This window comes from Brachyistius frenatus, unplaced genomic scaffold (assembly GCF_029030835.1).
Source record: "Brachyistius frenatus isolate BFR_SWC_R1_liver_20210118 unplaced genomic scaffold, ASM2903083v1 Contig_102, whole genome shotgun sequence".
Classification (NCBI taxonomy): Eukaryota; Metazoa; Chordata; class Actinopteri; family Embiotocidae; genus Brachyistius; species Brachyistius frenatus.
Genome location: NW_027210701.1, coordinates 89,659 through 310,802, shown reverse-complemented (window position 1 = coordinate 310,802; position 221,144 = coordinate 89,659). Strand labels below are relative to the sequence as shown.

The window sequence follows — 221,144 nt, the reverse complement described above, 5'->3', positions numbered from 1 at the left end:
TGACCACAGCAGTGTATCCTCATGTGTTACTTTAGTTGATATTTCTCTTATTTACTAAAATATTTATTCTGTTTGATCCATTTGAATTCTGCAGCACTTTGGTGAACTACTTGCTTGGTATAAAGATGCTTTATATTCAAATTGACTTGACAACTTGGCGTGTGCAGCTGGATAACAAGATACCAACGGTTACAAACTACATCCTACAACTAGCTGTAATCCAGTATTTCTGGGGCTATAAAACATGTTCCAACATACCATGTGTCTGTCGAGTTCGAGCTCCAGCTGGAATATAAAAACAGCAAACATCATGGTCTCAGATACTGTAAATTGAAGCACATTTTTAGTGACAAGTGAATGTTTTGACTTCAAAACCAATGAGTTTGTACTTTTTGTTTTGTTTTGTTTTTTGTTAACCATGAAGTTTATCTTAGCTAAAATCATTAGAATCATCAAATTTAAAAAAAAAAATCTAGATTTTAACAGCAACATCAACAAAAATCACATTGGGGCGGCACGGTGGTGCAGTGGTTAGCACTGTCACCTCACAGCAAAAAAGGTTCCGGGTTCGAATCCGGTCCTGGGCCTTTCTGTGCGGAGTTTGCATGTTCTCCCTGTGCTTGCGTGGGTTCTCTGCAGGTTCTCCGGCTTCCTCCCATCATCCAAAAACATGCACCTCAGGTCAGGTTACCTGGCGCCGCGCTAGTGGCAGCCTGCTGCAGCAGCTCCCCCCTGAGAGCCCCCCTGCTGTAGTGAAGAAATTTCCCCTCGGGGTGTATAAAATCAAAACCAAAAAATCTTGAAAGCCACTTCTCGTCTGGAAGGAAGGACATGTCTCATGTCTGTACTGTTTGTAAACCCTATAAATTTGATTGTCTCCATTACATTATAACGTTTTATTTCGATGGAGATGCAACTGCTCAAAAATAAGATTGCATGATCTCCTTATGGATGAATAAAATAATAAAACACTTGCAGTATTTCTTCAGCAACCAGATGGCAGCAACCAACCTACGAACACTGCAGCAGAAAGCGGAAGCGGAACTTCGTCACTTCTTTTTTTTTATTTTGCATTTGTTTTGGTGGGTAATAAAATGTCAAGTTACTAAAAACAAATGGTAAACATCCGTCTGAATATTTCAGATTAAAGTTTACCCTGATGAAAATTGATTTATTTATATGTAATGCAATTTATAAAACAGAAAAAAATAAATTTCGAAACAAGATTAGAATGTAATAAAAGGTAATTCTATTGTGTTTTGTTTTATTTATGTTGCATGTGTGGAAGTTATAAGACAATGTTGGACTTTTATTTTGAAGGCTAATCTCAACTCTTCCGGTTACTGTTTAGCTAGCCGTGTCTGGTTTTACTGACGGCGATAAGGCGCTGCCGAACCTGGCAGTAAGATATATTTTGTCTAAACCTATGCAGCTGAAAATCCCCCGCCATGGCTCCGTAAATGGGTGGAGGAGGACACGGACTAGTGCTCAGTAGGTGACCGGAGTGAGTCTGCTTTTCTCCGCCGCGCCTCGAGACACAAACGGCCGTGAGGACTCCGGAGAAGCTACAATGAGCTCGGAGCAACAGAGCGACAGCGAGGACGCCGACGAGTCGCAGGACAGGCCCAACAGCGGCAGGGTCTCCGACAAAGAGGAGGACCCCGAAATCGACGACTCGGACGAGGACGATGAAGTTGTCCGGAGGGTTTCTCCTTCGCCGCCAGGGAGCGGCGAGAACCGGCCGGAGCGTAGAGCGGGCTCTCCCGCGTCGGAGGAGCGAGAGCCCTGCAGCGAAACTGCCGCCGCGCCGCAGGATGGGAGCGGCGGGGTCTCCGGCATCAACAGGGGGAACAGCCTGTTTTCCTGGTTGCAGAGCAGGACTATAAGACGAGGGGTGTTTGTGGACCCCGCTAGGGACAACTTCAGGACAATGACCAGTTTGTACTGCTCTATGAACCCGGCTGTGGAGTCAGTCAACCTGAGCACCCAGACCCACGGAGCGGTGTTCAACCTGGAGTACTCCCCGGACGGGTAAGACAAGAGCACCTGGACGTGTGCATTTCAGACCTCGGAGTTCATGTTCACCGTGCAGCTGTGCACTCAATGGGTTTGTGAAGGTTTGGCCTGGAAAGTGCTTGAATTGAAATGATCATCCTCATGTGCTCACCATCCAAAGATCCCTTCTCATGCATGCACTGCTTCATATTTCTACTTCAAACAGCCATAGTGAAAAACATCCATATGATGCATTGACTTATAAATATGTAGTCTAACTAAAATGTATGAATTTCTGTGAACTGAACCTCGAAAGTCCTGCAAAGACGTCCAGTAGTCCCCACTAGCACAGCCGAGGTTCAAGCCCTTTGTTGACCAGACAGCAGGTGCAGGGAGTAAATCCTGCAGACAAACCAGGTCAAGCCGTGCCGTCTGGGTCAGGTTCGTTTTGTGGGGCTTAACACGGCCATCCTTCCCGCGAGTGTTGTTGTGGAAAACTTGCAGTAGATCTTAAGGTCCTGAACTTTCTCAGCATCAAACTTATGTCACTTTTGCACCGAAGTGATGGATTTAGTGGAGTATAATTATAAGTAACATTCCTGTGCAGCTGAGGAACCTCTTTTATTTACTTCTGCATCTCTTGTCTTGAAGCACGCAGTACCTTAAATGAATGAATGGTGTCAGAGATGAACTCCTTCCTTCTCGTGTGTCTCTGATTCGTGTTTGCTCTCCGCTCAGGTCGGTGCTGACTGTTGCCTGCGAGCAGACCGAGGTCCTGCTCTTCGATCCCATCTCATCCAGACACATCAAAACCCTGACGGAGGCCCACGAGGACTGTGTCAACAACATAAGGTGCGTTTCTCTCTTCTGGAATCACACCAGGAGGTTTTACAAAGCCAAAGGAGAAAGTGAACGTCTTTATCTGTCAGATTAGAGGCAGAAAGAAACTAAGATCTGACGTTTCTGCCCCCCTGCAGGTTCCTGGACAATCGTTTGTTTGCCACCTGCTCCGACGACACCACCATCGCGCTGTGGGACCTCCGTAAGCTCAATTCGAAGGTGTGCTCGCTGCACGGCCACGCCAGCTGGGTGAAGAACATCGAGTACGACACCAACACTCGCCTCCTCGTCACGTCCGGCTTCGACGGCAACGTCATCACGTGGGACACCAACAGGTTGGTCACGGTTTAGATTGTGCACACCGAGCTTTATAAAGTAAATATGATTCATATTTTAGTGTTAATCTGTCTGCTGCATGTCTAGGCTGACAGTGTGATCAAAATAAATTAACTGTATTCCTTGTTAGGATTGTAGAACGGTCAATTTATCCCTTTTTTTCCCCAATTAATTCACGTCATTTTTTTATTATTAAATGCCAACAAATGATTAATTAAGCTCCAAGTTAATTTCCTGTTCATCGAGTTATTTTCTAACAATGGAAGTTATACATTTTTGTCTTTTTATGTTTAAATCCCATCACTTACCACTTGAACAACAGCCTGATTCTGTGGTTAAGCTGTGCCAGTAGCAGCTGCACATAAAACTCTAAACAGTTTACCTCTGACTTTTCAACAAGCCACTCTCCTTCATCCTTCCATCAAATAAAAACAGGAACTTTACAACTTTTAAGGTGTGAAAACGGGGTGCTTGCAAGCCTAAAAACCTTTTTTTTTTTTTCTGAGGAACTACTCTGAAGCCTCTCGTTTTCACCATAATTACATCAAACGATACAATACAACATCAGGAACCGGCCCGTTAACGCTCGCAACCTTCATCTTCCTCCTCTGCAGGTTCACGGAGGACGGCTGCCCGCACAAAAAGTTCTTCCACACTCGCTACCTGATGAGGATGCGTCTGACGCCCGACTGTTCCAAGATGCTCATCTCCACTTCCTCAGGGTACCTGCTCATCCTGCACGACCTGGACCTCACCCAGTCCCTCGAGGTGGGCAGCTACCGCATGCTGCGAGCGCGACGGACACCCCTCAGCTCAGGTCAGACCTCCACAGTCGCTCTTCCAAACTGAAAAAAAAAAAAACATGTGCATGGTTGGTGGATCAGGACTTCACAAAAATATTTTTAATAAATATTTTAGCTGGTTAAAATGTTTTTTGTTTTTTTTATCCATTTGATGTCATTTGAAGTGTGATATTTTGGGATTATGATGGGTATTAGTCATTATTATTTTTCACTTAAATGGTTGATCAATCGATTATCGACTTTTAATGCTGTTTTCTGTAGATGGAGGTACGTCAGCGTCCAGGTCGGCTGGTACTCCTCGCCAGGGGAACGACTCCAGCAAGCTCCACCCTCACAGAGAAGGTGAGACACAGTCGTGGTAGGAAACTGAATAACCACCAGAAGTCCCAGACTGTAAAGTAATCCCACATCTTTCCTCCGTCCAGGCCTTTCTCCCAGGAACAGCCTGGAGGTTTTGACTCCGGAGATCCCTGGAGAGAGGGACCGGGGGAACTGCATCACCTCCCTGCAGCTTCACCCGAAGGGCTGGGCCACGCTGATCCGCTGCTCCAGCAACATGGACGACCAGGAGGTGAGAAACACGTCCGGACGGGAGCATCTCCGTTGATCTGAATTCAAAACGTGGCTCGTGACCTCTGTCGGAGGGCCGTGATGGTCTAATGGTCGTTTGTTGTCACTGATTCACACTTTAAACTACATCTGTCCGCCTCCCCCTCTGCAGTGGACGTGTGTGTACGAGTTCCAGGAGGGAGCGCCCACCCGCCCGCTGGTCTCCCCCCGCTGCTCCCTCCGCCTCACCCACTACATCGAGGAGGCCAACGTGGGGCGGGGCTACATCAAGGAGCTGTGCTTCAGCCCGGACGGCCGGCTCATCTGCTCGCCTTACGGCTACGGTGTCCGCCTGCTGGCTTTCGACGAGCGCTGCGGCGAGTTGTCCGACTGCCTGCCCGTCCAGACCAGCTGCCTCAGGGAGATCCGCTCCATCTACTCGCACAGCGACGTGGTGCTCACCACCAAGTTCTCCCCGACGCACTGCCAGCTCGCCTCGGGCTGCCTGAGCGGACGCGTGGCGCTTTACCAGCCCAAGTTTTAGCATCCAGCGCTGTCAGAGAACGACGCAGACCCGGGTAAAGAAGTACTTGTGAGGGTTCCTGCACAGAACATCTGCAAGAGGCATTTAACTGTCGATTAGTTTGGTTGATACAACTACATATTTTCTACGACTCTTGTCATCTTGTTTATGCAGAGATTTGTTTAACTAATCATCATTTAGTGCATCAAAACCGTCAAAGAAGAGAGCTTTTGTTTTAAACATGGCGGAAACATCAACACTCCTGTAGGCTTTTGTTAACTTTAAAATACTCAGTTGTATATTTTGAGCCTTTTCTCAGATCATCTGTACGCAGAGCAAAGTTTAAAACGGATAATTTAAGTACTTCTAGACCCCGATCTGCAGCTGTGAGGCAGGCGGACTGTGTTTGGGCAGTGACATGGAAATAATAAGAGGGAGAAGACTTCCGCTGTGGCTCGTTGGATGGAAACTTTGAAGTCTCTGACATCAAGAAAAAGATGCAAAAAAAAAAAAAACAGAACAAAAAAAATGTTAAAGACAAGAATAACGAGAGGCTTCGGAGTCCGAACCTTGAAGCTCTTGATCGTCGTATCGAGAGCGGGAACGTGACATCAGTCAGAAACAAACTGCTCTTTTTCATACAAAAGATTCATTTTGGTCTCTATAGCTGTAGGAACCTTTTTTTGGGGTTTTGTTTTGGAGACTCGGCACATCCAGATGTTGCTGTCTCAGGACACGAACACTAAGGATGCAGACACGTTAAAGAGACTTGTCGACTCGACGCCCTCCGCTGCGCATCCCGCCGCTCTCTGCTGCTCTGCTCATGCCTTTTTCCCACAGGTGCTGCTTCTCTGCTCATACAATCTTGAACTTTGACCCCTCCGACTTTCAATGACCTCATTGTCAGCGCCTTTCCTCTTTGCCTACGCTTTTTTGTTTTCTATCTCCACGCTGTTTTCCACCGTCGTCGTTTTTAGCGGTTTTATTGGTGTGTTAACGTCGGCACGACTTGTAGCACGGTGTTTGATTTGATTTCACGTTTTCTTTTTGTTGTCTTTGAGGTACACGTTACATCAGAATAGCTTCTCATTTCTCTCCCCATTTCATGTGTTTTCATATTAACGCCTGTGAATGAAAAGTTCATGCTGTGTGAAGGAGCCCAGATGCTGTCAGCATCTCAGTCTCTGACATTTTCCAGAACCATTTTTATCCCAAAATGATAAGGATGGTAGTATTATGTATTTGTGACACTTAATTTCTGACTTTCTTTCCCTGCCTGTCACTCAGTGATTTCCTAAAAGAAACAAACAGGAGTAAATATATGTCGGGGACTGCTTCCAGCGGCGTAATAACACTCATTAATCTACATTTTGGTGCATTACTGAGTGTTTTCAGCTGCAGGAAGTAACAGCTGCACTTCTCTGAGGCACAGAGGAATGAGATTCATCAGTTAATACTCTCATCAATTTATTGATAGTTTTTGGCTGCAGTAGCTGCAGCAGCATCGTTTCTTTAACAGTTACAGGAAGAAATTGTTGCCAAGAAACATTTGAAAGCGTTTTCTTGCCCCTGTGTTTTTACCACACGCGGTTTCTCACTTTTACGGTGTCGTCAATGATCTTTTTTTTTTCCTTCTCTGATCGATCGCTTTCACTGTTCTCGTCCGCTCTCGTGTTTTCCGACCAGTGTAGTATAGCTGCTGTAAGCACACACCTTAATGTAAGCTGGCTCCAGTCTGAGCACAGAGTAGAAAATAACTTGCTGTTAGGTAAACAAAAAGATGAACCGTATACTACTATGCATACCGGCCTTTATGAAGATTCTCCTTTCTTATTTATGTGAGGCTCTGTGCTGAGCTGTCAGATGCCAAAATATGTGGACTCGACTGTCGTAAACTGAGAACTAAAAGTTAAAAAAAAAAAAGAAAAAAAAAAGATATATATACATTTTCATGCCAGAAATTGTAAAGGAAACACGCCAATGAACACAGTCTCATGTAAACACGTTCTCTTAAAGTGTTTACATGAGACTGTGTTCATGTTTCTGAGGCTGCCACAGGGGGCGCTGTTGCATTGAAGTTTCTTGAAAACAGATGAAACAGGTAAGGCCTATCTGACAGTATTTTTATTTTAATTTACAGGTTTTCACATGTTTGAATTGAGCATGTACAGTTTTTAAAATCAAAATTGTGAGTGTAACAGCGATGCAACAGCGCCCTCTACCGTGATGGAATAGCGACTGGCTGTAAATTTAACGATGGCAACCGTTTAGCTTAGCATAAAGACGAGAAGGAGGGGGAAGAGCTTTCCTGGCTCTGTTCTGCTGCCACATAATCCACAAACAAACCAAATTGAATCTTATTTCTTTAAATATTTATACAAACGAAGTGTAAAAACTTGAATTTACTGTTTTATGAGCCGGACTATTTCCTGGTTAGGAGCAGTAACTTTCCCGGCATTTGTACTGGTTGCCTGGCAACAAGTATCCTGTTTGTCTCTGAGCTTCCGGTGGGTTTTGCTAACGTCGGGCAGAGCCAGGCTAGCTGTTTCCATTTCATGCTAAGCTAATGGTAGCTTCATATTAAGTGGTATCAATTGTGTAAACTCACTGCCAGAAAAAAGAATTGGGTTTAATGTGTAAAAGATGAATTTGTCGTTTGGTTTCACAGTTCCCAGCTCACAACACGGTCCCGTAAGTAACAAGAAAGGATGCTTTTTTTTTTTTTTTTTTTAACACTTTGTACCTCAGTTAAATGCTCAAAATGTGTTTTTTTTCTGTGTGTTGCAGACGTGGTCCGTTTCACCTTCAGCTCAGGACTTTATTTCTTCTTCTCGAATTATTTCATTTCTAAAGTTACAGGCATTAAAAGTACAGATTTCCACTGCACTGAGCTGAATGTTTAAGGGACGCCGTATTTTCACTGCTGCTTTTATTTCACTTGTACTCACGAGCTCTCCGGAGAGAAGTGTCTTATCTGTCATTTTCACTTCTGATTCAGCAAAACCGGGTTCATTCCTTAGACTTTATTTTTTTTTTTTGGTCCTGGTCTGGATGTTTTTTCAATCGAATGTTCCCTGTTAGTTCTGTTGTCACATGTGCACCATCACAGCTGGAGGAAGGGGAGACAAGACATGAAAAACATGTTGCTCAAATGTGGCGAGTAATCCCGGCAGGGATACAAAAAAATGGTACTTACTATCACAGAAATAAAAGGTTAGCTTCTTTTGCACCGCTGACTCTTCTGTGTTTTGGGTCCACTATTTTCATCTGTCAGTGTTCTACAGTTTCACACATGTAGTGCTGAGAGTTGACCACTACATGGCAGTCAAACCCATTTGCAAAGAAGATGCGGGTGAATTGGGATTATTCCTATTCTGAAGTGCTGTAAAATCCAAACTAATTACTACAAACTGTGTCTTTTCTACGAAGACTGATGGTCTCTGTCTCTCCTGCTGATGCTATTGTGCTCAATGTGTCCTACATCACTGACTTGGAGCTGCCAGTCACACTGATGAAAGAACATTTTGAAAACTGAGCAAATTGACTGTTTTTGACAATAATTTCTGCAAAATAAAATTACACAGATTAAAGAGTAAAGTTTTCATTATTCTTACAGTTTATTTTAGATTTAGCATGTTAATTTTTTCTAAAATATATCACATTTCAATGAAATATTATTTCATATAACATAAACATTTATTTCTGGCCTTTCATAGGAAAGAATTTGGGCATTTCTGCTATAAACCGCTGGTTCCCAGGGATCAGGACCCTTCAAGAGGACATGAGGAGAATTATTTTGGTTGAAAAGTGAATTATACATTTTAAAGAATGTATATAATGAGAAGAATCACATTCAGGTTGATTTGTGTCAGGTTATAGCTCTTTATAGCATCACTCTACCTTCTTACAACCCCTTATTGCAGGTTGCATTTCTCTAAAAGCTTTCATCATCCCCGGAGGATGAATCCAACATGAATTTCATGATCTCTAAGAACATCATAACTTTGACTAGCGTGGTTCTGGTTAAACTCCAATCTGTTTTTTTCTCCTTTAAATTCAGATTACAACACTTGATAACAAATATTTATTTGAGAGTTCATGGTCCTGTTGGACTTTGTCGAACAAAAGACAAAAAAACAGACAGTTGTAGAAACAAAATGTGACATATCAGGCCAGCTGACACTGAAATCCTCAGTTAATGTACAAAAAGGAAAAAAAAACGAGTAAATTCACCATTTGAAGAAGTTGTTTGTGTAACTTTTTTGAACATTTGCATCAAACCTTTGTGTCCTATTTGTTTTTAAAACACGTTTTCTGTAAGTATCTGTCTTCTTTGTAAAAGTTGTTGTGCCTGTCACTGTTAATCTGCTTTAAAGGGCTAGTACACCCAAATACGATAGTGTATCCCACATATATTTGATTTCTGCTTTTGTTTTGTCTCCCAGAGAGCAGTTTTCATCAGGTTGGACTTCTTCAACCTATAATCCAGATCATCTTCTGGAGGCCTCTCCAGCCCCTCGTCCCGCTCCTCCTCATCCCCTCCAGGCTCCAGAGGACCGAGCCCTCCTGGTCTGGAGCCGCTGACTCTCCCTGCGCTGGTTGATGGCCTTGGTGCTGGCCCGGAGCTTCCGCAGCCTCAGAGCACGGAGACGCAGCTGAAGGTCCTGCGGGATCTTCCCCCCTTTGGCCCGGATCTCCTTCAGCCGCTGGATGGGCGTTTTGATGAGGGCGAAGTCGCAGATGGTGGCGTGCGGCTCCATGCCGACGTGGCACCGACGCACGGAGGGGAAGTAACCCTCGGCCCAGACCACCACCTTGTACTCGCCTGGGTTCAAGAGACGCCAGTAGTCCCCGTCAGCAGCTGCAGGAGATAAAAGTGAGGAACAGACAAAAGCAAAGGTTGATTTAATTTAAGTATAAAGTTTGTGTGAATGTTTACAGGTTAAAGTACCAGAAAAAGTTCTTGTTAATGACATTTAAATAACTTTTTAATGCGCTTTTGCTTTCCCTAACAACCTCCGACATTTCCCAGAATGCCAGGTGGTAGCCAGGTGCAGTGATTCCCAGCCTTTTTTTCTTAAAAAAACAAAAATAAAGTAAAATCTATAATACCCCTCCCTGCAGTTCCCCCTGGTGGGCGGAGAACAGCGTCTACATGTGGTAAAAGTTGCTCATGAACCAAAACTAAGAACTCTATTGCATAGACATGAGCCTCAAATTAAACAAAAAAAATGTAAATCAAATATTTAAAGCAATGCTTACACATTTGATGATTCTGGTGTCATCTTCAATTTATGCCAATTTAATGTGGAGTTAGAAAAGTGACTGACCTGATCGGATGTCGTGCTCGTGGTCCTCCACTTTGATCACAGCGTCTGCGACTCCTTGTTTGGTGAGTTTGTCTCTGATCACACCTTTAATCCCTCTGTGAACCTGAGTGAGGAGGGAAGAGCTTCACTGAGCTGATGATGATGATGATGATGATGATGATGATGGTAACAACTTGTGTGTCGTGTTGTTTGCACAGACTGACCTGCTCCATGTAAACCAGCAGAGACTCCTTGTTGTTCTCCCACTCAACGGGAAGCTCGCTGACGTGAGGGAACTTATCACAGGAGAGCTCCACCGTCACCTCGAAGCAGTTGGTGTGCAGGTAACTGAAGTCATTCATGCCTGTAGGAAACACGTGCACAGAGTGAACGTATAAAGACAAGGAATTTTGTTTCATTTAGATATTTTATTTATGCAAAAATTGCCTGCTGCTGGAGTCCCGTGCACAGGAGGAAAAATACAATTTCAAGTCTGCATCCCCCATTTTCAGTAAAAACTAAACAAAGCAGGAGACAAACATACTATTAATAGATGAAATATTTAATCTAATTTTCTATTTTTATGCTTTGGATTTTATTTTTTGTACTTTTGTCTTTGATTTTAATGTAAAGCTCTTTTATTTTGAAAGTCATCATCTTTGCAAAATGCCCACTGCTGTAAAAGTAAAACAGGTTAATTCCCCTGAAAATATGAGCATTTATGAGACAAAATGACAGATTATTCAACAAAATCCTCAAACTGAACATCGTAAAACTGCATATTAAATAAAGATTATGGAGAAATTATTTAATTTAAGTCCATAATGAGTTTTTTTTGTCATTAGTCACATTTTCTAATCTTGCAAACTGAAGGAGAATTGAATCATTAAATTGGGATTTAAGAGACTTTAGTTTAAATTAAGACCTTTGTGTTTTTCTAAAACGTGTTTGTGCATTGGGGCTTTTTTTTAATTTTTTTTAATTTATATCAACTATAAACAGACAGCATCCTCTCTTTGACTCTGAGATGGCTCTACTCACTGCCGGGGACGGTGTGCCACGCTCCGCCGTTGATGATGTTGTTGTGTTGCTGGAAGTCCTCGTAGTGGCAGTGGCGGCGGTCGGGGTTGGCCATCACCACGTTAGTGGAGGCGTAGACGGTGGCCAGCCAGCGGAAGAAGGCGTTGTCCACCGAGGGGGTGTTTTCCTTCGGGGCCCAGTCACGGGTGCAGTCGAAGGGGTACGTGATGACCAGCTCTCCGCCGTGCAGGTTGGCGCTGAGCACGAAGGGGATGTCCTGCATCCAGCTGATGACGGCACGCGTCTCTGGGGCAACCTGGGCGCAGGTGGAAAGAAGAATCAAGTAAAAAAATACCAATATATTAATGCAAAAGTGCTTAATTACAAATAAGACCTGCATTCACTTAGAAGTATTATAAGAAAAATGAAATACTTCAAGTGTCAAAATTACAAGTAGAAGCTACACTCTGCAGAAAAAAAATGGTCTTTCTAACAGCTCTTATCTTATTAACACAGATTCATTTTACAACTGTGATGACTTGATGAGGACTAGTTTTAAATGCTTTACATACAGTTTAGTCAATTTGCTTCCATTATAATGGTCACAGGGTAAATCTGAGTGGTTGTCAGATCATTTAATATTGTAAGAAACAACCTGTATGTATTTTCCTCTTTTGCTATTTGCACAATATTTTAGCGCATATGTTTTTTTTAATGCTAAACCTGTTTTTGTAAAGAAACTGTAGCTGTAAAATTGATGCAGTGGAGTGGGAGGTGCAATATTCCCCTTTAAAAGTTGAAAAGTCAAAGTATAAATGGACATAAACTTGAAATGATGAAGTGAAGTACTTAAAAATTATACTAGAATACAGTTTTTTGAGTGGAAAGATTAAGATTCTCCTACTAATTGCTTCAGAAGCAAAGCTAAAATTTTAGATGTGTCTAAAAACCTGTTGATTTACTGATCTTTTTATATCATTAAGTTGAGTATTGGTGTGTTTTTGTCTTAAACAAGGTAACTGTTCCCAGACATCACGTGACAATACTCAATCTTTCAAGAAAACCACAGTTTCATGGCTCCAAAGTTATTTCCTGATCCGAGGCTTGCACGCCACTAAACATAATTTCCCTCCTCTGAAAGTTTCCCACAATGCACCGGCTAAAACGGCTTTTCAGTGCGACCCAAATTTATGCACTAATGAATTAAAAACAGCAGAGTTTGGTCTTTTGATAAAGGCATTCTATGTTAATCGCTAATATTTTCCGCTAATATTAATCTCGTCAGACAGTGAAGTCTGTTTTCATTTTCCTGGTTTCAAACAGGAAATTTGACTGTTGAGTATTCGTCATGCCCAATAAAACCAGTAGATGGTGCCAAAGTCTGAGATTTTCCTCACCATGGCGTCTTCTTTGGTGTAGTACTCCGGGATGGGGATGTAGTGGTTGGACACTTTGGATGCGTCTCCCGCCGTCTCCTGGGCGTCCCACATGATGTTGTTGAGGTCCGGGAAGTTGTGGTTCAGGTCGATTCCCTCGAAGGTGTACCGTCCTTCGGCCCAGCCGGCCAGCTCTGACCCCTGCAGGAGACATTGATTAGAAAGAAGGCGTCTAGAAGAAATCAACCAATGAAATCATCGCCCACCTTCTCGTAAGCCACTTCATATCCGTCAGGGTTCATGGAGGGCAGGAAGTGGATCCGGGTCTCGGTGACCAGCTGGACGATCCGCTGGTTTCCCCTCTTGTATTCTCGGCACATGTACTGCATGAGGTTCAGGACCAGCTCTCGACCCAGAACCTCGTTGCCATGCATCCCGGCCACGTAGCGAAACTCTGGTTCACCTGCCGAGAGGACAGTTTAGAGACTCAGTGTCTGGGTCAACGTAGAGTCCAGGAACACATTAGATTTCTGAGATAAATCTTTCTGTGTTTCGGTCACACAAATTTTCCCGACTTCACGGCAGACATTCCCGAATATAACCAGAGACCAGAGATCTGAACTTGATCTAAATTCAAAAACACTTCCTCTTGGACTTGGCACCAGCTTACCCACGAAACAAATGAATATCAGCTGTTCCCATTGTCCTCTCTCAGGAGTGGAGCAGCTTTGAAAGGCCATTTGTCTCAGAAGAAAGCCGGATGTGCTGTTATTTATTTGAACTTTTTGGCAGAGTGGCCACTTTCAAGCATGCAGGCCTGCATCTAAAGACGATATCACACAGAAATCAAACTGTTATGATTTGTTTATACAAGAGAGGCCTACTGCTTCAGAAAGCGGGCTATATAAACATGGCAGGATGTCTAAATGGGCCGCCGAGCTGCAGGGAAACATGAGGAACACGATGAACTCTGCTCCAGAATTTGAGGTTCACGGGAGAAAAGCTGAATCCCTCTCACCCAGTTCGTGCTTGCCGGGGTTATCCGAGATCTCCATGACGTAAAGTTTGAGGCCATTGTAACTCTTCCCGATGGTGTAGATGCGGGTGATATCCGGACACTCCTTGGTCACAGACTTCATCAGCTTCAGGGTTAAAAAAAGAAAAGTCAGAATGAGCAAATCTGCAAGCTGTTAAGAGTCTGAGTAAAAAGTTACGCTCTGACCTTTCTCATCTCCTTGTAGTTGTGGTGTCTGAAGTCCAGAGCGTCCTTTGATCCCAGTTCCCGCTCTGAGGAGTAGCTGTCATCTGGATCTATCAAGAAACAGCACGAGTGTTTCAGAAACTTGGTTTCCTTTTGTTGACTCACAGACACCAAATTTTTGTATGTGTTTTAAACTAATTAGTCACCATGGACATCCTGTTTTGAAAATAAACCATTCAAATGAATCACCAGACCATTAACAGGCATCTGAGTGACCACTTGTGATGATTGGATCTCACTTTGTTCAATAAACAAGTAAATATGGACATAAACGTGAGGGGAGAGGAGTCAAGTTTGTAATTCCCAAACTGAACCGTCAGACGCGACCCAATCATGTCGATTCAGGCTCAGATTATTGAGTTATTCCAGCGGGTCTGAGAGGATCAGGGTCTGCACTGTGGTGCAATCAATGAACTGTGCGAGGGGGTGGGGATCTTCCACAGCTAAAACTGTTTTTAAGACTGTTTTAGACTAGTTTTAGACTGGTTTCAGACTGGTTTTAAACTGGTTTTAGAACTGCACTTCCTGTGCAGTTCATCTGTACTCTCCACAATCACACAGGACAGCTTTTGTATCGGATATTATTTGTATTGATTATTCAGAGGACGTCAGCTGAGTAGGTGTTCCTTCAGTGTGGTCCATGACACATTCACATTTCTGCTTACCGTCGACACGACAGCCAAGTATCTCGGCCCTGAGGCAGACGGTCCCGTTGGAGTACCAGGTCTGAGGGTTGATGCGGATGAAACGGGCGACAGTGGGGACAGGAAGGACCCCAAGGACAGGAGTCTCTGGATTCTGGTTCCCTTCAAATATCTGTACAATCACATAGGGTTGATCATTTCAGGAGCCCAATAAAACATTTACATATATAGAACTCGAAAGAGAGAGAACATAAGTCTCTGGCAAAGCTGCACAATCTGACAGATATGTTGTATTAACACAAATTTTCTGAATGAAATTCATGATTCCCAGATTGTGACTTTGTAATTAATGATGGCTCACTTCCTTTACGTAACCCGTGATTGTGAACCAGCATGCACAATAGTAGGAATCATTAAAGCAACTGTGTATTTCCTGCATGTTAAAATATCTGCATAGGAAACAGAGTAAACATTACGCATGTTAAATATCTCAATGCACCTCTGGACCTACAGAAAGTAGAACCTCATAGACTGATTAATCTGCATCTGGATTTACACCAAAATGCACATGTGCAGTAGCTCCTAATTTATTTTCATTTCACCTCCTTTTCCCTGGAAAGACATCAGATTTTCCAACAAATGAACCAACACACTGGCATGTGATGGCGGATAGAAAAAAAAGTCTTAAAGTTGAGTTGAAAGTTTGGACAAAACCTTACATTTCTTTAACTGCATGTTGCAGCATTCATCGAGGTGTATTTCAGCTTGTATGTTTCATTTTGCCGTGGTGGAAGTGCCATTTATTCTGTGTGAGTGTTAACGTTGTGTTTTTGCACTCAACATGTCGCTTTTGGCACAAAGTCCTCCACACGCAGGGCGGTTGTTCTTACCGCTTCTTTTGTCCCGTTCATGCAGGTCTTCCAGGTCACAGAGTCGTTACTCAGCTGAACTTTGTAGGTTTCGACCCAGTCCCAGCTATAACAGGCCCACACGGGCGAGAAATCAGGTTTTAATTAGCTTTTTGATCAATACAGCGGGGAACCAAGGACTAAATTTAGACTGCAAATGCTGCACAGCCTTCTTTAACTGTCCTGCAGGCTGTAAACACCCTTTTATTTTTTATTTTTTTCACTAGTTTTTTTTTTAAATTGTTTTTATCCCTGATACTACCTTACCTCCAGATGGAGTTTCTGCCCTGCAGGATGACTCCAGTAAACCGGGTCAGATGGATGGCGTCCACCTCCAGCCACTGGTGCTTGTCCTTAAAGTCAGCACACCAAGCTCCATCGTACAGGTCCCCATCCTCAATGCCAGACTGAAAAAACAAAAAAACATGTTACACAGGAGTTTTTGTCTCTTTGACAACTGCAGAATTTATACTTCTGGTCTGGCCTCCATGCATTGCATAAGAGCTCGGCATTGACCTGATTGTAAGATAATTACTTTCTGACTGCAAATTCTAGACTGCAGAACAGGAGGAGTGGAGAGCAGTTCTGGTTTGGCATTTGTTAGATCATGTTATTTCATTTCCAAGAGACTTTCTCCATAGAAAAACCACATAGAAATATTACTTAACCACTCTTTTAGTCTTTGAAGGATTTTATGATGGTGGTCATTTTACGTGTAAAGATTAAACGAGTTTGGGGACTTTACAGGAAATTAGATTCCGAAATATGCAGGAAATTATGGGCAGGAAATAATTCATAACAATTTTCTGCAAATGTATGCATTTTTGCATTAAAATTATAATTTAGGAGCCAGTCAAACTTTAGAGAGATTAAGACCTCAGTTTGGCCTTTTCATCCCAGTTTGTATCAGTTCACTGTTTATTGTGGTAAATGACTCCTCTGATCCACTACTAGACCGACCTGGATGTTCAGCCTCCCTCTGTGAGGACCCAGACCCGACCGCTGGTAGGAAGACGCTTGAATCTGGCTGTCATCGACCCGCAGGGACTCGAGGCCGAGGGGAGGGCAGTCTGTGAGTAAAAGAGACATTTTCTGTTGGTTTTGTTTCTGCATCTGTGCGACCGGCACCTGAAGGGTTAAACTCTCTGTCTCTGGTTTCTCTGAGTAAGCAAACATACGTCTGATGTGAAATGATTTGCCAGTGGTTGTTATGTGGAATGTCCCTAATCATTCTGGGTCAGCTCTGGGGAATATTTGGAGGCCTTCACCTCCTCCTCTTCCTCCTCCTCTTCCTCCTCTGCTTGTTGTGAGGAAGCTGCAGATAAGTGAATCCGTGGAGGGTTTGAGTGTAACTTGAGACATGTTGGAGGGCCAACAGAGAAGAAGTCAAACGTTCAGTGGAGCAGAGAGACGAGGCCTCCAGCTGCAGAATGTTTTATGGCTTCGGGAACAACCAATAACATTCCCATGAATCACAAACACAACTCATACTGGCAGCTCGAAACAGCTCTGCTTGTTCTCTTTTAGGCGAAGAGATTTTCTCACTAGAACATCCTCAAACTGACAGAAAACGTAATACTCTGGTTCACTTTTGCACTTCGATCTTCCACATTTATTTCTGCAAAATTAATCTCAAGTTCCAGCTTTAAAAAGTGAATATTTGCTGTTTTTCTTCCAGTAAATATGAACATACAACCTAATTGGAAATGTTGGTGGATATTTTTGCTATTTTTTTTGCAAAAATGATTGTTAGTTGTAACTTTGAATACTTTGTCCACATGGATCAAAGAATGTACAATAGAAATAAAACATATTTAAGAAAACGTTATTAATTGATGCACCATTTTATTACTCCTGCTGAAGCTGAAACAAATACAGATTATCTGAGAATTAACTAAAAAATAAAAGATTTTGATGGCTAATTATGGCAAAAATGTAAAACATTCACTATTTCCTGCTTTTAATATGGATATTTGCTGGTTTTCTTTATTTTCTACTGAATAGTTTGTGGTTTTCTGACATTTTACAAGTCAAGACGATACAAATTCATGTTTGTAAATAAGTTTTGATTGTGATTTACAATCAGTCCAACTTAAATGTGACAAGACTTACAGTAACAAATTATAAAAACTAACATTTTATTACAAATCTTTTGTCTTTATGAACCCTTTACTTTGGGAACAACAATGAGCTGTAGATCGATTTATATTTTACTGAGCAGTAAATCAAAGGCTCAGTGTGTCCCTGAAAGCATCATTAATTCATTAACTGTGTCTTTAACATTAATCATGAGTTTAAATTAAGCTCAGTGGCGGTCCCAGACTCTAAGGGGCCCGAAGCTGAAGAAGGCACCATTAAAGGGGTTTTAAGAGCAGCGAGACTCTTTGTAGAGCCTTTAGAGACAATTTAAAAAAGGTCTGATGGTGTCAGACTGGACTAAGTGTAAATTCAAGTGTTAAAAAGTTTTTTTGTCCTACCCATCTGTGGTTTCTCATCTCCTTTTTCTTCTTTGTTCTTTATTTCCTGGCTGATATCTGTGGCGTCCGGCTGTTTGTTTCTAGCAGTGCTGGTGAATAACTTTGTCTCTGTCGCCCCGTCTCTGCTCTGCTCCTCAGCAGCCGTGGCCTCGGCCCCCTTCACATTCACGGCAGCAGTCGTGTAGTTGAATGATAAATAACTCTGAGCCGTTGCATTGCTTGTCAGCGCTCTGGCTCCGCGTGAAAAACCTCCCAGAAAAATCACTGCAGCCAACGTGCACAATGACTTTTCCATCTCGCTCTTTGCCTGCTGCTGCAGAGTGGAGGGGGGAGAAAAAAAATCCCCGGTTAGTTTATGTGGATATGACAGAGCCAGACCTCCATCCACATCCCTCCTCCTCAGTCCCACCTCCCCTCCTTCATCCTCCCTCCCTCCTCTTCAAAAATTCCATGGAATTTGCAGCTCAATTCCTACAAAAAGATGTGATTTAAAAAGGACTTGTGACCCAAATATTTAACTGCCTGCATACCAACTGCTTACGGACATATGCACAGAAATAAGCACACCTTGTATCTGCACTCAGTTATTAATGCACTGTACTTGATAAAAGACGTAGTCAAATAAAAAAAAGACAACTTTTTGGGAACATTATAAACTAACATTGAGGGTTAGGGTTAATCTGGTTTGAATTGATGGTAAATACTCTGACTGGCAGGGACATCATGTCACTGACGTGTCAGCAGAGTCATAATGTCCCAGTTTATAGATGGCTTCATCTGATATCAGCCCACTCAGGATATCCTTTCAAACGAGATGCGTTTTAGTAAGTTTTATATGATTTTAATGCATTTTAACAAGTTTATCTTCCTACAGACTTCATGGTCTGATGTGGCACTGCATCCTGAAAGTGATCAAAACAACAACAAAACAACAAAAACATGCATGACACGTGTCTTTTTGTCTGTCCTGGGTTGTTTAAGGTGCTGATCAGTGGCAGTGTATTTAACTGCATTTTCTTCTTCCTTTCTAAAACTTTTCAGCCCATTTGATTCTGCTCACCTTGCACAATTTCAATACAATTGCATTGAGAATTTTTTTTAGATTTTGTTTTTCCAGCCTGTTGTATTTTTTTCCCCAAATTCTGACCTCCAGATTTCCCAATAAAATGACTCATACAATGCAGCTGAAACAATGATAAACATTTAAATAACAGACATCCAGTTTGTCCTCAAATATTTGTGATGCATTTGCATTTTCCGGAGCTGGAGAGACAAGCAAAGATTTATTACAACATGCACAAACACACCATGTTTGACAGAGATTACAAACCTCATTTTCTGAAACTCACATGTTTGGGCTGTACTGAAGTTGTTCTGTCATGAAGGTCACTCCGTTTTGAATCATTTCGCTGTCAACATCTGGTAAACGTAGCAACGGTGCGATGCAGGACGGCATTAAGACAAACAAGGAGTGACTCTGTAAACCGTATACGATTTGTTCCCTGACACAAACAGTCCATACAGCGAGGCCGCTTTCTGTTTGTGTTTCCAGGTTTGGCTCAGCGTCGTCCTGTCCGTTTCTTTCAGAGGTTTTTAACGACCTCATCTTCAGCACAGAGTCTCTTCTACAAATCAGTTCATCCGCTGCCATAAAGTTTAGTGGCACTGCTTCAGCTGCTGCTCCAAACTGGTGTAATGTCACTTATTCTGTCCGTAGAAAAACTATTCAGTTTGAGTGCAGTCTGACAGGATGAGGCAGTGAAACAGAAGACATGAATCCAGCACAGCACATGACCACATCTGTATAAATATGTCATAAGGCAGCTCACCTAGTTTTATGCACATATGTAGCTTGTTTATGTCAGAAGTTATAGCTGTCATACAGGACAGGTCTTTGGCAAACAGATGAAATCCTGTTAAGAGGAGGGTTTTTGGGAGGAAAATATATATTGCATTTTTAAAAACAGAAATCTTTTGAGCTGCAGTGAGAAGAAAATGAAGAATTTCTGCTTCACATCTGAAGTTTAAGAGTATTTGGAGACTAACTACTGACTTTCTAGAATCAAACATAAGCTTCCTCCTTGCTTGCAGATTAAAGCCGAGAGCACGACGATTTGTCGCCCACACAATCAGGAAATGGCCTTTCTTTCTATAAGTCACCTTTCATCTGAATTTCGGAGTCAAATGTAATCACTCAAAAGAGACGGTTATGTACAAGAAACTGTGGGATTTATTTTGTTTACTCTGGTAATTTAATTTTATGACCATTGTTTGGATAGACAGGATGATCTTCAGCCAAGCTTGAGGGACTGAAAGCAGTCTGCTGACAGCAGATGGATGATGGTGTGAAGGATGAATGCACATGCAGTACAATCAATCAGAAAACGGTCTTAAACCTTCTGTAAACTGGCAATAAACACATGAAATTTGATTTTCTCATGATTTTAGATGTTTCCAGCCTTTCCTGCTGATAATCTACTGACATTTACTATTTTCCATCCATTTAAAATAAAAAATTACAGAAAATTATGAAAAGAAAATGTTTATCTAAACATGTTTGCCTAAAGTGTAAAATTATGCAACTTTTCCAGATACTCTCCACATTTGTATTTGACCATTGGTTTCCTCCCCTTTCTTTTTTGCTTGTGACCCTTTAAAACCAGTCAGTGACTTCAGCGTGGATGTGGGCTGTGAGCAGGTTCATTATGCTTCTCGGATAGTTTGCTTTGAAGGAGGTGAAAGTATCCGTTAATGTAAACAAAAAATAAAAAGTAGAGAAAGATTGAAGAATATAAAAACAAGATTTGGTGGCAGAAACATACATTACATTTTGTTTCTTTTACATCTTAGATTTATTTCCAGGAATATATTAATTCCTAACCTAAAAAAACATATGCAAAGATCTACTTTTTGTTAAACTATTTTTATTTGTGTTTTTAAGTTGCGTCATATTTCTAAAACATTGCGTATTATTCTTGAATATTTGAATACCAGATGTTGTGATTTTTGTGGCAGTAGTAGCCCACGAGTTTACTTTTATTTTGAAATCGAGAAAGCCTGAACCTGATTGGTGCATTTTGCCATGACGTGTCCACAGGAAAGGGGCCACGCAAGCGAATGGAATCATAACATTGCATTGAAAGTCCCTTTACTCATCCTCATGTCGATCATTTTTAGCCGTTTCATTTCATTCTTTCGATGAAGAATGTTTCTAACTATGTCGGAGAAGCGGAAGTTACAGGAAAAGTAAAACATTTCGCGCGCAGTATTTTAAAAACATGCGGCTCGTCGCTGTGGAAGCTAATAACCAGCAGCTACTAGCGTTAGCTGGCAAATGGCTGCTCGGCTGTGACAGATGTCACTGTGCGAAGTAAGTGAACCATTGACACTTTATACACACTAGCTACTTAAAAAGTATTGGATTCATTCCTAATGCACTTCCGCGGCGTTAAATGAGACCTTTTAAAGCCGGACTTTGCGGCTAAATACCGGCCTGGTGGCACCTGCTCCTCAGCAGCCTCTAATGTGTTTCTGTGTCTCTTTCAGATGACAAGACGACGAGCTAAACAGTAGTGAAGCAGCTGGGAGTCTGTGAGCAGCACAGAGAAACGGTTGGCTAACAGCATGTGACAAGCACACAAGCTCAGAAAAAAAGAAAAGAAAAGAAAGCTGGCTTCAACCGAGATGCCTCGTCTGGAGGAGCTGGCCAACGTTGCCCTCAGGGTGCCGAGCATCCTGGTGCTGGACCTGCTGTACAAATGTGACATCGAAGGTCTGACGGAGCACCTCAAGGCCAAAAATGAAGACATGCTCTTCAAATACAAATATGTCATCTGGAACATGTACTATTTAGGTAAGTGTGCATCTTCTAATAAGGTTAGGGTTAGGTTAGGTAGTTACTTGATTGATCCCCAAGGGGGAATTTTTTTTTCGCTGCAGCAGCATACAGGAAAGCAATAAAATAATAATAAAATAATAAAAAGCAATAGAATAACAGTAAAACAAAAAAAAAATATATAAAATGCACAGTATATACAGTATATATATATATATATATTTTTTTTTTATATATATATATAAACGACCAAGAAACACAGTCAACAGTGTTATTGTTATGTGATGGATTTTGCCAGAGGTGAGTTATTGTACAGTCTTATTGCAGTGGGCAGCATTGATCTCCTGTATCTGTCCTTGTGACAGCGGAGCTGGAGGAATCTTTTGGAGAGAGTGCTCTGCTGTCCCTGCAGCAGGTGGTGGAGAGGGTGGTCAGGATTATCCAATATGGATAATAGTTTGTTCAGCGTCCTCCTCTCCGCCACCTTTTCCAAGCGTCCAGTTTGTAGCCGATGATGGAGCCGGCCTTCTTAACCAGTTTGTTAAGTCTGTTGGTGTCACCGGCTCTAATGCTGCTCCCCCAGCAGACCACAGCGAAGTACAATGCACTGGCCACAACAGACTGGTAGAACATCTCCAACATCTTGCTGCACACATTGAAGGATCGAAGTTTCCTCAAGAAAAAGAGTCGACTCATCCCCTTCTTGTAGACAGCGTTGATGTTGGTCTTCCAGGTCAGTCTGTTGTCGATGGAGACACCGAGGTACTTGTACTCCTCAACCATGTCCACCTCCTCTCCCAGAACTCTCAGCGGTTGTGGAGCCGTCGTCTTCCTCCTGAAGTCGACCACCATCTCTCTGGTCTTGGCCACGTTCTGAAGGAGGTGATTTCTGCCCACCCACTCCACAAAGTCCTCCACTACTGCCCTGTACTCATCCTCCCGTCCATCCCTTATACATCCGACCACTGCAGAGTCCTCAGAGAACTTCTGCAGATGGCAGGACTCTGAGTTGTACTGGAAGTCAGTGGTGTATAAGGTGAACAGGAAGGGGGACAGAACAGTTCCCTGAGGAGCTCCAATACCACTGACCACCGTATCAGACAGCACACTGCCCAGATGGACAAACTGTGGTCTGCCTGTCAGGTAGTCAGTGATCCAGGAGATGGTGGACGCGTCCACCCCCACCACCCGCAGCTTCTCACTCAGTAGCAGTGGTTGGATGGTGTTGAATGCACTGGAGAAATCAAAGAAAGTGATTCTCACAGAGTCCCCGGTTCCGTCCAGGTGTGACTGAGCTCGTTGCAGCAGGTAGATGATGGCATCGTCCACTCCCACATGAGGCTGGTACGCAAATTGCAGAGGGTCCAGCGAAGATTTCACCAGCGGCCTGAGGTGGGTCCAGCCTCTCCAGCACCTTCATCACATGAGATGTGAGGGCAACCGGTCGGTAGTCGTTGAGGCCAGATGGAGTCGTCTTCTTAGGGACTGGAACCAGGCATGATGTCTTCCACAGCACCGGGACTTCCTCCTGCTTCAGGCTCAGGTTGAAGAGGTGTTGTAGGACCTCAGCCAGCTGGACGGCGCAGGTCTTCAGGACCCTGGGGCTGATGCCGTCAGGCCCTGCAGCCTTGCACTGGTCAAAAAATAAAAAGAAGTAATTTGTATAGTGCGGATTAAATTTAAGAAGAGATTGATAAATCAAAACAGGCTTTAATACTAAAAATTATTTTGTAAATCGATGACCGAGATAGGCTTTGATGTGAGATTAATTGAACAGAACACGAAATGCATTTTGATTTATAGTATCTTTAATGTCATGAGCTAAAGATAAAGTTGTTCAGTATAGTTAAAAGTATTAGTAATATTGAAAAGAACACTTTTTCTGTTTTGTTTCTGTGTAACGCATGTTTTCCTTTTTCTCTGTGATTTAAAAACAAATAATTGATGAATTATTTTCGTTTTTTTTAAGTGTTTTCTGCGTCTGCCTTGTCATTTGTGAAGATTTGCAGCTTTTCTCTCATTAATGCAATTGTTAACTGAAATGTTTTGATTTCTGGACTGTTGCTCCAAAAAATAACTATTTTTATTTACAAAATCATTAATGAAAATCAGCAGTATATTTTTACTGATAATGAAGCCCCAGGCATGACCTTTGCCTAAGTTTGAACTCGTCTGGCAGCTTAGTCATCCTGATGAGTAAAGTGAGCGTTGGCAAAATTACAAACAGACATTTAAAATAGCAAAATACAGCAAATTTAAAGACAAGATTTGGACGTTATTATTTTTACAAACCTAACGTGATCTCTCCTCCGTCTTCCAGGTCATATGGTCAATGTGGTGGTTCTGGTTCTGCCACTGAGATACATTGTGATGCTCTACCTCCATGTCCTCGCTGCCCTCCTCCTCTACATGGGGCATCAGATTTCCAAGTGAGAGCCATGACTGCTACTATTACTGCTATTATTACTACTACTACCATTACTACTACTACTATTACTACTACTACAAAATCACGACTGTTTGCTGTCCTGGCTCCTAAATGGTGGAATGAGCTCCCCAATGACATCAGGACAGCAGAAACTCTGTACATCTTCCGCCGCAAACTAAAAACACACCTCTTCAGACTTTACCTTGAAGAGAACTTTAGTAGCGCTTAAAATGGCACTTACTGATAGAACTTTGTAGTTTGGCTTTCTTGAAGAAATTGTATTTTCTTGATTCCTGTTGTTCTGGGTTTTGTACCCTCATGGTTGAAATGCACTTATTGTAAGTCGCTTTGGATAAAAGCGTCAGATAAATGAAATGAAATGTAATGTACTACTACTACTACTACTACCACCACCACCACCACCACCACCACCACCATTACTACTACTTCTACTACTGTTACTACTACTACTACCACTACTACTACTACTACTACCACCACCATTACCACCACCACCACCACCATTACTACTACTTCAACTGCTACTACTATTACTGCTACTACTACTACTACTACTATTTACTACTATTGCTACTATTGCTATTACTACTACTACTATTACTGTTACTATTACCATTACTACTACTGTTACTATTACTGCTACTACTACTATTGCTACTACTACTACTGCGGCTACTACTACTATTACTACTACTACTACTACTACTATTACTGCTACTACTACTACTATTACTACTACTACTACTACTATTACTAATAGTATTACTACTATTACTATTACTACTATTAAGTCTTTTTTGTTGTTGTTTATTTTGCAGGGATTATGTTCATGAGGAGCTGCAGTACGGTTATGAAGGGGCAGTGTACCTTGATTCTTTGGCCTTCAACAGATTTGTCTCTGCGATGACAAGTGAGTACTGCATGTAAATACAAAGCATGGGTTCATATTCTTAAAAATAGCTCTGTGAAGGTTGAATTTTATAATTCTTCACAATAAATATGGTTATTTATGGGTAAATAAAACCCTTTAATACACAGTTTTTCACTAAAAATAATGTCATAAAATAACAGAAAAAGACAATAATCACATTTATTTGTATTACAGTTAATCGTCAACTAAACTTTCATGATCGTGCCGGCTCTAGTTTTCTTCTCTCTTTGTATCTCACTGTGTTTTATTTTAAGTGACCTGAAGCTCTCCTAAAGTCCTGATTTTATTTCCCGCCCAGGTCAGATTATTCTCAGCACGCTGTGTGCCTTCCTGATGAAGACCAGAAAGGTGTGGCTGTTCTCCGCTCACATGCTCCCCCTGCTGGCCCGGCTCTGCGCTGCCCCTCCCGCCACGCTGCTCACGGTCAACACGTTCTCCATGGGCCTGGCCGGAACCGGCATTGCCGTGTTCCTCCTCTCAAATCTCTTCGTGCCGTACCGCCTCGCGAGAGCCGCCTACTCGGGGCTGCTGCACCTGGAGGTACTCTTATTCTGAAATCCTAATTTCATAACAAAACGTTTCCAGAGTGTATCCTGTTTGTCTGAAGGTCTTGTCGATGCTTGATTTAGCTTTGTGTTTTTTCTTACAGTTTTAGATATTAACAAAACAAGTATGCATGTAACCCTGGATTACAGCTAAATGTTGAAAGATATAAATCCAGAGAAGAGTTTTTAGACTCCTCATTGCTTCCTGTCTCCCAGGTGATCGAGTTGTACAGACTTCTGGCTGTGGGCATCTCTCTCTGGAACCAGTTTGCCGTCCCGGTGCTCTTCAGTGTCTTCTGGTTCGTCCTGTTCGTCGTCCAGCTCTTCTCGGACACGATGTCCGCCGGCACCTCGGCAGCCCATCAGGGAATCCTGTTCTTCCTGCTCACAAGGTGTTGTGTCATTATGTTTTTTATACACACTATTCCTGTGTGTATTCTGTTTGTAATTTGGCGTGCTGCGTTCACTGACCCCCGCAGTGTGTCCGAATGCTGTGCCACGCCGTACTCCCTCCTGGGTCTCACCTTCGTCGTGTCCTATCTGGCGCTCGGACTGCTCAACCTATGCAAGTTCTACCTGGGCGGTTATGCAGCAGTTCAGAACGAGAACGTCATGCACAGGTGAGATCTTATCAGGCCAGTTTGTATGTTTAAAACGGATTTATTTCTGAAGCACTTTTTAAGTTACTACAACCTCTTCTCCTCTGAGGGCACCGGCTCAGCTCGACTCTGCTCTGCTTTTTTTGTGGTTTCCCATTGTCTGTAAATAGTATCTTGTCAGGACATTTGCATATTTAAACATCTGTTTGTCTTTACCTGGCGAATTGAAGCGCAGTAGTTACTCTCTCTTAGCTCTGTTTTTGGTCTCCACCTTCTCGTGAAAGTTCACCAGCTCATCTCTAACTGTGTCCGTCTGCTGTTTGGTGCTGAGCAGGTCGCATACGGCTGTTTTTAGAGCTCAGTGAAACCGAGCGGAGCTGCAGATCGAAGTGATATCTCTTACTTGATAAATTGACATGTTATCATTTAATACGCTGCGATTACAAAAACTTAAATTTATGCACGTGTGCTTGTTGATTTCGTTGTTTTCTTTTTGGCTCTGTGTGTTGAATTACTTAGAAATGTTCTTCTTTTTATATATATATATATATAAATATGTATGTATGTATGTATGTATGTGTATATATATATATATATATATATATATATATATATGTATGCAAATGACAGACTGAATACAGACAAACCTGTAACTCCGTTTCACCTGAACTCTTCATCGCACTTCTTCTCAGAGGTGTGACTGAGGGCGTCACCCTCCTCCTCCTCGCCCTGCAGACGGGCCTGTTGGACATGCAGGCACTGCAGCGCACCTTCCTCCTCAGCATCATCCTCTTCATCGTCATCACTTCAACCCTGCAGTCCATGATCGAGATAACGGATCCGGTCATCTTAGCTCTCGGTGCATCACGCAACAGGTGACAGTGAAGTTAATGTTTTTTTTATTATAAAAGCTTGTCTTTCCCTGTCGTTTAGTTTTCCATTTGTTTTCTGTTTCTTCTTTTCTTCCAGGAGTTTGTGGAAACATTTCCGCGGCCTCAGCATGTGTCTCCTTCTGCTGGTGTTCCCCGTGTTCATGGCGTATAAGATTTCCCAGTTCTTCCACATGGACTTCTGGCTGCTCATCCTGGTGTCCAGCTGCATGCTCACCTCTCTTCAGGTAAAGACGACACTCCACACGTCTGTATTTTGAAATATTAAGGTGGATGGCTCATTGCAGGACACTTGTTTAAAGATTTGAAGTTGCTAAAATTCAGTTGCTAATATTTTGTGATCTTTTTTTTAAAACATTTTAAACAACAGATTGACCAGAAACTGAAATACATGTTTATGTACATGCCTTTAAATCACTGGCATTTCTGTTTGTCACTTAATTTGACTTCAGTTTAATTTCAGTTGCAAAAAACACCTAAAAATACTTGTTTTATTGGGATTTAATTCTGTAAAAGATTTTTTGTTTAATGTCTTTTCATTGAAAGTCTTCATGTGAACCTGCAGCTTACTGGTTGGCCATCATGCTCCTTTTTGAGGTTAACTCCAGTTGGAAATGTGTACAGTCATGATAAGGCAAAATAATCTTTAAAGAAGCTATATCTACAGGCTGAACTAAAACAGACGCTGTGCAGAATACTGAAAATTCACACCTTTGCTGCCCCCCAGTGGTCATGCAGAAAAATACACTGTAACGCAAGTGGTGCACCCTACATCTTTCGTACCATTTTTTTTTAACCAATATTATCTCATTTCTATAATTAAAATGAGAAAAATGTTTTATTACAAAAAAAACATGATGTATTATTTTGTATTGGGGTCTCTGTAACCCTCCTATTACTAATACTGGAGTCCATATTCACATAAATGACATTGGTCAACAATGTTTACACCACAAAAATTCAATCAAATTGCATCAAAACTATAGTTAAACAATTTAAATCGATTGATAAAGTGCAGGCTGGAAAATCAAAGGAATCCAGTTTTACTAATTTATATTTTGGCTTTATAAACCTTTTAAAATAAATATTATAGAAGTATTCCGCTACATAAACTCCTTCTTAGCTGCCTTGTTTGATGACGATGTGTATTTCCAGACATTAATATGTTTGTTTTAAAAACTATGATATTTCTTTATTATTCATAATAATAATAATAATAATACAAATATATAAACGTGAGATCAGTATCATTTAAACCGAAAAAGCACTTTAATTTAAGATTGCAGTTTGTTCTGCTTGGAGGGGGGGGACAGAAATGCAACGTGACAGCGACATCTCAAGCCTCCATAGAAACCAATTCCTGAGATTTAATAACTGACCTACTGTTTAACTTGGAAAAGAAAAGAAAAACAAACTCACTTTGAAATAGACAGAAGAATAGACAGAAGAAACAAAGGAAAGACGCACCTCTAAGGAAACCGTGCTGATTATTTTGTCCCAGGTTACGGGTACGATGCTGATCTACTCCCTCTTCATGGTGGAGCTGTTCCGCAGCGACCCGATCGAGAGCCTGGATGAGGTGATCTACTGGGTGAACGCCGTCAGCCGGGTGCTGGAGTTCGTGGTGGCGCTCTGCGTGGTGGCGTACGGCACCTGGGAGTCGCTGTTTGGCGAGTGGAGCTGGATGGGCGCCTCCGTCATCATCATCCACTCGTACTTCAACGTGTGGCTCCGGGCCCAGTCGGGCTGGAGGAGCTTCCTGCTCAGACAGGAAGCGGCGAAGAAGATCAACTCCCTCCCCAGAGCCACGGCTCAGCAGCTGCAGCGACACAACGACGTCTGCTCCATCTGCTTCCAGGTCAGTCGGGCTGTCACGGCCAGATCACTGAAACGCCATGCTGACCCCGATCCGGCTGTGAAATCCAAAACAAAGAGCTTTATATTGTTGTAGGAGAAGGAATAGAGACGTGGAGTTTAAAATGTTGTGATGCTGCCAAAAGCTGCAAACATCAGTCGACCGACAGAAAAGTAATCCCCAATCCCTGATTCCAGAATCTCAGATGTGAATATTTTCTGGTTCATTTAATCCTTCGTGATAATAAACTGAATATCTTTTGGTTGTGCACAAAATGAGACATTTACGGCTGCGCTTGGTCGTCATTTTCCACCATTTCCTGACCTTTTTAATGTCAAAGAGCTCATCTATTAATCAGGAAAAGAATCGACAGATTAATCCATAATGTAAATAAGCGTTAGTTGTAGCGCTGCTCAGCTCCGTGTGCAGACTGCAAACGTGACATATTTCATGCTCAACACTGCATGCACCTTTAAAGCTGTTTTTCCAGTTTGGTTCCGCCAATGCTGGTCAGAAACATATTTTTTTTCCTTAAAATCAGATAATAACTGACAACAGTATAAGTGTACTGTGCAGATATTTGTATGCTATGACTGTATTTAATGTATACTGTTGGTATACATATGAATAAGAAGCACAAATGCAGTAAATGTGACAAAATAAAGTATGAAATGAAAGAAAAAGACAGAAATAGACAAGGAAACGAGATATTGCAATAATAATAGTAGTAACATGCTCATGTCGTGTAGTATAAGTAGTATAAGTAATATGATGCAGTGTTAAATAAAACAGTATTATAAGTATTTTAAATGGCTTGTTCCAGGGTGTAACAACATGCTAGTCCACAGATGTTGTCGTCTCTTCCCAGGAAATGAGCTCGGCCGTGATCACCTACTGCGGACACTTCTTCCACGGCAACTGCCTCCGCAAGTGGCTGTACGTTCAGGAAACCTGCCCCATGTGTCACCAAACGGTCCGACCGACGGCGGTGGGTCACAGCCAGGCTGCAGGCGACGGCCCGGCGGCTCCGCCTCGGACGGACACCGGCCCCGATCCGGCTGCGCAAGAGGGAGCTCAGAACCTGGAGAACGGCGGCGTTCAGGGGACGCAGGGTGGCAATGTAGCTCCTGAGCTGCAGGAGGAGGAAGAGGGGGATTTGGAGGACGAGGAAGAGGACGAGGCGGAGAAAGAGGGGGATTTAGAGGAGGGGAGGGTCGGGGAGGGAGGAAGTAAAGACCAGAGTGAAGCCGTTAAAGGGCTTCGCTTCAGCTCCAGTGGAGACTTTGTAGGATTTGTCAGCCCCGTGTCTCCGGCGGGCCTTTCCAGCTCCCATGTGCCGGACCGAGGTGAGCAGAGCGGCAAGGACTCACCTCCGCCTTCGTCTCCATCGGACTCTGAATCAGCAGGACTTGAAGACGGTGTTACTCTCCATCCCTGCTGTGACGGGACACATAAATCATGGAACAACTTTGAGGGAAACAAAACAGACAAAAATCCGTACGCTGTCTCAGCGGAAACATCTGTCCAATCACGTCATCTGAACTCTGCCTCTGCACCGATCATCCTCGGAGTCTCACAGGTAATGGAACATGTTCGGACCCGGACCGGCTCAGAGAGGCCGAACCGGACCCGCAGATCCTCCGGCTGTCCTCCTCCTCCTCCTCCTCCTCCGAGGACGCCGCCTTCTCTTGCACAAGCACAGACGGCAGCGACTGACCGTCGAGCATCAGTGCCTTGAAGGGAGTAAAAAGGTGATTTCTCCTCACCAGGGAGTCCAAACACATTTGCCTTCTATATGTGAACCTATAGAAAAAAAGCAACAACAAATCTTTTCCCAGACAGTGTCATGAATGTGAGTCTGGACTGGAACACGAGACTAAAACATGCAACTGTAAAGACATTGTAAAATAAAAAGCCAGATTATAATTAATAAAAAAGATCATGTGTCACTAAAAAAAAGCAATGATCTTGCATCAATATTGAACTCTAGCAGGTTACAAATAATAATGTTTACTTTAAATTATTTTAATTTTTTTTTTGTGTCCTTGTAGGTTTCATGTTAAACAAAAGAAGAAAATCTTCTTTGTTATTCATGAATCCGACTTTTTGTACTCCGGATATTAAATTACTACGCTGAACTTGTACTTTTTCTTTTTTTTTCTTCTACTGTAGTCTCTGTTAATAAATTCATGCACAGCGAGGTCGGCATTGTGTGTCACATCTGGTTGAAACACTAAATTACATTTGTAGCCTTCAGTGAAGACAGTCCTTTTATTGAACTGAAGATTTGTTGTATCAATGATTGGTCCTCGCATGACACACAGTTAGTGATTTACAGAGGATTTCCTTTTTCTTTTCTTTTTTTATGTCTTTGCTGATGTTTATTTTTGTCTTCTGTTAGAAAAATGTCAAATTCAGTGTCTCATATTTCACCAAACATGACCTGCAATCCTGCAGCGAACCTTTTCATGAAATTTAGTCTCCCTATCAGCCTTTTGCTGGGATCTTGCATGACTCCTGGTTCGCTGTGCAGTTTTTTAAACCTAAACTTACTTGAGAACATGCAGCCACAAAATGCACGTGAAAGTTGCAAATATAACACTAAATTAAAAAACACAAAAAACAAGTGTTTAATTACACTTACAGTGTGAAATATTGCACAAATACAGGGCTTGAAGTGTAAAAGACACCTGAGTCATTGTGCTTCTGCATTACATTTTCCCAGAGACAGAGATTTATTTACATTAATGATTGATGTTTCTGATTGTAAAAGGCAAAGACTGGAGAAAAGGATCCAAAACTACTACTTATTGTTTTGTGAAGGCCAACCGATTTAGTTTCATAGCGAACGAGATGAATAAGATGCAGAAATTATTTCCTTTGAAAAGCTGGAATCAGCTGATGATCAAATTGTTTCTTATTAGTTGCCTTCAAGGTGATTCATTTGCTCTAAATAACACTAATATTTACTCCATTTTATTTTTGTGTGCAACCAGAGGACCAGGGAGCAAGTCAGGAGAAGAATTTTTGATTCTATTCTTCATTTTATGGGAAGGCAATGAAGAAAAGCTAATATAGGCGAAATTTAATTTATGTATATATATATATTTTTTTAAATATGAAAGTTTTCTTGCTGGTACATGTTAACATATCTTCTGTGAAAAGGGCCTATCAGCACCACGATCCCCTAGAAGTTCACGGTCAACGGTGCTTTTACTGTTTTGTAACCCGGCCTCATTAAAAGCACAACAAAATATGAAGACAAGTTCGAGCGAACTTGCGGCTAAATCTTTAATAACGCCATGGTGAAATTTAAAAAAGGGAAAAGCGTCCACATTTTTATTTCGTCTCTCGGTGATTAAAGGCTGACATGTCGTGGCTAGTCGTGTTGTTTTCTGTTGTTTTTCTCCCCCCCCCCCTCCCTCTCTCTCTCTCTCTCTGCAGGCTTGTAACCAATCTGCCATCACATCCGCCCCGTCACTCAGCAGACAACTGCGCCGCCTTCACACCATAAAGCCTCAAATACATGTAGACAGCCGCTAGTTGGCTAACGGCGTCGACCGAAACCAAAAGAACGGGAGCTCCTGTCGACTTGGCGCACTCACTCGCCCTCAACCGGGAAACGGAAAATCGAATAAAAGGGACGTGGACGCTGCGGGGAAGGAGAGAGTCTGTCGCGGGGCGGTGTAACGTCTGTCGTTTGGGACCAACTTAACGCGCATACGTAGTTTTAGCTCGCTAGCCAGCTAACTACACTAGCCCGAGAAGAAAAGGCCGTCGAGTTGACCCAGCGTCAATTATTTAACGGAGAGAGGATCATCCTGGCATATCACGGTTGCCCCCCATTGCTTGGATCGGAAAACCTTCGAATTAAAGAGCAGAACAACGAGAGAGGATGGCCCTGAAAAGGATCCACAAGGTAAGATAAACGTCGTGAACGCCAGCTAGCGGCGTTAGCGCGACCGCGCTAGCCTCCCACAATGCAGCTAGCGCACTTCTAAGATGCCAAAAGCTGCGAAACAAGGCGGTGAAACACGTCGCAGGGGGTCGACACGTCCGGTGTTTGATCATCAGACTGACGTGAAGTGACAATAGTTCATCTGTTGGCACCGGTTAGCGCCAACGGCTTCGCGGTTGGTCGGTCTGAACACCGTTCGGCTAGCGTGCTAACGCTCGCAGCTACATGTTCGGTGTGTTCGTCGAGGTTGGCTCGACGGCGTCGAGAGGCCGCACGGATTGCCCAACTCTTCATACCTTCACACGGAGAAACGTATGTTTTCTCGGCGGCCTCGCTTTAATTCCTTTTACCGGACTTTCACGTCGACGTCGCGCGTGTTAGCGGCTAGCTGGTCGTTTAAACCTCCATAATGGCTTCGATACTCGAAGTGTTCCCAGAAGCCATGACTCATATCACTCTCTGGATCTGTGTCAGTGGTCGGAGCTGGCTTTATGATGCATGTCTTTGGTATGTAAACGTATTTGTTCTCGGTCTTTGTGCAGTGTGGGGTGTGTTGTAGTTGTTCCATCAAGGATGCTGATGTACTTTATAATAAAGTTACACCGTGTGTGTGTGAGAGAGAGAAGTGTTGACACCGTGTTTTCTCTGCTGTTGACTAGAATCTTCTTCCAGGGAAATCCATCAACTTGTGCAATATTGCGTGTTGCGTGAAGGCCAGGGTGGGGCTGTGGCCTCCAACTCACTCTAAAATAAGCTGGACACCTAAAAATACCAAGACGCCATAGTATACAGTTTATGTTCGGGGTCTCATCTTGCTGTTGAACGTGGAGATGATAACAAGGTCCCCCACCCACCCCCACCCACCCCCATCTCTCTGCCCCTGAGCTGTCCAACTTGGAGGAGAGTTAACAACACAGCAAGCAGGGTGTTGTGAAATAATGTTGTGGTATCTCCCTCCCCGGTCTCTGTGTGCTGGCATTTATACTGAGGATGTTCAGTGCTGCTCAGTCCTGCACGTCGATTTCAGATCTGTGGCTCCTCATTGTTTTGTTTCAGACGATTACTGGAGTCTAATTGGTCATTGTTTGTAAACCTCTTTTCATTACAGGAGCTTAATGACCTGGCTCGTGACCCTCCGGCACAGTGCTCGGCTGGCCCAGTGGGTGATGACAGTAAGTGTCCCAGACCCGGACGTAGGGCTGAGTGTTGTCCAAAAATGTTCCATACAATCCTTTAAAAAAAATTAAAAAAATATTTCGCAATAACAATGTCAGGGTTTTCCCTAGGTTTCTGGAGGGGTTGGGTGTCCTGCTAGCCATAGGTAGTCATTTGACAAAAAACTATGTATTTTTCACATTATTTTAGACTATAATCATAGATAGATAGATGGATACTTACTTTAATAGTCCCTCAAAGGGACATTTTTACATTACAGTATTTGTTCCAAAAAAAAAAATGCACTGTTTACCTTTTTAAAAATAAACCCCAACATTGGTAGAACAAAAATGATTGTGAACCTATAGTGGCTAAAGTAATAACCCTGAATTTAAAGATGATGTGAATATTACACATTACAGCACAAATCTCAGGTTTGCATTCACTTTAGAGGGGGAGAGTGTAAACCCAGGTTACCTTCTGCTTTCGGGGCACATTTTGCCGAGATGCTACAATTTCCCAGATGCTCCTGAAACGCCTCGCATGCTATCAGTAGACGCTGGCTGCTCAGAGGCCTCCTGTTAATGTAGCGCTCAGTAGCAACTCAGACAGGTGTGGGGACAAAAATTGTTTTGAAATAAGGTATTGTAATCTAAAATTTAAGTCACTCGAGTTAAAACTTGAGTTTTTATTTTTGTGGTTCACTGACTGATGGGATTTAGCATTGATATCAACATTTGTGATCGTCTGATTTGCTATTATTATACATTTAGATAACTCATGAATGAACAATAAAAACATCAAGTCTTTACATTTGAGAGGCAAAAAAACATTTAAATGATTAGTTGTTCATTTAAAATATTAGCAAATTCGGTTTTCAAAAATAATGTAATCATTTGAAGGATGAGAAAACAAACGATTCCATGCAAAACTAAAACGGAACAAGGTTAAATTTTTTTGGTTCAGTGAGCATATTTAAACAATCAAAAAGAGAAATGGTGTTTCTGGGAAGCAGCAAAGACAATTTAAAAGTTAATTTCCTGTCAGATCACATACCTGCTGTGACTTTTGTAACACTCACTTTCTGTTCTCCGCAGTGTTTCACTGGCAAGCCACAATCATGGGACCTGTAAGTAGATGTTTTATGACATAATTATTGCTCTCTTTCCACTTGAAAAGCAATATGGTGTTGAGTTGTGCTTCTGTGTTCCTGGTTCCTTGTTGGGTTTTTTTTATGTATTCCTGAGATAAAGATCAATATTTGACTTGATAATGTGACACTATAAAGAAACATGTAAATCATTGTTGCTTTCAGAGTGACAGCCCATATCAGGGAGGCGTTTTCTTCTTGACAATTCATTTTCCAACAGACTACCCCTTCAAACCACCCAAGGTAAACCAGTGTGAAGTCCTGCTGTGAATAAAATGTATAGTTAATAGATTAAGGTTAAAAACTGACATCAAAGATACAATTTAAATAACCAACTCTTCATTTATAGATGGTGTTTTTGCTCAATCTTCTAAATGACACTGAACCCAGCAGTTTGGCACCCAGAGCATTTTTTTTATTTTTTTTTTTATCTGATTGGCAACCTGCGTGTGGTAATACCTGTCATTCCAGGAATTGACACTCAGCCGTCAAACGTCACTGCTTCATGTCAAGGAATTTATAATTGCATAACAGCGATATGTCGTGTGACACAATCTGCCTCATCTAACTTCTCCTCTGTTTGTCTTGTTGTTGTTTTTTTTCCTCTTCAGGTTGCATTTACAACAAGAATTTACCACCCAAATATTAACAGTAACGGCAGTATCTGTCTGGATATTCTCAGATCACAGTGGTCTCCTGCACTTACTATTTCTAAAGGTACGGATATTCATGAAAGGACATCAGCCGATATGATGGACGGAAATATTTTGCATATATTTTCCTTAATGTTTACCCTGCTTTTGTGTTTTTTTTAAACTTTGCTAACACCACCTGTGCCATTACGTGTGCTCTATTGTGAGTTTAAGGATATGCATTGTTTTGGGTTTGTCTTTAATGTTTGTAGACATCTTGATCAGATAATCTAGAACACGTCAAACACTCACTGTACTCCTCAAGGTTTACGTAACTTGGGTCAAAATGTGGGAAACGGAAGTAACAAACTTTTTTTTATAATCTGTTTTTAAAAACATTTCAAGTTGAAAGTGATTTTTAAAATTCATATATTCTGTTTCTTGTAGTTCTTCTCTCCATTTGCTCACTCCTATGTGACCCAAACCCCGATGACCCACTAGTGCCAGAGATCGCACGAATCTACAAAACAGATAGTCAGAAGTAAGTATATATTTAACAAGTATATTCTCTTTAACATGTGAAATAATCAATTCTGCCTCCCAAAACTGAAGAACAGTGACCTTTTTTTATATATAAAAAAAAAAAAAAAAATTCACCTGGAGTCGATTATGTAACGTAGTCTCACTCCGTCAGGTACAATAAACTAGCTCAGGAGTGGACAGCGAAGTATGCCATGCTTTAGGGTAAGGCCAAGAGCCAGCGCTGCATCTTGGCTGGTGCTATGAAGTTGGATGTGTTGACTGCAGTTTACTAATCTGTCTTGTGGGTTACGACAAATGTCCCTGATGCAGGCCAGAGACAAATCAAGATCCAGTTGTAGAAATCAATCAGGTTTTCAGGTCCATGAAACGACACTAAAATGGCAGAAAACAAAACAAAAGGTGGATTGTTATTTTCATGCCCAAAAACAGTTTTGTCAAACATTTATCATTGTACAAATCATATCTTGCATTGTTCTTGACTATTTTCCATCACCGATAGTGCAAGTTTATTTCAATTCTTTTGGTAAAATTGGAAAATCAACCTGCTGAGAGTTGAGCTGGGTGATCAGTTGCTGCTAGCGATGGGTTGCCTTTTATTTCTCACCGTTGTTGTTGCGTGGTTGAAGCAATTGTCAGCAGGGACTGTTGTGGAAAACAAAAATGTTCTTGGTGGCTAATTCAAGGACACGCCAAGTTTGCTGCCCAAAAAAAAAAAGAAGAGCAGCATTCATGAGCCATGATGTCTGGAAACTGAAGCCTGGCAGATGAACAATGAGGAAGATGTGAGCCGGGCTTTCTCGCATCAAACGGTTGCCGCGTGAGCGGATTATGAAGCTTCAGGTGTCGGTGTTCTTCAACACACCGAGGACGGTGTGATGGCGGCTGCTTCACCATGCAACAATATGCGACTTCAGGCAAAAAAGGACAGCAAATCATTTACCGTCACCTATTTTTTATCGGGAATGTGTGAAACAAGTCTTTTACAAAGTGAAAACACCAGTCACTTGCTGCTCAGGAGATCAACGTAAACATGAGGTGTGAAACATGGCCGGGATCACAGTTTGTATTTTGGTGTTGATATTGAGAAAAGGATGCAGCAGGATGAGAAATTGTAATGAATGGAGCAGGAAATAAATGACTTCCTGGAAAATGAAACGGAGCCAATGCAAAGTGAGACACCCTTCAATTAAAAATACTCTTTTAAAGCATTTGACCATTACTTCAATATAAACAGACACTTTAATGTTCACATTTCATGTTCAAGTCCTTCTAATTTACCTTCACAGTTGAGTAAATATTTGTTTGATATGATTTGTACAATTGTGTTTTCTGAACCTTTCAAAACTAATAATCTATTTTCCAACTTTTAAAATAGTCATGCTGTCATTTTATTAATTGGGTGACTGAAAAGCTCAAAGTATTTAGTTTACTGTTGTATACAGCCGAGGAAACCAAGCGATACTCGTATTATGAGAAATTTTTGGTCATTTTTGCCTAAATGGGGTGAAACGACAAATTCTTTATGAACTTTGATATAGTTAGCATTTGTGCTCTTTTCTTATTATAAATCAGGATCACCAAGACGGTATTTGGTATTAAAAGGCATTAAAACCCAGTGTTTCTGTTTGCCTTGAACGGGGTTCATATAATCTGGCTTTGAGCAGAATAATTGCTAATTCTGACTGTAATAGCAGACAAACCAACGATTTGATCCTCAGGCCAACAAATTCCGAAGCCAGTGTTTTCTTTGCATGTGAACTACTAACTCCAGCATGAAGAGGTTTGTGATCTTATCTGCTGTTGGCGTGTGAAGACGCTGCCTGACTTGTGAAAGAAATAATGCGGTGTTTTCAAAATTAGGAAGTTCTTATGCAAAGTGTTGTTGTGCATCTACTGAGACATGCTGTTCGGATGCAACCCAGATTATATTTCCGGTGCATGTGCTTTCAGAAATCCAGCACAAGTTAAAGTATGATATTTAAAAACAAAACCAAAAAAAAATGCGTTTAATCAGTGAAGTAACATTTGTTTTGTTTTTTATTTTCAGATACACCAAAATGGCAAAAGAATGGACACAAAAGTACGCAATGTGATGGCATCGTTCGGAAAGCTGGTGGAAAAATGTTGTTGCTGGTTCCAACGTAAAATTCCGGGATTCTGTTTTTTCTTTTTCACTTTATTTTTATTTTTTTGGGTTAATCAGAGCATTTTACCTCTCCCTCCCTCCCCACCCTCCTCCTTTTTCCACCTGCGCGCTCATAAGAAGATAGTGTTTTTCTCTCTCTCTCTAGGACACGTGCCAGTTTCTGTAAAGTGAACACTCTGCTTTGAGCATGCACCAGTAAGAGTTTCTCAACCCCAAATTGGTGATGTTAGTCATTTTGCTCTGCACACACTTGAGTTGAATCTGATGCAGCCGGTCTCCTGGCGCTCAGCAGCAGATCGGCCCCACGATGATCCAGCCGGTTGACCGACTGGATCCTCTGGGGTTGATGCTTACTTCACCATTGGCTGGCTTCCTAAGAGCATTTATAGCAAAGCCTGTGTTTTGCCATACCCATAATTTCTCTATTTACAATACTCAAATTGGCCTAATTCTTCTGTGTTTTATTTGAAATGAAAAATACAAATTCTCTGAAAGATTCGGGAAACTGGTGAGTGGCTTCTGTCTCCTGGACTGGTGTGATGTCGGTATGTTTTTCTGATCAATAGTATAGGAATCTATTACCTGAGGAAAGAAGTGTATCTTATTCCACTATCAAAGTGTGTGTACAGAGAAGCACAGCAGTATATATCAATGTTAAGGAAACAAAATATAAGAAGTTCAATGTTGTATTTTATGCATGTTAATAAAGTTAGGCTATTATATCTGATATGTTTCTGCAAATTAAGTGGATTGTAAGGCTGAACAGTTGGAAAAATTTGGTTCCCCTCAAAGGCTTTCTATTTCTTTCTCTTTTTGTTATTTAGAAGCCAGTAGATGAGCAGTTAGTTTTTATGCCCACTCGAACACTGTCTTCTTGTAGCCCTAAAATAATGATGCAAAGCTAATGGTTGATAATCAACCTGTGGCTCTGTTTTGTTTTAGTTTTCCCTTCAATAAAGTTACTTAAACCATAATAGTCTTGTTTTTCTTGTAAAATGAACTTGTGACCATCTGCTGACTATAAAAGTTGTGTTGGATGTTATAGACTAATTCTAAAGTGTTTTAAAGCCGTTTATTCCCCCATTTATTATGGGTCTGTAAATCAAGAGAACGTGTCAGCATCTTGTTTGAATATTTAAGGTGTTTGTGTGCATGCGTTGAATCAAAGTTTGAAAGTAAATTTTCAGCCACGACATCAAATTTGAAGTTTTTCTATCAAAATGAATTTATAAATTATTTTAAAGAACAAGAAAATGGGCCAAACATGCCTTTGGATATTATAATTTTATAATTGTTGTGTATTTGGATGTTAAATTTAAAGATAAATATTTTTCTTCTGAGGTAAATATAGTATTTTTATTATGGTCAGACCATGTTGATTACTATGAATATTAAGCTAACAGACTGAACTTTTGTTCAACATTTTTAAGTATCTGCCAATTTTGTATTTAAGATTTAGCATTTCTTCCTGGAGTTTACATGTTAGATTCTACACAATTTCTTTGGACAAATAAGTTCAAATTGACAATTATTATTATTATTATTTTTATCATATTTACTACTGTTTACATTTTAAATACAAAAACTATTAAATAACACTTTTTTTTTTTTTTAAATTGAAGTTTTGACAGGTGTTTCTTTCAACCACAAATCCTTATAAAACATTAAACGGTCGAACCTTTTCGCGCCAAAACCTCCGCCCTGCTGTCAGCTGATTGCCGCGGGGGAGTCACGTGACAAAGACGGAAAAACAGTTTGGTAAACAGAAAACCCCCACAAGATGGTACTTTTTTGAAGAAGGTGTCGTGGACTTTTTACACTTATAACAACCCGTCAACTATGATACCGCCTGTAGACAGTTTTGTTTGTGTTTTGTTGTGTTTGTTTTACGGAGTTTCTTCGGAGGAGCTGCTGAGTCTGAACGGCAAATGGAGGCTGTTGAACTCCAACGGGTCCGTGTCGTTGCCTGCGCAGGTGCCCGGCTGTGTTCACTCCGCTCTGCAGCAGCAGGGAGTCATCCTGGTAGGAATTACTAGTAATTTTATTATTTTGCAGAAATTATTATCAAAAATCGTATGTTTTAGTGTTGTCAGATCATGTTATCTAAAAAAAAAAATAAAAAAAAATTACCTAGTACAATACAAGATTCACTTGGTACCAACGATACGATTTTGAAGCTCAAAGGTTAAGGTCACTCTGACTCCCATTTTGACCCATTCTCATGAACATGATGTCTCTGGAACATCTGAGGTGAATTTCTTCATGTGCCACAATCATTCACTTGGACCCCAAAGATGAGCTGAGTCGAGTTTGGTGGCCGAAGGTCAAAGTTCACAGTCCCTGTGACCTCACGTCCCTCTCAGGCGTCCGTCCCCTTTTTGTGAACACAATATCTCAAGAACACCTTGGGGGAATTTCCTCAAACTTGACAGACAAATCACAGAGTGCCAATAATAATAATAATGGGATAAGATTTTGGTGGTCAGAGGTCAAAGGTCACTGTCACCTCACTTCTTTCTCATTCCTGTTTACACGATTGTAAAGCCTCAAGATTTTTGGGAGGAGACATTTTTACAACATGACAACGATCCCAAACACACTACAACATATTTTTATTGTTGTGTCATGTTTAAATATTATGCTCCACCCAAACACGCTGACAAGTCACCGCCACTAACAAAAACCAGAGCCTCTAACACTCTTTGGACAACTTTTTAAAAGTACATTTAAGAACTAATTTAATTTGCATATTTTTTTAAAGTGTGTATTTTAATTTGGCTGTTTTAGGTCCAACAAATTCTTGGCAGTGAGTAGAAAGACGTGAAACACATTTAAATAGAAATAAACACAAATAAATGATTTAGCTTTTGAGACAATTTGGGGGGTTAATGTGGACAAATAGACCTCGTTTCTTCTTCCTTTTTCTTTTAATCACCTTTTAGAGCCTTCAAACTGAGAGAGGAATGAAATTACATTTAAAAATGTCCTCTCTTGTCTTTTTAGGACCCGTATTTCAGGTTCAACGATGCGTCCTATCGCTGGATTGCTCTCGACAACTGGACGTACACGACCACATTTACTGTGTCGGCCGAGCTGAGGTCAGTAGAATAACACAGATTGTTTTTTAGTTTTTTTAAGTCTTTCTAAGTGTCCTGACTGGTGTGTTTTCTCTGCACTAACAGGGTCACACAGCAGGTGCGTCTCATCTTTGACGGCGTGGACACGGTTGCATCGGTTTCGCTCAACGGGGTCGTTGTCGGAGAGACGGACAACATGTTTCGTAGATATGTATGTTGAGTGTAAAACGATCAGTTCACGACGCGTCACCACTGTGACTCCTCCTCTCTGAGATGTCTTCTGTTTGCGACGGTGCAGGACTTCTCGGTGAGACACCTGCTGAAGGACGGAGACAACGTGCTGAATGTGGCTCTGCTGTCTCCGCTTCTTTACGCTACCGAGAGACGGAGAGCTCATTCGTCCTACAGAGTCCCTCCTGAATGTCCTCCGGACGTCCAGAAGGGGGAATGTCACGTGAATTTCATCAGAAAGGTAAATACTGTGTGTCCCACCATGTTTCACCTCCGTTCCACAAAATAAAATCAGAGACATTCTCTCTCTGTTTTCCTTTTTAAAATAGATTTGAGATATTTTCTATATATTTTCTGCAGCTCAACCAGGATAAATCTGAAATTGTAGCCGCAGGTTCTGATACTCAGAGAAACTGTTGAATGTATTTTTAGATTTTGCAATATGCCACGCTATACATAAACTGGCTGTGCAATATTTGGTTTTTAAATTTAAGCTATGAAATATAGTCTCGCTTGTGCAATACGTCTTTAGTGTTGGAACGTACCGTCTATTCTTATTTGAAGTGCAGTCTTTTGTGGTTGACTTAAAATGTGTTCATTGTTTTTAGATTACTATATTTGGTTCGGCCTGTTTTTCTGTGTTAATTTCTGCTGTTCATATTTGAATAAATGACCTTCACGTCCTCCGTTCTGCTGCAGGAGCAGAGCTCCTTCAGCTGGGACTGGGGTCCTTCCTTCCCCACGCTGGGACTCTGGAAAGGAGTTGGACTGGAGGCGTTTGATGCTCTGCGGCTCATCCAGGTTTCCTCTGTTCCTCTCTACAGTACGCCTCATCTCTACCTCCAACCTTCCACTGCAGGCAAAAAAAAAACCACAGTGCAGATACTGAGGCGAGGCTTTCAGGCGTAAGGAGACTTTCTAAAGGACTCGTCTGGTCTGATAGAAAGCGTTGCATTATTTATCTGTTGCATAAGAGCGATTGTGTAAGACGCAACCAGCCGACAAATAAAAGGCAGTTTGTGTTTCTGCTGAGAGTTGCCTTGAATCCTGCTTCTTCAGAAAGCAGAGCAGAGGATTTTCATGCCATCATGACAGTTGTCCAGGAAGTTCTGGGAAAGTTCAAGTCAGCGTGAAACTCTCAATACTTCCTGAAGCAGTTGAAAGCAAAACATTGTGGAAATATCCTTGTAAACAAATAAACTCATGCAGACGTTTCCTCCCAGTGACAGAACAAATCTGTCCTGTTTCAGGTGTAATTGCATCTTTAGATTGTTTTATTTAATCAGTTACAGTGTTTGTTTCCTTTTGTGCCATTTTACTAATAATCTGCTTCATATAATCTGTTTGTTTTTTCTGTGCAGATCTCAGCAGCTCCCAGTGGACGGTGCGGGTGGAGCTTCTCGTCGACGCAGTTCAGACAACAGACGGCCGAGTGACGCTCTCCGTACAGGAGCTGGACTCGGAGCAAACCTTCCCGACTCGGTTCCAACCAGGAAAAAACAAGAACAGCTTCACGTTACTCATCAGCACGGTGCCGGAAACCGGTTGTTTAAAAAAAAAATGCAGTTTGTTAAAAAAGAAATTCACAGTGCTAAAAGTTTTTTCTTCCTCCAGAGCAGCCGGGTGAAGCTGTGGTGGCCGAGCGGACACGGCGACCAACCGTCTTACCACCTCACTGTCAGAGGATTTCAGGATGGAGTTTTAGTCCTCAGCACAGAGTCTAAGGTCAGAGGCCACTGCCAGCCAATGTTTTGGTGTAAAACCTCATTAATATGTGTCTTAAATCACCATGTGGGGCTGCAACAGGGAGTTCAAATAGAGAAAATCCACCGACATTATTATTTTTTTTCTTTTTGGTAAATCTTGAGGTTGTTCATGTTCAGGAAATACAAAGTTAGAAAAAACTGAACGTGACGGAAATTTTAAGACACAAAGTCGAAGGCAAATTTGCATGTTGATGTTTCTGTCCAAGATAATGTCATAAATTTGATAGAAATGCTTTTGAAATTACCCCAAATCTATAAAGAGCCAATTAAAAGTCCTGATTCAGCCTTTATTATGTGTTCAAATCTGATAAAATAAAGATAAAAAAAGATTTCTGTGTGCCAAAGTTCAAATTCTCAAGACATATTTGCCTTTTTTCACCGATTTTCTCAGTCAGTTTATGTTTTAATGCCCCTTTCACCAAGTTAAAATGAGCTGTTACTGTTTAGGGTGGTCACAGTTGAAACTAAAATCGCAGCAGTCAGAGCATTTGGGATTAAAATACAGTTGTTTCTGTGAATTTAATTGGAAGTGCTGACGGTTACCTCTGCTGCAGGTGTACTTTCGCTCGGTGGAACTCGTCCAGGAGCCGCTTCCTGGATCTCCCGGCTTGAGCTTTTACTTTCGCATCAATGGGAAACCGATTTTCCTGAAAGGGTCCAACTGGATCCCGGCGCACTCCTTCCAGGACCGAGTCACCCCCGCTGTGTGAGTTTGGTTTGTAAAAGCTGCTCGATTCTTTTACATCCAGCTTTGAACTTCTGAACCTACATGTACCTGCTCTCTGTTTGTCCCGCAGCTTGAGGAACTTGTTGCAGTCAGCAGTGGACGCGAACATGAACGCCCTCAGGGTCTGGGGAGGAGGAGTGTACGAACAGGACCTATTCTATGACATCTGTGATGAGATGGGGATCATGGTAATTGATACTCTACTGATCTACACGTGTAAACATTAAGATAAAAGTGTCACAATTCAGCCACGTTTCTTTATGTTGTTGCTTACAGATGCAGCAAAGAGGTAAAAATTTTACAACAAAGTATGGTTTACGTTTTCTATTACCTTGTCAATGTCAAGTGGCTTCATCCTTTTAGGTTTTAATTTTTTTTTAAATGTGTTATAAAAGAGGAGAACATCGTCTGCATGAAGAGACATAAAAATAAAAGTCCAGAAAACAACCTCCTCTTTGCATCAGGAACTATTTGGGTTCACGGGTCTAAAAACTGGATTCAGATCTTTATATTTGAAGTCATTCGTTGACGCTGCTAAAACCAACCTGGTAAAATGTGTAATACACACGTTCATCCACTAGAGGGACTTTAATTAAGAAGCACAATAGAAACAGTGTTTGACCAAAAAGCTGTAAAAACTAAAAAACAGAGTTCATTAGACGACACAATAAAAGCAGAAAGACCAGGTAAAAGACAATGAAATCATAAAAGCAATCATATTTTCATGATGTTCTCATCGTGTAATTTGGATTTTGGATGTGTTTGTCTGCACCTTCAGTAAATTTTCAGCCAGATCTTATACAGAAACCTGGTAGTTTTGTTCAGATCTGATACAAATAAATAAACAGTGTAAATAAAAAATATTAAGAAGGTGTCATAACATACATAAAATTTACTGAAGAATAGCAGCACAGATGACTGTATTTCTATATGAACCTGTGTGTTCAGGTGTGGCAGGACTTCATGTTTGCCTGCGCCATGTACCCCACCGAGGACGACTTCATCCAGACCGTCAGAGAGGAGGTCGTCCAGCAGGTGAGTGAACACAGGTGAGATTACACGTTTACAGAGCGGCTGTGTCAATTTTTTTTGGTGTCCTGATTTTTGTCTCGTTTTCACCCGTCAGGTTCAGCGCCTGAAGTCCCACCCGTCTGTAATAATTTGGAGCGGGAACAATGAGAACGAGGCTGCTCTGGCAACAGACTGGTTCGACATCCCATCTTCCCAGAGGCCAACGTACGTGAAGGACTATGTGACGCTGTACGTGAACAACATACGGAAGATCGTGCAAGAGGTGAGAAGAAGAAACACGGGGATTTGTGTTTGAAAACTTGGAGACGCACCCATGTGACGAGGCTGAATCCGTCCCCCCAGGAGGACCACAGTCGTCCGTTCCTCGTCTCCAGCCCGACCAACGGGGCCGAGTCGGAGCAGGAGGGGTGGGTGGCAGCGAACCCTTACGACCCTCACTACGGAGACACTCATTTCTACAGCTACACCCTGGACTGCTGGGACTGGAGGACGTTCCCTCGGACGCGCTTCGCCTCCGAGTACGGCTTCCAGTCCTGGCCGTCCTTCTCCACTCTGCAGCCGGTAACCGTACATCAACATCTTATTTTTACTGTTCATTTTATCTGAAGATTTAAGTAGTTACTTTTTAATTTCAGACACTAATGTTGTGTCCTTTAAGCCACATTAAACCTCAATGCATGTTTTTCCTGCTTTTACGACGCTGCAGGTTTCCGTTCCAGAAGACTGGAGCTACGACAGTAACTTCACGTTCCACCGTCAACATCACGCAGACGGAAACCAGCAGATGTTGCTGCAGGCCGGTCTCCACTTCAACCTGCCGAACTCAACGGATCCACTCAAGAGATTTACTGATACGCTCTACATCACGCAGGTAAACATCACAAACATCACGCGGGTAGACATCACAAACATCACGCGGGTAAACATCACAAACATCACGCGGGTAAACATCACAAACATCACTCGGGTAAACATCACAAACATCACTCGGGTAAACATCACAAACATCACTCGGGTAAACATCACAAACATCACGCGGGTAAACATCACAATCGTCAGCGAACTGCAGCTTCATATTTACAGTAAAGATACGAGAGACGTCAGCAGACGTTAACATTTCCAAACTCTTCCTTTAACCTGTGTGAGATTTAAAGAAATAATATGACAGCTCTGCTCTGGATCACATCTCATGCTGCGTGTAAATATTGCTGGTTATGTGAAACATGCAGGTGATGCAGGCCCAGTGTGTGAAGGCTCAGACTGAGTTTTATCGGCGGAGTCGGAGTGAAATTATCGAGGGCAAAGGTCAGACGATGGGCGCCCTCTACTGGCAGCTCAATGATATCTGGCAGGCGCCTTCCTGGTCATCGATTGGTGAGTAAACGGACACATTGTAGTGGAAACCTATAAATCATTTCTTGTGCACTGACTGGGATTAGACGTGAGTGTTGCAGAATAATCCCGTATCACTTCCTGGTTGTCTCTCAGAGTTCGGTGGGAAGTGGAAGATGCTGCATTATTTTGCACAGAGCTTCTTCGCCGCCGTCCTTCCCGTCGGCTTCGAGGACGACGACACGCTGCTCATCTACGCTGTCTCCGACCTGAGTCGTGACCTGAAGCTTAGAGCTGTGGTACGTTTTCTAAAGTGTTAGCTGTACATAAAAAAAAACCTGAATAAATATGATAATAATATGAATAAAACAGCCGTATAATGAATATATTTTCATTTCCTCTGCATGTGATTCCTTTTAAGCTTTTATGATTGGGGTTTTTGTGCAAAAAATCATGAAAATAAAAGAAAAATTTGTTTTCTGAAAGTACAATACTCTATTTATTTCAATTTAAGATGCTAATATGGGTAATGGTAAGGGTATTTCTGGTAATGGAAACAAAATATTTTATGAACTTCGTTCTTCATACGTCATTTTATACACAACTTGGAGTAAACTAATGTGTGCAATCAAATTTAGCTGAACACTATATAGCAAATCAAAATAAAGATGCAGCACTGATTAGTTTGAGTCTCTGAATCAGCATTTTTTTGTGTGATTGTTGCGATCAAATCTTTTTGATTTTGCAGCAACTTTCAGCAAAATTACTATGTAATTTGTGGAGTTGTATGAAAGTTTTTTGCAGCAAAAATATCGAGTCAAGTTTTTAACATCTACCTGATAAAGAGTAATTTGTGAGAGGAGAGGGAGCAGAGCGTTGCTGGTTGGAAATGACCAGGTTTTTTCTTTATACTTTCAGCAGAGCTTCTGTTGGCCATAGTTTTCACAAAAAAAATTTGCAGTCTCTCAAACAATTTCAAGAAATTGTTTGAGAGACTATTTAATGTGAAATTTTTTCATAAATTTTGAAAAACACTTTCCATTAATTTTCTTTAAAAAAAAAACTTTTACTTTTTAACGTCTCTTTAGTGGTTTGCAGATCATCTGAACTCAAAATTTTAAACTCATGCTAACATATTTAACTGCTACTGTTCTGATGCACCTGTTCTTTTGTCACTCAGCTGACTGTGTACTCCTGGACTGATCTGGATCCGGTCTGCACGCTGAGGTCGGACCTGCAGCCAGTGACTGGAGGCAGCGCAGTGGCCATTTACAAGCAGCCTGTCGCCGCCCTGCTGGCAGGATGTGGACACTGCACCCGTCTCACCTGCGTACTCACCTTCCGCCTGGAGGAAGAAGGCGGCAGCCAGCAGGGTCCCACCAACCACCACTTCCTGTGCTCACCCAGAGAAGCTCGGGGGCTGCAGACCCCCAACATCACTGTCAGTAGATCGTATTTGTTTCACAGAAAGATCAGGGAGTTTATGAAGTGTTTAGAAGACTAAAACAGAGAAACTCTTCATGTGACTGCAGCAAAACATTCAGTCAAACCTTATTTAAGATCCTCAGAAACCCACTGATGCGGTGATTAGTTTTGGGACCACGACCCGTTAATTGCGTATTTCCCTGCAGGCGAAGGTGCAGGAGGATCCGACTGGCTTCTCCGTCACCCTCCACTCGGCCTCCGTGGCTCCCTTCGTGTGGCTCGACGTGGGAGACATCGCCGGTTGTTTCAGCTCCAATGGCTTCCTGATGGTTTCCGAAAACAGGACAGTGAGCTTCAACGCGTGGCGTCCCACCAGCGTCGCCGAGCTGTCGGCGTCCCTCACCGTCACATCTTTGAGGGACGTGTACTGACCCAAGACCAGCCAGTTGAGTTCAGAGGTAACAGAAGGGCTGAACCGGCTCAGGTTTTGATAAATGTCCTTCAAAAAGTGTCTCAGCCTTGACGCTTGTAGGATATTTGAATGTCTGAAGGATTCTCGTACTTTCCGACAACTTTCTGAATGTTTGAACTTGTTCTTCTGAGAAGAAATCATCACGAGACACTGAAACACAGGTTTGTAGGTCCTGACAACAGATTGGATTCAAATCAAAAGAATAAATAAATATTTACTGTACATGAAACAATCATTCACAGAAAAACATAAAGATCAATACAGCTTTAATCAAGGCTTACAAGATGAACTGGACATTATTAGTCTGCCTTGTTTGGTCCGGACCTTTCCTTTTTTCAAACACTCCTAAGACTTGACATCATTTTGTTTCACATGCAGTAGAACAGTTTGTACAGGTTTGTTTTTGACATTAAAGTTTCATATTTGGTTAATGTTGTATCTCAAATTGTTGTCCCCAATTGTTTTCCCCGAGTCCGTTGATAGAAGCAGTCTTTAGGCATTTACCGGTCTTAGTTGATTTTTATTAAGCGTAGTTTACAAGATATCCTGCATAGCATACAAGACATCTTGGAGAGCCCAACATCAACCTGAGGTCTCTTTGTTGGAGTCTGACTTCCCCCTTTCCGGCACATACACTTATACTATAGGAAGAGGTGTTACCTACAGTGAGGCGGGAACATTTGCATAGTATGTTTGTCTCAGTACTTTTCCACTGTCCTCCGTTTGAACCACATCCCCCTTTTGATCTGATAGTGAGTTGCACCCTACTGTGACCCCGATGTGATAAGTTCCTGCATAAGCAATGTGTTCTACAATGCTTACAGTCAGTATGTATTTTGTGCTTCTGTGCTAGGATATGTTTACAACAATACAACACACATATATATATATATATATATCATATCATATTACTTACATATAGGTCGTACCATCACTACCAATCTTAAGGTGTAGACAAAAGGCTGTGTATGTAAATGAGAGTGATACTGCTTGGCCAAACCAAAAGGTCACAGTAGGAGGTCTGCAACCTGTGGGGTCACATACAGTTGTTCTTTGAGGCATTATCAGATGGCTGTCTGGAGGACTCCAGGGGGCGAAGGAAGACAACCCCCACCTCCACCAACCAACAAAGAATACATCAATATACATGACTTTTAGGTGGAAGACAACCCAAATTATATTGTATTAGCGTACAACATATGAGCCCTCATATGCACTAAGCAGATCTATATTCCACATTAATCATTGTCTTATGTTTTTTTTTTAATTTTTTTTAAATCAGTTTAATGTGTTCAATGAGCTTGGCCCTTTATCCTGCATTGACTACCAGCGGCCACCAGAGGGCGACCGAAACCTTTAAAAACAACAACTCGTGTTTGTTTATTTTTTAACTTCCAGCTGCTTCATAATTGATCAAACACGCAGCTGTAAACTGAGCAACACGGATGCTCTCTGCAAAATAATACCTAAAGTGTGTGTGTGTGTGCGCGCGCGCATGTGTACGCGCGCGTGCCTGTGCGTGCGTGCGTGTGTGTGTGTGTGTGTGTGTGTGTGAGAAACTTATTGAGAAAGTCAATCACAAAAGAAAGTTTTGAAACAGTGAGAACACGAGGTCGGTCACCTCCATGTTTTTTTTTTTTTCTCCTCTGTGATCTTTGAACCCGACCGACCTCAGACGTTCCTGATAGACCAACCAGAGCCGAACCTCGAAACAGTTAAAATCAGACCGCAGAAAACCCTCCAAGACTAAAACCCGACTTGTGCTCCGACAGTGCCATGGATGGGACTCTGCGCTGCGTAAAGACGCCGCGGACGTCGTGATTTTGGTAGCAGAGTAAAATGCTTTCATCAGGGCAGAAGTAGCGGATTTTTTTTTTTTTTTTTTTTTCAAAGGAAAATATCTAACTATTTACAGTAGAAATGTTTGACCCGAGATGTTTTATCACGTGTGTTTTGGTTTTTATTACAACGGCACAGAGCGTAAACGTTGTCGCGCGGGATGGACAGGCGTTTCTGGAGAATATTTTACACTATTATGGAGAAAATCAATCCATCACAACAGAGAATCTGGAGGATTTACTGCTGCTAATCTCAGCCAGGAGGTCTGAGTTAATCACGGAGCAAAATCCACTGGAGAACCAGGACGTACGTAAATGTTTAGGATGTAATGCGTGTTTTTAAGATCATTATTAGTCATTTGGATATTTTTACAAGGATTATTCTAGAAAAAAAAAATCACCTCAGTCTCATTTTTAATTCATAATAAACGTATTTAATTTTTATATTTGCTGTTTTGACATTTTATAGTAGCAATAAATGCTTTAAACGACTGTTTTATTACCTGTATATTGTTGATCAAATTTATGGTCATGGTTTTTCCATTTTAAAATGTTATATAGAAGATTTCTGTCCTGAAATAGGTCATGTAATACATGTATTCCCCACTTAAATTCATTATAGTTGTCTTTTGAATCTTTTTTGTTGTTGTTGCTGTTTCATCACCTACCACCAAAAATAATAATAAAACTTTATTTATAAACATGTGTTGTATAAAAAGAAGCAATACAAAGTCTTTCAGAAAATAAATAAAAGCAATAAAAAGATGTCTAATAAAGTCTTTCTGCCCCTCAGTGTCCCTCCGCAGGAGAGATCTTGTCCCACTTCGGGTTCAGTAATGTCAGTCAGCTGACTGTGGGACATCTGGGGAAAATCTGCCCTGCTGTGTTGACCCAGGTGCTGCTGCCCTCCTGCCCTTTCACCACCGCCAAGGCTCTTCTGCCTCTCGACTACATGGGTGAGTTGCTTCATCGTCCCCATAACGCCGGCTTATTTGTCAAGACCCCCGCAACTCAAATAATTCGCAGTTCAAGGGGGTTTGTTGCCTTGAATCAGGTCTGGCGGTGCTTTCGTCCACACCGACACACTGGTCTCTGAACAATCTTGTGGATGGAGGATGCTCTTTAAAGCTGACAGGGTTTTCTACCCGATGAAATGAGTAGGTTGTAACTGTAAGTGTCTCATGTTACCCTGATTCGACTTCCAGTGTTTCCTGTGTGTGTCCACGTTGTCCTGGGCTGACTCTCCAATCCACTGACCGACACACAGCCGTCCTCGGTGCTGTTGACACACTTACAGCCAACTGTGACTGTTGTTCACGACTCATGCTGGTTCCTATGCCGGCCCGAACACAATTTCTCTTGTGCAAATAAATAGTATTTAAAAAAAAGGGACATATCATTAGGAGTGAATAACAGTTTAATGACAGTTTGAGTAATTCATTTTTGCGATTAAATGCAGATGATGAGAGGCCGCTACAAAGAGCAATGTATGTAGAACAGTGCACTTCAGACGGGAAACCAACAATTTTACAATTCCCAAATAAGCGAAAGCTGGAAGGAAAACTTCATTTAAACTGAAGAAAACCTCCAGCGACAGGAAGGAAAGACTAACTTTTAACAGGAATAAATCCTCCTACAGCGGGAACCAAAAACTCTTTTTTTAACAGGAAGAAAACCAACATTGGCTGGAGGTTAAGGTGACTTTTTTGCACTGAATTAAGCCTTTCAGGTAGCTCTTATCGTTGCCTTGTGTGCTGCCCCCAGCTTCTCATTTTTTCGGTTTTGTGTGTGCAAAGTCTTGGTAAAGGATGCAGGATTTTTTTAGACCGCCTGAGAGGAAGTACCATCTTCAAGATGTAACTCAGGGTAAACAAAACCCACAGAGACTCTCCAACACAGTGACCAGTGAATGACCTCAATGACCTCAAATCTTCTGCAGTAATTCAACTTCAAGACAGCTGTTAGATTTATTGCTTTCAACACAATCTTTTAATGCAGCTTGACTGTATTTGATTAAAACGGAAATTTAAACTTACAGAAAATTCAAGTTTGATGACGTGAAAAAGGATGCAGATACTCATCAGCAATAAGCTTAAAGCATTTTATTTACTTTTATTTAATTGGGAGGCCTCTTGAGATACATTAGCTCTTTAATGAGCAAAATTACATTAAAACATGACATTAGAAAAATAAAACATGTCTTTTTAAAGCAGTTATATTCCTCATGGGATAATATTTGAATGTGATTTTGAATGCCTCACATGACAGCAGCATTTCCAGAGTTTATCTTGTTAATTTGCACGACAGATTTCAAGAAAATTTAGAGAAAGACTTGTAAATGTTCCTCCATCATTTTGTCCCTCACAGTGTGGGGTTACGGCTTCCTGGCCGTCACTGTGATCAACCTGGCGTCTCTGCTCGGCCTCCTGCTCATCCCCTTCACCAAGAAGCCTTACTTCCCCAAAGTGCTGACCTACTTCATTGCCCTGGCCATCGGGACGCTCTTCTCCAACGCTGTGCTCCAGCTCATACCGGAGGTTTGTAAGATATGGCGTTGACATGATCACAGATAAACAGAGATCTGGAGCAGGAAGTAACACTCTGCTGTTCATCCACAGGCTCTGGGTTTTGATCCGAAAGCGGACAACTATGTGATGAAAGCAGTCGGAATATTTGGAGGGTTTTACCTCCTCTTCTTCGTGGAAAAGATCCTGAAAATGGCTCTGGGGGTGGAGCATGAGGTAAGATAACAAGTCAGTTTATGATGTGAGTTTCTTGCAGAGTTATGTCAATTATTAGTCGGTGGATATTTGCTGTTGAATAGCTTGAGTTTATAGGCTTATTTGGCCCCTAATGACACATTTATTATCATAGACATGGCACTTTACTTTCAGTAAAATGAAAATGTGATAGAATAAACGGATTATATTGAGAGGAAATAACGTGAAAGTGGCAATAAATCTAAATTTAAATCAAAAACAGGGATGTAAAATGTAATGTTTTGTCAGTTCACAGTGTGAAATATTGATGAAGTATTGGATATATTTTATATTTTGTACAGAGGTTCATAGTCTCCAGAGGATTAACCCTAAAAACCAGGTTAAGGTGGAGAACTAAAGATGTTCCCATCAGCCTCTGCTGCCTTGAGCTAATTAGCAAACGCTAGCAAAACTAAGATGTTAAAACATTATACTTTACCATCAGCATGTTAGCATGCTTATGTTAGTATTCAGCTGCAGACTCTTATACTGTTTACTTTCATTAGTGCACTCACATGTTGTACTCTGACTTGTTAGTACACTTACTTGTGTAGCAAACCCTACACCTTTGTTGTCTCGAATCGCACACTTTGAATGCATCACCTGCAATTACCCATACAGTGGTTTGTATGGAAAGTATTCAGATCCCTTTAAATTTTTCACTCTTTGTTTCATTGCAGCCATTTGCTAAAAATCAAAAAAATTCATTTTATTTCTCATTAATGTACACTCAGCACCCCATCTTGACAGATAAAAACAGAAATGTAGAAATTTGTGCAAATTTATTAAAAAAGAAAAACTGAAATATCACATGGTCATAAGTATTCAGACCCTTTGCTCAGTATTGAGTAGAAGCACCCTTTTGAGCTAGTACAGCCATGAGTCTTCTTGGGAATGATGCAACAAGCTTTTCACACCTGGATTTGGGGATCCTCTGCCATTCTTCCTTGCAGATCCTCTCCAGTTCCGTCAGGTTGGATGGTGAACGTTGGTGGACAGCCATTTTCAGGTCTCTCCAGAGATGCTCAATTGGGTTTAGGTCAGGGCTCTGGCTGGGCCGGTCAAGAATGGTCACAGAGTTGTTCCGAAGCCACTCCTTTGTTATTTTAGCTGTGTGCTTAGGGTCATTGTCTTGTTTCACTGTTGGGATTGTATTGGGCAGGTGATGAGCAGTGCCTGGTTTTCTCCACACATACCGCTTAGAATTAACGCCAAAAAGTTCAATCTTGGTCTCATCAGACCAGAGAATCTTATTTCTCATAGTCTGGGAGTCCTTCATGTGTTTTTGTGGCAAACTCTATGCGGGCTTTCATACGTCTTGCACTGAGGAGAGGCTTCCGTCGGGCCACTCTGCCATAAAGCCCCGACTGGTGGAGGGCTGCAGTGATAGTTGACTTTGTGGAACTTTCTCCCATCTCCCTACTGCATCTCTGGAGCTCAGCCACAGTGATCTTTGGGTTCTTCTTTACCTCTCTCACCAAGGCTCTTCTCCCACGATTGCTCAGTTTGGCTGGACGGCCAGGTCTAGGAAGAGTTCTGGTCGTCCCAAACTTCTTCCATTTAAGGATTATGGAGGCCACTGTGCTCTTAGGAACCTTGAGTGCTGCAGAAATTATTTTGTAACCTTGGCCAGATCTGTGCCTTGCCACAATTCTGTCTCTGAGCTCCTTGGACAGTTCCTTCGACCTCATGATTCTCATTTGCTCTGACATGCACTGTGAGCTGTAAGGTCTTATATAGACAGGTGTGTGCCTTTCCTAATCAAGTCCAATCATTTTAATTAAACACAGCTGGACTCCAATGAAGGAGTAGAACCATCTCAAGGAGGATCAGAAGAAATGGACAGCATGTAAGTTAAATATGAGTGTCACAGCAAAGGGTCTGAATACTTATGACCATGTGATATTTCAGTTTTTCTTTTTTAATAAATTTGCACAAATTTCTACATTTCTGTTTTTTTCTGTCAACATGGGGTGCTGAGTGTACATTAATGAGAAATAAAATGAACTTTTTTGATTTTAGCAAATGGCTGCTATGAAACAAAGAGTGAAAAATGTGAAGGGGTCTGAATACTTTCTGTACCCACTGTATCTGCCTGCTTTAATTATTTTACCCAGAAATAACCGTGTTTTCGTGTCCTCTGTAATATTATGGTGGTACTTAGTAAAAAAAAAAAAAACAACACTTTATTGAGGTGTTCTGCAGCTTCTGCTGCATTGCAACAATGACAAACAATGAGGGTTAAAAGTGTAAATTTTTGGATGGTTTTGAATTCATCATCCTGGTACTTGAACGTTGAGGTGTGTTTTCAGTGTTAGTATTTAATTTGGTGCCAGCATTAGTCTTGTTACACGTACTCTTGTTCCACATTAATCCAGGAGCACACACAGTGTTTCTGTTGGTTGCTGCCCAGTGACACCAGTCTGAACTGGAGGGTTTAGTGTGTGAAGGTGTCATTCAGTCAGACTTTACTACAGTTTTGGAATGAATACATGCACAGGTGGACATTTTTTTTTATGCTGTAATGAGACTTGAAAGGGTATTTAGGATGATTTTTTTTTGTGTGTGTGAAAAAATACTGTTAAAGTACTTTTAAGGGTTGGTCAAATTAATCATTTTTGCTTATTTAACTATTCTCATATCTGTCCTGGCAGCACGGCCACAGCCACTTCACTCCTGCAGAGGCGCCTCCAGAAAACCTCCACAACGGAGACCTGCTGGAGAAAAAGGACTCCATAGTCCTGACCAGCATCACCACCATCGTCACCGAAAAGAGCAGCGCGATCCCGGAGGCTGCGCACGCCAACGCGACTCCTCCTCAGGTAAAACTGAGCAGGAAGCTTTTGATTTACTGCCTGCTTGCACGGATTGGCTCCGTGTGCACATATGTCACACTAACCCAGCGAGGTTTCAGCCCGCTGTTTAATCTAATGAGCAGATAAGTGTAAACAGTGAGTCCTCCCTGAAATCTTATCTGCACCGACTGTACCTGATAGAGATTTGCTGTCCTGCACTTTCCACGATCACAGTTAATCACGGTTTATAAATTATTATTAGAGTGTGTGTGACGAAAAAAAGAAAAAAGCCGAAGATATTTCAAAATATTGACAAAAAAAAAAGAAGAAAGTTTTGTTTTTATAATTTGGTTTGGACACACTTAATTTTTTCTACAAGTTTGAACATTTAGTTTTTCCTCTGGAGTCATTTATTGCACCGTTATCAGGGACACTGATTAGACCTGCTGTTAATATTTAACCTCTGGTGGGTCATATGGAGGAATCTGGTCCTGAAAGGATCAAAAACGCCAAACAAACACACACAGACAGACGACGACGGAGCGATCGAGCCGTCGGCCTCGGACCTTCGGATCCTTCCCCCCCCCTTCATGATAAACGCTGACTAACAAAAGGAGTCTTTATTCTCGGCGAGTCAAAGGGGCGTTTTGTCCCCGCAGAATATCTTCACTCAAAACCCTGTTTGTGTCCGCCTGCGCTCACGTTTCCTTTTAACAACACTCGCACGCAAATGCAGTGCTTCTACTCAGAGAAAATATGTCCCATTAGTATCTGTTACATTTTGAGGACCCCAGATGGACGCACGCTTCGCTGATTAAAGCTTTTAGCGGCGTCTTGCTGGCAGCAGCAAGGACTGTTTGTCTGTTGGTCCAACTGATGTTAAATGTCCTGCGGACTTCTGTGATCTTCCGTCTGGCGCCACCTCGAGTTTGGGGAAGTGACATGTCCGTCACTGTGGATTTAATCAGCTTCGGTGATCCTTCAGCTAAATCTGGCCCCATAATCCAGGCAAAAATTCTCTCTAATATTGTTTATGACTACCAGCAAAACTAATCAGACTCGGTGCAGCTGGGCCGATAAAGACCCAGAATTGAAAAATATCAAAATCTATAATCATCCTCTTCACCTTGTGTTTATTGATTATTAGTAATGTTTGCATGCTAATAGTGTCAGTGTAATTATATTAACGCTTCCCTTGAAGATTTGAAGTCCAGCCTCAGAGCTCGAAGCATCACTGTCCACTCTTAGTCATGTTTAAAAGTGAAATCTATCACGGCCTCTGCACCTATGTCCAAATTAACCACACAGGGTATATGATATTAATTTAAAATCTAAACCTTTTATTCTTATTTTTGTAATATTGACAAAGAAAATGTAGCAACAAGCAAAGATCGGATGCTAAAAGAAAATGCAAAATTTTGTCTTTGATTTTGTTGATAATTTGAACTTGAATGACACATGTTATCTTTTTTGGGTGCACGTCGTTGTTTGCATATCTTCTGGTGAAATCAAACACCAGCAGCAGCAGCGTGTCTTCAACCCGTCCTGTCTCCATTCTGTCTCCGACCCAGGACGCCCAGGTGTCCGGCATGATGTGCCACTGGCTGCGCGGCCAACGCATCAGCAACATCAAGACGGTGGCGTGGATGATCACGCTGAGCGACGCGCTGCACAATTTCATCGATGGTCTGGCCATCGGCGCTTCGTTCACCGTGTCGGTATTGACGGGCTTCAGCACGTCCACCGCCATCGTGTGCGAGGAGTTTCCCCACGAGCTGGGTGAGTGACAGCTGGAGAAAAATCCTTTAACCTCATCAATCCCCCACACGAGTCAACACAAAGTGATGCCGTGCTGACAAACGCTGTTCCAAACATCCGAATCACATTTGAAAATTTTGTGGAGATTCCAAAGTGGCAAAAACAAATGTGTAAACATCAATGAAGTTGATACAAAATATGAATATTTTCATTCAAACTGAGGCCCATTAAGACTCAATCAGATTTTTTTAGCATCTACTAACATGCTGCACAGCTGCATCTGTGACTTCAACTTAAAACGTTTCACAGTAACTTTAGAGACAAAACAGAAATGGCAAGGAGAGAAGAGAGAGGATGTAAAATGTTACATAAAAAAAAAAAAAAAAAAAACCTCAGCTGTGTTTGGCTAAAAAAAAAAACTCAAATATTTCAGTTACACTTAAAAGTTGTTTTTTTTTGGGTAGGCAAAGATTTCATTATGTTGGTCAAATCAAGATCATTTCAAAAATCTGTTAATCGCACATTGAAAACCGCTTTACATCACAAAATGCACTTTACAGCCAAGACGGAAAACAAATAAATGTTTTGCCTTCGCCATGTTTTAACACTTGTGTTTTGTTCGTCTGCAGGTGACTTTGTTATCCTGCTGAATTCAGGCATGAGCATCCCACAAGCCATTTTCTTCAACCTGATGTCAGCCGTGTCGTGTTACATCGGCCTCGTGTTCGGCATCCTGCTCGGGAGCAACTTTGCCCCCAACGCAATCTTCGCCATCGCAGGAGGAATGTTTCTGTATATTGCACTGGCAGACATGGTGAGTCGAATTTCATTATCTGGAAATGTCTTCTTGTCAACAGATAGCATGAGAAAAAAAACAAAAACAGGAGCAACTTTTTTGGTCTATATTTAAACTCCACAGACCCAAGTCTTAATTTAGTGTGCATTTATAATTACTCCCGGTTATTTGTGATCAGTGGAACCACAAGCATTTTCCTTGAACACGAAGTCATTTTTGAAAGAAATTATGTCCTTATATGGCTTTATGAATACAGTATAAAACTATTTTTTTACTACTAACGGCCTTAAAATGGCTGTGCAAAAACAAAACTGCAGGTGGCTGTTTTCAGTGTAAAACCTCTGATAACTGCATACCATACACAGAAGTGGAACATTTAGCAGCTCCACAGACCTGTAAGAGTTGATTGAAGTTATGCTTGGATGTTGTGCTGCCCTCAAGTGGTAAGAATTAGCAAGTGCACGTTTAAAATCAGATCAAAAATGATGTAATTTCTCACCACCACAGGTGGTAATATCCTAGAAAAATATACCCATTTTGTGGGGAGAAAGTTGTTTTTCAAAACAACCTGCAACCATCAGTTATTGTTTGACTGAAGGAGTGTATGAAAAGGAAAAAACAATAACCGGCTTTGGGTTTCGGTCTTTTCATGGAATATTTTTTACAATGATTAAAATATTGTTTCTGTTAAGGCTTGAAATTTTGACCCATTTTTGACTCAGTTTCAGTCTGATGCTGAGAAGGGTTTATAGCTTTGGGAAAAACAAGGAACAACAGCCCTTTAACTTCTTGTTTTTATATTATTACTTCCTAGTATTTTGGTTGTTTTGACACATTTAATACAGTGCGTTGTTTCACTCCTCATATCAGTTCCCAGAGATGGACAATATCGCACGGGAACAGAAGCAAACTTCCACCAAGATCATCTTCTTCCTCATCCAGAACGCGGGGCTGCTCACCGGGTTCGCCATCATATTGCTGATCACCATGTTTGCCGGGGAGATCAACCTGGGCTAGAAGAGGCTGAGACTCCAACTGGAGAGAGGAAATAGTAGTGAGCTGCTTCTGTTTCTGCTCACAGCTGCTGCAGCTGGGCAGGAAAGTGAATGTAAAGTCAATGTTTTGTTCAAACAAAACCAAAATGATGCTTTTCTACCTTTGGACTCTCAATTTAGTGAATGTTCACTTCATAAAAAAGGGAAAATCTGTACAATCACTGTGTATGAAATCTAGTCCGATTTATTTTAAGGAGACAATAAATTATTTTTTCAGTCTTCATATATTGAGATATTTTACATTTCTTGTACCTCACTGAGGCCGATTCAATTCAAATTCAATTTTATTTACTTAGCTAAATGAAGCGAATCAACTTTTAGTTCTGAATCAGGAGCAATAATGTGTGCCAAAGTCCGCGAGCTGTTATTATTGCATGTGTAAATACAGATGAAATTAAAATGTGCTAGTTTCAATTTATTCTTCCTATTTACGGATTATCTTTGGCACAAACATCTCTTTTACGAGGAACTAATTTCTATTATTTATACTTTGGGCAACTTTCAACAGTAAAATAAAGAAGATTCAGGTTAATTCAAGCAATTTTTATGTAAATCTAAATCTGCAATGCACCTAAAGAAAGCAGATAGATATAGCAAAGTAAAATATACGTTTATAGTTTAGTAAAAAGCAGCAGAAAATAGAAACATGGAAGTAAAGTACCTCAAATTCAACCACTGGAAATTTGTGATATAGTGCTTATCACTATTTAAAACTTTACTCTACATAATAATTGGCAACACTGTTTGTGATTGGTGAGAAAATGGCAGCCAATCACCATTAAACAGGAAGTGATACATGCTGCATTCAGGGCCATTCGTACAACCTGTAATTAGAGGGTTTTCCCCGGTATACAAACGGATATATTTGTAATATCCGCCAGTTATGATATCTTGAACTTGGTGAGAACAAACGTCTTTCAAAGTTGGAGGTAGAATGGCAGCGGCAGGAGATGACTAACCCTCCATATTATTAACACCAATATGGGAGTACCTACACTTTTGAATCCGAAGGTCCATGAATGCATCATTTTCAAGCTGGGAAAGTATTTAAGAGACAAACAAAATGAGCGGATTTTGACTTCAGGGAACTTTTTTTTAAAAGACTTCGCTCTCAAGCATTGACATAAAACAAGTAAGTCGTGCTCATTTACGCGTTTATTTATCCCGCCAGAGAATCTCTGAGCCGGCTGAAGTCCAAACCTCGGCTGTTTCATAAGGCTAGCAATGAAGCTAGCTGCTGTTAGCTAATCTGGATTGTTTGTCCGCATTTTTTTTGTTAAAGGACACGCAAAGTTTATCACCTGGAAATATGTTAAATGTTTAATGATTGTGTGCTCAGGTAGGTCAGGAGGTTTTTAATACTAACTTTGCCTTTTTTCCGTGAAACCCGTTTAAACGGACTCTCACGTGCGTTGAGCAACGTTTGCGGGTCATTGTGATCACAGGAGAAACTGGTTTATCATCAATCCAACAAGAGGCCGAAGTTCTGTCTTCTATTTGTATAAATCCGCAGCAGAAGCCAGCACCTGATCGATGACTGTGATGGTGTCGTCTCACTGCAGATATTTTGGTATCAGATGATCAATGACAAGAAATCCAATACGTGTTTCGAATCTGTCACCGTAGTTTAAGATCGATACACTTGATTGTCTTACGTCTTGTGATAACCGTGTTAGGACTGGCTGGTATGTCGATATTTTATTTTATCGTGATATTACACTAGATATTGTTTTTTTTTTATTTTGGATAAGCTACTGAGAAAAGAGAATAATTTATTAATCACACAGCAGGGAAATGCAGTACACACGATAACAGTAGATTAGAATAAAACTTCTTTTTTGAAAATTTAAGACGGATTCAAAACTAGAACACTTATTTTGCTGCAATTGTTTGTCTTGAAATTAATCATATAAATTTTTTTTAGAAATTGGAGAAATATCCTGAAATATTGAGATTATATCTTTTGGGGCATGTTGCCTTCAGAGATCAACAAGATAGTTGATTTTTTACATTGTTTATCAGGTTGTGTAAAGAAAAGTTGATAAAGATGTTATCACATGTTTAGGCCACACTAAAACCTAAAAGTAGTAAATTGATCATAGCTCAAATAGAGAATATTCTTGTAAATGGTTCATATTGTGATCGTGAGTTGCTAATCAATAATGACACTGATTATCTAAAAGTGGCTGCTCTTTAGTAATACATGGACAAGCTGCAGCTCACTAACAGATCATTATGTGTTGCAGAGCTGAGTCATGGCCAACATTCAGATCCGGAAGTACCAGGATGATGACGCCGAGGTCGTGAAGGAGCTTTTCACCCTGGGGATGAGCGAGCACGTGCCTTCGTCCTTCATGCACATGCTGAAGCAGCCGCCCACGCAGATGGTGCTCATGTGCATGTTCTGCGCCCTCATGGCCAGCTCCAAGTCCTTCCTGCTGCCCATCCTGGCCGTCACCCTCCTCCTGGCCGGAGCCCGGCAGGTGGTCGTGTACATGTTCAACAGGTACATCGACTACTCCCTCAGGAAGGACCTCAGCAACATCGGCGACACCTACCTGCAGCAGAAGGACTCGTGCTTCTGGGTGGCTGAGAGCGACGGCCGGGTGGTCGGCACGGTGTCTTGTCTCCCCGCTGAGAGAGTGCCCGGGTGCTTGGAGCTGAAACGCATGTCGGTGCGGCGCAGTTACCGCGGGATGGGCATTGCCAAGGCTCTGTGTCGGACGGTCGCTGACTTTACCCGCGAGAGGGGTTACGCTGCCGTCGTCCTGTACACCTCTGTGGTGCAGACCGATGCTCAGAAGCTGTACGAGCACATGGGCTACGAGAAGATGAGAGAGTTTCTCGTCCCCGAGGTCGTCGCCAAAGTCATGAACTTCACGCTGTTTGAGTACAGACTGGATTTACAGCGAGACCGGAAAACGGACTGAAACTGGCGCAAACGCTGTTTAACATTTCAGGGTGAAAGTAACATCTATTTATCTAGTTTCTTCGCTTGTGTTTTCCCAGCATGGAGTTCAGCAGGGAAACACTCGGAACAGGTCGGGCGACAGCGCCCACATCGGGAGCTGTTTACCCAACAGGAGGTTCAGGCATGTTTGTCTCCATTATAAACACACACAGGACAGGTTGATCGTTCAATATTGTTCTGTTTTTATTGTTTCCTCAACAAACCTTTTTTTTTCTAAGTTAGCTGATTACACACAATATTAGTTTAGAAAAAGTCAGATTTGTTTGTTGATTGAGCGTCTTGAAATTCACCTGGTTATCTAATTTTGTAAAGGATTAAAATTTTACATGCTACTAAATAAATTTAAACATTGTAACTCATAAGCAGCAAGAATCTTTGTAGTATTCATTCTCATCTTTGCAGAATGCACTGATTTTAGTCGAGGCCACTTCATTGACCTTATTATTGCCGGGATCAGACTACACGAGATATTTGTGTTTCATGACGTCTCTGTCAGATTAAATCAAAGTGCCATAAATTCTCGCCATGTTTTTGTCAGGAGACTAAAAACACTACAAGTACGACCTGGACCAATCGTTGCTCATAGTTACAGAGTCGTTCTAATTTGGCTCAGACTCTGGAAAGATGACTAAATCCAGTCAAAATCAGGCCGTATTCGTGTAGACTGAGCCCGGCATTAAAGGGGAACTCCAGTCTGTTAGTTCAGGCTTTACTACCACAGACATCCCTAGAGTCATGTTATTCTACATCAGAATAATCCCAGTGAGTTAAGTCTGGTTTAATGTGGGGAAAAAGAAAGCAGTAGGATCAGATTAGTACTCCGCATTGGTGCTTCCCAGGTACTGACTGTAAATACAGTGAAGTTTTCCAGCATGAGAACTTCACATTTGGACATACTTGATTTGCACCTGAACACTCTACTTTCCCGTTTTGTCTAAAAATACTCTTGCATCTGGTTGTGTCACTATTTTTCCAGCCGCACAGAGAGAACAGGTTCTTTCTTCATGAGGGCCAGAGAAAAGGTTGTGACTCCAGAGCGGCGGGCCAAAGCAGATGTTTTGGGGCCAAACATAGATGTTGCTCTGGGGGTTTGTTTTGCATTGTTTGATGCTGCACTGTAAAAGCCTGTGACACAAACTGATGTTCACTTGTGCCTTTGTCAGGTTGTTTTCTTTGAATTTGCCCCGAGGTTACATTTGTCTTGCTGCTCGGTGGAAAGGTGAAACTCACTCAGGCTTGTAATTAAAATGACTAAATGCAAAGAAAATATTATGAAAGTGTGAAACAGTCAATAGACACCAACACAAACTTACAGGAAACAAATGTGGTCCAGTTAAATGTCATTTTTATTGAAAGGTTTTTGTTTTTAGATTTTTTTTTTTCCATGTTTATTTGTTTACTTCTCTACATTTCCTTGCTGATTTATCCTCCTTACTTCCTGGATTGAGTTTTTCCTGTAGAATTTTTTGACATAATTTACTGCTTCATATGGCTATTTAAGAATATAAGGAATTAACCTTTATGTATTCAATTTGACTCTTTAAAGAAAAATATAAAATTCATGTTTTAACAAAAAAATTATTTTACAGGACATGTTTTGTATGTTTAAACCTCGTCAGCTGTTTACAAAAAAAAACAATATACTGGTGAATTTATGTAAACACCGAGGATTTCACCGGCCTGCTCGGTTAGTGTCAGGCAGCAGCTCGGCCACCTCAGGGCGGATGTGTCCGGCCAGACCTCCGTGGATGGAAGTAGCCTGTCGGGGGCGAAGCGGAGCCGTTAGCCGGATTTTTGACACAACCAGGTAAACCTCAGCGCTCATTTGTCCTCTGTACGGCGGGCTTTTTTTTAATTCCAAACACATAAACACACCTGTCTTGTAGTATTTACGTGTGTTTTTTGTTCAAATTAAGCCGACGGTAAGATTTTTAATTGAGAAGGCTAATCGAGGCTAACAGGTACTGATGCTAGCAGCTGGTCAGGGAGTGTCTCTCGACAGTTGACAGCACCAAATATCAGCGTTAAAAACGAGATTTTTAAACCTGTTAAAGCATTAAGTATTACAGTGTTTTCACATTAAAACGATTAATTATGATGTGAGGACTATTATAAATGTTTAATGAGCTTTGGTCGGGGATTATAGGGGCCGCGTGGACCCCCCGGATATTTAAACCTAATGGGATGACTGAGTTTTATTCGCTGTTTAATTAATTTACAAACCAGATTGTGTTTCTTCATTTCTCATCCAATTTGGTTAATCTGTCATGCCAGGCTGCAGCCACACCCATGCTGTGATTTGTTATGATTCCCACCAGAAATATTACAAAGAAAAGGTGCGTTATTTTTGATTCATTTTGATAATTAGCGTCGTTGCTTGTTATATTTATTAAATTACTATAATATTCCTCATTATTATGGTCACTGAGACAGGTGGATGTCAGTGTTCAATAGGTTTTAACACACTAGATGGCACCAAAATACAGATTTAGGATTTCCATGACACCTTTAAAACTATAGATATTTTAATTTTAACCTTGTAAAGACGTTTTCGTTCTGCTTTATGTTGATTTTAATGTTAAGGTTCAGGCTCTGCCCACATTTTCTACAGATGACCTACTTTTCTTGCATTGCATAGTGAAGAGACCCGGCCTGAAAACCATTAATATGCAAGCAGCGCAGCAGAAGCCCACGTTTAACCAATCTGTTGTTGATGAAAGAGAAGAAATGTGCAAAAAATGTCCTTAAATCCCAGAGTAATGTTTTCATTTAACTTGTTTTGTCTGAGTTTAATCTGGATCAAATGACCTTCATCACTGAAGTATCCTCATGAAGAAAATAAATTGACCTTTAAACTGTTAGTCAGGCAACTGGAAAGGAAGTGAGTGCAGTTTTAAAGCATATATCAAGTAAAAAAACAAATGTTTTCTGACGTAACGGTGATGCAAAGTGTTTTGTTTTTGATTTACTTAGAGATTAAGTCACCAGTTAGGAAGCTTACATTCAGCATTTATCTATAGTTTGACATGAAATGAACAAATTAGGACTCACTTACTTAAATAGAAGACACAATCAGATTAAACAAGATTATTTGCTGTTTAAATTAATAGTTACCTGCAGCCTTTTTCCATAGTAATGATACCTTGATGACTCCTGACACAGCAGTTTCCCCCTCAGTCCACCATACCGTACCTATGCAGGCAAAATTGCCATCGCACTTCTGCTACATGGTCCCAATTAACGGCAGCTTTCAGGACGTAGTCGTGCTTGTCCTTGTCCTTACCTCGTCCAGTGACGTCGATCTGTTCCTCCTGGACCCGGCAGACAGTCTGAGTGCAGCGGTCGTAACGTTCCTCCTTAAAATCCCCAAGTGTCACCTCTGTTCCTGCAGCCTTCCTGCTCGCTGGCCTGAACCGGCTCACAGCAGCAGACGGACTTCTCTGCCGTGTTCTTCATCTTCTGTGAGGAGGAAGAGCTTTGATTTAGGCTTCCTGCTGCTGATCTTATTTCCTTTGTGAGAGATAAGGGCTCCCTTCTCTTCCCTTTCTTACCACAGAGCCCCAGCACCCCCCTCCCCCTTTTTTTGGTGTTTTTTTTTTGCCTTCGTCATTTGCATAAAAGGCTGCAAAGAGACTGCAGAGGTTTGTTTGGTGTCCCCAAACCTCCCCAACTCTGCATAACTCTCCCACGCATTAAAATCTCACTTTATATATTAGTTTTAACAGAAAATATTAGGATTTTTAGTCGACCTCTAAAGCTACAAATTCACCATACTGTATTTTTAGGCTAATATTAAGCCTACAGATGTGCGACTGCTTGTCCCGGCCCACTGCTTGCTTGCTAAAGTGAGGCATTATTTGACACTGGGAACCCCTCCCTCCCCTCTGAAAGCTGGGTTTCCTTTGTTTTGCTCTTCCAACATCTCTTATGAGCCTCCGAGCTGAAAGCTTTAACGCAGAAACCCCTGCAGCAAAAAGATGACCACACAGAAATACAGAGGACTGAGAGCTAAAAGGCTCCAGCCATGCAGTTAGCTGATAAAAGAGGAGTTAATCCTCGCTGTGTGATGGGCCACAAGCATCAGGCCCGGCCCGAATGGAATCGGCTGGCTTTTGCTTACAGTGTGCTGCATTACAGAGCATCACCTGGGCCTTTTGTGTTCAGCCACAATGAAACGGCGTCAGATTGAGTTGAACTGGTTCACCTCCCTCTGGATGAAAAATGCTTACCGCCTGTGTTTCTAGATTTAAACAAATTAGTTTTTTCCCTGCCGGCGCTCTCACGACCAGGAGGAACGCTTTTTTACAGAAATTTGACAGTAATCTGACAAAGACTGCAGTGCAGAGAGAGAGCAGAGTTTACGTGTAAATCCAGCTTCTTTTAAAGGATTTCTTCGCTGTTTTTGTCGACGGACTCATCAATCCTATCATGGCCTGAAAGTGCTTGAAATCTAAAACTAAAAAACAACCTCTGCATCATCCCCGATTCGGATGACATGCCTGGGAATGATAGCTGTCTATTCTGAGAGACTCCTGAGAGGCTACGTATGCAGGCTTTAGGACCCAGCACTTGTGTCTGGGCCTAAACCACCCTCCCTCCTCCAGGAGCCAGGGCAGACACTAGCACAGAGTGCTGCCGCTCAGCTGATGCGCTCACAGCAGACCGAGCCTGGCTGTTTTATCCCCCCCCCCTTTCTTTGCTCTGCTGTTTTGCCTCTGGTCCATTCATCAGCGGGCCGGATCGGCGCCGTCAGAAACTTCCCGATAGAGCCGGGAGCCTCCCGCAGCCTTTCGAGCAAAGGGGAAGCTCGGGGGAGTTTTGAGAGCTCAGGCTGGTGTTGATCAGCGGAGGGATGGTTTGATTCTGTGAGGAGACAGAGAGGAAGAGGGAGACGCTCCGGCAGCATCACCGAACCCCCTCTCCTCGACCCCCTTCTGTCTGGCTCGCGATCTCCCCAATAACACGCTGCTTCAGTCAAGACGGGAGGTTTTTGGGGGAGCGACCAGGGAACATGTCACACACCAGGAGGAACACGTACACCCGGGTGAGTGTGTACGAAGTGTGTGTACATCCCAGACTGTGGTGTTTCAAGTTAGTCCTGATCAGTGCGCCATTGTTTCTATTACGTCTGTTTGATTTGTTTCACTCTCTCATCTCGTCCTGGTCCATTTTCAATAGAAGGGTTTCTAATCCATTTCAGCGCCGCATTCCTCTGTCTCAATTGTCGCCTCTTTGTTCGCCTCAGATGCCCCTCCGGGCTCAACGTGGCTGATGTGATGTTAGAGTTCAGACCTCCACTATGACTCGACTGTAAACTCTGAGATGTTTGATGAATGTCAGGTGATCGTCTTTTTGTTATCAGCAAGACGCCGTAGACTCACAAACCCTCAGACCCCAGAAGACTTCCTGTTAGTCATCCGTCTCCGAGTCAGGCAGTTTTTCTGTCACCGGGAGCGATGACATCAGTGCTTGATCTTACAGTTCGGCTTTTTTCGGCTACTCTTTGTTCAGATCGTCATCGTGAATAGTCCTCAGATTGCATAGTTTATAATTAACCCACTTAAAACATCAATATGAGAGATTTTCTGTTGATTACTTTTCTGGAAAACAAAGCAAAACATTAATGAGGCTGTAGGACTGTTTTTAAAATTTATATTACAGTAATGTAGTCATTGTGAGCTTTGCGTGTGTTGTAAGAGTAGAGTGTCACTAAATAATTCAATGCGCTCTACTCGGGTCCTCCAGCACATGGCAAACAGGTCGGGGCAATGACTGAACAACACACCGTTACAGACTGTCAGCTGGAGATTACCTGGCAACCCATTCAAAACACTTCCGTTTTTTATTATGCTACTTTAAATAAGGCAGGAAGTGCAAAACCCCCCAATCAATTGCAGATTGTTGACAGGTGCTTTTGAAGCATGTAATTGCCCCAAAGCTACATAAATTCCTGCTTCTGTTACGATTCTGAAGAGATTTAATGGCTTTAAATAGAATAAAAGCTCCCACTGTGATGTTATTTATACAGCACCATTCAGACACACGTCAACTCAAAGTGCTTTACGGAGGCATGGAAATGTATAAAAAATTTAAACTACATTTATATTTAAAAACAAGGCGGTTCAAAGTGTAAGAAAGAATAAGATATTAAGAGGAAATTAAAAATGGCCTTTAAAAGACAAAAAATGTGACGTAGAAACTTTGGAAGCAGCATTAATTGCTCATGTTGATTCTCTTTTTGATAGTAAAATTGATATTTATATTTGAGACATAAGAATGACTGATAAGTGATCAGAAAACAAAATAATTCCAGTGACACTAAACTGAAAATATACACGTCACCATTTCCACCCTCCCTATAATTTGCCTGCTTTTTCCTGTATATACAGTCTCTGTTTTGACCAGTAAGGTCAGTTCAGTGTCTTAAAATCATTCAAAATGCCTCTTGGAGTACATCAAAATAGACGTAGTGTCCAAATATGAAAGTGAAGCCAGTGCAGAAGTGCCTTGAAGTGCAATACCACTGAGGGCCACTAGGGGCCGGCTCCAAAAACCGTCTGTCTCCAATCAACTCCCATTCAACTTCTCTCCTGAAATACAAAGTCAGTAAATGTTTTCCACGAGTCATGATGGTGTCGTTAGCTAAATTCCCTCCTGATCAGAGTCCTGGTGCTCCTTCTGAGAATAATTCCAGCGTTGATTAGATTTTCAGCCTCAAACAGAGCTGTGTTCAGGGGGCTCGCCCGGTGTCATTAACATGCCTGTGGTGTAGTCAGGTTTCTGGGATTTTTCAGAAGCCATAGCTTCATAATCCTTCAAATTCTTAGTGTGATTTTACAACAGAGAGCATTGAAACAAAACGCTCTTTATTTAACTGCATTCCAACGTACACTTTTTCTCTTGTTTAAATCCCTAATGTTGGATAATAAGGACAGCTGACTGTTTAAGACCTGCAGCTATGCGGTTTAACAAATATTACTTTTATGTCTGCATAAATACTATAATTCAAGGACTTTACATGATGGAAACCTTACATTCACACAACGGCACGACAGCATATTAATCCATCATATTATGAGAAATGGACATTTTATACCATGTAGTATGCAAAGACATGTTGGAATATAAAATAATGTTGCTTATTAATGAAACAACTGGCCAGAACAAAACTTCATACTTGCAGCACAGGCACCCCAAAATGGAGTAGATAATCCAATTATATTTGTGCGCATAAATCTGCATAATTAATTAGGTATTTTCTTGATGACAAACTACTGGCAATGTGAGCGTCGTTTTTCTTGGAGATTATGTCCGGACTGAATCGCTGCCCTTGTGACTGTTTGTCTGGGAAGACAGTAGAGATGTGCTAAAATGTCCTTTTTATTTGATATTGGCTATATATTGGTGTGTGTATATGTTGGCCAGGGAAAAACAAGAAGTTGTTATGTTTGAGGGTTCAGAGTTCACCAGAGAGTGCTGACAAGTTTATTTTACCACTGAAAAATAATTATAAATTTAAGTAAAACAAAGAATTTGAGGAGTCTTCATCATACATGTTTGCTTTTTTTTTTTTAAATGTATTTATATCCCAAAATAATTGGATATGATTTAAAAAAAAAAAAAAAAAAAAATTGCAACTACTATTATCAATAACGGCCTCAAACATCCAATGAATTCAAGGAATTTGTCATTAGTCAAAGTTTTTCCTTGATATTAGAGAGTTTTATGCATTGCTCGATCAGTTTTATTATCCTTCCTCACCCCTGTGACACACCCAAACTTAATATCGCCGATGGAAACACTTCATCCTTGAGCTTTAATGCATTAATGCAATAGTCAGTCAGCAAGTTTAGCAGTCATCATTAAAAGTAGTTCCAGCTCGAAGGACAAAAAGCTGCAGCGAAAGGAACAGATGAGGATCGAGTGTCGTCTCTCAAACAGCCTTCATGCTGCTGATCGCCTGTTTTACTTTGTGTTTCTATGTCATCTAACCGATGTCACATTTAATTCATATCTAGTGTGTGTGTGTGTGTGTGTGTGTGTGTGTGTGTGTGTGTGTGTGTGTGTGTGTGTGTGTGTGCGCGCATGTTCCCTCAGAGTAATAATATCTGCTGCTCTCTGTGCTGTTCTGCTGAGTCACCATCACTTCTAGGACATCGCACTGTAAATTGGGTTATACAGGATTATTTTATCATAAAATACTGCAGCTCAAGTAAGTTTGTTAGCTTCTCCAAACATCAGAGGTGCGTTATGAAATCTCAGGTGATTGTTGCCATGGAGGTTGTTTTTTATTAACAAAAATGTGACTCCTTGAAGAGAAAGAAAGAGCAGAGCTGTTGAAGCTTTGGCATTTAGAGAGTTTGTGTGGTCCCGTACGCCTCAGTGGGTCGAAATGAAACGTCCTTTGAATTGTCTTTCTGTCTTTGTCCTGATGTGGTCCTCCGAAAAGCACCTTCTGTTGCAAATGTCCACTAAATACCTACGTGATGTCACCTGACCTCCCTAGCCTGTTATTTTCATGTAATGAGATGTTTTTGTAGGTTTTTTTATTCTGGTGCATGATGTCACAAAATGCACCTTTAACGTTACTTAAGCAATTTTCTGTTATACTTTAGTCCATTTTAGTTTGAATTTGAGTTTAAAGACAAAGTGGAGACCTGCTTTTACCTTTTATATCACTGTTTATATGAAAATAGTGTGTAAATAGTGTACAAACATCTTGGGAATGAAACCTGCCCACAAACGGAGTGCAGCAGGTTGCTTTTACAGCAAAGTAGCAAAGACATTAAGACATTAATATCACCACTCTGTTGAATACTTTTGGAGAACACTGAATAAAAGGCATGACAAAGATATGTTTAAAAACGATGTAGAAACAGCCTCATCAGTAGATTACGTCCTGCACAAAACATGTCAGGGTCGAAATGCTTTAAAGATGCGTGATGATTGAAATTGAAACTGTAAATGAAGTGTGTCTTAAAAAGCTGGAGCATGTGGTTTAGATATTAACAGCAGAATACAACTAAAAGTTCTCTTGTAGGGGAAATGTCCTAATCTTAATCTCCATTAAGCGTTCTTTGTAGGCCATTTTAAACTCAGCCATCTAAGAGATTAAAAACTTATTTTTATTGTTAATTGTTCAGGTTATACTAAATACTAGTAGTACTGGAGGAGGAAGTGTCCTCTGTTGTTTTTCTCTAACCAACAGTCCAAAACCTACAAATAAATTCAGTTTCCATTTTTATAAACATGAAAACAAGATCCTCAGACTGGAGCACCCAGACGTATCGATTAACTCAAAGTTTTATCTCCACTACATACAATTTTATTTTCCATTATAGTATATTTGTTAAATGAGCTGAAACTAAACATGTTTCTAGTAAATGTAAGACATCCCCATCTATGTTAAATTCAACCACTGTGATTTGAACCTGAGCGTGTGTGTTGACGCTCCTCCTCTCTCTCTCTCTCTCTCTCTCTCTCTCTCTCTCTCTGTGTGTGTGTGTGTGTTGTTGTTTTCTTTCCTCGTCCCACTCAGACCACCAGCAGCGGCAGCAGCAGGATGAGCTCCGACGGGGGCGGGCGGCCCGTCAAGGTGGGCTCGCTGGTGGAGGTGATCGGGAAGGGGCAGCGTGGCACGGTGGCCTACATCGGCAACACGCTCTTCGCCTCCGGGAAATGGGTGGGCGTCATCCTGGACGAGGCCAAGGGCAAGAACGACGGCACGGTGCAGGGCAAGCGCTACTTCACCTGCGAGGAGAATCGTGGGATTTTCGTGAGACAGTCACAGGCGAGTAGAGGAATTGTTCGATGTCCGGTCTCCACACCACCTCCGTCTCGCTGCCGTCTCACCTTCTCGTGTTAGAGTTTTTGTTTTATTTGACGCAGCGTGTTCGTGTGGGGGTTGATGTTTTTCCTCTGCTGTCTGCGCGGTGCCTCGTTCTCTATCGCTTCAGGCTGCTTGGTTATTTTTTTCATCAGAAACAGCTCTATTTGTCCCTGCAGTGTGTCCCCGCCTGTTACCGGGGCCACAGATCACCTGCAGGAGACCATAGAAGACACAACAGCAACAAAACATGTAAACACCGTGAAATATTTGGGTCATTTTGAAATCTGCATTTTGGTTTTTGTTTTACTTTTTTGACCTTTAACACTCAGTTTTGCCCCAAAGCTGCTGACAAATTCACACATCGGTGAGTTTTAGTTGAATGAATCATGTAAAAACAGTAAACACAGAGTGTACTGTAGATACAGTAGGCTTCATGCAAGAACCACTTACATAAGCAGATAATGATATAAACAAAATACAAATGAAAGGGAGACTCATCAGTTTACTGGAGAATTTACTTTTATAAAAAGGTTTTATTGATTTAATGTTATAATGTGAGACTTGCTGAACAGGTTCACACATCGCTGATTAAACCCGTCTCTGCCAGATTTGCAGAGATTTGCTGACGGGTAAATGCATACTAAGCATGACCGATAGGCAGAGTTAACTTCCTGAGTGAAACCAGTAATTTATCCACAATTTATCCATCATTTTACTGCTGCAACGGAAGCGATGACGCAGGCTCCAGCAGAGCTTGAGTGTTTTTGTAGTTCCTCTGACTGGCAGAAGGGGGAGACAAAAGTTCTGCACCAATTAATAATAATATCATTTTTTTTGTTGTGTTTTTGGAAGAGATGAGTGACTGTCTCTGTCCCTCTCTGTCTGTCTCTCCGTCTCAGATCCAGCTGGTAGACGATGGAGCCGACACAACGTCTCCAGAGACGCCTGAACCCAGCACTGGGAGGGTCCCCAAACGAGGTGAACACACACACACACACACACACACACACACACACACACACACACACACACACACACACACACACACACACACACACACACACACACACACACACACACACACACACACACACGTCCTCAGTATTCAGCAGGTGCTTTAACTTGTTGATTTTGACCTTTCAGAGCCCTAGAGATGTTTAAACATGCAGTGATATGTGACAACCAGCAGAAATCGACATAAAATGTGCACACATTTCAGGCATAAAAATCAGTGTGCGTTTTATTTTATTTAGTATCAGCAAGTCGCACATTTTGTGCTCTTAAATTCAAGATATAAATTCAGCTGTGCGGCACATAATCTTGATTATTTCAGCATCTATGGAGCCTCTACGGTTTGTTTCCTTGCTTTGCCCATAATTTTACAGCGAAATATGACTGGAAATATGTCCTTGAGCAAGGCAGCGTCACCTGCTAACCCACTCTACAGTATGGCACAGTGGCTACAATTTAAATAAGCTTCAGTACACATGTCACTACGGGGACATTGTTTGGTTTCCACAGCCGTCTGTCCCGCGTTGACCATCTGGTGAAAGGACAATAAACCGTACTGACTTCATCCTGTTAGCAGCAGGATCTGCTGATGGACTTTTCACCTCGTATATGACGCTGACTGTAGTTGGAGAACGTGCGTCTTTATTTGTTTGTCTTTTTATGTCTTCAGAGATCCTGGAGACGCCCAAGTCCACTAAACTGGTGAGTTAATACCTTGCTGCAGGTGTGGCAGCACACACCTGGATAGATGTTCACACCTGCACATACGGATAGACACACTGAAGTCAATGTTCACTTCAACCGGCAAAATGTGCCGTTTTCACAGGTTGTGTTAATGCAGAAAAGTGACTGCGGCGTGGTTACTGAAAATATCTACTGTTATCTGACATTTTTGTCTGTGAAACTAATGAAACACTGAAAATGAAAGTGAAACCATTTTTTTTTTATTTACAGGATAAAAATGTAAAATAATACACACACATAACTGTCAAAAGCTTATGTTGCTTTTTCCTGCTTTTTTAATGTATTTTTGCATTTAATCCCAAAATATTTAAAAAAAAGTTGTGAATATAAAGTTTTTACATCTGTAAATGTTTCCACTTCAGTAATCTAAATATTATTTATTTTAAAGAGCATTAAGTCATCCCTGAAAATGGTGAGTTTACCAAGTTGTGCTAAATCATATCAGAGCTTCTTAAATCAAGTGCGTCACGTTTTCTCTAATGTCCAACAGAGGGCGCTGTTTACTCATAAATACTATTACATGAAACACTGTATTACAGCTGTATGGTGCAAAGGGTCTGTATATTTTATTTGAACTTAGATTAAAGTTGCAGAAAAATTACAGAAAATGCAATAATTTATATTTAATGCTCTAATTTATCTGATGATCACCAGCAGGGATTAGGAGTGAAAGAGAGTCATAATGTCCTGAAAATAGATGAGACAGCAGAAGAATTATGCAAGTCACAGTTTATTTTGTGTTTATTTTATTTTATGTTTATTTGTGTGAATTATCCACACCCAATCAGCCCCTTTTGGATTTTTAAGTTTTTAAATCTTTTATCAGGAGAAAACTGGCCAAGAAGACATTAAACTTAAAGAAATAGGTTTTGTCTGCATTTACAAGGAATTTATATATGACCTTTATTTTGACCTGATCACCGGCAGCTGTAATATAAATAGTAAACGGACAGACACAATTAGTCACTGTACAGATGTGATTAATATATTTTATGTATAAGAGCTTATGGTATATGTTTTGTGTTGTTTTAGCTATGGAAAAAAGCCAAATAAATAGTGTAAATAATATTATTTTTAGCAGAATTTAATGAGAAATAAATGGAAAAACATTCATATAAATTATATAAATATAAAGTGATATTTAGAGGCATCTACAGATTACATTTTATTTACTCAAAAAAAAAAAAATCAAGTTAACACATATTCAGTGGATTTTTTTTTTAATATGCAACCTGAGAGAAAATTAACCACATGAGAGTGTGAGTGAAATAAAGCTCCACCGCCCCGGAGAGCACCGAATCACTGAAGCGCCCTTCACCTGAGCATGACACACTCTTGACCTTTAACCTTCACCCTCACCCCCTCCGTTCCTTCCTTCCTTCCTTCCTTCCTTCCTTCCTTCCTTCCTTCCTTCCTTCCTTCCTTCCTTCCTTCCTTCCTTCCCTTCGAACATGCAGCGAGGAGTGAAGCCCAAAAAGGTGCTGCATGTTTCTCTAACCTCGGTACAGTGGTAATGTTATGGTGGGGATGATGAAGATGACTGTAGTAACCGTGGTAACCGTGGCTCTGAATGGCCTCGCTGCTGCATGGCAACAGAGCCTCACCCTTCATTTACCCATGATTCCTGCCGCCCCTCCCGGTCTGTTTGTACTGTTTGAATGAATGAAATCTGGCGGAGAGGAAGATGATGCTCGGGTCCTTCATCGTCACCTGCGTCCTGTCAAATCGCCATCATCTGGTCTGTCCACTCCGGTTCATCTTTTCGTCAGCTTTGTGCATGTTGAAACAAAGAAAAGGCTTCTTCATCTCAGCAGGTTATACTCAGATTTTAATATCAAAACTCAGGAGAAAACTCGTTATTTCTTGGCGTGAAAGCAGGAAATGCTGTTGCAAGTTTTTGTGTGAATCTGCCTCTCAGCGCCTCGTGTCATATTTAGCTACAGAAGCCGTGTCGATGTTTTTCTGGAGGGACACGTGAAGCTTCATTTTTTTTTTTTTTTTTTTAGCCCTGTCCGGTGCCGCTTACTGTGTCTGCAATGTCACATCTGTTAAAGTCAAATGCAAAACACTGGTTAGTTCCTCCTTCTGAACATGTGACGATTTATCACCTTTTGTGTTTACACAGGATTCATATTACTTTTTATACAAAAAAAATTAGTTGTTAAGTTTTAAATATAAAAAAATATATATATCATTTTGAAGAATCCAATATTTTAACAGATTCGCCAATTTCACAGTCTACCTGAATCACTTTCTTCTTTGTTTGCTATTTCCATTAATAGTTCAAGAAAAAATGTAATTCATGCAAAGTGCAGCACATAGAAAAACCTCATATTGTAAACAGAACCGATTCTCAAAGTTTGTTGCAGCAGTTCTTCAGTATCCTCATGTGATCCAGACCGACTGCAGGACGTTCCTGTTGTCGCTGGAGATGGTTCTCACTCGGGTTCGTGAATTAGATCTTTATCGTGATGGATAAGAATCCAAAGAGCCTAAAACTTTTGCACCTTTTGAATGACATATAAAGAAAACCCTTCTGGTATAGTGTGTTGTATCTCCCGGGAGGGGGGGGGTTCCACCCGACAGTCCGGTGCTCTTTAACAGTCGTCCTCTGCTGACTCATCTGTGCGGGCGTTCCTCTGCTTGCGCCGTCTAGAAAATGTCAGAATGTGACCGAGGTGAAATGAGCCGGCCTCCCGCCTGCACAGACCTGCAAAGTATCGACTTCCTGTCAGCTTGGGTCCACTTTACCGTCTGGTGTGCTGCGCCGCGCCGCCTCCTCGGCTCTCTACATCAGGAGGGGACTTTTAACCAAGAGGTTTTAAACTTCGAGTCTGGATTTAATTGAGGTTTCAGAATAACACGGAAAAAGATAATACAGAACTATTCCGCTGGAAATTAAATAAATGAAATATTAAGGAAGGAGAAAGTAAAAAAAAAAAAACAGGACTAAAAAAAATGTCATCTTCCCTGAAGCTTTAAAGAACAGCTGCGTCTTTTTCCATAGAAATGTTCGACCCGAAATAAATCAATATAAATGAACAATACATGTTGAAATAATGTAATAAATCGGATCATTATGAAATCTTTCAAGAGTTTATTAGTGTCCTCTAACGTGGACAGACAGTAAGATGTCACCACTTTGAGACAGTTTTCAGAGTAACTCACTGACTTAGATTTTTAAAACAGTTTCAGACTTGTAGGGAAGATAAATATGATGAATATGAGGGGGACAAAACGTAAAGTAATCCTTTTTTAAATTACTTTTTACTCTGATTTTTTTTTTTTTTGCCCTGCTGTCTGCAGTCTGACGCCTCAGCTCTGCACCTGAGCTTTACAGTCTTTCTCACATTTTGCCACAACAAACGGCTGACGCGTCCTGAACGCTTCCTGGCCAGTAATCTCATCCCCTTTTTGTCCCGCTTAAGCGGCATGGCGTTGACCTCGGAGGCAGCGATCCTCCCCGCGAGTGCTGGGAAGGCAGGAACCTGATACGTCCCATCCCATCATCCTCTCTGCCTCCATCACCCTCAGAGCAGCACTTACTCTTAGAGAGAGTCGTGTTTAATATTTGAAGAGCACAGATTTCCCTCAGCTGCTCTGTAATGGATACATAAACTGTTTTCCTTTCTGCTTCAGCAGCCTCCAGTTCAGCTGAAGTTTTAATCTCCCCCTTCCTCGAGTAAATCTAAAATTTCTTAATACTCACCATTACACTGAAACAAAACGCCGCCTGTGTAGTATAACGTCACCGAGTTTCATCACGGTCGTCTCCGTATGACTGCACGCCGTGTTTTCTGTCCACGACGTGAAGTATTTCGGGTTTTAAAGCTCGCGGCTAATCAGTGCATCCTCATCCGATTAATCCTCTTACAAGCCTCGCTCTTCCTGTTGAGCTGGGAGAGACAGAGATTAGTGCAACCGAGGAAGATATTATGATAGCAAATGGCTCTTTTTTAAATTGTGAACTACACCTAATAGATCGCTTTTTACTCCTAAAAACTTCAGAATGAAGCTCAAGTCTTAATTTCTAAATTATATCGAGTTCTCCTTTAATTTGTCACCCCTCTGAGATTTTTCCGGAGTTACCTTCTTTCAGAAACTCAGAATTTCCACCTACTTTACAGATTTTTTGTCCAGAAGTAAAATATAGGAATAATAACGTGAAATAATATTTCAGCTCTGTCTGATTATTAAGATGATTATATTCTACTTTTGTGGCCAAACCGCAAATCAACGAGCAGGAGGTGAACGGCCATATTGGATTTAAAAGATCTTAAGTTGTCAGGTGTTTAGCCAAAATAGGTGTCTGTTTATTTCATTAACAGTTTCTTGGTTAGCATTTGAAAAGTTTTGTTGATATAACATCATATAAATTATAATTGTCCCTGTTTGTGTTCACAAATTCCACTAAAATAAAAAAGTGCACTTTTTACTCCCATTTTAAAATGTTTACAAAAAACCTATAGTTCCCCGATGTTTTACAAAAACATGTGACCTATTTTTAGTAAAATAAAAGTATATTTGTGACTCATTTTTGGCTGTAAAGCAGCAGTGAGGTCATCCCTATAAATGCAAATCTTTGTCATTGACTGAGAGATAACAATATGCAGATTTACATGACTTCCTGTATCGGTTTCAAATTAAAAGCCATTTTAAATTAAAAGCCGTCTAGTATTTACTTAGTGGTCCAAGCACGTCCCACATTTTGACCTATATTCTTGTTAAAGATGTACAACATTAGTAGAAGCCAATGTGCCCCAAAGGGTTCGAAAGTAACCAAATGACAAATGTGATAAATATCCTGCCGACACACAGAGGTCGTGTAAATATGAAATAACTGTGCACATCTTAAACGGTGTTTTCTGAAAGGCATTCCTCATGCTGCACTTGGCTGTCCACACAAACTATGACAGGAATAGAAATAGCTGTGTGAACAACGGGGGACTAAAAGGAAGCTCGTGAGCTCATCACCCAGCTGACCTCTAAGTGAAGTGAGCATCATCGCTTGGACGGAGTTTCAGACATAACGGAGGGTCGTCAGAAACTGTAGACTCTCTCCAGTTTCATCCTTTAAAGACTGAAATTGAAATATTACTGAATACTTCATAAAGTGGATCAGGTGTCGGTCCCCCTTTTGTTTCTGTCAGCCTCGTTTTAATGAGCCCGTTGGAGGATCTGCCAACGTTGCTAGGAGACAGGAGAGGCTGCATCAGCATCGCTGTTCATTTTCCCCTCTCATCTCCGTTAACGGCCCCGCCCTCCTCCGTCTCACGTCCTCTCTTTCCTGCCCTGTCTGTCCCCTATCTCTGCTTCACATACACACTGTCTCGCCCCCCTCGCTCCCTCGCTCCCCTCCCTCTCTCCCTCCCTTTCTCTGGTAGAGGTGGGGATGAGTGGGAGAGCAGCAGGGAGGGAGGGAGGAGGGAGCCGGGCAACCAGTGATGTAATGCCGGAGCGCGGCATTGGCTGGGCTGACAAGTCACAATAAGCTGAGCGAGAAGAAGGGGGGAAATGAGACGAAGGGCGGGGGGGAGATGAGGGAGGTTAGGGGAGGTGAAGCGTCTCCTGTGCAGCAGCAGCAGGTCGGAGGCTCGCGGCGGCGACATGTCAGAGTCCTAATCGGAGCCAAAAGCGAAAAAGGGAGGCAGTGAGCGCTCCGGCTAATGGATTATGAGAGAAGCGGAGAAAGAGGACATAAAGGAGGACGATAGCGGGAGGAAGGGAAGGACGGAGGGAGGCAGGGAGGGAGGCAGGGAGAGAGGGAGGGGGAGCCTGGGAATAAATCGCCGCGGCCATTTGCATCACTGCAGCTTCCCGGCCTGACTGTTCAGCTTCAGCTGTCCGTCTTTCTGTCCTGAACCCGGCCTCTGTGGATCTTTGCCTGTTTTATCGCCTTCTTCTGTGTGTGTGTGTGTGTGTGTGTGTGTATTTCTCGGTGACTGCGTTGTGTGTGTGTGTCTTCCTCTCTTGCAAATATGATGAGACAGACTCCTGCACCCCGGAAGGTACAGAACTCCCTCTGATCCTCTTTATCTGTCGGGACCTTGTTGTTGTTGTTGTTGTTGTCATCATCCTTTTGTTTTGCTGGCAGAGGTCATGCTTACAAGTTTCCTCATTTAAAAAAAAAAAAAAAAAAAATGTTCTCCTCTCTGGTGACATTTAGTAGAAGTGTACCTGCAGCTCTTTATGGTTCATTGAGTTCATTTTTCTCTCTCTGTTGGTGGTGTTTTTTTTTTCTGCAGAATTATTTTACACGTGTGTCTGCAGTTCAGTTGCTTCTTTTATTTCATGCCAGTCGAAGAATTTCCCTCCTGCTTGCAGATGTTGCCAACAGGCTGATGTGATCTGAGCACAGCTTGTTCTGGTATTTACAGCACAGCACGGAGGCTTAAGAGGGCTGTCAGCTCTTATTTGGTACAGCTGTTAGCTCGGGCTAATTTCTGCTGAATGGTCCAGCTCTAATCCAATAAGGCACGATAACCAGGCGGAGAGGCGGCCGTGCCCACGCCGAGGCAGAGAGGGAGTCAGCGTGCAGAGGGTGGAGAGCGAAAGGTGGTAGAAGAGTCTGCAGAGACCTGGGCTCATCTGTCTTCTGTTGAGCTTGATTATCTTGCAGAGAAAAGAAATAAACACTGCAATAATTATCATTGAATGTAATTTGCTCTGCTGCTTTTCAATTATGATCTGAAAAATTATGTTTATTGATATTCAGGTCATGTTTTTTTTTAAATTTTCCCTGAATGCCTCAGAATTTCCTGGTAACATCCCCGATAGTTTCCTGGAAAGAACGAGTGTAATTTGCTACTAGTCACACGTAAACCAGAGACAGTAGATCATTGCTATATTTCTAATTGAATCATTTTAAATGCTGAGTTGCGTTCTGACTGTGGAACAATTTTTATTATGTCTTCAGGGAGATTTACGTGTATGGAAGAAAGTTTCCATCAGTAAATGAATGATGAATACATATTTATGGGTTTAAATGAAGACGATTTTTAAGAATTATATTTAGATTTTTTTTTTCCCTTTAATTAGCGCTACCCCCATTAGTTACACCCCTCTATCCAGGATACTGTCTAGGAAATAATTGGAATATTAATATGATGCAAAATGCAAGACAAAATGGAAATAATTTTAGTTGCATTTGTGGAATATATACAATTTTTTTTTAGTTTTAAATCAGTGTAAATTTAATATCTTTTGGTTTTGGAGTGCTAATTAGACAAAACAAGAGTTTGAACAAGTTATTTTAAACTAATAGAATAGAAATAAGAAAAAAATAGGCTGAAAATTTATCAATAATATAATTGTTAGTCGCAGCCCCCAATATAAGTTTAAAGGTCAGGAATAAACTTTAAAATGCAAAAACCATTTATAGAGGAATGGATTATTTCAGTGTCGTGCAGACAGCACGGTGATCATTTTTAGATTACAAAGTTGAATATAAACTTAATACAGTTTGACTTTGGAAGGTTTAATGAGCCTAAAATCTGTAAAAAAAATTAAAAAAAAAAAAAAAGTCTCGGCATGCAGAAGCCCGTGAAGTCCAGATCTACTGTTCAGCCTCCACATGAAGTTTCTGTGTGCGTGCCTCAGTATGAATCCTCTCATCATGCCTGCTGCCCCGGCAGGTCGGAGGACACGCGATGTATCAGGATAACGGGCTATTATCCCGCCGCCGTCTGCAGTGAGAACGCAGCACAAAAGAACCGGGCTCAGACGAAGCTGCTCCAAGACAAAGCGCTCATTGAGCAGCGGTACCAGTCACCGTGTCCACGTTGGGTGGACGAGAGCAGAGATCTGTGGAGATGTAGCATGATAATGGAGGAAGAGGAGGAGGAAGTCTTTTAGTCTAAGAAAAGAGTTTTATAGGTCGCAGATTTTCCAGGACAGTTTAAAATCAGCTTCATTCACCCATTTTGTCCTTTTGCCTGTGATTTTCCGTTTAATATGAACTCTGCCTTGAATCACTAACCTTGCCTGTTTGTTTCCCTCCTCTCCTCTCTGGCTGACCTTTGACCTTCTCCTGCTTCCTCTTTATCTCCTCCCTCCGTTCCTCAGACCACGGCCAGAAGGCCCAAGGTGAGCCCAGTCCTCAACGTCGTCAGGGCCTCCACTTCCCATCAGTACACATTATTAATGCCTCTGTGTACATTATTTCTAATCCATTTTATTTTTCACAAAAGGAATAACAAGACTTTCTCTTAATTTTCTTTTCTTTCCGCGACACAGGTTTAAAGTTCCCATTGATGTTTTTCTACAGTTCTCTCTTTTATTTGATAAAATCATCTCTAGAGTAGTTTCAGCATTTGATTCCTTTCTCATTTATATTTTTATTCATCATCTGATTTAAATCAGGTCAGGGGTCATCATGGACGTCCACTGGAGAGCGAGTAGTTTTGGAAAAGTGCACAAAAGAAGTTGGTAAACAAACATAAAACTAACAAACAGCCGGTTACTTTATGAAAGAAGTTAATATAAATCGCTCTATCTTCAGGAACGTCAGTGTCCTGGTTATGAGCAGATTTGTATTAAATCCTGGTCATGTGTTGTGAATGTAAACATCATAATGATTACATGTAAAGCATGCATTTCCAATTTTTTTGTGTTTTAGAAAATCCTTCTGCTTCTTAAGAGAAACAAACCATTTAATAAAAAAAGTTAAATTGAATGTGATTAAAGTCGTACAGATCTAAAAAAAGGAGAGCAAATGCAGTCGTCTTTCAGAGGGACCTCCATGTTGTTCTCCTTCACCTCATCCAGCAGTGATTTGCACCCCGTGGGATCTTTGTAAGTCCTTTCATCCACATTTATTGCTGCTTTTCTTGTAACGTTTTCGTGGATCTTTTTTTTCTCGCAGCAGCCCAGCCGACCTGCCGGCACCGGAGGGAAGGGGGCGGCGTCGGGCTCGGCTTCGGCCTCCGCCGGGGAAATGAGCAGCAGCGAGCCCAGCACACCGGCCCAGACCCCGCTGGCCGCTCCGGTCATCCCCACCCTCCACTCCCCCGGGAACCCTCCGGCCCCGGTCCCCAGCAAGGTCAGTATGAAACGGTTCACGCTGCAGCTGCGTGTCACAACACAAGATCTGATGTCGGTGACTCACGCCTGCATTAATAAAGGTGTTACCCATGATTACATGCATGAAATCAGGAATAGAAGAACGACACATGATGGTGTTTTTAGACAGCGGTTAACGTGCCAGCCGGATGAAAGCAGCCTGAGGGGACTCGCTGTTTGAGAAGTGCGGGAGGGAAATCTGATGTGACATCTTTTTGCTATTACTCCTCTAAATATACACGTTTCTGGCATGACTGTCAGTTTGTGTCGATGTCATCGAACCGGTCGGTAAATGAGGGAGGAGCAGAGCTGCAGGCCTGAAGGGAACTATGACGCAACACAAGGGGGACAGAAGATTTTTCCCTTAATCAAACTTATCAATCGTGCAAAAACACCTTTAACAGAACTGTTTATAGGACTTAAATCCCCTGAAGAGGCACACATAGGAAACCTGGTGTCGTCTGCGTAGCTGTAAAGATTGTTTTCTTATAACATTGTTAGTTAGTATATAAACTGAAATGAAATAACCACATGTTGTCTGATTTTTAAGAATAAATACTTTTAAGTTAACCACTTATTTCAGTGCTAAAAAAATTAATTTAATTTTAAAGCCTAATTATCTGTGAATGTGTAACCGTGGATGCAGGCGGAATCTGACATCAGTTTGTATTGAAATGTCCGAGATGATGACTTTAACATTCAGTAATAGTCAGCTGCAGTCTGGTGTTGAGTTTTAAAGTGGGGACGCTCGGTCTCATTCCTGTGTTTTGCCTTCAGGGGGACGTCACCATGGAAACACAGGTGCAGCGGTGTGGTGTGATGTTTCTGCACTTGTTGAAGTGATGTTTTTCTCTCACTAACACTTTAACGAGCCGTCGGAGGTCTGACGCCTTTAATTGTGCGAGGCGGCTCTGATTGTGCACACTTACTGCAGGATTGAAATAAGATCTCGTAACTTAAATTAAATCTTTCCCACACATAAAGACATGAAAGTGCTGCCACCTCAGAGAGAGACGGCTTTAAACCTGATCCATTATTCACTGACGAAGAAAAAAAGAGAAATTATGACATGAAACAATCCAAGAAACATTAAAGATGAAAAGCTGTAGTAATGGAGCAGGTTGAAGCCTCCTTTTGTGTGAGTGCTTTTTTTTTTTTTTTTTTTTATTTTGTGTGATTATTTCCATCTGTTGCGTCAGCTGATGCTTCTTCAATCTTACCTTTTCCTCATCACCGACCCTCCGTCCCTCAGGAGGAGGAGGCGCTCCGAGCTCAGGTGAAGGACCTGGAGGAGAAGCTGGAGACGCTGAAGATGAAGCGGACGGAGGACAAGGCCAAACTGAAGGAGCTGGAGAAGCACAAGATCCAGCTGGAGCAGCTGCAGGAGTGGAAGAACAAGATGCAGGAGCAGCAGGCCGAGCTGCAGAAGCAACTCAAAGAGGCCAAGAGGGTAAGGAGAGCACGGGCGGAGGGAGCGCTGGAGGCTGCTTGATGATCTGATATTATATCCACAAAATGTCTGCGGAAACAAGATGATGCAAATCAAGCACAAACACAGTTTTATGTCTAAAAATGGAATAATAGCAGGACAGGACTTATGGCTCTGGGCATATAAAGATAACATAAAAACTGTATGTTTGTACAAAGGCATTTGTTTTTCTTAATGGTCCAAAGCAGGCGATCCCACTTTCTCCTGTGGACTAATCAGAATTCAGAAAAGACAGGTTGGGTCCCTGTCAATCATATCTGATAAAAACTACCCCTAAATTGTCTGTATGGAGCAGATTAACTGACCCGATGACTGTTAAACTTTTCTTGAGTCCCACTTTAATAATGATTGTTGATTATTAAGTCATAGATATCCAACATTAAAGACAGATACTGAGGATTTAAATAGTAAAGAGTTGTCAGAAACTTTAACTTTGAGTAATAAATTTACAGTTTTGTGCAGAAATTATAAAGTGAAAGGAAAAATAAATATATATATTTACTGATAATTATAAAGACATACAGTATATCACTGCCTTTCAATGAGGATATAACTTTAAAAAGTGAGTAATTATAATACTGTGTTAATCAGATGACTTGTCGTGTTGCAGGAGTCCAAAGAAGCTCTGGAGGCGAAAGAGCATTACATGGAGGAGATGTCGGACACGGCGGACGCCATCGAGATGGCGACGCTGGATAAGGAGATGGCCGAGGAGAGGGCGGAGTCTCTGCAGTTGGAGGTGGACTCCCTCAAAGAGAAGGTGGACGAGCTCACCATGGACCTGGAGATCCTGAAGCACGAAATCGAGGAGAAAGGTGCCGAGCATAATGTGACCGGGAAACTAAAGTCGCTGTGTGTTTAGAGAGATATCCGACTTTTTTCTTGCAGCAGCATCAGCAGATAACTCATAGTTTTAATGTTTTGAACATAGTTAAGAGTTTGGCAGTCATTCACAGGTGAATGAGACAGATGGGAAATTTGGGCAGCTTAAATCAACCATCAAAGTGGGAGGGTGAGTGTGTGTGAGATGATTGTGGAGTATGAGGCGGGTCGACGTCATGCAGAGCAGAGAAGCTTCGTTTGGTGACAAAAATTGAAATTTAAAGTTATTCTGGGTGTTTTTCTTTTTTCTTTTACTGTAAATCTCAGTTGTGTTTTTTTTTTTTTGGTTTCCTTCAGGTTCAGATGGCGCCGCCTCCAGTTATCATGTGAAACAGCTGGAAGAGCAGAACGGCCGGCTGAAGGAGGCTCTGGTCAGGTAGGTTTGTTGATCATGAAAAGCTTTATTAATCTGAAATAATGACTGTAAATAAAGAGAGCCAGCACCAGCTGAACCAGAACATCACAGCCCGATAACATGTGCTCTAAACTATTAAGACCTCGATCTTACATCTGGCACAAAGCAGCGCAGAACACAACTCGAATGGTTTTGCTATTTTCGTACCGACACAGTTACCATTTTCCCACCAAGTATCCATTTAAATAGCAAAAGTACTTGTGAGCACCCATGAGTGTGTTAAAATGAACCATTGTCAGCTGCATTGTTGGCGGATTTCTATCTTGAAGCAATTAAAAGTGATTGACAAACAAAAACCTGGTCCTAAATCAATGCTGCAGGATTTTATTGTTATTTTAATGGCGCATTATTAAGACAGTAATATGCACAGACATAGGGAGCAGCACACAAACATGCAAAAGACTAAAAATAAAGACGACAAAAGCATCATTTTAAAAAAGTATGAAAGATTATTATGTTGTCCATCTATCGAATAAATCTGTGCATAAACAGATCAGTTTCTTCTGCAGAGGAGAATTTTTTTCTTTTACTTGGCAACTCCACTGTTATAATAGCAAACGGCTTTTAAAGGGAGATGACACTCTGATTTGTTAATGTCAAGTTATTCTCTAAAATACAAAAAAAAACTAAGTCTAATCCCTTCAAACCATCCACCTTACTCTGCGATTATGTGCCGTTAACTCTCTAAAATGGATTTGGACGCGCCCTGAATGTGCACCGTGTACCAACACTGGATCTGTGTGTTTTGGTGCATGCATCCTGTACCTCTAATGATCCACTCCTGCCGCGTGTCAGGATGCGCGACCTGTCTGCGTCGGAGAAACAGGAACACGTGAAGTTGCAGAAGCAGATGGAGAAGAAGAACGTGGAGTTGGACACTCTGAGGGGCCAGAAAGAGAAGCTGCAGGAGGAGATGACGGTGGCGGAGAGGACCGTCGACGAGCTGAAAGAGCAGGTCAGACGTTCGGACCTCTCGGTAGACGCTGCAGAGGAAGTTAGAGGCGATTCACGGGTTTCCGATGATGGCGATGGCGATGACGATGACGTGCTCTTGTTACAGGTGGATGCAGCCCTGGGGGCGGAGGAGATGGTGGAGACTCTGACGGAGAGGAACCTGGACCTGGAGGAGAAAGTCAGGGAGCTGAGAGAGACCGTCACCGACCTGGTGAGAGAAAATTCCTCAAGCTGGAGATAAATATATTTCTCACAACTTGATTTCCTCCTGCATGTTTTTAAAGACTGAGGTCAGAAGACATTGAAGTGAAACTGTTTGCTGACTCATTTCATCCTGATGTGGGGCGTTAATGTACATTTAGTGCCCTCTGGTGTTTGTTATCACTGCAGCTTTTGCTGGATTGAATTCCTCCTTCGTTGACCTCTAAACTCCATCAGAACAAATGACCCTGCAGAGGAAACTAATCCGACCGCGTTTCACTTCACTGTAATGTTTGATACAGACAAATCAAAATCACTTTTGGGAAACCTTCTTGTGATTATGTATGTTGTGTTTTTAGCATTGACAACAAATTGCAGAAGATGAATTGAGCTGAAAGATGCCGTCGTTCCACTGACTGACACATAAAGTCATGCCTGCTGCAAAAACTCATATTTAATAAACAGAAATCAGAGGTGCAGTGAGGAAATCCCAAATCAGAAATATGAAAAGGTTATTTTCAGTTGTTTTAATGCATGAGAAACATTAAGCACACAGAAAACAGGAAACCTGAGCAATCACGCAATTAAAATATCATCTTAACTGTAACCTTTGCAGTCCTGGACTGAGCCTGCCTCCTGACTGTCCTCTCCGTCCTGCAGGAATCCATCAATGAGATGAACGACGAGCTGCAGGAGAACGCCAGAGAGACAGAGCTGGAGCTGAGAGAGATGCTGGATCTCGGCGCAGCGAGAGTCCGAGAGTCCGAGAAACGGGTCGAAGCCGCACAGGAGACGGTCGCCGACTACCAGCAGACCATCAAGAAGTACCGCGAGCTCACAGCTCACCTGCAGGTACGCACAGAGGAAGTGTTGTAGCATATTTAGCACATGTTTCTGTCCATATGAGGATCCTGATTCTCCCTCTGTGGTTCCTCCAGGAGGTGAACAGAGAGCTGACCAGCCAGCAGGAAGCCTCAGCAGAGCTGCAGCAGCAGGCGCCGGCGGAGATGTTCGACTTCAAGATTAAGTTTGCAGAGACGAAGGCCTACGCCAAGGTCAGAAACACTAACCACCTTCTGGTCTGAATAAGAAGTAGCTCTCAGTGGGTGATAACATACAAATGAGAGTCAGTATCTCTGGGTTTTCTTTAGGGGTTCGAGATTTAAAATTACAGTTCAACTTTTAATTTAAATTTTCAACTCTGTAAATGATTTGTGATCTCTAACGGTCTGTGTCCTGTTTGATGGTGTGTTTGTGTGTGTGTGTGTGTGTGTTTGTTTCCAGGCCATTGAGATGGAGCTGAGGAAGATGGAGGTGGGTCAGGCCAACAGACACGTCTCTCTGCTGACCTCCTTCATGCCTGAGTCCTTCCTCCGTCACGGCGGAGACCACGACTGCATCCTGGTGCTGCTGCTCATCCCCAGACTCATCTGCAAGGTAAACACCACATTGTGTACTTGAAATCACATTTTTAATGAGGGATCTGGGTTGTAGCCGGTTTTAATTCCTGTCTGCAAAATACACGGTGAAGCTCTGACGCCAACAACTCACACCGCTGTCAAAGTAGGCATTAAAGTCTGCATGTTATTCCTGTGTCAAAACAATCAATATCAATCAATAATCAGCATCTAACCTGTCTGTTTATAGTTCTGCGAATACATGTTCTGTTTTGGGTTTGAGATGTAATGCGGGAAAAGTTTTCTGCTGTTGTTGCAAAGGAAATGTATCCATGTTGCAGCATAGGAGACAGTACTTCCTCATGACCTTTGCCCTCTTACTCAACCTGAAAACTGCAGGACTATTGCAGAAAAAAAAAGCACAAAAAAACAGCAATCAGTCATCAAGGAGAAGAATGTTTTTTTTTTTTTTTTTTAAGCTTTAAGACAGCTGGGATACGGATTAACGGAAAGGAAGAAGAGCCTTTTCTCTATGTGAGGTTTAACCACCTGTTTGTGTTTGTGTGTCTTCAGGCCGAGCTGATCAGCAAACAGGCGCAGGAGAAGTTCGACCTGAATGAGAACTGTATGGAGCGAACCGGCCTGAAGGGAGCCGTCGGAGAGCAGCTGAGCTTCGCCGGCGGCCTCGTCTACTCGCTCAGTCTGCTGCAGGCGACGCTGCACAAATACGAACAGTGCGTCTGTTCATCATCGGAGAACACCTTAGAGAATGAATTCAGACGATTTTCTCTTTTACATAGAAATATACACGTTCAACAAATTTGAACGTGTGTTTGTGTGTCAGGGCTCTGGCTCAGTGCAGCGTGGAGGTCTACAAGAAGATCGGCTCTCTGTACCCGGAGATGAGCGTCCACGAACGATCTCTGGACTTCCTCATCGACCTGCTGCACAAAGACCAGCTGGACGAGACGGTCAACGTGGAGCCGCTCACCAAGGCCATCAAGTACTATCAGGTGCTCACACATATAAGACAAGACGCACACATATGACATCACATGATTAATTAAAGTCCACAACGGACATGTTTTTTTTTTTTTTTTTTTTAACGTTTTCTGTATAAACGCAGCGACTTCTCGTGACGTACGCGCAGAAAATATTCAGCTGTATCAAACACAGGAAGTACAGACACTTGGTTATTTAGAAAATGACTCGTCCTCACTGTTGGGGACATTTGTCCCTCTGCAGCACCTGTACAGCATCCACCTGGCCGATCAGAACGAGGACTGCACCATGCAGCTGGCCGACCACATCCGAGTGAGTAACCAACATCTCATCTCCAGTCTGTGAAGACTCTGGATTTGTGGAGAACTGTTGTGCGTCCCTCACTTTTTTGCGTGTTATTAACATTTTCACCGCGTCGGTGTGCAGTTTACCCAGAGTGCCTTGGACTGCATGGCGGTGGAGGTGGGCCGCCTGCGCGCGTTCATTCACGCCGGTCAGGAGAAGGCCGACCTGGCCGTGCTGCTGAAGGACCTGGAGACGTCCTGCAGCGACATCAGGCAGTTCTGCAAGAAGATCCGGCGCAGGATGCCCGGAACCGACGCGCCCGGCATCCCGTCGGCGCTCAACTTCGGGCCACCGGTAGCCGCGGCAGTCAAAGCTTTAAAATGTTTCTGTTTTGTTCCCTCGTGCGGACGACGCGCTGATTTTGGACTGTTTTTTTTTTTTTTTCGCCTGCAGGTGTCCGACACGCTCTCAGACTGCAGGAAGCACCTGACCTGGGTGGTGGCCGTGCTGCAGGAAGTGGCGGCGGCCGGAGCGCAGATGATGTCGCCTCTCGGTGAACAGGAGGGACTGTCGGCCGTCAAACTGGAGGACGTGGCGTTCAAGGCTGGAGAACAGGTACGTACATTTCAACTTCGGTTTGTCTGGAACTTTGAAACCTGACCGGCAAAAAACAAGATCCGAAGCCTTTTCGAGGCAGTGGCTTGATCACAAATTTTTACAAAATGTTATCGGACAATTTTCTTTATAACGGCAGATTTGCTTTCTTAAATTCTGCCAAATAAAAAACAGGTCTGACGTGCAGAAAATATCTCAAGAGTGCTGTACACCGAGAAAAATCTGGACGCGAGGAGCATGAAGTGTTTTTAATTTGAGTTTATTTATCTGTAGTTTTATCAGGAGGAAGAGAACGTTTTGTGCTCCAATAATTTATATAAACTCTAAAACTTCCCCTAAAAAGTATTTCTGTACCTATAAATATGTTAATAATAAATATAAATCGTCAATTACATGAAGCCAAAATACATAATCTGTGCGCTGTTATAAAGATGAGGAGCCGCAGTGCGGGAAACTGTTGCTTTTCTTTGTGTTTAGATTTGTACCTTTGACCTGTGCTCTGTTTATCACCTGTTTGACCCTCTACAGTCAGACTGGATAGATATTATAATATTATTATAGATCCTTGTGTACTTAAAGTTTTCTAAACTTGTATTTCTGGATTGTTGTTTTGTAGTTTTGTTGATTGAAATTGACCCCCGAGTGACAAATAAAGTCAGAGTCGACAGCATTGTTGACATCCAAACTATCATCCTCTCAGATCTACGGATCGCAGGGCGCCAACCCCTACGAGTGTCTGCGACAGTCCTGCAGCATCGTCATAGCAACCATGAACAAGATGGCGACCGCCATGCAGGAGGGCGAGTACGACTCAGACAAGCCTCAGCACAAGGTACTCGCTGGGTTCGACTCTCCGAACTCTCACCGCGACGTCACCTGATGGATGCAGAATATTATTCTCACGTTTCGATGGTTTGTCGCCTCCCAGAATCCTCCTCCGGTGGACGTGCGCGCCGCCGCCCTGCGAGCAGAAATCACAGACGCAGAAGGTCTCGGCATGAAGCTGGAGGACAGAGAGACGGTCATCAAGGAGCTAAAGAAGTCTCTGAAGATCAAGGTAGAAAAACACAGATTCACAGGAAATAAAAACACAGTCAACACGGAACTGCCGAGTCATCGGTCGGAAAGATTAGATTTCACGTCAAATATTGGGAGACACCGTGTCGTACCGTGTCTCACCTGGCTTTGTGTTGTCAGGGCGAGGAGCTGAGCGAGGCCAACGTCCGTCTCAGTCTGCTGGAGAAGAAGCTGGACAGTTCGTCCAAAGACGCAGACGAGCGCGTGGAGAAGATCCAGACCCGGCTGGACGAGGCTCAGACGCTCCTGAAGAAGAAGGAGAAGTACGAGCGACGTCGCGCTTGCGGCTCCGACGTCTCGGGCGGTCGCCGACCTGCAGCCGCGTGACGCCGTCTTTCTCCTCTCTGCAGGGAGTTCGAGGAGACGATGGACGCCCTGCAGGCCGACATCGACCAGCTGGAGTCGGAGAAGGCGGAGCTGAAGCAGCGGATCAACAGCCAATCGAAGATGACCATCGACGGGCTGAGAGGAAGCGGACCGTCGGGAATCGCCTCCATCGTCACGGGACTGGCAGGAGGTGAGTGGAGGGAAAACTACGTCATTATATACATCATCCACTAAACAGTGAAGAAACTACGTCATTATATACATCATCCACTAAACAGTGAAGAAACTACGTCGTTATATACATCATCCACTAAACAGTGAAGAAACTACGTCATTATATACATCATCCACTAAACAGTGAAGAAACTACGTCATTATATACATCATCCACTAAACAGTGAAGAAACTACGTCATTATATACATCATCCACTAAACAGTGAAGAAACTACGTCGCTATACACATCATCCACTAAACAGTGAAGAAACTACGTCGCTATATACATCATCCACTAAACAGTGAAGAAACTACGTCATTATATACATCATCCACTAAACAGTGAAGAAACTACATCGCTATACACATCATCCACTAAACAGTGAAGAAACTACGTCATTATATACATCATCCACTAAACAGTGAAGAAACTACGTCGTTATATACATCATCCACTAAACGGTGAAGAAACTACGTCATTATATACATCATCCACTAAACAGTGAAGAAACTACGTCATTATATACATCATCCACTAAACAGTGAAGAAACTACGTCGTTATATACATCATCCACTAAACGGTGAAGAAACTACAAAACTACAACCAACCACTCTTTCCTCTGTGTAACTTTCCTTTAATCTCTCCTTAATATTATTCTGCAGAAGAGCAAAAAGGTATCGAGCTGCTCGTGATGCTGCATGCCGACTCAGCTTAAAAATGAAACGTTTGAATTGTGCATGTTTGTTTTATTCAGGATGTCTGCGGGGCTTTAAAAACACTTTAGAGGCTGTTTAAAAGCCTTAATTTACTGAATTAATAAATATTAGTGTTAGTTATAATTATAGTTTTTGTATATGAGAGTAGGAAACACAGTTATTGCTGTTTTTTAAAAAAAAAAAAAAAAAGGTCCCTTCTAAGTCTTTAATCCATCCAGCAGTTATTTTTCTTTTTATCCACGTTGTGTGAATTCAATCAAATCATTTTGAATTTTTGTTTGTATAATGGTAAAAAAATAAATACAGGCATATGATGCTGCTGGTTTCCTATCATCATACTTTTATATTTTCCCCCAAATTTGTGTGGTGTCAACGTTTAAAAGTTTAAAATCCAAAACCCTGCAGAAACCCCGTTATTAAACCGTAGAGACTGGAAAGGATTTACGTGTATTTTATATTCACTTACGAGATATTGATCTCACGAATCTGCATTTTTCTGCATGCACATCATCTCCTCTTTGCATGGTTTTAATATGAAGTCAAATGTGCTCAGTGAGTCAGTTACAAGCTTCACGTCAACATTCATTAAACACAGATTTTTTTTAATTTAAATGATGTTTTTTTTGTTGTTGTTTTTTTACAGCAGAAGTATCAAAAGTAAATAAATCTTCGGATCCCCTCCGGTGTTCATCAGCTGTGTCTGTTCTGTTCTCACCCGCAGCCAACATGATGACCGCGGTCGGCTCCGCTTCGGGCGTTCAGGTGATCGACTCGCCTCTGCTGACTCAGCAGATCGAGGCTCAAAGACTCTGCATCAAGCACCTGAAGAACGAGAACAACCGGCTGAAGGTGAGCGAACTCTCCGTCCGACAAACCGACCGCTTCGTACTCTGGAGCCCGAAGCTCACGCGGAGTTACTCGGCGCCGATTTCTCCTCCGTCGTGACGACTTCGGATATTTCTCACCAATCGCGGTCGGCGGTGACTCGATGCGTTTTGACGCCGTTGTCGTCCCCGCAGGCGGAGAAGGTGCGCGCTCAGCTCGCCGCCCTGCCCCCTCTCCACGTGACCAAGCTCCCCTCCCGGGACGGAGGACGTCCCGAAGTGCTCTCCAGCGCCCTCTACAGGAAGACGGACCAGCTGCTGGAGACTCTGCTGCACATGAGCGCCAACGTCAAGGTGGTGGACGTCACCGGGAAATCTCCAGGTAATTCAAAAGCGCCAGAAATACGTTCGCGAGGCAAGGATCGACTTTTAGTGCCCGAAGTTCTACTTTTACGCTTTTTGTTTTGTGTTTTGATGTAAATAAAGGATTAGTTCATCCAAAATCCTAAAACGAAAGCCTGTTTTTCGTTTGGTTTTTTGTTGAATTTTCAAATAACATTTTATAGTTCAGGTCGTTTTGTTATTTTCTAGATTAATAGAAAAGTTGAACCGCGGCTTTTCGCTTCTAAAAACAACCGACGGGTAGATTCAGCCGAGCCCCTGAACATCTTCTCAACGGGCGATTTACGAAGCGTTTGACGACGCTAAACTACGTCGGGAAGAGGCGAACGAGGCCCCGTTAAACGTTGTTTGCGTCCGACAGTGACCCCCGGTGCTCAGCTGCTGGAACAGACCGCCAGACTGCAGTCGCTGAGAGACACTCTGGACCGACTGAAGGTACGAAACCCGAACACTTCCAAAACCTCGCAGACGCAAACTCGACACGACGTTTGAAGGCTTTACTGATTTCCACGTGTTTTCCCCGTGTTTGTGTTTGTGTTTGTTTTTGTTTGTGTTTGTTTGTGTTTGTGTCAGGGCGAGGTGGCCGAGCACGTCGTCAACCATCAGCCCGGAGCTCGAGTGTCGTCGGACTTCGCCACGTTCCCCTGCACCTCGTTCGTGAAGGTGAGGAGGCGTCGGGAGACTCTCGAACGTCGAAGCTCGGGACTCTTCGATCGCGACGGAAAGAAATGAGACGTCTTATCCGGGTTTTTTTTTTTGTTTTTTTTTTTGTCGCCGTGAGAAATTTACCGAAATCATTCTGAATATTTGATCCGTTTTGGCCTTTTTTTAGATCGGTAAAAATCAAACCGGGTGAGAAATGAAGCTCATTCGTTACTGCGACGGTTTCATCTAAGCGATTAAAAATTTCTTGTGCCTGAATCCGAATCTATTTTTGATTGTGATGTAACACCAAGTTCAGTACGTCTGTGAACATTTGGAGCTTTACAAACGTAAATTTGGTCACCAAGTAGTAAAATCGTATAAACCTGACAATAAAAGTCTTGTTTTCTTTTTTTTTTTAAACCATCAAGATATTTTATATTTTTTACATTATTATCAAATCGTATAATTAGATTCGCCCAATTTGAACCACGCGAACCGATCAATGTTTTCCCTCCTTCTGGTGTGTTTGTATTGATTGGAAACGTTCCGATCAGCGATCAGTCCAGATTCCTTCTTGATCCGTCGCACGTGAATTAAAAAAACAACAACCACATTTTGACTTCCCGCTCTGAATCCTCCGCCGCTGATGAGACTCCACATTTGTGGTTTTGTGTGCAGGCGAAGGAGGAGAAGCGGGGCGACACGGTGCTGGTGGGACGGGTCACGGTCCCGTGTCTCCGCGGTCAGGAGCAGGTCCACCGCCTCGTCCTGTCGCAGTCTCAGCTGCAGAGAGTTCACAGTCTGCTGCGGACCTGAGCGCCACCCGCCTGCTGCACCGACGTCTCCGTCTCCGTCTCCGTCGTCATCGTCATCGTCGTCTCCACGAAACCGACCCGAAGGTATTCTAAAATCGCACCCGGCGACGTCACGGCCCGCCGGAGGTTCTCTTCACCGCATCGCCGGAGACTTTCGGGTCTTTTGCACTCGTCTCGGAAATTTATCGGCAACCATTTTGATCGTTGTTTGTGTAACATTCTGAAGACTGCCAATCCTTTTCTGATTTAAGCGCTTTTTTTTTTCTTTTCTTCAATGTGAGGATTTACTGCTTTTGTTATTTATCTAAATACCTTTAGGTTTTAGATTGACGCTGAGAAAAAAAAAAGGTGAATTCTAAAGATGTGAAATTAGAAAATTGAATTTAAACTAGTTTAAACATGATTTTCAGACTTTTTTTGTTTTTGTTTTTCAAAAAATGAGAAAATAATCAGGGAGATTAATGATTACATTTATCACGAGTGAATATCTAATGAAATTAATCGGCAGTTTTGCCAGGTGCAGTTAACGCTGCTTCTTCCGCGCGTCTTGGAACAGGATGTGAAAAATGCCGACCGCGCGTTTTTACATCTTTCGTCAGGTGTCGCTGTGCTGTTCTCCGTGGGGTTTTTTTTGTGTTTTTTTTTTTTTTTTACAACTGTCTAAAAGGGAAAGAAGAAGCAACAATAATGGGTTTGTCCGGTTTTGGCCGTTTTACTGTGGTTTGATCAAAGACACTTTCTTTCTGTTTTGCACATGTAACAAATGTCAAGAACAAAATCCTGCACGTTGTTTTCACTTCGGATTTAACTTTCATTTCCGCGAAGACGCTTCGCACGCGGAAAAAGAAAACGTGACGCGCTTCGGTGGATTTACCGTGGGAGGGGAAAAAAAGAAAAAAAAAAAGAAGAAGTATTTAATGAGCCTGACTGCACTTTAGTCAGAGTTTTAAATTATTTAGTATTTATTACACGCGTGTTGTAAAGTCGTAACTGTGTACTTTTACAGGCCGGTCGCGTGTAAACGTGTCGGCGATGTGAGCGAACATCCGGGAAGGACCGTGTCGCCTGCGTTCCGCCGAGATTCCCGTAGACTTCGTCCCGAGCCTTAAACCCGCAGAGAGCCTCGCGCTGAAGATCGCTCGCCTGCCTTATTTTACGTTTGTTTCCACCGAACCATGATTAAAGCGGAACTTTGCATCTTTGCCAAAGAATCTTTTGTTTCTCTTCGCCACGGCTCAGTAGAATTTATGACTCCGCGCCGACGCGTTAACCCGTTAAGACCGTTTCTGTTTTACGCGCCGCCGTCGTAACTTGAAAGGTTCATTTCGTTGAATTTGACGGGGCATCCGCAGTCGAAGAGGGAAACGCAGACGTTTATTTATTTGTTGTTATTTATGTGCGAGCAGCCGACGTTCTGACTCTGCAGCTTGTCTCTCCTTCCTCCTTCCTCTTTCCTCTCTCTTTCCTCCTTCCTCTTTCCTCCTTCCTCCCCCGTGTGACTCCCCGCTCTCTCGCACAACCATGTACCGATCAATAAAGACATTAAAGCCAGGAGACCTTCGTCGTCCTTCACTGTCTTCCAACGAAATCTGGTTTATTCAAACGTTAAAAAAAACACATTTTAAACTACAATTTCTCACCTGCGCGGTGAAGTCAAAGAGACGCTACGACGTCAGAACAACTCGACTTTTCAACATGATCTTTAAAAAATAAAATAAAATAAAACAAAACAAAAAACTGGCGAAAATAAATACAAGTTAACTTTTGGTGAAAAAAGCTGGTTTTGTTCTGTGTTGAAGTTCCCTGATTGTATCTGCAGTTGAAAGGTTCCCGCCGTGTTGAATCAGCTCCACGCCGATCTCCTGCCCAGGACGCGGTCGGTGATTCTCTGGAAGACACCGAACAGTTCATTCGCTTCTGTCTCCGCCGCCGGGGGTCAAAAGGTCAAAGACGGACGGACGGACGGACGGATTGGGTTTGTGGTACCTTGTTGAAGAGTCGCGCGTTCAGTCGGTACGATCGATACTCGGCTCTCCGTCGCTCCTCCTCTCGCCGCCTCTTCACCTCCGGGAGGTTCTCGTAGATCCTGGAGGAGACGAGGGAGACGTTGAGGATGACGTACTGCACACGCTCACATTTTTCATCATGTTTCAGATCACGTTACACTTTGACATTTTCTGCTCGTTTGGGACCAGATGCCATTTTTCCACATTTCGGGCGACATGCCAGAAGTACGACTTCCGTTCAGGTCACAGCAGGCAACACGACGGTGCAGTTGTCAGCGTTGTCGTGTCAAGAGTCTAAAGGTCCGTGGTTCGATCCCCGCCTGGGACTTTCTACGTGGAATTTCGGGTCATACTACGGACATGTCGTGTATATATATATATTAATATTTATTTATTTACAGAGCGAAATGAAGAAGCGCTCGTAGAAACGTACTGTTTGGACCTCTGGATCATCTCCTTCCTGGGAACAGCCCTCCTGAGCGTCGCGGTTCCTTCACACACAGGGAAGAGAAGAGAAGAGACTCCCTGAGGCGATCGCTCCCGCCGACACGACGCAGGATTTACAATCCGTGAGCAGCGACTCTCCGTCAGCGGGACGCGGCTCCTTCTCAAAGCCGAACGTCGGTCTCTCCGACTAACTTCCGGCGGCCGCTGAAACCCCCGGAGAGGTGTTCGCGTCAGCGCGAAGAAAGATGTGTGCGTTACCTGCGTTACCTGCGGGCCCCCCCGGCCCCCCCGGCCGCCTGAACAGCTCCTCCCTCTCCTCCCTCTCCTCCGCGACGTCGACCTGCAGCTTCCTCTCCTCCGCCTGCAGAGCCAGAAGCTTCGTCCTCTGCCTGGACCGGGAGATGAACTCTGGACGACGCGTCTCCAGCGCCTCCTGTGGGACAGCGAGCGAGGGGGGAGGGAGGGGGTTGATTTTTACCAACAACAACAAAAAAAAAAAAAGGGCTCCATTCACTTTTATGAATAAACGTATTCAAGTGAACCTTTTCGTGACAATACTTTCTCTTAAAAAGACGCGAGGATGATTTGATTCTGCTGACCTGGAGGGAGACGCGTACCAGACCGGAGGAGGTCCGTTTGGGTCCGGGGTCTGGATCCGGTTCAACGGGGTGAATAAACCCGCTTTGTGCGTTTCGGTCCCCGTGGACCGGTCTCTGTCCGAGCGGTTCCCTCCACGGCCCGGTTCCGCTGTGCGGCTGGAACCAGGCGCTGCTCGGCATCCGGGCGGGCGACGAAGACTCCTCGGGCCGGTTCTCCTTCCTCGCCTCCGACCTCGGGCCGTCAGCGCAGATGAACCACGAAACACCTGGAAGAGACCGCAGAGATAAACACCAGCAGAATCATTCGAGCGTTTGGTTTTATTCTGGTAATAAAGAATAAGTTCACCATTAAAACAAAAACGCAGAGTCAGCATAAAACTGAGACTTTACAAGAGTATAACCGACATACCCGGAGGATACGGCTTCGACGGGCTCCTCTTGCTCTTTCTCTGCTTTAGAACTCCTCCTCCTCCTCCTGCCACACTAGACGAAGAAGATGAGGTCCGCCTTAAAGCTCTGGCTTCACCGGGCGAAGGGAAAGTGGTTCCAACATCTCTGGTGTGTCGTCGAGTCCCGTTACGAACAATCTCCAGGTCACCTGATTTAAAAAAAAAAAAAAAAAAAAAAGAAATCACTTCAACTTTACAATAAAAACGTCCACTTTCAGGTTGCTGAACTGAAAGAAATAAAGAATAAAGAAATGAAATGTTTTCCTCCCGCGTGCTGGAACACTTGAGGAGCGACGGCCAATAGAAAGTCGGCAGCACGTCACAACGTGTTCCCGGTTCTGCTGCACTGACCCGCCTGGACGCTTTTGTTGACCAGTTTCACAGCCTCGCCGGAGGAGCCGCGGCCCGACGGGACGCCGTAGGTGCTGGTCGACGCGGCGGAATCCACCTGAACACAAATTCAGTTTCCATCAAAAGTTAAACCGCGTTTAAGATCAGCTGATGTGTTCGTGTCTTTGCCGGTAAAGAGAGACAAATAAACTTCCAAAAGTAGTGAAGAACTTTTTAAGTTGAGGAGGAATGAGGGCGTTAAAATGCAGATGTACGTACGGATGGGTCGGTGCCGGGGGTCTGCGACGGGGTGACGGTGTTTGGAGGGTCTCTGCTCCGCCCTTCTTTCTGCTGCTGGATGGTTCTGTACAGTTTACCGAGGCCGGAGGTGCTTTTCAGTTTCTGGACTCTGTGGGCGCCGAAGGCCCGGATCAGCCGGGCCGTGTCCACGGTGGACACGGAGCCGGACACGGTGGACAGGGTCTCGGACTCGTCTCGGCCGGCGGGACGCAGGCGCTGGCTGTGGGAGGAGCTGCGGGGGAAACAGGAGGAAGAGGAAGAGGAGGCGCGGCGGTCGTCCTCCGCGGCTTTCGTTTCGTTTCTTCCTCCCCTGACTTCACCTCCTAAACTCTCCTTCACCTCCTCACTCCTCCTCACCTCCTCCCACTCCTTCCTCCTCAGTGTCACCTCCTCTCTCCTCCTCACCTCCTCCCACTCCTTCCTCCTCAGCGTCACCTCCTCACTCCTCCTCCTCACCTCCTCTCTCCTCCTCCTCACCTCCTCCTGCTCCTTCCTCCTCGGTGTCGCCTCCCATCTCCTCCCCGTCCCTGCCGTCCCCTCTGGGGGATCGTCTTCCTCCTCCCGTACTCGGGACACATCAGCAGCTCTCGTGCCGTGAATGAGATGGGACAGCCGCTCCAGTCGCTCCAGCAGCGTCGCCTCTCTGGTGGGACGCGCCTCCTCGGCGACCAGCTGGTCACAGAACGTCTGCCACAGCTGGTCCAGAGTTCGGCCGCTCTGCCGGGAGGCCGGCCGACGGAGGTCCGGGTCCCTCCTCGGCCGAGGGACGTCCTCCATTTCCACACGAGCTGGCAGAAACCTCTGTGGTCTCGGTTCCGGTTGGAGGAACTGGACCGGGCTGGTCCCCTGGTCCCTCTTCAAGACCCGCTGGTCGCCCCGTGGAGGAACTGTGGTGAAGGCAGACGGATCTGGAGTTCGGCTTCTATCTGCCGCCGCGGAGGAATTTATTAGAAGATAACAAAACACACATTAAGACCTCAGTTTAGACGAGACAAACGATGCATCATCAATTATTACACACAAATACAGAAGAATGAAATACTGCAAACAAAAGTACACGTTTCAATTAACCAGAACAACGACGACGCATCAAGTTGTTTTCCAGACAGAAAATCCACAATGAAACATTTCTAAATCAAAAATAATAACTTAATGTATCAAAATATAAAAGGAGCATTCTTTTTTTATTTTTTTTAATTTTTTATCTAATAATATAACGTTGGTCTTTCGTCACACGACCACTTCGTTAAAAGCTTAACGAGAATAAATGAACGGAAACGACGCGAGCGGAAACGTCTCGGGCTTCGTTTGTGTTTGTTTACGTTCTCCTTCTCGAATTTGTTTCCTTTGATGTTTGTATTTATTGATGCTGTTTTTCTTTGTCTGCGAAGCGCATTGAGACCGCGCGACAAGGTGTTATTAAACTCAACACAAAATCAGTGGAATTGAATTGAATGAAAGACTTTTTTCTTCCATCACCCGGTGGGAGCACTATTTATCATCGTTTGTTCATTCCAGACAAAACTCAAGTTTGTCCTCGATACAACTACAAAACACAAAATAATCAGTGCGAATGCTTTCAGATTTCTTCCCTCTTCGGTAGTTTTATTTCTCTCTACATGGACTGTATTATTATTATTATTATTATTATTATTATTATTATCTTAAGACAGGTGAAAACATTTAACACAATAAAAGGCAATGACTTGATGTCCCGGGAGAGAAGTGGTGAGAGTGCCGACTCGGCTCGTCTCACCTCCGTTTCCGGGCTGCTGCGTGTTGAAGCTGCCCGTTTTCAGCCTCTTGCTGTAGACGCCCTCGGTGTGCCTGATGGAGACGCCGCGGTCCAGACCCGGGTCCTGGTGCCCGAGGACCTCGCTGCTGAAGCGAGGCGGCACGGCGTCGTCCGAGCCTGGTCGGAGTTCAACACAGGTTTTGTTACCTCGTATTTTTTATTTTATTGCTTTTCTATTATATTATTCTATTCTATTATTATTTTATTCTATTGTTTCTATTATTGCTCCTGTATGAATGCTGCTGTGGCGAAAAACGATTAATAAAGTATATAATAATAATAATACAAAAAAAATAATAAAATACAAAAAAATAAAAACGACTTCCTGTTTTATTTCAGAGATAAATTAACGCGACAGGAAAAGCGAGTAAAATATCCTCTGCCTGCGATGAGCAGAAGACGTTCAGTCCCCTCGTCTCTCTCGGTCCTTTTGTTCCTCTCAGCCCCTGAACATGAATAGTTCATGTGCTGGCCTGGTGTACCTTACAAAGGACCAGCTGCTCCCCTCCGGAGGGGGAGCAGAGCCTCCACCTCCGGAGGGGGAGCAGAGCCTCCACCTCCGGAGGGGGAGCAGAGCCTCCCCCTCCGGAGGGGGAGCAGAGCCTCCACCTCCGTCAGTCAAACCGTTCAATTCATTCATTCACTTCTACAGTTCGTTTTGAAGACGAGTTATTTCACAGAGAAAAGCACAACTCAAGTTTTTGGCAAGTTTCGAGACATTTTTCCGCAGAAATCTCAAGAGTACCGTTAAAACACGTCGGCGCCGCGCGTTTCCACCACGAACTCGGTTTTTACTTCCGTTTGGTTCTCACTGTCTTCGTGGCAGACGGCGCATTTTGAATTAAAATATTCTTAAATCGGATTTTATGTTTCGTCACACGAGCCACAATTTATGATCGAAATATTTATTTTAACGGCTCTTGCTTTACGTCCATCCCTCAGTTTCATACAGTGTTCTATATTTCCTTATTTGATGCTGTTTTACAAAAAAAAAAAGCAAATAAATAATAATAAAATATATAAAAATAGGACGCAAAATGTGGGTGTTTTTTTTTGCCTTTTAAAATTTAACATCATTTTTCTGCAGGATGCAGCAGAAGAGGAAATGAAGAGGGAGGACGAGGGAGGACGTGCAACGCGCGTGAATTCACTTCCCCCGCGTCTTTTCATCAAAAAGCGTCGATGTGAATATGAATAATATGAATATGAATATGAATATGAATACCGCGAGCGTGGAATGAAGTCGGCCCGCGGAGGTGCGGGCCGCGTGGCATATCGAAGCTTTAACGTGAGAGCGGCGCGTACCGGGGTGGGAGCTCTCCATCGCGCCGTCGGCCGAGGAAACGTCCGCTTCCATCTGAGGAACGTAGAAGAGCTCGTCGCTGCCGCGAGGTTTGTAAGGCAGCAGGATGGGAACCGCTGTCGGAGGAGGAGGAGGAGGAGGAGGAGGAAGAGAAGGAGGAGGAGGACGGGGAGGAAGAGGAGGAGCGAAGGGACACCACATCCTTTCATTGACACGCGCTAAAAGAAATAGAAGCCGTTATTAGGAATGTTATCTGATCTGTGAAACCTACCCGGCGTCTCGGCGGTAAACGGCCTCTGGGATGTTTGCGGCCTGCGTCGAGCCGTCGCGGCGTTCGTCCTCCCCGGCGCTCCGACGGTTTTGAACGCCGCGAGGGCGTCGGCTCTTTCGGGCGCCGGCCGCCTCGTCGCCTCTCTGGCGTCGCTCCACTCCGGCGGACTGGACAAGCCGACGCCTTCGTCTGGGCTGCTGGCGGCGGGCTGGCGGCGTCTCAGGGCCACGAACTCGTTAGCGTGGGCGGCGAAGGCGCGGCCGGTGGCTTTGGGGGACAGGTTGAGACGGACGCGCGAGACGTGGCCGGTCCCGGCAGGGGACCGGACGGTGGACGCCGCTCCGCGACCGTCGCCGGAGACGGAGCCGAGAGTCACGGCGTCTCTCGTCGACCCCCCCGAGGACGGAGGAGAGTCTTCAAACCGCCCGCCCACGGTATACTCCCTCTTCTGACTCCCTGGCGCTGATGTCGTCATTTCTAAAGTGACTCCATCCTCCTCCTCCTCCTCCTTCTCCTTCTCCTCAGCGTTGACAGGAAGCTGCCGGTCGGCTGCTGCCGTGGAGAGCTCGGTCAGGTGGAGGGGGGCGGGGTCGGGGGTGGGGGCGGGGCTGAGGGGAGAGGCGGGAGGCGACGGGGGGGCGCAGCGCCGGCGGGTGGCGATGGTGATGGAGGTGAAAGCCCGTTGGTTGCTTGTAGGGAGGGTTACTCCTTCTCTGGCAGCGATCTCACACACCTGAGCCTCCAGATGGGAGCGAGGGGCGTTCTGCGTGCGCGTGGGGGCGTCGGGGGGGCGCGTACCGACGCCCTGCGGCCGCTGAGTCGGCTGGTCGGCGGCGGCACCGAGGGCGCTGAACACCTCCACGGACCGAGGACGACCGTTCTCCCTCTGGACTTTAAAACTGGACGCTGCGCTGCTCTCTGTGTCTGTGCTGCCTTGACTCTGGAGGAAGAGGAAGAGGAAGAGGAGGAGGAAGAGGAAGAGGAGGAGGAAGGACAGTTTGTTGTTCTGTCAGTTCTGACTTTCTTTTTGTTTTTTTTTGCACTGCAGGTAAATGTTGCATCTGTTGTCAACGCCATGCCTGAAACACTCCGGTTACCTTAAACTTGAGACCTGCGGAGTCCAGTGACGGGAAGCAGACATCAAAATGACAAATGTATATTTTTAAATCTTTACATAATCCAACGCGTGACAAAACAAGTACAGCTTCTATAATTACAGGTTTCCTGCTACGTGAGGTGAAATGACAGGATTACCGTTAAAGGGTGTTTTAACAGCAGCTCTCTCTTGATTTCTTCAATTCGTCTTCGATCTTCTTTGTCCAACTCCAGAGGTTCACACTGCTGTCCGGATATCTTCATCTTAATCCACTCTGCAACATCAAGACACGGTTTTTTTTGGTTTTAAAAAAAAAAATCGGATCCTTTTATTGGCCATATTTTACATATATTGTGTTTTTACACACAGGAACATATTAGAATTTGACCTTTGCATTTAACCCACACATTTATAGTGAACACACACACACACACACACACACACACACACACACACACACACACACACACACACACACACACACACACACACACACACACACACACACACACACACACAAACACACACACACACGCAAAAATGTGTCTCTATTAAATTCCATTGTCAGCGCTATGAACAATAAGCTGATATTCGGGGTAAGTTCAACCTAAAGCCGCTGCCAACTCAGCATTGTGAAGATGTTCTGCAGACCGCCTGTCGTCTGCCAAGCAGGTGAACTTTATCTGGAGTTTTGCTTTCATTTAATTGATAAAGGATGAAGAGGAGGTTACCTCTGGCCTTGCTCTCCTCGTGGTCCGTGACGCTGGGTGTGCTGGACACCACGGTGGCCGGAGACTCGCTCTGCAGTAACTTGGCCACTCGGACCGCCAGCGAGCCGTCGCTGCTGCCGTCGCTCATCCCTCCCTGGTCAGAGTCCTCGAGGACGGGAGAGACGGAGGAGATCTGGACGGGACCTCCGGGTGTCGTCTCCTCTTCCTCCTCTGGGACCCCCGGCGTGTCTGCGGGAGTAGAGCTGAGCTGCTGTTGTGCGCTCGCAGCCGGAAGAGACCGGACGAGCGGCGGCTGCGTCGGGACTTTGTCGGGAGGTGCGGCGCTGCAGCCCTCGGGCTCAGTCCGCCGGACGGACTCGGAGAGGACGAGGGACGCCCCTGCACCGCTAAAGACGCCTCCATCCTGCGGTACGTCGTGTGTAACGGTGGGAGGTGCGGGTGCGGTGAAAAGAGCCTGCGTGGACGGATAATCAGGTTGCCACGACGAGGTCTCCCGGCCAACAGAGATCTGCTGTGACCTCTCGGAGGTCAGCGCGGAGTCGGACGAGGACCCGGTCCACAGCGGCGAGGGCCGAGTCCCGGTGTCCTCGGCTGCGGAGGACGGGGAGATCGAGGAGTCCCGCAGCGTGCCGGTCTTCTTCTTCAGCGACAGGAATATGTCTTCATCAGAGAGAGGACGCTGCGCTGCAGGGGAGGCGGAGGACGCTGCTGAAGACCCGGCGGAGACCACGTCCTCTGCAGGAGAGAGAAATCTGCGGATCTCCAACAAGTCCTTCGAGCTGACAAAAGAATCTTCTGCGCTCGGATCCACACTGGAGCTGGTTTGGAGAAGCGACTCCGCGTTTCTGTCCCCGCTTCTCGTCTTAACACCCAACGAGACGTCAGAAGTGTCTCCCAGCGGGTCCATATCCCGGCTGGTGGTCGAACTGCCGTCCTGCTGTCGCTGCCTCGGTCGCACTACGGAGGAATAAGAGTCCTCTTCAGGCTCGGAGAAGGACGCCGGTCCGCGTTCACCGTGGACCGGTCCCGTATCCGACGGAGCAGAAGTCCTCCTGGCTCGGACCAGGACAGAGACCGAGACAGCTGGACCAAGACTGTCCAGGCTGAACGGGATGGATGTAGCGGAGTCCACCGACAGGATGCTGCACGTGGAAAACTCCCCTTTATGAGGACTTCCTCCTGATAATACATCAGAACACGTTTAATAAACACACTTTCACCAATTAAAAGTTGATAAAAAAAAAGAGTATACATTCAGAATATTAAAATTGTGATGCAACATGAATATACCAAAATACTTTTTGTTTACTTTGACTTTATATTCTTTTATAAGGACTAAATAAATAAATAAAAACACACGTGCTGCAGCTTGTTTATGTTCGTATGTTTCCAAAGGTTCGCTACCTCCGGAGGGTTGCGTGCTCTTGGTCGGCGTCCCGGTAGATCCTTTAATTGTACACAGATCAGTGGGGGAGAATTCCGGCTCTCTGATTGGCCCTCTGGGTGCAAACGGAGTTAAGATGGTGGAGGGAGACTGGTCTATGCCGAGGTTATGGAGATACAACTGCAAGAAGAACAAATACAGAACAAATGGCATCATCCACACGCGGTAACTGAAGCATTTTAGAGATCCTGTGCTGATCGTGAAGATTTTCAGTTTTCAATCACCGGAATTCGTTCGTCAATGTTGAGGTCTCTCGGCTTTTGAAGAGGTGGCGGTGTCGATAGTTTTGAGGTCCAGTTGGGGACATAATTATCGAGCTCCAGGCTGAGAACAGACGACGCTCCGATGGAGGTTCCTACTTTAACTCCACCGTAGCTATCCTGGGAACTCGAAAGTGTGACATCTCGATCGGGTGACACGTCGCTGAAGTGACCGAGGCTCGTGGGATGCGAGGGTTGAGCTGCGGTGCCTGGATGATGAGGATGATGAGGATGATGAGCGTCCTCCTGACTCTTCTCTTTCTCTGGAGGGTTGTCCGTCTGCTGATCTCTGTGCACCGACGTGACCACGGTGCTCAGAGACGAGTGGGACTGAGACCTGCCGAGGGGCGAGGGGGAGGCCGGTGCTGCAGACCCGGTCTGGTCCTTGTCACTGGGAGCGCTGCCCGCCGCCTCCCCGCGTCTTGGAGACGAAGAGCCGGAGGGAGCCGCGGAGGAGCTCTGCCTGACACCGTGGCCGACGGCCTGCTGACTGAGGATGCGATTCAGGGTGTCAGACACGGCATCGAAAGCTTTCGTTTTGGGAGAGACGCCGAAGAATCCCTGCAGCGCCAGGCTGTCGAACAGCGAAGTCTTCCCTGAAGTCTGGTTTGCCCTCCAAGCGTCCACTTTCTGCATGTAGTTGAGACTTGGGAGAGACTGGACTTCTGCGGAGGCGGCGTCCTCTCGGCGCTGCTCGTCAGCTCCGGCTGGCTGCGGGGGAGAGATCTCTGTGCTTGACTGGTACGAGCTCTCCTGATGAGACTCGATGGCTGAAAGTCGCCCCAGTTTAACCTGGACGCTGGATTTTGGTGGCGGATTTAAAACTCCCGGAGTGGACTGGGACTGTGGAAGAAATCCCAGGTAGGACCCATCAATCCCCGTTTGGTTCCCCGAGGACCAGAGCTCTTGCTCTCCGTGAACCCGTTCAACTCCTGCTGAGAACGGTCCCGTCCACGGATGAGTTCTGGTGGCGCTCGGCTTGCCTCCGGACATCTTTGCGAGAGACTGGCCGGGTGGTGTTGGACTTTTCCCCCGTCTGTTTGCGGCTCCGTCTTCACAGCCGCCTCGTCTCTCTGCTTCAGACAGCAGCTCTCTTTGTAACTGTTCGCTGCTCTCGTCCGGCTGCGTGCTGCGTGAGCCCGACGTGACGTTGCGCACCTCCGACGGCAGCGCTCGGTTTGAAACTCCGTCGGGCTGTTGCGCCTCAGCTCCAGCTGGAGCACCTTCTCGTCGAGCCGCGCTGCGGCCGGGGGCCAGGTCGCGGACTTTAGAGCTTTTAAACTCGTCTGTAAAAGACACAGTGCTCTTCACAGACGGGTCAGAGGCAGAGGAGACGGCACTGCTGCTGCTGGGCATGCCGACGTCTTTCTGCAGGAGCTCCAAGAGACGCCGGGCAGAAACATCCTTCCTGAGGAAGAAGGTCTCATCTTCACCAGCTTCTCCTACCGGCTGGTTCTTCAGTGTCTCTTCGGGCTTCTTGCTGTCACCCGTCTCGTCTGGGGATCGAAGCCCCCGTCTGTCCTCAGCGGTGACGGTCATCGGGGGATGAAGGATTCCAGGTGATAAACTGTGTTGAGAGAGAGAGCAGCAGCTGCTCGCTGCTTCTTCCGAAACGATGGTTGGCTGGACCAAAGGATGCTGCGACAGAGAGCCGCGCTCAGAGACACGGGTGGTGTGATCCTGGAGCGGAAAGCGAAACCTCCCCGACGCCATGGAATCATCAGGGTACGCCCTTTAAAAAAAATAAAAAAAATCAATGATCATCTACCTATCACGACATGTTGTGGAAAACTAATCCACAGAATAAACAATTTAAAAGGGATTTTTTTTTTTTCTTACCTTAAAGGGGCAAATTCTGTGTCACTTTGTTGGAATAAAGAATATTCGGTGAAGTTGTGCTCCCCTCCAGAGTTCACAGGCAGCAGGCTTAAAGCTGGAGACAGACCGCTGTCCTGCAACTCTGACGAGACACAAAATACTGGCTGTTATCCACGTGAACCCGGGGCAGGAATGCAAATTACAAACGACGTGCAGAGTCGAAAAACATAATACAGCCTGGCAGCTTCTTATTATCATGACACTAAAATATAACTATACTTCAGTCTGCTTTCCACATGAAAACAGTAAAATCACAGATGTTAAATGAGTCATTTGTACCACTACTACCTCCTTTTGTTCATATGCAACATTATGATGAAAAAAAGAGAAAAAGAGGGGAAGTGAGTGCCATCGTTTTATTCTATGTACGTACGTAGCTGTAAAGAGTGCCCCCCCAACTGCTGAAGCTTCCAGCTGTCTCTTTCCAGCCCGGTACTGCGATGACTTTGGTCTCCCGCTTGGTTTGTGGGTGTTTGTACAACAGACTGACTCACAGCTGCTAGCAACTGTGGAGATGCCTGTCCCCTCTGTGGACCCAAACATATGAACTCACCGTTATTATCCACTAGTGCCCAAAAAAAAAACATTTTTTTTTTCCTCTGGAGGCTAAAAAGAACAACTCTGTGACCTGCTACACAAACTGTTATCCATCCTGGAAAATGTCTCTCACCCCTCCACAAACTGATGGTCAAACAGCAGATCACCTTCAGTAAGAAACTTCTCCAGCACCTCGGTGACGTGGATCAACACAGGAAGTGATTCCTGCCAGCTGCCAAAATTGAGTCTTCTCTATGTCAAAAACAGGAGGCACCTCCGTTGTCAAGTGTGTTTACATGCACATGATGTGACCCTTGCATGTTATATCTAAAAACTTATTAATATCGAGGATTGCAACTCACAATTATTTTCATTAGAAATTACTCCGTGGGATATTATTCCAATTATTTGATTAGGTAGGTAGGTAGGTAGGTATATACTTTATTAATCCCCGAGGGGAAATTTTTTAATTTATTTATTTATTTTTATTTTAATTATTTATTTGTCGATAAAATGTCAGAGAAGCCTGCAAACGATTTTGCCTTAATTCAATGGTGTTGCCTGCAGTTGTCTTGTTTTGTCTGACCATCAATCTAAAACCCACTTTACTTTCTATGCTTATTTGGGGAACCATCATTAATCCCACCTGTTCTCAGTGCAGTGAAAAACAACAAAAAAAAGTCTACTGTTCAATAATCAAAGTAACTGTGATTGTTTTGCATTGACTAATAAATTATCTGTTTATCTATCCATTTAAAAGTATTTATTTTGATTACTGTAAGCAATCCTGGTCTATTCTGTACACACAACATCTATTGCGTTTCTGTTTAAGAACCATGTTTATTTTTTATTTTTTTTTACTTATCACCTCCTCTACAGTTTGTTTTTCTAAGTTTTACAACAGTCCCTCCTTATTTAAATGGAGGAACTGACCGTGCAGACTGTGAAGATCCTTACAGATCATAAATAAAACTGACCTGGCTTCCTATGCGTGGTATTCAAGGATTAAATGCAAGTTAACTGTATTTGCAGCAGTCTGTAGCTGTTTTGTCGTATATTTAGCGTATTTCTTTTTGAACAGACCAGGAGTTGTTTTTGCTGCCGTTGGTGCCGTTTGTTCCCGCTTCGGAGCTCCGGTTAGTGACTCGTAACCGACAGACCGAAGCAACAGGTTGTTGTTAGCTCGGTGGGAGGCACATGACTACGATCCATTTAACCCACATACGTGAACTTGACCGCAGTCATCATTAACAACAGAACCGCAATTGCTTGTCTCAGAGTGACGTCACAGGATGAAACGTTAAGCGTTAGTAGCTAACGAGCAAAGCGGTTAGCATTTAGCTAGTTAGCTACTGACAACAATCAGCGCGGGGTAAACTTTACACCGATTTCTGCGGAGTGAGAATCGCGTAAAAGCGTACCGAAGGCCCACCGAAAGATGATTTCCTCATCAGGAACTACGGTGAAGTTATCAAACTTACCTGTGGAGGTTCCATGTTGCCGTTGTTGATATAAATCCGCCACAGTGCGCGCGCCTGCTCCACTTTGTATCTAAGGAGCGTTGCCAGGAAATGCAAGAAAATCCCGTTGGAATCGCGCGAGATGAGATGAGACGAAAAGCCCGTCTATCCTTTAACATTTCTGTACTCGCTGTACAATTTCACCCGATATTTGCACATGTTAGTGTATTATTGTGTCTCTTGGAATAGTGCAGTAATAGTACTGTTCAGTTTCTCTGTATAGCAGGTGACGTGCAGAAACACGTGGTCCCGTGTCTTAGAAATAAGAGTTGAAGCTCTGTAGTTTTTGTCATCTCGCTCAAACCAAGACAAACGTTTGCTTTTGCCCTGTTTCACACAAAAACTTTTTTTTTAAAAGCTAAATAAAATAATAAAATACCTTAAAAGGAATATACCAAGTAGTAAAACAGACATAACATGTATAAATAGATAAATAATAGATCCAATGAATACATTTACATGCAATAAAAATAAAAGTAGGGGTGGAAAAATACAGGAGGAAATAGAAAAGTGTAATAACCAGATTACAACATGATGAGCTGCAGATTTATTTGACAAACAAAAGGACATGGTTTTGACAGGTTTCTGGACTGATTAGATGAACCAACCCCGGAAGATGGCAGTAAATGCAACACTAACCGAAACACCAGAGAAGAAGAAAGAGGAGGAGGAATCGGAAGAAGACGCTCCACAGTCAACACGATCCAAAACGCGGAAAGGAAGCAAAATAGTCGCCTCACAGCGTTCTTGAATTTGCCTAAAGGAAAGTCGCATGTAAAAGACAGAACAAAGAAAGTGGACACCATGTCGTCAAACAGAGACGTCGTTAAAGGTGAGACAAAAGCAGTGACTGTGGTGTGTTAAAATGAAACCTTCTTCGGTGAGTTTCATTTACTGAGAACTTGACCTCGGTAGTTTACCAGTTTGCTACGTCATGCTGCGACAAAAGAAAGTCATTCTAGGTTTCTGTGAGTTGACGTCATCGTTTGTGTACGTCGGACAGGTGGCGCTCCGGTGTCAAGAATCCGCGAAAACTCGAGACTGATGCGCTCACGTGTGAGTATGATTCAACAGTGTTTTACTGCTGAGGCTCAGCAGGTCGTGACAACAGTTATAACGCTAATGCTACAATAAAACAGTCAGATTAAAGGTCACAGCATGTGCTGTGATGCAGGTTTTAAAGTACATTTCACGACATACAAAAACTTGATTATAGTGACATGAGCCCAGATATGAATGCAGGTCATTTGTGTCAACAGGAGATAGAAAAAAAAAAAAGAAAGAAAGAAGAACATTGGTCAAAGTTTGTTTACCATTTTATAAAACAAACAGATTATGAAAATAATCAACAGACTAATCAATAATGAAAATAGTTGGCAGTTGCAGCCTCACAAATGTCACTAGTCAACAGTTAATTTACATTATGAGAGTCTATATAAGGTCTCAGCATTACTTTATCTACACTTTTATACTGATAAACTGCTTAACGCCAACTCAAAGGTCACTTAACGTAACTTTCTAAACGCCTCACACTCCTCTTCTATAAATGGAGCTGTCGAGAGTTTTCACTTTATTATTACAGAGTAATCAAACCATCTGTGAAGAAGAAATTAGTGAAGTTTTGATTAAAAACAAATAATAAACTCTCGAACTAGCTGCTGTATAATTCCCTGAGGATTGTCCATAACTGATGGATGCCTCTGATTCTCTGCTCCTCTGCAGGAATCAATGGTAGATTACATAAATGGACGCTCTTTCCTGGACATGTTAAGGCCGAGCTTTATGGGTACGTTGCAGAACATTTCAAAGTTGATGCGAATTTCCCGCCTTCTTGTTCAGTTCCCGAATCATCTTCTTAATCCTTTTTTGTTGTTTTATCTGCAGCAGCTATAAACCGGTGAATCTAACCGTCTCTGTTTGTTCTCATATCTTTGCAGATTTAAATTTTTTAAGCGCCTTAGGGGACCACCTCGTTTATTCAGATGACGACGACGACTATGATGATGATGATGACTATGATGATGATGATGATGATTGTTATCCATACAGTGCAGCGAAGAGACCTTTAGAACCACACCCACAAATAAAACAGCTCACTGATGAGGTAACACTTGAGTTTCACTTGTCTGGAAATTAAACAAATCAGTTCACTGCATTATTGATCCTTTCCGAGTCACTCGGGTACTTTGTGGAGAATAAATTTTAAGTTAATACTTAAAAAACATTTAAGAGATTTTACATGAAGGAAATCACCGCGTGTACGTTCTCAGATTGTGAATGAATGTTGTTTTTTTTATATTCCAGGAAGCTGATAAAATTGGAAAAGACTTGATAGAAAAGGAACGACGTAAAGAGAAAACTAAGAAGAACAAGCGTAAAAAAATGGTCAGAATTATGTCAACTTCTTAAAATGATGCGTGTGCTTTTATATTTGGACAGTGTGCTATAACAATATTTTTTGTTTTGGTTTGTTGCAGCGTAAAAAAGAGAAGAAGCGATTAGAGAAGGAGAACGCAGTTAAAGACATTTTACCTGCAAGTCTAATTTCACTGTGAATTTTCGTTTACGTGCAATTTGTTACAGTTTGGAGATAAAATCGATGCTCATCACTTGTAACGCCTTCTTTATTATTTCAGGAGAAAGAACGAGGCACGTCAGACTCCTCCGAAAAACAGGAAGAAAACATTGTGATTAATAGTAAAGCAGACGCAAATAAATCTGGTGAATCTCAAAATGCAGCTGAGGCAGCCGGATGTGACGAACGCAGCAGAGATACTAAAGAAAACAAAGTCGTGGAGATGAATAAGAAAGAGGAAAAGGTTTGTGGGGATTTTTACATTTCTGTTTGTTTTGTTTGTATTTGAGGCAATAATATAAATATGCAAATAAGGTATCGCCGAGTTGATTCTGTGCTAATCTGTATACAGAAACTTTTGACAGGTTAAAAATTCTTGTTTCTTTGTGTTGAAATATTTACAGCGGGGATTTTAGAAGACTTTATCTTTAATAAATACAAGAATAATCAATCTTTTCCATTTTCTTAGGAGTCAAATGTTAAAAATCAGACTCATAAATCAGGCTAAGAATGATTCATAAACAAACCTGTGTTAAGTCGTGTATAGATGTAACAGTGTCTATATTTCATTGTAATTTTATGAATGCCAACATCTTTTTACAGCCTCAACTTGCAGGTAATTATCCTGAAACAAGCCTCTTGTTTTCTCCACCACAGGATTTTGATTTAAGTAATTTGTACGCTGCTTCAGCCGAACCGTTGCCCGAGGCGACGGGTAAAAAGCAGCCTGCAAAAGAAAGAAGAGAGAAAAGTAAATCACGTGAAGTTCAGCAGCCGGAGGAGGAGGAGGAGGTAAAGGAGGAGGAGGAAGATGAGGAGGAAGAAGAGGAGGAGCCCGAAGTCCCAAAGAAAAAGGAAGACAGAAAGGAAACTAGTAAAGAAAAAGAGTCACAGCAGGTGATAACATTAACTTAGAAAAACACAAAAACCTCATTTTATCAACAGAAATCTTACGTTTTAGTTATAATCAAATCCAAAATAATCTGTGCTTCTTAAATCTTAAAATAATCCAAGTTTGGTGTTTGACAGAAACCTTTATGTAAATGTTCTGTTTCCTGTATTTCTCCTTGTGCTTCACTCACTAATTAAAACTCAAATTTGAACAGAAAACAAAGGATCCCGCTGCAGAGGAATTTGCAAATAGAAGCATAGAGCTCGCCGGTGAGTTCAATTTTCCATTAATATATTTTCCATTAATAATTTAATTTGACTGAAACAGGCTCAACTGTCCCTCGTCTTTTGTTTTTTTTTCCAGCTACGGGAAATCGTTTAGCTGCCGCTGGTCAGTTTGAGATGGCGGTGACGTGTTTTACAGACGCCATTAAATACAACCCGAAGGAACTAAAGTAAGAAGATGGACTTCATTACAAAACAAAACAGCAGCAGCAGTTACTGTTAGTGCCATTAAATTGAGTTTAATCTGCGTTTCAGGTTGTTTGGAAATCGGTCTCTCTGTTATGAACGACTGCAGCAGTATGAAAACGCTCTGCGGGATGCCGACCTCGCTCTCTCCCTGGAACCAAACTGGATCAAAGGTTTATTTAGGAAAGGCAAAGCTCTCTGCGGCCTCAAGGTGAATCCCTGCTCCTCCATTTACTGCCTAAACTCAGCCGCTTTAAATTCTTTGAATTAGTTTTTCATTTTTCCACTTGGTCTCAGACTTTAAATCCCGACTTCCTGGTTCCTCTTTTACTTCCCGTCCAGAGATACTACGAAGCCTCCCTGATCTATAAGGAGGTGCTGAAGCTGGACAGTACGAGCGCCGAAGCGGCGCAGGAGCTGAAACGAGCGCAGACGTTGCACCTCATGGTAGGAGAAAGCTGCTATTCAGCCGTTTACAAGGCAAAACTAAAAAAAAAAAAAAAAGGAAATGCAAAAAGACCGTCAGTCACCAGAGCAGCTGAGGAGAAGCAGTAGAAGCTCCTCACCGTAATGCCGCTTTCAGAGCTCGCCTTTGCACCTTCATTTCAGGAAATGGGCTTCTCGTGGCCACAGAGCTCGGAGGCTTTGAAAACTCACGCCACGTTAGAGGAAGCAGTGGAAGCTTTGTTCGCTGGCGACGCCGATCCGAGTCCTCGAGGTAAAAGTCCCAAAGTGACTCTCCAAAGTTGTGAAGATGACAGTTTGCTCCCGGGTGTTTGAGCAGCTTCGCTGTCTTCAGATGCCGGCGCCAGCTGGGACAACGCCGACCAACTGCTGCTGCAGGAAAATGATGAAGACTACGACGACGACGACGAGGGAGGATGGATCGTCCTGCAGTCGAGCCGCTCTCGAACACGGCAGATCAAAGAGGCCGACGCTTCGGGCCAAAGCAGATCCAAATCGCAGTCGCCGACGCCTCGCTACAGGAACTCCGTCAAACCGTAAGCTCTCATTCATGTTCACCCGCGAGGTCAACGATGATTAGCATTTAGAGGTCAAAGGTCACTGAGGCATCACATTTGTGGCGACAACTCAATAATTCAAGCGCTAATTATGACAAAACTTTGCACAAATTTCTGCGATGGCATTTTATATCCTACAAGGTCAAAGGTCAACTTCACCGTACCATCAGAATGTTCTGCAGAAACAGAGTAGACATGCAAACAAAGTCAAGTCTAATCAATTCCATTCATATGTCACTTAAAATACACGGTTTATATGTTTTTATGTGTTGTTAGTGTTAAAAGGAGGCGGGGTGAGTTTTGTTTTTAGAGTTTTAAAAAGGTCATTTGTCTACTTGTACCCAGAATGCAACAGAATTTTAAATGTAGGTTGTTCATTTTTATTTCTGCTGTTTAATTTAAAGGCAACTTTTCCCCGTTTGGATCGGATCGTTGGCCCCCGCGATGACTTATGTAAAAATCCACGAGCTCTTCAGCAGGTAGTCTCACAATCGTGGCTCCTCCTCATCTAAAGTTTTATTTTCACCACTGATTTAATTGGTTGTTTGCTTTGTCAGAAAAATGGTCAGAAAGAAAATGTCTGTTGTCATTTCCAATGTCTTCAGATGTCTCGTTTTGTCTGAGAAGTAATTTCCAAATTTAAAGATATTCAGTTTGTTTTCATGTATGACAAATAAAAGCCTCCAAATGTCACACTTGAGAAGCTTGAAACTGCAGATTTTTTTTGGGCGTCTTTGCTGAAACGAATTATCAAAATAGTTGCCAGTAATTTTCAGTCAGATGGAAGCGTCCCTATCGACATATAATATACAGCCTCGGCTCATGTACTAATATTTTCTCCCCTCTTGGTGTCAGAGTCGGGACGGTCTACAGCATCAAGATGCTGCTGGAGCATCAATGTGCCTTCGTCAACTACACAAGAAAAGAAGACTGTGAAAAAGCCATCCAGTGCATTAATGTAAGAATCTGCTTACTTTCAGGGATGTTTATATAATGCGTGTTCAGCTATTTAGCGGATGGGCCGAACTCGAGCAAACACACGACTGTTCGAGCAGCGCAAGTAACCTTCGTCACGCCGCTTATTACAATGTCATCCTGTTGTGAAATAATCTGCTTTTAGGAAGTGGAAGGAACTCAATAAAAGGCTTGTTTATGTTAATATCGAGTTGCAACCGCAAAATAAAGGTCATGAACTTAAACACAATGTAGAAAACAAACAAATGCACTACTAAATTGAATTTAAAACATCCCTGCAATAAGTGCAAAGTTAAAAAGTAAAGCAGAAAATAATTGAGCTTGTTTGTATTGAAGTGTTTGCAGGTTGTAGAGTTATCAGAGTAGAGCAGGAAGTTAGAGACATTTTATTTTGTTCACGTGCTACTGAAGCTGATATCACCTCATATTTTGGTAAACTAACGGCCATTTTCTAAAACATTTTCTCAGCCAAATGATGGATCGACTATTCAAAGAAATAAAGGTCCAATTTATCTGTAATGAAAAGGAACAGGACAGAAAATAAGTAGCTAAAAGATGACGGAGATTTTCAGGTCTGATGCAGAGTTTTACAACATCTGGTGCATCTATTGACGATAATGAACTGATGTGATGTTTGTTTGTTTGTTCTTCAGGGGATGGTGGTAGAGGGAGCTCCTCTGACGGTGCGTTATCCCTATAAAATCCACACCGGACTCGGTGCGTCCAAATCGGCCGCCACTGACCCCTATCTACTTCCTGGGTAAGAACATGCTGTTTAATTTAAGGTTTAGTTTTGACCTATTAAAACTATTTAAAAAAAAAAAAAAAAAGATGGTCGTTGTCATATTGTCATTTATATTTTATTGTTTTACAACTTTAAGGATGTTTTTGCAGGTTCATTTAACACTCACAAGGCCTGTTCTTGATTTTAACAAAGAAAAAAGGCAAATCCAATGTTTCCTTTAAAGCTTTACCCGCCTTAAACGTGGACATACACCCCTGGAATTCACTCTTTTGTTTTTCCTGATGTAGTACACACAAGAAGGAGTGTTTCTTCTGGAGGACGTCGGGCTGCACGAGGCAGGACTGCACCTTCAAACACGTCCCGGAGCACAAGAACATCGACAGGGACAAGTTCACCAGTCGACTGGGATGTGTGTGGCACGCGGGGAATCAGAAATGAAAATCAAACCGACGAGCATGCGGCGTCTCCTCTGAGATTTGACAGTGACCCTCACGCAATCTGCTTTTTTGGGGGGGTTTTGGTTGTTGTGAAGATTTATCACCAAAAAAAAAAGAGAAAAGGTGTGTTTTGATTTTACATTTTGTGTACTGCTGCTGTTTGAATACAAAGGAGACACCAAACTACTTTTCACTGCTGTATTAGAGAGTAATAATATATGATGTGCCTTTAAAGCTGCATTCAAAACAGGCGTTGAGCTTTGATCATTCCGTAGCAGTAGTATTTTGTCAGGGATTATTTGCGATTGCGTTCGTTTGAATATTTTTACTTTAAAAGTAGTTTTAACAGATTATGCTGTTGGATGTAAAATCCACCACTGGGGGGCAGTGTTTTATTTATCCCTCAAATTTAGGGCTGCAAACTATCTGTTTTCATTTTTAAAGGCTGTGATACAGCAGTGGGTGTTTCACATTTAAAGTGCCATGTTTTGATTTTGAATCGGTCTTGCTTCAATCATCCTGCAGGGGGCGCATTGGGGTTTGTTTTGCAAAGGTTTGGTTTTATTATGAACATTAAAGTGTTGTAATGTCCAGCCAGCTGGGGAATCTGTTTCAGTGTTGTTTGTGGCTGTGACTTAAAGCCTCAACTCAAGTGTTTTAGACACATGCTGTGTTCCAGATGACACACTGACAGGCCTGTAACCTGACTGCACCGGTGCAGTCAGGTTACAGGCCTGTCAATCAAACAGACGAACACCGGAAAATACAGCTTTTTGAAGCTTATTTTCTAATTATTGACCAAATTCAGATGGAGCGCCAGAAAACTAATAAGAAGGAGTGACGTTTGCTAACAACACAGAGATAACTGGTGGAGAAATTTTATTGACTGAGAATTTTATGAGGGAAGTTGAATAGGAGTCTATGGAGCCGGAGGCTTTTTGGAGCCGACCTTTCGTGGCACTCGGTGGTATCTGGTATTAGTACTTCAGCATCGACCTAATTTTTCAGACCGGGAAGCTACGAACACTTTTACATACAGTCTGTGGTGTTAGTACACAAGTACACAGCAATAAAGAGTATAGAGGGGCCTGAATATTACTCACTACAAAGAATAATAAAAGTCAAAGCATGATTTCTTGGCGCCGTAATTCAAGCGTCAGCATGTAGATTTGGGAGATCGCCGAGTTCAGAGGACGCCATGACACCAAAAAGTCACCAGCTGTGTGTCCCTCCAAACTCGTCTTTGACCAGAGTAACTTGTAGAGTGCCAGTTAAATGCCTGCAAACTAACCATTGTCCTTGAGATGTTATATAACGAGAGGTTCCTATAAGCCTGAAAAGCCTCTCTCCAGTCTCCCAGGCCGCCTCTCCTCCCCGTTAATGTGTGTGGGATTTGCGCCGATCCCTCTCCCTCTCCGGGGTCCGGCATGTTTGTTATTTGACACAAGCAGTTCAAGGTCACTTTTGTGATGCCTGTTACACAATGTTTCGGGTGTGAATTACAAAACCTTCCTAAAGAGCTGAATAATTACCTAAAAAAATGAGGTTGGCAAAAAAAAAAAAAAAAAAAAAAGTTGGCTGTGAGAAGTGTTTAGTCTCGACCTTCCAAGCGGAGCAGCTGCACTCGTGGGCATTAATTGGCTGATGGTGGCATACCTCACAAAGCCCCTCTGATCTGTGTGAGATCTGAGAGCATGAAAGTTCTGTAATACTAATAACATGAACTCTGCTTGAACCCCCAGGCAGCACTTTGACATGCGGTTGATACATTAACAACTCGCATAAAGGGGTCTATATTTAATCTTATTCGTCCGCGCAACAAACCTGTTCTAATGCAGATAAAGGCTGATAAGAGGTTAGGTTTTCACAAACCGGCTGGAATCAGCGTCCTGCCACTCTGAGGCCCGGACAAAGCCAATCCCCTGACTTAACGAAAGCAAACAGCAGGAAGATTAGGTGCATCTTGTAAAAGGACTGCGTGGTCTGTGGAGCTTTTAACAGATTTCTCTCCCTCCCAACAAGAAAAACAGGGAACATAGTAACAGAAGTGAAGCAGCAGCCACGACATGTCGCTCTCCCACTCTTTGCTTTTTGATATATGGCTATGCAGCAAAAATCCTCCTCCGTCGAAGGAGTTGCAGTAATTGAGTGTATTGCTTTAGCGCACGGATACATAATCAAATTTTTATTCTAATTCTGTGTTTTTCTCTCTCGGCTGCTAAATAAACTATTGATGTGACATGAGGGAGTCGCTGAATCATGCCGTATATCAACAGTCTTGATTTGCCTCGGCTGCAGCTCTGCAGGCCTCGGCTCGAACCTCGTTCCCTCCCTGCTGTTTGCTTGTCCTCTTTAAAGGAATGATACTACAAACATTATGAGTGTGTGGTTTTTTTGGAGCAGCATGCCAAAGTCTGAGTCTTTTTTGTCCTCCACCATGAATTATTTACAACAAATTGTTGCAGTTTGAAGCCACTGGCAACAAACTATTTTCGCAGTCAGCGTCTTATTACCAGTGGTGTTGGTTCTGCATGATGCACAAGTTAATTCACAGAAGAAGTTTTTCCTTTTTGTCTGTGCTGCTGTCACTGTTGCACAGAAATTCAACTTTAAACCAATCAGGTTTGATCAACATTTTAATTAAAATCAGTTTTTTTTTTTTTTATACCTTAGACTGTAAATAAAAATGGACATAGATTCTCAGTCTGAAAAGTGAGGCCATGAGGAAGTGCCTCAAACTGCAATACCACCGAGGGCCAGTAGAGGTTGGCTGTAAAAAAAAAAAATCCAGTGTTGTTAGCTGAAGTCGCTCCTTATTCGTTTTCCGGAGTTCCATTGAAAATAATCCCATCATTAATTAGAGATTAGGGTCTAAAAAAAAAAAAAAAAAAACATGTTTCTGGGGGCGTGTCTGTTTGATTGACAGGACTGTGGTGCAGTCAGAGGGCGGGGCATAGTGTCCTCGGCTTTCCAATCAGATCGAGTCAGATCGACCCCTCGCTCCTCCCCAGCTCGTCCAAATATGGGCTGCGTTCTTACTTCTTTTTACTTTTAGTACGTACTGCAGTAGCAGTTTACTTTTAAGGGGAAATACTTTTTGGGAGGTGTAGGACTTGTTTATACTTGCCAAGAGTCAGACATGTTTTGGGGGGTTTTAAAGCGGCACCTGTGCCCCTCCTTCATTAGTGATATTCTGAAATTTGAAACGATAGAAGAAAACTTTTAATTTGTGAATATAAAAGCTTTGTTGGTGGTAGAAAAACTATGAATAAATCTTATATAAAAATGCAAAAATTAGCGATAATTTAAGTGACACGTAAAATGCTTTAATTCAACTACTGTGTGACAGTGTACTGAGTGTGATACCTGAGATCAACGAGACGTCGGGATGGTCGACTCCCTCCGTAGTGAGGCATCGGTTCACTGCAGTCTCTTTCCAATCCTTTGGCGGATTCCTTTGTTGCACTGTGAAATGAATACAGTAACTGTCACAATGAGAAATTGACCTTTCCTTTAATCTAGACAGAGGCCCCCTTAACAAGTTAAAATAGCGCAAACCCAATTAGGGAATTGATTGCTTGCTTTCATTTTCCTCATTTGCATCAGGGTCATATAGAGAAGATAAATTAACGTCTAGTCTTTTGTCTACACCGTCATTCCTGCGTGTGGAGTATTTATTGCCGAGAAATGAGCAGGAGAAAAGTCTTTTGTCTCCTCTTGACAAACTCCTGGCTGATTATCTGCTGTTCAACACCTACAGAAAGAAAAACCCACTGAAAAGTCCTCGCTCGTTCATACTAATTCTACTAATTCATGTAAAAATGAATAAGTTTTAACAACGAGATAATTTGATGGATCATTCAAAGGACAATATCAGTATTTAAACCTTTATTTTTATGCTAATTCACAACCTTTTAGCATTGACTTACTTCATCACCAGCCATATTTAAAAGACCATCATTTCCGATTAGATATCTACATTTCTAGGCATTATGTTTTTGTGTTGTCCGTCCATCCCGTTCTTGTGAATGCAATATATCAAGAACGCCTAGAGGGAATTGGTTCAAAGTTGGCAAAAACATTCACTCCGTGCCACTGATGACCTGATAAGATTTTGGTGTTTAAAGGTCAAAGGTTAAGGTCACTGTCACCTCATATTAACCCATGCCAGTGAACGCAAATTTTCAAAAATCAACTTGAGGGAATTTGTTCAAATTTAACACAAATGTTCACTTTGGCTCAACAATGAACTGACTAGATTTTGGAGGTCAAAGGTCAAGGTCACACTGAGTTCAATATCTATACGGAGTTGGACAGATATGCATGTAAACTACAACTTAAGTGTTTGGCGGTATTTCTAGGTATATTATAATTTTATGTAAAACACAGGAATTTCCTGGAGCAGCTTGTGAAAAAGAAGTAAACATACAGCAGCAGCAAGTATGAGGACAACACCATCTAAATAGTGCTCAGACAACAATGGAGCTCTATGGCACAAAGACACAAGACAATACTTGTTGTTTTTTGGTCATTTCATGGGGTTTGTTGGCAATACAAAATATGAAAAATATAAAACATCGGCAGAGTTTTCCTTTAAAATCATTTAACAAATCTAAAACACAACATCCTTTAAACAACTGTCAGCAGTAATGTAGAGATTATATATTTGTTCAATAAAAATGCATCCATAATGTACATTTCTATTTCGTTTGTCTAAATAAATTATTCAAGTGTGCAGGTTTTTTCTGTACGTTTATGTTCTCACTGAGACTGCAGCCTGACAGGGAGGATAATGGCACTGTCTCTCTTTGTTGTCTCTCCTGATAAATGGCAGTTTAAAGGTTGACTCTCACATCTCTTTCATCTCCTTCGGACGTGCGAGGGCACAAATTCTGAGCGTTGTCACTTTATTTTGATCTTTGTCAATGTGATCGATTGAGAAATGGCCGCAAAGGAGGCAGCAAAGTGTCATTAACATGATTAGAGGCTTGTAAACAAAGAAGGCCTTTGGGTTTTTGAGGCACCGCCGCTCACAGCCTGATGTAAAGCCGGGCATGCCTCGACTTGCATTTTCCTTCAAGTATTTACACGACTTAATGGGGGGAGAAATATGTGGCTTGTGTGTAATCATTTAAACCTCCAGTCTGGCTGTATTTCACCCTGCTATCGACCTACATATCTGGAGGTAACATGTTCAAGGGCATGAAAAATGTCACGGCCTGTAAATCCTCTCATTGTTGCCTCAAGGAGTTTGACTTCCAATAATTGATGCCTACTTCAATACATCACCGGCTCTCAATCCTGCAAAACTCAGAGCTGAATCTCACACGGAGCTCTTTCAGACATCTTCCGTTTTGTGCCATTCATTTTTCTGAAGAAAAACCATAGATTATCCTGTTCAACACAGAGCAACATGAAGCCACCATTAATGTGCGGGTTATTCCTCGGACGCTGATTTATAACGGGAGACACTTGTAATAAAAGTTTGCCCTCCAGGCTTTCACGAAACTGCATCCTGTACAAATGAAACCTGCTTCCTTAAATACAGATAATGCTGAGAGGCGTCAGCTCGGTTTAAGTCTTTTATGAACAAAGATTGGTGTTTATGAATTGGTAATTCCCTGACGATCTCTCCTCTAAGGCATCAATCAAGTTGCGTTCATCCTCAGCAGTTTGCACCCCGCTGAGATTTACTGCTGCAACACCTTGTAGAAGTGAGGCGAGGCAAACGAGGTGGTTTGCTGTGTAATGTTTACCTCCCGTTTAAGAAGCAGTGAGGAGACTGTTTATCTCTCTTCTGGTTGTGGAGCTTGCGCAGCAACCAGGATGTCTGGGACGATTTAAGACTTCCTCCCTTCGCCTGTTTGAAAATGCTGCAGAGGATCCATCTATTGCTCCCGTTGTAATGAACCTCCCCGGGGGCGCAGGCGCACCATGTGAAGACGCCTTCGTACCAGAGCGATTCATTACCTCAGAAATGTGAGCTTTTGTTCCGTTTTCAGCAGAGCCCCATTAATCTTGAGCTGCCTCCTGGCATGCAGGCCAGGTACTGCTTAGGTAATTACAGTTAATCATCATTCAGACGTGCACGAGGACCGCGGGCTCCTCTGTGGCTCCTGTGCAGGGACAAATCTACCCCCTTCACACGGTTGTTTACCCGCCTCTGCCTGGAACGTTGCACCCCAGTTGAAGCCTTTTTGGTCTTTGTAACCAAATCGCAAGAGTTTTGGTAATTGTGTCCAGTAAAGATTTGCAGCAGCCTCCCCTCCACAAACAAGTAAACATCCCAGCTCCGCCTCTCCGGCCCCCTCTGAACATTTACTCTATCCAGCTGTCACTGTTGCACGGTTACTGGAGCCCACTGATCACCTGCTGTTTATGATTGTGATTAATGGACAGATTATAAGAGGGAGGATTTTCAGGAACAACAAGCAGAAAGAGGCCATCTGTACCTCGGCTTCCTGCAGCAGGAGGACGTGCAGATGATTTCATCACCCGACGTTTACGGCTGTCTCTGAAAACTTGGAGGGCTGTGGTAGATGAAATGTTTATACGCAACAATACATGTATGACTCAATTAGTTGACTGGAAAACAATGAATCCATTAATTCATGATGTATTCTGCTGCTTCTGGTGACTTTCAGTGCTACTATGAGGCTGTGGCTTTGATTGTAATGTCTCCACCACTATTTGATGAATTGAAACTCGGTTCAGACCAAGCGGCAACCAGCAGTGACGTCACTTGTTGGTTTGTGAACGGGCATTATGAAGCCTCGAGTTCAGATTTTGTCCGTCACCATCTTGCTAGTTCGGAGCGGTTTGGAGCAGGAAGTGACCATATTTGGACGAGCTGGAGGAGTAGCGAGCGGTGGATCTGACCGATCTGATTGGAAACCTGACGATACTACGTCTCGCCCACCGATAGCTGTAACCTGACTGCACCACAGGCCTGTCAATCAAATGGACGAACCCCAAAAAAGACTGCTTTTTGAGGCTTATTTTCTAATTAATGACAGATTATTTTCAGATGGACCGCCAGAAAACTCATAAGAAGGAGCGACTTTAGGTAACTACACCGAGATAACTAGTGGAAAAAATGTATTGACTTCGTATTCTATGAGAGAAGTTGAATGGGAGTCTATGGAGCCGGAGGCTTTTTGGAGCTGACCTCTAGTGGCACTCTGTGGTATTGCAGCTTAAGGCACTTCTGCATCGGCCTCATTTTTCAGACCCTGAAGCTACGTCCACTTTTATTCAGTCTATGTCTAAAACTGAAACTTTAAAACAGATCTTTCAGCAGTATTTTATGTTCTTCCCAGGCTGAAATTATTGTCAACAAATCCCATAAAAACAAACAAAACAAAACCAACTGTGAACTGCTCATACAAAGTGACAGCAAAGCCTCACATATCTTATTCCTCTGTGCCAGAGCTACGCTGTTGTTCTAAAAGAATTACTGTACTTCTATTTGAGGAAATTATTTAACCTTTTCTTTTTAAAATAAACAAGTAACAAATGGACTTCAGGGCTTAGAAGGCAGGAAACATCTTTTTGCGTGATTTGTCCATTAGAAAAAATAAAGATTACACCAACTTTGTCCCTTAAAGTTTAACGTTTTTAGAATAATACACTTTCTTAATTTATGTTTCTTAGATTAATGATTAACTGATGTGATGCAGCTCAGTTCAAGAAGAACAAATTTAGAGAACGACCTTTCTCGATGAGGCCTCACCGATTGTTTGCCTTTACCTTTGTGTCCTCGTCACTGCTGCCACCTTAAACTGCAAGACACCTGTCCCTTTGTGTGACACTTTACACACACACACACACACACACACACACACACACACACACACACACACACACACACACACACACACACACACACACACACACACACACACACACACACACACACACACACACACACACAAAACCTCTGGGGGTTCCTTCCCAGTCATTTGGCACATTTTTGATGTTGAATAAAAAAAAATACAAAATGAGAGAACGAGGAGGGAGCGGGGAGCGAGAGGGAGCAATCTAGGCTTTCCACTCCAGTGAAAGGCACTCTTTGTTGAGCACTCCTCTCCAACACACACACACACACACACACACACACACACACACACACACACACACACACACACACACACACACACACACACACACACACACACACACACACACACACACACACACACACACACACACACACACTCCAACCCCTCCCCCTTCCTCTCCCCTCCAAAGCCCGGGTGGATTTTTCATTAAATGCTATCAGAAATGTGACTGGTCCTATTCATGGGCAGATGGAGGGCTGGCTGTGACGGCTGGAGACCAATACCTTCAGTGGAGAATGACAGGAATCTGGGCTGCAGGTGAAGGTCCACGCGGACGCTCTGCAGGACCTGATTGAGGGAGAACAAACAAGAGGAAGCTGCATCACCATGTTGTCTTTTATTTGCAAGGTTTTCTTTTGTGTGTGTGTGTGTGTGTGTGTGTGTGTGTGTGTGTGTGTGTGTGTGTGTGTGTGTGTGTGTGTGTGTGTGTGTGTGTGTGTGTGTGTGTGTGTGTGTGTGTGTGTGTGTGTGTGTGTGTGTAAAAGCTCCATCTCCCGGTCCGACATGTGTCTGATATTTACCTCTGGACCGTTCTCTCTCTAATTCTCGACCTCTTTTGTTTGCAGAGAAAAGAAAAACAACCTCACTTTTGTTTTGTTTTTTCAATAGAAGCTTAGTGTTTTATGCTCTCTGTTCTCTAAGTAAGACCTCCTCGTCCTCGTTTTTCTTTATTTTACAAAGCTACTTAAAGAGTTAAGAGCACTCTATCTAAACAAAACAACACATTGTGCCAGTGATTCCTCAGACAAACAAGGTGACCAGATCCATCCGCTGTTCATTTCTCACCAAAGGAGAGAGATGAACCTTTTACATTGTTAGAGAGCGGTCGATTATGTCACGGGACAATGGGAAGGCAGCGGGTCGGAAGAAAACACAAACAATGATTTCCGCAACAGCAATTTAATCCTCTGGCGTTAAAACCTGACACAAAGTGGACAAAAGGCGAGGAGGCTGGCACGAATAAACCCTAGAATCTGAAGATTAAGCAAAAAAAAAAAAAAAAAAAAAAAAAAAAAAAACCCGGAATCTTTTGTGTAAAAAAGGCCCTTTATCTGCTTTTGAAGTTGGTGAGACCTGCCAGCCATCCTCAGCCTCTCTTTGTGAGCGGCCCCCATGTCCCATAGCAAACCACCACCTCACTTTCATCTGCCCGTCATCTTAGGGGGCAATTAATGCCATTCAGGTCTACCCACTACACACAGAGAGGGTGGAGGGACAGGGGTGGGGGGGGGGGGAGATGGGGAGGGGAGGCTCATCGACTTGTTGAAGCAGGAACTTGACAACAGTTTAGTGTAGCCTTAATTTGGTGCACATAAGACAAGTGACATGTCTTGATCTGATCAAATGCAACAGCACTCTCCTCGCCTGATATTATTTATATTTGATTGGGTTTCTGTTTACAGGCAGGCAGCGTGGAAACCAGCCAGGCTGTTGCTTAATGAATATTTCACTGCCTCTACACAATAAGCCTCCCATGATAGCCCTGTGAATGAGGTCCCGCTCCGCTCTGCAATTCTGCCGTGCGGCGTGCAATAACATCCCAACTCCTGGTTGATGAAGCCGCATGTGAGGAGAAGCCTCGGGGTTATTTTTTTTTTTGTGTGTGTGTTTTTATTTTTTTTTAAACAATTTTATTGTTGACCTTTCCGTTCCACGGTGTAGTTCCTTCACTCTGGGGACTCCCACTGTTTCTCTTCTGCTGTTCTCGGGCCCCGGTGTCTGCGAGAGGCAGGGGAAATAAAGCCTCCATTTGCATTACGTAATTTCATGCATTATTCAGCGCTTCGGAGAATCATTTCACCTAGACAACTCCGCGGAGAGCAGCGAGGAGATAACTGTTAGTGACAGGACCGGCTCATGAAATGCAGAGTGACTTAACCACGCAATCTGCAGATATTACCCCGGCCTGAATTGGAAATAGACACCGGCACGCTCACACAGATGCGCTCTCACAAAAAAAAAAAAAAAGTACACACTTTTTATCACTGAGGAGGGGGAAACAAGCGATATCAGATGCACATTTTTACGGTATATCTGTTTTATGATGCTGCTGGTATTTCAAAGGGATTTCAGAGACCGTGGAAAACTACAGCAGAGATAAGTAGTGCTCTATGGTTTGGTGCTGATCTGCCTTTTTTCTTCCTCTCACACTCACACACACACACACACACACAGAAACACAATAGAGGCAAAGATTTTGGATTCAGATACTGTTAGATAATGATGTTCTATTTCTGCTTCTTCTGCAGCCTGTTGTGCTGCGGCCGTGCCAAAAAGATTTTATTGTCATAATCTGTCTTTTTTTTTTTTTTTTTTTTTTTTTCAATAGGCCACATTAGTTTGGAAGCAAAAAAACACTCTGGGTCCATTACGAGGCGAAGACAGCACGGATAGGCCAATTACTGCAATCAAAACAGCCACTGTAGCACATACAGTGAGCTGCTCACAGCAACTGGACATTGTTTCTTTATCGTCCGAGGCTGCACAACACAGCAGAGCCCCAGAAGAGCCTCACACCCTCCAGTAGTTGTTATCGCAGCCACGGCAACACAAGACTGCTGAGAAATAAAGCCTCCTCCTTCTAATGATAGACAATAGAGTGTGTTTCATTAAGCCAGATAATGGTGTGTGCATTTCATTACCATAGATAACTAGGAATATTTAGATGAGGGATGAGGTGCTCGTAAAGCGCCAGTTGGTAGCCATGGCAACCCGGATCTTGGCAAACAAAGGAGTCGGGAAGAAATGTTTGCTAGGGGATGGAAAGAAAAAGGGGGACACGGAGAAAGGAGGCAGACTGAGAGGAACCACCGAGCTAAACACGGTCCCGGGCCAAAGCAGCCAGGCCGAACGCCTCCATGTTGTTTCTCCTCGTGCATCCAAGAGAAGAGACTCAGGTGATTCTCCTTTTGTTCTCAAAAGTTAAATATTCTCCTCTCCGTGGGATACCCAGGATAATCACATGCTAATGTAGCCTGGGGGGCCAAATAATAAACGTAATCACCCAAATGTGGAAATCAATGTGCAGTAAGAAAACCTATCCATCCATCTTGCTCTGCCCCCGTGAATATTTCAACCCCCACATGCCCCCGCGCCAGCGCTGCCAATCAAAACCTGACTTTATTTTGAGTGAATTTCAAATGAAAACAGTCTCCGACAATGAGAAGGGTCTCAGAGCCCAAATCAGCCCGAAACCGTGACCTTGACCTTGGGGGAGGCTTCTCATTCATCCCGTTTCAGTGCTGTCAGTTTGAGGACAAAAACCAGGATGGGTTATATTGCCGTGAATGACACTAGGGCAATGGAAATCCATTTCTTTTCGGCAGCATGCAACATTAAGCTCCGCTGCACAGATATAAGCCCATCATTATTAATGCAGAAAACATCGTTTGGAGCTGGAAAATTAACAGTTGGAGTGAATGACAACACAATACAGCTGATTTGGCATGTGCAAAGTATAACATTGATTACAGCTGCTCACATTTTTCATCCTAAATTGGCCCAGTCAAGCTTTCATACACTCTAATTACAACCCAAGTCGCCACTGCCTCACTTAGTTGAGCAGATGAAAACATATTTTACACTACTTTGTCACACTAAAGAAGATTTTTTTTTTTCTTCATTCCACAACCGAGACGACATACAGGAAAGCCGCCATTTTCGGTAATTGCACTTCTTTATTGAAAGTACCACTGAGCATGAAGGGAAAATCATCTGTTCTGTAGTTATTTTGGCCATAAATCAAATATCAGACTTGTTGGTTTTTTTACCTGATAATGGCACTAAAAGTTATAACGATTCATTTTTTGGAACTGTGCTCTGATAACAATCTGGATGGTCCCTCTCCTCTTTAGCCTGGAGAACACGGCGTCCATGATTTACAGAAATAATTTCCAAATTCTGATGGTTTTCAGAAGTGTTCATGAGCCAATGCAGGGATTTCCAATACATTTGTAGTCTTTGGTTTATTTCCAATTAAAATATGGGTTTATATGATTTGCAAATCATTGCATTCCGTTTTTGTCTACATTTTACACAGAGTCCAGACTTTTTTGGAAACTGTGTTGTACAAATGTAAACGTCATGGTGGCGCCAATGCCGGGATACCGGGCACGAGAATCACAAATGTAAAACATTTAGCGTGTATGTTTCTGAGAATAACACCAAGGACATCTCTACAAACATTTCATGGCCTTCCATCCAATTTGCTGTCAGTATCTGGGAATTGCAAATGTTTGTACAAAACTTCATGGCAATCCATGAAATAGTTGCCGAGATACTTCATGTATTTCAGCCGGACATCGATATCCCTTGGACTACGCTGCTAGCATGTCTAAAAACACCACAACAGATGATGCAGACAACAGAAAATACCAACACATGACCTGCACATGGAGTTCAGCCATTAGGTGAAATCAGATAGGACTCCATATGGACGATCACATTCTTGTTGCCCCCGAAGCTCCACATTGACAGGAATGTAGCCCTGCTGTTAGACCTTTAATGTGGAAAAAAACCCCAACTTTTTAAACATTTATTCATCCAGGGTTTTGCAGGGCATACTGAGTATGGTCTCACTACCACCCGGGCTCACATTCAGCAGCAAATATCCATATTTGGGGATGTCAAGACAACCAGAAGCTGATTTAAGAAGCTACTTTAGAGTCAAATAAAAAGAAAGTGGTTGAAATTCTGACTGCACCAACCAGTGTGTACATTATTTTAAATGTTTAGGGTGGAAATAACAGTAGACTCGACTACGAGCTTCCAAATATATTATTTTGATGTTTATGAAATATTGAATATTGGCCAGTGATGGTCAACAGCCAACTAGAGTCAGGTTCCTCACAGAAAACATACAGCGGGGAAGCAGCACACACATCCAAAAACAACATTAAATAAGGGGTCATTGCAAGTTGCAGAGCAAAAGAGGATCTCAGGATGAGTCTTCAAAGACTCAGCTATAAATATCCAGTGTTGTATGAAGCAGGTTCGCAGGATTTCCTGAGATCAGAATGCAGTTTTTTGTAATCAAAACACAGGAAACCAAAATGGAATCCCATTTTTCCAGCAATGAAGACATATGACAGACCATTCAGGTGAGCGCACACGGACAGCAGGGTGCATCCAGCCTGTGACAGTCAGGCATGATAATGTCGATTCCCCCCGGTGATGCATGCATGTGTGTTTTGTGGAACCAGACTCCAGTCTTGGCCCGGGGTAATAAGATCAGCCTGTTTGGGCCCCGACAGGCTGAGCCTCACTCAGGGTGGCCCATCTGGCCAGCGCCCAGGCCACGGCGCCAGCCACCGGCTCCACTGTGCAGGGACCCATCTGTGGTCCTGTGTGGTATCGACCATTCCACCGCCAGGCCTGTGCTCATCTGCACATGGGTCCGCTGGTCTGTGTGTGTGTGTGCTGCAGATGGGATAGTGGGTCAACTAATGGCAGCAAATGATTCATGGCGACTTTTAGAACAGATACAGCAAGACGTTTGACTCAGCCAGAGTCAGGTGAGTTAAGAGACTAAAAACTAAAGATGAACTAAAGATTTGTTATTTTTGTGGCTCGTTAGACGTTCCTTCCTTTCTAGTTTTTCTGCAAAGCTGTATCTTTATATTTAGCAAACGAGTGTACTCAGTAAGTCAAACTAGTCCTAAACTAATTATAGTACAATTTCTCATTTTCTGTTTTCAGCACCAGAAAATGTTCCAGTGATTTAAACCTCCAGCAATAAATATCAGGATTTGACATCAGTTCCTAAGAATTAGGGCATGGGCCTCACAATGTTCAATAAACAGGATCAGTAAGAAAAGCAAAAAGATGAAAAAGAAACATTACAGTTCAATAAAATTGATTTAGTTAACTTCTTAAAAATTACTTAATCATATTTACTACACTTGGGGGTAAAATCGATTTCCCTGCTTGTTATTCTGTATTGTATTTTTTTTTTAACATTGCAACAACTTCCACAACTGGATTTATAAACAATGAAAATATGTAAAAAAAAAAAAAAAAATATCTGTGTCTCTTTGTTTGGCCTCAAACCAAGAACAACACCCTCATTTTCGCCTCCATCAGGCCACACAAACAAACAAAGCTGTGGCAAGGGTCCCTACACAGTCTCAGTACAAGTTCAAACTGAGGATGAGATGTTCATCCAGACATGCGAGCCACAAACCCAGATGAACCCAAATCTGTTCCCCCAAAGTGTCCCGTTTCTCTGTAATTCAGTTTCAGGAAATTGAAAGCGAGATGAGAGAGAGAACGTGGACATGACAGCAGCTGCATTGCTGAAAGATCACAGCAGACAGCAGAGCATGAGCTAATTCCAGCCAAGAGACATCTGCCTCGGAGATCTGACGTGTATGGGGTAGAAGTTTACTGCTTATTAGCGGTAGACCATAAATAAGTCTACAGTAACCAAAGGATTCCAGTACAGAGCAAACAGAGTGTTTCTACGTTAGGGTCAGTCGGAGTTCTTACAGGGATGAGCAGATTTGAACTTGAAACAATACCTTTATTGATAAATATCACCAGATTACAAACACTCTTTTATTTACTTATTAAAATTATTTAGGTGTTAGCGTGCTAATATTTGCTAACACTCATACTGTTCTTAGACACAACGGTGCTACGTTAATAGTTTTGCATTTGGTCATAAACAAATGGGGGAAATTCCAAATTTGACAAACAAGCGACATCTAATCTTTCTGAGAGCAGTATTGACACGTTTGTACTCTTACACCTGTGTTTGAGATGAAAAGAACATTTCTGAGCGGTTCCTTCCCTTTTATTGAAGTTTGCTGTTTAGCTTTGACCAGTGAGGTGAAGGTCAACCGTGCAGAACAACTATCTCTCTGCAGATCAGCTCCCGCAGGATCCCACCTGGGGACGGTGAGCATGCTTGTACTAAACCCCTCATATACACATCACAGTGCTACAGTATGTCACAGCCCATTAAGCCACTGCATATATTTTCGGCACCGGTGGTCACGGCGGCAATTAAAGCCCCGACAGTGCTACTGTTAGCATTACTCTGCAACCATAAAATAGATGCACTCATCAGCATTGTTTTGGAACAGGTTGTTTCCACCAGGATGAAGCACTGCGAGCAGACTTCAAACGCCGTTGCCGCCCGCTCGCCTGGCTGCACAGTTTAAAAGCTCGAACATGGTGTGTGGGACAATGGCGGCTCTCGAAAAGCATTGTGGTAATCAGGGCCAATGGAATTTTCCCTGCATCATTAAAAAGGGATTGGTCTGCTCACTGCGTTCATGGGAAGTGCCGTTAGTTAACCCAACAAAGGTGCTCCGGCTGCGGACCCCCAGAGATGAAGGGCATCGCAGGGGCTCAGTGAATCCACCTCTAATCCTCTCAGCACCATTGTACCGATACACTCCAAACCCTTTGACTACTTCCCGCTCTAATCTCTACAGATTTGGGCGAGTTAAACAAGTTTCTGATCCGTGGGCCCACAAACCTGCCTCGTCCTCCTCCATCTCGACTCTCCTTGTGGCGACAAGTTTAGCTTCAACGACTTGCTTCAGGAGAGAGTTTGTAGCCCCTTTTTTAACACGTCTTTTTAAACCAGCAAGTACTTTTGTTTAGATTTAAGTCCTTCTCAAGCAAAAAAGCTGCACATTTGATGGTTTTAACTCTTCCAATGTGAGGATTTGCTGCTCCTTGTTTTTCCAAAGTTTGATGGCTAACTGAACATCTTTGACTTTTGGACAACTAATCAGACAAAACCAATTGAAGACATCACGATGGGGTTAAATAAGCTGTGATTTGTGACCAAACAAACATTTTTACAAAGCAAACAAACATAATAATTAGTAGATTCATTTAACTGTAGCTCTTGCAGAACACACCTGCTAAAAAAATGTTCTGAAAAGTAGTTTAACAGTAAAAAAAAGAAAAAAGAAGTAGTTACAGAGGGGGGAGTCCTTGTAATTAGGAATTATCACAGTATTAATCAAGAGACGACAGACCTTACAGACTTGTTGATTATTTTCGTGATTTATCAATTCATTATTTGGGCAGAAAATTTTGAAAAATGCTCATCACTATTTCCAAGAACTGAAGATGATGCTTGCAACGATACAAACCTCCAAAAATATTCACTAAACAAGGATATCAAGTAGATAAAATGGACAGAAAACACAACTAAACTCCACAAAGGAAAAGCTGGATCTGCGAATATTCTCTATATTCGCAGTTTTTGTTAAACTATTGTTTAATAGACATTATAGTTGTCCAATCGATTCATTGATTCAAGTTCTTCAGCTCTCAGTTGCGGGAATGAAGCTTTTTAAAGGGTGTAAATGTCCAAAACAAAATCTCAGTTTCTTTGGATATTGATGCATTTCTTTCATTCCTCCCGCCTCCACCTTCTTAAGAGGAAATTAAGTGTATGTGTGAATACATGAATGTCGAGCTGCTGGTACACGGAGGGGGCGGAGTTTTAGGGGGAAGTAATAGCAGGTCGCACTCAGCGAGCTGGTGGTCGTGACAAAGCACTTGACAGGCCAGAAGACACCCCCTAATTTCCAGTTGACCTTGGCTTGTTTAGCATTCCCTGTTACCGCTGGTGACAGTGACACGCGTCTGGGGTTGGGTTAACTCTAGAAGCAAAAGGGTCTGGGTGGGTGGGTGTGTGTGTGTGTGTGTGTGTGTGTGTGTGTGCAGATGGACGGCCGTTAGGGATGCAGCCTTATATTCCCCAGAGAGGAGGCAGAGGTCAGGGATCAAAGCCCCGACCGAATCCCCACCCAGCTCTGCGTCTGGGGACGATCCAGAGAGAACCGGGGCTCCGGCCGGACCGCATTATGCAGCTCAAGCAATTAATGCAGCAGCAGCAGGAATGGCAGGGGTCTATAGGAGCAGTGGGTGTTTGTGTGTTTGTTGTGTGTGTGTGTGTGTGTGTGTGTGTGTGTGTGTGTGTGTGTGTGTGTGTGTGTGTGTGTGTGTGTGTGTGTGTGTGTGTGTGTGTGTGTGTGTTTGTATGGACTGGAGTGTTGTTTGTGTGTGTGCGTGTCTCTTGTGCCAGGCCGTTGTAGCTTGCACACAATGAAGCGGTGCAGCTGGCACGTGCTACACGCACACACGCGCGCACACACACCAGAGAGGTCTTTTAATTAAGGGATTTGTTAATTTTCTATTCAACCTGACAGTGATGAATGGGGGAGCAGAGCCTGCCCATCTCAGCCTCGGCTGCTCGGCAGACAGAGCCGCCGAGGAGGCCTCTGGGTGCGATCATCACACTCTCAAACCTTATTTATACATGGAGGTGTTTTTTAACCCTTTGGACGCCGCTCACTGCATTTACTAAAAGCTGAAAAAAAAAAAAAAAAAAAGAAAGAAAAGAAAAACCCCCGTCTCAATGCTCTGTAGGAGCCAGTGTGGAGTCCAGATAGGAGTAAACAAAGTCAAACAATGGCCACGTTTCGTGTGAACAAAGCAAGATTTGTTGCTGCTGTTTGGCTACAATGGAAGTCGTGATTAGTGATTGTTATACTGGCCGGGAAACAGTTTAAGCTTATCGTGCGTTCTTTTTTAAGTGCCTGAAATGAAAATGAACAGTTTCATTTCGGCTTATTTCATGTCTATGGTGGATAAAAGTCTCCACACAAATTACATTCAGAGCCTTCTACTGATTGGCAGCAGCATATTAATTTAGGAAAAATGTAATGTTGCCTGAATCACAATTTTTTTTATCAGCATAATTAAGAACACTTGAAAGTCGTTCAGAACTGTTGCAAAACCTTTCTTTTGGTTGCTCACTACGATATCAATCCTGCAGCAACTAAAGCAAAGTGTTTATATATTGTACTTGGTAAACACAAAGAGAAATAGTTGTTTTGGTGAAATATAGAAAATCTGTTGCCTGAATTTAACTGTCCGTCGGACTCTGTGGGCAAACTGCTGTACTCAGCACAAAAGACACACAAAAAAGCGAACATGCAGCTATTAGCAAGAAACTGTTTTGTCATTTATGTTTTGTTTTGTATGCGCATGAAATAGGAGTTTTTCACCTTGAAATCTGACATCGAAGTGGAATCTAAATCTCATGTTAAAGGAGCACGAGACAACAAAACGATGGACACGTGAATTTCAACAACAACAACAGGGACTCTTGTTCTTAAAATTAGGCTTCACAAAGACTTTAACAGTCTTTTACTTCGTAGCTTTAGACTGCTGTTTGAAGAATATAATTTCTGTCTTCTTTGGGGAGCTGTTGGCTACTTTAGCTGTTGCACTCAGGTCAAGACAACTTCCACATATGATCCATTAGATGCACAAACTTTGGCCTCCTTAAAATCTAAATTAACAACTTGGCTTTGAATGATTAACTTTCTCTTCAGCACTTTTGTTTCCTCTATCAAATTTGGGTTGATTTATTGCTGCATCGCACTAAAACAGCACACGACATGTATTATTTCTGTCCATTCATCCTTCATCAACTGTTTTTTCTGTATTTTAAATGTGATTTTCTTTACGTATACCAGGTTTTGCCATCTGTGTTTTTAAAGGTGCTCTTCAGAAAATAAACTTTCTCTGGCTCCTGTAATTTCATGCCAGAAATCATTGTGCTGAGACTCTGAATTAATCTAAAATTGTATGTATTTCATATTCATTATCAATACTGTCTTTGTTGCTGCCAAACATGTTTTGCATTAAGAATAACAAAAGGCCTCCCCGAAGCAGCACAGCCACATGTCATATTGGCCCCCATGCAATTTATCTATTGTGATATGGCAGCCATTCATCTTTTAAATGCTCTCTCATGATTTCCTTTGTGCACGCGGAGCTGGAGGTGACCTTGAAAACGGACCATGTGGTGTATTCTGATGATAATTTATTCTCACATACAAGAAAACTGTCTCGCTAACATGATTTTCTTCATGCTTTTGTGCCATCTAGGCTCGCTGGAAACTTTTATGGCAGCAGAAAATGTATTATCTCTTCAAAAGAATCCAGACCTGGATTTATGGAGTCATGCAAATTTATGGACATACACAGTTTGTTTTGCATGATTTCAAGTCAGATTCATCCCTATGTGACAGCAGATACAGGTCTCATTTCAGAGCATAAACTGGAAACAAACACATCTATAAGTTGTGATTAAAAACAACACTGAATCCAGAACTATGATTACATTACATTACATTACATTTCATTTAGCTGACGCGTTTATCCAAAGCGACTTACAAGAAGTGCATTTCAACCGTGAGGGTACAAAACCCAGAACAACAGGAATCAAGAAATTACAATTTCTTCAAGAAAGCTGATTAAGTATTTATGTACATTTCCATATAACTGAATCCCAAAAATATATCCAGAGGCTCGCACTAAGTCTGCAGTCAGCTGATATTGAATTATTTCATCAGTGAAAAACCCCACAATGGAAAGCAAATTGATCAGAGCTCCAATTTTTAAAGCATAAGACATGCAAATGACTTTTGTCTCAGCTGTCCTGTCCTGAATATTTCACTTGAGTGTCTGACAAAAATAGTAACGTACTCATTGTCCCGGCCGTCAGGTCAGTTATCAAGCTCCTTTTTTTTTTTTTGTGAACCCAGTTTTAGTGGGCTTTGACTGACACACACACACACACACACAGATGCGGCACACTCCGTTTTAATGCATATTAATGAAGTTAAACGGGCCGCTGTAGAGCGCGAGACAATGGAGGAGAGGAGGGCTGGTTGTGAGCACAAAGCCGGGGACTCAAGGGAAGCAGAACAGGTGCAGTTTCACGTGGAACGACCGGTTCATCGGTGCAGGGAGGAACGGCAACACACGATGCTTTAGATATCGACCGTCAATGTGCTATTAGTTTCAGAGGGTGGTGCTCTCAGACAATGATTTTCTTTTATTTAAAGTTGTAAAGCATTGGAAAATACTAACTTCATAGACTTTTAGGATGAAAAAACATTCAGCTTAAAAGGGTAAGTTCACCTCTTTAAATCAATCCCATGTAGTTTTATGTCCAGTTTTTGGTTCCTGTAATCACTCATCCTCTTCACACTGGCTACAAGATCCATTTATAATGTGATTCCTTTGCAAGATATGTGGGACAAAGTCTAACATGACACATTCTTTACGACTCATCGCTTGTCGGCCAGTGACTGTAAACCTTTACTGGTTTAAAAACCCCTAAAACAAAGCAGAGTTGTGGCCCATTGTGACCTTTTTAGATCCAAATTCACAAGAAATAAGCAAACACAAGAAGAGAAGCAAAATAATAAGCACAAAGCCAAAATATCTCCGGATAACTAAAGTTCTTTAAAAGAATGGATGCATTTTTATAAATGAGGAATAATGATAATATAATTTTCTATTCCGCATGAGATCCATAATGATATGTAAACACCGGGCAGCACATGTTTCTTCATTGTCTAACATCATCAAAAGTGCAGTAGACTGCAGATGGAGAACATCGGCCTTCTGTCACTATTGTGTGCTGCAGCCATGCACAGATCTTTAAAAGGGGAACTTCCCGTTTCTCACACACGTTTTCTGTGGCGGTGAAAATAACCCAGATGATGGTAATCATGAGGGTTACACAAGAGTAACCAGACACTTCTAAAAACCAGGAAGCACCTGTTACATCCTGACTATAAATTCAAGAGGCTCACAGTTGTTATCATGCTTGACTTTCCAGGCTTTTTCTTAAATGTAAAAATGGCCAAAAAAAACGACAAAAGGCAAAGACAATAGAACAACAAAAAATAACTGTGATGAGAAAAATAACAGCAGTCTCTTCCAACCAACTCGATAGACGTTCTTGTAACAAAGAGATCAGGTTTTCAGGCCTAATAGTCATAATATGGGAGGGGAAATGATTTTCCCAGCTCAGTGAGTCCCGGCTCTGCTCTGTGGTCCCTCCTCTGGGGCCACATAGAGAATCAACTCGAACCAAGCCACGCCCCCACGTTTTATTCCGGGGAATTTATCAGCGCGCTACCAACTGAACGCTCTGCAAACTAGACCCAGCAAGAGGCGAGAGAAGAAACCCCTCCACAGGCTCTACCCATGCTGACAGACACACAGACTACTCACTTCTGTGGAAACTAAACTCTGCAGCTCTGACAGGATGGATTTCTTGGACCGCGGATACCTGGACGCGCGGTCTCCGTACGACTACACCTTCAATTTTTGGAATGACTACCTCGGTCTGTCCACACTTGTCGCCCAAAATAAGATCAACAGCTCGTCCTGCAGCCCCAACTCTATCACAGAGTCTCTGAAAGCGACTCTGGGGCTGGAGGACGACTCCCCGGTTTGCTCCTGCGTAATTGGGCACGGCAGGGACGGCGACGGACACTCGGACTGCTGCTGCGCGGCCCCGGGCTCCCCGCCGATCTCCTTCTACGACCTCAAGGAGCGCATCTCGCTCCTCAGGCCGTACGAGCACCTCGCTGGCGACTCGCAGCTGGCAGCAGACAGAGATTCGCCCTCCTACAGGGGGAGCTTCGCCGGCCTCGACCTGCTCTCCATGGACCGAAGACGGAAACAGACTCAGAGGGGCAAGCCGGAGCCCAAAGTGTGCGTCTTCTGTCGGAATAACGGCGCGCCGGAGGAAGTTTACGGCACCCACATCCTGAAGACCGCGGACGGCAGAGTGCTGTGCCCCATCCTCCGGGCGTACACCTGCCCCCTCTGCAGCGCCAACGGCGACAACGCGCACACCATCAAGTACTGCCCGCTCTCTAAAGATCAGCCGAGCCAGAGAGTGCAGGCAAAGGGAGGCAGAGTGGTGGGGAAAAGGCTGAAAATCTTCTAAGGGAGGAGAAAAATAAAAAATTGAGTTGCACTGTCTGAAATTACCAGAGTGTATGGCAGTAATTTTGCTCCCATTTCATGCACAAGACAAGTCTGGAGAGCACGATTGGAAGAAAAATAAGATTTCTATTGATTTCTTTTGGTCACTGCTTCATTTGTAATGTTTTTTGTGTGTAACTCTATGGGCACATACAGTAGTTTACACGTGGACGCATTGCGCGCAATATCCTCCCCCCTCCCCCTTCCTCCTCCTCTCCAGCACTCCGAGGACTCTTGGTGATAAAAAAAAAATGAACCAAAGTACTGTACAGATCGACCTGTGAATGACCACCTTCATGCTGTAATCAGAAAAAGGCCTGTGCATGTCAGCGGGCTGCTCCGGCTTCATGACATACCAACATAAATGAATATGCAGCACTCCTGAGGTGAATGTTTAGTACCATTCAGGCCCAGCAGGGATGTAAGAAGTCTGACCAGGCCATGCAAAGATGCAAGATCTTTATATCCAGCACATGTTTTTTTTTCCCTGAGATAAAATGTTTTCTACCAAAGGAATACACTTTTGTATTGAAACCTAGCCTAACGGTAAATTTCTGTATTGTTTATATGTTGGATGTCTTCTATTCTTCATGTGATTTTTATGTGGGAAAAACATTTTACACGTTTCAGCTGAATGTAAAACAGTGAAAGGTAGATCCGACATGCAGTTCATACAAGTCGCTCCTTTGTTTCTGTCATGAGTTTGAGGGTTTTTATTTTTAAATGTGCACCTGCAATTCTTGTAAATGTAAAAACGATTTTAGCGATGAAAAGCCTGACATTCCAAAGTCTTTATCTGTCAATAGAAATGTTTTATGTACTTATTTTTACCTTATGTACCACTGGGAAATATATTCACTGTAAATGAACTCTGAATAAACATGTAATTTGCATTTCTTCTTTGACTAAATGAGACTAAAACTGACTTTTAATACTATAATCCATCACTGATTTTAGCTGAGGGTAATGCCCGCAGCAGATTGCATAATAACAGATCTAATGTCATTTTGAGTTGAGAATATTTTGTTAAACATGAGTAAACAAAACATTTTCACACATCTGAAACAGCCTGGAGTCAAACTGAAAAGCGATGCAAAGGCGCCACCCAGTGTTTAAAGACAATGACAACACCAACGACCAAAATCTATTTAAAAAAAAAAAACTCCCCTAAACAGACAAGCACAAGGTCACTTAATAAATCTCATCTACTGGAGCAGAGTGGATAAATTAATCACAATATTTGTAATGATTTTTCCATGTGAGAGAAGATCGATGATTAGAAACGTACTTCAAACTACTGGACTTGTCTTGTCGTGTAAAACTTTTCAGGAACTGGTGAACAACTTTCCTACACAGGGCCAGAAATTATAAACCACTCAGGGGTCTTCTAGCTCAAAGTCCTGCATGTTTGCACGTTAGCAATTAGTTCTCTTTTTAAATCAAAACGCGGAATAAAAGTCTACTGCACTGCACTGCCTCTCCCTGCATAAGAATTTTGTCAGGGTTACATAAAATAGGTATGAATGAGCTTCACCGACCTCTATTGGCAACTACGAAGAACTGCAACACCAAATAATAATGTCACAAACCATTCAATTATATCATAAATGCAAAAAAAAAAAAAAAAAGTCACATTTTTGGTTTGCATGGTGTTAACATTTCTACTCGTGAAGAAAAACCTCAGCGATGGAGGACACAATCTGACTGAATGGCGCCACCTATTGGCATTAATTATAACTGCTCTCCTCCGATCAGATGCCTTTTTTTTTTTTTTCCTTTAAAAAAACAGCTGAGTCTTGAAAATGTTGAAAATCCTGGCAGAAGTAGGTGCACTGAGAGTTACATAAGAGTTTTATCTTCCTGAGAGTCTTCTCCAAAACTCCGTTAACTGAATTAAGGGTGGAGTTCCATTCCCCAAATGTTTTAAGGTTATTTTGCATATTTTTCCGGGGTGGTAAGTTTGCTGTCCTGTGGAGATTCTCAGAGTCAGAACAGATCTCGTTCCTAAATAAACATTTCAGCAGCTTGTGGGAGTAGTTTGGGTAAATCCTTTGGAACCACATTTACAAATAAACTACCGTTTTCTCTTGAATTTGTCTGTTTTTTGATGTGCAGATGAATTTCAGGGGTTACAAAGTGCGCTCTAAGAGTACAAATGTTGGCTTATAGGACCATCAGTCTATCTGTATGTCCTTACTCACAACCTTTGACTTGATTGCCTTGACGCCTCCTTTACATCAAATGCTGAGGACGATCGACACTGACTCATCTCTGGATGGTTTCTGTGTGTCAGCAGATACAGATCGCACTTTCCACTTCTGTGGTGTCACACACACACACACACACACACACACACACACACACACACACACACACACACACACACACACACACACACACACACACACACACACACACACACACACACACACACACACACACACACACACACACACAGAGAGAGAGAGAGTCAGGAATCAGGACAGCCGGAGAACATCAGTAACTCATCGATTTGCAATCTAATAAGATCAAGCAGTCGGGTCTAAAAATATTCTGGAACACAATGGAAGGGCTTCGTAAAAGAAATTTAAAGCGACACAAACGACGATGAAGAGAATCTAAAGAGGAAAAGTGAGGTATTTAAAAAGTATCTCAACAAGTTGAACAAGTCGTCTGTTTAGTGTTCAGTTTGCAGGAAAATGTTCAATCATCTGTCACATCATTCAGATGAATTTATTGCCTCCCGGAGCATTAAAACCTTTAGTGCCCCCTCACATTTCTCTCTGTGCACTACGTATTGATTTTCTCTGACTGGGTCTGTTTCAAGTCATTGTCGTGAGGTTTTTCTTTCTAAAATTAAGTTTGTGTGTGTGTGTGTGTGTGTGTGTGTGTGTGCGTGCATGCGTGTGTGTGTGTGTGTGTTTCTTAGTTGAGGGGACAGACTGGAGTAAAATATGCCTTCAGAAGTGAATGGATTACTGAGATTCATTTATTTCAAAGCCATTTTGGAGGCAGGCGAAATGAAAATCTGCTCTACCACACGTCCTTTGCCTGCCTCAGCTGAGAGGGAGTCTGAAAACCAACCTCCTCTCTCCTCACTGCAGCAGGCTGCTATTGGCCCGGCGGATGCTGACAGCAGTGATGTTTCTCTGTGCTGGAAGAGGAGGAGGAGGAGGAGGAGGAAGGGGTGGGGGGTGCAGCCTGTCTCTATAAAAGCAGGGGATCTGCAGCATCACCGAACTGGTGCAGTGCAAAACGCTCACTCATCCTCACCGATGGTGTGCAGAACAAGGGGGACATAAAAAAAAAAAAAAACTTCTGAAACTGAAACATACATCTCCTTTTCTTAAACAAACCCAAAAAATCCACAACAAAAAATCCATCATGAGCTACGATACCTACTTCTCCTACCGGCGCCCTTGGGACAGCTGCAAAGTCTCCCGAACCACCACCAAATCCTCCATGTCTTCCTCTCTCTACTCGTCCTCCCGAGCTCCTCCGTCCGGGAAGAAGATCCTGAGGATGGGCTCCGCTTCCCTGCCCGACGGGTCTCAGAGGATGGACCTGGCTCAGGCCAGCTCCCTCAACACAGAGCTGGTGGGCCTGCGCTCGCAGGAGAGGGCACAGCTCGTGGACCTGAACGACCGCTTCGCCACCTACATCGACAAGGTGAGGCACCTGGAGCTGCAGAACCGAGCCCTGCTGGCCGAGCTGGACGCGCTCAGGAGGCGGCAGAACAACCCGTCCCGCCTGCAGGCGGTCTACGAGGGGGAGGCGCGGGGTTTGAGGGCCATGATCGACTCAGAGAACGGGGAGAAGATGCGGATGGAGGCGGAGAAGGACTACCTGCGAGACGTGTACGAGCAGCTGAAGGAGCGCTACGAGGAGGAAGCGAGGCGGCGGATGCATGCTGAGGAGGCGCTGCAGAGGACCAGAGAGGAGGCGAATAGGGCCGTGGTCTACAACTGCGATGCGGAGGCCACGGTGGTCTCTCTGTGCGACGAGATGGTGTTCTTGAAGAAGGTCTTTGCGGAGGAGCAGGCGGAGCTGCAGGCCCAGATGCAGGTGGCCAACATCAGCGTGGACGTGGAGGTCTCCCGGCCCGACCTCTCCACCGCCCTGCGAGACATCCGGGCGCAGTACGAGCGGCTGGCCAACAAGAACATGCAGGCCGCCGAGGACTGGTACCAGAGCAAGTTCGCGAGCGTGGCGGAGATGGCCAGCAAAAACAACGAGGCCGTGCACGCCATCCGGGAGGAGACCATGGAATACCGGAGGCTGCTGCAGTCCCGCTCCTCGGAGATCGAGGCTCTCCGGAACGTCGTCGAATCCCTGAATAAGCAACTGGAGGATCTGGAGGAGACGCAGGCGAAGGAGGTGACAAAGTATCAGGTGAATGGGGGATAAATGGGTCCCGGTCTGCCTGGGAGAATGTGTGCAGATATGCAACTCCTGGTCTGCCTTTTATTCCAGAGTACATCCTAGTTTCAGAGAAGCAGTCGTCTTCTTATGCTCATTTTTAGAGCGAGAAGGAAAAGAGGCCAGATCGAAAAAGGTCCCGCTCAGGATAAAGAAAACCACTCAGGAGGTAGAAAAGCAAAAAGAGGGACTTTAGTGTTTCTTTTTTATGCAAGATGACATGTAAAGATGTTCTTTGCAGCAGCTACACCCCCACCCCCTCCTCCCTCACCCCCTCACCCCTCCCCCTCCCCATGCAGTAGCGCTCAGCAGGAAATAATAGCAGGCTCACAGCAGAGGTGAAACTCTGCAAGGTTACCGTCAGGATAAACTGAGAGAGCTCATCAGAGCTGCACAAAAAAACTCCAGGGCTTTCAACGCCTGTTTATATTCATTTACCAATAATTTCCCACTGATATTTGAGAATGAACGGCTGTTTTTTGGGGGGGTATTTATAGATTCGGATAAGTGACCTGGAGCAGGACATCACTGAAGCCAAGCAGGAGATGGCGCGCTACCTGCGAGAGTACCAAGACCTTCTCAATGTGAAGATGGCCCTGGACATCGAAATAGCAGCGTACAGGTGAGACTCTGACGTTATCTGTTCACGCACACCAACAATCGATGTCATTTTTGTTCTATTTAAATTGTTTTTTTCACACTTCTGTTAAATACACATGCAAAGAAATAAATCTCAAGCTCAATCGGTTTTCCTTTTTTTCTTCTCAGGAAACTTTTGGAGGGGGAAGAGATTCGGCTGGCTTATCCCTCCTTTCCTGCTCTGAATTAAAATCTAAATGCCACCAGCCCGGCAAAAAAAAAAACCTGAATTCTTCATCGCCCTTCATCTCCTCTGAACATCCCTCCTTTAACCCCCCCCCTCCCTCATCTCCTCTCTCCCCCCCCCCAAAAAAAAATTCTTAACTCCTCCCTAAAAAACGAACCTGCAAACCAAAAGCTCATCGTCCTCAAGACAGCAGCGCCCTTGTGCTAAACAAGAGGTCCACCAGAAGTCCCCCTTCTTCTACACACGTTCTGACACCGCACATCAAGAAGATGGCGAACCGTAAAAACGCAGAGTGGCTGCACTGCATTAGTTACACAGCTACAGTCGGACAGCAGCGTTGTTTTGGTCGAGTTCCTCCCTGTCGTTCATACACGTTAAAGGTCCAAGCATCAGAGGCGACCATCCGGCTTCCCCGATGAACCCTCGTTGTGCAAACATTTGACCAAGTGTTTGTAAAGGAGGACACACACACACTTAAAAAAAAAAAAAAAAAAAAAAAATTCCCTTCATCTTGCAATGCTTGGATTTTTATCTGTGTTTGACATGGCGCAAGAAAGCAGCAGTGTTTTCTGAGCTGGAACTCTACCAATCAGTCACGCAACGTCCGGCTCCCCTGGTTCAGTAGTCAGTGAACCAGTAACCTTAAAACTTTCTTTTTTTTACGTTAGAGAGCCATTTTCGTCCTTTTTAGTTGGTCTTCCTCTGCATTTACAGCCACCCAGAAGCTGCGAGCTTTGGTTTGAAAACCGGAGTGAATCTGCGTCTTCCCACTCGGCTGTTTGGTTGTTTAAATTTCAAATAAATTTAAAAAAAAAAGAAAAAAAAAAGTATTTTCTTGCACGAAAACCTTCTGGGTACGTAAATGCTGGGGAAGATTAATCGTTACTGGTTTCTCCTTATAATCATGCAGCGTGTCTCTCGGCCTATCGGCACTGGAGTCCTTCTGTTCTGTGAGTTCATTCGAAGCTAAACCGTGAAACCGAAAGATAACCGCAGGAGCTCCTTGTTGTTCGTCTGCTGATCCGAGATCTAAATGGTGCTTTACATCTGTGAAGCTTATACGTCTGCACCGTTACGCTTGGTGCACCTATAACAGCCGGCAACAAGCTGAATAAACAAATAACTGACCTGCAACATGCTTCAGATTCTGTGTTTTCATTTGACATGTTAACAGCCTCGCGCTGACAGGCTTTAGTACGACATGACTGAATACATATTTTATTGAGGTGTAAGCAGGTGTAGATAATCCAAATATGCACACGTCCACATGCACAGCAAAATTGCACAACATACATCCACAGAAAAAACACAGACATCCACTCCAGCTGCATTTTAGCCTCAAGCACAAGTTAATTATTAATATTTGTTTGTTCAAGAGGCAAAGCTCTAATTTCAGAAGTACTTACTGTGTGGGATTTTACTCTGGTAAGAATTTTTATGAAGCTAAACATAATTTATTGATGGTAAAATTGGAGACAGAAATTGATATCTCATTGATTGAACTCAAACTGTAGGGATTTCTGCTCTGACGTATAACTAAATTATGGTTACCCAAATCTTGTTCATGAATCCACGACTGGAAAAAAACAACAGGGAAAATTCACACCTTGGAGCAAATTACAATTAAACTAAGAGGGAAGAAATATTTACATGCAAGAAGACAGAAAAATCATTTTATTATGAAATAAACTTCTGAAACCCGACACGAAGTCCTCCATGTGAACTGGACTTCTGGAATTGACAGATAATATCTGTGTTTTTTTTTGTTAGATTATATCACTATTAGCCTGTCTGTAATAAATATGGAGAGGAAATTAGATTTATTTAGAATTAAAATAGGAATAATTGTGGTAATTATTAATATTGAGGGAAGGAAAAGGAAACTATAACTTCTGTTTGTGGCTGTAGTGACCAAGTGGATTCTTTTGAGTTTTACTGTAAACATTTAGTCAATTTATATAATTAAACTAGGCCTCTGGAAAAATATTGTAAGCATTTTGACCACTTCCTGAAATGTTTTATACCAAAACAATCAGATAATTTAGCTTTTAAATGACCTATGACTGCATGGTCTCTTTTTAAAACGTCATACACATCATTAAGGTACCCCATAAGTGTAAATGTTTTGCCTTAAAAAACATAAAATTAAAAGAAATGATCATAATTGCAGCCCTGAATGCAAAAACTAGCTGTAAAGATAATATTTCATTCACCGATTCGTACATCATGGTGTTGTGTGCATGATTTAAAGTTTAAAAGAGACTTTATTCAACGCGTAAAAGTATGACCGGTTTCTGTTAATGATTCTTTGAGTTTTACTGTAAACACTTTATCCTTTCACGTCACGTCCTGCTGAAGTTTCTTTGTACTTACAGCTCAGTGTGAGAAGGGCCGGCATACAGCAGCAGCAGCACTGCACCATTTCCCATAATTCCATGCTCCTGGCAAGGTGGCTGAAGCTGTAACATGTTGATAGATGGCCTCAGCAGAGTCATCAGTCACCGGGCTGACAACAGGCATCCCGTGAAACCCTGAAGACAAACACAAACCATATAGATATACAAAAATCAGCACATTATGAGTGCAAAAAAAGAAAAACCCCAGACACTAATAACATGCATCATGTTTAGTTTTGTATGTTTCAGGGCTCTGGTATTCTGCACAATGCTTTAAATAGAGCTGAACCACCATTAAGGTTTATTAGTTTCACCTGTGCTTTTCTTGGAAAGACAGACCTGAAATCAAGTCTCCAAAAAGACCACTGTTTACTGATGGTTAATAATAATGCATTTTATTTTCTATAGCACTTTTCAGGACACTTTACAGGTTAAAATGATCAAAACAACACAATAAAAGTATGAATCGCACAGTAATCACATTAAAATCTGCTGATAACAGTAAAAACAACACGAATCAAACATTAAAAGCAGTTTTTAAAAGGCGGATTATCAGTTGTGGTTTAAATGTATTCAGATCAGTGCAGTCTCAGGTGTGTCTGGGGACAGAGGCTGTGGAGAAAAACACGTTTTTTAAATAGATGTAATTTGACTTCTGTTTGATAAATAACTAATTTTACCGGAGGAAGTTATTGTTGTATTTTCTCCATCCCAGTTAGACTCTTGTGAACTCACATCATCACATTTATAGCGGTTCTGTTGGTGCCAAAAATATCTGGACATGCTGACATGTACACTAAACACATGACAAAACATTTGTGAATGTCTGTTCAATGTTGAGCTGCACTTCTGTCATACCTGACTGCTCCAGATTTTAAAACGACAAAGTTCACCCACTTTACTTCACATTTCTGTGACGAGACGGCTGAAATATGTAGCTAGCATTAGGCGTTAGCTTCTTTCGTACCCAATTAGCTCATCATATGTTGCTTTTGTGATTGAATGTTAGCGTTAGATTTTAACAATACGAGAGTCGAAGACGATGAGAATTCTGCTTTTAACACAAATAACGAGCACAGCTGCAAACAATTGTGCTAACCTGCAGATGGCAGTAAAGTCTGTGAAAGTCTTCCTTTGCGAATCACTTCCGCCGGTCAAAGGACACCAACATGGCCGCCGTCTTACGTCGATAACGTTTCTGTCTCAATGTTAACTCACACAACAGGGTTCAAACCCAGTTGCTTTTAAAGAAAACAAAAAAACCCAGCGACCGAGAAAGAGCACGTCGTAGCCACCTTTCGACGCCGACATGTTCCAGGTAATCGGCGGGAGGAGCGTGCGGGCGACCCGGCTCCTCGCGCCCAGGAGCGCCGTGCTCGTGGAGGCTGTCCGCGGCCGAAAGTCCCGCACCGACCCGGTGGCCAAGTCCAAAGAAGGGCGAATTAAAATGCCTCCGCCCATCGACGCGGTGGAGATGGTGGTCCTCAAGGAGAGATACGCGGAGTACAAGCTCATCGTCAGGGCGCTCCGGTACGTTCAAGTCACCGGTCGCGTCTAAAGAGACGTCTCGAGCGGTTTACAGGTCGCCTGGTGTTCCAGTAAAAAACGGTGCTCCTGCTTAAATCTGTCCCCATGCAAACAATCCGCAAAAAAACGTAAACTTTCAAACCCGTTAAGATGTCATTCAGATGTATATCTTATAGTTTCAACTATTTAAAATGATTGTATTTTTGATTAAGGCTGGGGAAAACGGTTAAATAACAATAAGTACGTTTTAATTTGTATAAAAGTGTCTGGTGTTTTGCAAGCTGGAGCATAAATAATCGATTAATCACTCAGCCAGTCGACAGAAAATGAAATAAATGGTCAAAACTATCAGTTAATTTAACTTTTAAATGACCTGTGACTGCTTGGTCTCTTTTTAAAATGCCATACACGTCATTAAGAGACAATAGGTGCCCCATAAGTGTAAATGTTTTGCCTTTAAAAAAAAAAACATAAAATTAAAAGAAACGATCATAGTTGCAGCCCCCGAAAGCAAAAACTAGTTCTTAAGATAAAATGTATTTAACTGATTTGTACATCATGGTGTCAAGAGTTGTGTGCATGATTTGAAGTTTAAAAGAGACTTTGCACCACAGAAAATCCTCCTTGTATGTAACATGTGAAAGTCTGACCAGTTTCTGTTAAACGCAATAACAACCGTTTCGTGAATATTCAGTGTGGCTGAAATATTCCGTTTCCTGTGCATTTGTCAGTCTGGAGTTTAAGGAGGAGGTGCTGCGGAAGAAGTACGAGGAGGAGACGGGCTCGCAGGCGGCGGAGAGGGCGAGGCACGATGCGGAGGAGCATCGCGCCCTGATGGCCTGGAACGACCAGGAGAACCTCCGCCTGCTCAAAACCAGGTGAGAAGGAAATGGCGACGAAGAATCTCGGCCTCATTTAAACAATATGGAGAGAATAGTCGATGCATTTCTTTTTTTGTGTGTCTTTTATCTTATGATCCTGTATCTCTCAGAATCGTGAGGATCCAGAAGGAGGAGGAGGAGGCTCAGCGCATGAAGGTCGAAGCTGCCGTTCAGCGCGAACAAGAGCAGCAAGAATTCATCAAAGAAAGAGAGAAGGAGATTTTGCAGCTGCAGGTCTGAATTTTAACGAAACTTTTTCCATCTTGGAAACTTTAAATTCTTATTTTCTAGCCAGAATTTCAGAAAGTCGGTATCATAAAGTTTGCAGGTTTTAGTTTGTGGTTGAAACAAAAAACCAAAAAAACACTGATTTGATCTTTTCCTCACGTTGTCGTTTGCCTTCATCTTCTCACAGGAGGACGTGAAGAACTTCATCACCCTGGAGAACTTGGACCAGCGGATCGAGGAGGCGCTGGACAACCCAAAGAATTACAACTTTGCCATCGATAAAGAAGGAAGAGTTGTCAAACAGACGGTGCTGCAGTGAAACGGCTGACTGAACTGAAGATAAACAAAAAAACGGATGACATGCAAACATTATTCTGTTGTGGTCGAACTCACTCTGGAAGAGGATCTCCGTCCGAACGAGAACGCTGAAAAACACTCATCAGAGGAAGGTCGACCTTTCCTGTAAACTCAGCAATGTTTTGAGACGTGATGAGAGTTTCCTCGTCCGGACCTGGCTTTTATTTTTCTGCTTTATGTTCTTTCATTATTGTATTTCAGCCCAACGTGTTGCTTTGATCATCTCTGGTGTCACTCATGATGTGTAAAGTAAATTAATATGAACAGATTACAAGTTGCATCGTATGAAGATCTTTTGTGTGCGAGTTCAAATAAGAACCTGTGGGTGTCCCTGCACGTGGAGCTGCAGCCCTGCAGGTGGCGCCCTGCAAAGCTCTCCCGGCTTTGTGTGTGTCTGTGTGTTTACTGTCAGATGAGTATTAACCTGCTCATGCATGTCAACGTGCTGTTGAACCGTGTAATCCTCTTCTCTCAGGCCAGGCGTGAAGGTTGACGGGAGGAGGATGATGATGATGACTCTGAGGCGAAGAGCTCACGAGAATCTGAGGAAACCTGCAGCGGCTTAAAAACTAGAAGAGGGCGACAGTAACGCAAGACATTTGAACTACATTACAACATGAGTAGAATGTAGAAAATTATGAGGAAATACACATTTTGATTTAATTCTGATTACAGTTTACAGCCAATATGATTGGTTAATTAAAACCAGCTAATTTGATATTTAATTCTCCTTTTTAAGCAGAAATGACAAACTTTTCCCTCTTTTTTTGCATCACAACAACCTATTTAATGTTGGACAAACAAGATACCAGAAATCTTGAATTTAGGAAACTTTTATGAGCATTTTTTCTCTATTTTCTGACATTTTATAAACAAAGTTATCAATAATTTAAACATATTCATGGTGCATTTAAACAATGTAGGGTGATGAAGCAAAATCTGATTAAGTAGCTGATATATTTTGGTGGTTTTGGTCGCGGCGCATCTTACCACTGCGTTCGCGGAGCTGCTGTAATGCGGTGCACACGGTTAATGTGATCGCTAAATGAGGTTAATGGGATTGTCCGACCGTGTGCAGTGAAGACTGAGATTATCTGTTGGATGGAGATCAACTCTCAGCTCAGCAGCAAACAGCTGGCCGCATCAATTACCTTTTTTTTTAATTCGACCAAGCGTGACTCAAAGAGTTTACTTACAACACAGCAGAAGCAGGTGGGCAAGAATTCACCTGCAGGATGAAAAGCCAGGTGTTTTCTGTCTTTAATGTTTGATTTGATTTAATTTGTTCCAGATTTTCTGCAGAAAGTGACGTCCTCGCAGATGCGGAACAATCACCGCTCCTCTCGGTTTTATTTGGTGCAGCCGGTGTGATCACATCAGCATAAATGCAGCAAATCTTAACGGTAGTTGTCTTGTCTTTATCCAGGAAAGTCGACGCCTCGACCCCTAAAAGATCAAATTCAAGAAGCTGGGTGGCTGCAGACGCCTTGAAAACACTTTGAATTTACAGCGTTGCAAATGAAGGAGTGTTTTTTTCCTTGAGCACCTTCATATTTGGGAATAAATACATTCACAAAATATCGTAACCGTGGAGGCAGGCGTGTTGGGACTTGATCATTTTATATAAGACAGCAGAAAGATGAAGCAGACCTCGAAGATTCAGAGAAACACTGCAGGTTTTCCAGATGCATTTAAAAACTTTCAGGTAGTTTTGAACCTGTTCGCTCCAAGAAAAATAAATCTGGTTATAAAAAAAATAATAATAAAACATTCAACAGAAGGCTGTACATGTGTCACACACAGACTTTGTAATGAAAAATGTAGAGAAACAAACCACAACATCAGCACTTGAATATTCAAGTATAATAAGTCAACACATACAAAACATTCACCAGAGGACAAATAAAATAAAAACCGTTGGTTTCTTCCTTGACTACAAATCGGTGGGATCCGTTTCAGCACCTGAAAACGAGGGTTTGTGTGTCTTTGTTTGTGAACCAGTGAGGTGTGTGTTTATCTCCCCTCCTCCCCCACCTCGCCACACTGTTGTGAGGTTGGTTGTTCATTAGGAGATCTTGTTGTTCAGCTGTCCGGGGTATTTCTCGAACCGCCTCTCTGCCTCCTCGCTGAACGCGTCACCTGCAGAGGAATAAAAACAAACAGCGGATGAAGCAGCGTGAAATGACAAAGCTGCTGTCGTTCTGGTGTTTCTGGCTGCTCACCGATGTGACAGTTGTGCAGCCAGATCCGGTGTCCGTCGTATTTGCAGTTGCATTTCATGGCGTTGTTGGTGAAGTCGCTCTCGGCCACCTCTTGATTCGGGTTGATGACGATCTGAAGAGGTGGAAAAAGAAGCGTCTCGTTTGTTGTTGTTGTTGTTGCAGTTAGATCAGCTGAAGGCTTTCAGCTTTCCACAAAATATATCAACGAGGGTACAAGGACACAAAAATAATCAGACCTGATGAGTGGCTGCTCTAAACTGACCCGTTAAGAAACATCTGATTGAAGGGGCAGAAAATTCTCCTAGAATTTGTCCTTCAAGCCTGATTCATCACGGCTGCAATGAAGATGATTCACGTGTATTCCTGCACTGTTGCAGAATTTTCTTTTTCCAGCAGGGGAGTCAAAATGGAGAGTGGTAAATCAAAAATGTAGAATTTGTAACTCCCATGGAAAACATTAAGAATAAGGAAAAATAAGGAAGGAAAAAGAGGAACACTTAAAAACGGTGGCGATCAAATGTGAGCTGTCTTTTTGTTTACATTTTTAAACACGTTTTTCTTTTTCATGTATCACATGTACACTCTACGGAGCAGTGGATCACACTCAGTTGTGTGTGATGTCGGGTCAGACTCACGAACCCGAGACGTCAATTCTGTCTGACAGTTAAGACGCCGAAACAAGCCGCTGCTGATTTTTCAATCCAGTCACGCGTTGATGCATTTTTCGGCTCTTTGGTGATATTTTATTACACGTGTTGAGTTTGGCGAAGACTTTGTGAGGTTGTCACCTGCAGGATATAGTTTCCAGGGTTGACGTCGGTGATGTCGATCCACTGGCAGTCGATGTCGTGTCGGTACAAATCCCAGCAGCCCACCGTGATGCCCTGGTCGCCGAAGTTGGCGCACTCGTACCGTTTAGAGATGCCTGAGTGTCACAAATTAAAAAAAAAGATGGACTCGGTTGGAAACTTATGAAAGAACAACAAAGACAGAAGAAAAGAAACGGAGATTGATGAGAAGCGTCCGACTGACCCTCCTGACAGTCTGTGTCCTCCAGACAGAAGCTGGCTTTGTGTCCTTCTGCCACTTTGGTACCGTTGGCGTTCAGCAGGTCGTAGTGGGTGAAAATGTCCATGCTGTGGTAGTGGCTGTAAAAAAAATGTGGAAAGAAATAAAGATGTGGTTGTTAAAAGCGTTCCAAAATTCATAAATTCCTCAATTTAAAATGCAATTGCAAATGGCATCAACACCAAAACAAAGTTATGTTTCTGAGTTTTATGAGACTTTTTAACCTTAAATGGACAGAACAGGTGAGATTAGACTTCAACCTGGTAAATTATGTTATTCTAAGGAGACCTGGCTTCATAATAAAAGACGATGTTACCCGTGGCAGGCGTGCCAGACCCAAGAGTGGCGTCCGGCCTTCGGCTTGAAGTCCGCCCGGCCGATGTTGTGGATCTGAGAGGAGAAGCGCAGCAGACGCCGGTGTCCGTACGGCCAGTTGGCATTGGCGGCGGATTTGGACAGGCAGTCCTCCTCGGCGGCGCAGTAGAGCATGTGAAGAGGACGGTCCTCTATGTAGACGGTCTGCTGGACCATAGGGGCGTTCAGGACCAGGTCGGAGGCCGCTGGACGCACAGGAAGAAGAAGAAGAAGGATGAAGACTAGATTGGATTCTTTAAATTCTCTCTGCGGTGTCGATCAGAAATACTTTCCTTTCAAGTATAAGTACTGTATACATTTGTATTGAAGTCTTATAGAAGACAGACTGGACAGAAAAAACAAGTGGATTTAAATTCATACTTGATATTATTTTTCCATCCATGTGTCACAAATTAAACCTCTCTTTTTTATGTAATAATGTGCAGAAAAAAAAATCATGTTATAATATCTCATATTTCTCTCCAAAAAGGTGGAAAATGCGATAAAAGGAGCTCAAGCTATAATAGAACTCAGTTGAGGACCTGTCAACACATTATTGCATAAACTGGAGAGTTTTGCTTTGGAAGAAATCTAACATTTTTGATGATGTAATAAAAACTTTATGACTTAGTGGCCCTGTTGCGTAATCATATTATATTGATATGTTTTTTCTACATTTTGGAGGAATATGGAAAAGCACTTTAATGAAGTTTATAGCTCACACAGCAGAGGTGCAACTGGAGCTGCAGGTGGATGAAGGGCGGTGATTAGATAATTACAAAAGTTGAAATATTACAGTGACATGTCAAAAACATTACGAACAAAATGAATGCGTTGACGCTGGACATGTTAGCTGATTTTATCGCGGCTTGTCGAGTTTCATTTTGAAGTTCACCTCCCTGTTGTTGCAGCAATAATGTGACATTTAGGAGAAATGGAGCCGCAGCAGTAAAGCGCTCTCTTCCTTCCCGCCGCTGTCACTCACTCTCCGAGCAGATGACCCCCGCGGCGAACTTGGCCGCCGCCTTCTGGCAGCTGACGCTTTTGTGGCGCTGACACTGACTCAGAGACATCTCGCTGCCCATGCACTTCACGCCGCTCATCACCATCTCCGTCACGTTGCTGCTGTCCCAGTACCACGTTTCCTTAGAAGGCGACAAACAGAGGAGCACGGTGCATGAATCCGGAAATAATCAGAGTTCAGAGAAACAGATGTTCATGACTCATGTTTGTCTGCAGGCTGAGGACGCGGTGTAACGCTGAGTTTAGGACAGCTGGGGGACGATAACTTTTCTCATCCCCAGCGTGATTTAATAACCATCCTTCTTACTGTAGAGCTTCGAAACTCAAAGCCACTATAAACCAGTCAAACACTTCCGACTGAATATCTGCTGAACCTCTGGCTTTATTCTATGTTTTTTATCTTGCATTGAAATTGGTTTTTTTTCCAAATATTAAAAGATACAAATAAAATGCTACATCTTCTCTTTGGAAAACATTCACTAATGTTTGAAAGTGACAGATCTCATAAACTTTTACAATCCTGTAAAAGAACAATTAACAAATCCATAAAATAATGTCATAATTTTGTCACAAAGAGATGTAACTTTGCACAGTTTTCCTGCTTTAAAAGCTTGAAAACTTTTGTTTGCTGCTTTTCATTGAACTAAATTTGAGGACCCTGATTAATTTCTTGCACTGTAACTTTTAACCTTTCATTTCATATATGCGTATATATATATATCTCTTTTAGCTTGTTTTTGTTTCTTTTTTTTAATGCTTTTCATCGCTTTTTATGGTGCATGTCTTTCGCTTGATGTTTTTAATGTTTTTATGTAACGCTCTTTGAGATGCCTTGTTGTTGAAATGTGCTATACAGATTAACTTGCCTTGATACTCACCACAGTTTAAAGCATCAATAATGAGCAGGGATTAAAATGAATGTGCATGTGATGATGTGTTGTTTTGTGTGCAGTTTGCATCCAAAAATCAAATCATTTCATGAATCATTTTAAGCTGTTTGTCACACTTTCAGTCTCGTTTTGTCCCTTTAAATGTTATTTAAAAGTAGTTTTTTGTAGATTTATTTTGAAATATTTGTGTAATTTGCTGTCTTTAAATTATGTTTTGGGGAAGTTGTTTCATTAAGACAGTGTATATGCTTTTATACACTTCCATGTGGCTTCTCTGTTCCTTCAGTCTCTGCAGACAAAAGGTGTAAATACATTTTGATTTATGACTCTGTGACTCCATAATTTAAAGCGACAAATTAAACCCATAAGATTTTTTTTTTTATTCAAAACTAGGCTTATTTGTTTTACTGAAAATGGAGTTTCCCTTGCTTGCAATGTTGATTTCATCATGAATTAATATGTCAGTGACTCTGTATTTACCTATTTTTAATGTTTTTTTTTCTGCTCTAGATGCATGAATAAATATCTCTTCGTTTCAAGTCTCCGGTCCTACTCACAGTGATGGCATGCATGGAGTAGCCGAGCCCTAGCTGCCTGCACACCACCATGGCTTCCTTCGTGGTCCAGCCTGTGCTGCACACTGTGCCCCACTTGGACCCCACCCGAACCTCCACCCGGCCCTCATAACTGTTGCGGCCGGCCACGATCCGGATCTGCAGAGACGTCCTGCTGGGAGTCAGTGAGGGGACACACTTCCTGTCCTGTCTCTGAACCGTCTGAGCTAAAACTACCGGCAATTTCACACGCGCACGCATACACACGCACGCACACGCACACACACACACACACACACACACACACACACACACACACACACACACACACACACACACACACACACACACACACACACACACACACACACACAGAGTCCTGAGGCGGCGGAGGGAAAACGAGCTGCTGAAGCTGAGGTTTGGTTAGTCTTTTCTGGGAGAGCAGAGCGCCGACGTGGTTTCCAGATGAGGTCATCGCTTGGCTGCGGTGGTGAGTGGTTTTGAGTTTGATTAGAAACTTCATGTGAGCCTGTTTTGGTCTGAAGAGAACTGCGCAGCATGTGGCTCTTCTATGTAGAGAAAGAAGCATCTACTGCATATGGAAATCATAATTTACTGTCATATATTAATGCATATATGTTCAGATAGCTTTGGAGCTTCATTTTAACGAATAAGTCTTCGTAAAATCTGCAACAAATGTGTGACTAAAGACTAAAAATGGTTTATATTTGAACATATTTGTACGTAAATGTCCGTAACACTCCCTACGTGACAGTGAACACACTCCCGTCGCTGGCTGCCAGAGAAGCTGGATTCAGCATCCTCAGAAACAGACAACCAGCTAGAGGATTTAAATCACGTCTGAAGTTTACGGAGCTGGTGACCTACGGCTGTCTGAGACAAATAAAAGCAGAGTGAAAAGATCACGAGCAGCTTCCAAACCTCTTTAAAACCTTCTGAGGAAACACGACCTGAGCTGCAGACGGTGGGTTCCACTTATATCAGACGATGATGCGACAATAGGAAACGTGATTTAACAGAAGTGAGAGGTTTTATGGATCATTTGTCAGATTTTCGGGATGTAAATGGGGGAAAATTGCAGATAATGTGTCGCCAAAACAAAATGGTTCAACAACATGACTGTGACTTCAGCTTAGTTCAGAGGTGAATCAGATTTGTTTCTCAGATCAGATCTTTAGGAACAATGAGAATTGGTGTGTCCGGACGTCAACAACAACCTATCTGCATGGGTTGCCGTGGTAACGGCGTAGCTACGCTGGTGACGCAGCTTTCCAACATGAAAATCTGCCAGTGCAGAAAAAGTTCTGTTTCCAAAAGAAATCACTGCTTTCCAGAATTTTTGGAAAATACCAACCATGCTTCTGCTGCAGAGGCCACTGGTTGTAAATGACAGTCCATTATATTTGCATATGTCCTATACACACTAACAGGAAACCGTTCGCTCAGCTGCGGGAACTCGTCCCGGCTCGTGTTAATAACCTACTTGCAGGCCCTGGTTAGCGTAGCCCAGGCCCAGCTGCCTGCAGGCCACCGTGGCCTCCCTGGCGCTCCAGCTCTCCCCACAGATCAGACCCCACCTCTGGGTCCCGTTAGAGTCCAAGCTCAAGACCTCCAAGCGGCCCTCGTAGCGGGTCCGGCCTCCTGTGATCTGGATCTGTGTGAGACGGCGAGGTTAGGAGGCAGGAAGCAGAGCGCAGACACACAGGAGCCGGGTTCGATAAAAGACTCAACTGCTGATGATCAGATTTAATCAACTTTAACTTTGATTTGATACTTTTTTTGCGTTTTCAACCCCGGCGTCTGTGTGTATCTACAGGAGACATGGGGGGAGTATTAAAGCAAAATCACTGCTGTCAGAAAAAAAGCACTCGCAAACATTTCGTTTTCATGAGTACAACAAAAATGATTACATTTTTAAACATATTTTTTTAAGCAAAAATAATTGGATTTGAACAATTAAACCAATTCAAGAAATATTAAACTTCAAGCTCAGGAAAAGGTCAAATATCTTTTTTTGTGACATCAGTGAAGAGGAATTATTGGTTGACGACAGATGTGAGATTTCTCTACAACCTTTCTGTTACTGCAATCTGTAAAATCTCACATTACTGCGCAGACAGAAGAGACGGTTAAAGAGGCGAGTTACTGATGCAGAAACAGAAGATACACATTAAAAAAAACAACTTTCCCATTCTTCATAATCATAAACTGATATAATCTGATGTCATTTTTCAAAAGAATATGGATCAAATTTCTTGCACTTGTGTAAAAAAGGAAGCATGTTAGTTAGTGAGGAGGTTCAGGTCTGACCGAGGTCTCGAGGCCCATGTAGGGCACGTTGCAGCGGACGGCGGCGTCCTCCATGTGCTGGCAGTCCTCTGACGTGATGTTCTTAAAGGGGCAGCTCCAGACGGACTTCTCCTGGCCGAGGCACTTCACCTCGTTCATGTAGATCGGACCCATTCCTGCTCAGAGACGCAGACACACAGACACATAAACGCCCTGCTTTACATTCCCTCTGCAAACTCCCACTGCATCTCTACGTGCCGTCGCACCGCGAGGAGTTCCTCTTATGCAATTCCACTGAAAGGAATTCCTTCAGCAGCTTCGGTGACGCTCTGGAAATTTTTCTTCGACAGGTGGTGGTCTGACATCAGTCTGAGCACAGAGCAGGTACGCTGACACAGTCCACCCCGACCCCCCCGACCCCACCTCTTGTGCAAACACGAGAGCAGACGTCTCCGCCCAGCATTTCCGAGAAGACCCCTTTAAAAGACTGCTTGTTTCTTCCTTTCGGTGGAATCTCAGAGCAGATCACCCACAAACTGAACACACCTGCATGCTGCCGGGGAAAATCACCAAGGACTTAATCAGACATTTGTTTAGGAGAGGAAGTGATTAGGCCCTCACAAAAATAGTCTTACCTTTAAAAAAATACATATAAATCAGTAAAGGCGCCAGAAAATATGTCATGCACATATAATACTTTGTCTTTTTTAGTAATTAATCTCCACTAGTTACAAGTTATAAATGAAAATAGTTCATAATCACACAAATTATGACTCTTTCAGGAAACAACTTTAAACTACAACATCCATGTCCTCTGTGATCCTGCATTAAAATGTGCAGAGAGAGTTCATGTCAGGAATGTAGGAATGTGACTTGCAATTGGGAAGAAGACTTAGAGATGAGGCTCTAATTGTTGTAACTTGATCAGAGAGAGCACCGTAAAGTATCTCTCATTCTTTAGATTTCTCTTCTTCATGCTCAGCATTCCTTTTCTTATTAAAAAGCTCCAAACGAGAGATAGCTGCAGGAACGTTGGGAGAAGATTGTCGGGTCATCTCTTCACCCGACAGATTAGAGAGGTGGTGGATTGAAGAGACGGTTATTAACGTTTCCTGCCTCAGGTGACGGTTTGGAGGGATTTATTCGTTCTGTTATATTAAATAGGGATTTTCAAGCTAGAAAATGTGGATTATTGCAAATATAACAGTTCATATTTTCCAGGTTCGAGTATTTTTTTTTATTTCTATTGAGTTATTCTTTGAGGGGGTCTCACAGACCTTCAATTTTGATTCAAAAAAAGTAAATCTCCCAACATTTCTGCAGAGATTACATCATTGATTGATTGAGTCAGATCTCTATGGGTGAAACGAGAAATCCGATTTTTTTTTTTTGAGAGTTTAGCTAAACTGGAAACATTCTTATGATAACAAGGGGAACTTTTAGATGCCTGTTGAATACAGGCTGGAGAACTCACTCAGGACAAAATAATGCTTTTCAAGCCTTGCAAAAATCCTATGTGGGCTGAATATTGCAAAGGCCTCCTCTTAAACAGTGGGTTGATTACTTCCTTTCAACATTTTTTTCTGAATACACAAAGCAAAAAAAAAGTTGTTATTTTTCTCCTCTCAAAATGCATACTGCATTAAATAGCCTGCTGCCTAATTTTGACCAACAAATTAGTCGACAAATGAGGCGTACTGTAAAGTTGTTAGAAATCAAAACCTTATTTTAAACCTCTTGGATGAGCAACCTGTGCAAATGAAATCCTCATCACCATTTAAATGTGCTCCTTTGTTTATACGGATTTGCTTTTTTTTTTTTTATTTATTTATTTTTTTTATGACTTGACAATTTTTTTTCCGGTCACCCTTCATCCCGTTGTTCCCCACCTTGTCCCATGCGGGCGCCGGTGAGAGCCTCCTTGGCGCTGCCGAAGCCGAGCTCCCTGCAGACGACGCTGGCCGACTGCAGGTTCCAGCGGTCGTCACACACCGTCCCCCACTCGTTGTCCTTCAGCACCTCGACCCGGCCCTCGCCCAGCCGGGCTCCTCCCTTCAGCCTCACGTTGCTCTACAGGCACACATCAAGAACATCTGACCCACCTGGCAGGCACAATCACACTGTTTGTAAATGTTGCACATTTCATTTAGTCCACAACTTTCTTTACCGAGATTTTAAGTTTCTTCTTCAAGCCGCTGTTTTGCATGAACAGCGGTCCCGGCATGCAGCTGATGACGGCCGCCGAGCCGCCCGCGCAGGACGACGTGCCGTTGGGCTTGCTGAACTCCAGAGGGCAGGCGGCCAGGTGGACCTCGGTGCCCGAGCAGGCCACAGAGTGGATGTGGAAGTAGCTCTTCTGACGCTCCAAATACAACCTGGAGGCAGCAGAGAAACGTGGAAGGAGTGTGGTGAGGGAGGAAAGATTCAGCTGTGGGTACACAGAGAAAATTAAAGGCCCTGACGTTCAGCTTTTAAGGAATACATGAGCATATTTCTAAACATACGACCACATGAATGAACCAAACTGAACACAGGCTCATGTCATTGTTATGCACACCTATCAAGATTATGAAAACGTGATTTCAAGGCCGTGAGTACGAAAATTTCCCAAATATTCGAACCATTTCTTTCGTTTTTCTTGAAAATAAATGTGCTCATACGTAGAAAATGTATATAAGGACATGAATTGAATATTTAAACATTTGTGGGTGTTTTGCTTCATAGTTTTTGTCCCCTCTCGAGGGCAGCTGGTCCCACTACAGAAGTTGGATGTAGCTTCCAACATCCAACATTTTTTTGGGGCTAATCCGCATCAGCTGAAATGAAAGTGTGTTTTGTGGAAGCATCAGCATGTGTGTAGGTCGTTTTGAGACGGCTTTAAATTTACCCACAGGCTTGTTTATCCTCAGATTACCTTTTGCCAGGGCTGCTCTGTTTAGACTTAGAGTTAGCTTTAGCTTTGGATGTCTGCCTGCAAGGTAAACACGGGTTAGACTGCACAGACAGGAGGAAGAATTAAAAAAAAAACAAAGCGACAAAGTGAATAATCACAGCGACAAAAGTTACACTATGCACAATTATGTTAAAGATGTAGTTACACTGTTCCGAAGGATGTGGCACATTCAACACATCTTTATCCACAGATGCTGTTTTTCAACACAAAACACTTTACTTAAAGGTTCTTATACTTTAAAATACCAGTTTATTGTACAAAAGTCCCAGATTAGTTGAACCAGACACATCCTTCATCTAAAAACACAAATATGACAGAAACATTCATGGAGATGTAGATATTAAGGAGTTATTTTGATGTTTTTAACCGACACCGACACAAATGGCCAAAAGTATGTGGACACACTTTTTTTTTTTTTTTTTTTAGTTAATTTGGTGATGTCATGGCTGCACTGTCCATAATATTTTTGGCCACCTAGCGTGCCACATGTAAAGCACAGTCACTGACATGTAGTTAGTAACAAGTTTATGATATTCTGGTTATCTGTTCTTTGTATGACACTGCTTCATGTTTGGATAGGACGTACATGACGTGTAGATGTTTCCGTTCCCAGGAGGTCGAATAACTAAAGCGTGATGATCGTATAAAAGATCGCACACGCTTCGTGTTGGCGGGTTCTTCAACTGTCTCAAAATAAGAGTTAAAACTTGACTCTGGTCAAAACCTGAATCAGTTAGAATCTGCAAATTTTTAATATGTTGTTCAAACTGGAAAAAAGATTCAAATAGAAGTCTTTCTTTTTCAGTGTTCTGGTTGTATTAAACCAAACTGTCCTTCAGGCTAATGTAAACCAATTTTAATAGGATGAGTTTCATCTGTCACTTTTCTTATTGTCACCAAATCCCATAAACATTAAATATTGTTCTTGAGTCCAAAAACTATTAAAAACAAATCGATCTATTCAATTCATTGTAATAAACATACACTGTAGTTTCTTTTAAGTTACATATTCACCATCTCGTTGCTGTAAATACTCACAAATCTACCAAATATGTATTAATCTGCAGTTGAAAATAGTCATTATCAATTTAAAAGTAGCTCCAGTTTATGTTAAGTGCGCTAAAGATTACAGTGACACTTTTATTTAAATGAAACTTTATATTCGTGACCAGTTTTCCGTAGATTTACATCTTCAGCGGGAACTAAAAGGACTCGTGACTGCTTTGTTGTTTATGATCTTTCTATAGGATTTAATAACAATAATAAACACATAGACAACACCAGCGTTGTCATTTAAGGTGCTATTTTTGTCAGTGTTTTCACACCACAATCAAAGACTATTGAATTTTTGCTGATTAATTATTTGTTTTCATCTCTTTAAAGCGCCTTCTTGGTGCCTTATAACTGTCAAACACAGAAACATAACTGGACTGACTTCCTGATGCTTGGAGTCCAACGTGGCAGGCTACGCCCGCCCGGGACTCTGAGCACGCTCAAACAGACTCGGCGGATTATTTGCAGGTTCTAACAGATGCAGATCGCTTCATGTCGTATGGACTCGCGTCAGTGATTATTTTTCAGTGTGAAGAACCCAGAGTTACTGACCTCCACCAAAAAGCATGCCAAAATGAGGAACAGGATTTTCATCAGTTAGTGTTAGATTAAGAGGGCTAATCCATCTGACATGGCACAGATTGACAACATCTGTCCCATCAAAAAGTTTATTAGGTGTTTAGTAAACAATTATTTAGGATGTTAAGTGTTCATTTGTCAAATGAAATCACACAAAAATCATTGTACATTAAACTACAAAAAAATAAATTTCAGTGATGTGGTCTCAATCTGTGCCAGTGAGTCATGTTATAAATTTTTTTAAAAAAGGGACAAAGAAGAAGAAGAGTAAGCCTCCACACAGTAGGATAAAATGAAATATCATGAAGATATGATATTAAAGAGAGGGGAAACGCTCAACTAGGTGTCCTCCTACACTAACGGGAAACCCACTGTCGACGCTACAGCGAGCAGACGGAGGTGGACGGTGGGTTTTCCCTGCGACAGAGTACCTTCCACCGGCCGAAACATTAACCTTCGGCCTGGAGAGCTTCTCGGCCGCTCGCTTGTTCAGACGTCTGCAACAGTGAGACGGACGGATTCATTCACACGGAGCAGAGAAACTATACATGCAAACACACACTTCGACTGACTGCCTCTCCACGCACACACACGCACACGCACACGCACACACACACACACACACACACACGCACACACACACGGTACTGGAGGGTGAATAACATTTTTGACATTCCACAGGTTTCCATTATATCAAGTTACAGACTTCAGGTCAGCGATGTACGTCACAGTCACAGAGCAGCTCGACCAATCAGAGATCAGCACTTCATCAATACGCCATCCATCTGAGGTTGATTAGAAGTCTGACCAATTTTTTGACGTGAAAACAGTCAAATTCAAGGATAATTCTTATCGTGACGTTTTGAGACGTCTGAGGGTTGTTCGTGTTATTTTTTTTGTTAACTTCAGTTTAGCTGTTTGTTTAGCTGTTTTTTGGTGAAATTAGCTAATTAGTTTTTTGCTTGGCCAAATGTTAGATGTTAACTGGATGTTAGCTGTTTGTTAACTTGAGTTTAGCTGACGGAGGGACTGAGCACAAAGAACAATCAGCCGGTTTCTGTACAGCGAGCAGGTTGCTTTCACCCCCGTTTTAACTCCCTCGGCCTTCACACACGCCTGAGAGAAAACACACACTTCCCCTCGGACGACTGTGAACCATCTGTCGGAGGATTAAAACGGCCTCGAGTGGAGCGCAGACAAGAATGTGTGGAGTCACACTGGAGGGAGCGACGGGGGAAAAGAAGGTGGAGGTCTGAGGCAACATCGGCGAAGCCCCCGAGCTCATCCACCACAGCAGCTCTCTTCAATGTGGAGTATTTTTCATAGAATAGTTTGTGATTTATAAAGAAAAACCGAGAATAAGTTTGAATACTGACTGTTAAATGTGCATTTTTTTTTTTTTTATATACACAAACTGATTTGACCACTCAGGTTTTTATCACAATCTCAAGACTTTGAAGCCCAAACTGTCTTTGAATGAATTCAATTTCAAAACTTAATTTCACAAACAACAAATCAAAAATGAAGTGCGTTGTTTGTTATTTTCTGCCGCGAGCTGTTTTATCTAAGATGTAAAAAAAAAAAAAAAAAAAAAAAAAATAGAGCAAAAACACAAACTGGATTGGACCTTTAATTTCTGCAGGCAGTTAATCCTCATCACTCTTCAACTTCATCTGCAAAGCAATGAACAGCGACTGCGAGGATGCAATACGTGACGCGCGCGCGCGCGCGCACACACACACACACACACACACACACACACACACACACACACACACACACACAAACATGACCTTTCTGTCTCTCGGTGGAAAAAGTCTGACCCAGAAGAACACAAAAATCGGACCCTCGCATGAACACTTCGGTCACAGCCGCTTTGCTGCAGACGATGGAGGAAGTCTGCACACATTCCCTCTCACGACCACAGTAAACACCCGCCGCCGTAATGTCAACTCTCTGCCGAACAAAGACTGAGAGGTCTTGCTTATGGTTTGGTCGACGTGTTGTTGCCACTTGGCGTCACAGAATAAAACCGTGGGAAAGTCGCAGAGGCTGCAGCAACACGGCCCAAAGTGAGGCCAGTTTCCCGAGCACAGTAACTCCCACTGGGGAAATTAAAAAGACCCTGCACATTCAAGGATATTGATTTAATGCACTCATGGTTTGCAGGCTGCATTATTATTTTTTTTTATCTGATTAAAGAAATTAAGTTAAGGAGATGTGCTTCTGTCAAACATAAAGCTACTTGCAGTAGCCTGTTGGCTTATCTTAGCATTAAGACTGGAAACCGAGGCAAACAGTGAGCCAAGAAACATTAGATTAGAAGTCTTTATGCTAAATTAAGACAACCAGCTACTTGCGCGAGCATCACATAAATCTTCTCTCTTCTCACAAATTTCCTAAAACATCAAAGATAACCTTTGTGTAGCCATGACGATGAGCTGCAGTTTTGTTTCCACAAAATGAGAGAGTACAGATTTATCTTTTATTTTTCCTTCTTGCAGTTTTGAAAGGTGACTTATGGACACTTCTTTCACAGGAAGCGATAAATCAAGGGGACACATGAGACATCCCTGAAACAGCAGAGGACTCCCTAAAGTTAGCTTTAACCTCACGAGCCCATGCCAGAGTCAGGTTGTCACGGCAACTTACTTGTAGAAGTTCTTGTTGACCTTCCTCTCGTGTGGGAATCCCAGCATGCCGCAGACCACGTGGGTGTTTTTGATGGTCCATCCCAGGTCGCAGATCTGCGCCCAGCCGTCTTTGTACCTCACCTCGACGATGCCCTCCGTGATGGGCAGCTTCTTTTTCGTCATGGCAACAACGGGCCGGAGCCGCACCTCTTCCACTTTGTTCTCGACGACCTGCGCCTGGAGGGACGGAAGAATTGAACTACTTTATCTGTTTATGAAGGACATAAAAGTGAACTTTTCACAAGGCAACATTTATTTATCATTCATACTGACATTCGATGATCAATCACTGTTTTTAGGGAATAAAAGGAGGTTTTTGTTTCCCAAAAATCACAACATTTGGGTGACATAAGTCTTAAAAGAGCAGAAGATGACAGACTGCACAGTGAGTCACTGCTCTAACAGAGTAATTTCAGCTCTAATCGTCTCACTAACAGCTCATAGGAGGTAAACGTGACCATCTCCGATTGCCAGTTTTGCTCCGACTCACTTCCGCTGTGGTTTATTTTGAAGAAAAAAAAAAAAAAAGACTGGCTGTGGTCACAGATTAAAGTCTGGACAGAAAGAAGGAAGAGTGGTTATGTATCCAAAACAAATCCGCCCACTTATTCTCACGAAACTTCTTTTTTCTATGTGACAGAGACACCTCGTCCAGTTCTTCTCTGGAGGTCTGGAGATCTGCAGAGTCACCAGACTAACCTTGTTCCCCTTGGACCGTTCAGTTAAGCAAACAAACATCAAAGAGTGCAAATGTTAATGCAGCATACCGCCTCACTGCGTGTCCTCAGAATAAAGTTTAAAACTAATTTAAAGTACACACTGGAGAATGCAAAATAGCACACAATCCCAGTTAAGGTGTTGGAAGTCAACTACTTCCTCCAAATACTCATCAAGTATCTTTTCAATTCCACCAACAGCGGGGCTATCATTGGGATTATTTATGTACAGGTGGACCTCCGTGTGGGTTCAACCTAAACCAGAGTCTATGATCTGTGTTTACGAGCTCGTAGCAGCTTCTCGATGAGCTCTGAACCTCGTATTTAAAAACTCTCTCTTTTAAATGCGTTTCGGGGACCTACGTCGATAACGTTCGAGTCCACGAAGCCGGGGATCCGCTCGTCTTTGCACACGACGCCGGCGTCCTCGTCGTGAGTGCAGTCGCTGTTGCCCCAGCCGCGAGATTTGCAGTGGTCGATGCTCTTCTCGCCTCCGCTGCACTGCACGTTGTCCAGCCATATCTTTCCTGCGCGGACAGCAGACCGTCAGAGAGGCTGCGGCACACTCGGCAATCAGTCCGGGCACATTTGCGTAAAGATTTGTGAAGGATCATACTTATAATAAATCAGTAAAAAAAAAAGAAAAGTCAACATGAACGCTGGTGGCTCTGGAAGGATTGCTAAATGCTGACATCGACTCGATAGCGTTTCACAGATATAAGTAGAGCCGTCACATTTAATAAATAATCACCTGATTGTCCTCGTTTTGCATCGTTTCCATGTGGTTGTCATGTTTCCGTCACCTGTTTTTTTTTTTTTAGGTTGTTTTCCACCGTTTGAGTTCTGGCTGGCGCTCTTTTTTGTTGTTAAACTATTTTCTTCTGCGTTGGTTTAGTGCCATATGAATGGAAAATGAGCTCCACCGACTGTTTATCTCAGAGCTCTTAACCTCTCGACTTTATCCTGATGCGAATCAACCCATATGAAGATCAGTGATTTATTTGCAAAGCCAAACTTAGAGGAGGTGACTCCTCATATTTGCAGCAAAAATTAAAAAAAAAAGTCAATTAAATTGCAATTTTTTTTTTTATTATTTTTTTTTATGCAAAGTAATCGTGAGCTAAAATATCATGCTCGTGACAGCCATAGGTATAATATTTACCATATTCTCTATCTTAGTTTGACATGTTATCATGCTAACTGATGGTAGTTCGTGCAAAAGGCGGCTGAGGCTGATTTTGCACATATTTGACCATAAACCAGCACAAACAGAGGGACTGGGCAATATTTCAACATTGTTTACAGGCAAAGTACAGGACAACCAAAATTTGGACTTAAAAATGTGTTTCATTGAAAAATCGGGGACCAGCTGGGTAATATCTGTACACAACTACATACAAATCTATTCAATACTTGTGGAGACATTTTATTAAAAATTAAAAATGTCAAACAAAAAGGCTGTGGTTACTGCAGTCAGTAGGAGTCCTCCTCTGGGGACCATGAATGGAAAACAACCCTTCCTGTATTTGTTGAGATGTTTTGGTCATATTTATCACTAAAACTGTAATAATAGACTAAAAATATTCATTAATAACGGACAGTGATTAAGTGTTAGTTTTGGACCTATTTGGAGAACATGACAGGTGGAAACTGCAGACTATAACTTCAAATGTTTTAGACTCTCTAAATAATAGTTTGGAACACTGATTTCAGAATTTTAATCTTCACGATATTATTCAAACCTCCCTTAGTGACAGCTCACACTTCCTGAAGCCAAGTCCCAGGACGTGGCCGGACTCCCGCTCACCTTGGCCTTTGCCATATTTGGCGCTGTGGGTCCATCCCGTGGCTGCGACGAAGCCCAGCTGGCGGCACAGCACGTTGGCGTTGGTGATGGAGAAGTCGTCGTCGCAGATGGTTCCCCACTCTCCCTTGTAGAACAGCTCCACGCGCCCCTCGTTGTGCTTTCGAGGGTATCCGGCCAGTCTGACCTTTAACCTCTCGGCCCGGAGCAAGGCGGACGGGGACGGGGACGGCGTGACTGCCGGCGTGGCTGCCGGCGAGGCCGTGGCGGACGGCGTGGTCTGGCTTAAACAGCCCGGCAACCACAAGGCAAACAGAAGGCCGAAGGCCAACTGCTGCCGCCGGCTGCGTCTCGGCTCCTGCATTATTTCAGCTGCAGAAGAAGAAAAGGGAAAACGTCAAAACGAGTGGCAGGAAACATCTTTGAATAAGAAGACTATAAAACAAAGTTAGATACATAGAAGTTAGAGTTATTATCAGTCCTGAGCACCAACTGAAAGAGAAAACTGATGGTTTTACAGAGTTAAACAATCATCTTTTTATCTTTTTGCATGCAAAACTCCCTCAGATAGTTTTTACATGAAATACATAGTAAATGACACCTACTGTAAATGAGACTTCCTGGTTTGCGCCAGAAACACATGCGAAAAAATACTTTTGCTTGTCATTTTAGCAGTTTCATCTGTCACAAGAGTCGTATTGATTGACCAAACTCTCCGAAACAAAGTCAGCGTGTGTTGTGTTTCATAAGAGAAATCCCATTTCTTTTCAAATTAGTTCCAGCGCAAAGTGAAAAGAGAAACAGTTTCAACACTGATCAACAGCAGTTTGCTTCCAGATACCGTATCGCTCCAGAGTTATACCATTAACTGGGTTTAATATCAACAGAAAAATAATCTTGAATCTTAAAATAAATATATGCATCAGAAGTAGTACATTATACTGCTATAACGGTAGTCCTGCCTGACACACACATGGCATTTCTGAATGGACCCTTTTAACTCTATGCTCCCAAAAGTTATCTTAAATCCAACTCAAACACACACCGGTGGCGCCCCACTTCCACACCCCTCTATCTCTACAAGGAATGCACCATGCTATCATAATATTTCTAATATTTTGTAATATTTCACCAGGAAACTTACATTTTGAAGCCACCTGTCAATGTGGATCCTCCTCAGCACATCATCCACAACATAAGACATTCACGTATTGTCTGAATCACTCAGAGGAGCTGGAAAATATGCTCAGCATGTGGAGGTAGGATTTATGGAAGAGTGTAAAGTTGCTCCACCGGTTTGATTCGAACCATCTGGTCGACTCTTGATGTATATGTACGTGTGTGTTTGTGTGTGTGGAGGGGGGGGGGGTGTCCTCCGCAACCACATGATCGGGCTAAATGCATGCTTATGTTTATGGGAAATGAACATCTTATTTGTCCAATTTCAAAAGCTTTTTGTTTGGTATTGTTCACCATGTGTGTGCTCATGTTTAGTTTTTATTGCACAGACAGCAAATTTTTCCTGCGGGTTAATAATCCTTAATGTTTTTTATTGATAAAACAAGCCAGATTTTCCCCATTAAAATGTTCCTTTCAACATCTCTGTGCAGCTCTGGGAGGACGCTGCATAGGCCTGCTATTGATAACTTCTTAAGCTTTAAGCGAGTGGGGAGGTTGTTCCTGCAGAGACACAAATACAGTAGTGTGAGGTGTTTGTACAGGAACCGCAAACTTAAGGTACGGTTTCCGTAACACGGTCCGAGACTGACTACACCGTCTGAAGGACACACACGTTTACACTGAGCTGTAGTCAGCAGGAGCTTTTAAAGGCAGAGACGCGAAGTCTGAAGATGCATTTTTGTGTTAATGATCTGAATCTGTGATCTTTTTCTGGAATTATTTTTCCAACTTAATCAGATTGGTTGTAGAGGTTAGGCCAAACATATCCTGTGGCAGGCTCTGTTGTATGCACAAGGACAAAACTGATGTCTATCACCTGTTCAGCCAACCTTCATCACATGATGACAGGTGGTGAATCAATGGTTTATTGTTGTCTTGCTTCCAAACCCGGTGTTTCCAGCTGCTGCAGCAGATTCTGGTTTGTAAAATGTAGAGAAAATTACAAAGTAAAGGTCGTAAACAAGTTCACAGTTTATCCAAAATGTGTGGCAGAGTAAGGCTAACGCTAACTCTCAGTTGTAAACATCCACCACAGTTTACAGAGCGCTTCCTGATTCCATTGTACAATCTGTGTTTTTTTCAGACACAAACAGCTGTGCAAAGAGGGATTGTTAGCAACGTTGTGGATGTGCACACTTTTGGTTTTAGTGTCAGTAGTTGATAACCTGCTGGATTATTTGACCTCTAGGACACTCTGCTCCATGATCCAGAGTTCTTTGCATCATAAGACATATCTTTATCGTTTTACTTTTTTATTGTTTTAATCTTTGGTGCTGTCGGAGTTGAGTTATCACAAAAGTATGAAAATAAAATCCAGGTCGAATTAAGTCAAAGTATCCTGTGAGGAAGTTTGAGACACAGTAACGAAAAAGGAAGTCTGTGATTTCTTTAAATAAACAGCAAACAAGCTGATCATTAACTAAATAAATTATAGCGTCTAAAACAACATCTTGATTTGTAGATTTGTTCTGAGGAGCCTCCATCATAACAGGCAGCAGAGCCCGGCCTGAATCTGACTCTAATCAAAGGCCAACACTTAACGTGCTCCCTCTAACTGGAACCAACCCTCTCCTTTTCTCTCCCAGCGGTTTCTCTTCCTCATCTAAACTCTCCATACCAATGTGCTCATGGATCAGATCTCGTGAAAGGCTCAAATCAACCAGCACACAGCTCTGGGCTTTTCAGAGCTGCTGAAACACTTTTGGCCATCACAGATTCTTACTTCCCCCTGACTCACTGCACGCACACACTCCCACCAAAAACACACTCATTTTCTAATCACTTCCAGATAACTGCTGTGCTCCTGTGGGGCTGAAATAAACTGGGAGGGAAAGCTCTAGAAGAAGATTTCCCAGCCTGGCTCCAGCCTGTTGTTCAACTCAGAGGAACTCGGTTGAACCTTAACACGCAAAACAGTTAACGGGAGCCGTATCACAGGGACGACTGATGGATGGATGGATTGGGAGGGAGGGAGGGGAAAGAGGTTCCAGTTATACAAATGAAAACAAAAAGGGAGCGGAGAAAAAAGAAAGTTACACAAGATGGAAATACGTGGAGGTTGAACATAGAAATTATGACAAAGTGCATCTTGGATTCGTTAAAAAAAGATGCAAATTAACAGCAGTGATTTCTAAGAAGGAACAATTTATCTTTCTTGCTTTGTTTTTTAGCTATTAAAGTCTGGAAAACCCATTTTAACGGACTGTTTGACCACCGGGGCTGCAAGTTTAATAACTGATTATAAAAGTGGTTACTTAATGAAGATTTACTTCATTTTCATCATCCTAATGGCATTTTTACACCTTGGCATCCAAAACATTGCTCCAATTGAATCTATATTGACTAAATAATAAATATAGCTGCAGCTTATTTGCCATTTTTGCACCAATTTCACAAATCCCAGCGGGTGGCTCTTCAAATCCAGATCAGCTCACCAAACCAAGGGCTCCTGCAAACTCACAGATTCTCTTCCCCCCCCCCCCCAAGTCATTATTTATCTTTCCTGCTGCAGCATTCCTCACATTTCATAATCTCCCACATGCCCCAAAAATTGGCCAGAAAAATAGCATATTTTATCACCGGGAATATTGAGAACACTGCTGCAGATGGAGCATGATTTACACTCTAGAGCACCAGATTTTCAAAGTAATACAGGAAATCATTTGACTATTAAATGCAGCTTCTTTGTTTTCCTTGTTGAAACACGGCAAACATCTTGCAATTAATGTAAGTTTAAAAGATAAATTACGATTCCACACTCAAATCCTCTTTATTTCTGCCAATAAAAAGTGATTATTAACAAAAGTGCCTTACCTTATGATGCCAGTATGAGGAGGTTATAACGGTTCCAGTGGAGAATGAGGGGGGGGGGTGGAGCTGGGTCTTAAATTCTGATGATCCAGACGTTCATAAACGGAACCACCAAACAGTACAGAAGATTATTAAATATCCCAGAACTTCTTCTAGCTCATTCTCTCCATCAAACGTCTCCAGCGGTTCGCCGAGCAGCAGCCAATCACTCCGTTCAGCGTTATTGTCCGCAAATTGCCAGCTGTACAGACTTCACCGAGGACGAGGAGGAGGAGGAGGAGGAAGGAGCGGAGGACCGGAGGGGGCTGGATTTATTCCCTGGAAAGACACTAACTCTTTCATGAATGGTTCCGTAACAGGCAGAGGCGCCCTTGCGCCAAAAAAACCCACAAAAAAAACCACAATCGTGAAACTGCGCTCATTTCACACGGAGCGCGCTGAGGCGCACACCGAGTGCGCAGGAGATTTACAGCCGGAGTTAAACCAACTTCTACGACCTCCTCAGGATCTGATCAGCCTACATGCCCCCGCAAATACTTCCTAGAGTTTATTTAGACAGCTGGTAGCAGACATCAAATGATGGTCATAAAGCACTATCGCACTTTTCCAAACAGGTGGGGAAAGAATTAAATTGATTTAAGATGGCTGTAAATGTGAAATTAATGGAGCTTATGTTTGCTTTAAATTACGTTATATGACACAATATTATGTGAATTTATTTCATGCACACCTAAAGTTTGACTAGAAATCTCAACTTTAACCTTAACAAATTATAAATAGCATTTTTTTTTTCAATTGACTGTCTCAAAGAAATCAATATCTTTTGGTGAAATTAAGGCGGACAGCAAAAAGTAAAGAATATTTGACAGCTAGAAAGCATGTCAAACATTTTTACTTTACTTACTGCCTTAACTTTACCAGCAAAAACTACTATTTCTACACTAAAACCCAGAAAACATCTTCAAAATATAAAACTTTTTTCATGTTCCCCAATTGAAACACTACAAAAGTCACCAAAATATAAAGAGTTTGCCTTTAATAGGGGGATTCAACAAGAAATGTGACATCACTGTTACAGAGTACAATGTTTTCTTTGCAGTGAACAAGCCGACAACAGAAGGAAACTTTGAGAAATACAGTTTGTCTCATTTTTCAAACCACGTTGCTGACCATACAAAAAAAAGAAAAAAGAGACATGACAGGCACTTTATTTAAAATCAACTCGCTGTATGCACAATTAGTATTTAGTGAGACAGGTAGTTTATAACTGATTGTGGTCCCCGCGATCTATCAATGGACTGATGACGGAACAGATGATGTTAAAATGGGACGGATGAGTGTTAAAAGAAATGATGAGACGCTAAAGAGGTCAAATGTTTTTATATCCATCTTAAAAACTAAAGCTTTCTTTTACTAAGACCAACACTAAACTGAAAACACCAGGATCGGAATACATTGTGAACACAGTAAACATAAACAGAACTGGTTTAGATTGACTCGGTTTAACTCCTCCATTGGAGGGATGCATCACGTTTCTGCATTAAAACCACTTTTGACTAAAATCTGAGGACATGCACGGATATAATGCCGCATTTATAACCTTTATTAACTGTGGCCGTTTATCAATATCTGTCCAGTCACTTGCTCTGACTTTTTTTTTTTTTTTATAAAGCAGAGGGATGCAGCGGCTTCAGGTCAGATTTCCTGATACAGCGACAACTGTAAAAGTATTGAAATCTCAGTATTATAACAGTAATATTTACCGTTCACGGAGGCAGAAACACTTTAAAAGATGATAAAACGTTCTGTAACAGTTCACGTCTACATTACAGTAGAAGGCTGAAATGTTGTTTTTTTTAGCAATTTTTAAAATATCATTCTCAGTTCAAATCCAATTAGTAAGAATTACTAATGACCCTTAACCAAAAGCCAAAAATTGAGAATTGTCCTAAATGATTTGGAGTGTTTTAACTTTACCAAGAGAATCAGGTGGAGAGGAGTACAATCAGGATAATAAACTCTAAACTCAGCAGCTGAAACTTTTAGAGGAGAATCACATTAACTTTTAAGATACAAGTAATCTCTTCCTTTTACAAGAGAAAATTAAACCGTTGATAACATGATAGTCACCTGAATTTAAGTGTGTATTTTGGTCAAAACCTCTTTAAAATTCGTCTTTGGACGATTCTTTTTTTGTTGTTGTTAAAGGCGGCATTTTGAACCATTTTCTGATATTCAAGAAAAAACAAAAACCAAGTCATGCTCTGCCAACAAACAATTATGAATGACGTTTTTCTTGCAAATACTTCCATCCACCTGGTTCTTCAGTTTGGTAAATTAAACAGTTAAAAGTACTTTTAAATATTTGGCCCAGAACCTGATACCCACTGAAGGGTAAATAAATACAGACCTGAAGTCAGTTTGAAGATGAAGTATTTCAGGCAACCCTGGTGAAGTTCCTTGAGACGTTTCAGACCAAATCTGGCTCACTTCTGCTAAATGCCTTGAACACAATAACCTCCAGGCAGGACTTTAATCCACCGACCGCAACAGAACATAAGTGGAAAATCTCAGAAGTTAATTTCACTACGTTAAAAACCAGCTTGGTTTTTAAGAACAGGACTTCTGAATGTGCGCCTACCAAACCGAACCAGTACCCGGCCGGGCGCCTGGAGCAGATTGTGAACAGTCTAAAGTGCTTATGGTGTTTGCAGCAGATTGACAAGTAGTTCTTTGGATGTTGGGTGGTTTAGGACGGATGCAGAAGCTCTAACAGGGCTCCAACCGCGCCAAAGTAACCCTAAAAACAACCACAAAGAACAAGGAAGTAGTCAGAAATCACAGAGACCGTCAACGGAACAATATTTCTGGTCTCTGAAGGGGAGCGAGGGTTGGAGTTACGTACCTCATGCCGAAGGAAGAGCGCCTTCAGCTGGCCTTTGGACCAGTAGTCCATGGCATACGCCAGCAGCTTCATGGAGAGGGTGTTCACTCTCAGGAAGTTCCCAACAAACACCACCCGCTCGATGTTCTTAAGACGAGAAAGAGAACGAGGATGGAATAAGAAATATTTTAAAATGTTAAAGAGAGGCTACTTCCACAATAGAAAAATCTTTTAAGGCAGTAAATACATTTCAGTTGGGATTTTTTTTCTAGACAATATCAAGAGCATTTAGAGCTGCAACGATTAGTTTATTGTCCGAATAGTTTTCTGTCCAATTAATCCATTAATTGTTTGTTTTGAGTCTTTTTTTAATGAAAAAAAAAATACCCAAACTCTTCTGAGTGCGTGTTCCTTCTCCTTGTGTGCAATTAAGATATGAAACCCAGAGGAGAACTATTGACGTTGAAGACTGCAGCGTCTGATAGACACAAAGATGAGTCTTAAATTATCGACAAGGCTTTTCTAAACATCGAATCAGATTTTTAAAATGAAAATTTGACACATTGAAATCCGTTTTTTTTTTTAAAACAGAAATGTTGAGACAGCTTTTAAAATGAATTTTTGCAAAAGCTTTTTTAAAACATTTGAAAGTGAAAATAAATAAATAAAATTGAAGCACTGAAAGTTTTTAAAATATGATCTGTTCTGTCAGTATTGGACAGAATGACGTCGGATCATTTAATGCGTTTTGTTTATATTCATTTTTATCATCTAATTGCATTTTTCCCTCACCGGCACTGTTTAAATATGTTCTTTAAATGGAAAAAAAAAAAACATTTAACCACTGATTAAGGAATGAAAATCCGGAACATGTTCCTGTTGGATCAGATAAGATGTTATTATTCTGTTTCTACTCTTGTGAGCTGAACGCCTCCATCTTTGGAGACATAAGACTCGTGGACGAGGCAGGTGACCTCCTCTACGCCTTCATAGCCCTGTACAATGCTGCTTGATCAAGACGCCACAAGGCAGCACCGTAAAGAGGCTGAAAGCAAAGAGGAAACGGACAGCGGGGACAATGGAGGGGGAACAATTCCTTCTACTGGTTTATCTAAAGAAAGTCTTCCCAAACCGTTTTGCAGCATCATTGTCTAGATTCGAGATGTTCGACGGACGTTACGACACAAACAAAACATCCTTCCCGGTTCCCGCCGTGACTGACCTCATTGACAGCGCACATTCTGGTGATAGAGCCGATGTTGTTGGTGATGGTGACCAGCGTCGCCCGGGCCAGGTCCTCTTTAGACACAGACTCCCTCTTTTCTTTGGACATCATGTTGCCGAAACTACAGAATCAAAACAGGATTTATTTTGATCACTTAACTCTGTCTGAGGTACAACGTTGCACATCATACAGTTCATCTCTAAAGGACCGAATAAATCTGAGTAAATTACAATATTTGGCTGAATATTGTCAGCTGCATTGCAACTGCAACTCAAACACCAATGGCTCTTGGGTTTTTTTCAGAAGTAAATTGAACACAGTTCTGGTTTAAAGCTCTATTTAAAGCTGGACTCCAGGAAGAAGAACAGAAGCAGCTGTAAACCGCACCTTGAGGCCACAGCCCAGCCCGGCAGCCCAAACCTCTCAAAGTTTCCTCCGTAGATGTCCCGGACCAGCTTGTCCACACGGGTGCTCTCCCCTTCGGAAGCCATTTCGAGAGCTTCCTCGAAAGTAGAGCAGCCAGTCAGCAGGCAGCACAGGCCCAGGAAGGTCCCGCCTCCGAGGCTGTCGACACACACAGATAAGACGACAGGTAAACCATCAGGTGGGCCAATTTAAGGTCTGAAATCACAGGTAAAGAGACGAGTTCAAGCCAAAAGTAAGACTTCGGAACGGTTAAGTACGCGATACAGACAGAAGGTCATTGTGTTGAAGGACAACCGAGCCTTCATGAGTCCATTTCGAAGCCACCAGACAGAGAAATCACACAAGAAAACAAACCGGTGGAGGAGGAGAACAAATGTACCTAAAAAATAACGAGAAAACCTTCGGATCAACTGACACAGTTTAAACTTTAAACCCGTATCAAAATAAACATTTTGTGTGCAATCACAAGCAAACAGTCGGTAAAGGAGGTGGTTTGGTAATCAATAACTTATTGGCTGCACCTTATTGCAAATCCCTGCATTTCATATCATCCTGTGTTTAGTTTACAAGTGTCACAATACATGTTTATTTATTCATGCTCTGTTTTTGCACATCATTTTAATTAAAATAAGACTGAAGAAAATGATCTAACCTTCAAACTGCATCTTTAAACTCTCAAATAAAGGTCAAACGTTGTGTCTTTATAGTCTGACTTATGTACCAAACTGCTTTGTAAGAAAAAAAATGTTTTTGCACAAACAAGCAGGAAGCAGCAACACTGACAAAAAATACGAGATATAACATCTGCACTCTGATCTACACGTGTCTACTGCCAGCTTCGGTCGTCCGAGTAGTCATTACCTCGTCCCAGTCACTCGTTTGTAGTTGTTCTCAGAGTAGACGGCCAGGATACTGACCCCGGACCCTATGTTGACCAGCAGCAGAGGATAAGGGTTCTCCAGTGTGTAGGGCCTCTGGACGCAGTGGTCCGGGTCCGTGGGGTTCTCGAAGTAGTAGCACTCCGAGGGGCCGCTGGACATCACCGAGTCGATGTACAGCACCCCCCGGATCAGACAGTCCAGCTCGTCCAGCTTGTGCAGCTGCAGGTCCGCCATCTTTTATTTGAGAGGGAGAGAGGGAGAGCGAGAAAGAGAGAGAGAGAGCAAAAGAAAGAAAGAAAGAAAGAAAGAAAGAAAGAAAGAAAGAAAGAAAGAAAGAAAGAAAGAAAGAAAGAAAGAGCGCTCACGATTACCAACAGGATGTAGTCGGGAGAACACAGGAGGCCGGAAACTGGGGGAGGAGGGGGAGAAAGGGGAGGGGTCACAAAAACAGGAACTATCATTTCAATTCAATAGAAGTTGATCTCGCTAAAAAGAAAAACTAATGATCATGTGTCTGCATCCTCTTGTGACTACAAGTTACAACAATTCATGTGATTTTTTTTCTTTTACCTTTTTTAGTAGGATTTTTTTTTTATCACATTTACAAGGTAAAATTAGTGTTATAATCATAGTCATGACTAGGCCAAGTACAGTAACTGATGTTTTACCACGGTCAGCTGTGAAAATGATGCAGAAAATTAATCTGCTTTGACTTCTCACCCACTGTTCAAGTGTTTTTTGGATCAATACCGGATGCTGCAAACATGTTATGACCTCACAAATGTCTCACTTCCCTTTCTTGTGTATCTTCACTGCCTTTGAAGACAAACAAAGAAAGCACAACTGCAAGACCCACCGTGCGGAAATCGGACTCAAACTTGTACGCCCCCCCTCCGGTGGCGCAGAGGGTGGTGTGGAGGCTGGAGAAGTGCTTGTTGCGGCCCATCTGCAGGAAGGCCGGAAGGTCGTGCGTCGGGAAGCGGATGAAGTGCAGGTTGCCCGTCCGGCCGCACAGCGTCAGGTCCTGCAGCTCCAGGTGCACGTCCCTGATGCCAGTCTTGCCGTAGGCGGTGTTGGAGGTCAGGTAGCGGCGGATGCTCTTCAGGTTCTCCACCTCCTCCTGCTCCTCCTCTGCTGTGATGTCTTTGGGCTCAAAGTACACCAGCTTCACCAGAGTGCCTCCGATGTCCATCCCAAACCAGGGAAATGCTGCATTATGTGAGATAATAATAAACGAAAAAAAGCTGTTTAATTACATTTTGAACCCCATACCCCCCCCATTTTTTTTTCATTTTGTTGAAATAATAATAATAATAATAATAATAATAATAATAAGCACATATCTTCAATATGTTAATGCTTTGTGACCGTGGGGACTAATGGAGAAGATGTCTCAGTGTTGGCCCACATTATGGTGAAGCAGCTTCATCCCGAGGAGCAACAGTACAGAGTGTACCGCGAACGCCATCTTGTTGCAAAATAGATTGTGGCTATTTACTGCCACGACAGCTCGCCGATATTACACTGAGTAGTATGCCGAACTGATCGTACATTTAGGTGTCATCCCAGTACATGTCGTGGCTATTTTAATTTATTTTTAAAATGAATTTATGCCACACCACTGCGGGATTTTCTTTCTGCATTTGCACCGACTGCCTCTTGTGGGGAACGCCTTTCATTTTTGTGTCCATGCAATGGTCCTTCACCCCCCCCCCCCCCAGTAAATACACTAAGCCCACGCGAGCGACGTTAACACCTACGCGGCCTCGTTTTCTTCACCGAGTCACTGCGATGCCTCGCCGTCGAGTTGGAGGTCCCCCGGTCGGATGCGGATCTTCCTGCGGGTGCAGCTGCCTCATCGCCGGGCTCGTTTCTGAAGCAACCGGGCATCTCCTTGTTGGACCGCGGCTGCTTCGAGGGCGTTTCGTCTTCGTCGATAGTATCATCGTCACGCTGGTGGCCATTGAACGCCATTGAAACGACTAATTAACTACACACATGCTGTAGGTTCAGATGTGATAAATCAATAAACGTCAATGATTTATGAGGACAATGAAGTCCGAGGCTTAACGAGCTAGCTAATTAGCTAGCTAAGTAGCTAACGGTCGTCTCCAAAGGCTCGGCTACATGTCCGTTTTATGTTCGCTGTCAACATCGAGGTGGGCGGGACCAGCAAGTGATTGAAGGACGCCAGAACCAATCAGAGGGCGAATCTGCCAGCTATAAAAACGGTGTATAGAATGAGGCTGATGTCACTTTTTCTTGCTATTAAACCACATTAAAAAAAAAATGATGTATGCTTGGAGAGCAAAGGTGAAATATGCACATCTTTTAATCCCAAACAAACATGACTAAATTACACTCATTTCAAAATGTGTAATGTCCCCAACAAATGTGTTTTTTTACAATAAGTACACAATTAAATATTGGCTTCATGATATGTAAAGATCATACAGTTAAGGCAGCTAAATCTCGCTATCATCTTTCCAATACTAACAGAATTACTAAGAATTTCTGTGCATATTGCGAGTTGCAACTATTACTAATGAGTTATTAGTAATAGAAAACATGCTTCAGATTTAAAAACATCCGAGTAGGATAACAGTGTATTTTACACTATAATTAACCATGATTTCTTTTTGAACCTTCTTTTCATTTTTTATTATATTTGCATTCAGCTCTTAATTTCTAATGGGCAATTTTTTTCTTATTTTCACATTATAATGATGCAAAATACTTTTTTTCACAGTAAATTTGATGATGCCCGATTGATAATAATTTGTCACCTATGTTCTGAGACCCAACTCCAGTAAAATTGAAGATAAAAAGATGATGACATGATTTCACAGAATTGATGTTTATTGACGTGTGTGCTGATTTCATAGCCAAAGACAGTGCATACGATTTCAGATAAAACTTAACTGGAAAGACAATTTACATGTCAACACTAATAAGAATACATTTCATCTCCATCTCTGCAGCTCAGATATTCTCTTAAAATGTACAAAAACCTCCTAAATCAACACTGGACACTTCCCATATGGCCAATTCTATTTACAATGAATATCTCACTGTCAAACTTGGCTCAATTTAAATAAGAAAATCTATTGACAAATTAAATGTCAAAGATGACAGGTAGCATACAGTGAACTATCCAAACCCATAGTTGCATTTAAGGACTTGTTTTACAATAGTAAAGTAAAACTGACTCAATTTTCAATTACATTCCCAAACAGATGAAATCATTTAAATCACCAAATACAAACACTTAGCTAATCTTTTCCTGCTCAGAAATAAACTGGGTGATGCCATAAAATAAAAAATAAAAAATATATTATCAAGAATTGCCATTGTTTTAAAAAGGCATGAGAGCCACTGGTGTACACTATGAACATTTTTAAAATATATAACTTAATCAAGCAGGTTTCAGCGGCTGATTTGTTGACTGAAGATGATCTGAGTTCTTTGACATGTTTTTGACACATCAGTGTTTCTTAAAATACATAATTGGATAACTAAATAGAGTTTATACATGTACAAATAAATACACACAGTGCATTTGTAGCCGCATCTCCCACTATCCACAGGAAAAGTAAATTTACAGTGTGGTGGGCTGCTGGTCTTCTTTCCTCCATACACGACTCCTCACTGGGTGACAGCCAACAGTCTTATCTTGCTTATCAGACAAGAGAACATACAAACAATCATTCATACACAGCCTCAACACACGTTTAAAAACAACACATTTGCAGCAGGCGAATAAATAACCAGATATCTCGACCCAGTTCTGTCAAGTTCCCCGACTACAATAATAATAAGGATCAGATTTGCTTTTTTTGTTCAACGTCATTCAACAGTAAAAAGATGAAACGGAGTGAAACTTAACGACAGACTGGTAATTAATAACATGATCAAAAGTCCGGCGAGTCAGCTATTATTACTGAAGGTAATTATTAAACCGCTGCCTCACGCCAGTCAACTGCAGTGACTACAATAAGGCACCATACCCCTTAAAATCCTCTTTCAAAAGCTGAACAGCCTAATCTTCTCTTTCATTAAAGCTGTTCAATCCCCTTTAGTGCTTCCACCTCCACGCCATCAGCAGAGCACAGGCTCCCACTCCTGCAGCAGTCAGAAGGTACTTTGTGTTCACCGACTGGGCGACGGCGGTCGTCTTCTCCCCGGAGTTCTGCAGCGAAACGTCAGCGGCCGCAGCCTCAGGTGGGGGGTCGCTCTCACTGGACGCGGCGTCACCGGTCGATGGAGGTGGTGCGAACGCGGTTTCTTTGGCCACCTCGCCGTTGACGATCAGACCGTGCGACGGCGACGTTTGGCCGCCCAGGTTCAGGGCGGACGGCTCCTCGGAGAAGTGCACCACGTTCTCCACCACCTCGTCCAAGCTCTGACACGGCGAGTCGTATTGGTTCTCCTCGGGTTCGTTGTGGTCGGCAGCGATGCCGTTCTCCCGGCACGGCGGCGTCGTGACCGTATCCGCGACGGCGGAGGTGACGTCGGAGCACGCGGAGGTCACGCTGTCCGCTGCAGCCACGCTTATTTCTAGCCGGTCGCTGGTACCCGAGTAGGGCGCCACCATAGAGCAAAGTGCAGGGAGAGTCGGGCTGGCGTGGTCCTGCGGTTGGATGCTGATGAGTTGACCCGGCTTGCTCAGACACAGATTGTTGTCATCATTAACAGAGGTGTCCAACTCATCAGCAGCAGCAGCAGCAGCAGCAGCAGCAGGTTCAGGGCGGGGTGGAGCTGCAGTTTCTGTCTGCGGGATGCTTTCAACAACCTGCAGGGGAAATTAACAACAGATATTAGTAAATATTTTCAAAAATGAAGGTGGCTGGTTTAGGTTTTTTTTAAAGTTTTGCTTTTGTTTCCCGTGAATAAAGTTCACATCCTGATGAAAGAAGTTTACATATCTCCGTGTGGGCTGGGTTTCATTAGAAGACTTTGGCCACTGGTGGCGCTACAGATCGATGTTTTCGTGTGGGTGGGTTGGGGGCGGGGGGGGGGGGGGCAGCTCCCGGTGATACTGTAGCACGAGCGTGGAGCTACATGACACACATTCCTGCCAAAGGTTTTATACCCCTCCGGTGATCGGCAGCTGGCCGTCGTTACGTGCCAAGAAATGCAGCAATGTGCCAGCGGAGCTCAGAAATAAGAGCGACTGACAGGCAACAAGGATGAAAATAAACAATGCAGGTTTTAAAACATTTTAAAACTCTGCTTTGCAGATGCTTTATAAGTACGGGATGTCATTCAACACATCTCTTCAGGCTCAAGAAAACAAATAACACACTGAAAAATATTAAAACTAATGAGATAATGTGCCCGAAAGTGCTTCAAAACGATTAATTGATGTTTTTGATGTCACCGTAGGTACAGTGTTGTTCTATAGATGACAACTCGTTAGTTCATGCAATCAAATTTAAAGGGAGGAAACAACAATTACAGCTTGTCCTCATCAAATAAATGAGACACTCAAGTCTTAACAGGTAATAATTATTGAAGTTTACCAGAAAGTTTTATTGGCAAAATAGCAGCAAAAAAGATCTTTAACACTGTCGGTCACTTGTTGTCTACTAATGGCATCTCAGTCCTCATCAGGTAAAATTCATGAATGAATACATTTAGCCTGATGCAGGTTTGAGTGCCAAAATACATCATCTTTTGATTTGTTATGATTAATGTGTATATTCACCTGCGTAGCAGGAGGCTCTGAGGTCACCTCTGGCTGCTGGACAGCAGTGGCGACTTTGTCCACTGGAGACATGGTGTCCTGGACTGGAGGCTTCACTGGAATCATAGTGGGGAATGAGGACACATCCGAGTCCACCGCGCTTGGAGGAGGACTCCTTGGCGACGTGCTCTCCGAGGTGACTGTTGCTGTGTCTGTGCAGGGCGGAGCTTCGGTCTCACATTGTTCGACTGGACGGTGTGGAGGGGGGGCGGGGTCGACTGACACCTCGTCGTCTCCTGAGCTCACCTGATCCGGGATCGGTCCAGCATCAACGGGGACATCCTGGGTGTCTGATTCTGAGTTTTCCTCCGGCTCTTGGTGAGGATTGGTCTGTTTCTGTGGTTGCGGGTCGGCGGCGGTAGCCCACAGAAGGTGTGGGGTCTCCGGGGAAGGAGGAGGTGTTGATGGAGGAGATGGCACTTCAACCTGAGTGGACTGTGGAGGCTCGGGGACCGGCTCTGGAGAGGAGACAGCTTTGGGAGGTTTGCTTTCGGGGGTCTCCAGAGGCGGTGGGGCCTGAGGAGCCGGCTCTGGAGGAGCTGGAGGAGCTTCAGCTGGCGGAGCAGCAGCAGCAGCAGCACTGTCAGCACCGCTCTCTGGACCGGACAGATGACTGGCAGGTGGTGCTGGATGGACGTGTGCTGTGATGACAGTCGTCGGTGGGGAGCTGGGGGTGGAATCTGGGACAAAGCAAACAGTATTGATATTTAGATCTGTTATGACCACATTTGCCTAAAGCCCTGTGAAATCCTGAAGGACTTGCTCACACTGAAAATACACAGAAATTCATTTATTATTAACTTTTTAACTGGAGTCCCTAACACACAGCTAGTGCTACATTCTTGCGTGTGAAAATCCTCCCTCGAGTACAAAGCAAAAGAAGACATAAAGTATATCTATAGTCTATTAATTATAAGGAATTTGGAGCTTCATGCCGAGTTACTGATGTCAACACGGCTCTCCCACACATTTTCCTGCCTGCGCAGAGTCGTGAGTTTTCTCTCAAGGTCAGACAACAAGGAGACAATCAGCTTACAGTGGGCACGGCTCACTTGCTTGCCTGAGAACTGTCAATGCATGCGTGAAGAAAGATTATAATTTATGCACCTTGGACACTGCACTCAGGTCCAAGCCAAACAATAAACTGCTGCGTAAACATTTCTGCAAACAACGTAATGCAAACATTTAAAAAAATGTTGCACTTGACTGCAGCTCCAGTTTCTACACATTCAATCCGAGTGATGTTCTGCACAAAGCGGAAGATGTTTCACGTACGACACATGAAATTCGACACTGTACTAAGGAGGTAAATGTATGTGCTGACTTACTGTTGCCGCGTTTCAGTGCGTTGTATTCTGCTCGAACCTCGGCCGCGAGAGCCCTGTGCTCACAGGCCTCGAGCGCTTCGATGAACTGGTCCGGCCAGTTTTCTCGTCTTTTCAGACACTCCAGGAGAAGCGTCATGCCGTTAAAACTCCCACGGGTCTCCGTCTTAGCCTCGATCTCTTCCTAAAATTTGGTTTTATAAAAAAAAATTTAAAAAAAAGTACAGGAAAGACACACAATCAGCAATCAGAGGAGGAAGACATTTCTTCTTTCTTCAAAATGCCATCAGTGATTATAAACTTAATTGTTCAGCAAAGGATATGGAAATGCTTCCTGTGTGATCATGGGAATAATAATCAGGCAGACTGCAGCACGACAACAACTTTATCTATGTTTTATAGTGAGAACAGTGTAATGAATAACCAAGTCATTTATGGTCCTTATTCAGGCTACGCATGACATGTGTGAGAATTAAAAAGTCCTGAAAAATCATCATATCTTTAATATTGCTCACTTGTTCTTTTATTACACAGTTCCTGATGTAAATAAAGAGTTTTGGACCAGTTTATCCCTTTTATTTCTTTGTTTTAAGGCGACATAAGTGAGATATGAGAGAATGTATTTTCAAAGTACCTACACTGGAATTCAGGTATAAACTATGATTGCTGATGATTTATGTTATTCCCAGACTTATTTCCACGTTCTCCTACCAAATGAAACCTACCCTGTCGTGAGCAGTCAGGCAGGGAAGATACATCATTATGTCTCTCGGTTTCACTCTGGTGACAATGACTGGCATCTTCACCCGCAGGTATCCGTTGTACAGTTTGTCACTGGCGTACGACATCTGATAAATTAAGACAGAGAACAAGACAGAACTCTCAATACTGATGTCAGGTGTCTCTCATATTCCTCCAACATTTAAGTAAATGCCTCAATTGGCCACATTCCCATTGAATAATCTGAATTCCCGTCATGTGTGAGGTGAAAGTACCTAAAAGGCACACAGATGATATCTGATCTGTAACAATCACTGAGACAGTGGGGGTATTTTCATTCAGTGGAACCAAAAGTGAAACTGAAAATCAGCCAGCCTGCAGTTGTGGGAACAGGAAATATTTTGCTTTCCCTTCAGTTGAAATGTAAATCAATTTTTAATCTCTGCATTGCCACAACTATTTTTCTTTTTTTCAAAGGGAGGAATACACTTCTGCTTTTCAAGGTTGCAGCTGTCTGGAGAGAGAAGAAGGTGAACAGGCCCGACTAGTCACTGATTAATCACATCCTCAGTCCGGTCTTATATCTCAATTACAAAATGTGCAGCAGGAAAGTTTCAAATGTCTCGATCCTAAAAAAAAACACCCATACGTTCGGGGTGAAATAGGAAGCTCGGTCACACTTTTATGTATTCAATACACATTAAGCTCTTCCTTTTGTTTATACCTAAACAGCCAGTTTAAGTAATCTGTCTTCAGGTTCAGTCAGAGGGAGGGAAAGTTTCACAGGATATTCTGCAACATCAAATAAAGCGTCACGTTAAAGTTTAGTGTAAAATGTGGAAGAGAAGAGGGAACTAAAGAGCAAAGTCTTTGTATTATTACCCAGAGACGCCTTAATTGACCTGACACACTCACACTCACTCTCTCACACACACACACACACACACACACACACACACACACACACACACACTGCCAGAGACTTAACGAGCAAAGTGAAAAAGTTTGTGAGTGTACATTATTTTCCTCTAAATGATGACAGATTGCAGATTAACAAGGACAAGGAGGGCGGTGTGAGAAGGGCACAGGAAAAAGGCACCTTGACTGAATTATGCAGAGCTGACCCAAATGAATGACCTCTAAACTGGCACGTTACCACGGCCCTTTTCCTTGCCAGTCTCCTCGGCTTTCCAAGACTCAGGGTCGCATTTCATGCATAACAGATCTGTTTGAGTAAAATCTCACGGCTAGGTTTTCACGTCTGACTCTTATCTCAGTCTCAGACATCTTATAGGACGAGACAAAAGGGTCAAAATGAAGTGAAAGTAAAGCTATCTAAACATCCAGGTGGAAATACCTGATCAAGCCCGCTTTCGAGCAAACAAAGGCTGACGTATAGGAAAAAAGAAACACTTTTCAGTCCTTTTTTTTTAAAGTGAAACAATTGACAAAGAAGGCAGGGGAACATTTAAAAGGTTACACCTACACAAACAAGGTCGATAGCTTGTAAATGATTGAGATAAACCGTTAAAACGACCCTTTATGCCTTATGCCCTTTAAAAAAATAATAAAAAAAAACAGGCTAGGAAGGTTGGGGGATCATTTAAAAAGTGTGCTCAAACACAACAAGGACGAAAGAGATACATACCGGCCTGTAAATTATAGAAATATGCTGCGATAAATAGCAGTTAAAAGTTGCGCACAAGTAAATTGACTCGTGCGACAGAAGCTAGCAAATGTCAGTAAACGGCGGCGACATTAGAGCTGAAATACTCAATTGAAACATCATTCTGTGTAATTACAGGCTTGATTCAGGTTCACATGTCGTACTGACACTAAATCTAGCCCTCACCTTTCGTGTTTTAGAGCCCCGGGACTTCGTGCCTCCCTCTGAAGTGCTATTCTTGCTCTCACAAAACCTACACTGTCTCCTTCACACACATCTGCGCAGAGATTCCCCCCCCGTTCTCTACTCCGATTGGTCAGCAGCGCCGTCAATCAAAGTGTCGTCCAATAGGGACGATTTAGCGGACGTGGTGTAGGCGGGGCTTGCTTAATCTTGACCCCAAACGTGATCTTTTCCTCTGCTGCGATGGGATGGCAGAAGAATTAGATTGGATCTCGATTTCTGGTTTACATCTGTCTCTAATCCCTGATCCTAATCCGTTCACATGGACAGAGAGGGAGAGAGAGGGGAGGGGATGTGCATGTCAGAGAAAATACATGACCATTTTGTTTATTTATTTAATGTAAAGACATCTGTTATTCTTCTGGAGGCAATCAAGGAGCATTCAAGCAGGTACAATGATCCTTAAAGTAAAAGTAGCAATGCTGAGCAAAAATCCTGCATTAACATAACATTTTATTCAGCAAAATATATTGAAATATATTTATCAAAACTAAATTAACCTTATCGTGCAGTAAAATTACCCATGTGAATGTTATAACTACAATTAAAACATATTATTGGACAATGATAACTGACACATTGCTATAAATATAGCAGTATAGTTGTAATTGGTGAAGTAAAGTAGACTTAACTATTTTGCATACTCATTGGGCACATTCATCTGTGACTGACTTGTGTGTAAAGTCTATTTAAATGTTAGAAATGGTCAAGGTGGAGCTGCTTTTAATTACTTCACATATTATTGGGTGGTTTTGTGTTTACTCACCCACCACTGCTGATATTTGTAAATTTGCTTTATTATTTGTATGTCTATATAGCAGCACAGATTTCATCTGTAGTAATCCACATTTAATCATGACTAATCTGTGCACAACAACTATAAGCAACTGCTTTTGCATTTCAATATTTATTTATTTATTTTCATATTTGCAAGCCCTCACTCATAATCCATACAGGCAGCTAGGGAGAGCATGTTTCTCCCATGTTATCGCCTCTTCATCGGCCCCCTGACCGAGCTCCACCAAATCTTAAAGACCTCATAGTACCATGTCATCCTAACAGAGTGCTTCGCTCTCAGAGTGCACACTTGTGATTTCTAGAGTTTCCAAAAGTAAAATGGAAGGCAGTGCTTTTAGTTTTCAGGCCCCTCTACTTTCGAAGCGCCTCTCAGTTTGGGTTCAAGAGGCATATACTTTCTCCACTTATAAAATCAGTCTTAAAACTTTACTTTCTGATAAAAACTTATAGTCAGAGCTGGCTCAGGATTGAGGACAAACTGAATAAAGTACTCGAGCAGTCTTTGTCCAGAAAGCAGACAGCACATGGAGACATTGTTTGGCAACAGAAACGTGAATGAGGAGACTAAGGCTAATGCTTTTTCAATCCCCCAGATTGGAAGATTGTGTAGACAGGATTGGAAGAGCGGAGGTTGTGTCTAAATTGGATTTACTGAAGGTGGACTGGCAGGTGTCTCTGGCCCCATAGGGCCAAGTAGACTTCAGCCATTGTGACCCCCGGTGGCCATTATGTATAAAATGCATAAACAAATCAGCACAGTAAAAATGATGGCCAGGAACAGATCTTTACACGGACAGGTCATAGAGATTACTGTGTATATAGTGTGTGCCCATTGTGATCAGCCAGAATCAGTTCAGCATGTGTTATAGACTGCCATAAATATAATAATGAAAGAAAAAATGTATTTCAGCCCTGAAGGCAGAAAACTTAAGGTTCACTCTGACTAATGTTGTGTTATTTATACTTTTATTGTGTTGTTTTGATCATTTAAACCTGTAAAGTGTTTTTGAGATTATCTTGAAAAGAGCTATACATATTTTTTTATTATTATTATAATTTAAGCATGTGATTGAGTTTGTTAATGAGACAGGTTTAATTAAAAGATTTCTTTTCTTTTTTCATTCTATTTTTTTTGTTTGCTGTCTGCTCTACCCTTTTGTCCAGTAGGTGGCGGTAATGCGTCTTGAAGTTGGCCTGTCAATCACCGAAAAACCCTAGAAGAAGAAGAGGAGGAGGAGGAGGCGGAAGAAGAAAAAGAAGAAGAAGAAGAAGAAGAAGTAGTTTGAGAGAACGCGCGAAAACCTAAAGGTGAAATCACAAGACGCCAAACTACGAGACAGTAAAAGGAGTTTTGTTTTCACCCACCACCACCACATGTAAATATTCACGGTTTTAAAGACATGAACGACAACGACGGAGTTTACCGGCCGACCCGGCGGCGAGTGAGAGGAGACGACGGTCACCTGTGGAGGCAGGTGAGTTGTTCACACACAAACGACACACACCTGCACATTTCACACTGCATTTCAGTCCTCGCTTGTCTTCTGCAGTGTAGGAAAGCTGATTGCTTCTCTTATTCCCGTGTTTAAACCAGAGAATAAATCTTTTCAATTGCTGCTGCAGCATCTGAGAATGGATCACCTGTTGGGTTTAAAGTAGCACCCGTGCTTGTTTTGGTTTTATCGTAGTGAAACTAGGCCCATGTTGTAAATATATACATTATGCATTACTTTACTACCCGTGCCGAATAGTTTCAAATATTGTGAAACTAGATTACAGTAAAACTATTATTGTAAGTGCAGTACAGTTTAGTCATTGTACTGTAAAATGAATTTGTAATAAGGGCAGTAGTGTTGCCATTATTAGGGCCCGAGCACCGAATGGTGTGAAAGCCCTATTGTTATTCAAGGTGTTTTTTATTATTATTATTATTATTATTATTATTATTATTCCGCTTTCTTATCCTGACACAGTAGTCGCCATTTTGGGCGGCTTTAACATGCTCAAAAACTCGTGAAAGTTGGCACACGCGTCACTCATGGCGAAAAATGACGTATTTGAGTGGTTTCGCAAGTCGCCAGGGCGATGCTGGCAAAGTTTGATGTTTCGCCGTGTCACAGGAAGTTGATGTTTAAGGTCCAGGGATGCACCAAACCCCCTGAAACTTTGCACATAAGCCAGGCACCAACTTTCATGACTTTTCGAGTTCGTTAAAGCCACCAAAAAGGCCATTTATTTTCAAGAAGAATAAGGAACGAGAATTAAAACTGCAAGCAGTGATGTTCGGGTTGAACCTGCTAATCGTTAAACTAATGCCGACAGGTTTGGACCACCCCAGACCCGCTGGCTCCCAGCATGCGAGGGCCCGCATATCACTGCTTGCCGTTTTTAATTATACTTAATATGCAGTTAAAATTCAAACCGTTTTGATCCTTTTTACCATTTTTATCCTTGGAATTTAATTTAACTTTGTGTGTTTGTTTTTCTATTTGTTAATTTTTTTTTTCCTGAATCGATGAATTAAGGAGTCATACAGTGTATGTTCCCCAAGATCTGCTGGATGATCACAACATTAGTTGTACTTGAGGAGTAAAACACAGTTTTATAGCACCAGCAAAGCAAGTTAAATCTGGGTATATACTCATTTAAGCCAGAAGGTGGCGCCATTTACGTACTCACAAACAGGACAGTGTATAGTAGCACATTCTAACCAGGATTTCCCTCCTGATTAAAATGAGCAGTGATCTGTGTAAAGGTGAGAACCGTCTGTGTGACAATAGTCGTATTTAATCCACATGTTAACAACATGAACAGGATCCCAGTTATCAGAATTACTGGAGGATTATGGGAAGGATAGTCCCAACAGCACCGGGCAGGGTGTTGGCTCAATAATTTGCAGAAAACATGGATTAAAGATGTTTGGGTGCATTGCAGCAAAGGTTTTTCATGATTAGATGCTCTTTATCTTGTTAATGTGTTTATAATTACTTAATATTTTATTGCATTGTTTTTTATAAGATTCGGTTTACGTTACAAAACTGTTTGTAGCTTCACATTGTTTTACACACATTTCTTAACTGGATAAAAAGAGGGAGACACTTGTGCCTCCATGTTATTAAAATGTATGAACTATCACCAGCTACCCTTCATTACCAGCAGTTTATGTCTGTATCCTCTTCCTTATTAAATAACAAGTACAGGAAGTGTAGTAATTGCTGTTCTCCTGTGTGTACACTCACACGTTGAGTGTATGATTATTTTATTTTTAAAGGGGGACTTTTTCCATTTTTTCAATTTCACACCTGAAGATTAGTTTTGTGTTCTCGGGGAATACACCGCCCAGACAAACAGTTGTTTAATTTCTTCTTCGGCTCTCGAAGGACTTTGTGTCCAGTCTGGAGACATGGATGTCATTTTCCCAGCGGGAGCTCAGAGGCCACATATTTTTTTGTTTTTTTTTTTTACAACTTGTAATAACTGTTCCTTTTTTTTTTTGGAGGGGGGGGGGGGGTGATATGCTGGGGATGTGGCAACCAGGGTGCCAGAATAATGAAGGATGCTTCACAATGAGCTGAAAGTCGCTGTATGAAGCGCCATAAAGATGTGTGGAGTCCTTTTACCCTATTATTTGATACGTATGGTAAAGTGGCATTTTACTTCACTACTTTATGATGCATGCGTTTCCCCAAAGTTAAATTATGCTTCGAGGTTGTTGGGAATCAAGGAATTACAGAGCTGAGCTGCAAGCTGTTCTTTAGGTGTTTAAAAGTTTACTCCTCTTTGGCTGTTCAGGGAGAAATTAGTCGGATTTCTGGATAAATAATTGCGAAAATAGACCAAAACAAAAACTGTGGAACTGTTTGGTTAATAAGTCGGAAATGAATGAGAAGGTTTGGTTTTGGAGTAAATTGCACAAATCCTAGTGGGCATCAGAGCTTCATTCTGTTTTTGAGGAAGCTTTGTCATGAACATACAATCATTTATTCTGTAGCATCAACGCAATTAACAAGTTACTTGGTAGATTTAAAGAAAAACAATTAAAAGAAATCCTTTTAAAAGATTTTTTTTTAAAAAGTGTAAGTATAGAATTAAAACAAGCACTGTTGTGTCCATTAACCTTAAGTATCATCGAACCTCTCGAGAAGTCAAAGCACAGCTGAAAACGGCCCCTTTTCTGCTGCCCGTATGATGAACTAATATTAATATTTAATCAAATTTCTGTTCAAAATGCAGAAATGTTTTGCTGCGCTGGGTTGTTTAATTTGAATGGTTATAAGTTGACTTTGCTTTTAAAGCCCCCAGAAGATGTCAGTTTGGTTTATTTATTTGGAAGTCATGTTGGTTTCTTCTTACAAGCCTGTTTGGACTAAAAATATTATTTTTGAATGACACGGTAATGAATTTAATTATTATCATCATATTCAAGTGATTTCTGAGAGATTCTTGTTATGAATTCTTCACTGCGTCAGACTATGTTGATGCTGCGAGTCTGACATCTGCTTCAGCACATTTCTCAGTAGCTGGCGCTTTGCTGTTTGTCTGTGCGGCCACAGGGTCCATCTTTTCATTTTGAACAAGTGAAGTGGAAATAAAAATAAAAAGCCAGGCCGCAGCCAGAGGATTTTGTCTTTCAGAGGAGAGACAGAAGACAAGAGGAAGAAGAAATAAGTTGAGTTGTGTTTATGGTTGCGTGGAGAGAAGAAAACCAGAGTGTTTGTTTGTTTGTAGGTCGGTGAAACTCACCTTTGACCTTAAGTAGATGGGTAACTACAAAAGATAAATGTCTTGTTAAAAATTTAACATCTAAAAAACTGGCTGAATCACATCATCGACTCATGCTGACACTAAACCAGATCAAATAAAATGCAGCAACAAAATTAGCAGCTCAAAAATCTGGAAAAACAATATTAAGGACACGAAATCGTCTTTATGGAGTGAATGTCTTCCATGTGTCTCTCCATGCAGCTAAAAAAAAAAAAAAACAACCTCTTAGCGCGTCCTATTTCACTCAAACCTTTCACATGTTGTCGTGCGAACCCTTCCCGAGGAGGAGAAGGAAGCAGGAGGCAGAGAACGGCCCGATTAAAGCCACAGCGACCGCCCGAGGCCGCTTTGCCGATCCATCACGGCTGAGCGGGGCGAAAAAAAACCCACCATGTACATCTCGATAAAAGAGCAGGACTGGACTCTTTTCAGAGCCCTTTAGCTATAAAACCACAGCGGCCTGAGATGGACCGGAGACGTGCAGGATTCTCATGAGCGGCCACGCGGATGCTTTTTAAAAAAAAAATTTATGTGATCCGAGTCTGTGCGGTCGACTCTTCTCTTTCTCCGATGCAGAGATGGGATTTTATAGACTTTATCCCCCGGAGGCATCTCGATAAAACCAGCATTGTGTGTTGGCAGAGTGTATTGTCGCTGCATTGCGCAGCATTACAAAATCATCATTGCTTCTTAGACGCGAGCATCAGGGCTGTCGGCCACGAGATAGTTGGAGCTGCTTCTTTTCATTCAGCTCCCCAATGACAGCAGGACAGCAGAAAGTCTACATCTTCCGCTGCAAACTAAAAACACACCTCATTCGACTATACCTTGAATTGGAAAAAAAAAAAAAAAAAATGAGCACTTAAATGGCACTTACTTGTAGCACTTTGTAGTTTAGCTTTTTTGACGAAAATTGTACTTTCTGGATTCTTGTTGTTCTGGGTTTTGTACCCTCATGGTTGAATTCACATATTGTAAGTCGATTTGGATAAAAGCGTCAGCTCAATGTAATGTCATGTAATGTAATTCATGCTCGGCTGTATTTTTCAGCGAGAGCGAGCGGGGTGAGGGGAAATGGCCTCGGCCCTGATCCTCTGCTGAGTGCTCAGAGGTGATGATGCTCGTGATGTGGATCCTGAAAGGCTCAGACGTGCATTAGCAGCAGCAGGGTCACGGGTGGGATCTCCGCGGGGATTTCGATCGACTGCAGAAGTGAATGGTTGTGCAGTTGGTGCAGAAGATGCTCTGGTGGAAAGCTGATCCCTCTTAACAAACCTGTGAAAACATAAAGCGTGATGGATGGCATCATTCAGCTGTGAAAGACGGAAGCATGAGTTAAACAGCTGATTAGCTAAATGTGAGTCCGGTGCTCTTCGTGAGCTAAATCCGTGATTTATTGTTCTATTTGTATTTTATTCTCTTCACAAATTTTATGGATTTGATGTGGTTTTGCTTTATTATATTTCAAAAGAGAATATTGCAGATTTGACTTTACTACATGTACTCACTGTACAGTTCGTGATGGCTACTGTAGTTGAAGTTACTTTTGAGATGAATTATCTCATCTAAACAGCTGAAACTTCCCAAATACTGCAGCAACAGCAAGATGCTACTTATACATTCACGCAGTGGTGAAATGTAACTATGCTAACACAAATACTAATTGAGTCTACAAAATGTTAAAAGTGCAAATGAGATGTTTTTGTCCAATGAAATGTTGTATTTACGATAAGATAAAATAGGGAAAAAGGAGAAAATGCTTTCATTTCAAAAGCACAGATTATTTATCACATATTTTACTATCAGTACATTTACTCATACTATACTCAAATACAAATTTAAGGTACGTGTACTTTACTTGAGTATTTCCATTTTATGCAACGTAATACTTCCCCTCCACTTGTATTATTAAAGTGATTGAATACTTCCTCCACAACTGAGAAACGTTGCCAGAAATAAAAAAATAAAAAAAGAGCAATTTGTAAAAACATGCTGTCAACATGGAGCACAATGTGTCCCTGAAAGGACACTGTTGTAAGCAGGATTGTGTCTCTATCTTTAGTTAATATAGAAGTGAAGAAAAAAAAGAAACTTGACATGTTCGTCTATTAAAGGGACTTCATGATTGGCTGAAAGTTCGGTCTGTTCTGCAGCGTCGTTTCCTCCTCTGATGGAAAACCCTCCAATACAGTAAATAATAGTTTGAAAGTGACCGCAGGTGATTTTGAGACGCGGTCTGTTGTCAATGAATAAATTATGTGCAGGAGCATAATCACGCTGAAGAGCTTTTTCTCTTTCTTTTTTTTTTTTTTTTTTCTCTTCGACCTGTAACCTTTCTTTTTCACACCAGCAGACTAAAATGTCAAATCTGCCGGGGCGTTGAAGCCGCAGGCGGCCGCTGCTTTACTGGTAAACACACGGGCGACTGAAAGCTGCTGTATTTTCTGCAGCGCTGGAAGGCTTGGACTGTGGGTTGGTCACCATCTGACTGGAGCTACATCAGATTCTGTTAATGGGCCAAGAAATACATTTCTTTAGGTATTTTAAAAAGGCCTGATTTGTCTTCTTTTTTTTTTTTTTTACTGTTTTAAAAGTAAACATTTCTATGGCACAATAAAATGAAATTATTTCACTAAATCAACTGGTTTTCTGGAGTACAGGCTTTGTTAATGACTCAAAAACTTGTACATGACTTTCACTGTATCTTAACATCTTAAACCAATCAAATGCATGACCTTATCTTTTATTGTCTATTGAATATAATAATGATAGTAAGAATATATTTACACGTAGACATAAAGATATTTGTATAAGTGCAGGATATATGTTTGCTCTAGGTGGCCTTTAAGCATTAACAGCGAATAAACCTCTTATAAATGGGTCGTAACACACTATAAACAGATCCTTATATTTCCGTTTACGCCTACACACTCTGTTTAAAACCTTTTATTAACGCTATTTATGTACTTATTGGAACCAAAGGGGTAAAAAGTAACTGTATTTACTCGGGTACCACCTAAAAAGAAAAGAATTTTGAGATACTTTAGTGGAGAATTTCCATTTTCAGCTGCTAAACTTCTACAGTTCAGATGGAAATATTGTCCTTTTTACTCCTCAATTATTTCCAACTTTAGATGGATTATTAATAGGCTATATGATGTAATCAACAAATTAATTATGATGTATAAACAGGTTAAAACTGAGTAAAGCTCCCAGCTTGCAGCTTTTACCCAAATATCATTATTGATTTGACCTAAATTATGCAGCTGGATTAGTTGTGAATTTAATATGGAGAAATGTGCATGTCATTTCTGAACCTTCTGAATTAAATGGAGAGATTTGATGGTTGGTTTGTATTTTATCCCTGATTAAGGTAGGCTGAGTGATTTAATAATAATTTTTAAAAAAAAACAACACACAAGCGCATCGGTCCATATTTGAGAATGATTTAATATACATGTCATGAATCACTTACACAATCACAACTTAAGTGTCCTGAATATTTACATATTGGCTTTTTATTTGTACAAATCTCCTCTGCTATAATAAAGTCCTACTTAACTGTGAAAAGAGAAGACAAATGTAACATCAAAAACATGATAGAGTTCATTTTACATCTAATCAAGCTCACGACAGCAAACAGGCCACTAGAGCCTTTCAACGAGGGTCAGCGAACTAGAAACCAGCCGAGAACCAGCTACACTCTTCTGCTAAAAAAAAACAAAAACAAAACTTCACTACAACATCTTCTCCTCTCTCTCCCACGGAACCGGATCCTGCGCCTCTTCCACGTGCGTATTCCTGCGCCCTGTCCAGAAGTGCTCCACATCTGGGAAGGTATTCTCCTGCTCCTGGGACACGGCGCTGGACACGGCGTTGGCGACGGCGTTCGCCGCGACCTCCGCGTCGTTCCCCTCCGTTTTGGGACATGGTTTCCGCGGGACTTGCTTTGTGCTTCTGCAGGTTGCGATGAGCCAGATGGAGATCAGTCCCCGGCGCACGTCGTCGTACATGGTCATCAGGATGACCGGTGACAGGGAGCTGCATGCGTAAAGGACGACTTGCGCGAAGATCATCAAACCCACAGGAGGCTGGTTGAACCCGAGTCTGATCCAGGTGAACGTCCCCCACTCCGGCAGCAGCATTAGCCCCAGGGCGCCGCTCAGACACAGTAGAACCAGGATGACCTTGCTCTGGTGATGCGGGCTGGGCGCGTGGTTCACCGCGGTGTGCAGCGTTTTGGTGTAGTAGGCGAGCGTGAAGATCACCGGCACCACGAAGATTGCTGTTGGGTAAATCTTGTAGAACAACCTCATGAAGTCAGACGCGCACATTGGCATCTCGGAGACGCAGATAGTGTCGCGGCCACGCGGCACCAAAGAGGCGAAGAGCATCTGAGGGATGGGAAACATCATGGAGACTATCCAAATGAACGCCAGGGCTCCGTGGATCCACGTCGGGTTGTGGAGGGGCCCCATGGCGGTGTTGGGGACCAACGTGTGTTTGGCTCTGGTGGTGGCTGCCAGGATTAAAGTTTTTGCAATCACACAGGAGTGCTGGAACCAGTCCGTGGTGCTGCACACAAAACTTCCTAGGGTCCAGGTCTGCTTGTAGTAGGTGACGGCGCGCACGGGGGCGCACAGCAACAAGATCAGCAAGTCCGTGGAGGCCACAGAGGCGAGGAGCGCCTTCACCTCGGAGCCCCTTCCGTTTCTGAAGTCACGGATGAAAATCAGCAAAACGAGCAAATTCCCAACTGCTCCGGACACACAGATCCCGATCAGGATGACGGGAATGGCTGTCCTGGTGTCCTCCCCCTGGAGAAGTTGAACTCCTCCAACGAAATCAAAAAAGGAGACATTTGCTGGTCTATTAATATCCATCTCTCCCTCTATGACTTTAAAGCTCCTTAAAGTGGAACGAAAATGCAGTCAACAAATATAAAAAAACAAAAACAACTTTCAGTTCAAATCCTGGACATGAAAGAGGCCGAGGAGCTGTCCAGCGCGCCGTAGTGCTGAAACGCTGCGAGTGATCGCATCAGCGAGTGAGTGGATGGGCAGGCTGTCAGGTAGACTATTTCAAGTGCTGCCATTTAGCATCGGGAACCACTCACGTCACTTCAGCAGCGTGGCTCCAGGCTGTAGCCCAAATGTGAGCGCAGCGTGATGTGATTTACATCCACAGCCTCGCAGGGAACTGCCGAGTGTCAGAAACATGTCAGAATATCAAGTTAGTGGACTTTTTGTGGACATCAGCCTGTAAAAACATTGTAAAACCGGCTGTGACTTTTATTGGACTCGACGACAAAGAAATTGAATGGAATTCTTGCACTACTGTCACGTCTTTTGAAAGAGACAACATATTTAGAAAACTGAAAAATGCCACAATCATGTCTTAATGTATCAAATCCACCTTTAATGTTTAGTCAGGGTCCGTTAGCTGGATTAATGCGTCATATTTCGCTTAATTTGCACACTGACAGGAAAACCCTTTCAAAGATGGGAGAAGATTTGGGGCTAAACTTTCTTCTTTTTGGGGCCAAATGCAAGCCTTTAGTTGTATATTTTGTTCATATAAAACAATGGAATATATATTAAAGTAAAGTTAAAGCAACGCAGTGCTTCGGATTTCTTATGAAATGCTGCTGACCTCCAGCAAGAAAACTCACTCGAAAACAGTTGGGAGTTTTGCTTGGTCTGGTGTGACCAGTAGCTCATAATGTTAGCTTTAAATTAGTAATGCCTAAACATACTGTGGTAGTTGTGACATCTGTTGCGACTCTTCTTTCCCTTTGTTATATTTACACCATGTTTTACCATTATTACCTTGTAATATTTGGCTGCATTCTAATGTCAAAGCCTCATTTTAAGGGATTGTTTTGTTTAGTGACTAAATTCCCAGTTGTATCGAGAACATTTTGTTGCTACGATTTTCTCTTTCTTTTATTTTTCTTTTGCACGCTAATGGTTCACTGGTAAAAAGACTGATTTGCATCACGGATCAGTTATAAGGCATTTAATAAGTAGAACTTGTAGACTGATAATCAACCAGGAGGATGTATTGGCCGGTAGATTTGAAGCTATTTGAAAAGATATTGACAAGTTTATTTTTTACAACATTTTTAAAACAACCCAGTTTTAGGAATCCTTTAAAAAAAAACATCTTTGTTTATGTTTTAATCCATCCATCCATCCATCTTCTTCTAAACTAAAACTTTAAAACTTAATTACTTTGAGTGAAAAGAAATTGTAATTTAAATAGATAAAAATGTCACACATTTCCTTTACTTAGTACATCATAAATTGAAGAAGAAACCCTAATTCTAACCGATATTAATATAAATGAATGAATTGAAATGAGCTAAAAAAATATTAGCCGCATCACGAATAGCTATAGTAGGATGACCCTGATACACAAGTGCACGAACCAGGCTGCTCCACAGAGCGAGGTGTGTTTACTTGACTCGAAGAGCATCCGGATGGTTCCCACTCAAATGCTGTCACCTCCTCTAAGAGGGCTGGTTGCTAGGAGACCGGCGCTGCCAACACAGTGTGGGGTTAGGAAGATGTGAGGAGTCACGAAGTGGTGTGAGATGCGGACGGTTAGAGAGGCTTTAAAGCGACCCTGGAGTCCCACATGTAATGGATGAGTAGTTACGACGGTGCGATTGCTGGGGGAGAAAAGGCTGCGGTGGTATTCAGAGGGCTGATATGAACGCACAAGCAGAGGTGCTGCCCTCACGGCGGGCTGTAATCAGGGATAACTGAGATGTTGTGGACTGCGCAAGGCCAAAGAATACAAACAGGTTTCAGCTGATTTCACGAGCGAAATCGGCATTTCTTTACATCACTGTCTATTTTTGAGAAGGCGCCCAAGTGACAAGACCTGCAACATATTTTCAATACAAGACAGAAAACATGCAGGAATAAATGAAATGTTACCTGAAAACAACACGACTAAAGTTTCGCAGATCAATTGTTTACCGTGGTCAGCACTTTGGCTTAGCGTGTTAGCATGCTAAAGCTATCTTACTAAACCCCCAAAAAACCGACCGGCTGGTGGCTCTAAAGGAGAAGTCAGAGAATCACCAAAGAGAGGAGGCTTCATACTCTGGGGACATTGAATTTCGTGGCAATATATCCAACGGTTGTTGAGATATTTGGACCAAGCGGCAACCAGCCGTGACGTCACCCGTTCAATTCAATTCGAGGATTTTCCTGATTTTATTAATATTACGTAGATGAAAGAAGGCAGTTCTGGAAACTTGCTTTATATGGTGTCTAAAGGACAAATCCTCATCAAATATGACTCCAAGGTTCCTCACAGTGGTGCTGGAGGTCAAAACGATGTCATCCAGAGTAACTAAGTGATTACAGAAAGAGTTTCTGAGGTGTTTAGGACCAAGTACAATAACTTCTGTTTTGTCTGAATTGAGAAACAGGAAGTTTTTGGTCATCCAGGCCTTTATGTCTTTCAGACATTCTTCAAGTTTTACTAACTGATTTGTTTGGTCTGGTTTTATAGAAAGATATAGCTGAGTGTCATCTGCATAACAATAGAAGTGTATGCAGTGCTTCCTGATGATATCTCCTAATGAAAGCATGTACACAGTGAAAAGTATTTGGTCTAACACTGAGCCTTGTGGAACTCCATAACTAACTTGTAGACAAACAAGACTTGTTGTTGATATGAACAAACTGAAATCTATCTGATAAGTACGATTTGAACCAGTCTAATGCAGTTCCTTTGATCGTTGTAACATCTTTCAATCTCTGTAATAAAATCGTGCGATCAATCGTATCAAACGTCCATTATGAAGCCTCCAGTTTGTATTTTGTCCATCACCATCTTGCTAGTTGGGAGCGGTTTGGAGCAGGAAGTGACCATATTTGGATGAGCTGGGGGAGGAGCAAGTGGTGGATTTGACTGATCTGATTGGAAACCTGACGATACTACGTCCCGCCCACCGATAGCTGTAACCTGACTGCACCACAGACTTGTCAATCAAACAGACACGCTCCCCAAAAACATGCCTTTTTGAGGTTTATTTTCTAATTAATGAAGAGATTATTTTCAGATGGACCTCCAGAAAACCCATAAGAAGGAGTGACTTTAGCTAACAACACCGAGATAACTGCCGGACACATTTTATTGACTTTGTATTTGATGAGAGAAGTTGAATGGGAGTCTATGGAGCCAGAGGCTTTTTGGAGCCGACCTCTAGTGGTACTTGGTGATATTGCAGCTTAAGGCCTCATTTTTCAGACCCAGAGCAAGTCAGTCCCTTCACTCACCCTCTGAAAATATTGGTCTGCTTAACAGACTGCCACAATTTTTTTTGCACAGACCTGCCCGGTCACCAGAGGATGAATCCTGAAGACTATTGTCATCTTCTGACTTTTCCTCTTTTGCCAACAGCAAGTTGACATTTATTTTTCTGGGTAAAATCATCATATCAATTGGATGGGACTTCCTTGACATTTTGCTCAGACATTCCTGCCGCCCCTCGGGATCACTTTAATCAGCCTTCACATTATCATCGGGAATTCATGGTTTCCTGAGGATGAATCCTGACGACTTTAGTGACGCTGTGACTTTTCATTCCCATCAGTTTCTAAACTTCAAACTCAGGCGGTGAACATGCTAACCGTTCAACCCCTAAACTTCAGCATTAGCATGATCACTGGGGGCCATTAGTGGGTTGACATTTAGCTCAAAGTGGTTGTGCCTGAATCTGGTCTCAGAGCTGCGAGCGAGCCTGTCAACTCTTAGTATGCTTTATTAATCTGTGTTTCAAAGAATTTTTTTTATTAAAATGTAATCAAGACATCGTTGTGAAGTGTTATTTTTCCAATCAGGATCAATATTATCCTTTGAAATGTGCAGTAATTTTCCACTGTGTGCTATTTCAGGACATCATCCTGGAACAAAAGTGTGGTCTTGCCAGTAAAAGACTCCTTTTTAAAAAAAATATATATATACACATGTACCTTCACATAACGTCTGGTACTTAATCTCATGGGCATTTCAGCTGGTCTGCGTTGTTTCTCGAGAAAATGCCCCACAATCACAGCTTCCTTTTTTTCTCTCTCTCTCTCTCTCTCTCTCTCTCTCTCTGCATCCACAGACTGAATCAGTATTGTGTGAGACTCAGATCTGTCACATTTACGTCCCCGAGGCTTTTTACAGAGCCGGAGAAGGACAGAATAACAGTAAAAAATGAAAGATGGAGAGGAGGAGGGAGGAGGGAGGGGTACATGAACAAAAACCCGGAGTAATGTCCCCTTTGGAGATATTTCAGAGGAGAAACAAAGATGAAGTAGTTTTTGGGCCACAGGGATGTCTAAACTTTCCGTGACAAACGTCCGTCCCAAATGCAGAAAAAGCTTTTACAGTATGAAAGAAAACAGATGCAGGTTTGTGTCATTAGAGATGAAGGGTCTCCCCAGGTGACGGCGCCGGCTCTCATGTTATTGCTCAGAAGTGGAGAAGCGGTCAGCAGTTCATCGTTTAATGTTGCGACCTCATTTTACATTTTAAAAAAAAAACAACAAAAAAAACGGGCTCCTTTCAAGTTCCATCAAAAGCGACTGATGCCGTCAAGTCGCTCCTATAGGTGGCAAAACGGGCAGTTACCACGACAACCTGCGGATGAAAACCCACTTGACTTGCAGAGGCTGCGTCAGATCGTCTCCGAGCTGCACCTCTTCCAAACGGGTTTCCCGTCTGAGCTTTGTGACGAGCTGCGGGAAGCTTCATTATTGTTCATTTGATTCTGGCATCATGCGAAGGGATAAATGACTCCCTTTAGCAAAAGGGCAGACTCCCGCCTGCAAAACAGCAAATAATTAATGTCAGGCTTTTTGTGTGTGTGTGTGTGTGTGTGTGTGTGTGTGTGTGTGTGTGTGTGTGTGTGTGGTGGGTGGCTTTCCTTTTTCTCCTCTTTAATGATAAACACACAAAAAGCCGACACGCATTCAGGTGACTGTCTGGAAACATGCCATTAGCAGGTAGACTGTGTACATGGGGATGTTGGTAGTTGACCGTAGTTACCTGCTTTTAAAAGATGTATTGTTTTGTGATGGTTCAAGTTGGTTCCGTGCTGCCTCCTGCTGGGACCTCCTGCTGTCTGCTGTCATGACCAATCAGCTTAAAAAAAACAGCGCCAACCGCAGCTGCAATAATACTACATTCACTTAAATTCTGTGTACTCTCGTGACTACTTTATACCTCTATGCTTCATTTTAGAGGAAAATATTAACAAGTATGGTGACTTTGCACATTCAAATTTCGCATGTAAAGCATTTTATTCATGTTTTGAAAGGTTATTTGTTGATGAAAAACAGACAAAAAAAACCCATGCATGAGTTCTGAATTTCATCACAGTTCATCAAATTAAATAAGTTTTGTTCATTTGGAGTTTTTTTTTTTTACTTTTAAAAACATATTTGGCCATATGATTGTCTGTCTTGTGGTATTGCTGTGTAGCTTTCTTCAGGTTATTTGACAAAAAAAAAAAAAAAAATTGTATTAATTTATTTTTTTTGTTTATTTTTTTTAAATCAACTGTTGGAATTGTGTTTCCAGGAGAGGTCGATGGTACCAGACAGCTTTACTGGCTTTTGATTTGATTGTTGGATTCTCATGTTAGCGATGTTTCCTATTTCTTTGTTTTTATTGTCGATATCGTTTATTTTTGTTTTACTTTTTCATTGTTCACTAATCCGATTTGAAAAGTATGCAAGTAGACAAGTGATCCTTGGTTATAGTACGTCACCTGGTTCCAGTTGTAGGAAACAGGAATGATTCAGATAATATTATATTTTAGATGCTTCCAAGACTTTGTGTGTGTCTCTTTCCTGTTTCAGCACGTCATGTTCATGAAGAAAAATTCAGTTCAGTGAATCCTGAGAGGGCAGTGAGGTTTACTGAATACTGACAAACATGTGACCAGAGGTAAAAGTGATAGAAGAGTGCCACCATGTGATGGAGGAAGCAAAAACATTTTCCCCTCACCAGTGATTTTAAAAAAAATAAACAAGTTTGATACGTTGCTGGACTGAATTCTTTATTCCTAACACATGACAAGGTAAAATAATGTATTTCCATAGATGAGGTATGGGTTGATCTGCTGATCATCTTTGCTAATTTTAGGAAAACTATTTTTTTTTTCTACTCATGAAATGATCAGTACCTGCAATCAACACTAGGTGGCAGCAGATGATAGTTTGTGCTAATGATCTGATCAGCTTTTGAGGCACCAGATGGAGAGCTTTAATTTAATCTATCTGTCTGTTTGTCTTAAATGAAATAGATATAACAGTGTAAGATTTGCTTGAATTAAAAAAAAACAGAAAAATTAAGTTTATTAAATTAAACATCTGATTGAACTCCTGAGTGAAATTTTATTTTTTTTTTTTTTTTTTAATTAATAGGTAGATGTTAAAATACAAAGATATATATTTATGCTTCCCTCTGATTTGATTCTCTAAATAACACTAATGTTATTAATATCTTCAGGTTTATTTTCAGCTGCCCTGATCGAGATTTTACCGCTTCTTGTCAGTTTCAAATGTGGTCAAATAAGTGGAGAACAACGGCTCCCTAACGGTATAAAAAAAAACACAGTTGTACCAAAATATAAAGCTGACATGGTTTGTAGTAAATATGCTTTCTTTAAGGATACTGTCCAAAAACTGTCCTGAGTCCTGTTTTTGTATTTAATGTATCACCCCTCCTCCCCACCAGAGGGCCTCAGTCACAGTCACCTGTCTTCCACATCCACCTGGCCTTCTCTCAGTTACCCAATCAGCTGCTCTGAATATTCACCTGCTCTCCTGTTTCTCTCCATTCCTGCTGGTAAGCTTCTCTTCTTTTTCTTTTTTTAAAATTTTTATCAGTAAGCTACCTAAAATCTGTTTGTTTTATCTGCGTTTGGGTTCTGGTTCCTGCCCTCCTGTGACAAAAATCACAGATAATTTAACTCTATTAGCAAGCAATGTATGTGCATATACATATACGTCATTGTTTTGTGTCAGGGCTCCATTTTTTTTTTTTTTTTTTTTGCCCAAATGCTCATCAGTTCTGTAGTTTAATTCGACTCAATCCCACATAAACGATCTTGCTGCCAAAGTAGCACCAAATGTGTTTTCATTTACAGCTGAAAAATGCAATATTTACTCTTGTTTCAGGGACATTAGCTGAAAACTGTTTTCAGCTGCTTTAGGAAATTACTGATATCGATTTTGACGCGAACCATATGGTGGATTTGGGGAATCCACATATGGGGGATTTTTAAAGACTGACCATAAAAACTGTATATTTATGGCATCAAAGGACTCCATGTCTCCATGTAAAGAGCTGAAAAGGCCAGTACTCAATCTGTTCCACATGCAGGCTGATTAATAATTTGGCCAAATGTGTCATTTCATGATGTTTTAGGAATCTGGTGAAGGAGAAGAGAAGCCTGCAGCTGCAGCGGTCGGCGTGCAGGACATGCATGTCTAAACTATCACACAAACACCCACAAACACCTTCAAGTTTAAATGCACACAATAAGAAACCAAATGCGTTTCGTTTATGGACCTATGCTGTTGAAAAAAAACACACACAAAAAAACAGTTTTTATTTAATCTAGATGACTTGTATGTTCTTGCCTTTATGCACACAAGGCCCTGCTAATCTTGTTCTCCATCGGCCCCTGTGCATAATGAAAAGGGGCTTATCATGATGCTGGCCTCGGGGTGACGTCGACTTTCTCCATTTCCCGCCGAGAATAAGGTGAATGCCACTTAAACCACGTGACCGGCGGAAATCTCCCCGGACCCATAGGTGCCATCGCTGGCTGGAATGGGAACAATAACTCGGAGAGAATAAAATGAAGAGTTCAATTGGGAAGCGATTAAAATGAATGGAAGCTTTGACTAGATAAGACACATGCCATTTCCTCATCTATTTAACATTCATTGAATTGAATAATCCGGTCTTATTATCGTAAATAGTCTGCATATTTACCCTGAATATGCTAATTTATGTTTGCTGCAAGCGCTCTGCGACTTAATAATTTTTTCATCAATATATGCATATCTCTGCCTTTCTCCTATAGCTATTTCTAAAGATGAGTGGAGAGCGGGAGCGGCAGAGAGACCTCGGCACACAGTCGTATAGTGCTCATTGTTTCTGTAACTTTTTTTTAAAATTATTTTTTCCTTTTTTTTTGCACTTTGCCCGAGGCCGAGCCAGTTACATTTCAATCAAAAGATTCATTGTAAAGTCATTATCCCAAACTAGGCCCCGATAATTGGCTGTCATTTTGCATAGTAGTGGCACTCTGGCTTTAGGGCGAAGCGCTGCGGACCTTATCTTTCACTTTTAAGGAAAAATAATGGACAATTTATCATTAATCTTTTCCGGGAAATAATAACAAGTTAAATGTCATTTCCCCCGTGTCATGCCTCACAAATAAAATTGTGTTGCTCTGGGCTCGGGCTGATCACTGACTGACCTAGCCTCTTCACTGTGAAGGTAGCGGAGAAGTTGAACACGCAGGGAAACATTACCATAAGTCCTCTGCAGTGTGTAAGTGTACATGTAATATTAGTTATAACAACATTTTCCTGTATTATTTTATTTTCTCCTGTAGCTCTCGCTGATTGTTTTTGGACCTTTAAACCTGCTTTTATTCATGTTATCACCTTTAAAGCTGCATGCATTGGAAGGTGTGTTCCTACATGGTCACCTGACAGGTGGATGTCCAGCATTTACTCTCCTTGGTTTTTCGGGCTCAGCCTCCTCTATGCCGGTTGCTAACTTTGTCTCCCTGGTGTTTGCTGTTGAGTCGGTACCTATTTTGTTTATTAGTTTTGTTTTGATGTTGTTGTTTGTGTTGAAAACAGCTGCCTGCATCTGAGCGCTCAGAGATGTGAGAGTGAATGGAAACTGTAGCTTGCACAACCGAAACAATCAGCTGAAAGTAGCTAAATGATTAAATGATGAACTGCAGCGGCTCTGAGATAGATGCTAAATGCTTATGTTAGCCGCTAACACGCAGAGCTGTAGCGGGTCTGTAGCCTCGTGACTTTTTTGACCGGTAATTAAAAGATTAAAAAAAACAAAAAAAAAACAGTATTTGCGACTGTTATCTTTACCTGCGCCTGGTAGCAATGCATCACTACCCCCGGTAGGTGGCGGCAATGCACCTTGCCAACCGCCATTAAACAACAAAAGGGAGAAGAAGAAGATGTTGGCACCAGGCTGCGGTAAAACTCGGTGAGTTTTTATTCTCAGTGGATCATGAATGCCTGCAAATGAATATTAAAACCTTACCTTAAGGAATTAAACCTTTTCTTGTCAACTGTGACACAAAGGTTTAGATTACAGGTTTAGATTTCAGGCTCAGAGGTTTCACAGATCACGTGTGTGTGTGTGAGAGAGTCCTGAAACCAAACGACTCAGTTATCACCTGCAGCTGTTACTGTGTGTGTTATTGTGTGTGTGTGTGTTATTGTGTTTTCTTGTCGCGAGGCCTCGCTGAGGGACCCCGATCGTCGCGAGGGGCCTCATCAGTAAACAATCTTGAGATAAATGGCAGAGTGAGAGGTTGACATCAGCAGAGGACGACACTCATTCCCATTCGTTTACGGGATTAGGCCGCTGTGAGGAGATGAGGCCGAATGACTCGTTTGGCATTCAAAGGCAACTGTGGCCCAAAGAGAGACTGTTTGAACAGGGATCAATTATCAATCAGTCTATACAGGCGAGGAGGGGAGATTACCGCAGCGGTGCGAGTCGTGTTGACAAATAACCTCCGAGATCCTGTCAATGAATGCAAACCGACAAACGCCTTTGGCTTTGACACTGGCCACTGCTGAAATTCAGATTAGAGTCCATCTCATGAGCAGATTGGAGCTGTTTATGTCTGCTCCGCCCGCACACACCATATCAGCAGCATGAAGACGCCGACTGCATCCCGCACTTACAAACAAACCACATTTTAACTTAAAAAACAAAACAAAAAACACCACACATCTGTACATTTTCTAATAGTGCCATAATTGCACAAGCATGTGGAAAACCATCTCACTAAAAAAACAGTCGTAGAACAAACAAATGGAATTAACACGAGTTGAGCTACAGGTGCAGCAATTAAAAGACAATTAACTGCTCTGCAGGCCAGGGATTACAAATACTTCACAATCAATTAAAACCAATCAGATAATGTTGGTGAACGAGCTTTACATGCATGATTAAACTATTAAAGCCTTGGTTATAGCTTCTGTAATTAATTCTGGACTAATGGGAAAATAAATAACGTGCTATACCTGCACATATTGTGCCACATTCTTGTAGTTATTTGCCAGTGAAATGGGGAAAAAAAGGGATGTTTGTGAGCAAGCAGGACTTTAGGATTTAGGTTTATCTGCCATATTGTTTTATCAGGTGGTAAACAGAGCTTATGTCACATCTCAACGTCCAGCCCATGTTTTTATTTGGTTTTAGTTGGACTCCTCCGGTGGAAACAGTGTTCATAGAAACAGTTTGAATTTGTTTGAAGCAACAGAACTGAGTGTTCAGAGATTTGTCTGAATATAAATGGGAGATAGTGGTGTTTGAAAAGAAGTTGTAAAACATAGAAATGAATGAACCTTTGAGAAATAACTTTGCATAAAAGCCAAGAAGAGACATGACAGCTGTAAGAAATGAATTTTATTAAATACAACTAACCAAACTTAATGCCGTCTGATACAACAGTCCTGCAGAAAATAGTTGAAACTCTTTTTAAAGAGGAGTTGATTCAGCTTTACGGTTCTATAGTGATTTCTATTAAGAATGTACTGAATCCTGAAATAACCCAGGAGTGTTTCCTGTTACTGCACATTGCAAAGAATCTTGAAGGCTGTTATTTATTGTTTCCACGGTGCATTAACTCCATTTCCAAGACTTTTCACTCACAAACAAACCACACAACTTAAAGTTATCATTTATTGTGTGAAGTGCGACAGATTCGGATTAATGTGACCAAATGCTGCTGTTTGCTGATGCTAATGTCACAGATGAACTTCTCTCTTTATCGGCGATGAAAGGACGAGATCATCGCTCTCCCCCGGTGGACATAAAGAGGGACCTGACCTTGTTCTGTCATTGTTGTGCTTCAGGACGGCATCAATAGCGGCGGTCGGTGTGTCGGTTTGGAGGGCAGGTTGAAGGTCACCGAGGGCGCCGCGGAGCAAACAGTCCAAAGTAATCCTGACCTTCCTTTTTGTGCCGCTGCTGCAGTCAGAGAGTTGACCGCCGGGACTCCTCGGACACGTCTGGACGCCCTCGAAGTCGAGCAGAGGGACGGAGGAAGGGTGAGCTCGAGTGCACGGGCCTTTCCTGGAGGCTCATGGGAAGATGAGTAGGGTTTATCTACAGGAAGCAACATAACTGAAGGTTTTGATGTAGATTCTTTATCTGATGCTGATGATGGCTTTTCAATTCGGAGAATAACATTTGTTGCTTGACAGCCTCAGCCAAGCCAAAGGTCCAGTTTTTGCTGTTTTTTTTAGGAATAGAAGCAGTACGAAGCTTTACTTTATTTGGTTTAGTATTAGTTTAGTTGTCCGAATTACAACTTTCATGTTTTGGTTCACTCTCACCGCTCTCGCAGCATTTGTTTTGGCCACTTCAGCCAGCGATTTTTGAATATACAGCTCTAAAATCCCCCCACTTCTGTACTTACAGACTTAGAGAGCTGGTGGAGACCAAAAATTGAGCTAAAAGAGAGTGAATATCGGACTCCCAAATGAGTGATGTTGATCTGTCACTGGTAGATGTTACAATTTTTGTTCACAGCTGAACTCAAGCTGCCAAAATTTTAAGTTTCTCTTATCCATTAAGGCCAGATGATTGATTTTGGCTTCACAGTTTGGCTGTTACTGACTGAATTTTGGGATTAAGGGATTCATAAAGTCTCTGTTGGTGGTGCTTTTTGCTTTATCCGTTTACTGCTGCTAAAAAGTAAATTTGATTGCTTTCTATAGATATTTTTTCCCCCAAGAAAGTCCATTTATAAAATGTGTTTCAGACAAAAACACTTTTCATGGCTGCAAGATGAATTTATTCTGCGTTAGAGCTGTTAAAAACACTTAAAATGTCACTGATTGTTCCTTTAAATGTTCCCAAAAGAGTCCCTGACCGTGTCGTGTTTCAGAGCTCATCCCCTCTCTCCAGGCGCACACACACTCATATCGAGTCTCGAGGAGGGTCACGCTGCTCCTCTGCCCTCGTGACCCGCGGGGGGTCAACGAGAGCAGCTTTACAAATCCTGACTTTATAAAAACACCAGGAGAAGGTCCTCATGGGAATTAACCCTTCCCAGGCAACCCCAAACAGTAAATTACAGGGGGCTTACATGATTCCTGTGTTCCCCGGGGACATCAAAAGCTCCACTACAGATCTGCTTCTCTCTTTTGTTCCACTGTATTAGTTCAGTCTCTGAAGGGCTGCAGGGAGGCTGCTGCGTCTAGTCTCTTTTTCTGTCCGGTTTTATAACTCCATCTTCTTTAGTGACCAGATTCACCTGTTTGGAAAAGAAGATTTGGTGTGTTTTGGCTCACAAAGCCTTCGTTGGATGTCAGTTTGTGTCACAAACAATTTCTAGAGGTTTTTTTTTTAGACTAAAAGACAAACTGGAAATCTCATAAATGTGTCCTTTTTTTTAACGACACAATACACACAATGAGTCCAAAACTTCAAAAATAAACCAAAATAGAGCCTGCATATGTGCAGAAAACAAGATTTGACTTCCATTTCTTTCATGCCGTTTTCTTACAGATCAAACAATTACTTGTTGCATTCAGTTTTGGGCAAAAAAGGTGTAAAATGAATGTCAATATATCCCTTTACATACAGATTATGTTGCTCTCTGTCCACAAAGTCACAGCTTTTATGTGACTGCATTGAATTTAATTCAACTGAGGCGGTTAACTGTAGAGAAACTTGTTGTTTTACCTCTTTAAAGACAGACTTTTATCTCAAATTTTATGTGAAACAACAGCGTCTGTAGCTGGGATCTGAAATCTCCCAACGTGTAACCTCCTGTTATTTAATATGATCTGACTATCAGGTTATTACAGAAATACAAATGCACTGAGAAAGAAGTGACCTGAAAATACACTATCAGCAGTCACTGTAATTTTTCTTCTCCAGTCTGGAGAGAATTGATATATTTTTATATTTGTAAACAAATCTTGCATTAAATTCTCATAATATTTTGAATTACAACATAAAAAATAAGAATCTATGCGTATAAAACTACACTGGCGTTTTTTCTGTCTCGTTATCATTCACTGTAAATATGATTTGACGTTGTTTTTGATCAAATATAAGAAATACAATAATCAAAACATAAAAACTTAACTAGAAACTGAACTAAAATGAACAATGAAGACATTCCTCTGCACCTGGCAAGGTTTCCAATGTAGTTATTGCAGTTTATTTTTGACATATGAAGAGTTTCATTGTCTTTGCTGCATTTTTTTTTTCATCTATAAGACAACATATATTGATAAAACTACACATTTTCCATGAGAAATTCAGCACCAGACACTATTGTTATCTTAGATATGAGTCTAAACATGTCTTCGTATCTCTGTGAGAGGACTCTATATCTCCTACTCCTATATGTTTTGGGGTCTGGGGAGCTGCTGATGTCGGAGGGCGACCGGCCTGTATTGACTCGTGGACAATAGCTTGTATGTCTGAGTGTTTTTCTCTCTGGGCCCTTCATTGGGTGGACCCCTCCTCCCCCCTGCTGGGAGCAGATTAGCCTCTTCATGGGGGATGTGACGCCCAGAGAGGAAGTATCAGAGGAGGACAAACGCAAGGACAAATCACAGGGCCGACACTTAATATTCAGCACAGACGAGCAGACGGCAGCAGAGAGGGCTTCCTCTGAGCTGCAGGCTGACATTTCCATTTCTGCTGCTCCTCTTTGTTTTCCCCTCATCTGCTTGCTGCCACTGACACGGTTTTTGTAGGAAGGAAAGTATCAAGTAACAGTAAAAAGACAGATATTAAATGAGTAAACCACTGCACAGTATCTTTTCTTCATAAATTACTATGATGTCTTAGTTTTTTGTGATTATTTGCACATTAGAAATGCAAATATGGGAAAAAAAATATAACAAATGCACATTTACTTCAAATATTCATCTGTATATCTCTGTATCTGAATGAAAATCTGTCATAAAAGGAGCTACATTTGAAATATATTCAATTTTTTTTGTTTAAAGTTGAATATTTCGATAGTAGCTGCTTTTTTTTTTCTTTTTTTTTTTTTTTCTTTAAGAAACTGCATCCTAAATAAAGTTCAAACGCCAGCCATTTTGGCAAAGCTTTACAAAACCAATATAAAGCAAGAAAAACATAAATATCAACATTTTTTTAAAGGTGTATCTTCTTGAATTTCTCCAAATAGCCTTTAGGGGTGAGAAAATGTTCCTGCATCCTGTGTCTTTTAGTGTGGATGGTTTTCACCAACAGATGGCGTCAGATACAAAGTTATATAGATTGAACTGATTGTTTCTTGACATTAAATATAGATGACCAGCTCATGTTCACGTGGAGCTGTTTGCATCGGTATTTGTTTGAGGAAAAGTTCAAGTAAAAAAATGTTGTTTGCTGCAGCCTATTTTAATTTAAAAGACCAAGTCATGCTGATTTATTACTGATTAATATGTTTATGCACCCCCAGATGTTAGCTGTATTAATACTGTCTGCTGCCCCTGACCTCCTCCTCCTTCCTTGCTAGATGATTGACAGCTGCTGAGGTCAGTCCTCAGCTCTTTCCCACATGGCCCTCGGCCGCAGTTTAGCAGATAATTAAAATATAAATCGGACAAAGACCACTAAGTCACCGGTTAGCGCTACAAAGGCAGAGCCCACATCCCCGGAGCTGGTAAACCAACACCTTATTATGGAGCCCGCAAAGAAAAACACGCCGCTCTCCGCCGGCTGTTCGCCACAAGTGCCGCGATGCGTTCGTGGTCAAAACGTCCTGGAGCGGCGCGACACGAGATGAGTTCATGTACAGTTTGAAAAATCAGAATTCTATTTAATGCACAAGAGAAACATGTGATTTACATCACTTTAGAAAAATGTATAACCGAATATGACAAAATGTCTCATGCAATCAGTTTATTTGCTATTTCAACCAAACTCTTTCATTTATACTTTGTTTAATTGTTAAAACACGTGACACAAGATTTTTCTCCTATAATTGTTCATTTTTATCTCTTTTTTTGGCAATGAATTTTCCCTCCTCTTACATTTATTTAGAAAGTGAATATTGCAAATGATTTGTTACTTTATTTATTTAAAAACTGGGTAAATTGGGAATTTCATATATCCGTTGTCTGGTTGAAAATAGTTTAGATGATAAAAGCAAAGACAAAAAGTGATGTAAAACTGAGGGGAAATATAAACATGATAGAGAACAGAGACATAGTGGGCAAAAAATATATAAATTATGGCTGCTTTATGCTGTTTTTGTTTTGTGTTTCAATCTGTTTGCTTCCAGGAAGCCTTTAAATGACAAAGTATGTTTGTTTAAAATTTAACTCTCACTTGAAAATAATGAAAAAACATTTGACCAAAAGAGACCAGATCAACATCTGGAAAGAATTTAATATAAAAATCTTGATATCGTCCTCTGACCCAAACTGGGGAAACCCGCTCAGGGTATGCATGGCACTGATAGATGTGAATTTTTTTTCGGTTTTAAATATCATATGCTCATCACGCACAATTTACAAGTTAATATAACTTATCCAGCTGTGTGTCAGTGCTATAAAGATCTATCAAATGTTTACACTTAATTAGCATTAGTTAGGTATTGCTATTTCTCTTCTTTTATCCTGAATTTGTTGTATATACATATTTATATATATACATTTACAGGACATCAGCTGCATTGCCTCCTCTGTATTATCCCTAAAAAACAAAGTAACAACATATTAGTTTTATATAATTTGTAGGTTTTTTCATCTCTGTAGCATTTTGCTACCACATTCCTTCAACTATGTTTTATTTTACTGCTCTGTATCATGAAATAATTCAAAATCAGCAGTACTAACTAGGATCATTTTAGTTTGTGCTGTCAATAAACCACCTGCTGCCTTAAAGACAGGCAGTCGTAAAGTTTAAAGGCAAGGAAAGGAACTAAAACATTAAAATGATCAAAACATCAAGCAAAAGAAACGCACCATAAAAAGAAATTTGAAAACCATAAAAAAAAAAAAACTGAGATTAAAGAGTAAATAAATGAGACAAACACAAGGTGAAATAGTGCAAGAAATGAATCAAGATCCTCCAACTTGGTTGAATGAGAGACAGCAGCAAACAGAAAGAGTCCTGAATCTCGATGTGGTGGTTGCAGCAGACCTGCAGCTGTGCTGCAACACTCACGTTTAAACCTGAAGACATCCTTCCTTTTCATGCGTCTTTTTAATGAACTGCCTGAACATATTCATGATGTGTGGTGCATTTTTACAGGCAGCCACAGCTGCTCCGAGGCCCTATCAGTCTGGGTCGGCGTGAGTCCTGTATACGGGGACAGGAGCATTTCATTACGTTCATCAGGGGGTGACAAAATGAGCCCTGATTAGGTTTCTAATTACTCACTTTAAACTCTAAGTAGACCATTTGCACTGCGCTGCTTGAACTGGATCCATCTCAGGCCTCGTCTGTCTGTTTCTCTTGGCTCCATGGAAAGTGTGTGTGTGTGTGTGTGTGTGTGTGTGTGTGGCAGCTGCTGGCTCTTATTGTCCACCAGAGTGTGTGTTTATATATGTGTGTGTGCGGTCAATCACAGCATCTTCCAGGCGGATTAGCTGCGGTTATGTAACAGCTGTCGGTGTCAGGATGTGATATGAATCTGAGGACCTGATGAGGGAATGATTGACAGCTCGGCTCCCAGAATAGATGAGGAATCTCTCTCTTTGATGAGGCCCTAAGCTCCCAGTTGATCTCTTCGTGGGGCTTTCTGTATAAATCTCTTCTGCCGTCTTTTGTGATTGGCAAGGATAACATCTTAATTAGACAGATTACTTTATCAAAAAATAGTGCTAAACATTTCAGCCCCTCGTTTAGAGCCTGTTAGAGTCCCTCGTGGATCTCAGACAGGTTTTGTCTCTCGGGTGATTAGTGGACGTCAAGGAAACCTCATACTGGTCTGAGTTACATGAAGAAATAAAAGGCAAGTTGGCACTCTTAAAATAAGAAATAATGGAGGAAAACAAGTTTCCACTCCATTTAGTGGCTGTTCTGGAGCTTTCTGCAGATGGAGTTTGTCCAGTTGTTATGACATTACACATGTTAATGACTTTTAGACCATGCCGTGTTAAAAATCAAGTTTAACAGTTCATTTTCAACTTTGAAACAGAAGTTGATGAAAACAATATTAATGGAGAAAGTCAATTTAATCAGTGGGTGTAGGTCAGATGTTCAGAAAGCAACAAATTAATTGAGAAAAATTGTGATAAATCAAAATATTCTCTAGTTTTCAGCTTCTCAAGAATTTTATTCTGTTTTATATCATTGTAAATATATGTATATATTTTTTATATAGACCATGTGATGGCCATTCTTTGACATTTTATGTACAATTAATATATTTTTTGATTAGAAAAGTAATTAAATACTCCATCCAAACATGTTTTAAGACTCATTTTAAATAATAATTTATTTCTGGACTTGTTTTCTCCTTAAAAATGTTTTTTTTCTGTTTATAAATTCATCGGCTTCAACATCATTCTGCACACTAAGGGTCAAACATGAAAGTAAAGTCTCAATAAAGCAAAAAATATTTTTGAGTGGAGGAAGGGAAGAGCATTTTTTAATGGGTTAATGAACTAGCAAACTAACACTGGTGCTTTTCACCAAAATATAGTACTGCAGGGGGTTTTGATATCCTTTTAAATTTATGTTCCACAGTTATTGATCCTATTGTTTGAGGGCCATGTCTGACATGCTCCTGCACATGATCCAGATAATTGATTTCCCTCAGATTGACAACAAGATAAACTCTGGATGGAAGATGTAAGGACACACATCATACTTCAAACCTCAACCAGAGAGTTTCATCAGATATTATCTGTTAAAATTACACAATGTTACACAACTTCCTGTTTCCTAATGATCGTCTGCAGTTTCCTCCTTTGTGCATTTGAGTCTTTACTTGTAGCCTCTCAGATGACTTGTTGTCAGGTGATGCTCACACTGACCGCCGAACTTCCAGTGAAGCCCAACAGAGGGAGCTGTAGGCTTCCACTCCGACCTGATAACTCAAACTCACTGTCTCCAAAGGTTTACTTCCATTATGAAAAAGTAGTAAAATCTTAATATAAAAATGCATTTTAAGAAAAATTTCTGCATTTAGAATGTAGAATAGTGAAATATGTATGTTAGATTAGAAAAATGGACTTAAAGAATCAAAAATAAGGACTCAACAAACAGAAATGTTTTCCCTGTGCGCCATATTATTGGATTATTATTACGGATTCCTAATTTATATATTGTTTCATGGTTTGATGCATAACAGTGCTTCATATTTTACAGTAACTACAGCTGTACAATGAATATAGTAACCTGAACTGGTTAATGTGAATACTTGAATAAACGTAAACACCTCGAGAATTCAACAGATGAAGAAGCAAATAAAACTCTTGAGCTTTTATCAGATTTCCAAATGTCAATCAAAACTCTCAGCGAGGCCTCACAACTCATGCAAAGCGTGCCAGCCGCTCCTGCACATCCACCACGTTTTAATTTGCATGAAGGGTTTTACTGATGTAATTGAAGTCACAGTGAGGTCAAATGTTTTTCCACATTCGTTTTATTTCTGAAGTTATGACATTAGTTCAGCTACAGACCAGTTGGACTTTAAACTCTTTCAGATGGATCATCCTTGACAGAAAACCTCTTTCATCGTAAAAAACATCATTAACATTTATTTGCTGATGCTGTTTGATGCAGTTTGATTCCGGCCTGTTGCCCTCACTGTGCGTAAACAGATATCTGGACTTCCACCAACCAAACCTGCTCCGTGTCTGCCAAAATCACATCTTCTTACAGCCAAAACTCCAACTTGGCATCGCTAAAATATTTCTGCTGCATCTTCCAAAATTACTTTGTTTTCACTCCACGTTTCATGGTTTTTTGGTTGTTTTTTTTCTCACATTCCTTATTTCCTCAAAACTAATTTATTCCCAAACATCATTACGGCCATCACTATTAACTTCACATGAAATACTATGGACACCTCCCTGGTATCTGAAATAATGCTACCACAATGGACAAATTGATTTTTTTTTTTTTTTTACAGGTGGTGATGAACTGAGTGTGTGGAGGTCAAAACATTGTTAATATTAGACCACCAAATATTAAACTGTTCATGGTTTTATTCACACATTAAGTCAGAGTCAGGATTTTTTTAAGGATGTTTTGATGATTAAAGAGGGCAGAGGGTTGGAGATATGTTGGCCGGAGGAGGAAAACATTACGCAGAAGATACCCACATTTTCAGCGTCTCCTTCCCCTTTAAATTTCATGGATTCACAGATTTGTTAAGTGTCCCTCGCCACCTCCATCTCCGTGGTTACCACTTCAGAGCTGGTCTGTTTACTCGGTCTTTACCTGAGTGGAAAATCTCAAGTGCTTCTGTCAAAATACCACCAAAGAAAATCCCCTCAAAGAAAGAAGGAAGTTTTTCCTGACGACACAAATTGGCACATAAAGTCATATTTCATGAGTCGGCGGCAGGAGAACAAAAGGTTAGAGGCTGGTGTGCTTTTGAGCATCGCACATGTCAACAGAGACGTAAGAGTCTGTGTGTGGAGCTGCGCTGTGTCTGATCATGCATGCATTCACTGAGAAAAACACTGGTAAATATTATTTATATATATCATTAAGTAGAGCTTTAATGTCGCTCACGTGAATAAGTGTCAGTTTGTTTTGCAGTTCCTTCTAGTAATAAAGAGCAAAATACTGGAATCTAGTTCAGATTCTATATATGTGGAACTTTAAAGGCAAAAGTTTGACCTTCTAAAGATATTTGCTTTCCAGTGGAGAATTTTTTATTTACGCTTTTTATTTTATGAAGCTAACTCCCGTTGATTCCTGGAGTCTGCTGGTTTCCTGGCAAAGTCTCCCACAAAAAACTGCCAATAAATCTGCAAATTATCGCTTTAACACTTCAGTGTTTGTGCTGATCAATCAAATGAGATATGACAAGTTAACAGCTGAACTTTAGAGGAGCTGGCAGGTGGATTTTTTTTTTACCATCAGATCGAGCCAGGCTAGCTGTTTCTTGCGGTCTCTGCTAAAATAAGCCAAGCTAAACTAAGCTAACATAAGATAAGCTAAGCTAAGCTAAACTTAGCTAAGTTTCTACTAGCAGTATTAACAGGTTGTCCATCCCGTTCTTTTGAACGCGATATCTCAGGAACGTTTTGAGGAAATCTCTTCCAAATTGGCACAAACGTTCACTTGGATTCAAGCATAAACTGGTTAGATTTTGGTGGTGAAAGGTCAAAGGTCACAGTGGCCTCACAAAAATAACATTGGTGGCCATTACTCCAGAATACACACGCTAATCATTACAAACGTTCACACACCCAGTAGTAAAGCTGCGTGGGCTGTCGTATGTTTCCTTTGTTGTTGTCTATTTGCTAAACACAGTGTCAATCATAGCCACTTCGTTCAGACGTAGTTCTCATTGGCTATATCAGGCAATGCAGGTTTGTGATTGGAGGAGGAGGATAAGTCCCACCCCTCCAGGTAGGAGTCTGAGTGCAGAGAAATGAAGACGGCGTGAACAGACGAGCGCGGCTCGAGACGGGGAAATTCTTCAGCTAAACACAGGATAGCAAAAACTGTGTGAACAATAAGTCGAGCTTTTGAGAGAGTTTCTGCGAAGAGACGGGAGTTGTCCAAGCACTGGTGTGCCAGGAGTTAACCTCGTTTGGCAGCGTCTTGGCTAGGTTTTTGAGTTACCTGGAAAACCCTGTAGATTTTGGATTTGGATTCTCCTTGACGAAGGAGATGGCGAGCCACCTTCAACCCTGAGGAGTTGGACCACGATCACCTGTTGTTCCACGGAGGACACCGTCCGTTCCTCCATCCCTTAGTTCCTTCATTCCTTAATTCCTTCATTCCTTCATTCCTTCATCCCTTCATCCGAGTGCACCAGTGTGATAGGACAGTCAAAGCCCGACATCTCGGACTATTTTTTTGTCGAACCAAAGAGCTCTCTTTGAACTAAACTGACTTGACTGGACCTATCTGACTAAAAAACTGTTACGACCTCAACACGGCATCATCTTAAACGTTTGGATCCAAAGAACTCTAAACTGTTTGCACTAAAGAGACAATTTTCTTTCACCACCTGTGATATTGATAACAGAGTTCATGAGTATTATGTTTTCGAGCTGCTAAGCAGTTGTTACTTTGAATACACTAAGTGTTGCATATGTTGAAACCTAGAATGTGAGTGTAAATAGTTTAATGTTTTATTGTTTGTTAAAGTTGATCACATTGCGGTTGAACGTAACCCTACGGCTCCAGTTGATTATTGTGTCTGTTATCTTCTTACAACCTCTCCCTTACGAATCTAGACACTGGTCCATAGCATACTGAGTCTCAGCGCCATAAGGGAGGACGGTGACACGTGGTCAGGTACTGAACAGGTGACACTAATCTTGGGTGTCTTTCAGCTTTCGGACCGCTCTCCTGTGTTTATTTATGGATTGGTTGATTTTTCTTTGGTAAGCCTTTATTGTTTTTTTTGGCCCATAATTGACTTTTTATTGGTTTTATATTAAATTTTTCTGCCTTTTGATCCAGATTTTAAATTTCCCTGTTGGGAGGATTAAAGTATCCGTCTGTTGTCTCCACTTATCCATTTTCTGACATGTGCACAGTTCAGCTCTGCATCACCAGCGCCAGGAGCAGCATCCGCTGTTCCAGTCGTCCCATCAGTCACTCTCAGGCAGACGTATCTTCACACACACTCTGGGCCACGCAAGGCCTTTTTTTCCCGCTGCGGGTCATGTCAGTTCAGACAGACTGAAGCGGGCGAGTCGACTGGGAGCAGATTCTTCTCCACAGTGACAGCTGGAGGCAAACGGGGTCTCAGTGGTGAAGGGGGGAGAAAACCAAACATGGAGGAAGAATGAGAAGACTGCTGGCATGCACAAGACAAAAGAAAGACAGATTTACTGGCACTGTGTCTGTCACCAGATCTGAGGGCCCCGCTGGGGTCCCTCGGTAGGATGGTTTTCTGTTTATAGGGACATTTTCAACACAGGTTCTGATGTGGAAGAGTATTGTTGAGGTGTATTTCTCTACATTTCGCAGCTGAAAAGAAAAATGTCCCTCCAGGTCACGCTTTAATACTTCTGGTAGTGGCTTCCTGTTTTTTTTTATGCTGGTCCTCTAAGCTGGGTATAGAAAAAACAACAGGCGATCGTTGTCCCAGATGTGGCAAAGGCTCCGTGTCCTTCGGTGATGTCAGAGGAGACACCGTCTCTATAGTTTTAACATGAATTAAAATCTCCAGCAATGATTAGGAAGCCTTCAAACATATTCTGTTGTTTATTTATAGCTGAGTGCTACATTAGCATTAGCATCTGGTGGGATGTACACTGCTGTGACAAAAACAACAGAAAACCAGCATTTTAAAGCTAGTAAGTCACGGTCAGATGAGCAGCGCTCGTTGATGATGGTCGTGTTCACCTGCGTGGCTCTGCCAACATTGGCAGGGCTTCAAATACTGACATAAGCTGTTCATGTCTCATATTGATGCACCAGGCACCTTATGTTTAGCCACCAAAGAACACGAGAACAAGAATGCTTATAGTTAGGAAAAGATTATGGTTT

General features: G+C 42.4%; 17 protein-coding genes and 1 long non-coding RNA gene across 29 annotated transcripts; 11 read left to right on the top strand and 7 right to left on the bottom strand.

Moving 5' to 3' along the window:
* Positions 1-802: 802 nt before the first annotated feature.
* wdr32 (WD repeat domain 32) lies at positions 803-8,622 on the top strand. Its single transcript, XM_069711596.1, has 8 exons — positions 803-1,082; positions 1,433-2,031; positions 2,734-2,847; positions 2,973-3,170; positions 3,786-3,988; positions 4,236-4,316; positions 4,400-4,545; positions 4,696-8,622. Exons 2-8 carry the CDS (start codon positions 1,571-1,573, stop codon positions 5,065-5,067), a joined length of 1,575 nt encoding a protein of 524 aa, XP_069567697.1. The 5' UTR covers positions 803-1,082; positions 1,433-1,570; the 3' UTR covers positions 5,068-8,622.
* Positions 8,623-8,677: 55 nt separating this feature from the next.
* On the bottom strand, positions 8,678-18,346 carry LOC138628606 (probable carboxypeptidase X1). The gene is made up of 13 exons (XM_069711738.1): positions 18,042-18,346; positions 16,525-16,634; positions 15,832-15,971; positions 15,547-15,631; positions 14,678-14,828; positions 13,974-14,062; positions 13,770-13,893; positions 13,018-13,214; positions 12,773-12,952; positions 11,397-11,691; positions 10,580-10,719; positions 10,377-10,479; positions 8,678-9,907 (listed from the first exon to the last, which is right to left on the bottom strand). The coding sequence occupies exons 1-13, from the start codon at positions 18,334-18,336 to the stop codon at positions 9,579-9,581; spliced, it is 2,238 nt and encodes a 745-aa protein (XP_069567839.1). The 5' UTR covers positions 18,337-18,346; the 3' UTR covers positions 8,678-9,578.
* Positions 18,347-21,130: 2,784 nt separating this feature from the next.
* On the top strand, positions 21,131-31,289 carry LOC138628605 (RING finger protein 145). 2 transcript variants are annotated; one of them, XM_069711736.1, is made up of 11 exons: positions 21,131-21,411; positions 21,596-21,894; positions 24,197-24,305; positions 25,144-25,235; positions 25,555-25,796; positions 26,018-26,193; positions 26,281-26,421; positions 27,093-27,275; positions 27,370-27,517; positions 28,792-29,148; positions 30,014-31,289. In XM_069711736.1, the coding sequence occupies exons 2-11, from the start codon at positions 21,726-21,728 to the stop codon at positions 30,881-30,883; spliced, it is 2,487 nt and encodes an 828-aa protein (XP_069567837.1). In that variant the 5' UTR covers positions 21,131-21,411; positions 21,596-21,725; the 3' UTR covers positions 30,884-31,289. The 2 variants fall into 2 exon arrangements, with proteins under 2 accessions (XP_069567837.1, XP_069567836.1); XM_069711735.1 differs by having other exon boundaries at positions 21,588-21,894.
* Positions 31,290-32,627: 1,338 nt separating this feature from the next.
* On the top strand, positions 32,628-39,703 carry LOC138628607 (ubiquitin-conjugating enzyme E2 D2-like). Of its 2 annotated transcripts, XM_069711739.1 has the most exons (8): positions 32,628-33,064; positions 34,212-34,275; positions 35,356-35,387; positions 35,574-35,651; positions 36,020-36,125; positions 36,488-36,581; positions 36,735-36,784; positions 38,631-39,703. In XM_069711739.1, the coding sequence occupies exons 1-7, from the start codon at positions 33,041-33,043 to the stop codon at positions 36,781-36,783; spliced, it is 447 nt and encodes a 148-aa protein (XP_069567840.1). In that variant the 5' UTR covers positions 32,628-33,040; the 3' UTR covers position 36,784; positions 38,631-39,703. The 2 variants fall into 2 exon arrangements, with proteins under 2 accessions (XP_069567840.1, XP_069567841.1); XM_069711740.1 differs by lacking the exon at positions 36,735-36,784 and having other exon boundaries at positions 32,631-33,064.
* Positions 39,704-40,479: 776 nt separating this feature from the next.
* manba (mannosidase, beta A, lysosomal) lies at positions 40,480-49,222 on the top strand. The gene is made up of 17 exons (XM_069711725.1): positions 40,480-40,751; positions 41,733-41,827; positions 41,912-42,017; positions 42,105-42,278; positions 42,737-42,860; positions 43,399-43,568; positions 43,652-43,762; positions 44,358-44,509; positions 44,601-44,718; positions 45,479-45,565; positions 45,657-45,824; positions 45,905-46,123; positions 46,269-46,433; positions 46,792-46,936; positions 47,051-47,193; positions 48,075-48,335; positions 48,526-49,222. The coding sequence occupies exons 1-17, from the start codon at positions 40,569-40,571 to the stop codon at positions 48,748-48,750; spliced, it is 2,646 nt and encodes an 881-aa protein (XP_069567826.1). The 5' UTR covers positions 40,480-40,568; the 3' UTR covers positions 48,751-49,222.
* Positions 49,223-50,465: 1,243 nt separating this feature from the next.
* slc39a8 (solute carrier family 39 member 8) lies at positions 50,466-60,015 on the top strand. Its single transcript, XM_069711730.1, has 8 exons — positions 50,466-50,936; positions 51,423-51,585; positions 52,997-53,166; positions 53,248-53,370; positions 56,043-56,210; positions 57,755-57,962; positions 58,571-58,755; positions 59,608-60,015. Exons 1-8 carry the CDS (start codon positions 50,712-50,714, stop codon positions 59,752-59,754), a joined length of 1,389 nt encoding a protein of 462 aa, XP_069567831.1. The 5' UTR covers positions 50,466-50,711; the 3' UTR covers positions 59,755-60,015.
* Positions 60,016-60,735: 720 nt separating this feature from the next.
* On the top strand, positions 60,736-63,125 carry LOC138628554 (probable N-acetyltransferase camello). Its single transcript, XM_069711664.1, has 2 exons — positions 60,736-60,924; positions 62,039-63,125. Exon 2 carries the CDS (start codon positions 62,048-62,050, stop codon positions 62,720-62,722), a length of 675 nt encoding a protein of 224 aa, XP_069567765.1. The 5' UTR covers positions 60,736-60,924; positions 62,039-62,047; the 3' UTR covers positions 62,723-63,125.
* A 4,312-nt stretch (positions 63,126-67,437) lies between these two features.
* Positions 67,438-95,758, top strand: dctn1b (dynactin 1b). Of its 7 annotated transcripts, XM_069711662.1 has the most exons (31): positions 67,438-67,807; positions 72,302-72,553; positions 73,492-73,570; positions 74,274-74,305; positions 75,805-75,849; positions 80,338-80,355; positions 82,412-82,432; positions 83,211-83,387; positions 84,660-84,857; positions 85,507-85,711; positions 86,076-86,154; positions 86,989-87,148; positions 87,254-87,358; positions 88,009-88,200; positions 88,287-88,403; positions 88,633-88,785; positions 89,319-89,479; positions 89,590-89,758; positions 89,991-90,059; positions 90,174-90,386; positions 90,486-90,647; positions 91,348-91,479; positions 91,576-91,704; positions 91,845-91,987; positions 92,075-92,241; positions 92,931-92,942; positions 93,706-93,833; positions 94,004-94,190; positions 94,572-94,645; positions 94,784-94,873; positions 95,534-95,758. In XM_069711662.1, exons 1-31 carry the CDS (start codon positions 67,775-67,777, stop codon positions 95,669-95,671), a joined length of 3,840 nt encoding a protein of 1,279 aa, XP_069567763.1. In that variant the 5' UTR covers positions 67,438-67,774; the 3' UTR covers positions 95,672-95,758. The 7 variants fall into 7 exon arrangements, with proteins under 7 accessions (XP_069567763.1, XP_069567759.1, XP_069567756.1 ...); XM_069711658.1 differs by lacking the exons at positions 67,438-67,807; positions 72,302-72,553 and adding an exon at positions 72,645-72,841 and having other exon boundaries at positions 75,805-75,825; XM_069711655.1 differs by lacking the exons at positions 67,438-67,807; positions 72,302-72,553 and adding an exon at positions 72,645-72,841.
* Positions 95,759-97,247: 1,489 nt separating this feature from the next.
* alms1 (ALMS1 centrosome and basal body associated protein) lies at positions 97,248-110,672 on the bottom strand. Its single transcript, XM_069711742.1, has 18 exons — positions 110,598-110,672; positions 108,953-109,106; positions 108,541-108,661; positions 106,666-108,433; positions 106,402-106,561; positions 104,998-106,176; positions 104,425-104,540; positions 103,171-104,110; positions 102,902-103,015; positions 101,558-101,713; positions 99,781-100,727; positions 99,523-99,619; positions 99,132-99,320; positions 98,723-98,988; positions 98,382-98,556; positions 98,110-98,167; positions 97,657-97,756; positions 97,248-97,558 (listed from the first exon to the last, which is right to left on the bottom strand). Exons 1-18 carry the CDS (start codon positions 110,610-110,612, stop codon positions 97,514-97,516), a joined length of 6,600 nt encoding a protein of 2,199 aa, XP_069567843.1. The 5' UTR covers positions 110,613-110,672; the 3' UTR covers positions 97,248-97,513.
* Positions 110,673-111,283: 611 nt separating this feature from the next.
* On the top strand, positions 111,284-118,358 carry LOC138628561 (stress-induced-phosphoprotein 1-like). The gene is made up of 18 exons (XM_069711668.1): positions 111,284-111,468; positions 111,640-111,692; positions 112,359-112,422; positions 112,574-112,740; positions 112,941-113,021; positions 113,114-113,170; positions 113,273-113,455; positions 113,869-114,108; positions 114,318-114,372; positions 114,467-114,557; positions 114,643-114,784; positions 114,916-115,020; positions 115,183-115,291; positions 115,373-115,574; positions 116,000-116,074; positions 116,451-116,553; positions 117,224-117,330; positions 117,603-118,358. The coding sequence occupies exons 1-18, from the start codon at positions 111,441-111,443 to the stop codon at positions 117,751-117,753; spliced, it is 2,013 nt and encodes a 670-aa protein (XP_069567769.1). The 5' UTR covers positions 111,284-111,440; the 3' UTR covers positions 117,754-118,358.
* Positions 118,359-120,842: 2,484 nt separating this feature from the next.
* Positions 120,843-126,217, bottom strand: LOC138628559 (uncharacterized). Its single transcript, XR_011311476.1, has 3 exons — positions 126,097-126,217; positions 121,119-121,217; positions 120,843-120,945 (listed from the first exon to the last, which is right to left on the bottom strand). It is a non-coding gene; the product is annotated as an uncharacterized lncRNA (long non-coding RNA).
* Positions 126,218-138,825: 12,608 nt separating this feature from the next.
* On the top strand, positions 138,826-140,595 carry LOC138628597 (nanos homolog 1-like). Its single transcript, XM_069711724.1, has one exon. It carries the CDS (start codon positions 138,975-138,977, stop codon positions 139,662-139,664), a length of 690 nt encoding a protein of 229 aa, XP_069567825.1. The 5' UTR covers positions 138,826-138,974; the 3' UTR covers positions 139,665-140,595.
* A 2,334-nt stretch (positions 140,596-142,929) lies between these two features.
* neff2 (neuronal intermediate filament family member 2) lies at positions 142,930-146,085 on the top strand. Its single transcript, XM_069711566.1, has 3 exons — positions 142,930-144,094; positions 144,619-144,743; positions 144,890-146,085. The coding sequence occupies exons 1-3, from the start codon at positions 143,087-143,089 to the stop codon at positions 144,948-144,950; spliced, it is 1,194 nt and encodes a 397-aa protein (XP_069567667.1). The 5' UTR covers positions 142,930-143,086; the 3' UTR covers positions 144,951-146,085.
* A 2,054-nt stretch (positions 146,086-148,139) lies between these two features.
* Positions 148,140-150,610, top strand: mrps26 (mitochondrial ribosomal protein S26). Its single transcript, XM_069711753.1, has 4 exons — positions 148,140-148,873; positions 149,602-149,748; positions 149,862-149,985; positions 150,167-150,610. Exons 1-4 carry the CDS (start codon positions 148,653-148,655, stop codon positions 150,296-150,298), a joined length of 624 nt encoding a protein of 207 aa, XP_069567854.1. The 5' UTR covers positions 148,140-148,652; the 3' UTR covers positions 150,299-150,610.
* A 133-nt stretch (positions 150,611-150,743) lies between these two features.
* loxl3b (lysyl oxidase-like 3b) lies at positions 150,744-172,890 on the bottom strand. Of its 3 annotated transcripts, XM_069711749.1 has the most exons (15): positions 172,549-172,890; positions 168,559-168,927; positions 167,115-167,278; positions 165,995-166,212; positions 160,925-161,132; positions 160,647-160,827; positions 158,779-158,933; positions 157,952-158,122; positions 156,451-156,606; positions 154,966-155,125; positions 153,943-154,186; positions 153,591-153,706; positions 153,347-153,483; positions 152,559-152,670; positions 150,744-152,475 (listed from the first exon to the last, which is right to left on the bottom strand). In XM_069711749.1, exons 2-15 carry the CDS (start codon positions 168,917-168,919, stop codon positions 152,402-152,404), a joined length of 2,457 nt encoding a protein of 818 aa, XP_069567850.1. In that variant the 5' UTR covers positions 168,920-168,927; positions 172,549-172,890; the 3' UTR covers positions 150,744-152,401. The 3 variants fall into 3 exon arrangements, with proteins under 3 accessions (XP_069567850.1, XP_069567851.1, XP_069567849.1); XM_069711750.1 differs by lacking the exon at positions 157,952-158,122 and having other exon boundaries at positions 150,745-152,475; XM_069711748.1 differs by lacking the exon at positions 156,451-156,606 and having other exon boundaries at positions 150,746-152,475.
* A 674-nt stretch (positions 172,891-173,564) lies between these two features.
* Positions 173,565-180,118, bottom strand: pank2 (pantothenate kinase 2). 2 transcript variants are annotated; one of them, XM_069711752.1, is made up of 7 exons: positions 179,722-180,118; positions 178,818-179,170; positions 177,942-178,195; positions 177,075-177,218; positions 176,652-176,775; positions 175,451-175,576; positions 173,565-175,345 (listed from the first exon to the last, which is right to left on the bottom strand). In XM_069711752.1, the coding sequence occupies exons 1-7, from the start codon at positions 179,933-179,935 to the stop codon at positions 175,295-175,297; spliced, it is 1,266 nt and encodes a 421-aa protein (XP_069567853.1). In that variant the 5' UTR covers positions 179,936-180,118; the 3' UTR covers positions 173,565-175,294. The 2 variants fall into 2 exon arrangements, with proteins under 2 accessions (XP_069567853.1, XP_069567852.1); XM_069711751.1 differs by having other exon boundaries at positions 177,042-177,218; positions 179,722-180,117.
* Positions 180,119-180,799: 681 nt separating this feature from the next.
* Positions 180,800-187,685, bottom strand: mavs (mitochondrial antiviral signaling protein). Its single transcript, XM_069711671.1, has 5 exons — positions 187,605-187,685; positions 185,758-185,880; positions 185,036-185,216; positions 183,669-184,387; positions 180,800-182,753 (listed from the first exon to the last, which is right to left on the bottom strand). The coding sequence occupies exons 2-5, from the start codon at positions 185,878-185,880 to the stop codon at positions 182,037-182,039; spliced, it is 1,740 nt and encodes a 579-aa protein (XP_069567772.1). The 5' UTR covers positions 187,605-187,685; the 3' UTR covers positions 180,800-182,036.
* Positions 187,686-196,667: 8,982 nt separating this feature from the next.
* On the bottom strand, positions 196,668-198,294 carry LOC138628548 (G-protein coupled receptor 151). The gene has a single exon (XM_069711650.1). The coding sequence runs from the start codon at positions 198,104-198,106 to the stop codon at positions 196,961-196,963; it is 1,146 nt and encodes a 381-aa protein (XP_069567751.1). The 5' UTR covers positions 198,107-198,294; the 3' UTR covers positions 196,668-196,960.
* Between the last annotated feature and the right edge of the window lie 22,850 nt (positions 198,295-221,144).

Bases quoted from the DNA above. Each gene is read 5' to 3' on its own strand.
- wdr32 (XM_069711596.1), top strand. From the start codon at position 1,571: ATGAGCTCGGAGCAACAGAGCGACAGCGAGGACGCCGACGAGTCGCAG. The intron at 2,032-2,733 runs GTAAGACAAGAG...CTCTCCGCTCAG, and splicing joins CTGGAGTACTCCCCGGACGG to GTCGGTGCTGACTGTTGCCT. The intron at 4,546-4,695 runs GTGAGAAACACG...CCCCCTCTGCAG, and splicing joins GCAACATGGACGACCAGGAG to TGGACGTGTGTGTACGAGTT.
- LOC138628606 (XM_069711738.1), bottom strand. From the start codon at position 18,336: ATGGAAAAGTCATTGTGCACGTTGGCTGCAGTGATTTTTCTGGGAGGT. The intron at 16,635-18,041 runs GTAGGACAAAAA...TTTTACTCACAG, and splicing joins AGATGAGAAACCACAGATGG to ACTGCCCTCCCCTCGGCCTC. The intron at 14,063-14,677 runs GTAAGCAGAAAT...GTTTCTTGATAG, and splicing joins ACTTGGCTGTCGTGTCGACG to ATCCAGATGACAGCTACTCC.
- LOC138628605 (XM_069711736.1), top strand. From the start codon at position 21,726: ATGCCTCGTCTGGAGGAGCTGGCCAACGTTGCCCTCAGGGTGCCGAGC. The intron at 24,306-25,143 runs GTGAGAGCCATG...TTTATTTTGCAG, and splicing joins ATGGGGCATCAGATTTCCAA to GGATTATGTTCATGAGGAGC. The intron at 25,236-25,554 runs GTGAGTACTGCA...TTTCCCGCCCAG, and splicing joins ATTTGTCTCTGCGATGACAA to GTCAGATTATTCTCAGCACG.
- LOC138628607 (XM_069711739.1), top strand. From the start codon at position 33,041: ATGGCCCTGAAAAGGATCCACAAG. The intron at 36,126-36,487 runs GTACGGATATTC...TGTTTCTTGTAG, and splicing joins TGCACTTACTATTTCTAAAG to TTCTTCTCTCCATTTGCTCA. The intron at 36,582-36,734 runs GTAAGTATATAT...TCACTCCGTCAG, and splicing joins TACAAAACAGATAGTCAGAA to GTACAATAAACTAGCTCAGG.
- manba (XM_069711725.1), top strand. From the start codon at position 40,569: ATGATACCGCCTGTAGACAGTTTTGTTTGTGTTTTGTTGTGTTTGTTT. The intron at 42,861-43,398 runs GTACGCCTCATC...TTTTCTGTGCAG, and splicing joins TTCCTCTGTTCCTCTCTACA to ATCTCAGCAGCTCCCAGTGG. The intron at 43,763-44,357 runs GTCAGAGGCCAC...CCTCTGCTGCAG, and splicing joins TCCTCAGCACAGAGTCTAAG to GTGTACTTTCGCTCGGTGGA.
- slc39a8 (XM_069711730.1), top strand. From the start codon at position 50,712: ATGTTTGACCCGAGATGTTTTATCACGTGTGTTTTGGTTTTTATTACA. The intron at 53,371-56,042 runs GTAAGATAACAA...CTGTCCTGGCAG, and splicing joins CTCTGGGGGTGGAGCATGAG to CACGGCCACAGCCACTTCAC. The intron at 58,756-59,607 runs GTGAGTCGAATT...TCCTCATATCAG, and splicing joins ATATTGCACTGGCAGACATG to TTCCCAGAGATGGACAATAT.
- LOC138628554 (XM_069711664.1), top strand. From the start codon at position 62,048: ATGGCCAACATTCAGATCCGGAAGTACCAGGATGATGACGCCGAGGTC.
- dctn1b (XM_069711662.1), top strand. From the start codon at position 67,775: ATGTCACACACCAGGAGGAACACGTACACCCGG. The intron at 74,306-75,804 runs GTGAGTTAATAC...TCGAACATGCAG, and splicing joins CGCCCAAGTCCACTAAACTG to CGAGGAGTGAAGCCCAAAAA. The intron at 90,648-91,347 runs GTACGTACATTT...TCATCCTCTCAG, and splicing joins CGTTCAAGGCTGGAGAACAG to ATCTACGGATCGCAGGGCGC.
- alms1 (XM_069711742.1), bottom strand. The intron at 106,177-106,401 runs GTAGCGAACCTT...ATGTATTATCAG, and splicing joins GAGCACGCAACCCTCCGGAG to GAGGAAGTCCTCATAAAGGG. The intron at 99,321-99,522 runs GTCAGTGCAGCA...TTTTTAAATCAG, and splicing joins CAACAAAAGCGTCCAGGCGG to GTGACCTGGAGATTGTTCGT.
- LOC138628561 (XM_069711668.1), top strand. From the start codon at position 111,441: ATGTCGTCAAACAGAGACGTCGTTAAAG. The intron at 112,741-112,940 runs GTAACACTTGAG...TTTATATTCCAG, and splicing joins TAAAACAGCTCACTGATGAG to GAAGCTGATAAAATTGGAAA. The intron at 116,075-116,450 runs GTAGTCTCACAA...TCTTGGTGTCAG, and splicing joins ATCCACGAGCTCTTCAGCAG to AGTCGGGACGGTCTACAGCA.
- LOC138628597 (XM_069711724.1), top strand. From the start codon at position 138,975: ATGGATTTCTTGGACCGCGGATACCTGGACGCGCGGTCTCCGTACGAC.
- neff2 (XM_069711566.1), top strand. From the start codon at position 143,087: ATGAGCTACGATACCTACTTCTCCTACCGGCGCCCTTGGGACAGCTGC. The intron at 144,095-144,618 runs GTGAATGGGGGA...GGGTATTTATAG, and splicing joins AGGAGGTGACAAAGTATCAG to ATTCGGATAAGTGACCTGGA. The intron at 144,744-144,889 runs GTGAGACTCTGA...TTTTCTTCTCAG, and splicing joins ATCGAAATAGCAGCGTACAG to GAAACTTTTGGAGGGGGAAG.
- mrps26 (XM_069711753.1), top strand. From the start codon at position 148,653: ATGTTCCAGGTAATCGGCGGGAGGAGCGTGCGGGCGACCCGGCTCCTC. The intron at 149,749-149,861 runs GTGAGAAGGAAA...TGTATCTCTCAG, and splicing joins CTCCGCCTGCTCAAAACCAG to AATCGTGAGGATCCAGAAGG. The intron at 149,986-150,166 runs GTCTGAATTTTA...ATCTTCTCACAG, and splicing joins AGGAGATTTTGCAGCTGCAG to GAGGACGTGAAGAACTTCAT.
- loxl3b (XM_069711749.1), bottom strand. From the start codon at position 168,919: ATGCAGGAGCCGAGACGCAGCCGGCGGCAGCAGTTGGCCTTCGGCCTT. The intron at 167,279-168,558 runs GTGAGCGGGAGT...CTGTCCGCGCAG, and splicing joins CAAATATGGCAAAGGCCAAG to GAAAGATATGGCTGGACAAC. The intron at 155,126-156,450 runs GTGAGTAGGACC...TCGCCTTCTAAG, and splicing joins ACTCCATGCATGCCATCACT to GAAACGTGGTACTGGGACAG.
- pank2 (XM_069711751.1), bottom strand. From the start codon at position 179,935: ATGGCGTTCAATGGCCACCAGCGTGACGATGATACTATCGACGAAGAC. The intron at 177,219-177,941 runs GTAATGACTACT...GTGTGTCGACAG, and splicing joins AAACGAGTGACTGGGACGAG to CCTCGGAGGCGGGACCTTCC. The intron at 176,776-177,041 runs GTGCGGTTTACA...TTGATTCTGTAG, and splicing joins GGCTGGGCTGTGGCCTCAAG to TTTCGGCAACATGATGTCCA.
- mavs (XM_069711671.1), bottom strand. From the start codon at position 185,880: ATGTCGTACGCCAGTGACAAACTGTACAACGGATACCTGCGGGTGAAG. The intron at 185,217-185,757 runs GTAGGTTTCATT...ACCAAATTTTAG, and splicing joins GCCTGACTGCTCACGACAGG to GAAGAGATCGAGGCTAAGAC. The intron at 182,754-183,668 runs GTGAATATACAC...TTTCCCCTGCAG, and splicing joins CAGAGCCTCCTGCTACGCAG to GTTGTTGAAAGCATCCCGCA.
- LOC138628548 (XM_069711650.1), bottom strand. From the start codon at position 198,106: ATGGATATTAATAGACCAGCAAATGTCTCCTTTTTTGATTTCGTTGGA.